At 37.9% G+C, this 288,358-nt stretch overlaps 1 protein-coding gene, 1 long non-coding RNA gene and 1 pseudogene across 5 annotated transcripts; 1 reads left to right on the top strand and 2 right to left on the bottom strand.

Annotated features, from left to right (window-relative positions):
- Window positions 1-1,758: 1,758 nt before the first annotated feature.
- LOC309661028 lies at window positions 1,759-30,334 on the bottom strand. The gene is made up of 3 exons (XR_014263808.1): window positions 29,905-30,334; window positions 29,069-29,136; window positions 1,759-1,785 (listed from the first exon to the last, which is right to left on the bottom strand). It is a non-coding gene; the product is annotated as an uncharacterized lncRNA (long non-coding RNA).
- Window positions 20,587-29,040, top strand: LOC309660979 (ferritin light chain pseudogene; annotated as a pseudogene). Its single transcript has one exon. The product of its transcript is annotated as a ferritin light chain pseudogene (transcript).
- An 8,470-nt stretch (window positions 30,335-38,804) lies between the features above and the next one.
- Window positions 38,805-132,339, bottom strand: SLC7A11 (solute carrier family 7 member 11). Of its 3 annotated transcripts, none has more exons than XR_014263756.1 (12): window positions 129,988-132,339; window positions 126,267-126,393; window positions 122,155-122,270; window positions 115,310-115,435; window positions 110,687-110,786; window positions 103,983-104,027; window positions 64,554-64,677; window positions 62,564-62,667; window positions 61,511-61,607; window positions 59,825-59,930; window positions 58,402-58,579; window positions 38,805-46,286 (listed from the first exon to the last, which is right to left on the bottom strand). XR_014263756.1 is itself a non-coding variant. In XM_082462190.1 (12 exons), the coding sequence occupies exons 1-12, from the start codon at window positions 130,262-130,264 to the stop codon at window positions 46,219-46,221; spliced, it is 1,512 nt and encodes a 503-aa protein (XP_082318316.1). In that variant the 5' UTR covers window positions 130,265-132,338; the 3' UTR covers window positions 38,805-46,218. The 3 variants fall into 3 exon arrangements, 2 of the variants coding, with proteins under 2 accessions (XP_082318316.1, XP_082318317.1); XM_082462190.1 differs by having other exon boundaries at window positions 59,825-59,974; window positions 129,988-132,338; XM_082462191.1 differs by lacking the exons at window positions 62,564-62,667; window positions 64,554-64,677 and having other exon boundaries at window positions 59,825-59,974.
- Window positions 132,340-288,358: the final 156,019 nt, after the last annotated feature.

A 288,358-nucleotide genomic window follows, 5' to 3' on the forward strand; every position in this document is an offset into this window, starting at 1 on the left:
CAAGATAAAACACAGTGCTGACACCCATCTGTCCCAACTATCAGAAAGCAACCAACGTCACCACAAGCCTCACCCACCAGCAGTTAACCCTTTTCAGTCAATTTTACTGACTAAAGTGGGTATTGAGCACCATGAGTTCTTCCCCTAAACAATCCATTTTGGCAAATGTTTTGAGAATGTTGGTTGATTTCAGTTCGGCAACATCCATCCGTCTTTCTGGTAAATGAGAAGCTGGCTTACCGACTTTGAGTTAAATACCATGTTAGGATTAGAAATATGGATCAATTAGCTCTTTGGGTGGTAGCATTTCTCTACAATAAATTAACTTGGATTGCTTCAAGTATAGCCTAAAAATGTAGCCCAAATTATGACAATGCTAAAGCTTTGGATTTCATGACCTTTCAATGTGCCATAATCAATTGTATCAATAGATAAAGAATTAGCCACACTGTGAGGAAAATTAACTTTTTGACACATTACTCCTCTGTTCAAAGTAACTGATCATCCCATAGATGTAAGAGAATAATAGGAGAATACTATAGTTAAAAGAAATATAATTTGATATTAAGGTGATACTGTTTTAAGTGGCTCAAATTATCTTTGCCTTCGGAATCTATGTAATACATAATTTCAGCCCATGTACCTTTTGGTAATAAAATTCTGAAGCTGGTAAACAGATATCTCAGTAAGCACACTGGGGTGTCCTAAACCACCAGAACACTCAAGTAAATGGCTTCATGACAATGAAAAGTTGCAAAACTACTAAAATGAAGGGAAACGTTGAGAAAAGAATGTTCTTCTAATGGGGGTCTTAGATTTACCCCAATCTTAGGCTATTCATCTTTTTAGTGCTCTCAGAATTTTACAGTCATGGATAATTAAAAAGCTAGAACTTGAAGGGGCCAGAAGATGGCTTGATTTGGTCTTTTACAAATGGGTTACAACGCGTCATTCTGAGGCTACCCAAAGGTGAGAGCCACGGGCTGCCCACGCCTGCCTCCTTCCAGGCAGGTCCTCGACCCTTCAGCTACTGGTCTTGTAAGCAGAGTTTCTTTTGGGAAAATAAAGTGGCACTGTTAAGGGAAGAATTCAAACCCATGGCTCTTGTCCATACTCATTTAACAAATGCATAAATTATACACTACTCTAAATAAAAATAGATAACCAACAAGGACCTACTGTATAGCATAGGGATAGCACAAAATACTCAGTATTTTGGAAGAACCCATAAGGGAAAAGAATCTAGGAAAAAAAAAGATATATACGTGTGAATAACTGAATCATTTCACTGTACACCAGAAACTCACGTAGCATTGTAAATCAACTATACTTCAATTTAAAAAAAAGTGAAGTTGAGAAAGGTGAAGTGATCAGGCCACCGTCACCCACCTAGCTAATGACCAGGTCAGAAGTGCAACAACTCTTCCCACTGCTGACACCAGAACACGTCAGGCTCTTTCAGGAGACAACAGTTTTGCTCATGTTGTTGTTTCTTCTGTCTGCAGTACCCACTCCCCTCTTTTATCCTTTTATGTCCTCCTCATTTTCCCAGCATAAATCCATGAAGCCCTTTTGGGATCCCAGGCAAGTTCATCCCTGTCACCACACAGCTGAGCATTTACCCAAAGTCTGAAGGAAAGCACAGGGAGAAACTGGCATCAGAGAGAAAAGCCAAAGCTAGGGTGACACTTTCACTTCATTTCAGGATAACCATCATCATCATCATCATTATCATGATTATGTCATCATCATGTTCTTCATCATCCTTTATATTCATACTGCATTCTATAATGGTGTATTAACATGCATGTCACTTCATTTGATGACCTGTCAACAAGTACTAGGAAGCATCTTAAGAAACTGAGTGCTGGGGAAATGGAGAATTTGGACGACTTTGTCCTTTTAGACAGACTGCTTTGTAACTGTCCACGCATGTGAAATTTCTCTCACAAAATAGATTTTAAAACTTTTGAGGTCGTCTGTTATGCCTCCTGTAACTTTTTTACTACACAGATGTCCAACACAGAGACACGTTTATAGAAAACAGTCTGCAAATGACTGGTTAATGGAACTAGAAATAAAACCAACACCCTTCACCACAGAGTCCAATGACTAAAAGTTGGGTTGAAAGTGGGATCAACTACAGAGGAACTGCAGGGGTGCTGCAGCCCTGATGACCTCCCTGCCGCTCCTGATGCTAATGACCATGGCCTCCTTCCTGAACCTTCCATTCCCTTTGTTTCATATATCACTGCTCTCTTCTTGGCTCTTTGAAGCTTCCTTCTCAGTGCCATTTTATGGCTTTGCTGACCCTCCACGGAGGTTCATGCTCCTGAGTATTTGCTCATGATATTCTTTTCTGGCTTCCTCTCTGCTTGAACTTCTCACCTTCCCAGATTCACCTCAGTACCACTTCCCTTCTAAATTCTTTCCTGACCATCCAGGCTGGAATGACTTGCTCTTGCCTCTTTTCTTTTTAAAAAATACTTTTAGTTTTTCAAACAGGTAATGCACTCACAGCGTTCAGAAGCCAAGAATATACATAGGCATGCAGTGAAGTCTCCTTTACACCACTGTTTTCTGTCACCCAATTTTTCTTCCCATTGATTGATTGGTCGATTTTTGTGTTTCCACAGATACCTAAATAAGGAAACACGAGCTTAATTTTCCTCTGGTTTTACACAAGTGGTGGCGTACTACACAGTATGTTTTGCACATTGCTTTTTTTTTTTTTTTCACTTAATGTTGTGCTTTGGTGAGAGGTGCTTTCCTATTAATACACAGAGTATGGCATCATTCTCTTATATTCTTTTATGTTTAATATTTTATTGTAGGGTTATAAATAGTGTATTTTAATCAGTATCTTATTGATGGAAATTTAAGTTGTTTCTAACTTGTGCCATTTTGAGCAATGATACAGTTAACAGTCTAATAATACATTTTTGCACATATGTAGTATTATACCTACAGAGTAAATTGGAATTGTTCTATGAGAGACTATGAAATTCTGATAAACATTTTCAATAGTCCTGCATGTATGTGTTGTAGAAATTTATATTTTCTCAAGTAATATGTGAAGTGCTTATTTGTCTCCCATTCTTGATAACACAGGATTATCAAACTTTCCTATCTTTGTCAATCTTAACAGGTAAGAGATGCTATTTCAGTGTAATATTAATTTTCATTTCTTTTATTATGATTAAGGTCGAGTACCATTTCTTAGTTTTAAAGGTCACATATATTACCCTTTTAATGAATTATTTGTTTATATAATTTCCACATTTTTCTACCAGATAATCTCATTTATTTATAGATGCTCTTTACATATTAGGGAAATTAGATCTTTTTTCTGTTAAATGAGCTGCGATATTTTTTTCTGGTTTGTGCTATTTGCTTTTGATTCTGTTCATAGTAACCCACCTCATTCTCTAGCTGCTATTAACTATTCATTGAACTTATTATGTCATAAATGTTTCTATATTTGCTATTACAAACAAACAAATATTGTTGCTGTTAGACTTTGAGAATCTCAAGAGCACATATCATTTCTTATTCAATTTTCCATGACTTTTGTACATGAGCACAATGCCAGGCACCTAAAGGTCAGCAATCAATTTTCTGTGAATGAATTGGTGTTTGCTTTTTTTTTTTTCTTTTGAGCTTAAATGAATGCTACACTGGAAAGGTTAAATTGGTGTTAACTACATTTATTAAATAAACAGCATTTACAGCACTGCTTTGTTGTGGCTCTATGTTTCCTTTTCCTACTCTATTGATGCTTAACTGAACAATAACAAGCAGAAATTATTCAGCAGATTGGTTTTTACTTGGGGTCCAATTCAAAACATGTCATTAGAGTGTGTCTGTGTGTGTGAGGGTGTGTGCACATGTGTGTGGGAGATGGAAGTGGAGGAGGCATGTTCATGGAACCATTTAAGGGCCTGAGCTTTTTTTTCTTTAATCTATAAAAGAAATAAGTGCCAGAATACAGCCTCCTGGAACACACTGAAGATTTTGTGCCAAGATTCCCAGTCCCAGAAATCTATTTAGAAATTATAGCTTTGAAGTCAATCAACAAAAAATTCAAGGAAGTAAGAGACTTGCCCTTCAGTGAATCCAACATCAATCAGGACTACCTCTGTTTGTTCTTTATTTTCCTCCTTGCATATCCTAGACACAAATTTTAAGATATCTTTTTTAGAAAAAAAAATGAAAATTTAATTTTCTAGGATCAGCCACTTATTCTCATACTACTGCTTCTCAAGTGTTTCTGTGGTTGAATGAAAATACAAGGACAACGAAGGTTGTTGTTTACTTGGTCAGCAGGGCTGGAAGGAAGGCGTGGAATTCCACACACACGTTCACCCATAACTTTCTCTTTGGTTCAGACCTTAATGAAAAGCCAAGATGTCCCCTCGCTTTGTCTGGATTCGAGGTCTCTGTGCTAGCATGCACTGGCTCAAGAGCAATTCACCCAGACTCACCTTCCCTTTTCGTTTATTTGTATCTTTCTTTTTTTTTTTTCTCTTTCTGTCACTGATAATTGCAGGAAAAAAAAAGAAACAGTTTTCCCATGGTGCTCAATAGCAGTCAAATATGCCAGGGCAAGGACCCCTTTTCTAGAAAATGAAATATAACATATGGAAGGAAACTAAGAACTCTTGTCAAAATTCTTCCACTGTGAAACTAGTAACATTCCACAAGAAAATATAATCATGCCAAGGGTTTCTTTCTTCAGTGACTCTCACATAAACTGCAGTAGGAGAAAAAATCTAATGTTCAGCTTCATAAGCCGTCAGTGCCATTGGCTACCTAAACCCATTCATATTCGATTATTTTCAGCCCATGGCAATTTCTATACAGCCCTGGTTGATATTTCTTTGGTTCACTGAATAAAACATTCACATCAGCCTATGACTGTGTTGTCGCTGTCTTTGCTATAATTAACATAGCAACAGATTAAAAAATACTACTTAAAATAACTGGTGTGTAATTCACTTCCCAACAGAATACACATAAAAAAGATTATCCCACAGAGAGCTGCCAAACGTACTGTAAACTGGAAGGATTTCAATATCCCTTAAACACTCGGCTAGAAGCTAACTGAACCACATCTCTGCTGTCAGCAGAGCATGAAACCCTGAGATCTGTTTCAGTTCCCATCCAGTCTCTGCCAGTTAAAACTAAAGACTTCCACAGGGTAAATACATATTTCCATTTTTACTGGCATTGTCTACTTACTCTTTTCCAAGCAATATATTTCCCTCTCAAGGATGCTTGAGTCTTTTATGACGATGACATTCTGAAAAGCACTATGGTCTAACAAACTTTCCCAACTTTGATCACTTTCCCTCGTCTCTACGAAGACTTTCTTGGGTGCACACAGTTGTGAATGGCACCGTAAAGAAAATCTAATAGACCCCATCCTTTTTCCAATGAGAATGTATCACAGAAAAATACACACACACACACACACACACACACACACACACACACACACACACACACACACACTATCTAGAGAAAGAGAGGGAGAAACGAATGCAGACGGTAAATCTGCTCCACTGAACTCCTATTTCTTATCAAATCAAATTCAATTTTCTCAGCATGTCATTCAGAGACTTCCACCATATGAGCCTAGATTATCTTTCCAGCCTGTGTTCTAGCAATCTCCTGAATGTATCTCCCATTCCTAGTAAACCAGATTACTCGCATTTCCTGTGACACTGGCACTTTCCCATTATTTGATCCGACCTCCTAAATAAGCAGAGAATCAGGGCCCTGGAGTCAACTCGTCTAGGGTATGGGGTGTTAGATGCCTGCTTCAAAGGGAGGGAGGGAGGGGCCTAGGAAGGAAAAGGTGTTCCTTGTAATCTTATCAATAGGCAGCTGGTGTGCCGCTAAGAAAGTGATCTGAGCCAGAGCATTTTTCAGAGTTGCTGAGGAGGAAAGTCATGCACACCATCCAAATAAGTTGTCAGTTGAAATGAGTGCTGCAGAAATAAGGTTTCTGTGATGAAACCAGGAAAACGGAGATAGGGCAGGAGGCATTTTAAAGTGGAGGCACTGAGATGCAATCTAAAGCTGCAGAAATGAGAGGAGAAATGAAATGACTTCCTAATAGTGACTGCTCCTCTGGGCGGCTGGGGACAGAGAGTTAAGGATGTGAATGGAACCAAGTGCCACCTCAGGGCTCCTATTCATGGCATTCTTTCTGCAAAGGACATCTTCCTCTACTGGTTCCAATCACATCCAGCCTTCACAACCCATCTCAAACAGCACCTTTTCCATGAAACCTGTTCCTATCCCTTCAGAAGAGGCCACCCTTCCCTCTTTTTCACTTCATCAGACATGGTTGGTACTTCTTTACAGCCTTAGGTAGATTGTATATTATAGTCTTCCAGTTTACTTGTCTCATACCTTTACTATATTATATACACTGTAAACCATGCATTTATTCTTAATATCAACTGTAGCAACTACAAACCCTGATGCATAATTGTTGCTCAATAAATATTGTTAATATTATTTTACTAACATCTGGGTAGGGAACAAAGATTTGCCTGATCTCTGGAACAAGGAAAAGGGTATCAAGGTCCAAACATATCTCTGGAGGTTCTCCCAGTTGTCCAGTCTCACTGGCATTCCCACAATATGTTTTAGAGAGATAACTAGTTACGTTCAGCTTATATTGAATATTTACCTACAATTCCTTATGGGCCTAGTCGATCAATTTGCTAATTTGTCAGAATAAGATTATTCACTATATTCTCAAGGTACACAGAGGATGCTTAATAAATATCACTGCAGAAATATAGAAATGTCCATTTTAATATTCTCTCCAGTTTTTCTTAGCACAGCCAGGAAGCCATTTCATCCCACCTAAAAGTCTGATACCAAGACTAATTTTAGGTTATGTTATGATTAAAATTTAGTTTGCTATTTTATTTTAGTTAACAATTATTTCTCACTATAGTATCTGTCTGTTAAATGCATCATTTTGAAAATATATGCTTGAAATACATATTTCATAGAAACCAGTGGTAGGATCCACAGGAAAAACCTTACACTGCTATCAGGAATAAAATACTTGAATGTTGTCTGTATTAGTTGCTAGGAAGATTGAGGTCAAATTTTCAGCCAAGCTATAGCAAAGCCTATTGGACATGAGGAAATATATTTTACGGTTAAAAATTATCCCCAGATTTATTTTACTTTTCCTACTTATTTCTCTATTTTCCAATTTTATTACTTAAAAAATTGGTATTTTATAAGTCCCTTTAAGTACTTTTTATTTTAACAATGAAGGGCATAAGTAATAAACACATAAAATTAATCTACTCTTATTGACACTTTGATATCCTGAAGTCAAATATATTACACAGAAGTATAATACTATTAAAGAAAAATGAAATTGCCACTTAGGTATATTTTCTTAAAAGTAGAATGATTTCAAAACTGGAGGGTTCTGGAAAAATTTATTGATCTCCTAATTTGCTCCAAATATTGAGAGAAGCCATTTATTCATTTTTATCTCCTTTTCTTCTCTAAAGGCTATGGTAAATAAAACTCTTACCTGGCCATCTCACTTTTACAATTCTATCATAAAGTAGGAAGGTGAGAAATCTTGGCTTTCAAAATTCCTTGCAATACTCACAGAGCTGGAAGATTATAAGAAATGCAGAGTGGTCATATTCATTAAGGACCTTGTTTTCCAAGGCTATAGGCATGCATCAAGAAAATAAACTATAAATATGATACATTTGTGGCCATTCAGCATTTGAAAGACCCGACACATTTAAAACATGTAAGTCTCTCACTAAAATAAGATGAAAACTTAGAATTTGAAGCTGATGAACAGCAAAATCATTGCAAGTGTGATGAAATTCTGTCATAACTTCTTTTTATTTCCAAAACTTTCCTATCCTTAGTAATGCTATGTTTTGCTTTTATTTGTATACTTTCATTTCCAATTAAAATGTTTCAAAACTTAATGTTTTGACTACAAACAGTCATTGAAAGGCTAGTGCAAAATATGAAGTTTCACAAAAAACAAAGTCTTTGCCTTAAAAAACTACAAACAGCATTACCATATGACCCAGCAATCCCACTACTGGACATATACCCTGAGAAAACCATAATTCAAAAAGACACATGCACCCCAATGTTCACTGCAGCACTATTTACAATAGCCAGGACATGGAAGCAACCTAAACGTCCATCGACAGATGAATGAATAAAGAAGATGCGGTACATATATACAATGGAATATTACTCAGCCATAAAACGGAACGAAATTGCGTCATTTGTAGAGACGGGGATGGACCTAGAGTCTGTCATACAGAGTGAAGTAAGTCAGAAAAAAAAAACAAGTATCATATATTAACACATATATGTGGAATCTAGAAAAATGGTACAGATAAACCTGTTTGCAAGGCAGAAATAGAGACACAGATGTAGGGAACAAACATATGGACACCAAGGGGGGAAAAGGGGAGGGTGGGATGAATTGGGAGATTGGGATTGACATATATACACTATTGATACTATGTATAAAATAGATAACTAATGAGAACCTGCTGTAGAGCACAGGGAACTCTACTTAATGCTCTGTGGTGACCTAAATGGGAAGGAAATCCAAAAAAGAGGGGATGTATGTATACATATAGCTGATTCACTTCACTGTACAGCGGAAACTAACACAACATTGTAAAGCAACTATACCCCAATTAAAAAAAAATAAAACTTAAAAATGTGTTTACACAAACTATGAGGCTTTCTATGAACCTTAAATGTGTGGAAGTGAGCAAATGTTATCTTACTGCTGACTCAAAAGAAGACACTTGCTGTGTGGGCAGAGAACGTGGAAGCTGTTTGCGAGGGAAGAGTTTGTCACCTAAATTAATGTGGTAGACTTGCCTCATAAGCTATCTCCACCACCCTGCTTTATGACTCTGCTGGGAAGAGTCAAGGTCAATATTCCACTCATTTAGAACATACAGAGCCTATTTATTTACTACGGGGCTCACATCCCTTCATGTAGTCAGGATACAATAAGACTCAGATTAAAAGCTTCTTTAAGAAATCAGTTATTCAGGGACATGAATCAACTACTAAACTTGAACAAATATGTCAAAATCCTGCTCGTTCTCCTCTGTTACTGAATGCCACGACTAGCCTACCCACACAGAGGAGATGCTCACCTACCAACTCAGATTTCAGCGCGGTTGAAGAGGCTCCTTCCCCCAATGCAATACTGTTTCCCTCTTTATGTGTTCGTTGAAGTCTTGATTTCTATTATTTTTCCCCCAAATCCTTTAACAAGGAACAAGGCATTCCTTTGCTCAATTAGACTTAAGAATTAAACTCCTTTATGCAGAAGGAGTGCTGTATTCAATACGGCGACCACGCTCTCAAAAAGCAGAAAGTGAAAGCAGCCCTTGGAGACTAACAGAGAACAGGAGACACTGAAAGTGTCAGAAACAAACTTTAGGGGGGGGTCAACGTTTTGTTCCTGGTTTTTGCTGAAGGTAATAACATACTACATGTACCTAGGATAAGGATTGGAGAATTAGTTCTGAATATTTAGACCGATGATTTCTATTTATAGGAAATAATCATGGCTGGTCATAAAAATAACTGAATACTGAACAAATGGACTCTTCATGGCCCTGTGGGCCAGTTTCCAACAGTGAACATAATCTTCGTACCATTTTGTTCCCATAGATGCACAAAGAGTTGCTGCTTCTGTTTTCTTGCCCAGAGAATTGGTCCATTCAGCTCATCCATATGGTGCCCTAGATTCTACTGAACAGTCAATGAATCATGTGGGTGAATGGCAGTGGACCACTTCTACATCCTCATTTTATTTTCCATTATTTGGGGTTTTAAAACTTTAGTTTGAGTTCATTTTGATTGCTAATTATTAAGTCTCTACAGCTGGTTAGAATTGCTGAGAAGGAGCTGAGAAGATGGTGGAAAAAGGCAAGAAGCTGGGAAAAGACTCAAGGTTGGTATGGGCATGTGACCAGCTGGGTTGCCCATTTCCTCGTGCTCCAGAGAGATCTCTATATTAAACCTTTTCTGCTAAAGTCTTTGCTTCAAAACCAGACTAATTCTCTAACAACTTCTTTCAGATGATTTTTTAAAAATACTCATTGTGCACCAATTATACAGGAAGCACTGTGACAGACTTTCAATTACAAAAATATTTTTAAAAAAATAATTCCTGTTTTCACGGAGCTCAGGGTCCTTGTGAAGGTCACCATGAAAGCCATACAGCTGAATAAAAACTATTATAATAACTGGTGGCAGATTATGAAGAGATGAAACTGTCTCAGAAGATAAGAGATGGAAGGGTTATCTAGCAGGAAAAACAAAGATCATGAAAAAGGTAGCATTGGAAGGAAGTGTTAAAAAATTGTGATTGAGAAATATAATGTGATTTCAACATATGAGAACCAGGCAATCACTTCCAATTCCTCACCACCTGAGGGTGCGTAATACAATTGGGGGTTTGTGTTTCCATCCTATGCACTTTTAGCTACTTCCTGTTTCTATTTATGCACCATTGGCTGGTTGGCTGGAAACTTTGCTACCACATGTTCATCCTTACTTGTCTTTCATTCTTTATAAAAAATGACTCAACTTCTATAAACAGATTTTCTCATAGGTCTCTATTTCCCTATAATTTTATCATCTTTAGGCCCTTCCTTGACCATTTGTATGCCCTATAAATTCAGCTGTAATGGGGCTCTCCAAAGGGCAGAAGTATCAGACCTGGGGGAAATCAAAATTGGTTTTCCTTCTCCCCTATGACGTATGGTTAAAAAGAACATCAGTGAAATCTATGAAGGAACTAAACAGAGAGGAGATCTCACAAAACCAACTGAAATGAAGCAGAGTAAGGCCTGCTTCTTCCCCTTGTTGAGGGAACACTGTCACAGAGGAAAGAGTAGGGACTCGGCCACTGGGAGCCTCTCCCACCTTTTCTCCCCGTGCTTCCCATGTGATACAAAGCAGCCAAACCCTTGGTACCCACTTCAGGCCTGGATTCAAGTTGCATCTCTGTGCTTGTAAAAGCCCTCCATTCAGCTGGAACAGAGGAGACTAACTTAGTTGTCACAGCAGATAAGAAAGCACATGCAGTAGAAGTGGAGGTGGCAGAACAGACAAGAACACACGGGTGTCGCGGAGGGCTTTCAGCAACCTGAAGCAGAAGAAATCGGGCAGAGTACACACAACACAACCCGGAGCAGAAATGCCTTTGTGTGTTCAGCACACATTCATCACCCTTCCCTCTCCGCCCATTCATTCTTCAATAACTGTATCCTAGAAACTGATGCTCTATCTCTTCCATTAGTTATATTTTCATTTGCCCAGATGTACTTTTGCTCTCAACCTCTTGGCATAAGAAACAGGAGGACAGAATGGCCACTGTTCTCCTGAAGAGCAGATTCCATCTTCAGTAGCTTATTGAAAGGCTGAAAATAATTCATTCCTACCAACCACTTCCAGAAAGTCAGAGAAGGAACAGCCTAGCACCCTGAAGGAGAAAGTTAATTTCTCTGTGATGTTTAAATGTACAAAAAGAAAAATCTCTACTGCAGCCTTGGCTATAAACTGCACAAACAATAAATTGTTTTGAAGATTGATTCAGCTTGCAAGAGTTGCTATGACCATTAATCAATGGCATCAGCAAATTTTACATGACATAAACAGAACAATTGTGAAAAATCAACAAGCACAACTAAACTTGGTTCTAATCTGTTCCAACCATCTTAGACAGCTCACGAAAATGGAAAACAAAACAAGTATTAAATGGTACAGAAGTCTAAGTATTCTGATTTTCATTAGTACTGCACCAGCAGAGTTTGATCTTACATTGTAAAATTTTAGGGTAAATTTTGGTTTAGAATGTGTTCCCATTTCCAAGGATGTAGTTTTCTTAGGCCAAAAAACATAGTCTGCAATAACTGTAAGTTTTTTTTCCCCTATATTTTTATATCTTTGACAATAATACTTTATTTTACCCCTTTTCTCACCCTGTATTTTTTCTGCCTACCAGAATAAATTTGAGGTGAATGAATAAGCTATCCAATTTAGCAAGCATTTTCTTTTATTTTTCAAGATTTATTTATTATTTATTTATTTTTATTTAATTTATTTTTTTGGCTGTGTCAGGTCTTAGTTGTGGCACGCAGGATCTTTCGTTGGGGCATGCAGGCTGTTCGTTGTGGCGTGCAGGCTTCCCTCTAGCGTGCCTCTCTCTAGTTGTGGCGTGTGGGTTTTCTCTTCTCTAGTTGTGGCACGCAGGCTCCAGGGCACATGGGCTCCGTAGTTTGCGGCACAAGGGCTCTCTAGTGGAGGCGCACAAGCTCAGTAGTTGCGGCATGCGGGCTTAGTTGCCCTGTGGCATGTGGGATCTTAGTTCCCTGACCAGGGATCAAACCCGCATCCCCTGTATTGGAAGGTGGATTCTTTACCACTGGACCACCAGGGAAGTGTCTGGCAAGCATTTTCTTTTTTAATTTATTTATTTGTTTATTTTTGGCTGCATTGGTTCTTCGTTGCTGCGTGCGGGCTTTCTCTCGTTGTGGTGAGCGGGGGCTACTCTTCGTTGCAGTGCTCAGGCTTCTCATTGTGGTGGCTTCTCTTGTTGCGGAGCACGGGCTCTAGGCACGCAGGCTTCAGCAGTTGCAGCACGTGGGCTCAGTAGTTGTGGCTCGCGGGCTCTAGAGCACAGCCTCAGTAGTTGTGGCGCATGGGCTTAGTTGCTCTGCAGCATGTGGGATCTTCCCAGACCAAGGCTCAAACCTGCGTCCCCTGCATTGGCAGGTGGATTCTTAACCACTGCGCCACCAGGGAAGCCCCATTAGCAAGCATTTTCAATCATTAAAAAGCTGATGTAAAGGTAGCTGAATATGACCCAAGAAAATAGAATGGATCAGTAGGATTACCTGAAACTTACATCATCCTAAAGCAGAGGGGTCATCTCTCATCTTTTCTGCACCTCTTATTATTGCCTAATACAGGATATGGCATAGAATAGGTTCTCAGAATTGCTGGGTGAAATTGGTTAAAGATGAATATGCTTATGTTGTAAGAATACAGTAAATTTTGTTACCCACCTCTTTCAACATGGCCTCTATGGAAGCAGGAGACCATCCTGCCTCTTGGAACTAAGCCTTGAAAAGTGGATTTGCCAAGGTCAATGTCAATAAGGCCAGTTACAGGATCATCCTTAGTAATCAGATCAATCTGTGCTGAAAATTTAGTTCTATATGTGTGAATTAGAAGTGATCTTATTAGAGTTTTATTTATTTATTTATTTATTCATTTATTTATTTATTCATTCATTCATTTATTTATTTATTTTTGGCTGCATTGGGTCTTTGTTGCCGCACGCAGGCTTTCTCTAGTTGCGGCGAGTGAGGGCTGCTCTTCGTTGTGGTGCACGGGCTTCTCATTGCGGTGTCTTGTTGCAGAGCATGGGCTCTAGGCGTGCAGGCTTCAGTAGTTGCGGCACGTGGGCTCAGTAGCTGTGGCTCGCGGGCTCCAGAGCACAGGCTCAGTAGTTGGGGTGCACGGGCTTAGCTGCTCCGCGGCATGTGGGATCTTCCCGGACCAGGGCTTGAACCCGTGTCCCCTGCCTTGGCAGGCGGATTCTTAACCACTGTGCCACGAGGGAAGTCCCAGAAGTGATCTTATTAGGGTTTTAAAGTGTGAGACCTGACCGCAGTTTAAATCAAAATATCTCTTCAAGGAGGAGTCATGTATAACAGGAAGAGCACTGAGGTAGGAGTTGGCCGACAGAACTCTATCTTGACTGTGTCATTTTGAATGAATCTCTTTAACTTTCTAGGTCTCAGCATGCTCATCTGTAAAATGAAACAAGTTGAACCCCCAAATCTTCTATGTATGTCAGGGTGAAACTTTTTAAGTAGCCTGTTGCCTTTCACCTAGTAAACCAACAAATGTGAGAAATAACCGTAACAGAGGTCTTTAAAATTTACCTTTAATAATTATTTAATAATAACAATAACTGAAATAAAAATGTGACGAAAGGGCGCATCTTATTTGATTCCTTGCCCACGGCCTTGTCTTTCCTCATCATTTTTTCCTCCTCTGTCTGATGCTGTTAGAACCTGTGGGAGAGCGTGTGAGTGTACTTCTGGTCCCACTTTGACTACCGCGAAGGCTTAGATTCTTGGATTTCCCCACAAGATTCTATTTGTCTGCCTGCGCTAGCACTTCTGTGATTTTTAGTAACTGCTTCTCTAATTCTCCAACATCACCCTTCCAGAACATCACTTCCTCAGCAAGCTCCTACATTTGTCTATAGTCTAATTTCTTCCACAAAATCTAATAAATCTTTTATTCCCATGGAACTTAGAGCGGCTCTGTTCTCCTAACTGAAAGCTGATGGGTACAGTGGCATGACATACCATGGTGACCACCAATTATAGTCTCTGACTTGTTGGCATATGTTGAGTCTCTACCTTCAAATCTCTTTGTCCTCAAGAAGGTACCCCCAAGAGAAAAGGACAGCGAACTTCCCTGACAATGTGATACATGCAGAATCACTGCATACCTATATACCTATTCTTTACCAGGTGGAACACAAGGTCTTAAAGATGCTTCCTGCTAAAAGGAGATCCTCGCCTATTCTACGAGTATGAGAAGAGAATTCGTATGAAAGAGAAGTGTTTCTGGGCAGTTATCTTTTTTAGCACCACTTCTAAAATTGTTCCTGAAGGGAAGGAGTCAGGAAAATGGTTATAAGGTGAAACTCTTGTCAGTGTCCCCAAGATCTTCACACATTTGAAAATCCATTCATTCTCTCCTCAGAAAACTTAGGGTAAAATGCAGAAAATAATAAGAAACTGAAAAATAGATATGAAGGAAGCATTTAGTTAATGAAAGCCAGTATCAATAGACGTAAAACATACTAAAGAATAAAAGTAAAATTCTATTTTATTGACAAATGGATTTCACATTGTTCAGTGACACAGAAACCTAGTCACTAGTGGAAGTGAGGGAAGGTATGACCTTCACTACTTTGAAAGGCACTCTGTCTTCTTTGTCCTATTGTTTTTCGAGTCTATTTCTAAGTGCCAATGCCCTATCAAATGCTCAAATGCAAAAACTTGAGTTAAGTAATTGTCAACACTCATCTGGACTCTTTTTTATTCCATCTTACATTTCTAAATCATGTTTATTTCATAACTTTAAACTCAAGCCAGATGAAATCCCTTGACAAAAGAATTGAACAAGTCCAGATTGATCTCTTAAGTGGATCAATAGAAACTTAACTGAAATGGATTGGGGATTTTATCAAACTTGATATAGTAGAACACTAACAAGATCACTTCCAATTCACACATATAGAACTAAATTTTCAGCACAAATTGATCTGATTACTAAGGATGAATGGTCACCTTTAATAATGGATTAAGGTGGTAAAGAATTATCTTTTTATACAAAAATCCTTTATTTTTCTTTTAAACTATTGGAGATTGCTTTAACTTTTCTTCTTATATTGAATTTTACCGGCTTCTTACATGGTCAGGTTTGAGTTTAGGATTGTTTTAATTTTCATAATTTGACCTGAATTTTTAAATTCAGAAATATCTTCTGATGTGTTCTCAAAAGGGAATTTTGTAACAGCCAGAAAAGCCATGATGATACAAAGGTACTGCTCCAGTAAACCATAACATCCCTAAAAGCTGTTTGTAAAATAATGCAAATAATAGTTAATAAAGCTGTCAGTATGACAGAGGATTGTACATTTGAAGTGTCAGCTTTGTCCATTTTGTGACTATTAATATGATAATCCAGATACATATTTCTTAGAAGATCTGTTACATGTTAGAATTTATTAATATTATTCATAAAACATATGCATGAAAATTTGATGATCAATCTTCCAGTTGGTTGGGGTAAAGACTTAGTATAGTGATGAATAAAGGCCAAAAATTGTATCTCTCTCCAATCCATTTGAAACATTAGAAGATTCATCCATCCAACATCCATCTCTTCATTTCTACATTCAGTGACTAGCTTCTGCAATGGTGTCAAATGTTGGCTCAGAATGCTCCCAGCAAGTTTCACTTTTCTTCAACAAAGACAAAGGGTGGTGCTATGAAATGGTCAGATCCTAGGAGATTTTACTGGACACTTTGTTAGTGAATGCATGTGAATGTACCTTTTCCAGACCTTTTCTTCCTGGGATCATAGAATAATGTTCCATGACCTAAACCCCTTGAGAAAATCAGTCAGTCAATCTCTGTTTCTCTCTGTCTCTCTGTCTCTCTCTCTACTTTTCCTCTATCCCTCCCTTTCTCTTTGGTCTCTCTTTGGGTCTTTAACTCTACTGACTCAAAATCTCCCCATCTTACATTAGGTAAATAGATCCAAAAGCAGAAAGCTTCTCTATACCTAAGAAAATGTTCAAACACTCATCCAAGGCTTTGTATCTTGTTCCTGCATGCTCCTTTGCTTACTGGTGGGTGTGCTCTAAATTAGAAATTCTTAAACATATTTGTGCTTCAGCAAGGAAAGAACAAGATAGAACATGTGGTCTACTTTTTGCTTCTAGGTTCTTAGAACATAGATGGTTTAGTTGGAGAAAATCCATCTAAAACGTTCTCTGTCTTTTTGGTTCAGGATAACTCATAAGAGTTTTATATTGGAGTAGGGGTCTAAAGCCCTAGAACTTCTGCAGTGTCCCTGTCCCTTGGGATGCCTTCTCTGGTCATCTTTGCCCAGAAGCACACACACACAAAGGTTGATTTGTCTAGCGTAGATCTGGATATAAATGTGTTCCTAAAACTAATACCACCACAAGGGTCACACACATCTTTCAACACTGGGAACTATAAGAAATATAAAAATGAACAAGATATTACAAATATTCTCAAGTGACATGGAATTATCCCTGATTTCCCTGAAGTCAGTCTCCTCATGCAGGACTCTTAATTTTTATGTTGTTTTTGAAAATAAGTTTACTGTATTTTTTTCTAAATGTAAAAGTAATAATGTGCTTATTGTAAAGTAAATATTTGGAAAATATAGAAAACTAAAAAAATAAAAGAAATAGAAACTCATATATAGTCCCACAACCCAGAGAAAATCATTAGACTTTAGAGAGAAACTACTCTGTGTTTAAGTTGAAAAGTTCTGGAGCTGAAGTGCTAAACTGAAAATTTCTTTCTGTTTCTAGACCAATGCCCAAATAATGGCCACATATTTTGAATATTCAATGCAAGTAAAGGCTACCATTGCAGAAAGAAGAATGGTCAAGATATCCAAGAGACATAGAATAGTTACCTCAATTTTTATTAAGAGTTAACTGATCCCATCCCCATTCCACTCACCCATCCTACCTGATTATGTTGGAAGGAATTCTAAAGAGAGAGAGGGCAAATATACATGGTCTAACCATCTATGAGAAAGACGACACTCCCAGCTACTGCCAGTACCAGACCACTCCAGCCCTGCACAGAGAAAGCCCCTACCCATTTTCAAGTGTATGATAAGGCCTCTTTGACTTTGAGCAACACATCTCCTAAAAGCACATTAAGTGGACTATTCCTACCTCTTCTGCAATAAGGAGTCAGGAGGTTCTGTGGGGAGATAGGGTTTGAGCTCCTTTGAGAGACCAAAACCATAGTATAGGATGTGACATGAGTATGGGTAAGTAAAGTGGAGTAGTGGCGAAAGTTAATTAATGTGAGATAGTGGACAAAATGAGAGCTGAGGGTCATTGCTTGCTGTGAGATCAAATGTTACTACTTCCCTTCTTTCAGTGACCCTCTTGGAGGGATGCTTCAACATCCCCACTCTGCTGAATCTAGACTTGCTTTGGCCAAATAACTGTGTGTGAAGTGGTGTGAGTTAAAGAGATGCAGAGTTTTTAAGAGCGTGTTTGTGGTTTGCCATGCCTCTTTTCTCCTTCCAGCTAGAGATGGTTCCATTACCCTAAGTTCTAAAGGAAATAAAGTTCTAAAGGAAAAGAGTCAACACTAACCAGCGAAGGATATTAACATGAGATATATAAGGATATTAACATGAGAAAAATAAACATTTATGGTTATAAGTTAATAGGACTTGTGTGTTGTTTATTACTGTAGTGCACAATAGCCTATTCTGATGAATACATGCCAGGTGCCAAAGATTTCACAAACTGATGAGAGATAGATAATAATAGATGATACCAACAAGAAGGGGTAGAGCAAACACAACTGTAAGAACTGAGCTGCAAAAGAGATTTGTTTTTTTACATAAGAGTGAAAGGTAAACTTCTGGCAGCTGCACAGACTCAATTTTTTCACTGTGTATTTGATTTTGACTCATACATTAATTTTACTCAATGTAATACTGTGAGCGTTTCTCATGTTTTAAACATTTTTGGAAAGCAACATTTTTAATGCTTATGTTCTATCCCATTTATTTACTTATTGTGCCATTGACATTTGTCTCCTATTATATACCATTTCAATGATACTATAAAAAATATCATTATCTGGATACTCAAGTTTTGAATATGTAATTTTATAACCTTAGTTGACTATGAATTTTACTTATTTAAAATCTCTTCTTATACTGTCCCTTGCATTAGATTGTATCTCCTTATATGCACAGATTATGTCTATTATTTTCTCTTAATTTCCCTTGATATTTATTCCAGTAAATGACAGAGAGCTAACACATATAGTAATTATAACTAGCCAACTAACCAAGTAGTGCCATGAACATACTTTTCTCTGACTCTTATAGAGATAACTGACAAGATGGTGGAGTGTTTTCTTAACAATAACTGCTGTATGGGTGAGGTAATTGCATAAACATTTATATTTACTTATAGGAAGGCTAACTCTGAGTTTTATTCTACATTTGATACAGATGGCCAGGCTCTCATCAAAGTTCTTTAGAAGACAAATTAAGAAAAATGGCAAAAGCCAGTATTTTAATACATCCAAATCCCTATTTCCTTTCTTATTCAATAACTAAAAGCTATTAAACACAGTAAGATTTTACAAAGTCAAGATCATGACTGATTCAAGTGTGAAATAGAAAAGTCTGTGACTGAAAGAAAAACTAAAGTCTATACAATTAATCATCCGTAGATGACACATATTCATGCAGAAAATCTAGATAATTCCAGCAGGGGGTGAAGGGAAAGAACTAAGCTTCACCCCAATTATCATGTATGCTATACAATTAGACTCTAAATTCACCAAATGTAATGGGTAGATAAGATAGAGTGGGGTGATAGTTGAGAATGATAGCCAAATTTCTGACTTGAGCAATGAGGTGAATGGTGATACCATTCTCTAAGAGAGGAAAATCCAGGTTGAGGGGCTGGGTTGAAGGGGAAATGTCTCACATCGTCATGAACCTGTGGAAAAAATGTGAGGCCAGGGTGTCTGATGTGTATATGTGCATTTATCCATTCATCAGTTTGGTGGTAATTTCCCATGTTTATCAACCTGGTTGGCTCAGGTTGATAAGTATCTACCTGGTATCTAATCCTATTCATTAGCTAGTTACATACTGTGATTTAAACTTACAAGAGAATAGAAAAGCAGTGGAGAAACAGGAAAATGTTTTACCAAGGCAGGAAAGTAGGGAAAATAAATGCTTACACAATAATACGCTTTAACTCATTTGGAGTAAGTGCTGGCCATTAAATATAGTCAAAACAGTTACCATGCTGAGAATTACAGAGTCTTAAACATGCCTTTAACTGATATCTGACATGTTAGAGTGTAATGGTGGGTGGAGAGAGGAGTATCACAATAAATAATTGAGGATAAGTTCTAGGCCTCTCAGCAATGATTTCTTATGTGTTATTTTCACTTAAACGCTGAAAGAAATGACAAAGGCATAAATAGAATGAAAACCGACTTAACGAAGTCTTTTTTTATACAGTTCAGTAATGCTGAATCTAAACCAGTTTCCAGACAAGGCAATTTTGGCACCAGAGCCACATCTCAGGACTGGTTTGCTGGGATCGAAACTGAGATGCACTTCTAGAATTGTCTTTATTAGAATGAGTCAAAAAGGTGACTATCTTCATATCATCTACTTTTTTGTGTTTTTTCAACTTGATGGTGTCTCCAAAATCCTTTTCAATTTACAAGATTTATTCTGTAGGTAGAAATGTGCTTCAGATTGGTGTATACTTAGTTACTTCAGAGTTTTGAGTGTAGGAATAAATCTAAATAAAGAAACACTATAGGGCTTCCCTGGTGGCGCAGTGGTTGAGAATCTGCCTGCCAATGCAGGGGACAAGGGTTCGAGCCCTGGTCTGGGAAGATCCCACATGCCATGGAGCAACTGGGCCCGTGAGCCACAATTACTGAGCCTGCGCGTCTGGAGCCTGTGCTCCACAACAAGAGAGACTGCGAGAGTGAGAGGCCCGCGCACCGCGATGAAGAGTGGTCCCCGCTTGCCACAACTAGAGAAAGCCCTAGCACAGAAACGAAGACCCAGCACAGCCATAAATAAATAAATAAATAAATAAATAAAAGACCGTGAATTTCTTTGAAAAAAAAAAAAAAAAAAGAAACACTATAGACTTTCAAAAGTTAAGGGGCCTCCAGCCCAACCCAGTCTACTTTTAGCTTCTAAGAGTACTACTATGTGAACTGCCAGTGATCCAAATTCACATCGTCATTGCAAAATCAAAGCAAGTCAAAGATTATGCTGTATTGACCTCCCATACCCCAAGAGTTGTCTACGAACAAAAGTTGCTTCAAGAAAGGCAGTTGGCACTGGATATTAATTCATTCATTCAACCATTTTATTGAGGATCTATTTAATGTCAGGCATCGTGTCGTACTGATATAATCAAAATATTACGCATCTTCCCTATCTCTCTTTGGGACCTAGATATATGGCTTGAATTGCAAATTTTAAAATACTGGGAAAGTCAAAGCCTTTCTCACGACTGATATGATTCCAGAGCCCTACTTTATCTTGAAGTCATCTTTTTCCATACCCATCCATATCTGAAACTTAGCTCCTTTAACAGAAGATATACACACATCTGCCTATTCTCAAGTTTAGTAATGCTATTAAAAATACTGTATACTCCCAAGTATAGAATTATATGGCAGAATGTACAGCCTTCTCCAGTCTCTCTATTTCCCCGTCTCTCCCCATTAAAACTCTCTCCTCTTCTCCACTCTCCTTCACCTCTCAAGACCTAAGCGGCAGTGCACTCGATGGTCCTACAGATCTGTCTCCTGCTTCAACAGTGTTTAGATGCACCAGACCCAGGGACGCCTCTTGCTTCAGTCTCTGCCCACCCTCCAACCTTTTTCCCAGTCTCAACCTTCCGAATCAGCCACTCATCTACCCTCGGCCACCAGGACCTGCCAACACCATTTTTTGATCTTAACTCCTTATTACCGATCAACCATGAGATCCCAGATTCATCAGAATTATTCCACTGAGGTAGAAGCTGTCGTCAACCGCCTGGTCAACAGGCATCTGCAGGCCCCCTACACCTACCTCTCTCCGGGCTTCTACTTCGACCACGACCATGTGGCTCTGGCCGGCGTGGACCACTTTTCTTTTCAGCGAAATGGTCGAGGAGAAGCGAGAGGGCATCCAGCGTCTCTTGAAAATGCAAAACCAGCGCGGCGGCTGCGCCCTCTTCCAGGATGTGCAGAAGCCGTCCCAAGATGAGTGGGGTGAAACACAGGGTGCTGTGGAAGTCACCACGCTCACGGAGAAGGACCCGAACTCGGCCCTTTCGGAGATGCACGCTGTGGGTTCCGCCTGCAGACCCTGCCTCTGTGACTTCCGGGAGAGCCGCTTCCTGGAGCAGCAGGTGAAACTTATCCAGAACATGGCAACCACCTGACCGACCTGCGCAGGCCGGCTGGTCCCCAGGCCGGGCTGGGCGAGCATCACTTGGAAAGACAGCCTCAAGGACAGCTAGGAGCCTTTGAGGAGCCCCTCCGGTGTCAGGGTTTCTGCCCGAAGCCCCTCTCTGCAGCCACTAGGCAGCTTTTTAATTACCCTGGAGCCCTCTCCCAACCCTTGGACCAAATGGAAACAATAAAGCTTTTAGCAGGAAAAAAAAAAAAAAGACCTAAGCAAATTCTTTTCCTAGTTACATACTGTGATTTAAACTTACAAGAGAATAGAAAAGCAGTGGAGAAACAGGGAGATGTTTTACCAAGGCAGGAAAGTAGGGAAAATAAATGCTTACACAACAATACGCTCTAACTCATTTGGAGTAAGTGCTGGCCATTAAATATAGTCATATAGTCATATAGTCATATAGTCATAAATATAGTTGCATGCCTGACATTTCTGTCTTATTTTACTGAAATGTTCTGACTCAAACCCAAGTCTCTCTCTCTAGTCTGTGACGTTCGATTTCCCAATAAAATCTCTAATGTATAGAGCAAGGTTGTTCAATAGAACTTTCTGCAATGAAGGAAATGTTCAATATTCATCTGGTCCATAGGATAGCTACTAGCCATATGTGACTACTGAACATTTTAAGTGTAGCTAATACAAGTAAGGACCTGAACTTTAATTTTAATTAATTAAAGTTTAAATAGTCACATATGGCTAGGGGCTACCATCTAGAACAGCACCACTCTAGATCAAGTAATCTTTGCCAAGCATTCGAGTACCTGCTTAATTATCAGGGCAATATTGGCAACCGAGTCATTAAGTGTATCTTTACAGACCTCATTCTCTTCACGTTAAATATTCTAATCTCTTAATGAAAAAATGCCAAGGACTGAATTATCAAACCAGACTCACTTGAACCAGAGTTTCAAACTTTAGTAATAATTTTGAGTTTAAAATTAATCCATGGAACAGGCAAAGCAAAGAGAAACGTGGAATCCCTAGTGCAGGTGCCCTGGTGCTTTCTTGTCACATCAATACCTTCCGGCCCTGATGAATGTAGGAGATCACTAACAATGTATGTGACTACAGTACCTACACAGAAGGGATCTGTTTTAATCCTGAAATTCCTTCATTTTATACCAAATAGCTTTCATAACATTTCCTAGAAGGCCATGGCCACACATTCATAGATTTCATTCCCCGCCCCCCACAATCCACAGACTATCATAAGCAATCATGGACAGACCAGGTGCATCGGCTCAAAGTATTCCATAGATAAAAGACTCTCCCACTACTGAATGCATTAGTGCTTTTCCCAGGAGTTCTGTAATTAGAATGTGTATAAGAAGATTGACTGGGTCACCTTTGTTCTTTCTTGGAGGCATTTTCCAGGTAAAGGAAGAGAATGCATTGAAGACCTGATGCTTAACCATTTTCTTCCTACTCAAGAAACTGTGTTCACTGATACTCTGTTGAGTCCTAACTTATATGCATCCAACAGTTAGGCAGCTATGGTGAGAATGTATTACTGGTTAAGCATTATCCAAGATGTAGTTCCATATTTGGTCCAAGTTCAACAATCCCAGGGGAGCACTGAAAATGAAATCTTACTATCAGCTGCAGGTTACCTGGACTATGGAAATCTAGAGTTTTGATGTCCAATATAGAAGCCACTAGCCACATATGGAGTTCTTGAATGTGACTAGTTCAAATGCAAATGTACTGTAAATACAAAATGGGCACCAGTTTTTGAAGACTTAGTATCAAAAAAGGAATGTGACACAGTACATTAATCATTTTTATGTTAATTACATGCTTATATGAAAATATTTTGGATATATTTTGTCAAATAAAACATATTATTAAAATTAATTCTACTACTTATTTTTACTTTTTTAATGTGACTACAAGAACACTGAAAATTACCTATGTGGCTTGTCTTTTGTGATTCACATTATGTTCCTGTTGGGCAGCACTGGTCTAAAATATTCTATTTCAAAAACCCTTTGTTTGCCAGTTAAAGTTCAAAGCCTCTTTGTGATCTCTTCAAATTCCCAGATATTACATTTCCATGGCTCTTTTGCCAAATACCTCCTCTATACACACTGTCTCTGTTTTGCTCTATGTTAGCTCAGACCAAAATTCATAACCTTTATCAGTTATTAATTTAAAGGATAGGATTTATAAGCGTAGAAACATTATTGACAATTTATGGACTGGAGTTGCATCTTAAGATCTGCTGCCTTCTCTTTGCCGTCTTTCTTTTTATTCTTCGTTCATTCTTCCTTTTCCTCTCCTTTCTCCTCAGGAACAAAACAATCTATCTCTCTTTCTCCCACAAAGCAGTTTAGTAGGCATCATATTTTATTTAAGCATGCTTTTGAGGTCTCTCTCTTTACCTAAACACAGGCAAAATTTCTCCTTATGATGAAGTCTAGGGAATACATTTTTCTGCATTTTTTTACACTTGCAATACAAAGATGAAAGCCACTGGGGAGATCCTTAGTATATTCATAATCTAGAGGGGGATACAGAGAAGTTAAAACAAAAATGAAAATGGAATATGCAACGAGCCACGATCAAGCTATGTACAAGATGCTATATGAGAACATAGGGAACCGACAACACGAGTTGTTAATTACACAGATTGATAAACGCAATCACAGCTGTATGGTTTTTGGCTACATTCACCCAATGCTCTAGCCAAGCGACCATGTGATGTTCATCATTCACTCTACCCCAACTTCTCTACTCTAGAGATTTTCATATTTTAAATACAATTTTATTAAAAAGCCCCTTATTTAAATAAAACCCTATGGAAAAAATGTGAACCTATGACTCAAATGAAAGCACAGTCACTCTGACTTTGGTGAGCAGTGTGGAGTCCCATTTATTCACTCCTCTCTGCTACTGTGAAATGCAGTAACCCCTAGCGGGGCTTTGAGCAGCACAGTGTAAAAACCACGGCTCTGTTGCCTTGGCTCTTGAAGTATTCCCTTTACCAATTTTCTGACAAATCCTCCTTGGTCAACGGTGAGGGCTGCTCTTCCAAACACCCCTAATGCCGGTTCCCTGTTGTTCTCCCCACTCTCAATTTCTCCCCATGTGTTTTCGTCCAACACGGCTTCAACTCTGCTCCCTAAAGGCTGGAAACATCCAAATCTAAACTTCCAACACAGTTTTCACCCATGCTTCAGGTTCAGATAGCAACATACGTGCTGGATAGCTAGACGTCTCCTGTCGGCTTGATGTTCTACAGGCACCCCCATCTCTACGTGCTCCTCACCTCACACCTGAATGATAACCCTGACACCTGAACGGTTTCTCCTCCAGCATACTTCATCGCCATTGATGACACCTCTTTTCTTAAAGTCAGCCTGTTAAACAGCTGGGCATGTTTTACTTTCTCTTTCACTCATCCCACACCATCTTCGTAAATTACCGAGTCCTCCTAAATATTTTTTCAACTTGTCCTGTGTGGTAGACAGAATAACGACCGGTCAAAGATGTTTCCATCCTTATCCCTCAAACCGGTGGATATATTACCTTACATGGCAAAAGGGACTTTGTAGATGTGATTCAGTTAAGGATTTGGGGGTGAGGATGATGACACAGGATAGTATTATCTCGGTGAGCCAACCCCAATGGGATCACAGTCATTATAAGAGGGAGACAGGAGGGTCACAGTCGGAGATGTGATGACAAAAACAGAGGTCAGAATGATGCAAGGAAGAGGCAATGAAACAAGGAATGCAGGAAATCTGGAAAAGGCAAAGAAACAGATTCTCCCCTAAAGCAACCAGAAGGAACACAGCTTTGCTAACACCTTGAGTTTAGCCTTATAAAACCCATTTCAGACTTCTGACCTCCACGACTGTAAGGTAACACATTTGTGTTGTTTTAAGCCATTAACTATGTAGTAACTTCTTATAGCAGCAATAGGAAACCAATACATCCCTCATCTCAGTCTCTATGTCCACAGCCCTGGTTTGGTTCTTGTCACGTCTTGTCTAGAACACTGTCACCACCTTTTTATTGTGACCCTTCTTACACACCGGTCCTCTAGAATCTTGTCTCTACTCACTATAGGGTTTTGTGAAAGCTGCCCCTTACTTACCCCCCAAGGAATCATATAAAGATTGCTCACCAAGGCCTATGTGATCCCAAATGACCTGGTCTTTGCCTACTTCTCCAGCTTTATGCCTTTATACCTGCCACAAACACCACTTGAGGTCCTGTAACGGAGAATAACAAACCTGACTCCATATTGGATCTGTTCCTTTAGCCCTATCCCTTACACTTGTGCTCTGTTGCCTGTGCTTAGCCATGCTGGCTCTGCACCTTTTGTAAAATAATGTTGCCTAAAGCCTGAAATATACAGGATAGCCCATTCTCAAGGCTCTGATCTTTAAAGGAATAACACTTTTCCATTCGTATAGAGATACAAAGTTGCAGAACAGAGAACAACATCTGTCTTGCTGGAGCTTTATAGGAACCTTGTGACCGGCCCCACATGGACGGCTGCAAGAACAAAGGATTCCTGCAGCAAGAAGTGTGCCACAACCTGCAATGCTCCCTCCCCTTTTACTAGAAAAGAAGTCTGCATGCTAACTCGGGTAAGATGATTCTTTGGGACACTGGTCCACCATCTTCTCGGTCTGCTGGCTTTCCAAATAAAGTCACTATTCCTTGTCCCCAACGACTTGTCTTTTGATTTATTGGCCTGTCATGTGGTGAGCAGCACAAGCTTGGACTCGATAATGGTCCCTGTGCGCTCTGTACAATTTCTTCCTCCGCGGCATTACACACGTTGCACCCGCAAGCTGGAATGCTTTCCACAATCCCAACCCTCCCATAACCCTTTGCCTGGTTAGCCTTTAATGCCCAGTTTATTAATCACCCTCCAGGATCTCATCTCTGTTCTCCTTAGGTAGGATTAGATGTTACTATTAAATGCTCCCATAAGGCACCATGCATGTCTCTATCTGGCCTTTATAATACTGTCTTATATCTGTTTATGGGTCTCTTTTTCACCAGACTGTTAATTACTTGAGAAAAACAGTGCTTTATCTTTGAGCACACAACCCTCGACCTGGCATGTAGTAGTTGCTTTTTATTTGTTGAGTGAATTGAAGTATTCAATTAAACTACATAATATTGTACATCTATAAAAAGATCAGTTTAAAACAAAGGGAAGGGACAAATTTAACAGCAAATTGGAATAATACTGAGGAACTGTGATAGAAACATATGTCACCAGTGAACGAAATTTTAATGCATGTTATAAAACATCACAACTTATTCTGTTATTTAAAAACTGGAAAATCCATCTAAGATAGCAAATGTTGTATAAAGCAGACCAGGGTTGCAATGGTATATTTCCAGTTTAAAAGTATAAATTACCTTTGCATTGATATGTTGCAGATAAGACTCATATTTGGTCCATGAAGGAAAAAGATTTTATAGGATAAGCAGTAATTTAAAATCCATATTCATTTTGGATCTCAAATGAAAGTCTCTGGAATGATCTCCCTTTGCCATATTTATCTTATTATATAGCTGAAAGGTTAATAAGCCCATCTCCAGGCTTCTTTTCATTGCTTCATTTACTATAGAGTTAATTTTAAGTTGCGGAGAATATCTTATGATTCATGTGATATTGGTATTTGAAAATTATACTACCTGGAAACTTCAGATTATTAGGTCAAACATTCTGCCAGGCAAGCCGAGAAGTGAGAAAGTTTGTTCTATGCTTCATTTTTCTCTGAAATCTAGAAAACAGGACTGAACTCCCCGGAATGAAGCAGAGGATTGCAGTAATCCCTGGGTGAGGTGGACTTCTCTTGCTAACATGGTAAACTAACCATCCTTATTCTTCTTTATTTTTTACTCTCTCTTCTACGGATCTCAGATGCATAAATAACTAAGAAATTAGTGGTAACTTACAACATGCATTGACAATTATTTCATTGGTACCTGCATTTCTATCACAGCTCCTCAATATCAATTTAATTTCCTGTAAAATAACCCCCCTTCCATTCTAAACACCGATCTGAATGGAACACATTCTTATTGCATTGTTGCAGTTAATTTATTCAAAACTATTGTCTTTTAAAAATACTAGTAAGCGGTTTCTCAGTTCACGATCCTTCATCTTGATCAACCTGTGTGGTCTCTCTCCTGGTTTTGTTGCTGTTGTGCTGTTATTATTGTTATTATTTTCCCCCTACATCTGCATCTCCATTCTTCTTGCCTTCCAAATTTCCCTCTTAGAATGCTTTACCTGTCACCTAAAATTCCTGGCTTGTTTTTGCTCTTCATTATCATGTAGTTCTCGGTAAACTATTTTTACTTAAGAGTTTCTTACAGTCTCTTTTTAATATTACAGATATACAGACCTTTTAAAGCTATCTTTTTATTATTATTTTCTAATTTTACTACATTATTGTCATAATCGCCAAGATATTGATTCCTTGAGATTTGGTGGGTTTTCACTGAGTCCCAGTAGAGACTCAGTTTTGGTGGACGGTCCATGGACGCTCAAAAATAATATTTGCTTATTGGATATTAAATATATACGTATGTAACTTTATATATAAACATAATTTATATATAATTAATTAAATATAATTATGATTTTCAAACATTCTAAACTTCATGTCTTGTGTCTGTTAAAATTTTCAATTAAAATTGGTAATCCATCCAAATTTCCAGTCATTCTATCCACTGCTCACCCCTTCACCCCTCCTCAAAAAAAGTTCTGAAAGCAAGAAACCAAAAGGAAAGTCGAATTGTCAATTAGAAGTAAAATCGTTTTTTACTAGCTACGGCCTTAGGGCAGGATTGTGGAAGTGAGGCCTGTAATTTGAGGTGAATTGCCTTACTATTGGCAGGATTTTCCAGTGGTGAGAGAACCTGGCAAATTACACTTCCATTCTTAACATCTCCCCACAGCTGGATAAACCATCATCCAAGTGAACATCAGTATCCCATGGGTATCCCAAAGAACCAGTAATACCCATCATCAGTCCTCCTACCAATGGAGGTTTCTTCTGCTTTTGCCCAGTAAGCAAAGAAAATTCAATACTTAGGAACAAACTGAAAATAAAACATTTAGTGGTTGGAGAATAGGAATAATTTTTAAATGCTTTTATTTAAAGATATCTGAAATGTTCCGGGCACTTACCGTGTGACTTTTGATGCTTTGGACTTGATTCCAACTTGCCTCTGTTTCTTCCTAATTGGGCGGACCTCCTAAAGTTGCCATGAGGATTAAATGAGTTAGTATATAGTTAGTGCTTAGAACAGTGCTAAAGGCACATAATATGTATTTGTTAAACATTAGTTATTTTTATCTTATTCCTGGCTACATTTCACTCTTTCTATTCTTTCCAATTTCTTGAATGATTCATGCTTTATAGAATGTGCATCTCTGTGTGTGTGTATGTGTGTCTAGAAGAAGCCTTTCATAGTTACTAAAATCTCCAGGAATTCTGCTTCCTCAAAACCATTCACCCATTCAGTTATGCAGGAACCTGAAAGCCATGACTGGATTCTGCTTGGGGTTGAAATTTGTTACCTGTAATTGTGACTAAAAGATTTGATTCTTCGTCTGAGTTTTTCTCTTGATTGGAAGAGATGTATAAACTCAGGCATTGTGTAGCGAAGGCCAGTACAGGGAAGAATAGAAGTATGATAGTCACACAGAGACAGAGGTGAGAAATGGAGAGAATATTGCCTAGCTTCCTGTAGCTTTCCAGTTCCAGACATGTGTCCGTTTCTGAGGCCAGACTGCATTCCTGACAAATAGTTCTTCAAGACATGGCTATATCCATATCCTATTCCCTCTTGTGCTTCAATTACTTGAATTGGTTTCTGTTACTTGCATCTAAAAGAGCCGTAAATAATATAATACAACGCATCATAACCACCTTGTTAAGGCTGAAAATTGTCTTTGATGGCTTCTGGGATAAGAAGGTAAAACAGTAATCATTGTTCAACGTCTTTTCATTTACCACATACCTGAAACCACAGATCCCAGAATGGCTGTCAACCTGACCAAAATATGAGAAATAGAGAATGACATCAGTGGAAGTATTCTGAAACTACATCATGCCGTCATCCAAAATAGACATCCACCTTAGATCCAGAGTCTTAGTAGGCGCCCACTGTTCTTTTCCTGTTTAGTTCCCCTGCCTTTTTCCATTTCCTACCTAGCTCGTGCAAGCTTACTCCATGGGGCTACACACTTCTCCTTTTACAGTCTCTCCAGTGGAAATCCATCAAGTTACATCATCTTCAGCTGCCAACTTTATTTACCCATTTAATCAAAAACTATTTGTTGGGTAATAGACATTTTCCAGGTTCCATGCTTGAGTCAGATTGTGGATAAAAAATAGAAAAGACATGTTTTCTGAACCCATGAAGGTGCGTTTCTATGCAGAGTACTCTTATTTTTCTTAATAAATTTATTTGTTTATTTATTTATTTATTTTTGGCTGCTTTGGGTCTCGTTGCTGTGTGCAGGCTCTCTCTAGTTGCAGTGAGCGGGGGCTACTCTTCGTTGTGGTGTGCGGGCTTCTCATCGTGGTGGCTTCTTTTGTTGCAGAGCACGGGCTCTAGGCGTGCGGGCTTCAGTAGTTGTGGCACGAGGGCTTCAGTAGTTGTGGCTCGTGGGCTCTAGAGCGCAGGCTCAGTAGTTGTGACGCACGGGCTTTGTTGCTCCGCTGCATGTGGGATCTTCCCAGACCAGGGCTCAAACCCGTGTCCCCTGCATTGGCAGGTGGATTCTTAACCACTGCACCACCAGGGAAGCCCTAGAGTACTCTTAAATGTGACGGGGTGGGGAGAAGGAGAGATGGTTCTTTCCCATAGCTGATATTTACTTCCATGTAGAAGGCACCATGTTAGGGAGACACTGTTAGCCTCATTCTAGAAGAGTAGTGACTTAATCTTATTGGTGAGTTTGGAAAGAAAAAAAAAAAAACTGTATGTCTTTTCTCTCTTGGGAGCCATCCTGACCTCAGAGGGCATTAATTCTGCTATGCTTCTCCACACCTTAAATCTTACAGGGGCAGAGACCCATGCAAAGAGGCCTGAAATGGTACAAGACTGCCTGCAGTGGGGTAAGTAAATCTTTCTAACCCCAGAGTTCAATGTTAGAAAGCCTACTTGCCCATAGCTATGAATCACATTCTTCTATATTAGCTGTATCAGAAATAAAGGTGATATTTTGTTCTCCTATCTGCCTTACAGTTTCGACTTCTATCTTAATTGATTAATAATTCAAGTAGGGAAGAGAGGTGCTATTTATAAGCCTCCCCAAGAACATTAACGATGTGTATCTAAATTCTCTCCTCTCACCTGAGCTCTTGACCTATAATCTGATGATCAGGGGATGTGTACAGATGGAATTTTCACGACCTCAACTTTAGCACTTCACAAATGAAAATGTGCTGTAATCTCCAATCACCTCATAAAAGGAAATCAGATGTTTACCACCAAACACCTCTGGTCAGTCACATGCTCCTTTATTTATCAGCTCATTCAGGCCTGACACCACGGAGTCACCTATGACTCCTCTATCTCTTAATCCTCCAGAGTGAGTCAGGCACGATGTCGTGTTGGTTTTTTTTCTGCAGAATTTCTCATTCATCTGCCCTTTTATTTCCCATCCCAATCTAGACTTCTTCACACCTGTTCACTGCAAAAGCTTGTCAGCTAGATTTTGCTGAACCCAGATTTCTCCTCATCAACTCTAGCAGAGTTGACAACCTTGCTCAGTTGCCACTTTGACCATACGATTCCCTTCCGAAATGTGTTCAGTGGCTTCTATCTTCAGGTCAAACTCATTTTCCTGATATAAAGACACTGGCATAAGTGGACATGATACAATCAACTTCTCTGTATTTACTATCCTCAACCACTCAGAATTAGCTCTGTTATGAACCAAAAGCATAGTATGCTTTTAATACATACCTTCCACGAAATTGCAAACCACACACATCATCCAAAAACAACATCTACCCTCCCGACCCCCTCCTCCAAATATTTAAGAACTAATGCGAAGCCCAACACACATTGTCACAGTTAATAACACACCGTATTCAATGATGTATTCCTGCGGTTTATTATTAGATTATAGATTCTTCTTTATCCAAGCTGAATTACTGTGAGTTCCTTGGGCTGAAGAATCATGGTACATTTCCCATACCATAAAGTTCATTGTTAATCGCAGAGCAGATACAAGATAAATATTTAATGACTGATTGATGTATAAATATAACAAAGTAATTGTCTTTACCTAAGAGATGGTTTGATCCAAGAGTCAGGAATTTAAGAGTGATTTGATAATCAGAATTTCTACTCTGACCTTTTTGACTTTCTTTGTGGCTTGAGGCAAGGCATTTTAGCTATTTTGGACTCATTTTCTTAAATCCAAAAATGGAAGTAAGACTTGTCATCTCTCTTATTCATAGAGGGTGGTGAGGAGTATCCCAGTCAATGCAAAGCACATGGCTAATACAAAGTTTAATAAAAATGATAAATAACATCTATTACAGAATTGAACCATTGTTCAATTTCTTCTGCCCTTTCAGTCCTTTGATTCAATATTCTCTCACTGAAATCTGAGAGCTTTAATTTGAGAAAGCGTTTTACTAATAATCATAGACTTTCTACATTAACCTTTTGTTATCATTAGGCACGCCTGGATGGTATCAAATTATTCTTTTAAGGAAATCAATATATCACTATAAGTGCATAGAGAAACACCTGGTAATGGAACTTCAGATTAGGGAGATCTGGGTATGAAAAACTGCTTCAGAGCAAAATGGCAAAACGGATGGCTCCTGACTTCATTCGCCCTCACAGAAAGAGCAAATAGCCCTGCCCATAGACAAGACGCCTTTGTGAAGATCCCAGAACGTAGGGGTGAGGCTGAAGCACCCTCCTGGACCACAGAAATCAAGAAAAGACACATTAGAAGGGTGAGAGCAATGGTTTCACTTTGACCGAGTCTCCCCTCCCTCAGGTCAGTATGCCATCACACCCAGCAGTTCTCCCCTGGCCTACAATTTCTCCAGGGGGAAAAGGAGAGCCCAAGGCAGACACCCAGCTTCCCCAGCATCCAGGAAGCTTCCCAGGAAACCCACTTAGGTATCTCCTCGTGGGAATAACTGGGGGAACCGCTAGAGATGGAGAAGAGCAGCCTCACAGAAACGAGCGTGTAGATCTCGGCAGACAAATTTCTGCTGGCAGTGATGCCTGATCTTAGATCTCAGCCAGCAGCTCTGCCCATCTGCAGACCCAAGCCGGTGGCCTGTCTGGCCAGAGAGCTTAGTAGAAGTTCTGCCCAGTTTGGGTCCACAGCCAGCGGGCTGTCCCAGTGGCAGAGCCCCTCCTCTAAACCCGCCAAGACAGTGAAGCCGGTGAGCGGCTCCATTCAACGGCTAGACATAGCCTCCAGCCCTGCCTGACCAGCAAGCCCAGCCGGAGACCTTGGGCAGCTGTGAAGCTCATCCCGGAGCCCAGCTGAGGCAGAGAAGCAAGCTGGCAGCCCCGCCCAACTGCAGAGCATAACTTCCGGCCCCGTGTGCAAGGGAGCCCAAACCACGACCCTAGGCAGCCTCCAGCCGAGCCCGCAGGACTTGCTGGCCAAGCACAGCAAGCTTCCTCCTACAGGCAGGGAGCCCAAGCCAGCAGCCCTGCCCAGTCATGGAACACAGTCTCACCTGCCCAGCAGGCTTGGACGGCAGCCCCTACTGACCACGCGTCACAGCCTCCAGCCCCACCCACTGCAAAGTAAAGCTGGAGGCCCTGCTTCACCAGGGATCCCAGCCAGAGACGCCGCCTAAGAGCGGAGCTCAAGCAGCGGACGGTCCGATCACAGGCTGCAGCCCAGCCTCAAAAGAGTCCATCCAGTGGCATCATCCCTCATGAACATAGATTCAAAAATTCTCAACAAAATACTAGCAAACCAACGTTTAAAGGATTGTACACAATGACCAAGTGGGATTTATTTTGGGGATGTAAAGATGGCACAATATCTGCAAATCAATAAATGTGATTCATCACATTAATAGAATGAAAGATTAAAATCGTAATCGTAATTAAATTTAATCGTAATTAAATTCCTCAGTGGATGCAGGAAAAGCATTTGACAAAACAGAACATCCTTTCATGATAAAAACTCTCAGCAGATTGGGTATAGAAGGAATATACCTCAACATAATAAAGGTCATACACAGCAAACCCACAGCTGACATCATACGGGGAAAGGTTGGACGCTTTTCCTTCAAGATGAGGAAGAAACAAAGATGCCCACTCTTACCACTCCTATTCAACATAGTACTGGAAGTCCCAGCCAGAGCAGTTAGGCAAGAAAGAGAAATAACAGGAGTCCAAATCAGAAAGGAAGAAGTAACATTGTCTTCGCTTACTGATGACATGATCATATATTTAGCAGACTCTAAATTTGCCACCAAAAACTCTTAGACAAATACTCTTTGATCTCACTTATATGTAGAATCTAAAAAGTTGAACTCATAGGAAGGAGATTGGTGGCTACCAGGGGCTAAAGGGTGGGGGTGATGGGGAGATGGTCAAAGGGTACACATTTTCTGTTATAAAATGAATACATTCTGCACATGTAATGTACAACACGGTGACTGTAGTTAACAATACTGTACTGGATACTTGAAATTTGCTAAGAGGATAGATCCTAAATGTTGCCACTACAGAAAAAAGTAGTCACTGTGTGAGGTGATGGACGTGTTAACTAACCTTAATGTGGTAATCATTTCACAATACGTACATGTATCAAGTCATCCCATTGTACTAAACTTAAACAATATTACTTGTCAGTTACATCTTAATAAAGCTGGGGGGGAAACTGTATCAGAGAATTCCCCATTTTCCATGGAAGTGTTTTTTAAATAATCTCAAATAATTTTTCTGACTTTATTTCCTTATTTCCTTAAATGAAATTCTTGTTCTCTTGCTAGAAAAGTCACTTTTCAACCATTGTGAATTATGAAGAGTGGAAAAAAAAAAAAACAACTAAAAATTCTTCTCTGTGTTTCTACAGAACCAGAAAAAATTTCAAATATTTATAGTACTGACATTTTTTACATTAACCCACTAGAGTCAGATGAATGATACCTTTATTCATAAGACAATAACTCTGTTAATAATAGGTCACGCAAGGTAGATTTTTGTTTAATGTTTTCATTTGGGCAAAAAATAAATTTAGAAGAATAGATTTAAAAATTATAGCACCAGAGGAATATCTCTCTCAAAAAAAAATTACAAACCATCCTAGAGATGATAGTTGATGAATGTTCAACATTGTAGATCAGATGTTAATCTAACTTGGAAGAGAGAGGGGAAAACATGCTAAGGAGAGACAACAATAAAATTCCCAGAAAAAAGATTTCCCTCGTATGTTGATTACATATTCCTGTAATTACTTTCTCTTTCAATATTAGATGCTGAGCCTATTGCAGTTTACAAATACCTTTGGCAGTGTGAACTAATTAGATAAAATATAGGAATAATAAGAAAGTGGTAAAACAAATTATCTTTTACTACTGAAAAATTCTATCTAGAATTTTAGGAGAGGGTAAGATTTGAAATTTTGATAAAGTTCAATGTTCATGTTGTGTGTGAATTTCTTTTGTCTGTGACCTCTCCATTATACTGGGTAAAGACCAAAACTTTGAACATTGCCTAATAAGTCCTCTACAATTGCTCCTCTTTTAAAGTGCATCATAAACTTTGTCCTGTGCTCTAGTTGCACCGGTCTTGCATTTATTTCCTTTAACAAGCCTTGCTTTCTGTGGTTCAGGGTCTTTATCACACAGTCCGCTTTGCCTATAACACTCCTCATCCCACCTTCCCTTTACCTGGTTAATGAGCACCCATCCTTCAATATCAATTCATATCACATCCTTAGGAATGCCTTCCCCAACCCCCTAGACCACATCACATCGGGGTATACTGCCTTCTAGCACTTGCGATTTACCCTAATTCTTAACAAGACATTTGAGCGATCAAGAAAAAGTATCTATGTCTTCAACTTCGTGAAGCACAGGCAATACCAAATGTTAAGTATTGTATTTCTAGCGCCCATCTCTTTGCTTGGCATGGGGAGGTTCTTGTGGAATTTTTCTTGAATCAATAAACAAATAAACTTTGACTTTAATGCCTTGAGTAACAAATTCTTAAAGGAACATGGCAATGTGGGAGTGAGAAGTAAACATAAGTTTAAGGTGGAATTCAGAACATGAACAAAAATTTTACGGCATATTTAGATTTTAGGAAATGGAATACATAAAGATAATAATGACATATTGTTATATAATTACAATGTTAATTACTATGAGAAAAGTAAGATTAGTTTCTCTTATTTTTAAGAGAAGTTAGAATAAGAGGAAAACAACTGGCTTGCTCATACATTTCTTAGGGGTATACTCATTTATACTTATTAATTTAGTTTATAACAGCTAGAGGGGATTTCAATTTTTATAGTAATTTAACACCTTTGAAATCCTGTTTCATATCTTTTTTTCAGAGATTAATAAATCTTCAAAGCTAAAAACTTAAAGGGTACTGAATCCTAATTATATTTTTATTTCTAAATTCTTTCAAACACGAAACATTTTAAGAGCACAGTTTTTAGTCAATGTCTGCTGGTGACCAGGTGTTCTTAGGCTTAATACTATAAAAACAGTAAAATCGCTATGAAGACCTGACCTTCTAAGTCAGATTCCTAGAAAGTCTGCACATATAATTTTTAGGGCATGTGGAGGCAAAAGCAACAGTACAGTTATCCATGACCTGCCCACCCATCCCAGGAAACATCATCATCTCAAATTTTTATAAATTAGACACAGCCTAAAAATTCCAGTAGAAAATTATTAGATGTAGTTCAGCTGCAAAAGTTATTGTGAACCTAAACCAGCATGTTTAAGAGCCTAATGAAAGTTTAAAAAAATTATTAGCCATACATATTATCTAATTTTTCCTACACATTTTTGTTACATTTCCATTCATATTCATTAATTTTAAAATAAGTATATCTACATATCACATGGTTTGTATTTCTTTTCAAAAGCGTTTAAATTTAACAGGTGCAAAAGTTACGTTTCCTTTTTTATTGTTCTCCCAAAATATGTCATCAGGAAAAAGTGCTACTTAATCTCCTGTGTCTACTTCAAAGAGAAGTTTGGTCATCAGAAATATAGATTTTCTTCTGCTCTCCATTTCAGACCATTATTTGTTTTCAAGTTAGTATTATGAAAAAAGATACCTTATCAATAACATAGGAGCCCAAATACATTTTCATGGGAAGAGATCATAGTAGGTCATTTGCTCATTTCCTCTATTCAAGACCCACCTACCAACATGAACTGGGGATGTAGAAGTGGGGAGAAAGAGAGAACGAACAGGAGAGAAGAGAGTCTGAAACTCTCCAGTTTTCTTATATTCTGAAAGTAAGACATTTCACAGAATTTCACAGAAGCTAATGGATTGCTTAAATTTAAAGGTACTGTAAACTACTTCGAAAAAAAGTTTATCATGAAACCTAATGAATAAAAGTCATTTGTTCATTTAGTGAATGTATGAACCTAAACCACTGAGCACCTATTATGCTTTAGTCAGTAAAAGACAACTAAAATTTGCAAATCCAGGCAGAGAAAGGAATCGAGCATCTCGATTACAATGGTGTACAGTGAGTTCTATAAAAGAAGTGCATCCCAAAAGATGAAGATGGTCAGGGCTCAGGTCCTGAACCAGCTTGGGGAAAGTTTTTGGAAAAAGTGACTTTTGAATCTCAAACTTGAATGTTGGGTAGAAGTATGCTATGCTGGGTATAGGAGATAGGAATGGTAGAAGAAAATACAATTCCTGTAGGAATCCGCAGTATGTCAAATGAAATGATGGCATATTTTCTTTGTTAGACTACTAAAAAGACATTTAATGTTGTGGCAGAGAACATGGAAGTGGTCACTTGTAACTGGAGAAAGAAACATGGCAGATTATGGAAAGCCCAGTATGCTATACAGAAGTATGGATTTTACCCACCCAGAAAAAAATATTAATAATTACTAGATATGAAATCATAGAGGGTTTTTTTTTAACATGCACAAATCTTTTTTTTAATAAATTTATTTTATTTATTTATTTTACTTACTTATTTTTGGCTGCGTTGGGTCTTCGTTGCTGCGCGGGTTTTCTTTAGTTGCGGAGAGCGGGGGCTGCTCTTCATTGCGGTGCGCGGGCTTCTCATTGTGGTGGCTTCTCTTGTTGCGGAGCACGGGCTCTAGGTGCGTGGGCTCAGTAGTTGTGGCTCACGGGCTCTAGAGCACAGGCTCAGCAGTTGTGGTGCACGGGCTTAGTTGCTCCGCGGCATGTGGGATCTTCCCGGACCAGGGCTCGAACCTGTGTCTCCTGCATTGGCAGGCAGATTCTTAACCACTGCACCATCAGGGAAGTCCCCATAGAGGGTTTTTACCATATTTGTGTTTCAGAAAGAACATTCTGGGGAAACATGTGAAAGCTGAATTATAGAGAGACAAGAAATGAGACTTTTGTTAAGAGGCGGGAAATAAGAAGACCGAATTAGGACAGGTGAAAAGAGAAAAGAGAAGTTGCTAGATATTTCAGAGCAGAGGACAGATGGATGTCGGCCATGAGGAAGAAGAATGTCTACAGTGTTTGCTGAATCCGCCACCACTTTCAGTTTTTAGTATAGGAAATTGTTGTGAAGTGGGATACTCCAACAAATTCACATAATGAGTGACAGATAAATCCAATCATTAAAACCAAAGCCTTCAATTTAATGGAATGGACACTGCTAAAAAAAAAAAAAACACAAAAACAAACAAAAAACAAAAACAACAACAAAAAACACAGCATGATTTTTACTAGGTAAACTATCAAATGTTTATTTAACTTCCATTTCCAATGTTTTCTACTAAAAATATGTACAAAAATATATATACAAAGGTTGAAGCAACTAGAAGCATGACAGGTATACATATACATAAATACAATTGAAATTAAATTCAATGCAACATTGAGTGACATCATATTGCACCAAAACCTATTCCATACAAAAACACATGCATCAAGAGTTTCCATCCGATGAAATCACACTTATTTCATAGTATCCTACCACTTACACAAATAGCCTGTAAACACCATCTGGCAGTGTGATCGCTGTACCAGAACTCTCCCCGGAGGGAAATCGTTAAGCTGTAGAAAAATCCATTTTATTTCACATATCACATGCTGGTATAAGCATCAGTGTGACAAAACCCTAAGAAACAGCACAATCCACAGATGAACGTCCCTTTGCACCATTTATATTTTCATAGTTAAATATCGTAGTACTTCTAATATGGTTGGAATGCAGATACAGAAAAGAAATTTTGCTCTTTAAGAATTTATCAATATAAGATATGGTGCAAAATTTGTATAAAATAGCACAATCCCATTTACTGAGTTTCATTATCACAATGCTAAGATGAAGAAACCCCACCACAGATGAGGACCATGTAGGAGGTCGGGCCTCCCTCTCCCTCAGCTGAACTTCTTGTTCCTGTATTTTAGAGCACCAGCCCAAACGCACCTCGCCCTACTCACAATGAATGGTCCAAGGTCATGATGAACCCATTCCAGATCCAAGTTAATGGATATACCTGGTCTATAAATTACAATCTAAGCACAGATCAAAGAGACAGCTGCCAGCACAGCCCTTCAGAATAACCGGACTACTTTCCCACTGGGCTAAACTGATTGCGTTGGCGCATATTATTGATGCTTACCATAGGCTATGAAAAGCATTGAAATACATTCATATATAGTACCTAGTAATATGTTAATGAACATTACAATACATATGGATTTTTCTGCCCCTTGATAGTTGAAAAAGAAGTTATTGCTACCAGGTCAAATTTTAACACAAAGCTCACTAAACCCATGTTAATAAAGTCAATACAGATATACAGACAATAAAACAACATGAAAGATTCATCATGAGATGAATTCTGAGTCAATAACTAAAAACCATCTCTACCAGTACATCACTACCATCTAATCTGCTCTATGATAAGTAAAAACCAAGCTCTTTGAAACCCAGAGTCAGATCTTTGTCAGAAAATTAGGACAAATTAAGTTCTCGAAGCATTCAGTACAAGAGGCCATTTGTCTTGCCTCTTTGTGACTTGCACTTATTATAAAACTGCAGGTAGTCAACATTTAGCATCAGTGAAAGAATTCTATCAATACATGTTTGTTCACCAGTTTGGCGTAAAGAGAAGACACTGCAATACATGGTAATAAGCAATTTTTGTTTGTTTTTTTAAAAACACATCTGATGCTTATGTTTGCAAAGTTCCCCAAATGCTGAAAGGTACCACTGAAAATTCATTACTATTGTGCTGCAGTCCATCTACAAAAAGACAGAAATTTGGGGCAAATGTCTGTGTCCACAGTAAGCAAGAGTAAGGTGATATGCCACTCTCTGAACACGGATGGATACCGTCAAAAGATGAACCCTGTTTTCAAGATAATAAGTGTCAATAGTTAAGTTCTAGATTTAAAGCAGTAGTAACAACATTCACAAGGAAAAACCATAAAAAAATTTCTCCAAAAAGAGGATCAAAATAATCCCAGACTTAAAAAAAAGAAAAAAAAAAAAGAATCCCAGACTAGTTAAAATCTTTGCAGGGGTCTTGTGGTTTGTGGGCTAACCATAGTTATATATACTGTTTTTGCTTCCAGAGCAATTTAAAAGTGCTATGTGGTAGTGTCTGAAGTAATTAGCATACACAGTAGTTTAACGTAGATCATTTCTATTCTGTTATAAGCATACACTCATTTGAAACAATCTGTGTTTTACTTCTCCAAAGTATTTTTACTTTATATTCCATTAGTCAGTAAGTGAAAGTTTGGAATGAAGGAGAAATGCTAGGGAAAAAAATAATTCAGACATGCTTTAAAATAAGACAGCTCAAACCTCGGACCAGGGAACCACATTGCATCGCCTCCTGGTGCGCTATGAATGTGCTTCAGAGCATGTGCAGGAGAATGTTAATCAGTAGGAATAAGCGGGCTCTAACTTCACAATCCTCGTTTCAGTCAGGCCCATCACAACCCAACCAGTTATACAGCTGTAACATCCAAAGGCCTAATCTGTTTTCCCACAAGATGCTGTACAAAATACCCTGTTGCACAAAGTACTCAAAATACAGTCACTGCTGCAAAAGAGATTAACTGTGCATGTCTTTTTTTTTTTTTTTTTTTTTTCCTCTCCAGTTTTCAACATGGCCTTTAGAGGCTTCAACAAGAGGTAATAAGGATTCAGGAGGCAAGTCTTTCAACCAAGAAATTAATTCATTTGAAAGTCATACTTTTAAAAATAAAATCAGTAGTGTATATGTTGAGGGAAAAAAAGTATGCTCCCTTTCAAAACAGTGCATCCATCTGTATGGCTCCTAGATACCTAATGCTCCACAGTTTCTTGAGAGATTATCTATAAAACTGTTAAGGCACTTATTGTTACTATAAATGTACCCTTGATCCAAGTAGCCAAAATACACACATGTAACAGATAACTATTTGGAGACCGTAACCATCCTCCACTGATATTTTAAAGCCAACGGTAACAGAGAGAAGGGAGCAGGGACACACAAGGGCATAACCGAAGTGGTAGTTTCAGGCTAAGAATATCAAGTAATTGTATAAAATTAAGACTCACTCCTATCTTGAAAATATCATGTCAAAAAAATAAAACATAAAGGGAACCATTTGATTAACTCAGAGGAGACAGAGAACTGGTTCAAAAAGATCAAGTTATCCTGACGCGATTGTAGGGAAGGGCAATTATCTCACAACATACGGAAAACTGGTGAACTTTCTCTGAGACCATGACGTACACCTCTGTGAATTTGTATCAGACCTAAAAATAGACCAAGCCTTTATTTTGAGACTCCAACTAATTTGAAAATGCGACAAAAAGAAGGATTATCTCCCAAAATTGGCGATTAAAATATCTTTTTAAGTACAGTACTAATAATACCTAGAGGTTACACTTTCAGGTATTATATATATTGAGATAAATTAAAAATACTGTTTATGGGAAAATTAACCTAAAATACATTTATAGGTAATAATTCTTTTACCTATATATAAATAATGTAAACAGAAGCTGCCAAGATGACTCTATCTACTCTAATTTATATCCACCATGATCTTCTTGTCAGTCACACAATGCCATGCTTTAATTCCTGACTTTGAATGGTTACGAAAGTAAATGTAGCTCTGTAAACATTATCAGCACCAACATACAGTATATCACGTAGGGTGAAATGAAACAAGGTTTTATTTAACTAAAATCAAATTTCTTGGCTTCTCTGCATTCAAATTTCAAATCTCTATATATTTCTTTCCAAACTAAGAAAAGGAGCTACAATTAAAATCCCATTCATTACTTTTCTATCATTCAGAATTGACACATAAAATACGTCCAAAGCGAAACTCTCTCCTTATATATCACATATAATATGTACTATGAGAAAGCCACTTAGTTATATAGAGATATTTCAATTAACTCACAACTTTATTACTTAAAAATATATCCTACAAATACCCCATGCCTATTTCTAATAGATAAAGTAATGGGAGTACTTTGACCTTTCTCACAGGGACCGATGCAGATTTTTTTAGGGCCAGAAGTATATATAATTTTGCTAACCTTCTTCAAGAAACATAATACAAAATTCCTAATGCAAAATTAGGTACAGGACCTAGGAAAGGGCATGTCTAAGTAAGGGGCACTGAAGCTTACATTTCATTAGCTTTTAGGGGATTCACAAGGGCATAACCGAAGTCCCTGTGTACAGCAGACAGTTAATTTTTAATATTTCTCTGATTATATTGCATAATAAGTTAGACCAAAATATCGTTCCCTCCAATCACATACTACCTTTCATTTCCTGCTACTCTGACCTTTAGTCTTCTATCTTTTCATAACACACTCCTCAATTATAAGAAATCAGCTATAGGTCAAAGATGCTCCCTTTCTCAGTTAGCATTACATTCATCTCAAATAGAGATAATAAGTTTCCTGAAGACTGATTCAGTTCAACATAGAATTCTATTGAGTTATGTAATTATACTCATGTTAACCATCTGTTGATATATCAAACAGCAATTGGGGAAACAATTGTACCAGACACATAAAACAATGTAGAAACTTGTTTCAACTTGCATATCTTAGTGTTAGAGAAACTGCCATGAATTGGAAATGTAATTTAATAATCTGTCCTAATTCTGTGCCAGCAGAGGCAGGGGAGATACGGTATAAGCACGTACGCAAATGTGTGCATACAGACATCTAACGTTTATGTTTGGCACTGGAGTCAGCCATCTTTTCTAGGGCAAATCTTTAATCTCCTAAAGAAAGATAAGAAGAGGGTCTACTCCTAGCTGACCAAGACACCAGTTATAATAGTCAGTTTTCTTCATTCAATCTTAGAAAAATCTCAGAAAACTAGTCTAATATTTTTTAAAAGGGGTCAAAAACGTTTACTGAAACATTCATAATTGTGTAAGGAGAGTCATTCCATTTCTCCTAGCAAATTGTTTTAGCTTTGGACCTCTTTACTAGATCTGCTAAATTCATATTTAAATACTTGAGAATCTATGTACCAAAAGAGCAGAACATTTGAAAATAGTATATTAGCCATCGTAAACTATATTGGCTACTTTTACCTTTTTGTGTTATAATAAACTGATAAAATGTATTTAAACATTTGAATATGCACACTGGTACAAATGTATCACATCTAAGAGTTCGATATATGAGAAAAATATATATGAGAAAAAATTTTCCTAAATATATGAGAAAAAATTACTTAGCATAAAAATATATATACATATAAAAGTGTTTAGGAGAGTTTTCAAACTAGAATCTGCTTGACATAATATCATTCCAAATAAATGTTACGACTATTGAATGGATGATTACAGAAGCCCTGTATCTTGTCATGATGTATCCTAAGGATAAGTAGAAATACAACTTAATCATCATCGCTTTAAAAAAAAAAAATTACTGACTGACTTTCCATCTGGTTAAAATGGTATTACAATGGCATTAGAAATTTAACAATGCAAAAATCATTTTTTAAAATGATGAAAATAATAATGAATATGTAATCTAGTTAGCTTGTATAATGACATATTTAAAGAGAAATTAGAACCAAAACTAAAATAACTAAAATGAGGAGACCTATCTTCCACTTTTGATATAAGCACATTAACCTCAGGAATAATCAGTAACTATACAAACTTCTCCATGAGACTTTACCATTTTTTTTTTTTCATTAGGGGAAAAAAACAATTCCAGGAGAGTTTGCTGGTTTAGATTACATGGGCCTAGACTGTAAAAAAGAGTATAAAGGAAATCTGTTTTCACCTATAGCAACAATTTAGTGGGGACAGATGTAGACAAATGGATATAAGATGTACAGACTACAGATCAAATTCTGAAAATCCATGGTAAGAGAAAAAGGAAGGAATTTTTATAAATTCACTTAAAGACCCAAACACTACGTTTGGCTCAAAAAATTTCAATCTCAGATATATATTAAATTGAAATTTAATTAACTGAAATTTAATTAACTGAATTAAATTTTGAAATTGAAATTAACGAATTGAAAATTAATTAATTGAAATTGCCTTAAATTATCATCATTTCTACTTTGATCAACTGTCTATGAACTCTATATTTCTGCTCTTAATGATTTTAATCAGTGTAATTCTTCCAAAAATTCTTCTTTTCAAATGGACAAAAATTACAGAATGAAAAAATTCTGGCCATGACTATTTACTCTGAGACTTAAGTAAATAATGGTTAACAAATTTCATCATTATATTATTCTTTGAAAATTCCACAGTATTTTCTAAACCCAGCATAGTAATACCTGTCTGAATATATACATTTCATGTACAGTTTCTTTCAGTGAATTTGTTATCAGTTATCTCTTTTACTTTGTCAGGAAATTACTGATAAAGCCTAGAGAGAGAAATGGAAACATTCTTAGAAACATGAGTTGTAAATCTTATTTAGCAGTGACATTTCTTCCTTAATTTTTATGTAAATATATGTCTTTTCCTAATTGATCTGGACAGTTTTGTCCAAAGAGATATTTTAACAATATAAAATGTATAAAGAAAACGTAAAACTTTCAAAATTCATCACCATGTAAAAACAGCTATGAGATTTTAAAAAAATGTTCAGAAACACTAACAATGTATGTAGAACTATAGAGTTGGGCATAATATTTTGGGCATTTTCTTTCTTGGTGATTTCCGTCTTCTGTTGATATTGTAACTTGAAGATTTAAAAATGCACATATTTAGATGTATTTATCAAAGAGTAAATTATTAGTGAAACACATGATCATGCTTAAGAGGATTTAATACCAAACTGACTATTGCTTTGCTCTAAGAAAGGCGTTACACCCTTTCCTGATCAATTAGGCTGCCATGAAAACAAATGGCACGTAACTACGGAGCTTCCTGATAATGAGTGAAAAAAATCCTAACATAACAAATTCTCAAGCATTTTTTTTACTTAAACATAACTCCTGGATTTGCCTCATAAACAATAGCCCCTAGAAACTCTTCTTTAATGTATTCATCAAAATTAGGCATACCCTTAATTTTTTTTTCTTTTTCAAAATGCTCTGGGTATAATCCATTAAAACATGAATGATATCTAAGTTGATATCTGTGGGAAGCAATGCAATGCCAATGTAAAATAAATTTCTTTCTTCCCTCTGTCCATAATGATGACATACACTTTTTTTTCCCCCAGAAGAGTAGAAAACAATTTTCACAGTACAGTTATCTATAGTATATAAAAATTGTTTTTACAAAACCCATATTAAAGAAAACATCTCAGTTTTCAGTCTGAAGGTTCTTAGCCATAAGATATGTTATAGAGAAAGACCACTAAAGTAATTGCCGTTCTGTAGTCTTTTTCCCTAACCTCAACAGGTAGGTATCAGGGACTCAATGATCATGTGAACTTACGGTATAATTGCATATCAGCGTTCTACAACTACATGGAGTAATAACTAAATTTCTTAGAAACCAGTTTGAATACACTGGAAGACTAAATAGAAATAACCAATTCCTTTAGTCCATCTCCAAAGTTGCAATCCTCTGGATTTTTATAAAAGGAGTGAGGATCCATTTTTTGTTTCAGCCCTTTGGGCAGAAACAAAGCCAAGGATAGATTGCCAAGACTTCAGATGCATTAATTTATAATTTATGACAATCTTCTTCTGGTACAACTTCCAGTATTATTTGTAATGTTCTGGTTGTAATGTCTACAAAGAAATAAAGAAGAGAAATTTAAAATGCACAGAAATCAGAAATGCATAAAAACAGCAAAATGCAAATTATTTGGGATTGAATATTGAAAACTCACAACCGCCTATCTCACAGAGCACTTTCAAGAATTATTTATTTCATTAGAATCCTATCATGCTCAATTAATTTATGAGTCACCTCTGTAACTTCCCGTGATGGCTTCTCAGCAAGAATACATTAATACCGGGGCTTCCCTGGTGGCGCAGTGGTTAAGAATCCGCCTGCCAATGCAGGGGACACGGGTTCGAGCCCTGCTCTGGGAAGATCCCACATGCCGCGGAGCAGCTAAGCCTGTGCACCACAACTACTGAGCCTGCGCTCTAGCGCCCGCGAGCCACAACTACTGAGGCCACGTACTGCAACTACTAAAGCCTGTGTGCCTAGAGCCCGTGCTCCGCAACAAGAGAAGCCACAGCAATGAGAAGCCCGCGCACCGCAACGAAGAGTAGGCCCCGCTCGCCACAACTAGAGAAAGCCTGAGTGCAACAACGAAGACCCAATACAGCCAAAAATAAAAATAAATAAATAAAATTTATTAAAAAAAAATAATACATTAATATTTTGTGTTCAAATAAGGACTTTTATTCCTGAACCAGGAGGCTGAAAATATTTTGAGACAATAGGACCAAGATATAAATAAATGTTCAAAAATACACTTCATATTGAGTCTAAAATTGGTTTGTTGTTTTTGCACCTGTGAGAGTACATCCAACTCCTCAGCAAAATCAGAAGAATCAGAATATAATTTCCAGTCTCAAACTTGTAGTGTATTATTGAGCAAAACATTTTATCTCCTAGGGCCTCATTTGCCTCCTCTATAGAATGGGGGACTTGGGAGTGACGTCAGCAAGACGGAGGGCCGGGAGGTCCCCCACACCCCCCAAAACCAGCAAACAAAAAAGAAAACCAAGAACAATAAACAGTTACAAATGGAAGAAAACAGCTCAGGGAAAGCTCTAGACAACGAAGAAGCAGCAGCAAAAAAGCTGGCAGAGCTCAAACATCAAGGATGGCCACACACAAAAGCAAAGGAAGCATTTTGCCCCCATCACGCCATCCCCCAGTCGGGAGCTGCTGGGCACCAGGAGGCATCGTCTCAGGAAGGTCACCACGTGGGGAGAAGGAGAGCAGAAGGGCCACAGCAAGCCTCGCCACTGTGGATGTCTGCAGCTTTTGGTGCAAGAGTCTCTCGGTCTTCAATGATGTTGACCCTGGCTGATGGAGCAGCCTGTAGTGCCCCCTCTTCTGGATCTACTCCCAGAGGCTGGAGACGTTGCTGAGGTGAGACCTGCCCTCAGGGGTCCCAGCTGTCGCTGTGCCCCACTCTCACACATTGGGTACCACAGCACATCTCCATATAGGACACCAGAGCGGCCATTGCTCTTTGCCCACCCCAGCCCCAGGTTGGGGCCTTGCTCCACCATTACCAAGGCAATCGCCCTGACCTGAGCCGTGCCTCCTGGGTCCCAAGTCATGCTTTGGCTGCCCAAATTGGCTGTTGCCTTGGGCCTCACCCCCCTGCCCCATCCCAGGTCAAGACTCTGCACTGTCATTGCTGAGATGAGTTCCTACTGCCTCCCAGGTTCCAGGTTCTGGCTCTGACTCATCATTGCTAAGGGCAATGCCACTATCCTGAGTCTCACCCCCATGGCAGGTCTGGTCAAGGCTGAGACCCTTCATTGCTGGGGCCGGGCTGCCTCTACCCTGAGCTCCACCTCTATCCCAGATTGAGGCTCTTGAACCATCTTTGCCAGGGGTGCTACCACTGCCCTGAGCCCCGCCCCTCAGATTTCAGGTCAGGACTCTGACCCATGGAGGCTGGGACCAGGCTACCACTACCCTGAACTTCACCCCCCATCCCAGGTTGCGGCTCTGAACTGTCATTGCCAGGGCCTTGCTGCCACTACCCTGTGCCCAGTTTCCTGAGTCCCAACACACAGCTTTAAGAAACAACTACCGGAGTTGTACTATTGCTATCCTGGGAGCGCTCCCAGCGGGCGGGGGGAGGGCTGGGGGCAGAGGTCAGTCTTTGACCTACCATTCCCAGGCTGTGCTATTACTGCACTCTGCCTTTTCTGCCCAAGCCACCACTGCACCTTGTCACCCCAGGGCCCTCGTCACTGCCGTATTCCCTCTCACCAGCACAAGTCACAGTAGTGAGCCCTTGAGACCCAAGTACCAGTTCCACAGGGTATCTGCACATGTCCATGCCCTAGACACCTGTGTCACAGCCACAGAAAGTGTGCCTATGCTCCAGGACCCTGGCACTGCGGTAGTTCCATGTGTGCCTGGTCCCCGGACCTCAGATACAATACTGCTCTGAGAACTCTTGAGTGTCAGCACATCAGACCAGGCACCAAGAGGGGTCTCCTCAACTAGAGGCTTCTCCCAAGAGCAAAAAAGTAGAGGAGAGCAGGAAGATGTCAGCAGCCTTAGCCTCTGAAGATACCAATAGCCCTACCTGCCACCTATAGGTCCTCTGCAGCCTTAGCCATATAAGAACCCCACAGTCTGGCCAATTTCAGCCTCAGCCAGTGGAGTGGCATGGAGACTACATCACTGTGCCTTCTCGGGAACCAAAGACACTGCATCTCGGTCAGCAGGAGCTCTAACAGCCACCTCCAGGGGAAAGTCTTTCCCTACTGAAGCCAGTCTGAAAAGACCGGAAGAGGTGACTTCATCCTCAAATGCACAGATGTCAACACAAACCCATCAGAAACATGAAAAAGCAAGGAAACATGACACCACCAAAGGAATGCAATACTACTCCATTAACTGCCCCTAAGGAAATAAAGATCTGTGACTGATCTGAAAAAGAATTCAAAATAATGATTTGAAGGAAGCTGAGTGATATGTGAGAGAACACAGACAGATCAATGAACTCTGGAATAGTATATGAACAAAATGAGAAATTCAAAAAAGAAATAGAACTCATTAAAAAAAAATCAGAAATTTTGGAGAAGAATACAATGAATGAAATGAAAAATGTAATAGCTTTGTTTTGACAAGTAGGCTCAATCAGGCAAAAGAAAGAATCTTGGAGCTTCAAGACAGACCTCTTGATATTATCCACTCAGAGGAGAATAAAGAAACTAGAATAAAAAAGAAGAAAGGCTGCATGAACTGTGGAACATGATCAAAAGAAAAATTATCCATATTATGGGAGTCCCAGAAGGAGAAGAGAAGGAGAAAGATACGTAAAACTTATTTAAAAATATAATGGCTGAAAACTTTCAAATCTGGGGAGAGATACAGCCATCAAGTTACAAGAAGCTCAAAGATCCCCAAACAGATTCAACCCAAAGAGGTCTTCACTGAGACACATTATAATCAAGCTCTCAAAAATCAAAGACAAAAAGGGAATCTTGAAAGCAGCAAGACATAAAAGAATCATCACATATGAGGGAATCTTGATAAGGCTATCAGCAAATGTCTCAGCAGAAATCTTACAGACCAGGAGAGAATGGGATGATATATTCAAAACACTGAAAGAAAAAAAACTACCACCAAGAATACTTCACCCAGAAAAGCTGTCATATAGAAATGAAGGAGAGAAAGACTTTCCCAGGTCGACAAAAGCTAAAGGAATTTGTAATCATTAGACCTGCCCTACAAGAAATGCTAAATGGAGTTCTTTAAGCTGAAACAAAAATATGCTAATTAGTAGCATGAAAATATATGAAAGTATGAAGAAGAGGGAACACTTCCAAACTCATTTTATGAGGCCAGCATTACGCTGATACTAAGTCCAGACAAAGACACTATAAGAAAAGAATATTACTGACCAATATCCCTGAGGAATACAGATGCAAAAATTCTCAACAAAATTTTAGGGACCCAAATTCAACAACACATTAAACGGATCATTCACCATGACCAAGTGGGTTTTATCTCTGGAATGCAAGGATGCATTCAACATAGTACTAAGCCAGAGCAATTAGGCGGAAAAATAAATAAAAGGTACCCATATCAAAAAGGAAGAAGTAAAATGATCTCTGTTCACAGACGACATGATCTTATATAGAAAATCCCAAAGACCCCTAAAAAACTGTTAAAAATAATAAATAAATTCAGTAAAATTGCAGGATACAAAACTGACACGCAAAATCAGTTGTATTACTATACATTAACAATGAATTATCTGAAAAAGAAATTAGAAAGCAATCTCATTGACAATAGCATCAAAAAAATTAAAATACCTAGGAATAAATTTAACCAAGGAGGTGAAAGACCTGTATACTAAAAACTGTAAGACTTTAAGGAAAGAAACTGAAGAAGACATAAACCAATGGAAAGATACCCCATGTTCCTAGACTGAAAGAAGTAATATTGTGAAAATGTTCATATGACCCAAAGTGATCTACAGATTCAATGCAATCCTGATCACAATTCCACTGACATTTTTCACAGAAATAGAAAAAAACTATCCTAAAATTTATTTAGAGCCACAAAGTAATCCTAAGAGAGAAGGACAGAGCTGGAGGCACTATAATACCTGATTTCAAGCTATATTATAAAGTTATAGTGATCAAAACATTATGGGGACTTCCCTGGTGGTCCAGTGGTAAAGAATCCACCTACGATGCAGGGGACGCGGGTTCGATCCCTGGTCAGGGAACTAAGATCCCACATGCAGTGGGGCAACTAAGCCCACGCGCCCCCAACTACTGAGCTCGCGCGCCTCAAGGAGAGAGCCCGAGTGCTGCAAACTACAGAGCCCACGCGCTCTGGAGTCTGCGTGCCACAACTAGAGAAGAGAAAACCCGTACGCCACAACTAGAGAGAAGCCTGTGCACAACAGTGAAGAGCCTGCGTGCCACAACTAAGACCTGATGCAGCCAAAAATAAATAAATAAATAATAAATAAATCTTAAAAAAAAAACCCAGTATGGTATTATCATAAAAACAGGCACATAGATCAGTGGAACAGAATGGAGAGCACAGAGGTAACCTCCCACATATATAGTCAACTAATTTTTGCCAAGGGTTCCAAGAACACACCATAGAGAAAGGACAGTTTCTTCAATAAATGGTATTTGGGACAACTAGATATCCATATGCAAAAGAATGAAACTGAACCCCTACCTCATGCCAATCACAAAAATTAACTTGAAATGGATCAAAGATTTAAATGTAAGATCTGAAACTATAAAACTCCTAGAAGAAAACATAGGGGAAAAGATCCTTGATATTGGTCTAGGCAATGATTTCTTGGATAAGCCACCAAAAGCACAGGCAACAGAAACTAAAATAAATAAGTGTAATTGCATTAAATTAAAGAGCTTCTGCACAGCAAAGGTAACAATCAATAAACTGAAAAGACAACCTACAGAATGGGAGAAAACATTTGCAAACTACACATCTGATAAGGGACTACTCTCCAAAATATAAAAAGAACTCACAACTTAATAGCAAAAAAGAAAATAATCCAATTTAAAAATTGGCAAAGGACCTGAATAGATATTTTTCCAAAGAAGCTATACAAATGGCCAAGAGGTATATGCAAAGGTGTTCAACATCACTATTCATCATGGAAATGAAAATCAAAATCACGATATCACCTTCACCTTAGCAAAAGAATGGCTTTTATAAAAAAGACAAGAGATAACAAATGGTGAGGATGTGGAAGAAAAGGAACCCTTATACACTTTTAACGGGAATGTAAATCAGTATAGCCAGTGTGCAAAACAGTATGGCGGTTCCTCAAAAAATTGAAAATTGAACTACGGTATGATCCAGCAATTCTGCTCCTGGGTATGTACTCAAAGGAATTCAAATCAGTATCTCAAAGGTATGTCTGTACACCCATGTTCACTGCAGCATTATTCACAGTAGCCAAGATAAGGAATTAACTTAAGTGTCCATCAACAGATGAATGGATAAAGAAGATGTGGTATCTATATCACATCTGGAATATTATTCAGCCATAAGAAAAAAGGAAATCCTGCATTTGCAACAACATGGGTGGACTTGGAAGACATATGCTAGGTGACATAAGTCAGACAGATAAAGACAATACTGTATGATATCACTTATATGTGGAATCTAAAAAAAATGAACTTGTGAAAGCAGAGAGTGCTTACCATAGGCTGGAGGGTGGGGAAATTAAAGAGATGTTGTTTAAGGGTACAAACGTACAACTAGTAAATATATAAGTTCTGGAGATTATAGTCAATAATACTGCATTATAAAAGTTGCTAAGAGACTAAATCTTAACTGTTCTCAACAACAACAAACAATAAAGATGTTTACCATGATAAAGACATTGTAAAGGTGCTAGCTAATGCTACTGTTTTATCTACTGCAATATATAAATATATCAAAATCAACACTTCCTACACCTTAAACTAACACAATGTTATAGGTCAATTTTATCTTAATTTAAAAATTAATTAATAAATAAAGAAGAATGAGGGTCTTGGACTAGATCAGTGGTTCTCAAAGTGTAATCCCCAGACCAGCAACATTAGAATCACCTGAGATATTAGAAATACAACTTTTGAAGCCTCATCCTAGACCTACTGAATCAGAAACTGAAGGTAGGGCCCATAAACCTGTGATTTTGATAGACACTAAAGTGCAGGGGTCACTGGGCTAGGTGATTTCTACGGTCATTTTATCTCGACAGTCTTAGAACTCTGTGACTCCACTTTCCTGAGATATTAGTTCTTGTCTACCTCTTATCTCTGTAATTGGTCTCCACAAAACCTCTTCAAACTGCTCCTGGTCCTGAAGCCCCTGGTGCCTATTGTCTTGATGGTTTTCAGAGCCACGTCATCTCTCATCCAGACAGGCCATCTTTCTCCTCTTTTATGACTTGTCACCTGTAAGAGTCCCTTCCAAGCAATATTTAATGCCACTAAAAAAGGTACGTTTTTTCATCCTTTATTTTCTAACAGTGTTCCCCAAAGTTGTTTTCCTCAGCACACTGATTTTTATAATATACATTCATTACAAAGGGTCCAGCATCATTCTGGCAAATGGTAAACTCTACGTAAACGTTTCTCGAATGAATTCTATTTTGTCACAGCCCACTCTTGACATTGAGATGTACATGGAGCACAAGGGGGCGCTCAAGAGCAACTGAAGTTCATGTTTACGGAAAAGGGAAATGATAGAATTATCCTAGAAAAATAGACTGTGGAAAAGTAGATATCAGTCAATAGTAAGGGTGATGTCTTCTGCAGGCAGAGATGGAGCTAGGACTAACTGATAGCTTTAAATAACAAGAGTTCTGCCGTGGTCAAATGCAAAGCAGTGGGGTTAAGGGGACATGCTCTGCAGCCCTTCCTCTCTGGAGAAGTCCTGCAGTCGCTACTCAAACTAGTCTCCATAACGACAGCCGTTCTTGAGTGTGTGTGCGTATGCACACGCGTGTGTGTGACTATTTACGCATTTGTCTACTGAGATTTTTTTTTAACTTTTTTTTTTTTATGCAGCATCTTCTCCTCCATGCCCCAAACGAAAGCCTTTTCCAAAAGTGTGTCTCTGTATTCTGAAGCCCCCAGCCCTCGGCTTTCTTAGACATCTTACTGACCCATGTCACAACACTGCATGGGTTCCAGACAAAGAGAGAGCAACTTAAGAGATCCTGTTGCTTCGCTCGTGTGACATTCTCCTTCCTGAAAGCTCCATTTGGATCTTCTATTCAGTAGCACTTTTGGGGCCAAAGAACCTCTCTCCTGGTTCTACATACCCAGTAGAACCTCCACGCTCAGTCAGCCCTGTTGACAGTCCCTCGTGTGGCTTTCTTATGCTCTCTCTTGGGATCTCGAGATTTAAATAATTTTCATCGTGATGAAGGTTTGAGCAGAGTGACTGATTTGGGCTCTGAGTGGCTTTTGGAGTCCTACCAACTTTTCCCACCAGGTCATCTACAGCCATGGGGGTCACAGAGCGGTGCTCAGCAGACCCAAGTAAGCCTCTGACGAAGCTTCCTGCTTGCCCAAAAAAGCTGCAGAGCATGTGGTCTCCAACTACATCCCTACCCATACAGGGCCTTTGGCTTTGGGGATAATCAGCCCCCTGACAATATTTCTTTAAATAAAGTTGAGCCATTGAGCCTGCATTTGGTGTTTTTAGTTATGTATGCTATAAGACCAAATAGCAATTGAAATATTTTTAGCTTTGTCTTCCATGTTCAGTAGTTGTTTTTGAAATCCATTGAAACAACTACTGCCCTTGCAAAATCTGATTTACCCAATCATACCTGGTACAAGCGTGGGAACTACAGCCAAAATGGAATAAGCCTATGAAACATTAGCACAAAACCAAGCTTCCCCAGAAATCATAATAACAGTATCTATGCTTTTCCTTTTTTTTTTTTGAAAAGCCTTCGAAACCTTTTCACATGCATGGCCCCATTTTACCCTTACAGTGAAGATGGTTTGGTAAGAAACGCAGGCAAGCTTAACTCATGTAAAACATCGCACCTCAGTCTTCGTGAAGAGTCTGTCAAATGCATGTGGCAGCTTTTAGTGAAGCATCATAAACAAACATCACAGCACACTGTATGCAGAACATGCTTTTAGAATTCTGGTTTTGCAAAATCCGTGTCCACCACGACGGACAACAGTCATTTTGCTGGTGCTGCCCGGTATGATTCTTTATAACTAAAGATTCTGTTTAAATACAGCTGTCCTCCACATCTCGCCCGGAGCCAGAGGGACCAACTTCCAGACACCCACTCACTCCCAGCTGTGATGGGGTTGGACGGATAAAGAGAGGCAGCTGAGGAAAACGGCTGCGGGGGGCCCTGGCTGGGGTTTGCCGGCTCCAGCATCCCCATGAATTTGAGTATGTCAGTGGGGTATCGGTCCCCTCTTCCTTGGGTGAGAAGCTTGTGTTTCTATAAATAAATAGATCCAGACGAATTAAGCACTCCATCACAGATGGGGGAAAAAAGCTCTCTGCACATCCGACTATTCCCTTAAGAGCACATTTTCTTTTCATCCCAGGAACGCTATCAAATGAAGCGTGGTTCAATACTGGCATCCTGTGGCCAGAGAAATTCATCAAATCTCTGAAACTCTCAGCTCCTTGGGTTCTGAACGTTCTCTGGCTATCTAAACTCAGTAGCCTGTCTCCGTTTTCTGAACGCTGTTCGGTGACCTTTTTTAATGGATGCCCCCCTGATAAGATGTATTTTGATAAACTATCATTTCACAGGGATGATCTGTTCAGGTATAATTGGGTGAAAATAAGCGATCAGACCAAGGCTAAAGAACGTTCTCCAGCAGAACAATTTGATGTTAACTCTAGACACTGCTCCATGCAGGGGTCTCTGGCTCCGAGTTTACAGAGTTTCTCCCTAACAACAAGGAGGCAACTGGGAGAAGAGGTGAGGTGATGGCTCAGGACCCTGCTGTGTTGTGTGTCTGTGTGTGAGTGCTTTGTTTTGGCCAAAGGCTAGGAAAATACTTGCTACGGCCGCAATAAATAGTATGAATTTTCTCTATTTTACTATAAGAATGCTGCCTAAGAGGAAAATCAAACAAAATTACAGAGGATCGTTGCTTTTCGCAAACTCCCTCGAAAGGCAGCTATAAAGATAAAGGGTTACAATGATCGCGGTTTAAAGGCAGAATTGCCACGCTCCCTGGTAAGACTCAATGGCGTTGTTGAGAACCAAATAACCATTATGGGACTGCTACTTGCTGCTACTTTCACGAATGGCTAACACTATGTTTAGAGTCCTTGGAGATGTTCAAAACGCCATTGGAGACAGAACAATAACAGAAAACTTCAAAACTACATGAGCATGGAAAAACATCAAAGAAGGAGCAAGCACGAAACCCAGTAGTTGATATGTACCGGCAAAGAAATGGAAGGAAATATGCACATGTTAGCAGAAGGAAAGCATTTTTAGAGTTGGCTGACTGCAAACAGGAAGGACAAAATGACTACTAAGTGGGCAAGAGCAAGGAATGTATTCTTTCATCATGGTCTCTCACACTGTCTTCCAACTCTAGGGCTACCCACTCTTTCTTCCTAAATTCTCATGGTTTTCCATGCATTCAGGGGTTTTAATTGTCTCTAGCCAGGATCTGAGATGGACACAGACCCCCCCCCCCAGTGGTGAGTACTAATCTACCCTTAACATTGGTAACGAGCAATCCTAATGGTAAATACTGTTTAACAAGACTTGGATTTGTTTTTCAGCAAAGGATCTCTATGTATTGCCTACAACAGAGAAAACGTAACTAAAAATATTCTACCGAAAACCAGTGTGATCTAACAAGACACAGAGATTAAATACCCTGCTAGGCAATCCGTGTGCCTGTGTAAGCCTTGAAGAACCTAACTTTTATAGTAACACTTCTTCTGGGAATAGTGTTGCCAGCTAGGAAACAAAATGCAGGTATAAATAGTAGTATAAGGTCTAAAGATGTCAAACACCAATTAAAAGCTAATAGTAGTAGCAGAAGTCTATTTTAAATGACTAGCTTCTAAATGAGTTTGTGTAGCACACTAGAGATGCAATATATACACAAAGTTGTTTGTTTTTTATTTTTAGTAACACTGACATTATTTATTAATAATTTTACCAGCAATCTCCCTGAACTTTTTACTGGGCTTTAAAAAATTAATGATGGTAAAGTAAGTAAATTAAAATGAATGAGAAGAAAAAAAGTGGATTTCTAATCTCACCAACCTCACCAGCAAGAACCTATCTGCTCCTCTGGATAAAGTTCTCCCTCCCTCTCTTCCCACAGGTACCCAATCTAAAAAGAGCATGAATTTGAAGTCCAGCATAGGTGGGTTCAAATCCCAGCTCAATGGTTTAAACTCTATACACTTAAATTCTCCATCTCCCTGCACCCTGGTTTTCCCATCTGGGTATAGAAATCAACCAGTTCACACGTGGATCTTGTGGACGATTGAATGAGATGATGCGAGGAAAAGAGCTTCACTGGCAGAGCCCCTGACAGAGGCTGTTCCTAAGCACCCTTCCTACCTACTGATTTTACTGTATTTTCCTCTCCCCCAACTCACCTGGTCACCAAGCTCTGTTGGTTTTTCTCCTTTAATATCTTTCACTTCCTCTTGGACCCTGCCAACATCACCTGCGCTCAGACCCTCCTCAGTTCTGTCAGGATTACTGCGATAACCACCAACCTCTATTTTTGAGAATGTCTTCAGCCTCACGCTCTCTAATCCATCCTCACTGCCCACAGCCCCCCACCAGGATGTACTTTTATAAAGTACAAAACCGCCTGATTTGGAATTCTAGGTCTTCTACTTAATATCTGCATGACTTGGAACATGGGATTCTCCCATACCATAACTCAAAATCTATAAAATGGGGATAATTTTTCCTGCCTCACAAAGTTGTTATAAGAATTAAACAAGGTTATATATGTGCTAACACATAGAAATCACTCAGTAATTATCAAGTTTCTTCTCTTGATTCTTTTTTTTTTTTTTTAATATTTATTTATTTATTTATTTGGCTGCACCGGGTCTTAGTTGCGGCATGCGGGATCTTAGTTGCCTGACCAGGGATCTAACCTGGGCCCCCTGCATTGGGAATGCGGAGTCTTAACCACTGGACCACCGGGGAAGGCCCCTCTTGATCATTGTTGCTGTTCTTATGACCCTCCATGATTCACCAATAGGGTGGTGTTATAATAATGATATTTAAGCCCTTTGCAGGCTCTACCTAACTCCCCACCAAATCTCATATCACTCATTAAGTAGTATGTTATCATACAGAATCAGTAAACTATGCTCAACCCAGGATAAAAACAATTAAGTTAGTAAGGGATTCGGAAGAACAACTGGGTCGTTTACAGAACTGCTGATCAAATTCTATCGAAAAATTTGTTCTCCTAAGAAGTGATTAAAGCAACTGAAACTCAATATCCTGAAAGGATTCAGTGGCTCTACCCTAAACATCCTTCCCGCCTTTTCTTCTACCAGTTCTCATTAGAATACAGTAATGTATTCAAACTAGCGATTTCCCCACTTATATTTTCAAACTTTAAGGTATGCATGTTACATATGTACACATAGATGGGTTTTCTACAACAGGGTCTCTCAAAAGGTCCCGAAACTGCTTAAAAGTCTTACCTGACATTCTTCTAAACCACCTGGGTTTCTTGTCCCATATAATAAAGAGATAGTAGGCAGGGACCCCGGTCAGAGTGATGGTGAAGCCAATCCCTGTACTAAATGGGTCTGAATAAAGGGAAAGGGCGACCATGAAGAGACACGTGAAGGAAAACAAAGCTGGGATGAAGAGCGGCACCTGCAACACAGCACAGAAGAAAATCACTTCGAAGGTGGTTCAAGAGACAGCAGGTGGATTCAAGCTGAGCACATCAGTCATGTATCAGGTGATAACACCTTGATCACGTGACCAAGTGACAGGCACCATCCTACCATACCTTCGTACCAAAATCTCTTGCATAGGGCACAGACACTATATTAAACACACTCCTTTAAATTAAAAAAAAAAAAACAAAAAACTTTGGGTAGAACAAAATCTAAGGATAAATAAGTGTGTTTCATTAGAGATGTTCTGTTTGAATTATTTTACTAGTTAAGCGCTATGTTTTACGATTTATGGTTTTGATTGTAAAAGATTGGTTCTTTGATAATTATGATTAGAATCCACTTTAATGTAGAGCCAAGAGCACGGGCTGCTTGTTACATATTAAAGCTCTTCCGTGCATATTGATTTTCTGTTGGAGATTCACAATAAGAACTGACAGGGATAAAACAGGCCAACTCCTATTCAACCACTAATAAAGATGTTGCCGGCATTAGGCAATGAATATAATTAGAAACAAATTCTGACAACATGACGGGCAACATTATCTGTGTTATTTCTTAAAAGCAAATACATAGTACGGACAAATCAGTCCGTGAACTTTCAAGGCTAGAGGCGATGAGAAGCATATGCGTCAGCCCTCCCAAAAGCAAACACTTAGCTATGGTAAATGGACCTTCTATTAAGTGGTATATTCACACATCTTCGCTTTCGCTATGTATTTCACATTTCTACTCCTTCTGGAGTGTACAATGCAGAAAAGGGGCAATATAACAAGTCATAACATTTAAGAACACTTAAAATGCCTTTTTGTAAAGCAGCATCCTTTTTAAAGTTTTAATTAGTGATGATTTCATACATATCTGCCTCACCCTTTCTCAGTATGGTTGTCCAGCATTAAAAAACAGAAACAGTCTCTATTTTGAACATATCAGGTCATTAGACACATTCATGAAAAATCAATATAACAAACATTGTATATTAATATCCCCGCTTTTCAACAATGTGACCTACAAAGTTCAGTACATCACAAACAAGCCGATGAGCTATTTTTCCAAAGTAAAATAAATCCCATATGAAGGCATGACCCGCAAGAGTTAAACATTTTATTCCAGAGGATTCTGCCCTCTGCCCAAGCTCCTCCTCATCAACTTATGACAAAGGGAGGACCAGGTATTAGGAGGAAGAATTATGTAAACCCATCAAGATTGCTGAGGTTACCTTGAAAGGACGATGCATATCTGGGTGTTTGTATCGAAGATAAATCAGCCCAGCAACCGCCAGCCCAATAAAAAGCCACCTGGCAAAACTGAGGAAATTCAAAAGACTGTAGAGGTCCCCAGAGAAGAGCATTATCATCGTCAAAGGGTGCTGGTGGCGGGGTGGGGAAAGGAGAGAAAAATCATGCACAGTGAGTTAAAAGAGAACACACGTGATAACAGGCAATACCATCACTGCACATTATTATTATCTTTTCCAAACAATTCTTTCTACTGATAAACGACCATTGCGATTAACACCTATACTCAACTAACCTCCTAGCTATATATCTAGCTTTGCTACTCCCTCTTTACACACACATATGGATGCATTATTTTTATCTGTTTTTCATTTGAGTTAAGAGAACGTGCTTTCAAAGAGCAAAACCCAGGACACTCAATGACTCAAAATTTACAGACCCAGAGACTGAGATGGTCGGTAAATAACTAACAATAAAAGTCAAAAGCGCATCCAATACACACATTTGCAGAAAGCTCTGCGAATGGTGTCTGATGAGCCCCTGGCCATGCACACACAGGAAAGACAGCCACCTCTAGAGACTGTGTCCTCTCCTGAGTGCAAAACGTTGACCTTTCCTTCCTCCACACTTCCTCTCCCTGGGTGCTTGCCACATGTGACCCTCAAGACCGCAGAAAAGAATGAAGCGCGGAGATCAGCATAGCAAGTCTCTACAGCTGCACAGACCAAGGACAGCCTGACTGATAGCGCAGGCTTAAAATGAAAGTCCTCTTCACCAATAATACATTCTGCTCCCACAAAATAATACATTCTGTTCCCACAAGTGAAGTAAATTTCCAGATTCCACACAGAGTACCCCTCCCGCCCACCGGACTTACAAAGAAATTTCAAGGAAACATTTTGAAACAAATGAAACCCATGGGGGGGTGGAGATGGGGTGGGGGTGGGGGAACAAAAGTGTTCAGTGCATTCTGTGGTGCTCCTGACAGCAGGAGATTGGGAAAAAAAGTTACAAAATAGTAGGTAAAAAGGAATATAACATTGCCAACGGGGATATGAGGACTTTTACACCTTACACAGTCTTTCACATCCCACGTTTCACAAATACTTTTCTCTGCATAAAGAATCGTACAGCTCAAACTTAAGTTTTGGTGCTTTTATTTCTCCCATTTAGGGTTGCTCTCAAAATTCTCACTTTCAAGCACAGAATCCCTGCACTGTCTAGGATTCTGTCGACTTTTTCTATAATTTTGTATGCATTTCATTATAAGGGGCCTCTGATGAGACATCTGGGCGTTTTGGGACTGTAGCTTTTAGCTCCACTTTCAATAAGTAGAATTGGGACTTATTACTCGACCTCCTTTTCTGCGAGGCTCTCTTGTCAGTGACAGGAGCCCAGGCAATCATTTCCCTTTGATCTCACAAATTTCTACAAAGATGAAAAAGAAGTGACGTGTTATTGCTCCAAAGCCTCAAATATGCATCAGATATACTGGAGGAAGGGAAGCGATGGAAAAGATCCTGTCTCTGCAAATCCACCAGGATACACATAGAGCCAATTTAGCAATGAATGAGAACAGAAAGAACGAGCTGAAGTCAAGTCTGAAATCCCCTTTGCTAAGCTGTTCTTTGAGGTTACATGTAGATACACTTGTTACTAGGCATTACCAAAACAATAACAGCTGGTACAGGAGTGTGCTTGCGGATGTGAATCATGGAGAGGATTTCTGGAAGGTGACCCTCCCGAGATGCAACATAGAATAACCTGACAGGAGAAAAACGTAGAATTAATCATTTCCAAGGGAGAAAAATCCAGAAATCGAAGAGAAAGCTTGCATCTTCTTCATACCAAATGGTTTGCCATTTCTTAGGCGATTACTTCCAATTTTATAAAATCTGCCAAAATGTTAACGTTCCTTTGAGGAGAAGCAATAGCAACATCTGACTCAGCATAGCTCACCCCACATATAAACAGCTGGTGGTGAATTCAGTTCTAGATTTCTAATACTGCACGCGTGTTATCAATCCAGTCCAACTCAACACACACACAACATTCACATTTATCTGATTGGGTTTTCATCAAATTAAAACAAAAGGGACTTCTGCATCAAACAAAAGGGATACAGATAGATGGTGGGATGGTGATGTCTGGTGTCTCTTGCTTTACTTTTTTGCTTGTCACCTTTAGAGAAACGAAAGATTTTATTGCCAGAAATAAAATGCTGTTGTTAAATTCTGTAGACATGTGTTAAAACAACAACAACAAAATACCCCTTCATCCCTGGCTTCAGAGTAGGCTATGAGTAGACAAGCAGTGCCCTCTAATGGACAGAATAGGACATGCTGTTGATACTTGGAGGAAGATTTCAATCTTGCGTTTCCCTTTAAAAACAGCAGGTTTAGCAACCGCATAGCACAGGGAAATCAGCTCGGTGCTTTGTGACCACCTAGAGGGGTGGTGGGATAGGGAGGGTGGGAGGGAGGGAGATGCAAGAGGGAAGAGATATGGGGACATATGTATATGTATAGCTGATTCACTTTGTTATAAAGCAGAAACTAACACACCGTTGTAAAGCAATTATACTCCAATAAAGATGTTAAAAAAAAACCCCCCAAAACAGCAGGTTTAGAGGCACTATTTCTTTTCTTTTTAAACTTATCCTTATCACATCCCACCTCAAACACAGAAATGCGTTTCTAGAAATGCTTGAACTCACTCACCTGGAGACAGCAAACACACCACCATTCATGGAACCAAAGCAGGAGAGGGCAACAAAGACTGGAACTGCTACTGAGAAATTTCCCAGGAGCCGCTCAGAAAAAGTCTAGTGAAAGACAGAAGGAAGCAAATTAATGCTTTGCCAGAAAGTGGAATAAAATGAAACAATTTAGGCCAAACTTGCTCTACGACTTTCTGTTCACCTGGTGATATGTGTGTGTTTTATAATCCTTTTTTTGGGTTAGGGTCAGACTAACCTCTTAGAACAATAATCAAAGGCAGGTACCATGTCCTTGCTTGTTGCAGAACTATGGGCAATGGTCTAAACAAGCACCTTCCCTCTACTTCCAAAGAGCAAAGATCCACTGATCAAATCTTTATCAACTATGATATCTACTGTCTCTGACTCTGGTAAATAAAAAAAAACTCAGTACAGAAGTTCTCCTTTTGGAGACAGAAATCCTTCTGTATAATACCTTCTCTTTCGTCTGGAAAGCCACATTTTTACAGCAAAGTACCAAGGTACACTGAGAAGTGTTGCAGATACCTGTTTCATATACCAATCCCCCCACTGTTATGACTTAAAAGCGTGGCAAAAAATAATTGAGGACTTAATCGTGTATATTATGGATATGAACAGTTCTGAAAACCTTTTGCCCAGAATAATCACATCAGCTGAATCTCTGTTTACGAAGTCAATCCCGCCCTCTCAGGTATCTGCCAATTCGTTCTGTAGTTTCCTATTAAAAGGCTAGAACACCAACACAAGTCCAAGGAAATCAAGCTACAGAAAATATAAAAGTTAAACAAAACTTCTGACATTTCCTTTTGTTCCACGGCATGTGCAACATTGCAAATTTTCATGAAGGATATATTTTCAAAAAAAAAAAAAAATATATGTGGGATTCTTTACTTGTCCTTGATGCAGCCGGTGCTATGTAATTAATGGACCACATTACGCTCAAAGACTAAGTGCTGCCCTTTGTCTAGTAAGATGAGATGACGACCTGACATCAGGAAGCTCTGTGCATTTGGTTGTCTGGTAGAAGTTACAGCAGTGGGCAGAGTCTTTTTTAATACAGTGACCTCGTACATAGGTTCACATGAAATGAGATAATTTGTTCCCTGTGGACGTTGCTGATATGAGGTAATAGTGACTATTTTAGAAGGAACTGACATCTAGTGATGGGAAGTTCTTTTTTTTTCCCCCTTCATTGTTATAAGGTCATGAATGAATGCTCTCTTACTAGCTAAATTTTTATACCAAAAAGTCTGTGTCACAGAATAGCAGTCCCATAACATGACCTTTGAAAGCAAAAGATGATCCTGAAGTCAAATAAATTTCGGAAAATGCTGTAAAATTATGAGTATCCACGTCTTAGGGAGTTAAAATGCACATTAGCTTCTCTAATATTCTGAGAAGTACTATAGCAATGACATCTGTTTAACTTTGAATAACTCAGTATCTCCTCAAATTAATAATATCCTAGAACTTGTATTCAAAATGATATATATACTAGAAAAAAAATGTTATGTGGGCCATTTGGAAATTCTAAAGTAGTACTTTGGGAAAAAGATTTTAAGTTAGCATTTGAAAAGCGTCTAAACAGGGAGGAGTACAGAATAAATTGCAATTTGCATACCCCAAAATGCATTCATTTAAACTCAGTAACTGCCCACCTGCCTTTAAAGACATGTTGGAAGAATAATGACTTCTATTCAACATGTATGTGTGGAAATATGTTTTCAAGCAGGCATATGTGGAAATGTTTTACATGAAATTAACAGTACAGAGAAATCATATAGGAGTGTAGCTTTATCAGTTAAATGGAATATGCTAAGGTATGTTCTAAATTTTTTAAATATTCATTATCATTCAGTTAAAAAAAAATTACTGGATTTCGAAACACTTTCTGCTGGAGGGAACTACTATAAAATTGCATCATTTCATTAACCTAAATTCAAACTGGCATTTTCCCAACTCAGACTTACCACTGCCACTGCCTTTGAAAGCAACAGCTCCTGGGCACTAATGGTCGTAAAGTAGGCCACATTTGTTAGCACATAGCCAACTGTGACGACCGCCATGGATATACATATGGCAAGGGGGATGGTTCTGAAATGCACAAAGGAATCGCTTATCAGTCATCTTTTGTTAGTCATTTCTCTGCAAGCAAAGAAGATAACAGCCTCATTCAAACAAAGCACAAAATGGTATGGATAACTACAGGCCCTGTTTGGTATGTATAAACATTTCATCAGGGTGAAGTACCACATATTCCTTTGTAATTTAATAAAGTCCATAAGGGGAGGTACTACATTTGTCTTGTCTACTGCTCTACCCCAGAACATATGGGTCTGTCCGATTCTTGTGCTCTATAAGTCCTAGAGCAGGGTTTCACAAACTTGAGCATGCATCACCCGGAAGGCTTGTTAAAACACAGATTGCTGAGCCCACCTCAGGAGTTTCTGATTCAGGAGGATTTGCATCTTTAGCAAGTTCCTGGGTGATTCTGATGCTGCTGGCCAGGGGACCACACTTTGAGATCCACTGTCCTATATATATATGCCTTTCAAATACGAATTCACTTGCCTTGACACCTTTCTAATACTAGTTTCCCAAAAGATCTTTCGCATTCAGTGTTTTCCCCTTCAGTAATTCCCCTTGCCATCAAATATGTGTACACTTTTGGAAGCATGACAGCAACATATATCTACCTTTCTAAATGACAGTAATAATAATTTTGTACATAACACAAAAAGCCCAGAAGTGCTCCCAATAATGCCTTTGCACTGCCCTGCTGTGAGTTCAAAGGAAGCTCAAGATCATGAGTATCTATTAAAGCAACAGCACAGATAATCCCATGAAATTAGAGGTGACATGCTGGGAAGTACATATGACTGGACAGTGCCGACACTATGTGGCATCAAGAAGTACCCGGCACAAATACAACGTTGTGTCTTCATTTAATGCACTGGGAAAGCCGGGAAGTTACTGACCCACATAATTTGATTCCATGTTACCGATACACATTACTTGCTTAACATAATCACTTCTTCAGACTGTTTGCAGTTCAAGCAACTTAAACCTTCGGCTCCCTGCACAAAGGCTGATGGGTTTTGTGTTGTTTTTTTTTTTTTTTAGCCATAGAGCTTATCAGCCTTCATGAAGCCTTAACCCTGCTGGGTGCCACTAATGAAGACCTCCATATAATTTCTTCCCAGATGAAAATGCAGGTCCGAACCAGGAAAAAAAAAAAAAAAAAAAAAAAGGCACAGCCTGCCTCACTCCCCAAGCTGGGTGTGTTGAGCACCAGCTCATTACGTTGAATTCTCCATCCCCTGTTGAGAACAGGCAAACCCAGCCAGTCAGCAATTGCCATTCATTATGCTGCTTGGAGCCTGACACATCCCCTGGTCCCCAAAGCCTTAAGCCTTGATGGGGAAACACATTGACCTCTAAAATCCTGGCATCCTACTAGGAAAGGAGCAGATGTTCCCCTTCCCCAATATGAAGAGGGTCCTGTGGAATTTTCTGTTCACGCCGTACCACGCATTGCTCCCTGTGATTGATAAATGCTAAACGTAAGCAAAGGAAATCACTGGGCCAATTAAGTACAGAGGGGTAAGTGGCATAAGGCATATGAAAGATGAATTGATGAATTCTGTTTCTTTGAAAGAGAGGTGATAGATCAGTGCAAAGGGGTAAGAAGGGGAGCACAAAAGTATATGGGCAGCTTTTCAACTGCTCACTGTATTATCAATATTTTAAACTTGAATCCTTTAGCTCTTATAACATGCCAAATGGGGTTTTGAGTTCTTTCTATGGAGGAGAGAAGCAGAGAGAAAGAGAGGGAGAAAGACACTCTCTAGAGATCTCCTCGCAAGAGTAGGATTAAGAAATGCAAAGGCTCTGCTAATAAAAAGTGAGTCGATTTATCGTTCAGTGCAGTGAAGTCACCTAACCTGTCCAGGACAGGTAGTATTGTCACGTCACATGATACTGTCAAAGAGCACAGAGAAGTCACTCTGAAATTTGACTGTGGCCCTGCCAGCAGAGAATCTAGCCTCCCAGCCCAGCTCTTTCAAGGCAGCCTGTGTTTCCTGCCCGGAGATTATGGTCTCTCTGAGGGAGGATTTCTAAACTGACTTTAGCAGAAGGGACCTTTACAAAATTTGAAACTTCCAGGTTAGTTTTCCTTTTGTTCTTCCTCAGCTTGTCGATAACAAAAAACAGCAGCAGCAGATGCTGCTATGTACCCACCCTTTTATTAGCTGCTTTACATATTTGCCTCATTTTATCCTTGGAAAATCCTGTGAGTTTGCAGCACAATCACCATTTTATAGATGAGGAAATGAAGTCTTAGTTCAAAAAACTGTTCAAGGATACACAGCTGGTAAGTGGAAACCCAGAATTCAGCTGCGGATCTAGCCTACCCTGAAGTCAAAGCATTTACACCACTGAAGTGTATTCTCTCTCATGCATGTGGGTCCTCAAACTCTTAACTATTCATTTTCAGAGAAATTATAATTATTGAATAGAATCTTTATTGGAAAGCTCTTAGCAAGGCTGTATTCCTCATGTGTTCACTGAAAACACAGTTTTGTGTAGTATGAAGGCGGGGGAAAGACGTATTCCATGATTTTCATAATTTTTCTGTGTGATATGAACTATCATGCCAAGTGAATGCTTTCAAAAGTTTCAATATTTTGGAAATACTAGCTTATTTTGAATTTACAAAACCACAGAGGCACACTGAATAAACTTCCCTAGACAACTGTTACAGAAAAGGAAGAAAAGTAAGCATACTTATCAGACAATATGAAACAGATTATTAACAGTTTTACTATCAGCCAAGTATACTATATAGATACTAGAGGAAAAAAAAAAATCAAAGGAGCTTAAAATATAGGATAAAAGAGAAAAGGGGGTCTAACCTTGCAATTCACAGCAAGCCCAGTAATTCCTCTCTAGGTAAAATTAAGCCATGGGAATTGAAGAGGATGTGGCCAGATGGCCAGTAGAGTAGCTTCTGTCCTTAAGGTTCCATTTCACTTTAACAAAGGGAAGGAGAAGGGTTTGTGGCTGCCTTGGCATAAACAGCAATCATTTACCGAGGAAATCAGTTGACTTGTTCAGAAGGGCTTGGCACTGTGTGGGTAACTCCTGGATTTCAAGCAGCAAAGCTTAAGAGCCACTGGGTGAGCTGATAAGAGCTATTAGGGCATGCCAGAGCAATCTTTCCGGAGGCTTTAGATGCACAGGGCAGATAAACACGGTTAGTAATCCAAGATTAAGGCAAATGGCACATGATAATAAAAGGAATTACGGGAACTGGTAGGCCACTGACATTTCAAAGCCCCTGTGTAATTGCGAGGTATCCACCAATTCTAAGGGCAACAAAAGCATTGTCTTTAAGCTGAATAAAAATGACTCACACCTAGGAGTTGTAATCTTTCGCAAATGTTGTGTATACTTTTTTTTATGATTAACAAGATACCAATGTATTGGGAAAAGTTACTTAATCCTTAAGAGCTTTTTGTCATTATACATAGTCTTTTCAATTATGTATTGATGAGAAATAAGCATTAAGTAAGTGAGAATCTGATATTTTTATTAATTGCAAATGGTCTTCAATCAAAAGGTCTTGGATAGTCTTCTTTCCTTCTAGGTTTATTTTAAATTGGCATCTGTAAGCAGTCTATGCAACACATGGATAAATATTTGTTTTATTGGAAATTATTAAGTGGAAGTCTCTGGAACATCTGCTTAGAAGCACTCTCATTCTAAGGATAGAGCTCCCCAGGAATTTAAATGGTCCCAACAGTAATGGCAGGTAGCTTATATTTGTATAATCTACAAAGCACTGGCAAACGCATTTTATCTCCAAATATACACATTTCATTTCAAATCCTTTGTGGAATAAGATAGAATATGAACAAAGGACAAAATCCACAACAACCCACTGAAATAGGAGGTAATACCACCATTTTCAAACAATGGAACCAAGGCCCAGAGAGGTTAAGTGACTGGCCAAGGTCACAAAAGTAGTTAAGTGAGAGAGCTGGGTCTTGAATTCAGATACTCCATTAAGTCCCACATTCCTGAAATATCTTGTCCGTGATATCATGGCTGTTTTGTGCCTACTTTAACTCTAGGTACAAAGTTCCTAGGATCCTTTCATGCTGACAAACATGTACTCTATTTTATATATATGATACAAATATCAGAAGGCTGATTGTTATAATGTGACACATTTTAAGCCAAGTACAATTTAGTATGCACTAAATAGTCATCACAAGTAATCTTGCAAATGATGGAGCATGGGATGCATTTTTAATACACTTTGCAACTATATGGTAGAGCATTGGCAATGATCATTGTTTCCAGTGCTTTATGTTGGCTAAAAAGACTCCTGCCATGAAAACAGAATGAGTAAACCTAGCTTCAGAGAGCTGAGGACACATGAAGGTCACAAGGATTTCTGATATTCAGGCCATCCGAGTAATTCTGTAGTCACTTGTATTTAGGACATTCCTAAAATTGTTTTGTAACTGGCGCAAAGTCTTCTGAGATTTATGTGAATCAAAATAAGTTTCATACATTCCCCGGTGTGGATACATCCACTGGAGACCACAGAAATCATTGATCCTGGGGCATCCAAAATTGTCTTTGAGCCATGGGACTGGGCATGATGCCAGTTCTGCTAAAACCTTCTCTTGTGTGTTCTGGAATCTTCTAAGAGAAGTGCTTGATACTTCACATTTTCTATTTAAAAATCATTAATGTTTTAACACATGTATTTTGCATTCAGGAAAAAAGAGGGAGGGGAGAAAAGAGGAATTAAGAAGGTCAAGAAAATGACAAACTTATTAATATGTGAGATGCAAATAAAAAGGAAAACAGGGTTTTTCAAAGAACTTTTAAATTTTTTAGTAAACTGTTTATATATAATTGAAACAAAGCCATGATTCATTTCATCATAAAGTATTTAAAATTATAAATGAATATTTCTTGATTCTGAGTATTTATTTTAGAATCATACCTATTTCACATTTTCTTTATAATGACCCTGTAGAGGAGATCTTGAAAGCTTTTCTCTAGATCTGACCCAGAAGTGACTCAAGTATCTCTCACTTCTCTCTTTTTGATCTACCAATTTATTTTTGCAGGATTATCCAGTTTACTTTATTACCACTGATGTTAATTTTATTGTACTCCTCAAACTTCAGTCATGTGTTACAAACCAAAAGATAAATACTAGTATATCTCAAAGAAAATCTATCTATATTTTTCAGTCACGTGATTTTTTTCTTCCATACATTTTTACATAATTTCCCTGATTCTTGCTCATCTCAAACTTTCCAGAGACACCTCCCTGCCCCCGGGCAGGCATGAAACTGTACTATCTGGCTATGTGATTTCTGGTATTTCTAGCAGGGACTGAATTACAAATAAGGGTTCTTGATTGTTTTCCGGACTTGAAACAATTAGATTACAGATGACTGGAACCCTATGAACTGCCTTGTATGTTTTCGGTGATTTTGTCCCCTTGTCATTTAGTGCTATCACTGTATCTCTAGTTGTACATCGTGAGTGGGAACTGGACTGTTAATAACACTGTAAGAGAAATGCACTTGAGGAGACACGGCAAATTGGGGGGGAAGGTGTGGGTTGTCACTGAAAGAAGAAAATGTAGCAAGAGGAAGAGTACATTCAATAAACCTATTCAGAAACATTCTTAAAGGTCCATGGTTCATGTTCTAACTTAATGACAATTTCTGGGCCAAGGCTGAACACAGTGATGTGACAAGCAGATTGTCACATAAAGGTACACAGTGATCCCACTGATTTCAAGCACTAAACACCTGCCCTCCGCTTCTTACTATACCATGGCAAGACTACGGGTGTTTTCACTGAGACGTTTTAAATTTCAATACCACTGATGTCTAATCTAAATCTCACCATTCTCCATTGTCCACAGATGAAGAACTCCATAAACAAAAAGAGAAGACAGAGGGACCTGTAGGGAGATGTAAGAAATGAACAGACACAGATTAAAAGACTGCAGCCTGAAGGAGGCTCATGGAAAAAACGTACACAGTTGCATGAAGGAGATAGAAAAGTGCAGCAAAACCACATAGAAAAATGAACTGAAATGGAAACTTATAATTCAGAAACATAGGGTCATAAGCAATCAGAAGCATGAGTCTAAGCGTTTTCAGCCCTAATAATACTTTATTTTTTCATCCAACTAGCAGAATAAATTCCTGCCTAAATAAAATTATTCAGCAAAATGTAGCTTGGGGGTAAATTTTCATTTGCTTGAATTTCATACCAATAAAAAATCTGCATTGTCTGCGTCTCATTTGTTCTCATTTTCTCAAGGTTTAGAGTGTGTCTTCCAGATATATTACAGTTATCCATATTTATCATGGATGAACGTAAAGAAATTAGTAGGCAACTTTGAGTGCACAAAAATAGAAACAAAATTGGTTTTTGATAAAATGTTAGCAAGTAAATAACTAAGAAAACAAAATATTTTAATAACAATAAATTACATTTCACACTAATGTTCAGCTCTTATTTTTGTTATATTGTTTTTACAGTATACTTTTTAAAATGCTATCATTTCCCTCAGGATTTTGTCTAAAGTACTCTAAGGTGATGCAACATCTCAGTGAACCTTTTATTGCTTTTTTTTTTATAACAGAGTTCCTGAGATTCACATATGCATGGCTGAGAGAATGAAGTACTCACCACAGTTTTGTGTTCCTCTTTCCAAAGTATCAGTCATTTCTGAGAAGAAGCTACCCAGATAGACCACATTTTTCCAGACTCTCTGGTATCTAGGTGGGAGTGTGACTCATTCTTATGTGTCAACTGATGTGGCAGTTTCAGACCAAGGGGGTTAAGAAGTGGGTTGCCTTGTCTGCCCCCGACCCTTTCCCTAGTTGTATAGAGGATCTATAGAGAGGCAGAGCCACAATGTGGAAGGAATCTGGGTCACAGAATCCACATGAGGAAGAAAGTCCACCACTCAGCCAGGGACACCAACAGTGGACTACAACATGACCTAAAAACTAAACTTTCGATTGTTTAAAGCCATTGAAAATTTGTGGTTTGCTTGGAGCAGCTGGCATTACCCTAACTAATAAAAGAATGAAGGGCCTCATTATATCAAGACTTTTTGTAGATCTCAGTGAATTAGTTTACATGAGACAAAACGGGTCCTCATTAATTTTTATCTCATATTTTTTTTGTTTCGTAAGAGACCGGTATATGATATAAAGTCTTTAAAATAATGTCCCAAATGAGATCAAATTGAAACACTTACATTTGCTAAAGTTAGAATAGTGAAAATTCTATTATTCAAACTTCCCAGAAACAGAGCAAACATAGACCCCATTGTTCACTATTTTGAAATATAAAGTCTCCTGCACATTTGACAATTGCCTCCGATCCAACAAAGATCAAAGTATAATCGCCTCTTGTTTTGGCCAAAGACACATAATAAAACAATGCAATGTTAAATAAATATACTCTTAGGCTAAGAACAAGGCAAGGTAAAATAAATATACCCACTTTGGTATAATAAGTGGGAATTAGAGTCAAAATTCCCTCAGGCCATAAACACGTGTCTTAGAAGGAACTGATAACACTTCTCCTACTATAAACCCATAAATCAAAACCAGTCACATTTCTGACCAGCTGCACGGTAAGAAATGGAACAGGTACACATGGAGACATTCAACCCTGACAAATGAACTACTGCTTCTACCACCAAAAACTGCCTTCAGTATTTGTGACCAACAATGACAAGTCTAATTATTAGTAATCATTTTACTTTGAAATATGGTAGTCAAGGAGACACCAGGGTAATATGGGAATCAGAATAGAAGGTGGACAATTGATAAGATTAGCGGCTAACCTGTTCTCACTCACTTGCACCAGATCAGTCCTCTTTTCCTTGTTTTATGTATTGATATACAACTGAAGGGATCCAGTGCTTTCAAACAGTTTTAACATCACTCCTCTAGATGCTACAAGTCAAATTATGTCTTTAAATACTTTTCCTGGACTCAGTGCTGCCTTCCTAAAGTATGGTTTTCAAACTCTATGAACTGGTTTCATAAAATGCCTATCTATGAATGATTATACAGGTATGTATGTATGTATATATATATTTGAGCCTACAAAGTTGAAAATAATTTTTCACTGCAACAAATCCTATTTATAGGTAATTGAGGGAAACATTCAGAGTAGGAAAGGTATAAGGTTGATAGGGGAGCCAACAGCTATGTCCTGGCTTTAATCAAAGTGGTAAATCCACATGGCTGGGCCCCAGAGAACAAGACACAGGAGCTTAATGGAGCTGCAGAGAAAGGTGAAGATGAAAAGAAATTGAACTGATGGGTTAAATACCTTTCCAGTTGAGAGAGATGATATGTCATTGTCAAGAAAGTGATGATGGTGACTCCTGCTTGGAACAGTTGACAGCTCCCTGCAAAGGTCACAGAGGCCCCCAGAATGGCAGAACTTCCTGTAAGCTCCCCTCTCCTCTCCTCGGGCTGTCCATTTACAAAGATTCATATTCCCAGCAGAAATGGAAATTTCATTATCTTTTATCTTTCGGCTCAAAAGTTAAACCTTTCAAAAAATAAGCTTTTGTGCTTCATTTTATATTTGCTAATGCCTTTTCTTAGACTACAAGGATTCATAGGCAAACTTCTCCCTAAGGATACTTTTGCAAAGTCAAACACAACATGCAATGGTTGAGGGACTACCTGTCCCAGAAAGAGAAGTGGTCCCCGCATTCACCCACCCTGTAATTTCCCTTCTCTTTCATATTTTCCCTCAGTCCCCATCCCCAAATTCCTATAACCAAGAAAAAAATGTAAATGTACCATCCCAAGTGTAAGTTTTCTTTATGCAACGTCTTGTCTCCGACGTTTTGCCTTCAGTGTTTGTTTTCATTTCATAGAATTATGAACATTCTCTGGACTCCAATCTGAAAGCTGGGTCCAGTAATGTTCCAGTCACTGGCAGGAACCCAGGAGATCACTAGACCTCTCTAGGCATAAACTTCCTCCTTAGTTAAAGAAGGTGCTGAATTAATGAAATCTAACGTCCATTTCTCTTGGAAGTTCATTATTCAATCACTTTAGCAAAGAAGGCTGATCTTTAAAGACTGTTTAACAGAATACTTTGAAAACTTAGTTAAGTCCTTACTCATGTAACAGAGCATCCTAAGGAAGTGCCTGCCTCTGTCTTGTTCTGTCGCTCAGAGGAAAAAAATAGAACACAGATTTTACCAACTCTTCTCCTGGGTCTTGAGGTTATGATCCTATCCTCAATCACGAATACCAGTACATCACAGTACCTTCATAGTATCAGCCTGGTTGAAAACAGTGATCATTACAGAAGAGCATTTAAAGGACAAGTGGTGAGAGACCTTCAGAAAGGCAGAGGAGTAAGACGTGCAGATCAGCTTCCTCCCCACAAATACATCAGAAATACATTTACATGTGGAACAACTCCTACAGAACACCTACTGAACGCTGGCAGAAGACTTCAGACTTCTCAAAAGGCAAGAAATTCCCCACGTACCTGGCCGTGTGGCTGACAGGGTCTTGGTGCTCTGGCCAGGTATCAGACCTGTGCCTCGGAGATGGGAGAGCTGAGTTGAGGACACTGGTACGCCAGAGACCTCCTGGCTCCACGTAATATCAAACGGTGAAAGTTCTCCCAGAGATCTCCATCTCAATGCTAAGACCCAGCTCCACTCAACGACCAGCAAGCTACAGGCCTGGACACCCTATGCCAAACAACTAGCAAGACAGGAACACAGCCCCAACCATTAGTAGAGAGGCTGCCTAAAATCATAATAAGGTCACAGACACCCCAAAACACACCACGGGATGCAGTCCTGCCCACCAGAAAGATGAGATCCAGCCTCATCTACCAGACACAGGCATTATTCCCCTCCACCAGGAAGCCTACACAACCCACTGAACCAACCTTAGCCACTGAGGGCAGATACCAAAAACAACAGGAACTACGAACCTGCAGCCTTTGAAAAGGAGACCCCAAACACAGTAAGATAAGCAAAAGGAGAAGAAGAAAAACACATAGCAGATGAAGGAGCAAGGCAAAAACCCACCAAACCAAACAGATGAAGAGGAAATAGGCAGTCTACCTGAAAAAGAATTCAGAGTAATGATAGTAAAGATGATCCAAAATCTTGGAAATAGACTGAGAAAATACAAGAAACGTTTAACAAGGACCTAGAAGAACTAAAGAGCAAACCAACAATGATGAACAACACAATAAAAGAAATTAAAACTTCTCTAGAAGGAATCAATAGCAGAATAACTGAGGCAGAAGAACGGATAAGTGACCTGGAAGATAAAATGGTGGAAATAACTGTCGGGGAGCAGAATAAAGAAAAAAGAATGAAAAGAATTGAGTACAGTCTCAGAGACCTCCGGGACAACATTAAACACACCAACATTCAAATTATAGGGGTCCCAGAAGAAGAAGAGAAAAGAAAGGGACTGAGAAAATATTTGAAGAGACTATAGTTGAAAACTTCCCTAATATGGGAAAGGAAGCAGTCAATCAAGTCCAGGAAGAGCAGAGAGTGCCATACAGGATAAATCCAAGGAGAAACATGCAAAGACATATATTAATCAAGCTATCAAAAATTAAATACAAAGAAAAAATGTTAAAAGCAGCAAGGGAAAAACAACAAATAACATACAAGGGAATCCCCATAAGGTTAACAGCTGATCTTTCAGCAGAAACTCTACAGGTCAGAAGGGGGTGGCAGCACATATTTAAAGTGATGAAAGGGAAAAACCTACAACCAAGATTACTCTACCCAGAAAGGATCTCATTCATATTCGACAGAGAAATTAAAACCTTTACAGACAAGCAAAAGCTAAGAGAATTCAACACCACCAAACCAGCTTTACAACAAATGCTAAAGAAACTTCTCTAGGCAGGAAACACAAGAGGAGGGAAAGACCTACAATAACAAAACCCAAACAATTAAGAAAATGGTAATAGGAACATACATATCGATAACTACCTTAAATGTAAATGGATTAAATGTTCCAACCAAAAGACACAGACTGGCTGAATGGATACAAAAACAAGACCCATATATATGCTGTCTACAAGACACCCACTTCAGGCCTAGGGACACATACAGACTGAAAGTGAGGGGATGGAAAAAGATATTCCATGCAAATGGAAATCAAAAGAAAGCTGGGGTAGCAATACTCATATCAGATAAAATAGACTTTAAAATAAAGACTGTTACAAGAGACAAGGAAGGACACTATATAATGATCAAGGGATCAATCCAAGAAGATATAACAATTGCAACTATTTATGCACCCAACATAGGAACACCTCAATACATAAGACAAATGCTGACAGCCATAAAAGGGGAAATCCAGAGTAACACAATCATAATAGGAGACTTTAACACCCCACTTTCACCAATGGACAGATCATCCAAAATGAAAAATAAATAAGGAAACACAAGCTTTAAATGATACATTAAACAAGATGGACTTAATTGATATTTATAGGACATTCCATCCAAACACAAAAGAATACACTTTCTTCTCAAGCGCTCATGGAACATTCTCCAAGATAGATCATATCTTGGGTCACAAATCAAGCCTTGGTAAATTAAAGAAAATTGACATTGTATCAAGTATCTTTTCCGACCACAACGCTATGAGACTAGATAACAATTACAGGAAAAAATCTGTAAAAAACAGAAACACATGGAGGCTAAACGATACACTACTTAATAACCAAGAGATCACTCAAGAAATCAAAGAGGAAATCAAAAAATACCTAGAAACAAATGACAATGAAAACAGAATGACCCAAAACCTATGGGATGCAGCAAAGGCAGTTCTAAGAGGGAAGTTTATAGCAATACAATCCTATCTTAAGAAACAAGAAACATCTCAAATAAACAACCTAACCTTACATCTAAAGCAATTAGAGAAAGAAGAACAAAAGAACCCCAAAGTTAGCAGAAGAAAAGAAATCATAAAGATCAGATCAGAAATAAATGAAAAAGAAATGAAGGAAACAATAACAAAGATCAATAAAACTAAAAGCTGGTTCTTTGAGAAGATAAACAAAATTGATAAACCATTAGCCAGACTCATCAAGAAAGAAAGGGAGAAGACTCACATCAATAGAATTGGAAATGAAAAAGGAGAAGTACCAACTGACACTACAGAAATACAAAGGATCCTGAGAGATTACTACAAGCAACTATATGCCAATAAAATGGACAACCTGGAAGAAGTGGACAAGTTCTTAGAAAAGCATAACCATCTGAGACTGAACCAGGAAGAAATAGAAAATATAAACAGACCAATCGCAAGCACTGAAATTGAGACTGTGATTAAAAATCTTCCAATAAACAAAAGCCCAGGACCAGATGGCTTCACAGGCGAATTCTATCAAACATTTAGAGAAGAGCTAACACCTATCCTTCTCAGACTCTTCCAAAATATAGCAGAGGGAGAAACACTCCCAAACTCATTCTACGAGGCCACCATCACCCTGATACCAAAATCAGACAAAGATGTCACAAAGAAAGAAAACTACAGGCCAATATCACTGATGAACATAGATGCAAATATCCTCAGCAAAATACTAGCAAACAGAATCCAACAGCACATTAAAAGGATCATACACCATGATCAAGTGGGGTTTATCCCAGGAATGCAGGGATTCTTCAATATATGCAAATCAATCAGTGTGATAAACCATATTAACAAACTGAAGGAGAGAAACCATATGATCATCTCAATAGATGCAGAAAAAGCTTTCGACAAAATTCAACACCATTTATGGTAAAAACCTCCAGAAAGTAGGCACAGAGGGAACTTACCTCAACATAATAAAGGCCATATATGACAAACCCACAGCCAACATCATTCTCAATGGTGAAAAACTGAAACTATTTCCTCTAGGATCAGGAACAAGACAAGGTTGTCCACTCTCACCACTATTATTCAACATAGTTTTGGAAGTTTCAGCCACAGCACTCAGAGAAGAAAAAGAAATAAAAGGAATCCAAACTAAAAAAGAAGAAGTAAAACTGTCACTGTTTGCAGATGACATGATACTATACATAGAGAATCCTAAAGATGCTACCAGAAAACTACTAGAGCCAATCAATGAATTTGGTAAAGTAGCAGGATACAAAATTAATACACAGAAATCTCTTGCATTCCTATACACTAATGATGAAAAATCTGAAAGAGAAATTAAGGAAACACTCCCATTTACCACTGCAACAAAAAGAATAAAATACCTAGGAATAAACCTACCTAAGGAGACAAAAGACCTGTATGCAGAAATCTATAAGACACTGATGAAAGAAATTAAAGATGATACAAACAGATGGAGAGATATACCATGTTCTTGGATTGGAAGAATCAACATTGTGAAAATGACGATATACTACCCAAAGCAATCTACAGATTCAATGCCATCCCTATCAAACTACCAATGGCATTTTTCACAGAACTAGAACAAAAAATTTCACAATTTTTATGGAAACACAAAAGTCACCAAATAGCCAAAGCAGTTTTGAGAAAGAAAAATGGAGCTGGAGGAATCAGGCTACTGAACTTCAGACTATACTACAGTAATCAAGACAGTATGGTACTGGCTTAAGAACAGAAATATAGATCAATGGAACAGGACAGAAAGCCTAGAATAAACCCATGCACACATGGTCACCTTATTTTTGATAAAGGAGGCAAGGATATACAATGGAGAAAAGACAGCCTCTTCAATATGTGGTGCTGGGAAAACTGGACAGCTACATGTAAAAGAATGAAATTAGAACACTCCCTAACACCATACACAAAAATAAACTCAAAATGGATTAAAGACCTAAATGTAATGCCAGACACTATCAAACTCTTAGAGGAAAACAGGCAGAACACTCTATGACATAAATCGCAGCAAGATCCTTTTTGACCCACCTCCTAGAGAAATGGAAATAAAAACAAAAATAAAAAATGGGACCTAATGAAACTTAAAAGCTTTTGCACAGCAGCAAAGGAAACCATAAACAAGACGAAAAGACAACCCTCAGAATGGGAGAAAATATTTGTAAATGAAGCAATTGGCAAAGGATTAATCTCCAAAATATACCAGAGCTCATGCAGCTCAATATCAAAAAACAAACAACCCAAACCAAAAATGGGCGAAAGACCTAAATAGACATTTCTCCAAAGAAGACATACAGATGCCCAACAAATACATGAAAAGATGCTCAACATCACTAATCATTAGAGAAATGCAAATCAAAACCACAATGCGGTTTCAGCTCACACTGGTCCAAATGGCCATCATCAAAAAATCTGCAAAAAATAAATGCTGGAGAGAGTGTGGAGAAAAGGGAAACCTCTTGCACTGTTGGTGGGAATGTAAATTGATACAGCCACTATGGAGAACAGTATGGAGGTTCCTTAAAAAACTAAAAACAGAACTACCATACGACCCAGCAATCCCACTACTGGGCATATACCCTGAGAAAACCATAATTCAAAAAGAGTCATGTACCACAATGTTCACTGCAGCTCTATTTACAATAGCCAGGACATGGAAGCAACCTAAGTGTCCATCAACAGATGAATGGATAAAGAAGATGTGGCACATATATACAATGGAATATTACTCAGCCATAAAAAGAAACAAAATTGAGTTATTTGTAGTGAGGTGGATGGACCTAGAGTCTGTCATACAGAGTGAAGTAAGTCAGAAAGAGAAAAACAAATACAGTATGCTAACACATATATATGGAATGTAAAAAAAAAAATGGTTATGAAGAACCTAGGGGCAGGACAGGAATGAAGATGCAGATGTAGAGAATGGACTTGAGGACACGGGGAGTGGGAAAGGTAAGCTGAGATGAAGTGAGAGAGTGGCATGGACATATATACACTACCAAGTGTAAAATAGGTAGCTAGTGGGAAGCAGCCGCATAGCACAGGGAGATCAGCTCTGTGCTTTGTGACCACCTAGAGGGCTGGGATAGGGAGGGTGGGAGGGAGGGAGATGCAAGAGGGAGGAGATATGGGGATACATGTATATGTACAGCTGATTCACTTTGTTATAAAGCAGAAACTAACACACGATTGTAAAGCAATTATACTCCAATAAAGATGTTTAAAAAAAAAATAAAAAAATAAAGGACACGTGGTCTATCCATCCTTCCAGATTCTAAAACAATGTCTGTAGATCAGGTCAGACCTCTGGATGCCATATTACATGGACCATATTATCACAGACACTCATATTTTATGCCTTTAGTTTTTATCAAAACTGTATTGCAAATATATTTTTAAATATCGTATGAATTTTAGGAGGACATCTGTAGTAATATTATTAAAGATATTGTCCTTTATCAGTGTCCTTTATAAAAAGTTCACTTCACCACTGTTTATCAAATATCTTCTTTATGCTAGACATTACTATAAGTAAAGTGATAAAGACATCAACTGCAATCAAAAACTCACTCTCGTGGAATCTAAAATTCAAACAGGATCAGACACGGAGCTCTCTGCTCTTGTTCTTCACGTGATCATCTCATTCCTGTCACTTAGGCTCAAATCAAAAGTCCCCTCCTCAGAGAAATCTCCCCTCCTTCTCTAAGTATGCCCCCCGACCCCTGTACTCCTCATTCTCTACTATTTTTAATGTGAGGAAAACAAAACCAAACATTTTCTAACTTCAACAGTCTTCTCAAATATCTTTACATATTCATGCTCACCAAATTCTATGGAGAAATTAAGGCTATTCAACTGAGCACATAATGTGGCCTGAAAGTATTTCCTCTAAATCTCTAGGGCAAATATTTTTGAGGGGAGTTGTCAGGACAGTTTGCCACCCTTAAGGATAATTTCTGCTTTTTATTAGCTTGTAATCACACATGGAAAGAGTTCCTGACCTGTTCGGCCTCTGTTATTTATTTATCTATTTATTTTTTGCTTTTTTATCAACCTTTTATTTGTAGGACATGTTTTATTTTATTTGTAGGACATGTTCTAAAAGAAATCGTTCATTAAAACAGGGAAAGAAGATAACTACTTTGGAAAATATAACTTGGGATTAAAATAATTAAAATAGAAGTGTGTTTATAATAGTGGTGAAAAGACTCACAAAACTTACCAAATTTAAATTACTTCAACCAAACTAAGCTATCGTTTTGACTCTTCCTTTTACATTATTTTCACAGCTTTGAGATAAATCTGTACAAACCTCCCAAAAGAAGACTTTAAAAAAATAAATAAATGGAAGCAGTGAAGAGGAAAAAGGAAATAAAAGGTTAAGAGGCAGCTTTAACAGAGAAAAGGAATGTTTATTCCACCAAAACCTCATGTGAATTCTAAATTATTAAATCTCTGAGAACACCTGATTTATGAACAGGATAACACGGCCCCTAGCCAAAATCATTTTTAATAAAAAGCAGGAAACCTCCTGAAGTTCATCTCAGATTTAATATCAAACACAGCAGCCATACATGAACATCTCCCCATAAAACACGAACAAACACAGCACGGCACAGTCAGCTGGCAGCCAGCGGCAGGGAATCAACAGTACAAACAAACAGGGTGTCGGAACCATGGAAGGGATCAGGCTTCCCAACCTGGGGGGAGAAGCCAGTGGAAACGGAACACAGAGTAAAATGATGTCATTGAGGAAGGAAAAGGGCACAAGGGAGACTCATTTCTAAATACACAATAGCAGCTGACTCACTCTTGGTCAAAGCACTGAGGTTCTTGATTGACTATTAGATTCAGAGAGCAACACAATTGTGTCTTGAGTTGATTTCTGTGCATACATTTGGAATATACCAGATGAATTGGAACCAGCATGAGAAAACAAATGCTAGAAATGACATAATCCAATACTGCCATTCTCATTTTGTAAGAAAAGTAGCAAATGTCTAAGAGATGCATAAAACATGATTCAAATATTTTCCAACAGATGTTTGGTTCAATCATAAAGATATCAAGGAAAAAATTTATTCTGTCTAATGTATGTTGCTTAGGAATTGTGTTTATTACCATGTTAATAATCTATGTGGCAAAGGATTATTTCTCAGGAATATAAACTCAACTATTTGGATACATACATGATAATTAAATTCATTCATGTTTAATCCCTTACAGGGCAGTTTCAACAATTACAAGGATCATAAAGAAATAATTTTTTGCATGTTTCCATTGATATTTCCACTAATATTTTGGCATTTGGCATTTTGTTTAAAAATATTCTGGAAAATAGAAAATCATTATAAAAGGTGCTTCATCAGTAGAGCTCAGAGGTTAAAAAAGAAAGGCTGAAAGGGGAAAAAAGTAAGACTAATATTATCGGAAGATACCTTGTAGGTTACTTTAATTAGTTAGTATTTTTAAAATCTGATAGAAGTAAAAGAAGAAACCAATTAACCATAATATAACCAATATACAGAAGTCAACAATTAACCATAGTACACAGCAAAAGAAATTTCTGGACTACAAAGGATTTAGTCATATATGCAGAATATATCTTTATACGGTACAGATTATATTATGAGATAATACTACCAAGATAATCTGAAAAACTATGAGCTTTACATTTCAAAGCACTGTATAGATTCTCTTCCTATGCATGAAAAGCTGAGAGTAAAAACTGCCTTCATACAAATATGTTATACTCAACGTTGATTTATTTAGAGAAAAAGAATAATACTTAAGGCCACCTTTCCCTCCAGATTAAAAAGAGTATTAAAACTTTTAATAATAAAAATTGTATAGTAATTGGCTGATATATCAATAGAAAGATAAGTGGAGCAGAATAGATTACCTTGAAATAAAATCTAGTATATGACATAAAAACTTAATACATAATATGATAAGTGTAGTAAGTATTATAAACTAAGTAAATACCATAAGCTAAGTGGTATTATGACTGTTCAATAAATGATGGGATATTGGGAAATTTAGAGGGGAAATCAAGAGCTTACACTGGATGAATCACACTCAAAGAAATCCATTCCAGGTAAGATTAAAAGTTTAATGGGAAAAGAAATCAGGGGAAAACAAACAAATAAAATATGAGTGAGATTTAGATGATCTACGGATATAGAAAGATTTATGGTATAAAAGCAATATATAGAAAAATTTTTAAAATGGTTACATTTAAATGTAGTAGTTAAATTTAAATATCTAACTTATTAATTACTATATTTAAATTCAAAGTTCTATAAGCTGAATCATAAAGAAAAATTTAGTTACATGAAAAACTGATGAAATATTTACAAAAAAATATAGGATATAAAGAATAAGTGCCCATAATATACAAAGAATTCTGCTGAATCGTGAATATTCATGCCCCCAAATGGCATCCACACACAGCTACTAGACATGGGAAGAGTATTAAGCCTCATATGTGATCAAAAACTGCAAATGAGGTACAATTTTTGCTTTCAGTTAACAAAGATTCTTGTTAATAATGACACAGACTGATTAAATATTCTTAATTATCACTATTGGCAGAGGAAACTGATATACCCATTTTGTAAAGCAACTTGGTAATACAAAAAGAGACTTTTTAAAAGTTCATTGCCTTTGACATAGTAATTCTCTTTCATCTATCTTTCTAAGAAAATCATTGAATATGTACAAAGATTTTTATATTAAATGAGTAACACAGCATTATTAGACTAAGAAAAATTGGAAACATTTTCAATGCCTACCAGGAAAACAAGTAAATAATGGTGCATCTACCCGATGAAATACTATACCACCATTAAAAATGGTGTTTACTTAGATTTTAAAGATCTAGGAAAATCTAATGAAATGACATGAAATGAAAAAAGGATAGATGTAGATTAATAGAAAGAGCTAGAGCTAAGCTCGAGATACAGCAAATCTAGATGGCAGAGCAAACTTTAGGGTACCTTCAAACTGCTGGGGATGCAGCAATGAATGACACAGGAGAAACTGACAATAAATAAGCAAACAAGTAAATACATGCTAAATATAATGCCAAGGTTATGAAGAAAAATGCATGTCATCTCAAGTAATATAATGCAATACACACATGCATGGCACAAATACACACATATACACACAAATGTGAAAAAAATCATCAGTAACAATGAGTACTTTCATTTGATCTGATTATGAGAAGATAGGTGACTTTAATTTTCTTCTACATATTTTTGAATATTCTAAACTTTGATCATCCAGTATTATTAAGAGAAAGGGGGAAAGGCTACACATTGTTATTGAAAATACTGAAAATCATAACGTTTTCCTTTGACTTTTCCTGGTCGGGTACAGAAGCCATAGAAAGTAATTTTCCTTTCTGTCTCTCGACTAAATCATTTGACTGCAACTAGAGATGGAGAATTGTGTCCTAGCCATTTAAAAAACGGAATAAGCAAGGTGTGTCTGTTAGGAGAAATATGAGAATGAGATAACCAGGATATCTTGTGCTCCTAGGTGCCCCTGGATCAGCCACGTGGAGTTGTGAGGCCAGGCTGAGAGGTGAGGGACTTTTGGGAGGAGTTGCTACAGAAATGGCAACAGCAGGAACAGAACTAACACTACCTTTTAGAGAACAGGAAACTGCCGCTCTGGTTAGTTACTGACTTGCATCATAAACTTGACGGTTTGAAAGCACCTACATATCCAAGCGGAAGCTCTCTCGCTCGCTGCCGTTAAGAGTTCAGGCTGTGGCTTGGCAACAAGACAAACAGCTTCGTGGCCCAGACAGAGACATCACTGAGTTCAATTCGCAGCTGCTTTCCCCCCACCTTTGCTACTTGCTCCACTCCTCCCTCCTCGGCAAGAGTACACGGCATTATGAGGATCAAATAGCTAAACACATACATTTAAAACACATTTAAACTTTCCTCCATCAGACCCTGAGCAGCTACAAAACAGTCTTTTAGAATCATGACCTCCTCTTGCTATCTCATTCATTTCTTTTGTCATTTTCTGGCTAAAAAAAAAATTAATTGCATCTTCTATCTCAATTTCTCTTTTGCCTGCCTCAGGCCAGAATATAGGAAGGGAGATTTTGATTGTTTGACAATATCAAGACAGGGAAATTAAATATTGCGCCCCCCCCACCCCGCCCCAGAGATAGCAGAACTATTTTAAGAAGCAGTCTCTCTGTAAAGATGTTAGAGAAAATAAAAAGCAACTATTTCTTGAGAAGAGTCTAACATTTTAGCATTTCCTAATCACCAAATTTCTGTTTTAATCTTGTAACTAAAAGACCTTCAATAAACGACCTGGAATAGAATACTTAATTCAAGTTAGCCTGGGACCTCTTTCATTATGTGTGTGAATAACAGTTTTAGAAAGTCGAATGCAGGCAAATGTTAATGCTTTTACACGTTTTTAAAAGCAGTTTTGTTCTCTTCTCCAATGACGTACAGGTCACTCCTAATGATTACATTCTCCTCCCAGCTAATTTCAAGGCTACGATCTCGCCCTAGCCATCTCTCTCAGATGTGTATTCAAACAACATTAAGTATTTAGAAATAGTACTGGAAAGGGCTCAGGATTTTAACTCGTAAATATAGACAAATTAATCTATCTCTATGACTTTGATTCTTTTATCTTTACAAAGAAAGGGTGGTAAAATTTGATGGCCACTTCCCTTCCAATTCTAACGCCCCAGGCCTTTGTGATTTATTTTCTCAAGGTCAAGTTCATTGTGTTGTTAACTGTGACAGTCTAATAAACTAGGCCACCCCAATGCCAATGTGTGAATGGAAGAAGGTAAATGGGTGGAGAACTATTTGTACACAGAGGTAACATGAAAATTGAAACAATTTAGACCTTTAGAGACATTATTACATCCTTGGCGATCTATCCTTGAGAGAATGACCATGATGGTAGAATGTTGGGGAGGAAGAAAAAATGGCATCATGAAAAACCAACAGGTGAGACACTTTGGATGAGGTGGGACGTGAGATGCCTATAAAAAGCACTGTGTGATGGGTAACCTACCAGGTTCTAGAAATGACTGTTTATAAAGCCATGAATTATAATCTTTAGTCTCTTTCTCATTTTATGATATATGACTACATATTATAAGCCTTACTTTTTCACATATTATGAAATATTTGAGTGCTATGTTATAGACTTAATTTCATAAACTATCTTCCATATAATATTGTATATCTCACCATGTAAAACAGTGGCCTTTGTATTTCATCACTGCATTCTCAACTAATTTGCATTGGTATTGATTATTGCTAAGCTTTTGGCAGTTCTATTTGTTCCATATTTAAAATTTTAAGAAAGAGAGAGAGAGAATACAAGAAAGGAGGAAAATTAGAAGATGGCACAGTAGTGAACGGTCAGTTGGGAAAATCATTTGATTTTTAAAAGCTATGAGCTGGTCTCCTTAGAAAATGAATGAAATACTATATGTTTTTGAAAAACAACCTCCAAATTCAAAGATTAGAATTGCCTAACTCTGAGACTGAGATAATTTCTGCCTCTCATGGCGAAGTGTTTCAGAAAGTGTGTCTTTAACCTTGTGATAATGGATCGAAAACCCAACACTTAGGCAGGACAGAGGAGAAATACTTTGCCCAAGTTTACAAATCCTGATCTGATAATCCCTATTGGATTACAAATGAGCTAATGACATGATGTTTGATGACAACAATAAAAAGTAAGTTGACTACCATTAAATAAGCATCTACTATGAGCAAAATAATGTCAGACACGTCAGTATATTATTTCTAATTCTCACCAAAACTCTGCAAGATAAGCATTAGAATACCCACTTAACAGTTGGGTAAAGGAATGCATATACACTCTTGAAAGTTATTACCAAAATCTCTCTCTCTTTCTTTCTAACTCTCTCTCTCCCTCTCCTTCTCTCTCTCTCTCTCTCTCTCTCTCTCTCTCATTCTTTAGGTAGGCAGTATAAAATTATAAATAAATCAATAATTCTAATTGGATTATTGGAAATGTCTTATGCTTAAAGTAGTAGACCTATCAGAGAAGATACCTTCCTGCATAAGTAATTCCCTCATAATATATGCTTAGACTCTTGAGAAAAATAAACACAGTAAAAGGTTACTAGGAGCATCCTGTACCACTTTATAGACCATTTTATACCTTCTGTAGGCATATATGATAAAAATAGTAAACAGGATCTAGGATTCATCATCAGAGATTACTGATCATCCTAACAAGTGTATTAGCATCTATACTCCTCCTGGTACACGCCACATATCATAAGATCCTGTACTTAAGGTGACCCCACTGCATCAGATTCCACAGCTTGGACTAACCCTAGATCTTCAGATCTAATAATTAAGTTTCCACATAGAGAGGTGCCAATCTGGCTTTATCCCTGCCCCCCCATTTGTCCATCCAAATTTCTTACCATTTTCTGAAATAACTCGAAAAACTTTAGTCCTGTCTGATCTCCAAATCATCATGAAATCTAGTAACTGGTCACAGAATCCCTTTCTCTGTGTCTGTGTACTTGACACTTTTTCTTCCTGAGATAGATCTTATAAGTTTCATCCCTTTGCCATGCTCCCAAAATATCTTCTACTTGTCAAACTAGGTACTTGTGTGTCATCTACAAGAATCATAGAACATACTAGAGTTGACAGAAAACTCAGAATTTGCTACTCTGCCATTCCTTTTCTGCAGATGAAAAATCAGCAGCTCAGAGGGGATAAAGGATGTAGCTAAGGTCACAAAATTAAATATTTTCAGAAGCGGAACTAGAACCTTACTCACTTACTCCAAGTTCAGAGCTCTTTCTACCGCACCAGTGTGAATCTCACTGTGGCTGGCAGTGCCAATTACCTCCCAGCACAACTCTTGTCCTGTACTGGCATAGCTATTTTCCTCACCTCCTTATGTCCCCTTCCCCTGGAATATCAAATGTTTGAAGGTCAGCTTTTTTAACACATGTTATTTAAAATATTTCGAAACTCTGACATAGGATTTCTATTTGACCTTAAAAATCTAACTAAGGATTTCTGGATTTCCTTTATCTTCCTAGTATGTGATACCCTCCCCAGTAATATAGACCTGTGATGTAGTATATGCTTCCCCACATTGATTCCTATATATTCACTAACCTAAAAAGAGAACCTTCATATTACAGAACTAGAAGCAAACTTAGGCAACGGTCTCTCCCTTTTCAACCTGAATATCTAAAGAACTGTGGCTAAATTATAACCCCTTCTGTCTCTATTTAGAGAATTCCAATGCTTAACCAACTTCTCTTATGTCAACACATTTGAATATAAATTTTATTCTAAAATGAGCTCTCTTCTCATTTAATCTCACTTGCTCTTTTACTGGCATGGAGAATAAATGATACCATCTTCTTCATTCATTCATTCAAAAAAAGACAACTCTCTATATTTTTGGAGAGTTATGTGAAGGCTGTGTTGACTTACTCCTTTTCTCTAAGCAGTTTGTTTAGTCCATATCTTTAAGCTAGGACAGTTATCCCTAGCTTAAGAAATTCTAAGAGAATCTTAAGTTTCTATTATTCTATTATTATTCTATTATAATTCTATTATTCTATTTCCTAGAATTTTCTGCCACGTAATTTGTCACTGTGTCTGACTCTAGCAATGGTTCAAGTCCAGGAAACAATTACGTTTTCCAAGATACTTGCTTTAATTAAAAAGAAACTTATAAAAGATTGAAATGTGCCTTCTTGCACTGTAACTCTCTTTAAACTGTATATACGTCACAAAAAGAAAATCCACTGATTGTGCCATTGGGGTCATCTTCCCCAAGCACTGCTTCACATACACCAAAAACATGCAACATACCCGCACCCATCCCATCCCACGGGCTCCTGGATCAGGTCCTAAACTCTTGTAATGGAAGCTAAGGCTCACCCCATGTCAGCACCCACATCTTAACTACCCCCATGTCTTCTATTCCTCTTCACGATCCTTTGCTTTAGCTACAGCAGTCTACACAGGTTTCCCTGAAACCACTGAACAGCTCCACGGCTTTGGGCATGCCCATCCCCTATCTGAGATGCCTTCACTTCTCTAGTCTACCTTTCTAGGTTCTGCCCTTCTCCCAACTTCCTCTTCCACAGCCAAGTTACTTCCTTAGTCAGCCATTACACCACCTTGCATACCCATGGATCATTTCTACTCTGCCTCCCAAAGAGAAAAACTGGCATTAGAAAAGAGCTCTGATGGATGGATCTAGAGGTGATCGTATCAAGCAAAGTAAGTCCGAAAGAGAAAAGTACCATATGATATCACTTATACTTGGAATCTAAAATATGACACAAACGAACTTCTCTACGAAACAGAAACAGATTCACAGATTTAGAGAACAGACTTTGTGGTTGCCAGGGCAGCGGGGGTGGGTGGCAATTGGAGGGATGGAGTGGGAATTTGGGATTAGCAGATGCAAACTGTGATATACAGAATGGATAAACATCAAGGTCCTACTGTATAGCACAGGGAACTACATTCAATATCCTATAATAAACCATAATGGAAAAGAATATGAAAAAGAATGTATATATACACACACACATACATATATACATATACATATGTATAAGTGAATCACTTTGTTGTATACCAGAAACTAACACAACATTGTAAATCGATTATACTTTAATTAAAAAAAGAAAAAGAAAAGCAAAATTCTGGAGCCAAACAGTCCATGCGTTATGTCTAACATGGATTATAATCCTAATCTCCTCACGTACTAATTACATGGCCGTGAGAAGTGAATTCACTTCTATGCACTTCCTCAACTGAAGAATGGGAATAAAACACATCATATTTTCAAAAATAATGAAGTGCTACCCTGTCATCCATCTCTTACTCAGATAACAAGTATCATTTATATTTTTAATAATGCATTTTTAAATTAGACAGGAATTCATTAAAAAAATCATTTGGGCCTAAACTAACACTTGTATTCTCCTGTTTTGTACCAACTCTGTAGCTTCTTTTCTGGAAATAAAAATAAAAATTTCAATACATGATACCAGCCACTCAGGTCAAGACCTTGTTTGTCAGATTTCATAAAGGAGTTTCTTGGTAAGATAGTGAGCCTAAAAATTGGTGACTGAAGTGGAAATACAAATAGTCCATCCATTATAGCAGCACCATTGGCCAACAGTGTGACGAGGGCAGTATGGGTGTGGGTATGCAAATATTGGTTCAGAAGGAAAAAAAACCTGCCAAGAAATTCATTCTGATTATGATGCGTGAGCATATTACCACCTGAGGGAGGTTAGAGACTATTAAATAAAAAGCAGTTCTCATCATCTTCTGAACCTTTTAACTACCGATAATTGGGTACTTTGCTGATGGTGCAGAACAAGTTTTCAAATTGATTAATAAGTCATGTGTGTTGAAAAGGCACCCCCGTTCACAAAACAATTATGCTAATCCTCTCATTATGTCCAAAGATTATGAAATATTCTAATCTTTGAAGAACATAGGTTTGGGTTGCAGATGGGTTTGTATATTACTTGTCAGGCTCATTAACATTTTTGATTTTCACATATTTTATCCTCACAACCCCCTGAGAACTGCAATATAGGGATTATTACCCTGTATTTAAAAGGGGTAAACAAAGATTCAGAAGCAATTTAGAGGTCTGCCCAAGGTCAAACATCTAGTTAAGAGGAGACAGCATTAGAATGTTTATTTTCTGAACAAGTGCTATTTTCAAAGACTCAGTATTTTTATAGTTCACAAAAGTGAAGGAAAATGTTGCTTTACTGGAAAGTCTCAACTTTACTGGGTTCATCTTAGATGTTTACATTATTGGTAATACAGCTTTAGCTTGCACCTATACGAATTCCTAAGTGGCTCATTTTCCTGAGGTGGTCGGTAAACTGAGTCAGTGTTTGAATAAGAATAGAACTAAATTATCAAAATTACTTCAGTGCATGGCGAGCACATAGATAATGTCCTAGACGCATCTTGTCTCTAGAGCCCCTAAAGAACAATGTGGGATATTATTCTATTTTTGTGAGAATCTTAAACAACGTTGTTTCATGAATGAATGAATACCATGCAGCAGTCCACGAACTAGATGTTAGGGGGTCTAAGAAGTTTTCCACCAATTATAACCCGGAATGTAAAATTTAGTTATGAGCCACCTGTTGGGTACAATCATTAACTTTCCAATCCAGGAATAGAGAAGGGTAGCTTATTTGCATAAAGCAGAGTATGGAGGAGGGGACCTACTAAAGTGTGAACTCAAAAGCAAGAGACAATCTAATGACTGACTTATTACTTCTAATTGCAGGAGGTACTTCCGTTCAGATAAGAGGATTCTAACTCTGCAACCTCTGGTGTAGGAGAAATTAAATGGCATTTGGGTTGTACCTATTTAGTCAAGACATTTGGCCCACCCTATTTATGCCAGGCAGCCAACAATTTATCAAAGTTTGAAATGGTCATAGAAATTAGCAGGTTGGGGGGCGGAGTCAAGATGGCGTACTAGGAGGACACGGAATTCGCGTCTCCTCACAACTAGGGCACCCACCAGGCACCGGTGGAGGACCACGGACACCTAAGGGGATGGGAGGAACCCCCAGCGACTGGGTAGGACGTGGGGCATGGGGGGAGTGAAGGGGGAGGAGAAGTGGAGGCGGGACGGGATTGGCGCCCCTGGGGGCGGCTGGGGGAGGGGAAGGGATCCCACGCCCGAAGGGGTAAATTGGGGAACCATTGGGAGGTCAGAGGATCAAAAGGGAATGTGGCCTGGTTTCCCCTGCCCACTTGGACCCCCAGGAATCTGTGGAGATCCCAGGCCTGATCCTCTGCCCACCGAGGCCCCCTCCAGCCGTGCAGGTACTGAGGGAGTGGGAGGAGGGGAAGGGGGAGCAAAAGTAAAGGCCAGACCTCCAGGACCCACACCCCTGAGGGGTGGCTGGGGGAGGGGAGGAGTTCCTACACTCAGCGGGACCCATGCACGGTTAGGGGTCCAGAGGGGACGGGGAGACCCTGGGGGAGACCTGGGGGTGAGGGGGCATGGAGGAACAGAGGGGAACACGGCCGGCACTTTCCCTGCCCACTTAGGCACAGGGGAGACTGTTGGCCTCCAGGGCCTAATCCTCTGCCCTCGGAGCCTCCCTTCTACTGAGAGCCCAAGCCCCGCCCCTACACCCCGACCCAGGGCCCCACCTCTACACTTGGAGACCCTCCCCTGAGACCCCCTCCAATGCACTGGGCCTAAACCCCACCCACACAGCCTCACCCAGGGCCTTACCTCCAAACTCTGGAACTCCACACTCCAGAGGTACCCCTTTGGACGTGCTGCCTCTCCGCTTCTGGGCAGGTCCTAAGCAGGGGGCCCTGCCCCACGCTTGAACGTCGCCCCTCCTAGGCCCCACCCCCCAGGGCCTTTTCCAGCTACGTGGGTCCTGAGAATACACCCCCCCCCACCGCCTAGATCCTGTCCCACCCGAAACCCCACCCCTGCCTAACTTCCACCCCTGCCTAAACTCCACCCCCCACAGCCAAGGATGTTTTTTTTTCTTTTTTCCTCTTTTAGATTGGGGTTCGGTTTTACCTTGCTATTGATTCATTGTTGTTGATTCATTTATATTTTTATTTTTTCTAATAAATCTTTTATTTTTATAATTTTATTTCATTCTTTATACTTTGTTATTGTTCTGCTCCTTTTGGCCTGTTCCCCTTTTTCTATTTTCTTTTTTTCTTTTTTCTGTGTGGTTTTGTTTTACCTTGTTGCAGTTGTTTCAATTATATTTTTATTTTTCCTAATATATTTTTTATCTTTCTAATTTTATTTTGTTTTTTATTCTTTGTTATTGTACTGCTCTTTATTTTCTTTTTTCTTTTCCTTTTTGCCATGTCATGTGGCTTGCGGGATCTTGGTTCCCGGGCTGGAGGTCGGGCTCGAGCTCCTGTGGTAGGAGCTCTGAGTCCAAACCACTGGACTAACAGAGAACCTCAGGCCCCTGGGAATATTAATCGGACTGAGGCCTCCCGGAGGTCCTCATCTCAGCACCAAGAACTGGCTCTATCCAACTGCCTGCAAACTCCAGTGCTGGACGCCTCAGGCCAAACAACCAGTAAGACAGGAATACAACCCTACCCACCAAAAAAAAAAAAGAAACGACAAAAAAAATGTTACAGACTAAAGAGCAAGGTAAAAACCTACAAGACCAAATAAATGAAGACGAAATAGGCAACCTACTTGAAAAAGAATTCAGAGTAATGATAGTAAAGGTGATCCAAAATCTTGGAAACAGAATGGAGAAAATATAAGAAACATATAACAAGGATCTAGAAGAACTAAAGAGCAAACAAACAATGATGAACAACACAGTAACTGAAATTAAAAATACTCTAGAAGGAATCAGTAGCAGAATAACTGAGGCAGAAGAACAGATAAGTGAGCTGGAAGATAAAATGGTGGAAGTAACTGCTGGGGAGCAGAATAAAGAAAAAAGAATGAAAAGAATTGAGGACAGTCTCAGAGACCTCTGGGACAACAGTAAACACACTAACATTCTAATTATAGGGGTCCCAGAAGAAGAGAAAAAGAAAGGGTCTGAGAAAATATTTGAAGAGATTATAGTGGAAAACTTCCCTAACATGGGAAAGGAAATTGTCAATCAAGTCAGGAAGCACAGAGAGTCCCATACAGGATAAACCCAAAGAGGAACATGCTGAGATACATATTAATCAAACTATCAAAAATTAAATACAAAGAAAAAATATTAAAAGCAGCAAGGGAAAAGCAACAAATAACATACAAGGGAATCCCCATAAGGTTAACAGATGATCTTTCAGCAGAAACTCTACAAGTCAGAAGGGAGTGGCAGCACATATTTAAAGTGATGAAAGGGAAAAACATACAACCAACATTACTCTACCCAGCAAGGATCTCATTCAAATTTGACGGATAAATTAAAAACCTGAACAGACAAGCAAAAGTTGAGAGACTTCAGTACCACCAAACCAGCTTTACAACAAATGCTAAAGGAACTTCTCTAGGCAGGAAACACAAGAGAAGGAAAAGACCTACACAAACAAACCCAAAACAATTAAGAAAATGGTAATAGGAATATACATATTGATAATTACCTTAAATGTAAATGGATTAAACACTCCAACCAAAAGACATAAACTGGCTGAATGGATATAAAACAAGACCTGTATATATGCTGTCTACAAGAGACCCACTTCAGACCTAGGGACACATACAGACTGAAAGTGAGGGGATGGAAAGATATTCTATGCAAATGGAGGTCACAAGAAAGCTGGAGTAGCAATACTCATATCAGATAAAATAGACTTTAAAATAAAGAGATAAGGAAGGACATTACATAATGATCAAGGAACAAATGCAAGAAGAAACCATAACAATTATATATTTATGCACCCAACAATAGGAGCAACCTCAATACATAAGGCAAATGCTAACAGCCATAAGAGGAGAAATTGACAGTAACATTATAATAGTGGAGGATTTTAATACCCCACTAACACCAAGAGACAGATCATCCAGACAGAAAATAAATAAACACAAGCTTTAAATGACACAATAGATTAGATAGACTTAATTGACATTTTCAGGACATTTCACCCAAAGGTTAAGAATACACTTTCTTCTCAAGTGCACATAGACCATTGTCCAGGACAGATCACATCTGGGGTCACAAATCAAGCCTTGGAAAATTTAAGAAAACTGAAATCGTATCAAACATCTTTTCCAAACACAACACTACGAGATTAGAAATCAACTACAGGAAAAAAAAGAGTAAAAAACACAAATACATGGAGGCTAAACAGTGCACTGCTAAATAACCAAGAGATCACTGAGGAAATCAAAAAATACCTAGAAACAAATGACAACAAAAACACGATGATCCAAAACCTATAGGATACAGCAAAAGCAGTTTTAAGAGGGAAGTTCATAGCAATTCAAGCTCACCTCAAGAAACAAGAAACATCTCAAATAAACAACCTAACCTTATACCTAAAGCAACTAAAAAAAAAAGAACAAAGAAAACCCAAAGTTAGTAGAAGGAAAGAAATCATAAAGATCAGAGCAGAAATAAATGAAATAAAAACAAAGAAGACAATAGCAAAGATCAATAAAACTTAAAGCTGGTTCTTGGAGAAGATAAACAAAATTGATAAACCTTTAGCCACATTCATCAAGAAAAAAAGGGACAGGACTCAAATCAATAAAATTAGAAATGAAAAAGGAGAGATTACAACTGACACCGCAGAAATACAAAAGATGATAAGACACTACTTCAAGCAACTGTATGCCAATAAAACACACAACCTGGAAGAAATGAACAAATTCTTGGAAAAGTACAACCTTCCAAGATCGAAACAGGAGGAATTAGAAAATATAAACAGACCAATCACAGGTGATAAAATTGAAACTGTAATTAAAAAACTTCCAACAAACAAAAGTCTAGGACCACATGACTTCACAGGTGAATTCTATCAAACATTTAGAGAAGAGCTAACACCTATCCTTCTCAAATGCTTCCAAAAAATTGCAGAGGGAGGAACACTTCCAAACTCATTCTATGAGGCCACCATCACCCTGATACCAAAACCAGACAAAGATATCACAAAAAAAGAAAATTACAGACCAATATCACTGATGAACATAGACGCAAAAGTCCTCAACAAAATACTAACAAACAGAATCCAACAACACATTAAAAGGATCATACACAATGATCAAGTGGGATTTATCCCAGGGATGCAGGGATTCTTCAATATATGCAAAACAATCAATGTGATACACCATATTAACAAATTAAAGAATAAAAACCATATGATCATCTCAATAGATGCAGAAAAAGCTTTTGATGAAATTCAATACCCATTTATGATAAAAACTCTCCAGAAAGTGGGCATAGAGGGAAACTACCTCAACATAATAAAAGCCATATATGACAAACCCACAGCAAACATCATTCACAATGGTGAAAAACTGAAAGCACTTCCTCTAAGATCAGGAACAAGACAAGGATGTCCACTCTCGCCACTCTTATTCAACATAGTATTGGAAGTCCTAGCCACAGCAATCAGAGAAGAAAAAGAAATTAAATGAATACAAATTGTAAAAAAAGAAGTAAAACTGTCACAGTTTGCTGATGACATGATACTATACATAGAGAATCCTAAAGATGCCACCAGAAAACTACTAGAACTAATTAATTTGGTAAGGTTGCAGGATACAAAATTAATGCACAGAAATCTCTTGCATTCCTATACACTAACAACGAAAGATCAGAAAGAAAAATTAAGGAAACAATCTCACTTACCATCACAACAAAAAGAATAAAATACCTAGGAATAAACCTACCTAAGGAGGCAAAAGACCTGTACTCAGAAAACTATAAAACACTGATGAAAGAAATCAAAGATAACATAAACAGATGGAGAGATATACCATGCTCCTGGGTTGGAAGAATCAATATTGTGAAAACAACTATACTAGCCAAAGCAATCTACAGGTTCAATGCAATCCCTATCATATTACCAATGGCATTTTTCACAGAACTAGAACAAGAAATTTTACAGTTTGTATGGAAACACAAAAGACTCCGAATAGCCAAAGCAATCTTGAGAAAGATAAACGGAGCTGGAGGAATCAGGCTCCCGGACTTCAGACTATACTGCAAAGCTACAGTAATCAAAATAGTATGGTACTGGCACAAAACCAGAAATATAGATCAATAGAACAGGATAGAAAGCCCAGAGGTAAACCCACACACATATGGTCACCTTATCTTTGACAAAGGAGGCAAGAATATACAATGGAGAAAAGACAGCCTCTTCAATAACTGGTAATGGGAAAACTGGACACCTACATGTAAAAGAATGAAATTAGAACACTCCTTAAGACTATACACAAAAATAAACTCAAAATGGATTAAAGACCTAAATGTAAGGCCAGTCACTATCAAACTCTTAGAGGAAAACAGGCAGAACACTCTATGACATATATCGCAGCAAGATCCTTTTTGACCCACCTCCTAGAGAAATGGAAATAAAAACAAAAATAAACAAATGGGACCTAATGAAACTTAAAAGCTTTTGCACAGCAAAGGAAACCATAAACAAGATGAAAAGACAACCCTCAGGATGGGAGAAAATATTTGCAAATGAAGTAACTGACAAAGGATTAATCTCTAAAATTTATAAGCAGCTCATGCAGCTCAGTATCAAAAAAACAAACAACCCAATCCAAAAATGGGCAGAAGACCTAAATAGACATTTCTCCAAAGAAGATATACAGATTGCCAACATACACATGAAAGATGCTCAACATCACTAATCATTAGAAAAATGCAAATCAAAACTACAATGAGGTTTCACCTCACCAGTCAGAATGGCCATCATCAAAAAATCTACAAACAATAAATGCTGGAGAGGGTGTGGAGAAAAGGGAACCCTCTTGCACTGTTGGTGGGAATGTAAATTGATACAGCCACTATGGAGAACAGTATGGAGGTTCCTTAAAAAAACTAAAAATAGAATTACCATATGACCCAGCAATCCCACTACTGGGCATATACCCAGAGAAAACCATAATTCAAAGAGACACATGTACCCCAATGTTCATTGCAGCACTATTTACAATAGCCAGGACATGGAAGCAACCTAAATGTCCATCAACAGATGAATGGATAAAGAAGATGTGGCACATGTATACAATGGAATATTACTCAGCCAAAAAAAGGAATGAAATTGAGTTATTTGTAGTGAGGTGGATTGTCCTAGTATGTGTCATACAGAGTGAAGTACATTAGGAAGAGAAAAACAAACACTGTATGCTGACACATATATATGGAATTTTAAAAAGTGGCACTGATGAACCTAGTGGCAGGGCAGGAATAAAGATGTAGACGTAGAGAATGGACTTGAGAGCATGGAGGGAAAGGGGAAGCTGGGATGAAGTGAGAGTGTAGCATTGACATATATACACTACCAAATATAAAATAGATAGCTAGTGGGAAGCTGCTGCATAGCACAGGGAGATCAGCTTGGTGCTTTGTGATGACCTAGAGGGGTAGGATAGGGAGGGTGGGAGGGAGGCTCAAGAGGGAGAGGATATGGGGATATATGTATACATATAGCTGATTCACTTTGTTATACAGCAGAAACTAACACAATATTGTAAAGCATTTTACACTCCAATAAAGATGTGGAAAGAAAAAGAAATTAGCAGGTTGATAATCAACATATGCAGGTAAAAAATATTGGTAGCCCAGTGAAAGAGGTTAAGGTAAGTTTCTCATTGTATTTTACATGAATTATATCTGTTTAAAGATATTATGGAGGAGATTCATGCATTTGGTGAAAAGCTAGATTATACAGTGTCCAAGGTCCTCCTCTAGTTCTGAAGTTCTTTAATTCTACTCACTTGTGGTCTCTTATTTTATGGATAATTAATGGGATCAGAAACACAGGGTAGAATTAAATCAGCCACTATTATTGCTCCTAAAACACGAGTTTATGAGTCTAGACTCAAAACATAAACTTCAATAAAGCTAAAATTCAAATTTAGAAACAACTAATGTGAAAGGACGCAAAGCAGTCAAAAGCACTGACCTTCAAATTTTTGCCTCATAATGGGGTCAGAATCCTTAAACTTTTTAAAAAAATATCTAAATGTCTTCCACAAAGCACTTGAAGGATTAATATCTGTCTTCTTTGATTACTGCCTGATAAAATACTATAACATAATCCTGTAATTTCTGCATCACTTATTTGACATTTCAGCCTTACAGGAACAAACTGTGTTTGAGCCAAACGTATTTTTTATGCATATGTGAAGCTGAGAAATGCAAGAATTTTGATCCAAGAGTACATCAACCTCATGTTCCATCAGTGAGAAATTTTTAAACTGCACAAAGGCAGAGTAACCTGGTGACCTTGTTGTCTGAACATAGAATCATTTCTTCTCTGTGTCATCTGGACAAATACTGATCTTTTGTCTGCCTCAGTGGCTCAACCACTATATTTAAAAATGCATTTACCAAACTTTTCATATATATATATTTCCAGAAGAAATGCATAAAATAGAGTGATTTTAATTTAGGTTTCAATTATTTCAACAACTGAAGAGAAACACTGTCACATATTAAGATAATCCTAGCAATGCCTTGTTGCCATTAATAAAGAGATGCTTCATTTTGCCAAAGAAATCTTTGTAAATTTTGGTATAAATTCAATTTTACAAATTAACCTGGTTAGGAGACGTCATTTCTAAGAAGTTCATTTGGCAAATTCTTTTTGCAAATTAATTCTGCTTAATAACCCCTATTTTTTTCTATCTACATTTATCTACAGTGAGATAACTATGAAAATTAGTTTGCATACCTTAAGAACATATATCCCTTGAGTATTTGTAAAAGACACTTTGAAAATATTCTAAGAATGTAGTAGATAACATTACTTTTTAATAAAAAGATCACAAAACATAGTATTACTGTAATCTGCACATGTATACATTATATGCTATTTTCTAGCAACTGCTGCATTAGAAAGCTAGAAAGCATATAAAGAGGAAAATTTGCCTCTCATAGAAAACTGTACCCTTAAAATGCCAGTATGCAAGATAAAAGTCTTCAAATCAACTTTTAATATTCTGTCAGGCAACTTTGCTATGGCACATTCGGGCAAGATTTTTAAATTGCTTTGTTTTGCTGTGTTTTTAATCATGTTAACAGTTTTATATGTCCTATAAGCAATAGGCCTTATAAAACAGTAAAATATTATTAATAAATGCCTTTACTCTGGCTTAATATAAGTCAGTGAGGATTAAAACATATATGCTATGAATTTAAGACTGCGCCATCTGAACTGAATGTAAATAATGTGATAGTGGACCATTTATGAACCCCTCTGAGTGATCACAGACCTTAAAGGTCTTTGGGCATTTTTCCCAAACCAAATTTCTCTTCTTCTAAATTATCATTGGTGCAAGGTGTGATGACTTTCAGGCATCAATTAATATAAACTGAAAGCAGGCAAAGTATTAATTAAACATGACACTCTGATTATTTAAACCTTCTATTAAAGTTGATTATTCACAGAGTGTTGATAACCTGCTCTTCAACAATGATGGATGATATCAAGGTTTACTGACTCCCTTCAAGTCTAGTGTTTCCAACTATTCAGAACAGAAGGAATAAATGAAATGAGAACACTGGAACGAGTCTGATAGACAGACTGAATAATCTCAGACCCCCAAGGTCAAAGTAAAGCAATTCATTTCTTGGCTTTCATCAATACGAGACATGATTTATCCATCTGAGACCAGGATTACAAACATTATACATCTCAATGATATGTTCTTCGCACCGTGTAACTTTTTGAACAGTGATAGATGGCACAGTTGCCACAAACTTAATGTCATAAAGCAAAACTCATTATATTTGCAAATAAAAACACTGATTTTTAAGAACAAATGTACACATTAGAAATTATTACCGCTACACACTTCATTTGGGGGGGAAAATAACATTTTAAAATTCATATATTCCTTGGGATTCTATCACCTTCATGGTCCAAACTTTGGATATCTGTGCTCCTCAAAATACTATTCTTACTCTAATGTTTATTGTTTGTGGAGCCAGTTACCATGCTATAAATAATTATTAAATGAAATACTTTTATATTCCTATAAAATTTCAATGATAATCACTGTGTTTTCACATAAAAATGTTAAATACCTCCTAAAGGGTAACTACTCCCATAGATCCAAAGCTACTCTTAGAGAAGAAAACATAAATTATAAGACCGACCATGGGAACATTTTTTAACATTACAAATGTAATCACAGAACAGAATTTTGCCCAAATTTTTAGGATTAGTGCTTTACAAGCTTTAAAGAATAGATGAAACTTAAGAATAGAAAGAAGCCACGAGCTAGTTATTTGGATTGCATTCATCTCCCAGTTTATCTCCCACTTGTTACGACATTAAGGAACTGTTCTGTAAGTCACACTCATAATAGCACTTCAGAAATTATTCCATAAGGTAATGTTAGCTAATTTGAAAGATTTCCACTGAAATTAAATTATATGTAAAGGGTAGCCAATTGTGATCATGAAAACTTATTCCACATCCTATATATTTTAAGTCACATTGCTATTTTCACTGATCTAAATTAATGATCCCTTTTTCTATCAGGTCACAATTTTAGGGAAATTTTATTGCCTAGGTGGAGGAGAACAGTAAAAAGGGTTGTATCTCCAGCTGATGATTCATTTCACCAGCTGCTGAACGCTGCCCGTTACAGCACACCTGGACACATGCACCCGTGACTGATGGGCAAACACATTTATCTTGGCACGTCACAAAGGAGATGGAATTATAATTATTCTCCCTTGTATCTAAAGGTATTTTGGAGCCGTGTCTCCCTACAAAATAATACAAATTACACATCTGGACGAGGTCCACATAATTTTACCGTCTGTTCTCTATATTCGATCATCAATATTTCCCAAAGCATTCTCTGTGTTTAAAAAATAAGATTTAGTTTTAAAAGACCTGGAAAAATTATCAACATTTCAGGGAAATGCTATTTTTAAAATTAAGACATAAATTGCTCAAAACCCTGAATTTCTTTGGTTGATAAATACATAGTACAAATTTAACCTGTACTTGCCATTAAGGGGATTTTGGAGATTTCTCATATTCTGATTTTGAGAAAATAAATGTGTTGTCTGAGTTTTACACAGACTTCTCCATGCAAACATTGAATATCTGAGTACCTAACATAAAAGAACCAAAAGGTATCAGAGGTTTCTTTCTTCAAGTTGTCTCGGCAGTTACTCATTATCTTGACCTAAAAATCTAGAGATTGGTACTCTCTCCTGAAAAGTTCCTAAGTTTAAGAGCTTAAAATATAATTTTAAATTAAAATTATTCTAGGAATATTTAATGAAATTTGCAGAATCATGATTTCCAGAAAATGACAATATTTCATCCAGTGTAACCAGTGATAACAATCTTAGTCTAACACAACAGGCTTCAATATGGTGTGAAAATTTTTTTTGCATTTCTTTCACAAACACTGAAGAAAGAGAATTGTTTAGGATACTGAAACTTAGGAAACACTCTTATGGGAGTAACATTTTACCTTGCTCCTAAAATAAGGATATAATAATAGTAGCAACAACCATTTATGTAGAGATTAAAAAGTAACAGTCACTAATCTACGTACTCATTACCACAACCCAATGAAGTAGGTGTTATTATTATTCTCACTTTTTGAGATGAGGAAATTTCTTTGCAACAGTGGACAACAAACCCCGAATCAATACATCACTGTTCTTTACTATTTGTATATCTTGATCATGAACATTATCAATGTGTGAAACTAAGCCTCTTAAATTAAGAAGAAGAAAGAGGGAGAGAGAGAATCCTTGACTGGCATACCTCTCTGGCAGAATGCATCAGAAATTCAGATCAAGCTAATAATGGCATAGTTTGAATATGCTTAATATGCACAATAGTATAATTGTACATATTGAAAACAAAATCTATGCTTAAATTATTAAATAGCATTAAATGAGAATATGAACTATCTCCATGCCACTGATGTACCATGTAATAACTGTTACATTATAGGTCACATCCACAGACCTACAGTTTGCCAGCCTTTTCATAAGAAATATTCTCTGATATTGGATTTTAGTAATTGGTCTCTTTAAAATGTTTGTAGACTTAAAAAAGACAGTCATAAACCATAGTAATCTCTTTCACACAATGGAGACTCAATAAATACTTTACATAAAATCTAGTAAGAGGAGTCTTTCCTCCTCGTTGCCACTTACACACTAATTATTCACAAAAATAAAAAGGCAGGGCAACCCATTTATCTCTGTAATCAGCGGATTTAGAGTCATAATGTAGTTTATCATTTCAGAGCAATGCTAGAAAGAACTAGTTCCTGGTAAATGTATGTTCTCTACCACAATTCCAGGTATAAATATGAAAACATTGCTAGAAATTTATCATATTTCTCAATAAAATAACCATTTCACATGTTTAAATTACACAGTGATTTGCATAATGATTAAATCAGATAGTATGAAACACTATTTGAACCTCAATTACTGGTTTGCGTATTATTCAAAATTCTGACAACTCTGGTACTTGGCCAGATCTAATCGGCTGCCAATATACTTGCTACCCGAATTTTAGTCTACCTTAATTTGAATTGTCAAACCTTAGGCATGTTCTCTGAAGTCCAGGCTACTTCTTACTGACTCACCTTTGTACTTGTTTCCCTTTCTTGGAAGTTTGTCCCTTCCCCTCTCTTCTCTCTCCCTCTCTCTCCCTCTCCCTCTCCCTCCCTCTCTCTCTCTCTCTCTCTTTTATAATTACCTAAGGAACACCTACTCATCATTTGAGTCTCTATAAGCAACAACTCCCTAGATAAATATTTCCCCCTTTCGTCTCTGTCAAATGGGGAAAATAATCTACTATGGTACCAATCACACCATGTTAGTTATTTGTTTACACATTTGACTCAATGACTAGACAGTGGAATCTTGAATACGTCTTATTCATCATGTCAGATGATGCACAATAGTTGGAACATGGTATAGATATTTCATAAAAGTCAGATGAATTAAATAACTCTAAAATTCTGTCTTTATCTTACACTGTACTACTTAAAATTTCCCTTTTCTGGCTATAGATTATGTGATTTTCCTGTAAAAAGTCAAGTTTTTAGACAAATCATAAAAATAATTCATTTTTCTAAGTTCTAGGTTAAAAATAATTCATTCTGAAACATTATATAAATCATCATCAAATCACCTAATCATCAAAAGGATGATTTTTACCAATAACAAAAAGTAAAAGCAGTCATCCAGCTCCCCAAATTTACAAGTTCCTAGAATATTCTGCAGTTATTTATAGGCTTTCATAACTACTTGTTCATTAATTACATTATTCTCTTTAATTGGATAGCTCTGAAAAAACTCACATGAATTACTAGAAATAATCAACTTTTGGAGTTCACATCTCATAGCACGTTTGTGAACAGCCAAGAGTCCATTTTAAGTTGTATGTATGTTTTTATGAAATGAGTTACCTAAAATATAACTCTATTCTTTTATGCTTTCAGGTTATCAGACAATTTTATATTGGATGTAGAATATACAATAAAGTTATTTACATCTAATTTATGATAAAATCAAGTAAGCTTTACTGCCCAAGAGAATGATGATGGTGAGAAAGCTAATTAGCCCTCACTGAATTCCTTCTTTAGGTCCACTTTTTTAACCATACAACTTTACATTTTATTCCTTATAAATATTTCAGAGTAGTTATGGCTACTTACTTTTCAGGATTTTCCACTTCTTCAGTAACAAAGTTGAGATAAAACCTAAAAAGACACACATGAATTATAAACCATGAATATATTTTATGATCATCACCCAAAGTTTCAAATTTTAAATATTTAAAATCAAACTCAGAATCATAAAAACTTTATAAACAAATAACCTAAGATGAAAATCTCCAGCACCCAAATCTCCCACAATTCATTTTTCTATTAAGCAGTATTTATGGAGCTCTTTTTTATTTCTTAACTTTTTCATAGAGGTATAGCACACAAACAGTAAAGTGAATAAATCTTAGTATACAATGATAAATTTTTACATATGTATACACCTATGTAACTGACAAAAGGATCGAAAGGTACAACATTTCTAGCACCCTAGAAGGTCCCCTCAAGGCCCTTTGCAATCATTATCATCTCCTCCACCCTCCTGTAAAGGCAACCACTATTCTGATTTCTACCAATATAGATTAGCTTTGATCGTTTCATTACAATAGACTAATAATATTTGCTTGTATAACTACTATACAATACTTATTCTTTTGTGTCTGATTTTTTTGCTGGACTTCATGTCTGTGGGTCTCATCCATGTTGTTTGTTGTATGGAGCAGTAATTCCTCATTCTTTATTGTTGCTTTTCATTGTATGAATGTAACACTATACACCCTACCACTGATGGACATTTGAATCATTTCCAATTTACAGCTATTATGACTATAGATACCATAAATATGCTTGTATATGTTCTTTTGGGGACCATGCAATCATTTCTCTTGGGCATATACTCAAGAATACGATCACTGGGTCACAGAGTAGATACATGTTTATAGTCAAACTATTTTCCACCATTTTTGCATTCCTACCAGCAATGTATGAGATTATCACATGTCAGTCACTGGGGAAATCAAAGTAGAAAATCTATAATCTTTCTCGTCAAGGAGCTCATAGTTCATAGAAGGGTCCATAGAGTGGTGTGATACAGCACAGAAGGCAATGTTAGAGCATGCCCAGGTTACCATGGAAGCCAGGGGTGAGGTCTAAACCAGACTGGCAGGTCTTGGAAGGTTTTTGAGAGAAGGCATCACCCAAGCTGAGTCTTCAAAAATGTTTGATGTTTAGCCCTGGTCAAGTGGCGTGAGGACATTCCAGGCAGAGTACAGCACGTGAGCACGGGGGTGTGGGAAAGTGCTATATGCACAGGGGTATGAGCGACAGCTTAGTACTCTGCAGCACAAAGCGTGCCCTGGGAGTGAGAACAGAATGTAAGTACAAGATGGCCTTTGGCTTCTGGGAATCCAGCTTTTAGTAGGGGTGATAAAAACCTGCAGGACAATAGAAGCATGATAATAGCATTTCTTAGTTTTAGGGAATTGGCTTCTGGATATGAACACAGAAGGCACAGAGGAAATAAAAATGGGATAAAGGATAATAAATTCTCAATTTGCACTTTTTCCTTTCAATTCACTGTTTTCCAATATGCATCCCACCCAAATAACCTCAAGTCATAAGGCAACTATGCCTTATGCATAATAGCAATGGTGAAGTTGCTTTGTGTGTGTGTGTGTGTGTGTGTGTGTGTGTGTCTGTATTTACGCAGCTAATTTTAGGCCCATTGTTAGTCATTACACTAGTAAGTTGATAACGAAAGGGCAGAACACTTTGAATATTTCCCCCAGATCCTGAACACTTGTCATCTCTTACATGACAAGAAGCATTGGAGGCACACAATATTTCACTTTCAAGTCCCACAGGATTACACATATTACCCTAAATTTATGGCCCTAGAGAAATTCAGATTCCTTTCCCTCACTTTATGACATTACTTACCCCATCCAGGCATGTCAATTGCCTTGCATCCTTGACTTCTTTTTCTAATCTAAAGTGACTTCTGGAGACCATTTAAAGCCCTTAAAGTTCTCTTTCAAGGTTCCAAGATGTAAAATTGAGGCAGACTCCTCAAATAAGCACACAGAGATAACCGGATCGTGAAGATGGGAGAACTAAGGGATCATAATGAAGAGAACTAGACATACAAAGACCTTTCCACTGCTCCATTTCAGAGGCTTAGAAACTTTCCGCAAAGTAAAAAAGTCACATTTTCATTGTATTCCTCTATGCTCTTATTATTCCTTAGAAGATAAAATAGCTATTATATAGGTCCACAGAAGCATGGTTCTATAGGGACAAATTCTCTATCATCTAAAACCAAGAGGCTGGAATATTAGCCCATCAGCCTTTAATATAATTAAGGTATCTCACACCTTAAAACAAAGATGAGAAAACCTGTCTTATTCCACCTTTATTCACAAATAGGCAGTCGATGTTCATGGTTGTAAAACAAAACAAAGCACAAGACGACAGGCCCAAAATGGAGTCGCTTATGCTAAGCCTCGTGTCACCAAACCAAACTGTAATTCACTTAAAGTTTCAGATCTCCTAGAAATGGAATCTGAAACCAGTCTATTAGGAATTGCATTATTAAAGCATTCTGCCTGACAGACCCCTGCCATCCCCTAAATGAAAATAACTTTGTAATAACCAAGCTGTTTTATGGCTTAGTATAACTTCCTTGTTCCCACCGCCTTCTGCCTATAAAAGCCTTCTCTTCTGTGCAGCTCCCTGGAGCTCCTTTCTGTCTGCAAGACGGGATGGTGTCAATTTATATCGATTTTTGCTGAAACTCTTAACATTTTAATATGCCTCAGTTTATCTTTTAATAAAGTTCAGGTGTCTAATACTGTAAGGACCATGTTCTAAGTAGAAACATTTGAATATCTGAGAGAAAACAGTAGCACCAAAGGTGATCTAAAAAGTCAGCAGCCAAGGATATTTTTTAATGACTAGAAAGTAAGTTGCTAAAAATAGAGGTTGTAGTTACACCAGGAATGCAAGCAACAATCAATACTTATATCTGGTATATGCACTCTGAGGGATCTGATGTGTTTGTTATAAGCCCAAGGCAGTGGGAAGTACAGGAAGAAAATGAACAAAACAAAAAAATCCCCCCCCAAAAAAAAACAAAAAACAAACCCACGCAAAAACCACACACACACTTAGAAATATTTCCAGACTTCTCACTTCAAAAATAGCCAGTTCCTTCTAAACAGTTATTTTAGAACTGGTCTTTTTCCAACAGTGTTAAGGCGAGAAAGGAAATATTTATGAAAAAAAGAACGCAATTTCAAATATTTTGCCGTAGAGAAAAGGAAAGGGCTTGGGACAGGGTGGGAGGTGGGAAGGAGAAAGCTTCTGATTTTGGTCCAAACATTCACTCCTGTGGGAAATACACCTTTACGCTCTCTAAGTCTCCAGCCATGCGTCCATAGCCCATCTCCTCAAGTTCTCTAGAGAATGTTCATAAGATCTATTGTTCCAGCTTTTCCATGATTGTGTATAAAAGGCACTGCAAAGCTGGCAATGCATTCTGATACCCAACTATGTGAATTATTTTGAAAAGAAGCTTATTCTTTAGATTCAATTTGACACAATGCTACAAAATAATCCCAGCAGGTGCTTTAGATAGACTAAATCCACTGAGGATAGGATTTAAAAGGGAGAAAAAAGACAGACCAAAAAACTATTTTCTATCACACAATTCAAAAAAAAAAAAAAAAAAATCCCACCAAGCAATATTTAGCTTTGGATCAGGATATGGGACTGAAATTGATTGAGTTCCTCCGGGCCACAAGGGAGACTGGCGGACATATTTCTCTGAATGCAGACGTTGGCAATAATATAAAAGTTGTTCTGACCCAACTCTGTGACCTGGCTGGGTTAATGATTTCTTTCCCCCTAATCATGTTTCTGTGAAGGAGTTTTCATCATTCTAAAAAGGTCCAGCACTCCTCATAAACCAACAGCCTGCTCTATTCAGATCCAAGGTTTGGCTGTGTCTTGTTCCTATTCAACACATAGGGGAAGACTTACTAACGGATCAAGGCCTCCCAGACAACAAGGGTCTTGCTGCGTTTACTTACACCCTGGGTGGTTAACTTCTGAGGACAACAGCTGCTTCTGTCACCTTATTTGCAATGCGCCCTACACCCTTTTTTTGCATCAAAGATTGTCAGGGCCGGGCAGCACAGGGAGTGGAGGCTTATTATGGCGCCCAATTTATAATTCCACAACCCAGTCTTGTAATTCCGTCATGAAAGACAAAAAAAGGTCAGAGAGGCAGGATCACATTTGGAAAGTGCCTAAACACCCCCTGCTTTGGGAACTCTTTTAGTCTCCATCTTGTTCCATTTATATCCAGATATTAACTTTTTCCTCTGGCACTCCAAACCAACAGACTAGTTCTTCTACACACAGCTCCCTTTTTCTAAGACTGATGGCCACAGATTAACAAGCAGATGATTTCTACCTATCCACAAAGCAGCATTCAGGTAGCAGAACAGCCTGTTGGAGACATAACAGTTACTTATCTGCCCCCTACATTAACCATTGGTAACGCGTAACAGTCCATTTAAAATCCCGGCCTTAATTTCCTACACTATGATTGAACCCTCTAGAATACAAGAAAACCAACAGTTTCCTGTTCTTTAAACTAGGATGTGGACATGAGGATTCGACAGGTTAAAATATGACCAAAGGTTCATGTAAACCCCGTTTACACTGTAAACAGAGTATTGAAATATATTTCTAGGTCCAAGATGGAGCCACTTAACCTCCAAACGCCAAGCCACCTCTGGGCTCTATAATTATTTCCTTGTTTCATACTCATTTTCTATTTTCCTTTTCTTTGCTCCTTACTCTTCATCCTATAAAAACTTCCTGTCCTCCACCCCATTTTGCAGTTCTTTGGACTCATTTATTATCACCTAAATTGTCATTTTTTAATCATTTTAACGAGAGTAACATTTGGGGTTCAGCATCAACAAAACTAAAGGTTAAGATAATAAGATCATTCAAAATGAAAAGAGTCTTTATACTTGGAGAAATCTATCAGCCCTCAAAAGCTTACAGAAGTGGAGAAGATTTGCTCTACATAAAGCAGGTAACCTGAATAGTCAGCACTTAGAGTAGGGGAGTGCATTGGATAGAAGAATATTGTTAAGATTCCGTGGGAACAGATGCATGGTACTCAGGCAAAAGAAACTTCATTCAATAGAATTAATCAAATCTCCCTCGTGACGATCTCCACATTCCGCATTCCTGATTGAATACCGCCAAGCCCCCAACACTTGGCTCTAGCTGAAAGCTTTTGTCACCTCCCCACTTGCTCTGGTGTCTCTCGGTGACCCTCCCAGGGCTTGGCTGGTGCCCCAGGGTGCCAGAGCTGTGATCAGGCTGAATAGCCATAGAATAGATGATTCTGCTGCTAACCCTGGGAGCACAATTCCGTTCTATTTTTTTGTTCAGCACCACGTTGTGCTTTGGACAAAAATAAAAAGACTTCAAAAATACTAAGAGTAATGCTTACACGCAATGGCTATCAAAATATTTCGAGAATACACAAATATTTTACACTAGACTTTTTAGAGCTACAGTCTTCTAAGAACTTCAAACATTTTGCTTCAAATACCATATTAACATTTTTAGTTCCTGTACTCTCCTAATTCTCCTCTAGTGCTCTATTTCCATAACTCAGTGAGATTAACAGGGTAAAAAATATTTTTATATTCCATGCATTAGCTGGAAGGTATGATCCTAAAAACAAAAGAAACAAAAGGAAATTGTATTTGTATTTGAAATGCATTTACATAATTTTTGAGCTAGTGTAGTTCATTATTTTTAGACTCATAGAACATTCTCACAGCAACTGTACAACTATTAGCTCTATAAATAATAAAGAAGAAATATTGCTAGTAATTATTCCCAAACAATGAAATTTAATTGCATTACAATTATTTTGATGTTTAAGCAGTATTTTTCTACCTAATGGGATTTCTTGCAGCAGTCGCTTCAACTAAATCTTATTAGATCAGTAAAATGTAATTAGGAAAAAAATCCCACTCCTGGTCATGATTATTGTTATTCAAGTTCCTGAACAAAGCAAGACATGAATACAAAGCTTTAATGCTTCAACCAGAATGGCATCACAGTTGGACAGGGATTTAAGGAAATATACTTGTGGCACAGTGATTTTATTCATCCTTCCTGCATTTTTTTGTTTTCAAGTGTTGAGGAAATTTTAAGGAATTTGTAAGGTCCTTTAAAATGTAACAGATTATCTAGTACACCTGATTTCACTATCCTGTTTTCTCCTCCCTGCCTTTAGAGTACCATTTTACCTCCTGGGAACATCTTACTTATTTCTGTATCTGAATTATTTCCTTCTCATGGGAAGGTGGAGTAAATCAATTAATCACTATTGGGTACACCTCTGTAGCTTCTGCTGGGAGGCTTTCTGACAAAGTATCAATACTAATCTTTAATTTCTTGGGGCGCTCTTATGCCCTTATTGATCCATACTTATAAGTGATTTGTACTGGTTCTCAAGACCCAGCATTTGTTTCTTTTTTACATTATCAGGTTAAATCTGGTAGTTGCCTTGACTGGAAACCTCAGTGATGTTTGTGTTAAGTTGTGTGCACGGTAATTGGCCTGGTGAAGGGAGCCACATCATCTTTCTCACTTCAGGTAAAGCATGTCATACTGGATTATGCCTGTTCACATTTGCCTAGCACCTTGCTTGGCACTTAAAGTACTTGAAGGAATTAATGAACCATCCAAATCACCAGTTGATAGCGATATCAACTTACCAGCCAGCGTATGCATACATTCCATAATAAAAAGCCAGTGGCAATCCCATAATACTTGCATCTCTTCCGGAAAAGGCATCTTTAAAGTGTTGTGTTTGCCCTACAATGAGAACAGAAAGATTTAGGACTTTTCAAAGAATTGGTTATTATTCATTCTTTAACCATAAACATGAATGGGGGGGGGAGGGGGGTTGGGAATGAACTATACAGTTTCAGGTCTAGATTTCTTACTCTCTGCTCATTCCCAACTTTATTAATGCTGTATCCATTCTAGAGAAGGAGTCCCAAAAGTATACTGATTGCCACTAACACTACCTCACATTTATTTTCATAAAATCATGGCAAAGAGGAAAATGGCATTTCAAAAACAATCTCTTTTTTAAGCATGCCTCTACTCGTAACAGAGTTTGACCATGAAAGAAGACTAAAGGATCGTCTGTAAACTATAGTTTTTAGGAGTGTGATATAATTCTTAAAAATGATGATAATATAATGCTTGGGAAGAAATATTCAAGGGTCTATCTTCAATGAGGAGGCATGAAACCCAAGAACCACCTTCTCACATCATTTAACTTACTTTCTGCTTTCTCCCTATAGTTCATTGGATACCAACAGGGGTTGGAAAACCCTGTGGAACAAATCTGCTCTGCACCCCCAAGCTTCTTTTGTCAAGAAAGATTTATTGGAGCACAGTTAGGTCCACTTATTTACCTATGACTGATACTATCAGTCTATGGCTAATTTTACCCTCCAGCAGAGCTGATAGTTGTGGCAGAGACCACGTGGCACACAAAGTTGAAAACATTTACTATCCGCCCATTTACAGAGAAAGTCTGCAGACCCTTTCCTAGAGAATGGCATGGTTTCCTTCTAGAAACACAAAAGAAACTATACTGAACTCTAAAATAAATAGGTGTAAACAAATTTTTGCATCAACATGTGAACCGAGCACTTTTATTTTTATTTTTTATAAATTTATTTATTTATTTTTGGCTGCATTGGGTCTTCACTGCTGCGCGTGGGCTTTCTCTAGTTGCGGCCAGCAGGGGCTACTCTTCATTGCGGTGTATGGGCTTCTCATTGCGGTGGCTTCTCTTGTTGCGGAGCATGGACTCTAGATACACGGTCTTCAATAGTTGTGGCACGCGGGCTCAGTAGTTGTGGCGCACGGGCTTAGGTGCTCCACGGCATATGGGATCTTCCCGAAGCAGGGCTCGAACCCATGTGCCCTGCATTGGCAGGCAGATTCTTAACCACTGCGCCACCAGGGAAGCCCTGGACTGAGCACTTTTATGCATAACCGTTTCTCTACTTTGTAAATCATAATGGGACTTTTCCTGTATATCTTTTGGATAATTAAAAAATAGAAATTCAGATTTACTTTAGTTAATCAATATTCAAAGTTAAGCATGAAAAGTCTCTATTTCCCAAAGAAAATAGCAAATGAAATGATCTAAATGGGAAATGTGACTTGTTTCAAAACTGGCCTTCCCGTAAGAAAATAAAAGGCGGATGGGAGGTAGATGATATACATAAGACCCTTTCTCTCTTCACTCAAATCTCAGTTTTCGCCTGCATTGTCCAGACAACAACACATGTATCAATATAACGTGCAAGTTTTGAGACCCAAAATGGAGAATATTAACTTAGCCACTAAATGACTTTCCCCTCAAAGCATCCAATTCCCAAACACAGTTCATTTTTAAAAATGATACTGTCAATTCAGAAATACCTATTTTACAAAAACATCTCTGTGTCCTCATAGAAGGAAAATATAAATACTGGAAACCCTGTAAAAACATCTGTTGCATATTGCTTTACCATGATCTGTGGTCTACTTGGCCTTAAGGGACAATATTCCTAAGAGTGCAGCACTGAATAATCAATAAAAGATATCAAATTTTGTAAAGACTGAATCCCAAGCACAGATCCTGAAAAGGGCCATTTTGAGAGTATTACGAAAGAGAGGTGTTTCTAAGTTTCAGGAATATTTTGGCTGCATAACAGAAGTCTCACGAAGATGAAAGTTATTATATTCAAAGGAAAGTTTAACAAATCCTCATAAGAGAATACAGAACATACAGCTAGTTTCTGGATCTCATTAGATTAGAATAAATGTACAATCTGTGTAAGTAAAATTTTTCTCTTCTTGAAGTTTCATATTAATGTGAGAAATATATGATAAGTTAGAGACAGAGAATCACTGTTTTATAGTAATAGAGTAAATAAACCTGCTGAGAATACTCTCCAAAATATTTAATTTACTTTAAATGTAGTAAAATTCTCAGGTCACTTCTCTGTTAAGTGAGATATAAGGAAACATGGTCACATTAAGCACTGATATTGAAACTGAGCAGTACCCTGTGGGGCCTTCCTGGGGACAGACCGCTCCCCATGTCCCCTGCCTCTTGTTTGTAGAAAAGCTTTAACCTTCTAGGCCTTCCCTGAGTTCCAAAGAACAATTTTAATCAGAGAAGTGAGAAAATGCAGAAACAAAGGAAAGCAGTCAAACAAGACAAAACAAAATAGTAATAGTTTAGCCGTAAAACAAACTCAAGGTCTTTTAGTTACTCCTCAAGGGCTAAAGATAACATCCTGAATCATACCCTTGAGTTGTTTTCCAGATACTAAAACCCCCACCAGGCAGAAGAAGCTAACTTCATGATCACCACAATCTTGTGGCCCCCAAACTGGCTGCAACCTGAAGATCGATAATGCTGACCTCTGTGACCTTACCTGTTACCTCCTCATCAACCAATCAGAGAATGGTGCATGAGCTGATCATGCACCCTGTGACCCTCTCCCTCACACTGTCTTTAAAAAGCCTTTCCTGAAAGCCATCCGGAGGTTCAGGTCTTTTGAGTATGAGCTGCCCATTCTCCTTGCTTGGCCCTGCAATAAACACTGTACTTTCCTTCAGCACAACTGGGTGTCAGTAGATTGGCTTTGCTGTGCATCGGGCAAGCAGACCTAAGTTTGGTTCAGTAACGATATCATAAGTATTAAAGGATCATTCTATTGTAATGTGAAAAAACAAACCTAAACAATCTATCATGACTTTTGCTCTCAAGGAATTTGCAATACACTACCATTTGGGCAACCTCACCTCACCTCACACACATATATAAATAAGTGGTAAAAACTGACTACAGTCTTACATTACATCAAAAAGAAAAAAGAAAAGAAAAAAATCTTTGTTTTAAAGGATAGTATATCATCTTTTGGAACCTAAACTAGAACAAAAGAAGGGTCCAGGACCCAGAGTTTCTGCACTTTCCAAAAATGGAAGAAATTCCTTACAGAAGTCTAAAGAGTTAGCTCAGAAAAGGAAAGCAGCAGCAAAACAGATTATTTTCCCTACATTTCTGATGGGTCAGATAAAATATGGGCAGGTCAGCTCTGTGGAGGCCAAGGTGAATTAGAAGAGTGAGCCCACGTCTTCCCTTCAGTGTAAGCTATAGTGTTAAACATCTTCACTGTGTTTACGTTGGCTGAGGTTGCTGGACTTGATGCAAACATTTAGCCAGGAGAGCTCTAAGCTCTCCCACAAGGCTTATTAAATGGACAGCAGCAGCTCCCTTTACCCAGCTACAGAATGACGAATCGTTCCACTTTTATTACTGTTTAATGCCTCTACCATCAGCAATGATTTTTTTTTGCTTAATTTTGGCATTTCCTTTTGTCTTGTGTAATTCTTCTCTTGCCACTTCATTAAATTTCTCTATAAATTCCCTTTCTTGGAACAGACAATATCAATGTCAACATTAAATACTTAACATGTCCAAGTTATATGTCACTCCTTTACAATTTCATCTCACTTTCCTACTTATTTCCTACCATTGTGCCCATTGTTAGTTAAATAACTCACCTGGACCTCCTTCTGATCCAACAACTTCCCCTGAATCCAAGCAATTGCCTGTGCCTTCTTACCTAGAACTGAAACTCTAAATGACATCACCCTCAACCATCTCATCTTTTCTTATTTAATAGGCAAGTCTATAAGGCAAATACTCCCAGAAAATGGTGTTACATTTCCACAGAAATGCAGATTTTACATAAAAATAATGTAACAATAAAACTTACATTTTTACAGCTATCTTTATTGTCAGATAATATTTGTCTTTTTGCGAATGCTATTCCCATATCTGACTCTCCTTCTGTCAAGAATCCATTCTCAAGGTAAAAGGAATAATAACCGTAAAATAATTATTCATCATTTTTCATTATTTTCCAGATATCTTTTTCTCTCTAATCTTTAATACTGTGGTTGAACTACTTTAAGTAAAAATAAGAAGACATATTTATCTGTAGTTAAAACCAATGGCTTATTTTTCTTTTCCCCTTTGTGTTTTCACTACAAATAGTTTAGACCAAGAGAAAATTCACTGATGCCTTATTTTGTTGCTTGGCCCAGTCTTAATCCTCTTGTTGCCATTCAGCTGTAAATACCAACTCAACCCCCAATGTTGCAGGCTTTCAAATCAATTAGATGACAGTACAGAGTCTAAGTTCCATGAACAGAGAGACTAATTAAGGGATTCTGCTAGTACAAGCGGAAGTTAGTGTTAGAAGAGACCAAAAGCAGAAACGTATTTTAAAAAGCATTTACTTTTCAGTCCCTACCTTTAATTAGCTGCATCACTCCAGGGACTATAATGATCAGAATTGCTGTCAGCTTGCAAAAGGTTAGGAAAATCTGGATCCGGGCGCTCCAGCTGACACTCATGCTATTTAGGACCATCACCATAGCTGCAAACAAATAGATGAAGTTAGAAAAGGTGAATCATCATTGGTATGAAGACGCCTTAGGTTGTGGCTCTTCAAAGTGCCATCCGTGAACCAGCAGTGTTGCCATTACCTGGAAGCAGTTGAGAAATGCAGAATCTCAGGCACCACACCAGACCTAAGGACTACAAATCTGTATCTCAGCAAGATCTCTAGGTGATTTTTATGCACACTGAAGTTTCAGAGGCTTGGATGAAACCTGTGAACAGTAAGAAGTTCTCTCTTGTTCTTTGTATATGTCAATAAGAGCGGACAAATACTGTAGCGCCCTAATAATCATATAAAAATACCTTCCAAGCAAATCCCGAAGTCATCACATGCAATGAGATTGTTGAATGTGACTCTTCAGCTTGATAGATCAGGCAACTCTTTCCTCGCTCAATGATTGATCTTGTGCATAGTTACCTGCCAGCTCGGCATCACACTCAAGAAGGGGCAATGTGTGAGCTGGGACGTGATTCTTCACCTTCAGGACTAGCTGCAGACAGCACTTTTTGCATTTCCTTTCCACTTTCCAATCAGCACAGTCAGGAGTGACTTTCAACCTACCCTAAATGTATAGGCTTCCCAGATATGTTTTGGAACTTGGAAAAAATGTTACAAGGGATGAATCCAAAAGAGTTCCCAGATGCACATTGGGTCTGAAGCCAGCAGAATTTCCCTTTCTTGGTGATACCGTCCACGGTGTCCCGAGTAGTATTCAACTATTCACTCTCCCCGCACTGTGGACCATGAGAACCTTGAGGGCGGAACAAGCATTATTCATCTCTGTCTTGCTAGTATCCAGCTTCATCCTTGGCCCAGGAAGATCATCAACATGGTTTTGTTGAATCAGTGAATGACCTGGATCCTCAGTTTTAAAAAACCACCTTCGGCCAAGAGGAATGAAATGAATGGCGATATTCTCAAACCGTGCCTCCTATACTCTGCTGGGGTGACTTATTCTAGACAGTGGATTTCAACTTTACGCTCTTTCTAAAACCTTATGCTTAGTGTTACTTGCTCCCGCCTCCACTGCCCCAAAAGCTACTTCATACCTGACATTTGTAGTTATTATCTATAAGCTTTATTTTTAAAAAGGTGTATTCTCCCTAAACAAACAACAAAAATGTACGAAAATACTTCTTGGAGGATAAAACCAAACACAGAATTCTTACAGTTCAGGTTGCAATAGGAAGCATTCCATACGTACAATAATGAGTGATCTTCATAGTTCCAATTGCCTGATACAATCATTAGCTCATTTCAGAATTTAAGAATTGGAGCAAATGTATCAACACAATGTATAATAGCAAAATTTAAAAAATAACCTAGCCCCCTAAAGGAAGGCTAATTAAAGTATACCTTTTTAAGGGTTTATTATGCAGCCATTTAAAATCATGATGCAGTTAAATATTTATTACACGAAAGATTGTTCATGACGTTTTACTGACCAATACAGCAAGTTACAGAGAGATGGGTAGATGATAAACTGATAGGTAGATAGGAAGATAGATAAAGACACAAAGACAGAGAGAAAGGAACGGAAAAATTCTGAATGAGTGTTTACCAAAACATGAACAGAAGGTATCTATAGATGATAGAATACAGAATAATTTTCAAGTTTAAAATTTTATTTTTCTACATGATTTAAAATAATTTTTATAATGAAGTATTAAGTAAAAAAATCAATAAAAGCAATTTTCATTTTTGAAAACAACTCAAAGATGGGAAGAATAAGGGACCATGAAAAGTTAGATAGGAGGTTACTAATGAAGAAATGTTTCAAAGAAATAATGATGAGAATGATTAGAAAGGCTTGAGCCCTGAATAAGCTACATGGGAAGCTAAGAGAAATATTTCATCTATGTTTGAAGCTGGAAACATGAAGAAATAGACAGGTCGATTGCTAATCACCAAGTGCATTATTTTATCAGTGAAAAGATAAAAGATAATTATTTTCCTCTCCCCTATACAAAGCACTTATATATTGAGAATAATTTAATGCAACTCTGTGCTCATCTTCATCATCCAGTGATTCTTTTCCTTTTTCTATGTAAATTACTCTGTGATAAATGAGTCGTGATAAGAAAGGGATTATTTTTTTAGTTAAGGAGATTCAGCACTGATCTGAAAATAATTGGGTGCATGTTCCCACCAACAATAAAAGAGCACTGTTTTCTTTTAACTAGAGCTCCTAAAACCCCAAACACTATTTTTGAGAGTACTCCACAATAGAAAAGAGCTGTTGTAAGGAGAAGAGGGGAGAAAAACGAGGAAAGAGAAAAAGGAGTAGAGGGAGGGAGGATAGGAAGGACGAAAAAGAAGAAAGGGAGGGAGGGAGGAAGGGGGAGGGAAAAGAGAGAGGCATTCTCATATTTAGAACCTCTATATATTTGGGAAGAGGAAAGAAGGTTTGTTACGTTCATAAAGAGCGTAGGCATTACATTCAATGTCTATTGAAATAGAAAAAAAATGAGTTTTGGGAATTTTATATTTTGTAAAGTTTTCTTAGAAAAATGGAAGACAAAATCAAACAAATATTATGACTGGATAATCTCACCTTGCTTTCCTCTCAGACAGCTGAAATAAAAATTCTGGTTAAGCCTGATTTCTCTCAAAGGTTTCTCAAAACCCTGCTTTATCTGAGCATCCAGACATTGCCCTCATTATTCCCTACCCCAAATTCCAGCTGAGATGTACCTCTATGACCCTGAAGGGATACAGCTTAACAAGTAACAAGGTAGCCAGTACAGAGGCACTGTGAAGGTCCTCCAGTGGCTAGAACTGCTGTTTCATCATGTGTCTTTACAGAGAAATTTCAGTCTACGTATATTGCTTATCCAACAATACTGAAAAGGGATTTGGGATTTATTAAACGCAAGTTTTCAGAGTTTCTGAAACAACATCTACAATACTGTGGTTTTTATACACTATCTTTCCACATTGTAATCATCAAAGAAATCTGAGCAAGCTTTCAGCCTAGCTTTACTTCCTTTGAATAATGATTCCTAATTTCATGCATTAAGAATTACTTGTATCAATTTGGGCTTATTATTATTATTATTATTGCTTACCTTAAATGTTACCAAAATGAAAACAGAGGGACATATAGTATTTATTTATTTATTAATGATGCCGTTTCCTAAGAAATGAAATGCAGCAACAGCAACGAGGAGTGTTAAATACTGGTACCATGATTTAAGGACTGGCAAGTATTTCTTTCTGCACTTCCGTAATTCAAGTCTGTCTTTTGTTTTGCAGAGTGAGATTACTGAGCCTGGATATATTGGGTTATCTCCCAGGTTCAGGTTCTCCCTGGCTTCTGGCTTCTGACTGCTCTGTGCTAAACTGGTAAAATATACGGACACCATATGGATGCGACATGGTGAGCTAAAGTGAATTGTTCCACTGTTCTTTGTAGCAGCTGCCCGGGTCACCTCTATCTCTTTGTTTGCATTCGTTTCCTGGATACATTAATTTCGGATAGGTTTTTAGCAATAAACAACCTTTATAAAGCAGAGAGACTATATCTAGGATCTCACTATTGGGAATAAAAATGGTAAGCCTTAAATAAATATATACTGTCGTTATATGACAGACATTGTGCAAGGACCTTACATGGATAATGTTATTTAATCCTATCTCTATGACGTGGTTACCATCACTGGTGTTATTTTTCTGATGAGCAGCTGAGAATCCAGATATTAATTAACTTGCCCGTGTTCACGAAGGTAAGGTGTAAAGATAGGATTGAAGCCAAGTAAGCTGACCCCAGAGTCCACACTTTTACCAGTCGTTCACAGATAACAATGAGGAAGTAGCTCAAAAGACACATACGATCTCACTAATATACCTAGCTCTTCCAAACTCCCGGTAACTCTTCCTTTCTGCTAAGGTTCATGTTTATCTTGGCTGGGATTTCAGGACACTTTGATTTCACATTTTATTTCTCATCCTCCTGAAGGGTACAGTTGCTGTTCTGCAGTCCTTATATATTTCAATACGACATGTATTTACCTAAGAATTGGTTGTCATGGTATCTAGCTACGGTAGAAAAGGAGTAGGGATAGCCCAATTTCAGATCTATAAAGAGCCACTCCATCTACAATGTTTGAGAAGCTAGCACAGAACTGGGCCTAGAGTTTCTTTCATGTAATTTAATGATGCCAGGAAAGTACAGTTTTAGAAAAGAAAGTACAGTACTGCATTTGTAGAAATGGCTATTTCTTTTTCTCACATCGCAATCATTAGTGTTACTTTGTTTGCTTCCCCCAATTATTCCCACAGGTTATGGGAAGAAGGTAGGGCTCTTTACTCACCTACGTAAACTAAACTAGTAAGAAAACTGAGACGGAGAGAGAGGTTGTTAGGGATGCATCTGGGACTAGATCCCACATTTTAAGGAAAGTATTTTTATTATAATATTCTGCCATTCGAGTGTATACTTAAACAGGGTCTAGTTTCAGGAGAGCAGAACCAAAAAACTAAATATCATTTCAAATATTGAACATACTTCAATGTTTATTGAAGCTACAAGGAGAGTGAAAATTCATGGAGTTCCATAGACGTTAAAGGGAGTAATGTCAGTATTGGGCTAGAGGAGAGAAGACAAATGTGAATATATAAGATTTCCCCGTTCAACTTCCATGTGCCTGATACGTTTACCAGAATGGACAAGATTTGGGGTAAGCCAAAACTTTTCATTTTTATTAATTTGACAGAAACGAAGTAGAGTACTTTTAAAAGGGGAGGGGGTGAATTAGTATTTAGTAATGCCCCCCTACCACCCGACTCTCATTTCTAAAGTGGTTGGTTAAGGCACTCTGCTGTCTTAAAAATCTGACTAATTTCATCCTTCCACAGCCATTCAAGACAAATCATCTTTTCACAGGTATTTTACCAATAAATAAAACCGATGCTTAAAGAGGTTTAATATCTAGCCATAAATCACATAACTAAGAAATTATGACACTAACTTTCAATTCCAGGCAGTTTGCCTCCAGAGCCTGAGTTATCACCACTATGCTAAGATGGTTCAAAAATTCAAAAATTCAAAAATTCATGGTGTTAGATCGGAGCAAACTATTTACCTCCATCTTCCTGCTGCCTGAGAGACCTGAAGATGTGTAATCCTCCAAGTTTAACACACAGGCATTCCATTGGCTTCTCTACTAGAGAAAAATTCTTAGACCTCTTCTCGTAAAAATCAGTTGTCAATAAATATTTACTGAGCACAAACAACATGCTAGGTGCTATGCGAAGGGCTGGAAACCCAGCAGTGAGTAAGCCCCTGGTCTCACGGAATTTGAGGAGATGTTTTCCCACAAGAGTATAAACAGCTACCATTTGTAACTTCATTCTTAAAAAATTTCTGGCATTCTCCAAAACACTTTATATACATTGTCTCTTTTACTATCGTTTAATCTTCACAAGACACCTGATGAGACTGGGCACGATTTAAAGGTAAGAACACTGAGGTGCAGAAAGTTGAAGTGATGTGTCCCCAAGTCTCACATCTGTAGTATGTATCAAGGGCAAGATGAATCAAGAACACCATTACCTTTCCAGAACTCAGAAATGTCTAATTCGAGTATCTTTCTTTGTCTCCCTTCAAAGATTTCACCGACCAATTATTTGTGTATGTTCCATGAATTAAGGGGGAGAATCCAGGATGAACCTACTTAAGTTCAGAAATACATGTACCCAGCACTAGAGATATTCTATGTGCAATTCCTAACTCTTTACTGCTAACTAACCACTCACCCCTCTACTGTCAGATGTTCATCTCTCTCTTCGTTGTTCTATTGAAATACGTCAGCCATGTATAACTACAAATTCTTTCATGGGTATGTAGTTCAATTATTCCTGGGGAGCTCTCTATCTCCAAGTAAGTCAAACTTAATCAAGTGGGATCATATTGATTCTGAAAACAGTGATTCAGTTAGTATCTACAAGTAAGTGATCATCTCCCATCATATTTAAGAGTTTGGAATGTCGACTCTTATAACAGGAAGTTAGAGTCATATTGGGCTTCATATCACTTATATCATGTTGGCCATGTTCCTCTTTTTTAATTTCCTTTTTTAAAAAAAGTTCTAATATCTGTGCCCATTGGTGAAAATGAACAACTTCCTAATTTAGAGACAATAAAGAAGACTCCTAGTTGAGAAACACTACTAATAATCAAATACTGGAAGAACACTCTTGTGACCATCGATGGACAGCTAAAATCCTAACACTGAGAGTGACAGCTGCTAACACTAGAAAATGCATGAACACTACACACACCCAACACACAAACACCATTCCATGAGGCTAAGTGCGTTAAAATTCAACATGTTATCGGTGAGGAAGGATATTTTCTAATACAGAATCCATTTAAAAATTGGGTTTTCATTTGTAAAAGTCTCTTTTTAGGTACAATCCAGTTACTATTTTACTAACAAAGTGGTTTTGTTTGCCTATTTTAAAAACTTAGCCGTCATAGCTACTGACCCAGTGCAAAACGGGCATGTAATGTCATATCAGGCATCACTCCAACTCCTTATTCTTTTCTTTGTTTTCCAACACAAACTCGGCAATGAACTGTAAGCAAGAAGAACACTATGTGGGGAGCAGTCCCACTACATAAAAAGTCTCAAGAAACTTTGTCTCCAATGACTTTTGTAGGGATTTTTCATATTTACACCTGTGATACTCACTTATGCCCACAGCTGTAATGAGCTTGACTGCAAGTTCAGGAATTTCACACTGAATGAAAAATGGTTCCAGAAGGTACCGTCCAAAGGCCAGAGATATCACAGCAGTGGCTGCAGGGCTACAAAAAAAAAAAACAAACATATTTAGGTTAACTACAGAAAAAAAAATAGCATCTTCACTAAACTTTTTCTACCTTGAGGTGATATTATTCAGCATATGGAACATATTAAATAGGGAAGTCTGTGATTTTCAGAACTCCATATTTGATTAGGTTGTCATAGACATTCCAAATGAAATATTGTCTACAGTTTTGGTGGTTACTTTTTAAACTTCACATCTCCTTGGGTACAAGGCTGGGTACTGTCAGTTTTGCCCCTGCCTTCCCATATTTGACTTTTTCTTAAAAATTTAGTTTATTACTTGAGATCCTGACAGAGGTGGGCCTCACAAGAAGCAATCTTCTTTCTCAGTAAGTCAACAATTAAACTCCAGCACAGTATGAATGCATTAACAGTGCAGGTCTAATGGGTTGGGGCATGGTCAGAAAAGGAACACAAAACTCACCTTAAAAAAATTAGTACTAATAAGTGTTCATTGCAAATATATGCTTATGTGCTTGATACTGTATTAGTCTTGGTTTTCCATACAGACCAAAACTTGAAGAGCCAAGTGATTATTCTTAATTCCACAGAAATATTTAGATGCAAAGTATACGTTGAAAAATAATAGTACTCTTGTAATTTTACAAATGGAGAAAACAAGCATGAAATAAGAAAATGCAATAACTTCAGGTATATAGTGAAATAGGTAACAAACCATTCTATCTTAATTTTTTAACTATTTCTATGCAAAAATTACAGATGCCTTTTCAGTTTAAATATATCTATATATGAATGTATATCTGTTAGATACACAGGCAAGTCCATGATATTACCTACTTTGTCCTGCCTGCCTTCCCTTTCAGCTTATCTTCCTTCTCATGGTTATACAACACCCATGTCCAACTCCTAACTGTCAGAAAACCAACCACCATTATGTGTTCCAACCTTGACCTGCCAGTACTAGCACGACAGATTTCTTGATTTTTTTTCTTTTCCAAGAGAACCTCCTCCTCACCCCAACAAGATTATTTTTCTCGGTCGCCATCATTTATAAATTTTTGACATATAAATTAAAATCTGATCATGACATCTTAGTGCTTTCAAAACATGCTCAGGATATGCAAAAACTCTTCAAGGCTCTATCTGCTCTAAGCTTTTCCTTCCTCTTCAGTGTGCTTCTTCCCACACAAGGATATGAATACCCTTTGCCTGAGGCCCCTGCAACTCACTGACGGTTTCGTATACCTCAGGTCTTAGTTCAGTCTTTTGCCCAAGGAAGCTTCTCCAGTCCTCTGATTGGGTTAGATCTCCCGGAGTATATTCTCTTCCGGAACCTCACGGCTTCTCTTTCACAGTGTGTATCACAGTAGTAACTTTATATTCTCTTATGTGATGTCTTGATTCATAACTATTTCCCTCATTTGACCCTGAGATCCATGAGTACAAGGCTGTGTCCATCTTAATCATTATTTCATCTTCAGTGTATAGTATAGTGTCTGTCATACAGTAGAAACCCAATGAATATTGAATATATAGTGAATGTGTGAATTCAATCAAATGACCCCTGATGTGTGATTCTTTTTCCTTAAGATTTGTTTTTACAGACTAATTCTGACAAGAGTGACTTAATCTGATGTACAATTTTAATAGTAAGTTTTTAGGTACCATGGGTGTTTTCAATGGAAGAGAAATGTTAAAGTACCTAGGTATCTTGTCACCCCTCAAGCCATTCATTACTCTGCCTATCTGAGAAACCAGTTGAGTAACGTGAGTCCATTATTACAAAGAAATATATGAACCATTAAAAAAGCTTCTAGAATATATCCAGGTAATTTCTTCTGTAAACACACACACACACACACACACACACCGCACGAAGTAGCTCTCCTGTGATTAAAGTAACATTTGATTATGAGCTGCTTGAGAATAGGAACCATGGCTCACGCCACTTCAGGTCTCTTTAACTTGCCGTTCACCATTCAGTAGCAGTTTGTGGAATGAATAAGTGAATGCATAAGCACTGTATTGGTGCTACTACTGCAAATGGAATGATCATGCTCATCATACTGCCAATACAATCAGCCAATACATGACTAAAGCAGGACTCAAGTCCAGCTACATCAGGCTCCAAAAGCCTACTGTCCTGACAGGCCAGCACTCTAAATAAGTAGTGTAGTCATCTGAATGCTGAGTATGTTGTATTCAAAATATTATAACCTTAATCTTTCAGTTACTTGTTCAAAAAGAATTTAATATCTGATAATCAGGGCACTGAAGTAAGTAGTATAAGGGTTACAAAAAGGTGAGAGACCTGGTCTTATATGCTTGAAATACTTGCAGTTTTAACAGGGAAACAGAGCATGGATTCCTAAAATATTAAGTAAGGATATATGACTCAATGTCAAATGAGAAGAAGAGACTGCATTTTTTTTCAGAAGAATTAAGAGAGGAAAGACATACTATAAACTAGGGTGAACAGGAAATTAACTGTGGAAATGATAGAATTTAAGTTGACCTTTGAAGAGTAATATTCAGATTATCAGAAAAGAGTGGAAGGCACATCCCGGGCAAATCCCAGAGTTTAGAAAAGGAACAAAATACCTCTTTATCATTATTTCATTATAATAAATTTTAAATAATGCAGAATTGTCTAAAATGAGAACAGCTTTAACAAAGAAGTAAATACTACTCTAAGCTCTTTGATAAAAAAGAGACTCCTAGAACTATAAAAACCAAGATTAGTGTTAAGTCAATACTTATTAGCTCTGCATTTGCCACTTAGCCCCACATGACAGGATAAAAGCTCACAGGAGCTCTCAGCTGTGTAAGTTTGATAAGTTTACAGTAAGAGCAAGTTTCTCTACTGATTTATGTTAAACTCTGCAATCAGAATGTGCTAACCAAGTTTCATGGATGCCGTTTGCCTTCAGGATACTTTTAAACTTCTCAGGTGACATCATAAGTTTCCCACAAAGTTGGAGGAAATTTGCTGTTCAGAGTGACTTAGCATTATTTGGCTTGATTTTAAACCAGGGCAATCAGGAAGAGGAACGTATTCTTACAACAATAAACTCAAAAAAGCTTTTCGCAACTGTAGTTCACTGATTTGTTTAAGATGAGGACATGAGTCATCTGTGACAGTGAAGTTTTGTACTTTTATAGAGTATAAAACTTGGTAACGGACTTCCCTGGTGGCGCAGTGGTTAAGAATCCGCCTGCCAATGCAGGGGACATGGGTTCAAGCCCTGGTCCAGGAAGATCCTACATGCTGCGGAGCAACTAAGCCCGTGCGCCACAACTACTGAGCCTGCGCTCTAGAGCCCGCATGCCACAACTACTGAGCCCACATGCCACAACTACTGAAGCCCACATGCCTAGATCTTGTGCTCCACAACAAGAGAAGCCACTGCAATGAGCAGCCCACGCACTGTAATGATGAGTAGCCCCCGCTCGCCACAACTAGAGAAAGCCCGTGTGCAGCAATGAAGACCCAATGCAGCCAAAAAAAAAAAAAAAAAAAACTTGGTGACATACTAAATTGTTAGGAACAGAAGTTTCCTAGTCACAAAAACTGAGTAAACTAAGATGGCTTAATGGTGTAATCTACAAGAAGAAAAACACAAGTTCCTATAACATAACATTTAATTTTGTCTAATTACGATTTACAATCAAACAAAAGGTCTGATTTATCAAGGTAGATTTTGATGCTTCATATCCTTTTCAAGTCAGCATCTGTCCTGAAAATGTCATGGAGAATAATTGAATATTAACAAAAAGCAGATGCTTTAAAAGTTTGGCAGGGTTGGCAAACTACCGCCAGTGGCAAAATTGCATTAAACACATTAATTGAGAAAGGTATTCCATCACAGATTTTATGTCCTGAAGTAGACATGTTTACCGCATAATCACATGACATGTATATTTCTAACTACTTAAAAATAATCAAGGTGATTAAAAAATGGTATAATGAATAGGTTTATTTTTCCTTAATTTTTTTGTATGTAGATTCTTACCGTATAATGAGCAGTTCTACCCAGACTCGCACAAAAGCTGGTAATGGGCCAAAGACTTCCAGAATGTATGTGTAATGACCACCAGATTTCCTTATAGTTGTTCCCAGTTCAGCATAGGACAAGGCTCCTGTGAAATATTTATAATAAAAAGGTGAAAAGTTAAAATATTACCAAGTCATCCAGCAGTAGAATGGATACAACAATGTTTCTGTTGTGTGAGATGTTACTACATCCTTTGATCTGAATGACATCCTTTTTCAAAATTAATAACAGTCATTGAATTCCTAAGAGCCTCCAGATTCCTCTTGTAACTTCCTCACATTTGAGATCTAGTTCATTCTATTCAAACAATGTAATTTTACTTGAAATAGTAAGGACAAACTTCTAAAACAATATCATATTATTAAGAATTTTGAATCTCAAACCTGACAACAAGAGAAAAAGAGTAGATGGATGCCAATATTACTAACCTATTTTTCAAAGAACTTCACATCAAGACAAGGAATTATCACAAATTGACCTTATTATGTTGAGAATCCTTTAAATAAATGATATTTCTGTGGCATATCAAAATAAGTAAGATTCATCTGTTCTCCAGAGAAGTATGGACTCAAGGCTTTGGAAGGCTTCATTTAATTTGTAGGATATGTTTTGTTTGTCAACAAAATGAATTTTGACACAGATATTCTGTTTTTAGGAAAGTTTTTCTTGCATGTCTTCGAAGTACACACTATGTATGGCTGAAATAACACATACTTTTAAAAAAGAGGTGCTATGACATATTTACATACATTAGGTAAAATTAACTATAGACCAAATTTTAACATTTAGCAATAAACTTCGCACAGAGTTGAGCAAGTTATATAATCTCCCCAAACCTCAGTTTCATCCTCTGTAAAATAAAGATCTTAATTCTCACATCACAAGGAGTTTGTGTGTTTAAATATAAAATGGGTGCCAAGGACAGTGCTGGGCCTGACACACAGAAAGCACCTCATGAAATACAGCTATACCTACTAATGTGAGCAATTAATTTCCAAGAAAATGAAAAATATATTTTGACATTATGTGAAAAGTTCTATCCATACTGCTAAGTACTCAAATGTAAGACATAATTTCTGCCTGGCCTGCTCTGGGGACTCAAAGTGTGGGAAATTATTACCAATGAGTAAAGCTTCAGGTAGAACTGTCCAACATGAATGTAATTTGGATATTCAGCAAAATCTTAGTGTCAGTTATTGTATTTCTGTATCACTTATTGTATTCTTGAACCTAGTACTGTATCAGAGTCACCTGGGGAGAATTTTTTATTTAAAAACAAACAAAAAACAAATGCTAAGGCTATACCCCAGACCTACTCTCTAACCAAGAGAGGCCAGACTCTCCAATAGAGGCATCCAAGAAAATCTATTATTTTAAAATTCACACAGGTTAATTTTAAAGTAACTAGTCTACAGATTGATATTTGGGGATCACTGATACAGCCTGTCTGTTTATAACTAATTGTAACTAGTTGCAATTCACTCTCTGTTGGAAACCAGTCACCATGTTGGTAGGCTGTACAAAAAAGCAGCCAATATAAAATGTTATTGGAAAGTGTCTTAAGTACCTCAGAATTTATCCCCCAAGAATCAATACCTAGGCCTTTGTATGCTTTGCTGAAACTCCAGGATAGTTGCCCCAGGTTTAAATTGAGTTCTGGAGAAATGAAATTTTCATTTAAAGGTCTCAAGCTCCATAACCATTTTACCCAGATGAAAAAAGTTCAAAATAGGTTGTAAGAATCCATGTATTGACCCTGGCTTTAAAAAAAACCTGTAAATCCAATATACAGATTCTTTACTCTTAGTCCCAGAGTTCTAGAGTTCTAAGACAAAGGATTTTTTTTCCTGATATTTTGCTTTGCTTCCTGTTAAGAAGGCACTCCTTCAAAAGTTCCTAGTAACTTAAGTGATAAATGCAATGCAAATATAGATAAGTAGGTTAGTACAGGAGTACTCTCCCTGCAGTTAGTAATCAAAGAATACCAACTCAAGTATAAACTTAGCTAGTCCCTTTAGCTTTTTTTTTTTTTTTCCCTGAACTTCTTGAGATGATATACTTATGCAGAAGCATATTTTCTTAGTACAGGTCAACATGACTTTCATCACTTTAACTAGTTAATGCTCAGAGCCATCCATTTTATTATATCTGAATAACCTTTTATTGCGTGCAAAAATGGAATCACATAGTGGGAGCTGCATGCACACAGTCTGCAAAATCCAGGAAACTGGTTATGGTTTCTCCTATCAGACACTGATTTGTTCTGAATATACCATGTGTTGGAGAAGATTAAAGGCTGAGGAGGCACAGTCATTTAGAAAGATCAACAGCTAAGTTTCCCTTTGTTCATCTATAAACGTACTTGCCACACCATATGAATACCACGAACTCTTTGTAAGCTAAAATAACCCAAAAAGAATTCCTCTGTAGGTCTTTCTATACAGCTTTTGTTTTAACAAGTTTTATTTAAAATACCTTCTTCCTAATAACGGAAGTTTGAGTTCTCTAGATGAATGCTCAAACCAACGCTGAAAACACTGCAAGGCCTTAAGAATAAATAGATTGGTCCGTGTAGGACCAAGAGTTAGTACTTGGTCCTAGAGTTTGGACAAAGAACAGTATCTTTTGAAATCAGAATACACTGTTTGCCAGAGAAGAGCAAATATGTCTTAGACATTTTTCCCATAACATAAATAAAATTTAATTTTCTTGACCATTCACCAGTTTTTGTCACCTTCACAACTAACCCAGGTAGCTTTCTAGTAATGTGCCCACCTCATGAGGGAACATTTATTACCTCTTTACTATTAATTATCAAGTCAATACAAGAGATCTAGATTTTGAAGAAAAATTAATAATCATACTTCTTCTACCAGTTCTGTTTAGACTAACTCAGCAGACAGGTGGACCAATGACCTGTGTCTCTGAAGACCAAGTGAACTAGAAATGAAGAAAACAGAGCCGGGCAAACACAGCAAACTAACACCCAATTCCGATTTTACAATTTATATTGCAAAGGTTTATGGGTACTGGGGAGAGATGAAAAGTCGAAAAATATGTGAAATATGCTCAGACCCTTGCAATAGTCTCATTTACAAAAGGAATTGAGTTATATGCCATCACACTTCTTTCCACAATAAGGACTTTTGAAAGAATACTGGGAACTGACAAGCGCATGAAGTTAAAACATTAAAAAGGAAAAGACTGCCACCCATTTGTTTTGCCAATAAAAAGTCAGTAAAACTTCTGCTGACACTCAGTTCTGTGTCTAAACAGGCCACACCGGGTTTCACTTCACAGGTGTTTCATTCAGTGCTCCAGCTGCCAAGATGCCCCAAACACAGGTAACTGAGCACGAACGCCTGGTACAGAAAGCTTGCCTGTATTTTACTGGGTCATCAAAGCGAGCCTCGACGTTCATTGCCACGGGGAAAAATCAGAAAATAATCTACCTTAGTCAGGAAAAAGCGAGCACAGCCCACAGGTCGCAATTTCAGGGAATTCAGGATTCTGCCAACAGTGGAGAGCGTGCGTGGAGAGTTCGCATACCTCCCCCCAGATCAGAAAATCTGGGGGAGCCTTGGCCATTCATTCCCTCCTTAGAAATCACCCTCTGTCCTCCCAGAGAGCACGGCACCCAGCCCCACAGACACACCCCCAGAGAAGAAGCAACACTCACCAAACAGTGACAGGACCCCGCAGACCGTCCAGACCACCAGGGACAAGCCCACGCTGCCCGTGTTCTGGAGCACGCCCTTAGGAGAGATGAAGATTCCTGCTCCGATGATGGTGCCGATGATGATGGAGATCCCTCTTAAGAGACTGATTTTCCTCTTCAGCACAACTTTCTCCTGCCCAGGTGGCTCCTTGCCGCCCGGGGAAGACAGCCTCGCGTTAACACTGCCCTGCAGGTAACCCCCATTGGAGATGGTGGATGCCACAGGCTTTCTGACCATGGTAGTGACCCGCAGGGGAAAAAAAAGGAGACAGAGCAAAAGAAAAAAAAAAAAAAAAAAAAAAAAATTAAAAGAATAAAACCTCCAAACTTTCAACTTTGGTGTCTCTTGGGGTGACTGACCGATCTGATCTCTTCCTCTTTGCGTTCAGATCCTTTCTCAGCGCTCGTGTGCTCCCAGGTAAAAACTCTTAAGGTGTATTCTCGCCTTCCGCAATCTAATTACTCACAGGAACACCTGTGTGTTCGTTCATGGTGTTCTGGTTCCTCCACCTCCCCGACTACCTCTGCTGCTGCGGCTGCGGCTGCCGCCCTATCATTACAGCCCAGCTCAACTTCCTCATGGGCTGGTATTTAAGCTTCTGCCTGTCACACCAACTTACTCCAGCTACATGATGATGCAAATTCTCCAGGTTTGCATCAGCCACATGAGAAGGCTCCAGCATTACTCAGCTCTTTTTTTTTTTTTTTTTTTTTTTACCACGAGCAGCAAGTTGCTCAACTGACCAAAGCTTTCAGAGAACAAAGCACACTCTTAACAGGGATCTTAACCAATCCAGAAGTAGTAAATTCGGAACAGACCTTCCCAGAGATTTCAAGCAACTCCTAGTGAGGGACAAAAGCTCTTCACTCGAAAAGAAAATGAAAAATGAAACAGGAAATGATCACTGTGTTGAAAGGAGTTTCTTTTCTTGAACGTACAAATAAAATAGTTTATACCAACCTTTTGATCACAGAACAGATCTCAAAGCTGCACTGTTTATAACAACAGAATTTAGATTTCGTGATGCTTCCTGCTTATTTAAATTTCTTTTTATTTTTGGGTTTCCTAGCAACACGGTCAAATCTAATATTTACAAACCTAGAATGATTCTGTATAGCTGCCGTCAGTTTTACTTAACATTAAAAGATAAAAATGATTTCTTACTACCCATAATAACACCAGTACTTAAAATTGCCATCTGAGTGTGACTACTTCAAAAATTGCAGTGACTCCAGAAAAGAGTCATTTTCTGATTCTCATAAGTGCTAGGTGATCTCCTAAACTAAGTAAAAGATACACTCTTCATTTGCATGTTGTTCCAACAAATTACACACACACAAAAATCTAATTTCAAAATTAAGCAAAGTTTACAATGATATAAAAACATGCATATAACAAAGGCTTGAAAAGGGATACACAGAATAAAATTGAGGAAAGTGTTAAGATTACGTAGGAATTTTTTCTAAAGTATAGCAACTATTGTTATATTATGATTATAAACTTAGAATTAATTAGAAATATAAGCTAAGATTAAAATGTTTAGTTTGCTAATAAGGACCTACTGTATAGCACAGGGAACTCTACTCAATACTGTGTAATGGCCTATATGAGAAAAGAATATAAAAAAAGTGGATATATGTATATGTATACCTGATTCACTTTGCTGTACACCTGAAACTAACACAACATTGTAAATCAACTATACTCCAATAAAAATTTTTTTAAAATGTTTAGTTTGAAACAGTAAGAAAGGCAAACATTTTAAAACCCTATTAACTTTCTTAACCAAGTGTCCATAAAACAAATACCGAAAGAAAAGAAATCCTAGGTATCACTTTTGGCTGCGGTCATAGGTGGTTTTGGATTCAGTGAGAAGAATTAGATGTTATCATTATCCTGAAGCTACATTTGCAAACGCAATTAAATATGCTTCTGAACGTCTGAGCAAAGACAACAGACAGAAAACTTGTGTGTGCAAGGTGGAGGTGGGGATGCAGAGGGGGTCAGGATGACATAAGAACGAAACAGCCACTAGAAAGTAGCATGGAGAAGGTTAGACTGTTTTCTGTTATGTTGGCACCTGAGGAAATGATACATCAGTGCCCTATCATCCAGATAACTGAGGCTACGTCATTTCTTGTTTGTATTATGTAGCTAAACCCTACGTAATTTGCTTTGAGTATACCAGGTTAGGGTTTTTATCAAGCCAAAATAAATACTTTTCCCAGCTGCGTGTCTTTCAAAAAATAAAAATCGATAGTTTTCCTCATTCAACCTTGTTGAAATGGCAAAAAAAAAAAAAAGCTAAAGGAAGATTCTTCTATTTCTCTTTCTCCTCCTACCCTCCTACGGGTCCTTCAATCACACAATTCTCTTGATTAATGCACATAATGAAGAGAGGAGAGGCCTTTGTTTCCCAAAAAGGGGAACAGATTAGCCCTGAAGAAATATGAGTTAAAAGTAGAACGCAAACTAACGCAGAGCCGCAGTTCAATTTTAAATTTTGTGCTAAATGACTAAACTCATAAATTGAGAGTAAGAATGCATTCAGACAGAAGTTAGATACATTCTAAAGGAGGAAAAATATTCTTTTAATATCAAATGACATTCTCCTGCTTTGGAGTATTTTTAAAAATTATTTACGAAGAAAAGTTATTGAAGTTAGAACAATGGTCAAAAGGATTGTACTATCTATATTAAACAGAGTCACATTCAAAACCTCTGCAAAGCTGCAAAACAGTTACCGAAGACACCAGTATACCTCATCCAGTCACTCAGAAATTTACAGAAAATGTAGTTTATAAAGAAAATGTTGAGTTACCTTCTGGGTTACCTTATAAATCAACAGTCCTAAACTTATAAATAAAAAAATTGTATGGTCTTCAAATATGTGTGTACCATAAAAATTAGTTCCAAGCAAATGCATTTATATCCTCCGTCCTGCTTTAGGCCTTGTTTTAAGCATTCCTGTCAAATTGGGAAACTATTCGAGTGCTATTTACAAATATTAATTTAGTGCACAGGAAATAGCCCCTGCTCCCTAAAAGCATTTCATGGAAGAAATAGATGTGATATATCATGGTAGCTTCCCTTTTCTGGTAATAATTTCTGTCCCATGATTATAACTATGGGCATATAGTGAATGACCTGGCCAAATATAATCATCTCCCCAGCTGCAGGGTATAGGAATGTGGCCTGAGCTGGGATATTTCTAAACAGAATTAGATTTATTTTTTTTTCATCTGTCAGAAGTTGTAAAGATGTGACCCTAGAACAACTGGAGGCCATGTCCCCTGCCATATTGAGAAAATCCTTGCAAAATAAAAGAGAATAAGCAGAGAAGAGAGATACTTAGAAAGTCCCAACATCATCAAGCCCTGTTTTCATTCCTAAGGAACCCAGATTGGCTCTGGATCCTGAAGGTCTTCCTTCAATTCTATAAGCTACTTAGTTTCCTGGTTAAGTATGCTACCTCATGCTACACACGAGAAAACAATTGCATTTGGGTGGTAGAGTTAGATGTAAATGGCATATCATTAAAACTTCTAAACTAGGTTAATATGGCATATTGAGAGCCACATATCATAGCCCTTAGGCACATATGGTTATCAGCCCTTGAAATGCGCCTATTCCAAATGGGGATGTGCTGTAAGTGTAAAATATCCACTAGAATTTGAAATCTTAATTTTTTTAAAGAACAAAAAATATCTCCTTAATAATTTTGTTATCCCTATTAATTTCTCCAGCTTCATTATATTTTTAATGTGGCTACGTAAAAATTTAAATTATATGTGTGGTCCAAATTTGTGGTTCACATTGTTTCTAATGAACAGTGCTGATCTACAAGAAAACATAGACTGTATTTCCCAACTTGGTATAAGCGGGGATTTCTTAAAAGGGACACACGAAGTACTAACCATAAAAGAAAGGTACATTGGAATATATTAATATTAAGAATTTCAGTTCATCGAAATACACGATCAAGAGATTCATGATACAAAATACATGATCAAAATACATAATCAAAAATGAACCATAAGGTGGAAGAAGGTATTAGCACCTGGCAAAGATCCCATATCCAGAATAAATAATACACTTCTACAGATCAATAGGAAAAAGACAGATAACCCGGTAGAAAATGGGCAAGAAATTTGAACATACACTTGATAAATACATTTGATGTGAAAATCTACAGTAAATGGACATCTTTTTGGAAAACAAATAGATACTGAAATGGCACTGAAAAATAGAAAAATTAAACAAATAGAAAAAATTGAATAACCATTTAAGGTGGTAATCAAGGATATCCTTGACTCAAAAAAACAAAACAAAACAAAACTAAGTTTCATTTGATTTACAGATAAGGCCTACCAAATTTTTATGAACTAAATAATCTTTCTTAGAAAAGTTATTTAAGAGAATGGAAAAGGAAGAAACATTATCCAACTCATTTTTGTGAGTCTAGTGTAGGAGTTGGCAAACTTTTCTGTAAAAGGCCAGGTAGTAAATATTTAGGCTTTAAGGCCACACATAGTCTCTGTCCAGTGTTCTTTGTGTGTGTGTGTGTGTGTGTGAGTGAGTGCATGTGTATGCATTTGTGTTTTACAACACTTTAAAAATGTAAAAATTATTCCTAGCTCTTGTGTAGTTTGCCAACCCTTGGTCTAGTAATACCTTGACGGCAAATAGGATAAGGTCATGCAAAATCACTGCACTAGCTTTGACAGATGACTTTGTAAATAATTTTTTATTAAAGCACAGACATGCCCACTTATTTGTATATTGTGTTTGGCTACTTTCACACTACAACGGCAGACATGAGTAATTGCAACAGAAATTGAATGGACCACACATTGGAAAATGCTTACCATCAGCTCTTTACAGAAAGTGTGCTGACCCTGGCCTAAGAGAACACACAGGAACTGCCAACCCTTTTTTTTAATTTTTTTTTATTTTGTCTCTTGCTAGTAACTCTTCTTGAACATTCAGAGCTTGCTAGTCCTACAAGATAGACATGCTACAGCCTTAGGGTACTTGCAATTGCTATTCCCTCTGCCTGAAATTTGATTTCCTTAATATCTACATGTTTCATTCTCACCTGCTGTACTAACTTCTATCACAAATAATCATTTCTTTTTCAGTTAGTTTTATTAATTTTCCCTCTACCTCGTTAGATTGTGAGTGCTCTCATCTTGGACTGAATTTTTACTTCTGCATCTTGAAATGCCTACCCTGTAATGTGTTACAGACTAGTAAGTACTGGATATGTATTTGATAATTATTAACTCCCGGAAACATAAACAATATTATTCTATAGCTCTACTGGGGAAAAAAAGGGGTGGATTAAGGGGAGAGAGGAATAGCCAAAGAGCCAAATCATCATCTTTCATAGCAGAACGTTGATATATAACATACAAAACAATAACTGTAACCTAACAGGACACACATATTATTTAGAGATATGGACACAAAGAATAGGAGAAAAATCAGGTTCTGGGGGAATGTGTTGTGTCTGGGGAGCACCAAGAAGGGTAGGGGAAGGATGGAAAGGGGTATAAAAACAGGAGCACCGATCGTGTTATAAGCCTTATAGAATAACTTGAATTTTCAAACTGTCTTCTTATCTTTGATAAAAATAAAACCAAAAAATAAAATAAAATTTAACAAAATATAGCTAGATTTGGATAAGATAACATAAAAATGGGAAGTGGTTAAAGTAAGATTACTAAGGCCTTTTCATTTGAGCATAGGAAGGTAGAGGTATTAATCAATTAGATTATATAAAGTTGTGTATTCATGTGAATAATTTAAGAGTAATTATAAAAAGGGAAGAAAGAAAGGAAGGAATGAGGGAAGGAAAAAAAAGAGAAAAGAAAAAAAGAAGTGATTCATGACTCCCAAATCCAAAGAAAGGAAAAAGAAAATAGAAAAACCTCAGTTATTCCAGATTGCAATCAGGAAAGAGGGAAAAAAGGGCGAAGTAAGGGCAAGCTAAACAAAACACACAAAATTAGATGATAAAATATATCCAAATATATGAATAATATCTATAAATTTAAATGGAGTAAAAGCACCAGTTAAAAGACAAAGATTTAGACTGAATTATAAAAAAATCAACATTCAGTTAGGTTCTATTTACAAAGAGCACATGAAGTTAAAACAAAACAACTTTAAGATAAAAAATTATTATGGATGAAGCCACTGTGCAAATAAAACATATTTATGCACCTGAAATATAGACACAAAATAAGTGAAGCAAATTTGATAGAATTACAAGGAAAATTTGATACACAATTGTTGGCAACATCAACACTCTTATTTTATTTTAATTTTATTTATTTATTTATTTATGGCTGCATTGGGTCTTCATTGCTGCGCGCAGGCCCTCTCCAGTTACAGCGAGCGGGGGCCACTCCCCACTGCAGCATGCGGGCCTCCCACTGCAGCGGCCTCTCCGGCTGCGGAGCACAGGCTCCAGGCACGCAGGCTTCAGCAGCTGTGGCACGCGGGCTCAGTAGCTGTGGCTCGCGGGCTCTAGAGCACAGCCTCAGTAGTTGTAGCGCACGGGCTTAGCTGCTCCACGGCATGTGGGATCTTCCCAGACCAGGGCTTGAACCCAGGTCCTCTGCATTGGGAGGTGGATTCTCAACCACTGCACCACCAGGGAAGCCCAACACTCTTATTTTAACATTTGTTGAATGAATAAGACAGTTTTATCCATTGTAGCCAATTACTGATGTTCTATCCAAATTTCCTCATGTCACTATTTTTGTTTCTGTGTACCCATTTCCTGGCTTGTGATTTTACTTTATAAAGCCATAGCTGTGACTCTTCTCAGAGGACTGCCCACGGACTAATGGAGTCATTTCCCAGGTTCATAGAACAGGAAGTACCTGGGAGTTTACATCCCTTACGAGATGTCAGCCAATGACCCACTGATCTGATTATATGAAAGTCCAATATCCTTGCCTTGAGTTGAGGAAAACTCTAAGGTATAGTTTACCCTCAAGAAGTTCTTACTGCGGAATCAGGCTGGAATGTTACCTGAAAACTTGTATAACAAAAGTTGTATGTTTGCTTGTCTTCTTCCCCCTTCTTGCCCTGCTTTCTGTATTCCCTTACAAGTTTTCATGAAAGCATCTCTTTAGAAAATCACTTGCAGATGATTCCTCATCTCATGATCTTTTTCTAGAGAATCTGAACTAAGATGGCTGATACTGAATATAGTCTAGAATGTAAACTCTAAGAAAGTGATAGTGTAGTTTACTCACTCATCTGTCAAATGGCAGTAAGGACCCCATAACGAACAGCAAGTAGAGCAGTCATAGCCCCTTTCAGGCTGTTGTATTGCAATTACTAAGACTTTCACCTGAGGTGAACTGGAAAAAAACACAGCTGGAAAGGGATGCACTGCCTTGTGCAAGTTCTTTGGTATCTGAGAACACGAGAAGCATTCCTCTTAATGTCAAGAATAACTCAAAGAAAGTCCCCAGTGGTCCAGTGATTAAGACTCGGTGCTTTCACTGCGGTGGGCCTGGGTTTGATTCCTGGTCGGGGAACTAAGATCCTACAAGCCTCGAGGCATGGCAAATAAATAAATAAATAAATAAGCCGTTAAAAAAAAAAAATCTTCAGAAAAAAAAAAAAGAACTCAATTTGGGCTTCCCTGGTGGCGCAGTGGTTGAGAATCTGCCTGCCAATGCAGGGGACACGGGTTCGAGCCCTGGTCTGGGAAGATCCCACATGCCACGGAGCAACTGGGCCCGTGAGCCACAATTGCTGAGCCTGTGCGTCTGGAGCCTGTGCTCTGCAACAAGAGAGGCCGCGATGGTGAGAGGCCCACGCACCGCGATGAAGAGTGGTCCCCACTTGCCGCAACTAGAGAAAGCCCTTGCACAGAAACGAAGACTCAACACAGTCATAAATAAATAAATAAATAAATAAATAAATAAAAAAGAACGTGAATTTCTTAAAAAAAAAAAAAAAAGAATAACTCAAAGAAAATTTTGTTACCATTATTTAATATTATCTATGAGGTACTAGCCACTGCAATTAGACAAGAAAAAGAACTTAAGTATTCAAAAATAAAAAAGAAGAGGCAAAAATGCTGACTATTTTATGATTAATTACCTGTAAAAAACAGAACATTCAACAATAACAAAAAAAATTCCTACCAGAATCAAAGAATTTATAAGGTAATTAATAAAAACAAATAAATACAGAAAATCAGTGGATAATAAATATATATATCTACAAACAAGTTAAATGAAATAATGAAATCAGTTATGCCATTTATAATAACAATGATAAATTTAAAATCAAAGAATGAACTTAATAAGAGATTTGTAAAACCTATATTTTAAAAAGATCAGCTTCACCACATGGAAAGCTATGTCATGTTCTTGGATAGGAAGACTAATATCATAAAGCTGTCAATTTCTTAAATTAATTTATAAATAGAACATGATCCAGAGGAAAACGCCAAGAGTTTGTTTGTTGGTTTTTAAGTGATTCTGCACTATACAAGAATACTGTTTTTAATTCTGAAAAATAAGAGCATTAAGGGAATACTAGGTTATCAAAATATACTACAGTTATTCATTAGTTAAAATTTTTGGCATCAGTACATTAAAAACCGAGTAATAGAAGAAAATACAAAGCCCAGTATTGACCTAAATACATTCAGGACTTTATGATAAAAGTGTCATCTCAAACTACAGAGGAAAATATGGACTATTCAATAATGATGTGGGGGAAGCTGGATAACCATTTAGAAAAACATAAAATTTTATGTTTTACACACCAGTTCTACACACCATATAAGAGGAATAAAATCCTAATAGGTCAGAGGTATAAATGTAAAAATAGAATCATAAAAGTCCTATAACAAAACATGTTATAGAATTCCTTTAGAATCTAGGAGTGCAGAAGGTTTATCTAACTGACACAAATTCCAGAAGTCATTAAACAAAATGATAATGTTAAGAGGATACAAATTTTAAAATCCATGTAGCAATAAAACCCCCCCAAAACTCAAAAAATAAAATGGGAATGATATATTTAATATTACAATCAAAGATCTAGCCTCTTTAAATTTAATAGTTTTATACAAGTAAATAAGAAAAAAGACAATCCAACAGAAAATGAGCAAAGCATATGAATAAATTCTTCACAGAAAAGGAAATACAAATGACTTCCATAAATATGACCAGATTTTCAACCTTACTCATGTTGAGAGAAATGCAATTCCATAAATCAAGAGTGTGCTCAATAATGAATAGAGCTGGTTGAAAGAGACTCTTTCTTGAAGCAGCTCTTATAGTCCAAATTTGGTAATTTGAGCATCAGGAAAGATAATGATTGCAATGGATTATAGCATACTTTCGTAAGGGTGTGTATGGTTTACTTAGGAAAGTCAGGGAGAAGGAAAAGGAGAAGAAAAGGAAAGTTCTGTAAAGAATCACCACTAATGCATGTAAAATGATTCACGGATAAACAGAAATTTTGAATGCTTCAATAGTTAGAAATTAATCAGCAGTTTAAAAATCATGTATAACAAATGGACAAAAAGCATACTGGTAGTATTATAGGAAAGATCTGTAAATATTCAAAGAACACATAATTCATGTCTTAAGCAAACTGTCACCCAAAGTAGTAAAAGAGAAAAAACTCCCAAGTCTTTAATTATACTCCCAATGTATTTAATAATTCATAATTATCATCAGGCTATCTCAGTAATATACAGTAGTTACCCTGTTTTATTTTTCATCATAACAATTTATTTTTCGTCACTGCTGAGATAGGGAATTTCCCAAGACCTAGTACATAGCACATAGAATTCCCTTGATAACATACGTAGAATTATAAAAATACCAAAAGAATTTAAGTATTTATAAATTTATCACATTAAGTTGACATTTTTCTGTACATTAAAAATCACCATAAACATAGAAATAGGCCATATCTAAAAGTTAATATTTATATTTCCAATAAGAGAAATACTTAAAGTCTAGAATATATAAATTTGCAAATCTATGAGAAAAGATAATCCAACACAGAAAGGATTTAATCAAACTATTCCAGAGAAGAAAACCCATTTGGCAGAAAACATAAAAATGTGTACCTCCCTAGGTACACAATCACTTTATTGACAAATGGTAGTAATAAATTTGACTGGAAGACCAGCACCACTTAGGAAAATCAAATGAGGTTTATATACCTAAAGCACAGAAAAGGAAGCAAATGCACTCAAGATATACCTCAAAGTTCTCAGCTACATTCTTCAGCACAGACAGAAGTTCAAGTTCACCAGTTGTAGACCATAAGATATGAATGAGATGAGTGAGGTCCCCCTGGCTTTCTGTTAGCATGATGTCTACTCTCCAGATCTAGCCTGACATAATCCTGGAGCAATTCTGCATGTAAACCAATCTGAGTAAGTGCCAGGATCACCTTATCTGGGCCAGGTTTACCTCATCAATCTCAGAAGTGTACAATCTACAGTTTGATTACAACTTACCCTACGTTTTATTCCTAGACATGAACAAACCTTCTCATCCAGCCTCATAAGCCTTCCTGGGGTCAACATAGTCTCATCCAAGACAGAATCAGAAGAAAAAAACACATTCTTCTCAAATACACATGGAACAGTTATCACAGTTGACCATACACTAGGTCATAATACAAATCTCACAACTTTTCTGAGAAAAGATATCATACAGATTATGTTTTCTGACCACAACACAATCAAGTTAGAAGGTGGAAATAAGAAAATTAAAATCCACGTGAAAAAAAAAATTATTGGTCAAAAAATAAATGGTAAGCAATTTAAAAATCCTTAGAGATTAATAAAAATGAGAGTACTCTACCTAGATTTGTGGAGAATAGTTAAGGCCTTTCGAAGAGGGGAATGTATAGCCTTAACTACTCACATTAGAAGAGAAGAAAGATTAAAAATTAAAGAGTAAATGTCCAACATAAGAAATTAGAAACAAACAATAAGCCCAAAGAAAGTAAAGAAAGGAAATAATTAAAAGTATGAAATGGAAGATGAAGATGAAATAAAGAAGTCAACAAACTCTAAGTTGGATCTTTGACAAGTGACAAAATAAAAGGTAGCCTCTGGTAACACAGATGGATGAAAAGGGAGAATGCACACATAATTTTATGAGTCATAATGGAGACAGAATGCTAATGATGCAAGTGAACTTTAAAAAGATAGTAAGTAAATATTATCAGGAACTTTATTCAAGTTTAATTGAAAACCTAGGTGAAATGGAAAAATCTTTAATAGAAAGGTAACCTAACAAAACTAACCTGTGAAGACAGAGAACACCTGAACGGCAATATAATTTTTATTAAAGAAATTGAAGAGCTGTAATATGTTAACAGATCAACACAGATGGTTTTACAGGTGAATCTTACCAAAACATCCAAGATTAGTACAGTTGGAAATTTGCTCACCCTACAACCCACCGATTCTCCCCATAGCAATTTAACTAAGAGAAAGGCAGACACGTACACTGTGAGAGGTCCACAAGAACAACTAGAAAGCAAAAATTACAAACAACCCAAATTCCCTTCGACTGCAGAATTGTTAAATTATGTTTTATCCACACAACGGAGTGTGAAAAAAAAAAACGACATAGCTGCATATAACAACACAGCTGAATCTTACATAATGTTAAGTAAAATAAAGTCTCCAAACCCTTCAATAGGATACTCTTTTCATGAAGTTTAAAAACAAACAAAAGCAAACACACACACACACACACACACACAATTCCTAAATGGCAAGGAAATGATAAACACTTTAAAATTCAGGGTTATGGGATGCAAAGGGAGAGGATTTGAGAGTTCATATGTGTCCATGACATTATTTATAAACAAACAAACAGGTAAATAACAATATGGCCATGCATGGTCTAACATGGTTTTGCATCTTGAACCTAGGAATATAATGAATGTAATGCTTGAGATCCTAAAGGAAATAAAAGAAGTAGTTGTACCTTCTGGTCTCCTAGTAACAAACCTTAACCAGCTAATTTACACAGGGAAATGAAAGAAAAACTAACATTTTACCCCTCTCAGGTTGACAAATATTTAAGATGGGTAACATCCACATTTGGTGAGGATATGGGGAAAAGAAACCTAAATATTGATCTGAGAGTGTAAATTTACACAACAACTTTAGAGAGCAATTTAGAAATATCTAGAAAATGTAAAGTTGCACTTGCCCTATGAGTTATGAATTTCACTTCCAGAAATCTACCGTAAAGAAATTCCCATACAAGTGTTCAAAGGAGACATGCACAAGATCTCTCATTGCAGCAATGTTTATAACATCAAAAATGTGGAAACGACCTAACTATTCGTCATGGAGGAATGGATAAACTGGCTTATTCCTATAAAATGTGATACAACTGGTAAAACGTATGAACCAAATTTGCATGTATCAACATCTCAGTGAAAAAAAGCAAGTTGCAGCAGGATACACACCGTATGATTCCACTTATGTAAAGTTTAAAAGCACACAGTACGCTTTTGCATAGCGTTCATGAATCCATTCCATATGTAATAAAAGAACAAAAAACACAAAGGGATATAACCAACTCCAGAAGAGTGGTTACCCTTGAAGAGGAAAGAGAGGGAAGGGTTACAGGAATGAAGCTTTGTTGGGATCTTTAATGTTGTATTTCTTTGAAATAAACTGTGATCTCCAGGAAACACCACATCTGTTAAATAACGTCTGTTAAGTCCAAATTGTGCACGCTGCGTTTGTTATATTATTTTCTAATTTTTCTGTATGTTTGAATGATTTCATCAATAAAATTTGATTGAAGTATATGACAAAATAATCTGACATTTCAAACTTTACCTGAAGTCCCAGTGAGCACCATCACCTCCAGGAAGGATTCATAGTACACACCAGTAAGGGAATCACTGGAATCTTTGGAATGGTAGGATGTGTCTACTCTTGCTTGTAATTATTTTACTTAACTAAGCCTAAATTGTGACTTGAAAGAGATTTGGGGAAGAGTACTTAGCCTTCTGTAACATACATTTTTATCAGCCATCAGGGAATGCCTGAAAGTACTCTTTTGTAACAGATGATTGAGGTTATATTAAACCTAAACAAACTAAAAATCATTCGTAAATGAGCAATTTCAAAACACCTAGAGTAATTAAGAGCTTTAATTTCTTGTACTGTGATTTTTTTGGAAAAGGTGTGAACTCCACAGGAAATGTTCAGAAGCAATGAAGGAAAATCGTAAATATAGGTTATAAATATAAATAGGTACAACTGAAATATCATGATTCTTATGGTATTTCCATTTCAAAAACTCAAGCTATAAATGAATCATGTGCTTTAATTTCAATCGTAGCATAGAGTCATCACAATATAAGTACAGGCAAGTCTCAACTTGGATTTCTACTCTTCGTTCTTTTAAGAAGCAGGAAATCTTATAATCTCTGAAAAGGATACACCCATCACCGCTGCTGACAGCACACCTACAATACGATTTATGTCAACATTCAGTAGTATAATTTGTTAGAGGTCCTGTACTTCATACCTTGTACCAGGAATGAGCTTATTAAAGGAATTTTCCAAAAGATACAAACAAAATAATTGCTGAATGGAAGGGAGGGTGGAATCTTTGTCTCTAACATAAACCAATTCACACATTTTATCTATTAAACAAAGTAAGTTAAAAACTGTGAATTGAACCCTAGTTAATTCAGTCATGAGTTATATGAAAATCTCACTGTGAAATTCAGGGCCAGAATTCACCAAAATAATTTCTATAAAATGGCTAACTCACTCTCACAGGTGTCATAAAGAATGATAAATAAATTGTAAAATCAAAAAATAATAATATAAAATTATTTTGCTGAAATTGGATTCTTTTCAAATCTGTTTATTATTTGAATTAATTTTGCTAAGCAAATTCTCTTTCCACTTGAACATCCTGTGAAAGCATAAAAATGAGATATGAAGTCATATACCTGACTGTATGTAGCCCTTAGACGAGAACATCCACTTTGGAAGAACCAACCCAATTCATTGACCTCTTTAATCTATGTTTCTCCCCTGTGCATCTGTCCATTTACTCCTTCCTTTAGCAAACATTTAATGAATATTTACCAGGGGCCAGGCATTATATTATACAAGGTGGGAATATTTAGTGGTTAATAATAATAATAGTAATAATAATGTGTGTTATGTACTTGGAACTGAATAACCACTTTACAATCCCTTCCTTCATGAAGTTTACAGTCTAGTAGCCCTGCATCAAATAAGCAAACCCAAAGAGAATGCAGGAATTGCTGATTCAAAGCTACCTTTTCCCCAAGTTCTTACCACACTCCTAATTCGCAATCCATTCTCTTTCCTTGCAAGGAAGAAAATGAGAGCAAGAGGGCAGGAAGGAGGAAGGAATAAAAGAAGAGAAAAAAAGAACAGAAAGAAAAACTGGAAGAGAAGAAGGAAAGGAGGAGGAGAGAAGGGCAGCAGCAGAAAGTTCATGATCAATTTTGAAAGCATAGGAGAACTCTGACATGCCTTTTTCCTCCCTCCCTTTTTCCTTCTTCCTCTTCTTTCTTTCACCTTTCTCCTTATGTTCCTTTTTATCTCCTTTGGCCATCAATACACACAAATGCACAAATTACATAACCTACATCATGCGATTAATAAAGCCACAGTTCCTTCCTACATGCAGATGACATTGCAATGCAAAAGTCAGTCCCTGGATATGAGGGCTGCATAGTATTGAGGTCACCTTTCTGACAATGGAGAGTTTTGCTTGGTCATCTTCCTTCCAGAGAGAATGCCAACCATTGGAAAGTTATCTAGTAGCTAGTTATCCCTTAGCTACTTTCATCTTCTCTCTCATTCTCAGGCTGCCTAGAGAACCTCAAACTTCTTATTTTGCCACCAGAGCAATTGGTTTGCCTTTGCCTCACTCCTAGCCCAGCTTGTTCTTACACCAAGCGACATCATTCCACGAACCAAATGGCCCATCATAACATTTGTCTCAAGAAGGTGTTTGCTTCACCAAAGAGGAATTCTTTCCTATGTTTTAAACTAACAGGTTCTTTTTTCTTCCTGTCTATAATTTTGAAAGCATAATTGTGAATTAAAATAAAAAATAAAGCAAAAGCAAACAGAACAAATCAGTCTCAAAGGAATAATATTGAAAGGTAAAATAAGCTGTCGTAAGTATGTTTAAAAATTCTGGCTAGTACCTTATAGAAACAGTACTTCACGGAAGCAATTATAATGGAATTCTCTCCAACAAATACAAGTTTTGTTCAGTTTGTATACATATGTGTGTGTGTGTCTATGTATCCAAAAGTCTCTAAGATAGTAAGAAACAGTCTACTATGTGGCATACCACACTGTGAGGACAAAGAAGAAAAGAATTAAGACTTCGGTGAACAGTCAAGCAGTAGCAGAAACCTCAGCAATATAGGCACAGATATTGTTACCGAGTCCAAGCTTGCACTATTTGCTGCAAGACAGGCCAATCAATTGAGAGATGAGTTTTTGGGGCAAGAAATAGTGAATTTATTCAGAAAGCCAGCAGACTGAGAAGATGGTGGACGAGTGTTCCAAAGAACCATCTTGCCAGGATTTGGATGCTAGTTTCTTTTATAGAACAAAGAAGAGGGGGTGAGGAAGTAAAGTAAAAAGGTGATAAGTTATTGTAAATATTTCCTGGTTCCAGCGAGAGTGCAGAGGGAATCTGTTAATATCTTCTTTCCTACAGCCATTCTCAAGTCGGTCTGGTCAGGATGTTTCCTGTGAGCTAAACAAAAGGTAATTTAGCTTAGCACTCAGGCATGGGGGGCAGGGTTCCCGGAGATGGGCCATTATGTATACTTTAAACTATAAGCAGCAACCCTTTAGCGATTAACTTGTAGCCAAAGCAATAGAATACAAAGGTTAAAGTGAAAGAAACAGATTCAATATGGTGTCAGATTTGTTCTTCCCTATTACATTATGACTCTGAAAGTCAAATAGGTTGTGCAAATCAGTGTGTATATGTATGGTGTTGGTTGAAAAGGTGGGTAGGGAAACGTGAGAACTGCTAAAGCAGCCACTCAAATGACAACCATACACCACATATCCAGATGGTCCATTTGTTCTGCCTTCCCATGCAACTCTGAGTTGATCAATCTGCCAAGTTAATGAGCAAACTGCAGCTTAGCAGTCTGTCCCATCCAAGCCTGTGATGATCAAACACCACACTTGTGAAAGAACCAAAGAGGAAAGCCAGGCTAGAGCTAACCAAAAACATATATCACATCCTGGGAAAGTGTCAATGAATCTGGAACGAACACTTCAAAAAAAAAAAAAAGTAAAGGAAGAAAGTATCAAGACTTGACAGGTGTTCATGACAAAGCTGAAAACGATGGGGAAGATGGTAAGTGAAACTGATGCAGAGAGAGTGTGTTGAATATTTTGAAGTAATGCAGGTAGTTATGCTTTGCTTGGGGATGACAGACTCCAATACAGCATGATTGACAATAACTTAACTTTGCAAAGCTCTAAGTTGGAAGTGAGTTTTAATTTGACAAAGCAGGCTTTTCCTTCCATGAACGTCAAGTCAGAATGCAGCCATTTCAGTTAAATAGCCAGCTGCAACATTCAGTGCCCTTGTCATAACTAGGTATTTGACCACATTATTGTGGCTTCGATTTCTTGACAGGAATGGTAGGAAATTGGACCAATTATAGCTTTGAAGTTTGGGTATTCAATATGCCAATGAAGTAAGGGTTCGAACTGTACCTATTAGTGTCAGGTACCATTTCCCAGCAAACTGAGTCAACACTGGTTTGCATTTTAAGAAAAGGAAGGAAAGGAAGGAAGGAGGGAGGGACGAGGGAGAGAGGAAGTCATCTTTTAAATATATGTACGTGGCTAGGTGTTTTATGGTCATCTTAATTGAGAATGCCATATGAGAAAAGCATCCAATTACAATAGCTCATGTTTCTCTGACACATTTTAAATATGAGAGAAAGAAATTGAAGTCAGCCATTTTTATGGGTTTGAGAGAATCAAAATATTTTTGCTGTTTTAAAAGATGAAGGTCAGGCAATCTATGGCGTGCAAAGTCTTTCAAGGAGAACATGTTCGGTGGCACACTTAGGAAAATGGTAAATCAGGATAAATTTATTGCTGCTCTCCTTCAATCATCCTTTTCCCTCCTTTCAGCTGAATATATTTGTTGTGTTTTTGGTCTATTGAAATCCTCCAACTAAATCCACTTTTCACTAAAGTGCCCCATAACACAAAATAATCCTTTCTTCAATGAAAATGCCTTTTCTTATACATATAACAATAAAAAAGCAATTCTATTGGAGAAATTCATATTAATTGTGAACGGCTGATATAAGCCCAATCCTCAAAGGGGAATTTTCTAATTAAAATCAATCGATGGTACAGATAGGAAGGTTGGTTTGTTTGTTTTGGTGTTTTTCTTTATTTGCTTGGCATGGAAGCATTCAAAGCACTCACTCTGACAGAGTAGACTTTTATTCCATGTGTTTTCAAAATAATTACACAATAATTCAATAGATTTTTCTATTGGTTGCTGGCCCTTGCAAAAAACTGACAACCTACCCTTCTGTTTGTAGCATAGTGGCATCTTCCTGATTTCACGGTACTCCTCCCCTATTACTCAACCCAGGTGCTACTGAAGACAGGTATTGATACCGAGCGGGGCCCTATGGGGCTCCAGGGTGCAAAGCCTTTCTGTGTCCCCCGTTTCTTTGATGACAGGAAATAGGCTTCATTCAGCCTTCATGACCTTCCCTGAGTTCCAACGGGCAGATTCAAGCAGTTGTTAATTAGGGAAGGGAGGGGACGCCAGACCAGGGAGAAACAGTCAAGAGAAACAAGAGTGCAGCCTTGGGGCAAGGTCCTGGTTCCCCATCAACAGATACACACAACAATATCTTTGAGCTGTTCTGCAGGTACTGAAACCCCTTCCAGGTGGGAGAAGTTAATAACGATGGTACGCTGCCAACAAGCACGTAGACCCCAGACCAGTCGGAACCTGAAGGTTGATGACGCCGACTCCTGCTTACCTCACTGCCAACCCATCAGAAGAATGTCCGTGAGCTGATCACGCCCTCTTTGAACCATTACTATAAAACTTCTTACTATCTCCTCCAAGTTGGGACACATAGTTTTTCAAGGCAGGAGCCCGCTGTGTCCCCTTTTGCCTGGCAAAGTAATAAAGCTCTCGTTTTCTACTTCACCCAAAACTCTGTCTCCGAGATTCGATTTGGCACGGGTGTACAGAGAAGCTGAGCTTTCGGCATCAGTAGTGAAATTTCAGCCTCCGTCACTGGGAGTTATGACGAGCAAGTCTTGTCACCATTTCCCCCACAGTCAAGAATGAGATCACCTCGGTCATCCACCAGCCCAGACTGCTCCTACTGTTCCAAACCCACAACATGCGAGCCCAGATCATGTGAATGATTTTCTGCCTCAGTTTCTCCACATATGCTCTTCAGCTGTAACTAGACCCCTACCCAGACTGCATCTCTCTGTGAGCCCTTGACTTTCCATCCCTCTCGGGAGCCAGAGCTCGGTAAACATCCCACCTACCACCTCCAGCAAACCAACACACTCAGCCCGAGTTGTTACCTGCCGCATGGAGCTAACATATCCTCATAAGGCCATGAGGAACAAGTGACCTTATGGACACAAATGACTCAGAACAGTGTCTAACAGATTATGTAAAATGCCTTTGATTTCCTTTCTAAGGACAAGAAGTCATAGGAAAACACTAAGTATAGATTTGTACTGGGCCCATGGTTTATTTAGTAAGTGTCAATTAAAATTTTTGATTGATTTTAAATCGCTGAATAAGATATTTTTGGCTTTTTGGGGCTCCTCCAAAATCTCTTGAAGAAAACAAAAACAAAGAAGAAAAAGCTCCATTCTGAGAGTTGTGAATATTTACATTGATATTAAAAGATTCTGGGAAGATATGACAGTGAAGGCGTACTTTGGGATCTCCCTGAATCCCCCATATAAGCAGCAATCAAAGACCCAAAAGCCACAGATAATATCTACAACAAAATTAAGTGACAGAATCTCCTTACAAACCCCCAAATATGAGTCAGTGGCCACAAGCCATCCAAAGCAGAAAGAAGCAGAGTATCAGCAACTGTTAAGGAGAAAGTAATGGAAAGGTAAATGGCCCTGACAGCTGGAGAAGCCAAATATTGCCAAGAGGTACTCACTGAAAAGCTGAGTAGGGCCGGCTGTAAGCAGCATGGAAACTGCAGGTGGGGACTTCCCTGGTGGTCCAGTGGTTTACACTCCGCACTTCCACTGCAGAGGGCACGGGTTCAATCCCTGGTCGGGGAAGTTCTGCATGCCATGTGGCGTAGCCAAAAAAAAAAAAAAAAAAGAACTGCAGGAGGTGGGCTTTGCTGCTCCAGTTCATAGGTGAGCGCCAAGGGACCACAGAAAGATGTGTCTGTGCTGGAGGATTCGGACCCACCGGACTCCTGAAATTAACCAAATGAAGCTGCCTTCCGGGATGAAGCGCCCACTAAGCAGAGCCTCTTGAGAGCAGAATGTAAAATGAAGGGACTAGAGTAGAGGGGGCAGGTTGGGAGGAAGAGCATTGTGGTTTTACATCAGGAGTTCAGAGACAGACCCACCTGTAACATGACATTGGAGCAGAAATCGGAGGGAAATACGGAGTGTGTTAGTTTCCTATTGCCGCCGTAGTAAATTACCACAGACTTAGCGGCTCAAAGCAGCGGAAATTTATTATCTTACACTTCTAGAGGTGAGAAGTTCAAGATCAGCCTCACTGGGCTAAAGTCAAGGTGGCAGCAGGGCTGGTTCCTCCTGGAGGCTCTAGCGGACAATCCCTTTCCTTGCCTTCTTCAGCTTCTAGAGGCTCCCTGCTTTCCATGATTCATGGCTCCTCCTCAGTCCAAGTTCTTTTCTCCTATTCTTCTCTCTGATCTCCTGCCCCTATCAGAAGACCCTTGTGATTACACTGGGCTCACCTAGATAATCCAGTATAATCTTCCCATTTTAAGATCCCTAAACACATCTTCAAAATTTTTTTTGCAATATAAGATGACGCCATCACAAGTTTCAGAGATTAGGATATGGATGTCTTTGAGGGGACATTATTATGGATGTCTTTGAGGGGATATTAGTCAGGAAGCAAGCCTAGCAAGACTAGCCTTTCTTATGAAATGCAAAGTAAGAAACACCTTCACTTAGGTAAAGCTGTGATGGGTCATTGTTTTTGCAATTCTACTGGCACTTTAAACAAGTTCCTCGGGCCTGTCAATTGTTTTAAAACAATCACTGCCCTCTGGGTTTTAACTGTGTCCCTGGAAACTGAACAGAAAACGTTTCAAAGATGAGAAAGAAGGTTTAGATTTAAGGCAAATATCTATTCATTTCAATCTGTTTCAAAATCTGCCATTTCACTAGAGAGACTTAGGAGGATGCCAAATTGTACATCAAAATGAAAAAAAAAAAAAGGAAGATATATACTGTACATCAACTTTTCACTGTGAAGTATGATGTTAGCTGTGTGTTTGTCATATACAGCCTTTATTATGTTGAGGAAGGTTCCCTCTGTGCCCACTTTCTGGAGACTTTTTATCATAAATGGATGTTGAATTTTATCAAAAGCTTTTTCTGCATCTACTGAGATGAACATATGGTTTTTATTCTTCAATTTGTTAATGTGGTGTATCGCACTGATTGATTTGAGGATACTGAAAAGTCCTTGCATCCCTGGGATAAATCCCACTTGATCATGGTGTATGATCCTTTTAATGGTGTTGTTGGATTCTGTTTGCTAGTATTTTGTTGAGGATTTTTGCGTCTATGTTCATCAGTGATACTGGCCTGTAGTTTTCTTTTTCTGTGGTATCTTTGTCTGGTTTTGGTATCAGGGTGATGGTGGCCTCATAGAATGAGTCAAGATGTAAAGAGAACACATTTATGAATCAATGTTTTAAATGGCCTGCCAATGCTGAGCATTGATATGTTAATTTAAGTAATTTCTGGTATGATTTACAGAAAACTGTTTGCTGCCCTTTGGCCCTGCTACAAAGTACAGTAGGTGGAAATGTGAAGAAATTTTCTTTCACTCATGGTCATTAATACAAAAGGCAATGCATTTTATTAAAAACTAATAATTAGCCTTCATAGTATAAAAAAAGAAAGAAAAAAATTTTAAACACATACACACATATAAAATGTTTAAATCTCACCTAATATCCTAGGAAGGAAGACATATTAGAATCTGGACTCTGGAAGCAGCCCTTCTCAATGAGACTCACTAGCCCTATGAGCTTAGACAAGTTGCTTCAACTCTGTAAACGCATTTTCCTCCCTATAAAATGGGGATAAGTGATGGACTACCTCTTAGATTAGTTGTGCGGATTAGATGAGGTTATGTAATGTTAACTCTATCCAGGGCTTATCCATTGGGTAAAGCTTTCAGTAAATACATGCTACTCCTCTTTTCATTTACTTTTCCATTTCACATTTTAAGATTTTAAAGAAAATCATGTTCTCTACCTCACAGATCACTGAGAACGTGAAACACAGAGTGATGGTTGTTCTAAAATGTTGAGTCCCATCTGGTCGCTCCCTTGGTTTTTTTTTTTTTTTGAAGACCCTCCACTCTTTTCCATAGTGGCCACACCAATTTACACTCCCACCAACAGTGGGCAAGCGTTCTCTTTTCTTCACATCCTCTGATGATTAGTGATATTGAGCATCTTTTTTTTTTTTTTTTAATTAATTTATTTATTTATTTATTTTTGGCTGTGTTGGGTCTTCGTTTCTGTGCGAGGGCTTTCTCTAGTTGCGGCAAGCGGGGGCCACTCTTCATCGCGGTGCGCGGGCCTCTCACTGTCGCGGCCTCTGTTGTTGCGGAGCACAGGCTCCAGACGCGCAGGCTCAGTAGTTGTGGCTCACGGGCTTTGTTGCTCCACGGCATGTGGCATCTTCCCGACCAGGGCTGGAACCCGTGTCCCCTGCATTGGCAGGCAGACTCTCAACCACTGTGCCACCAGGGAAGCCCGCTCCCTTGTTTTTTAACTGATGGTCTGTGAAAGCAGTTGTCCTTATGATGGCCTGGAAGTTCCCTCAGTCCTCTCTGACAGCATTTATTACTCCTCCCCTCAGTCCATTCCTGTATCGCCTTTCCTGCCAGTCTTGGGGAATGCCAGCTCCTCCCTGCCTCCGGGCATTTACCCTTGCTCTCTACTCTGTCTGGAACATTTGAGCCCCATGAATCTGCCAGCTCCCTCCTTCTTTCCAGTCTTGAGCAGGGAGGCCATTCCTGACCACGCTGGATGTAATAGCTCTTTTTCCCACACAGCGCTCCCAATCATTTTCTGCTTGATATTTCTCCAAAGCACTTACTCCCTTTCTGTTATATGTCATAAATTACCTATTTATCTTACCTATTATTTGTCTTTCCTTTCCACCTATAGACTCTAAGACATCAGGAAATTTTGTGTCATTTTTTCATTGCTCCATTCCCTTTGCCTAGAACAATGCCACAGAGGTGTAAGGTATTCTGGTGCCCTTACTTAAATTGATGCCTTCACTTTTTTTTTTCCATCAAGGGAGAGCCAGACCAGGGCCCTGTCATTCATTGCACACTTCTAACATCATCTGAACAGCATGTTCCGCTCTATTATTCTCAATTGTCAGACACAGTTTATGGGGCTTCCCTTACAATAATTTTTACACGTACCTAGCTTATATATTTTACCTCTTAATTCTCACAGAGAAAAACCAAATAGGACTGAAGTATCTTCTATAATGGGAAAAGCTCCAAGCTTCCTATTATAATTTAATGAAATGTTTCTCTCCCTTGTAACAGTCATCTCCTGCTACTGATGCTTTACCCTGCTAATCATATATTATCCCACTTAATGCTCACAATAACTCTATGGGGTATATACTACAATCCCTATTTTAGAGATGAGGGAACAGAGCCTCAGAGAGCTTAAGAAACCTGACACAAGGTTAGTAGGTCTCATGAGGAGTGATTTCAACTTAGAGACGTCTTTCTCCAAAGTCTCTGTTCTTGGCACTTTGCTATACTGCCTCTTCAACTGTGGAAGATCTGACATCATTTTCAAAGAGTCTTGAAGTCTAAAACCACATTCTTTTCTTGTACCCTTAGAGACAAATTAGTATTTGAAGTTCATGCGCAAGTATTTCTACTCTGTACAATTTCCAATAAAGATAAATGCTTTCCTTTTATGTTTCTGATAATATGTGAAATGCCAAATATAGCTTTTCAGCAAAACCTCCTCTGTATCCTTGTGGAAGGCAGTCATCACTTCTGCTGATAAAGGGATGGCATAAGAATAATCAGGATATCCATTTAAGATTTAAGTTGGATCCAAGTAGAAACTCATTTATAAAGTTGACTAAGCAATAGAGCAAACCACTGGAAGCGACCCACTTTCAAAAGAATCTAGACAAAACTAAAAACAAAAAAAGGAAGGGAAAAAAAAACACTTGGGTCAACACAGATTCTCTGTACTATGAAAGAAATTAAAATAAAGGCGGAGAAAACATCCCACATGTGTAAAAAATTCTTCTGCATGAGTAATATCAGATAGCATATAATGCTCACAGAGTTAACGTTGAATTGCCGTCAATGGATTCTAGAGGGGCTCATTTTCCCGACAATTCAATGTGTATATTGCATCTTCCTAAAGAAAAAATGCTCAATCTGAAAAAGGATTACTTGGAGCCCTACCAGGGAGATTACCAGTTTATTGGAGCACAGCCTGTATTTTATTCCTGTATTTTATTGAGACTGTTATTTTAGCCTCACAAATATTTTTCAAAATCTATTCCCACCTCTTTCTCTTTTGGCTTTCTGAAAAGTATCAGAGCTCAGCTTCTTCACTTTTACAATACACTCTTCAGTTTAGCATATTACCTTTAACAATTATGTCTAAAATGTTGCAACCTAATCATAACAGAAAAATACTATCATTTTGAGTTGAATGTCTTGCATAAATTACTTCCAACAATCTCCAAGGATAATTTTTAGCTGGAGAGTTGAATCATTCTATTTAAAAAATTACATCTAAAATGTATCCCTAATATTTGTCCAATTATCATTTGCTTGATGAAAGTAATCTTGTGCCTAACTGGCAAATCACTTTATTGTGTATTTCATTACTGCACTTGTTGATTAATAACTGTTTTAACTGACTAAATTGCAATGTACAAATATAATATTTGAAAACTAGGAAAAGCTAGATATTTTAAGGTCACTTTATTCAAAACCACAAAATCTACTACGAAAGACAGTTCTATTTCCTCGTTATCTAGGGTTAATATTCAAAGGCATTGACTTTTTGCTCTTTTCTTCATTTATGATTGATACAGGCACCAGTTTATGCTTGTTATAGAGAATCAGTATCCCAATCTTACTTAACTCACATTGCTCCATGTCACAGATCAGGGAGATGGGAAAGCAAGTTTTAGCTTTAGCAAAAGTCATTAACTTCCAGACCCTTAGAAACAGTGCTTGTTCCAACTTGTTAGAGAACCTTGCTTCCAACTATTTCTGCAAAGCTCTGTTGTAAAAGATAAGATTTTTGGTGGCCCTTGGCACAGTGAGAAAAGACATTCAAAACTACAGTGGACGAGGGATGAAAATTCTTAAAGGATCAATTAAATTCAACCAGAATCTGAAATTTTACTACACTCAATGGATAGTCTTATATTTTGAGCAGAATCGGGTGGCCAAACACAAAAAATGTCTTCATTAGGACCCCATTCTCAACGCATATCTGTGTGCAGTAAAAATAGGCACCTCCCAAAAGACAAGGAACAAATAAAAATAGTTGACCTACAAATGTAAAGCATCACAAAATTGGCAGGATGATTTATTCTGATCTTCAGATACTATAATGTGTCTCAGATTCACAAATAATTCCAGCTGCAACTGTTCATTTACTCTCTTGACATTGGTGATGTCACTACCAACAATGACTTAACTAGATCTTGATTAAACTTACCTTCATTTTCATAGGCAAAACATTCTCTGACATAAATTGTACCAATGTTTTCTTAGATCAGTCTCCCAAGGCAACAGAAATAAAAGCAAAAGTAAACAAATGGGACCTAGTCAAACTTACAAGCTTTTGCACAGCAAAGGAATCCATAAACAAAACAAAAAGACAACCTACAGACTGGGAGAAAATATTTGCAAATGATACAACCAACAAGGGCTTAATTTCCAAAATATACAAACAGCTCATACAACTCAACAACAAACAAACCCAATAGAAAAATGGGCAGAAGACCTAAATAGACATTTCTCCAAAAAAGACATACTGATGGCCAACAGGCACATGAAAAGATGCTCAAAATCACTAATTATCAGAGAAATGCAAATCAAAACTACAGTGAGGTGCCACCTCACACTGGTCAGAATGGCCATCATAAAAAGTCTACAAATAACAAATGCTGGAGAGGGTGTGGAGAAAAGGGAACCCTCCTACACTGTTGGTGGGAATGTAAGTTGGTGCAGACACTATGGAGAACAGCATGGAGGTTCCTCAGAAAACTAAAACTAGACTTGCCATATGATCCAGCAATCCCACTCCTGGACATATACCCAGACAAAACTATAATTCAAAAAGAATTACACGTACCCCTATGCTCACAGCAGCACTAATCACAATAGCCAAGACACGGAAACAACCTAAATGTCCATCGACAGATGAATGGATAAAGAAGATGTGGTACATATATGCTATGGAATACTACTCAGCCACAAAAAAAGAAAGAAGTAATGCCATTTGCAGCAACATGGGTGGAATTAAAGATTACCATATTAAGAGAAATAATTCAGAAATGGAAAGACAAATACCATATGATATCACTTATATGTGGAATCTAAAATATGACACAAATGAACTTATCTATGAAACAGAAACAGACTCACAGACATAGAGAACAGTCTTGTGGTTGCCAAGGGCAGAGGGATGGAGCGGGAGTTTGGGATTAGCAGCTGCAAACTATTAAACAGAGAATGGATAAACAACAAGATCCTACTGTATATCACAGGGAACTATATTCACTATCCTGTGATAAACCATAATGGAAAAGACTATTTAAAAAGAATGTGTATATATATATATATAATACGTATATATATACACACATATATACACACACACGTATGTATATATATATGTATAACTGAATCACTTTGCTGTACAGCAGAAATGAACACAACATTGTAAATCAACTATACTTTAATAAAAATAAATAAATAAACTTACATTCATTCTAATTTAAGGACCATCGCATTAAGGTGATCCTAATTGCTAACTTTTTAGAGATTTTGCTATGTTCATTTAAGTGCTGGGCATTTATTTGTCCATTTAGTCCTCATAACAAGAGCATGAGAATTTGTTTCAAGGGGTTATCCTAAGGTCTAATGAGTTGATATATGCAAAGTGTTTAGTTCCTGGTTCCTATAAGAATTCCAAAAGTGCTAACCATTTTGTAAATAAAATTATTATCTACATTTTACAATTAGAGAGAACCCTTAAGTTTGTAGCCAGGCCCTTGTCCACAATTCTGTGTTCAGTATGAACTGCATGAAATTAGAAATCATATGCAGAAGAAAGGACACACCTGTCTTTGGAGTCAGATTCTCTTCCCATACGATTCTACTCCCTTGATCTCATTTCTCACTAACCTCCATTTCATGCCCTCTCTGACAGTATGTTGCTACAGAGTGAACTTTGAGCCCCTAAACAGGCAATGTCTTATTTCTGTAACAAATTCCAGGAAAGAATATTGTATCTTATGTCTAATTGTTTGTTTCAAGGTCTCTATTTTCTGAAGCATTCTAGGGTTTACTCCATCTCTTTTCAATCTCTAACCCACCTCATAATCCCTGACCTCTCAATATTCTTCATTTTTTTCTTTATATTGAGGGGTATGCTTAGAAACACATTTTTCATTCCCCCTATTGGATTCTTAGGAAGTAGCAACGTTGTCTGAAGGCTTGGTTGTTTTCTACAAAAGCCCAATTTATTAAAATTGTAAGCTTCTAAGGGTGCCTGTATCAAGAAGCTGCACCTTTGGCTGACACGCTCCAAAAAAATGATACTTATCAAAATTATTTAAAAATGTTGATTACAATATTCAAATTCCTAAGTATACCAAATATGGCCCAATTGTGAAGCATAGTCCAAGATTCAATCTACTTCTTTTTCCTCCATTTAACGGGTCTGAAATGTAAAATCAAAAGCACAACCTCTATCATTAATAAATTGTATGCTTTGTCTAATAAATGAAGTAGAGTGTGCAATTACACAAGGAGTGCACAGTGTTCAAATAATAAATCACCTTGGTATTTAGAAAATATTGTGCCATGAATCAAAACCTTTATTAGAATCATAAGGTGTTTTATTTATGTTACATCAGAGTGACTGTGAAATATTACACAAATTTTCAATATGAAGTTATGTAAAATTTTCCTGATACTAGATTCACAACTGATACACATTACTATGACAGTCTTACAACCTAGAAGGGTCCCTACACTGCAGAGTGAGTGTGACAGATCAACAATAGCCCTTGTAGCCCATTCTACACAGAGTACTAACGGGATGTCAGGCAAATTATTCGCCTTCTCTCCCATTGCAATTTTTTCATTTACAAAATGGGTGGATTAACACAGTCCTGCCTTGTTTCTAAATTCTATCAAAAAATCTCTAAATATGCCATATAATTTTCAAAAAATTGATAACATATTATTCATAAGAATGATTTAATTTAGTCACCATGTCTACATTTAATATCTATGGTGTTCCTACTTCATAATTGAACATTAATGCTACAGTGCCACACTTCTGGCAAAATTAAATCATATCCTAGGCTACTTTAAGCAGTTTTGTAATTTATCCTACTTAGAATGTCTCTGTAATAAATGTTTCCTTGATCTTTATAGAAAAATAATATCTATATTAAGAAAGCTTTAGGGAGAACATTGATAATATACAAATGTTGCACGTAACTTTTCAATTGGGCGCTTTTGAAAAATTCACTGTCTCTTTAAAGTAATTACAAAACTTAAATATATTTCAGAGGGGCAGGAATGTTTCTTTCTATTATTAGGATGCAAATTTTCCTCCTAAATTCTCTCTCTTTCCCCTTTGCCTCTGGGCCTCTTTTTTTACTCTCAAGTTAAAAATGCTGTGTGAGCTAGCAAACACATCAGAAAGCAAACACAAATGTATCACTGTAAATCACACCCATTTTCCAAGCATGGACATTGGTGCAGTTTTTATGAAGGGTATGTTTCTTTCTGATGATCTCTGCCCACATCAGCTCTGCTTCTCCATGGCCTTTGAAAATATATTCAGACAGGAGACACATTCAACACCGAAGACCAGGATGCCGGGGTGGGGGGGGCGGTGGCGGAGGCAGGGGATAATGACTTATTACAAATAACTCATTTTGGATAATACCAGAGATGTATTCAACTAGATGTTCCTGGGTTCTGATGTCTGATAACTGTGCAAGAATGCAAACATGGTATATGCCTCTGCAGTGGCTGTCAGAAACAAGAGCTTTGAAACATATTGTTTTTTTCAAGTGGACTTTTGTAATGGAAGGGAAAACATCAGGGAGAGTGGAAATCAAATTACTTTTTGCTCTTCCCTTCTAACCACTTTAAAATGGATTCAGAGGTTGTTTTACTAAGGAATTTGCTAGCATCACACAACTCCATCTTCAAAATAAAATGAACAGGGATGGTATGACTATAAACACATCAGCTACCTTTCTGGATTTGTCCTGGTTTATCTCATCCCTAAGTTTTTGCTGGATGTAAGACTGATGATTCCTTTTTAGAATACTTATTATATTGAAAAACAAAAACATCATTTGAAAGGGAAAGCCAGAAAAAAAGATCCAAGTTAAGGAGTATCAAAAGAAAACCTCCATTTGGCTCTACTGCTTTTCTTTTTAAGGTATTGATCTTTATTGTTTATTTAGATGTTCAGAGCTAGGAAAAAACAATACAATTATCTAACTCACCTCCCCATTCTCAAGTAACTTTTATTAATGAAATGCAAAAATTATTTCTGCACCATAATAATTCAATATTTCCTATTATGAATGCTCCTTGATTCTGTCCCTAACGTTGCTATTTATTCCAAAGAACATTCTTTTCAACAAAGTAAACCTTAAAAGTGCATAGCAACTGGAAACTTTATTTTTGAATATATTTGCGAGTAATACTGTCCAACTTTAAAGCCCTGGACTTAGGACTCAGTGCAAATCTTTTAATAGTTTCCCAGTGACCTCGGGATAGGTCACACCTCATCAAACTGATGGTATTACTTGCTGTTCAGTGTCAGGCCTGCTGAATAAATTAGAAGAAGTGTAAACTGAAATATGGGCTATGTCTTGCTAGAATGAAAATTCAGATGTTAGGTCTGTTTTTTAGTTTGATATGTACCCTTGATCTTCAGCTGCCAGAGCAACTTTGGGTGTTATGTTTTTTGTGGTTTAAAAAGTATTTACAGGTGTGAGACAACAATTCTTTTAAGCAAAATGTTAGTTTTTCACAATTCAAATAATCTAATAAATAAAATACTTTGTTTATAGACAAAGTGTTGTTTTCACTGGGATATAACATCATAAAATAGTAAAAGAGAAGTCTGGTCTTTTATGGTCCAATGTTTAAAAATATGTATGTATATATTTATTGTTTATGTATATATTCACCCACATAATGTACATTAATTGTAAGTCACACAACCAAAAATTAATACATTGAGTGTAATTTTTAATTTTTATTCGAAGTCTGTAAACTAAACACGAAGTTTGACAACCTGCAGACTTGAAAACCACAAACAGACATTTACAATCATCAGAAATGGAGAAGATTTTTCTCCTTTTTTCTGGTATTAATTCTGTGGAATCCCTTTAGAATATCAGAGTAATGTTTGGAGAGAAAAAGGAACCAGGAAGTACATCTGTGATCATTTTCTCCACTGCATGGGGAAAAAAAGTTTTAATAGAAATTTGTGGGAAAATATCATTGTCAATATAACAAACAGGCAGGTAAGAATAAGGAGAAGAAAGGTAAAACATAAACTAACGCTGTGTTGAGATAAATCTTTATCTTGTATCACATTCCACTGGATTCACTCAAGGCTACCCAGGATTATGTCTTTATTGGCCTTCTTAATTTTTTCCCAGTAAAAACTCCCAACATATGATTTGCTAAAACCTGCATTGCTCCAAAGCAAACTATTTTTAGAAAACTACATTCAATTTAATGGGAACAATTAGAACCACAAGGCTTCCAAGAGAATTTTAGAAAACTAGTTAAACCTTTGTGAATTTTTAAAATAAGAACTCCTGTTATGCGCAGACCATTGGGTCAATATTTATTTTTAAAAAGAAATATATTTGTAAAACACAAACATAATTATGCTTGGCTACAGCATTTTCCATTTTCCAAAATGTTTTAATGTACTTCACCTTATTTAGTTGTCACCCCCCTATATCATAGGTCAATCAGTCATTATTATACACACTGAGCATTTGCTGTACCAATTTCTCTCCCTGCTTTCAACCAGCAGCCTCTTTTATTCTTTTCCATGACAACAAAAGAAAGAACCTGAGCTTAACCTGGTAGGGAAGTCATAATTCATTTTCTATGCATCTGTTTCCTAAATCCTAATCGAAATATTAGCTATCTAACTTTGGTCCCTATGTAAATATCTGAACACTGGTATCTTCAGTTGTACGGGGAGACTATTCACTGTTGGTAGGGACCTATTGTTTTTGTTAAAATGCTTTAAAAAATGAGACTACTTTATGTACATACTATATGTGCCACAAACATCTGTATTTATATATATATTTACACAATATACTATATATACATATATATATATATATATATATATATATACGATCACTATTTAAATTACAAATCCAAAAGTGTAACAGGGAAGAACAAATCTGACTCCATATTAGATCTGTTCCTTCTGCTTTAATCTTTGTGCTCTGTTGCCTGTGCTTAGTCATGCTGGCTCTGCACCTTCTGTAAAAGAATGTTGCCTATAGCCTGAAATATACAGGATAGCTTATTCTCAAGACTCTGACCTTTAAGCATCCATTCACATAGAGATAAAAAGTTCCAGAACAGAGAATAACATTTGTTTTGTTGGAGGTTTGTAGGAACGTTGTGATTTGACTTAGGCAGACAGCTTTAAGAACAAAGGATTCTGACACCAAGACGTTTGCAACAACTAACCACGCCTCTCCCTCACCTTGCCTTTAAAAGTGCTTTGCTGAAACCCTTTGGGGAGTTTGAGATTTGGGGGGCATGAGCCCCTGTCTCCTTGCATGGCCCTACAATAAACTTTTCTTTGCTCCAAATTCTGACCTTTTAGTTTGGCCTCACTGAGGCCAAGTTCATCGGGCACATGAACTTGCACTTGGTAACAAAAGTGCAAAATGGGAAGTAGCAGAATTCAATGTGATGAAGAATATTTTATTCCCAGGCTTGGAAAGATGACTTCTTGACTTTGGTATTCTACCCATAACTTGGCAGAGAGACGAAAAAAGAATTTTCATCTGAGATTCCTCAGATGCTGGCCTTATTTAAAATTATAAGCATTATCAGCTGTTTTAAATACCTAGACAAAAAAATCATCAACAGTGCAAAAGTGATTTCAAGATTTAATTCTTCACCTGGATGACAAAAACGAAATGAATGTAAAGACGTTCAGTATATAAACAATATTGGCCAATATTATTCTAAGGGTATTACTGATGGTTGGTTGTCAAGTGAGCGAAGAGACTGTCCCAGGCATCCTGGTCCCCATCATCCTCAGGTTTCTCACACTTAATCATGTGTCTGGGTTTCCTAGCCAACAGAAAGTAGGGACTCAAAATTTGTAATATATAGGTGACCTTACCCCAACTATCAAGCTGTACCTGTTGGTTTGCCTGAGAGCTGAAATATCTCCCAGAGGAAAAAATGAAACTCACAACTTTGTCTTTCTAAGTATCTACTAAAGCCTCTGGGACTGGGAGAGGGCAAGCAAAAGGTTCCATATTCACAGATGCTTATACCCTGAGAGAGCATATCTTACAAAGGCTCAAGGAGACGGCACAGGATGCTGGATTTCATAGGAGAACCTGAGCATCAGAGGAGAACCCATCCACATTCAATGACACAGGAAAGCACTTTGTGTGCTCCAGGCAGCAAATGAAGTTTAAGTTTCGAAGACGCTCAGTGTGCTTAAGAGAGTTTAAAGAAGTGTTCAAATGGTCATGAAGTTTTGGAAATTCAGCAAACATAAGATGTCTTAACCTCAACCACTAAAGACTACTAACTCTCTCCATCCCAACCTCTGCTCCAGTTGGAATGGTTGCAAAAGCATGTTTGGGATCCAGTAAAGTAGAAGTTGAGTTGGGGATACATTTATATTGAGTTTAATGAGATATATTCCTGTGGTTCTCAGTCATGTATGTGTGTGGTTAGGTTACTGCCAGCTGGGTGAGGCTTCCAGGAACATGCTACCTCATAAACACACCCAGTTTCATGACGCAAACAGGCAGATCCAGAGATTATATCACAGTGGGAGCAAATCCTATAGCACCTGGGACCAGAGCATGTGGGGAGGAACATGAGATGTGAGATGTAGAGAGCCAGAAGCTAGACTGTGGAAAAGTGTTCCAATTATTAGATAAGTTAAAATTGTAAGCAGAGAATTTGATTCACATTGACATCTACTCAAAAGGAATTGACTCCTGTCAAAAATACACCTGATAAATAAATGTATACAATTACAAACACACTATCGCGATTTTCTTAAATTTTACAATCCCCCGAAATGGACATGATGGCATTAATAGGAAGTGGTGAAAACATCAATAAAAACAAATTTTAATCAACCATCTCAGAGGAAGGGTGGAATTATCTTTCTATACTTTATAGAAAATGTTATAAAATCTTTCTTCTATGAAAATGTGTTCAAAGAGTATTTAGCCCAAAAGTGGAGGAGGAAAGTATTTTAGTGGTGTGGGGATTTTTTGATGTCCTCAGCATTAGTCAACTTTTTAAAATGTGTTGTGGTTTTCTAATTCTGTATCAATAGTCTCTTTCATACCTAAATTTGTACTCATACTATTGTATCCTTTTCTTAAAGACTTTCTACAAAATCGTGTAAGTGCCAGGCTCAACGAGACCCATATCTTCCCCTAAGTGGGGCATTAATAATAATTTCCCTCATTTATATCTGAATCAGGATGCTAAATAGGACTCTACCAATAGTTTGAGATTGCTATAAAATCCCAAAGCTGAGGACTATCGGTGCTAAATATCACACACACACTTGAAGGCCAACAGACACATCTCCACAGGACCTACCAAGGGTTCTAGCTGCTACCCTAAACATCACACACCCTACCCCAGCCTTCTAGCCTTACATAAAAGCAGACTACAACATTCAAAGAGAATGCATAAGAATCGAGAGTCATTAGTCTAGGGAGAGAATGTTACATGCCCTTCTCCTCCTCTGCAGGTCCACCTTCCAAGCCTTCTCCATATACCCCTGCCCTGAAAGGCAGCCTGTCTGGGCTGCATCAATGGATTCTCATGCTCTCTGGCTGTCCTTGGGTGCCACTCTTGGGGAGAATGGGCAGGAGATGGTGGCAAGAAAGGAGAGCTGTAGTGTTAACAAGAGTTGGCTGTACCTACTGGGTGAAGAACACAACTCCTGCTGAGTGAACTTCTCTCCACACAGCTCTGTCTCCAGCTTCAGTAACCATCCTCTTCCTAGTATTTCAGCCTTAGGGGTAGTGGCTGCAAGAGGTCAAGTGTATTTAATTCTCCTTTTGGTATTCCTATATCTTTCCCACACCTTTTAAAATAGTCATTTTTTAATGCATAAAAAAATTTATTGTTTTACTTTGATCACTTTATCACAAGTTAGATTTTCAATTTCTCACCCATAGGCTTTTCCTGGTGAGTTTTTTCTCCCAATTTTTTTCTGGGAAAATGTACCGACATTGACTATATGAACTACTTCTAAGTGTACAGTTCAGTGGTATGAAGTATATTCATCCTGTTGCACAACAATCACCACCGTCCATCTCCAGAACTGTCTATCTTGCAAACTTAAAACTCTGTACCCATTAAACAGTAACTCCCTATTCTTCTCTCCCCCCAGTCCCTGGAAAACACTATTCCACTTTCTGCCTCTAAAAAGACAACCCACAGAATGGGAGAAAGTATTTATAAATCATATATCTGATAAGGGATTAATATCCACAATATATGGAGAACTACTAAAACTCACCAACAAAAACACAATCTGATTTTTTTTAAATGGCAAAAGCCTTGAATAGACATTTCTCCAAAGAAGATATACAAATGGCCAATAAGCACATGAAAAGATACTCAACATCACTAATCATTAACACAATGCAAATCAAAACCACAATGAGATACCACATCATAACCCACTAGGAGAAACACACACACACACACACACACACACAGAAAATAACAATACAGGTGAAGATGTGGAGAAATTGGAACTCTAGTGCACTATTGGTAGGAATGTAAAATGGTGCAACTGCTGTGGAAAACAGTATGGTAGTTCCTAAAAAAAAAAAAAAAGCCATTATATGCTCTACCAATTCTACTTCTAAATATGTATGCAAAAGAATTGAAAAAAGGGACTCAAAGAGATATTTTGGACATCCATGTTTATAACAGCACTGTTCACAAAGCTAAAACATAGCAGCAACCCATGTCCATCGACAGATGAATGGATAAACAGAATGTAGTACATACACACACTGGAATATCACTCAGACTTAACTAGGAAGTAAATAGTCTCTTTGTCCCTTTAAAATTTTTTTTTAAAACTCTCCTTATTTTGACCCATTTCAAATGTGGTATCTATTTCTTACTGTCACTCAAACCAGATATATCTACACAAACTATGTAAGGGAGTTCTCAAGAAAACCACTCAAAGAGGTTAGATATCAAACCAAAGGAGGAAACAGCCTTTCAAATACCTTTAGACTTCTGCTTATTCAGAGGACTTGCTGATCTTCCCTCTATGCTCTGGGGTCTCCTGCTAGAGGCAGGAGCTGAGGGGACCCAGAAGAGGTCAAACAGGAACACAGTCTCCCAGGTCAGGGACTTGAGCACAGGGAGGTCACCTGCAGAGCCTCCTAAGAGTATGCATGTGCCCCATGAGATGGCCCCCATTGGAGCTCCTGCAACTCAGGGCAGCAGAGCAGAACCCTGGAATCAGTCAAGAGGAAATGGCTTAGTATCATGTGCTCAGTTACACAAAAGACATTTTTCTCTTTCTTTTCCCCTTTTCCAAGCTCCAATGCCCTGGAGGATCCAAAGGATGTAAGAGTAGGATTACCAGATAAAATACAGGATGCCCAGAGAAATTTGAATTTCAGATCAACAGCAGCAACAAAAAACATTAGTGTAAGTATGCACCATGGAATATTTGGAATATACTATACTAAAAATAATTTGTTGGGAGGACTTCCTTGGCGGTCCGGTGGTTAAGACTCCGTGCTTCCAATGCAGGGGGTGTGGACTTGATCCCTGGTCAGGGAGCTAAGACCCCGTGGCTAAAAAAACCCAAAAACATAAAACAGAAGCAGTATTGTAACAAATTTAATAAAGACTTTAAAAATGGTCCACATCAAAAAAAAAAACTTAAAAAATATTTTTTACAAAATAAAAATAGTTTGTTTATCTGAAATTCCAATTTAACTCGGACTTTGCTTTTTGTTGTTGTTTTTGTTCTTTATTTTTTGTTTTCTAAATATGACAACCTAACATAAGAGGAAGGAGACAGTGTCTCAGGGTTAGAACTTTCCCCACCCGGACCGCCACACACACAGTTTAAGGCTGATCATTAAAGGGGAGGAGAAGAGAGTGTTTTAGATCAGAAATGAGATTGAATTCTAAAGTATTCTAGACCAGACTGGACTGTTTTCCATGAAAAAGGAACAGGAAAGTTCTAGAGTCTGTCATAAGTCCCTTTAAAGGTGACAAGGAGAAAAAGGAAGACAAGTTCACATTCTTGTGCCCCACCAATTTCAGATTTGTTCAATAAGACTACAATAAGAAAATTATATGTCCAGAATTTGATAAAATATCCAAATGCAACCCTGGATTGTCACTAATTCTAATGTGGAGCATATCTATCCACACACAGATAACTACCATCCCTAGAAATAGATGCAATGAGTTTTTGGAATAGTGGCCATGCCTTTCTTTGAGGACAGATGCAAGAATTTTGATGAGGATTCTCAGAGATCAGTTCAGGCTTGAGAAATACCAGAAAACTGGGATGGGGATGAAAATGAGGACTTTCCACCCTCTTAGGTAAAGCCCCTGTGCAGACAAAGTGCCCAGCTAGAAGCTCAAATGGGAACAGCATGGATGCAGCCTTGATAGAGCTTGCTGAGGATGCTGATTCCTCTGCCACCTCTGGGGACCCCTCATGAAAAAGGGATGTCTAGAAAATGATACTTAAACACCACCTCAGATACTCAGTTTTTTCAAAAGACTGAATCTCTTCTTTTTTTATTTATTTTTAAATTTAATTCTTGGGGCTTCCCTGGTGGCACAGTGGTTGAGAATCTGCTTGCCAGTGCAGGGGACACGGGTTCGAGCCCTGGTCTGGGAAGATCCCACATGCCGCGGAGCAACTGGGCCCGTGAGACACAAACTACTGAGCCTGAGCGTCTGGAGCCTTTGCTCCGCAACAAGAGAGGCTGAGATAGTGAGAGGCCCGCGCACCGCGATGAAGAGTGGCCCCCACTTGCCGCAACTAGAGAAAGCCCTCGCACAGAAACGAAGACCCAACACAGCCAAAAATAAAATAAGTTAATTTAAAAAAAATTTAATTCTTATTTTATACTGAACTTCTTCTTAAAGAAAGAAAAAAAAATACTGTGTAAGGGTGGCCCACATCTTATGACCTGACATCCCTCTCTAAAGTGCTTGGGCATGCCATCAGAGAAGCAGGCTCATGTAACAGAATGGACAGAAGACTGTGCTCTCAAGCCTTTTAGGGAAACCAGGAAGGCACAAAAATACGGGGAATTCTGGACCCATCCTGGGGGAAGAAACTTTGGAGCCCTAGTTAAAAATGACTGAGATGCAAGCTACGGTTCTCCTGAAGTTAATGAAGCTAATTTGGGAAAAGGAGGAGAGGGAGGTCAAAGTCATTGAAGACAGGAAGAGAGAAAAGATGAGAAATTGTTATCAGTCATGAAGATCCCTGGCAGGGCTTTAAGTGGAACAGAGGATTCCTTGGAACATTGTTCAGTGATAACTTTAAAGGCCTGAGACTCAGTGAATCAGACAGGCCAACCCTGCTTTCTAGACTGAATGCTCAAAGTAGTAGATCTTCTTCTCTTGAACTAATGGACTACTCCTCCAAGGTGAAAAATAATATAGAAGGCCTGCCTCGTAGGGATAGAGATAAATTAGCCTGCATAAAATTGTTGGAGAATCCCTTTCTGAAAAAGCAGCATTTAAGATGAGGAGTCAGCCCTGCAAACAGCAAAAGGGACGAGCAACTCAGACTGAACAGCACGTGGTATGGCTTCAAAGTGAAAAGCAGCTTTGCATGTTTGAGGTACTGAATAGAAATCCATTTGGCTGGAGCACAGTGAGAGAGCAAATGGCACCAAGGAGTTAGGGAGGCATGCTAGAAGTTGAATAAGAAAGTGAAGAAATAAGTGAATAAATGTGTGATTACTATGAAGGATGTTTTGCCTTTCACCTGTCAGTCAGATTTGTGAAGAAAGGATGCTCTAGGCACAAAATGAGTCGTTGCTGTTTTATACAGGGAAGAAAAGTAAAATGAATCCCTAGAATCTACAGACAGATAAGAATTTAAAGTCTTGGGGAAAGACAGCATGAATGTAAAAAGTATATACTGGTTCCATGGTAGAGAGACACCCTTCTCCCCTTGCTCCAAGAAGGCTGATGAGGAGGGATTTCCCACCCCAGAAGCCCTGCATTTGGAAAGCATCAGTGCAAACAAAAGCTCCCTTGTTTCTTTCCACGAAACTGCAAGACCACCATCACTCACAACAGGTGTTAACAGATAGACTGTATGCTCAGGATTTCCTTAACTGGCAAAGAACAGCTCCTGGATGACTGGTTTTTGAGACGATGGTAGTCATTGCCATTGACAATTAGTAAGTGTCATATAGTCAATAGCGAGAAGAATTATCTAGATAACTATGACCGTAACTGTCAGCTTCTTGAGACTAAGTAGAATTAAGTCATGAAAATAGATCTTTAAATCATAAAATTTTGAAACTGGAAGATAACTTGAAGTACAAGTCATCAATCAATCTATGTCGCAAATTAGGAAAGTGAAACAAACATAAGGCAAGTGATTTACATATAGCTATAACAGGTTCAATGACTGCTAATTTAGACTCAGTAAGAGACTCAGAGACCAAGGTCTATAACAATTCTTGGCCAGCAAAATGTAATTCAGAAAAAGTGAATACTAGTTTTGAATGACCCTTTTATTTCAAGGACAAACATGTCTACATTTTTAGTATAAATCGTAACAGATACATTTTTATACTATAAATTGTTTAAAGAGGGGCAGCAATTCAGGAATAAATATTAAAATGAATAATTCTAGAGTTTGGGATTACGAAAATTTGGGGATGTCAAAATTTCCAAGCACATTTTTTAAATCCTATATCTCAAAGTATATTGAATATCTTTATAAATACTCAGCTCTCGTATTTCAATTGTTTTTGTTCCACAATCAGGAACACATTTTTCTCCCTTGAGGGTGAAGTTGTTGAAAATATATACAAACTGCTGATTTAGATAATGCGATCCTAGTAAAAAATTTATCACCTCTCTGAATCTGCCTAATCCATTTCAATCTGTAGTTCCTTTTGCAACAAAATGATGTTGTAGAGAGAATGTGGCCCCCTGAATATCAGTTTACATGGCAAAGGGGAATTTACTGTACAGATGGGATTAAGTTGTTAAGCAGCTGACATTTAAACAGTGAGATTAGCCTGGAATATCCACATGGGCCCACTTAATCACAAGGGTCCTTAACTATGAAAGAGGGGGACAAAATATTCAATGTCACAATTACACAACAATTACACAATGCGAGAAGGACTTGAATGGCCATTGCTGGCTTTAAAGATGGAAGGGGGCTAGAGTCAAGTAATGTGGGCAAGCTGGAAAAGGCAAGAAAACACATTTTCTTCTAAAGCCTCCAGAGAGGAATGCAGCTCTGCCCTCATCTTGATTTTAGCCCAGTGAGATCCATTTTGGACTTCTGACCTCCAGAAGTCCAAACAATTGGACTGTAAGATGATAAATTTGTATTGTTTTAAACTACCAAGTATGGTAATTTGTTACAGCAGTCACAGAAAACTAATATGCATGACAAAGGAGTACATATAAAATGATTCAGGTTTACGAACAATATTAAATAAGCCGAGTTAAGAAAGATAACTGAATTTGGAAATTAACATCTCAACAATTTCATGCCACACTTTCCCAAAGAGAAATCAATAAATTTAGCTTCTAAAAGAGCATGAAAGAAGCAGTATTGTAGGCACAGAATATACAACTTGTTTCATGTTATTTTACACTAACCACATTCTCTATTCTTCAGAACAATTACTTCTTTTAAACTTCTGCACTGCCTATTATAAATTTAAAAATAAAATTAATCTGTACCATTTTAGTTATTTAAGTATTCACATCAGTCACTCAATATTTATTGAGCTTTCTCTGCCCAGCTGTTCTCATAGAATTTATAATCCATATTAAGAGGCTCGTTTTTATTTTTTTAACATAAAAAGAGTGGTACAATAAAAGTAGGAATTGTACAAATAAATCATATAGAGTGATTTGAGAATATTCTAATAAATATTCATGGGGACATTATTAAAATGATGTTTATATTCAAGACTTTAAGGAATAGGATTAAATTAGTCTGACATATTTGCAAACTTTCAAAAACTGAAATACAGTCACAGTGCTTTTAGGAACATGATACAAATGTAAGTGCTTACGTTTTAGAAAAATAGTTTGATTTATATTTGTTTTATATAATAATAAATGTCAATCATTATTAATAAATGATTGACATTTATTACTGCTCACAATTTGAATAGTGTTACTCATAAGAGAAAACCATCATTACTCATTACATATTACAAAATCTCTGATTACTTGGGAATTTTTGCCTTCACATATATTGAATTTATTACTGGTATGCTTTATTAGAATATACTTTGAAACTACAAAAGCAACAAATGTTTGTTTAACACACAGAGTAACATAAATATAGTAAAGAAAAACATGACAAATCTTGTCTTCTATCACTTTCTCAATTAAGATACCAATATTAAAAGCCTGACAAATGTTTTCCTTAGATTTTCTCTATGCTAATACAAACTACCAGAAATGTATTTCTAAGTATTAGAATGTGTTGTTTTTACAAAAGTGTGATCTTTTGTTATGCAAAGTAGTATTTTTCTCGCATTCATTTTCCTCTCAGTAATATTTCATGGATGTCAATATTTTCACTGGCCACATAATATTCTATAGTTTGGAGAGTAACTACACCATAATTTCTTCAACATTTCTCTATTAATGAATATTTTAGATTGCTTCCACAGAACACAGTGCCGATTCACACATCTTTTTAACTGTATCCTTACATATTTATGGTTTATATCCTTAAGATAGATGCCCCAAATCATACTGCTATGTTAAATGGAATGTACAAGTAATATTAGTAGATATTATCAGATTACATTCCAAAAGTTGTGCAATGTAACTCACAAGAGGAACGCAGGAAAACATCCATTTTCCTATCATCGAAATAAGTGCATGTTCAGTCTTCTAATTTTCAACAATCTTATAGGTGAAAATGGAATATTGCTGACCTTTCACCTGGAAATCTCTCAGATGAAGCATCTTTACATACATTTCTTTTCTATTTGCCTTTCTGTTTCTGTGGATGACCTGCTTTTGTCTTTTGTTCAGTTTTTGTACTGAGCAGTCTTACCTTTCATTTCCTTCTTAACTGGTAAGAGCTTTTTATATTTAGGGATATTCACACTTATTCTACCATATGTGTTGCAAATATTTTCTCAGAAATGATTTTTTATATTTCGATGTTTTTTTTGTTTTCTTTTGTTTTTATTTTATTTTATTTTATTTTTTCTTTTTATTTCGATGTTTTGCAAGCATCTTTTGCTATGTAGAAAATTTTAATTTCTATATACTCAAATTTGTCATTTTCTACTTCTGTGGTACCATAATAATTTTTAATGCAAGGAAAGTACTGATTAAGTACATTGCAATGGTCCTTCTATTTTCCCATTTATTGATTCAATACTTAAAATATCCTGAAACTGACTTAAGTACCAAATTGTCTAACATTCTATTTTACTGAAAATTATTTTCAAAACACAACAGTTCTGCTTTAAAATTCCTAAATAATTTCTAAAATTGCATGCTTCTGTAGAATTTGAATTTAGAGAATAGATTTTTATTTGATTATTGAGATTTACTTGAGAGTTGACATTTGCTGAGGCAACAGTAGTGTCACTGACTAAACTGCTCCCTAAAATATTATGAATATTCTGTTGTTATCAGTATGAAATGTTGTGCCTGAAAATAAACAAACAAATGCACCCATGTGTTTGCCTGTAAACAAATGAAGAACTGTAGACATAGATTACTAGTTTGGGAGACAGGTAAATTAACAGGCAGGGATAATACTATCTGCAACTTGATATGGGAAAAATATTTAGTTTTGGGTAAAATTTTTGTCACATTCTCTCTTAGCTGAATCTTCCTAAACCTGTTTCCCCTTTTTATGGTAGTATGAAGGCGTGAGTAACTAAAGTGAACTTTTTTCTCCCACAAAAATCCAAAATAAGTCTAAATCTCACAAAGAAGACCATCTTTATTAGAAAGGAGATAAATTTACAAGCAAGTTGATGGCCTGTTCCTCAGGATTATCACATTAATTCTGGCATGTGGCAGGTATAGAAACCACCCAGTTGCCAACTACCCTGACTAAATCGAGTGGCTAAGAGAGTTATTTGCAAATCTGAATGGCATTATATGAAAGATTTTAAAAATACCATAATTTCAAAAATGATTACACCATTCTATTCCATTCAATTGCAAATTACCACTGAGTGACCAGTTTTTCTCTATTTGACAACCACTATTTGTTCCTTAATGGAAAATAATTATACAAAGGAATCAATAAGAAAACAATGGATCATAAAATTATCACTTAATTGTCAAAATGATAATAGCCAATATTTTGTGTGTGTTATGGAGCAGGAACCATTTTGAGTGCTTTGGATGAATTAATTTATTTCTCACAACAACCTTGAAGTAATGACATTTGTTATCCTCATTCTACAGATGAAGAAAGTGAGGTCTAAATAGGTTAAATAACATGCTTAGGTCATAAAATCAATAAGTTGCAGACGTGAGATTTAAATCCAGAAAATATGGAGCTAGAGCCTATACTCTTCACTATTATGCTACAGTGCCTTGTATAAGCATACAGACAGAAGAAAATTATTCTTTTCCAAAATATGTTCAATGCTTAATAGCTTGTAATATTAATCTACTAGAGTATTTTTCTTGGAATTAAAACTTCTTTGTGTTAGCTAAGTTTATAATAAAAGGATTCTATTTCATTTAAAGATACTACTGTTACAAAAATGTGTTTATATGTTCTGATTTTAGTAAAAGCAGATCAGGTAATTTGGCAACCCTCCTGCTAAGAACAACTAGAAAATTCAGGGTAAACATTTAAAAAAATCTGTTTAAAGATCTCAAAGATCTTAAAAAAGCAGTTATGAATTTCAAGACCAATATCTGGGGGTGGAGAGAGGATGAAATCTTCACTGGCTAAGAAAGTTATTTATAAGTCTGAACACCATTATATGAGCGATTTCGAACTGCCTCATTCTGAAAAGCCATTAGTCATCATTACACCATTGTATTCTATTCAGTTGAGTAGAACGTGAAAAGTGAACCTGGCATTTAGACCCGCTTTTCTCCTAGGGGAATCCCCTGATTTCTGAATTAGCATCTATCAGGCCTAAAAGCTGAGCAGACCTTTTGACATCGTTGTGAGGCAAAGGGGAAAAGTTTTAGAGTCTAAGGTCCTGGTAAATCTCTTATACTTTAGACTGGAAACCTAGAGGCTACAACTTACAGTAAACAGGAAATGCACCAGCCCTCACAGGGGCTGAAGCTTATCCTTAAATGGGATAAATGTGGTTAAATAGTCTAGGATAGAAAGAGTTCTTATCCACCTGAGAGAAGCCAAGACAAATCTTCTGAATAAAGATAATTGTATCTTAAGCCTCAAATTATTGTTACAAATGTTCACAGTAATATCCAGTACTCAAACACAAATAAATAAGCACAGGAAGAGATGGGTTAATTTGATCAAAAACAAGATAAGCAACAAACAGCAGAAACTGACCTTCAGAGATCCAGATAAGCAAAAGAGACTTCAAAATAAATATTCTGCTTAAATTCAAGAAACTAAAGGATGTAAGTAAGAATTTTGGCAGAAAACTAGAAACTATTTAAAAGAAAACCAATAAAAATTCTAACTGATGAGTACAAAAAAGTAAAAGTCAGTGGGTAGATTTAACAGAAAATTAGACGTGATTGAATAAAGAATTAGCAAACAACAAGATAAGCAAAAAGAAAATAAGCACCCTAAAGCATGGAAAGACAAATGAATGGAATATACAGAAGAGAGTATAGAAGACATAAGAGATATGGTAAAAAAGTGAAATGGTCTATTATATGTGTGATTGGAGAGCATAGAAGTAATGGGACAAAAGAAATATTTGAAGAGATAATAGCTGAGAATTGCTACAGTCATATATTTCCAATTCTGTATTCTACAGTCTACAAATGCTACAATCATACATTGAGATACTATAAAGAAATAACAATGAATGAATTCCAGGGACTTCCCTGGTGGTCCAGTGGTTAAGACTCCCCCTTCCAATGAAGGGGGTGTGGGTTTGATCCCTGGTGGGGAAGCTAAGATCCCACATGCTTCGCAGCCAAAAAAACCCAAAGCATAAAAGAGAAGCAATACTGTAACAAATGCAATAGACTTTTAAAAAAAAGAGGTCCACATCAAAAAAAAAATCTTTAAAAAAAATTAAAAATACAAAGAATGAATTCCAGTTGCTCCAAAACAGGTTGGATTAATTTTATACCCATAATATTGAGAAAAGGAAGCCAAACACAAAAGAGTACATGGTAATAATTTATATGTGTAATAGAAAGTTTGAAAACAGATAAAATTTATTAAAATGTCAGAAGTCAGAATAGCAGCTATCTTTTGTACTGAAGAAGGGAATACTGATTGGAGGGTCACCAGGCAGGCTTCTGAGTGCCGACACTGTTCTATTTCTTGATCTTTGTGCTTTACCCAAGTATATTCACGTTGTAATAATTCCTATATATATTTTTTACTTTGTATATTTTTGACACACTTCATATAAAAACTTTAAAATAAAGGAAAGGGCTTCCCTGGTGGTGCAGTGGTTAAGAATCTGCCTGCCAAGGCAGGGGACACAGGTTCAAGCCCTGTTCCGGGAAGATCCCACATGCCACAGAGCAACTGAGCCTGTGTGCCACAACTATTGAGCCTGTGCTCTAGAGCCCATGAGCCACAACTACTGAGCCCGCATGCCACAACTACTGAAGCCCATGAGCCTAGAGCCTATGCTCCGCAACAAGAGAAGCCACCGCAATGAGAAGCCCGCGCACTGCAACAAAGAGTAGCCCCTGCTCGCCGAAACTGGAGAAAGCCCGTGCACAGCAACGAAGACCCAACGCAGCCAAAAATAAATAAATAAATTTATTAAAAAAATAAATAAAGCAAAAATAATCATTATAATATACTTATTATAGAGAATATATTAATTCCAAAAAGTAAAATAAATTTCTTATTTGAATATGGCTCTTAAATTAAGAATTACGTTTTAAGATTTATATTTTAAATATGAAACTATATGTAAGATTATAGATCGTCTCAATTCTCTGTCTTTTTCATAGTTTCTATAATTTAGGACTTCCATGATGAAAGGAAAAAGAAGTTTAATGCACCTTACTTCAGAAAAAAACTTTGTGGTGACACTTACACAATTTTTCCTCTATTTTCCATTTTTCTGATTCCCAGATGGTCAGATAGAATATATCAGTACTGAAAGCTGCATGTGAATATCTTTACTTTTTTAGAATCATGAATTTCTCCTATATACTAAGTAAGATATGCAGAAGGAACTTGCTAGCCACAATATTCATTCTGGTTTGGATTTAAGGCAGCAGGTAACAAGAGATGTCTATGTTAAATTATCTGGTTAAGTTGACTGAGCAAATCTTGATTGCTTGCTTGACATGGAATCACTTTTGTACAAAAATCTTTGTGATGAGATCTGACCTTAAATCATACTTTAATGAGACTTGAAGATAGTATATATAATCTTAAGTAGCTGAAAATATTTAGTGATTTTGAGAAGAAAACATCAGTATTCCAAACACAAAGCAAATGTGTAGAATTATCTTCCCATTATAAGGTGTGAATGCTAAAACTGAGGGGTCATTTCACTGTTTAGCCAACTCCTAGGAATAGGAAACCTAATCATTTACAATTGAAACTGTAAATAACTATTGATAATCTAAAACATGAATTATTCTGAGACTTGCCAAGAGAGATCTGAAAAGACATTTCTTCAATCAAGTGTAAGAGAAGCAATAACTATCAACTTCAATAATAAATGAATGTTGAAATGTCAAGAGAAATGTTATAAGGACTGAGCTATATATGTCTGCATCCTTTTTAAAACTTTTTGGGTAGTTTTATCCTCTTTAAAGAGGGTAACTTGCAAAAGAATAACAAAATTTTAATGTACATCCCTGTAAAATTTTTTCATATAAATAAATCCATGAGTCAGCGGGTACATAGAGATTCATTTGTATCTCTATTATTGTGTTTATCACATCATCTTAAAACTATGTATTTATTTATTCTCCCAGTGTACTGTAAGCACCCATTAGGAAGGAACAATACCTTGTTTATATCCCCAGGACCTTACATGATATGGTGCTCAATAAACATTTGTTGAACTAAACTGAGCCTTAAAAAGTAGTCTTATTCCTACAATCCCCATACCTTAACACTAGTTCCATTGTCCTGTATAAAATAAAGAGCAGGCAAATAAGGCCTCTGGCAGAGACTCAAAGTTCATTCTCTCCTTTTTTATTTTATTAACAGAACACCAACTTTCAGCTTTACACTTGCCACCCAATAAAAGGTCTACATTTCCCTGCCTACCTTGCAACTTAGTATGAACATGTTAGCCTGGCCATTCTGGCAATGAGTTCTTTCAAAAGGAGACGATAAATAGACAAATTATATATTAAAATATATGTTAAAAATTAAAATATAAAACATACTAGTAAAAGTAAGTATACAATCAAATTCAGAATAACATCACAATATGGTGATGTGTTAACCATTTAACCCTAGTATAAGGGTAAAAGGACAAGCCACTCTAACTATAGCTACAATAATTTGTTAATTGATACACAATATAAAAAGAGGCAAATTGTGACATCAAAAACATAAAATAGATGATATATCAATTATAACCCCAAAAATAAATAAATAAAAGAAAAAAATTAAAACCAAAGTGACAACTCATAACAAAAAGCCATAAATTATGGAAGGGAGTAAAATGACAGCGTTTTTATATGTGATCAAAGTTAATATTACCATAAAATAGGCTGTTATATCTACAAGATGTTTTCTATGAACCTATTGGTAACCACAAAGCAAAAGCCTACCATAGATTCACAGAAGATTAAGGAAAGGGATTCAAAGCATAACACTATGGAAAATCATCAATTCAAAAGGAAGGCAGCAAGAGACGAAGACAGAAACAAGGGAAATTACAAAACAGCCAGAAAATAATTAATAAAATGGCATTAATAAGTTCTTACCTATCAATAATTACCCTAAATGTAAACTGATTAAATTCTTCAGTCAAAAGGTACAAAGTGGCTGGATGGAAAAAACAAACAAAAAAACAACCATATGTTGCCTACAACAGACTCACTTCAGCTCTAAGGACATACATAGGATCTAAGTGAAGGGATGGAAAAATATATTCCATGCAAATGGAAACTAAAGGAGGAGAGTGGGGTAGCTATACTTATATCAGATAAAATAGACTTTAAGCCAAACACTGTAACAAGAGACAAAAGATTAGCATATAATGATAAAGGGCTCAATTCATCAAGAGAATCTAACAACCATAAACATATATGCACCCAACACTGAAGAGCCTAAATGCTAACAGATCTGAAGTGAGAAATAGACAACAATACAATAATAGTAGGGGATTTCAATACCCCATATTCAATAAAGGAAAGATCATCCAGACAGAAAGTCAACAAAGAAATGTTGAAATTGAACTACACTTTAGACCACATGGATCTAACAGACATATATATAAAACATTCCATCCAATAGCCACTGAATACACATTCTTCTAAAGTACACACAGAAAATTTTCTAGGGTAGATTACATAATAGGTCACAAAATAAGTCTTAGCAAATTTAAGATTAAAATTAAATCAAGTATCTTTTCCAACTGCAGTGACTTGAAACTAAAAATCAACAACAGAAGGAAAGCTGGAAAGTTCAAAATATGTGTAAATTAAACAACACACTCCTGAACAACCCATGGGCCAAAAGAGAAATTAAAAATATCTTGAAACAAATGAAAATGGAAAGACAACATACCAAAAGCTATGGGATGTAGAAAAGCAGTTCTAAGAGGGAAGTTTATAGTGACACGTGCCTACATTTAAGAAAAAAGAAAGATCTAAGACATACAACCTAAGGTTACACTCAAGGAATTAGAAAAAGAAAAACAAACCAAGCCCAAAGTTAGTAGAAGGAAGGAAATAACAGAGATCAGAGCAGAAATAAATGAAATAGAGACCAGAAAGACAACAGAAAAGATCAACATAACTAAGAGCTGGATTTTTGAAAGGATAAACAAATTGACAAAACTTTGGCTAGACGAATGAAGGAATAAAGAGAGAAAACCCGAATAAATAAAATCAGATATGAAAGAGGAGACATTAAAACTAATAACACAGGAAAACAAAGGATCATAAGGGACTACTATCAACAATTATACTCCAACAAGTTGGATAATCTAGAAGAAATGGATAAATTCCTATAACATAGAATCAACCAAGACTGAATTAAGAAAAAAAAAAAAGAAAGAAAATAGACAATGTGTACAGACCAATAACAAGTAAGGAGACTGAAGCAGTAATTAAAAATGTCCTAACAAAGAAAAGGTCAGGCCCAATCCTTCTCAAACTCTTCCAAAAAGTTGAAAAGGAGGGAATGGTCCCAAACTCATTTTAGGAGACCAGCATTACCCTAAACTCAGTCAGATAAGAACATTGCAAGAAAAGAAAACTTGATGAATATCCTTGATGAATATAGATGCAAAATCTCTTAACAAAATATTAACAAACTGAATTCAACAGCACATAAAAAGGATCATATACCATGATCAAGTGGGATTTATCCCTGGGATGCACAGATGGTTCAACATAGGTAAATGAATAAATGTAATGCACTACATTAATAGAATGAAAAATAAAAATAATATGATCACCTCAATAGATGTAGAAAAAGCTTTTGGCAAAATACAACATCCTTTAATGATAAAAACACTCAACAAACTGTAATATAGAAGGAATATACCTCAACATAATAAAAGCCATATATGAGAAGTTCACAGCTAACATCATACTCAGTGGTGAAAGGTTGAAAGCTTTTCCTCTAAGGTCAGGAATGAGACGAGAGTGATCACTCTCACATGTCTATTCAACATATTACCGGAAGCCCTAGCCAGAGTAATTAGGCAAGAAAAAAAATAATAAAGGCATTCAAATCAGAAAGGAAGAAGTAAAATTGTCTCTGATTACCAATGATATAATCTTATATATAGAAAATCCTACAGACTCCACCAAAAACTGTTTGAACTGATCAACAAACTCAGCAGTTGCAGGAAACAAAATCAACATACAGAAAACAGTTGTATTTCTATGCAGTAACAATGAAATACCTGAAAAATAAATTAAAAAAAGAAATCCCATTTATAACAGCATCCAAAACAATAAAATACTTAGGAATATATTTAATCAAGGAGGTGAAAGTTTTCTACACTGAAAACTATAAGACTTCGATGATAGAAACTGAAGATGACACAAGTATCCTATATTCAGGGATTAGAAGAAATAATATTGTTAAATTGTCCATACTACCCAAAGCACCTATAGATTCAATGTAATCCATATCAAAATTCCATTGCATTTTTCACAGAAATAGAAAATACAATCTAAAACTTGTATGAAACCACAAAAGACCCCAAATAGCAATCTTGAGAAAGAAGAACAAAGCTGGAGGCATCATACCCCCTGATTTCAAACTATACCTTAAAGCTATAGAACATAAAATAGCATAAAAATAGACACATAGATCAACTGAACAGAACTGAGAGCCCAGAAATAAACCCACACATAGAGGTCAGCTAATATTTGATAAGAGAGACAAGAATACTCACTGAGGAAAAAAATAGTCTCTTCAATAAATGGTGCTGGGAAAACTGGATAATCACATACAGAAGAATGAAATTGGACTCCAATGTTACACTACTCGCAAAAATTAATTTAAAATTAATTTAAAACATAAGACCCAAAAAACACCTAGAAGAAAACACTGGGGAAAAACTCTTTGATATTGGTCTCAGAAACAATTTTTTGGATATTACACCAACATAGCAAGCAACAAAAGCAAAAATAAGTATATGGGACTGCATCAAACTAAAAAAGTATTTTTTCATAGCAAAAAAAAAAAAAAAAAAAGTGAAGAAAATAAAAAGGCAATCTACAGAATGATAGAAAGTATTTGCAAGTCAAATATTGGATAAGGGATTAATATCCAAAATATAAAAGGAATTCATACAACTCAACAGCAAAAGCCAAACAATCTAATTTAAAAATGGGCAGAGGAAATGAATGGACATTTTTTTTCCAAAGAAGACATATAAATGGCCAACAGGTACATGAAAAAGTGCTCAATTTTACTAATAATCAGGAAAATGCAAATCAAAACCACAATGAGATATCAACTCACTCATGTTAGAATGGCTATCATCAAAAAAGACCAAGAGATAACAAATATTGGTGAGAATGTGGAGAAAAAGGAATTCTTGTGCACTGTTGGTGGGAATGTAAAATGGTACAGCCATTATGAAAAACAGTATGGAGTTTCCTCAAAAAATTAAAACTAGAACTGACATATGATCCAGCAATCCCACTTCTGGGTATATATCCAAAGGAAGTGAAATCAGGATCTCAAAGAGATATCTGTGCTCCCATGTTCATTGCAGAGTCATTCGCAATAGCCAAGGAAACAACCTAAGTATCCAGCTATGGATGAATGGATAAAGAATATGTGGTACATATATATATAATGGAATATTATTCAGCCATGACAAAGAAGGAGATTCTCCCACTTGCGACAACATGGGTGAACCTGGAGAGTATTATGCTGGGTGAAATAAACCTGAGAAAGACAAATACTGATGATTTCACATATATGTGGACTCTAAAAAAGCCAGACCGCTAGAAACAGAAGGTAGAATGGTGGCTGCCAGCGGCTGAAATTGGGGGAATTGGGGAGATACTAGTTCAGGGGTACAAAGTTCCAATTATAGGATAATAAGTTCTGGGGATCTAATGTACAGCATGGTGATTATAGTTAACAATACTGTATTGTATATTTGAAAGTTGTTAACACCTTAAGTGTTCTCACCATGTAAAGGAAATTGTAATAACGTGAGGTAATGGATGTGTTAACTAATGCTACTCTGGTAATCATCTGGCAATATGTAAGTGCATCATCAACACATTATACACCTTAAACTTGCATTTTGTTCTATGTCAATTAAATCTCAGTTAAGCTGGGGGAAAATAACCTATGAAATAGGTAGTATTGCCATTACTGTATTATGAGTGAGAAAACCAAGGCACAGACATATTAAATAATTTGCCCAAGATCACTTAGTGAATGGTAGGTCCCAGAAATCTGGCTCCCAAGTCTGTGCTCCTAACCACTATGACTGCTTCTAAAGTATTTAGGTAATGGAGATTTAAAAACAAAAGATTTCTCTGAAAATTCTTCAAGTTGTATACTTGGGATTTGTCCATATTTCTGTGTGTATGTTATACCTTAAATTTTAAAATTTAGTTTAAAAATATACTTTAAAAAGAGCTATGGAAATTTTTATTGTGCTAGGTACAAGAAGAATATAAATCCAGGGTTTCTGACTTCCAGAGGATTCTAGGCAATTAATACCTGATACTATTAGGAAATAAGAGATGATGGAAGGAGTGGAAGGTTACAGATTTGAAAGGAGATATCTTAGTTAAAATACCATTTTCTTAACCAAAAACACTTTTTTTAAGATCAAAAGATCCTATATATTTAAAGACAGAAGAGAAGAAAAGAACTTGTGCATAGAGGAAGACAAAGTTAAAAGCAAGAGCCTGTGTGATTTGGCAATAGATAAATAAATCACATGAGGTTGGCAAACTATGGCTTATGGGGCAAATTCATCCCACTGCCTATTTTTGTAAGTACAGATTTAGTGGAAGACAGCATTGTGGCTTACTTTACTTATTGAGCCATTGCGACAGAGACACCATGGCCTACAGATACTAAAATAATTACTATCCGGCCCCTTACTGAAAAAGTTCGGCAACCCTTGATCTAGAAAAAGTTAAAAATTTTAATAATCCATATTTTTTAATAATATTCTGTGAAATGAGATCCATCTAATTTTTAAAAATGTCTTCTAGAAAGCCAGTGTGGCTGACTTTACTTCCCTAGTCCTTTGAGTGAATGTATGATACGTGTGTGTTCTTAGTGGTAATTGCACTTCCAAAATCAAGGCCACTTAACTGTTAAATTAGAATCAGGGGTATAGATATAAAATGCTTTAAATAAAATGGAGATTAATTAGGAATTCAAATGAATTAACATTACATGAATGGTCAATTAAATAACTAATTACGTTGAAAAATTAATTGCCTGCTTAAGTAGATGACCGCACCCCATCATGTATTTTTTCTCAGCCCACACAGGTGCTCCATGTCTCCTAGACTTCAAAAATGATTTGGTATTCATATTTAATGATCGGAATAGCCAGACATTTTTTAAGTGTTCAATTATCTATTCATTCTACAAGCATGTAACGAATGACAATTTTGTGCTAGGAACTATATTAGCATTTAGAAGTATAGTGAAAAAGATGGTCCCTGAACTCAAAAAACTCACTTTTCTCTCATTCTCTCTTATATGTTTTAGGTCTCATTCCAAAAGCTACACATCCCTATGGCATTAAGTTTATACAGTAAGCCCTCCATATCTGTGGATGTGGGGCCCAAGGATACAGAGAACCAACTGAATCCCTATAATAGGATGCACAAAGAAAGAAACATTGCTACTATGACAACTGATGTTGAAGGAAGATTTGCTTGGTTGGTAAAACATTTGTCTGGGCCCATTGATTGTACCCATGTTGGCTCTCAGGATGGTGTGGAGGAGAGAGGCTGAAAGTAAAATGGGCAAATTTATTCCACATAACTAAGTACCGTCAACTTTTGATTCCTCCTGGTGACTTGGAAACTTTTCCCTAACATTTGGGAAATAGAGATGGAAGGTGGATTTTGGTTAGGGTGAGGGTGAACCCCAGCAATATGTGGGAAGTCTGGGACCCAAAGAAATACATGAGTGAGTGATTTCCATACGGGAAGAATATCTGACCAAAGTGAAGAATTGCAGAATAACATCTAATATTCAAGTTTAATTGATCTCTTACTCTGTACTTTAATGAACTTCCATCTTTTTCTAGATTTTCAGTTACCCAACACAACAGCCTTGGGTTAATGATTCTTTTGGGAAATGAAGGAGAAATGCCCAACCTTGGGATAAAGCCCCAAGAACTAGGAAGAAGCAGGCAGGAGACGATGAGAAGCAATCCAGGTTAGAGTTTGGAGTTGAAGATGCAGGAAGGCATCCACTGGGAGAGTATAAGTGCCAGCAGGCAGGAATTCTCAGAAACCCTAGAAATGACACGGAACTTCTCACAGTGTTTGGAATGGGGTCTTGAGTGTTTTATTTGGATGTAAAAGAAAAAGGCCCCAAGAAGCCTTGGGGACTTGGAAACTTTCAGCTTATTATTATGAGCCTGATTTTTGCCTCATGTTATGCATATTTAAATCACATTGACCTTCCCCAGTAGAGTATAAGCACATGTCATATTTATCTTTTTATTTCTTCTGTACCAAGTTAGTGTATTATAGAGCAGGAGCTCATTAAATTAAGGAGGAGAAGGATTTCAGAAGCAGCAGGAAGACTGCATAAAAATGATGATCTTTGTTTCAACATAAGAAGCAATATGGAATTGGCTGAGGGCTAAATAAATTACTTTTGTCTAGTTGAGTTTCCCCAACTGAAAACAGTTTCTCTACGGTTAGGAGTGGGGAAGGGTGGGAATTATGTCAGGGAGTAGATGTTCAGCATAGTTGTAAGTGAAGTTGCAAAATGGAAAGAACTTCTTCTGTAACAAAACCTCAAGCTGGGAGAAAAAAAAAGTAAAAGAGGGGAATATATTTGCCTTTTCAATAAAGAGGAAATAGGAATCCCTAATGCTAATGTTGTAACAGAGAACAAACCTGACTCTATAGTGAATCAGTTCCTTTAGCCCTAATTCTTATGCTCTGTTGCCTGTGCTTAGTCATGCTGGCTCTGCACCTTTGTAGAAGAATGTTGCCTATAGCCTGAAATACACAGTCTAGCCCATTCTCAAGGCTCTGATCTCTAAAAGTATAACACTGTTCCACTCATATAGAGATAAAAAAAAGTCACAGAACAGAGGATAACATTTGTCTTCTGGGGGGTTTATAGGAACACTGTGACCAGATCTATATAGACAGCTGCAAGAACAAAGTATTCTGGTACCATGAAGTTTCCAACAACCAACCACACCCTCTCCCCTTTTAGTATAAAAGAAGCCTGAATTCTAACCCGGGTAAGATGATTCTTTGGGACACTAGCCCACCATCTTCTCGGTCTGCTGGCTTTCCAAATAAAGTCACTATTCCTTGCCCCTACAACTCATCTCTTGATTTATTGGCCTGTTGTGCAGCAAGCAGTATGAGCATGGACTTGGTAACAATTTGACTTATTCTGTGGATCATATATGATATGAACCAGAGATTTCTAAACATAACTGTACAGTATTGAAAATATATGTTCAGGTTCAATCTCTGGACATTCTGATATTTTTGGTCTGAGTAGACCTTTGAAATCTATATTTTTATTATATTTCCTACAACACATTGAAATCCTAGAGGAAAGTTTCTATTCGTACTGGTCTTTTTAATCCCAGGTCTCGCATGCTTACTGAATTAATAATGTGTTCTCAATGCAATATCTGTCTCTTGCCTTCAGAAATTCAAAATTTATCAATAGAGATGGTTTAATCTAATTTTCATCCTGTTTCGCTTTAAATGAATCTTCCCAATGCCAGTATTACGTATACCTAAGACACTCATCATCCTGCCCAATAAGCAGAAAACTTAGGGAATGGCTAAAATAAGGCTCTTGGCTAGGAAAACAATTGGTAGCAAAAAAAAAAAAAAAAAGGAAAAAAGTACTGAATAAGGAACTTTTATTATGTCATTAATGGACAAGATGATATTAGTAGCAGCAGCATGTAGAGAAAATTTTGTTTTCATGCTTCAGACTTTCAATCTGTAATTGTTTTCTGGCATTCACCTTAAATACTATAACAGATCAATCAATTCTATCCATAGATAGAAATAGAGAGAGAGAAATAAAAAGATAGAGATAGATAAAGAAACAGTAAGGAATCTTACAATTTAAAACATGTCACACAAAAAATCCAACTAGAAAAAGAAAGGGAAATCCAGATTTCCCAGTGTAAATTCTTCATTTGTTGTTTTACTTTAAATGTAATAATGTCAATTTCTGGCATGTAATTATGTGGTTCTGTTTCAGATGGTGATATAATAAATGTGGCTTCAGTACTTTTATTCATCCCTGTTCATGAGATTCTAAGTGGGGGCATCAGCTTTCTTTAGCAACTTAAACTGAGAGGATACAAGACATTTTTTAAGAAAGCTAAGAACAGGAAAATTGTTGCAAAGCTCATTTTCTGATAGAAGATAGCAGAAAAGTTTGGAGTCCACACAATACCCACAAATGTTATGACATAAGAGTTCCAATGACTTGAAACTTCTGCAGGAGAAAAAAGTCTATTTCCCCCAATTGAAAAAGCACAATTCTGGAATAGTTCTATTCACACCACACCAAAGCTTTCAAATTATTTATATAACATTACCACCCATGTTTCTGAGATGTAGCCACTTAATTTTCAAAAACACACACACACACAGAGCTTTCTGAAAGAGGATGCATTTTACAATTAAAGAGTATATTCTAGGTAGTTTGTTTTCCATGAGAACTAATAATAAGTCAAGGATATATTTTACAACTGATAGCATATTAAAAATGAGAAAATACCGCATTCAATTGCCCAATTTAGTTAATGATTCATTTTTTTCTGTGTAAATGAAACTGTGCTACACTGATGCTACGAGCCTAGGCCTAGAGAAAAAGGAAATTCCTTGGAAGTCAAGAGAACTGGGGGAAAGATCAGGATAATATCGACTGTGCACTTAGACCAGGTGTAATTAATTTAACAAGTTATTGGGAGATCCAAAGGTCACAGCTGTTCCAATACTGCATTCAGTTCCCATAAGTCAGAAAGGCACTGCCCTGTCCCTGTTAGATTAACAAAAACTGACCAAGACAAGTAATGAAAATAAATTAAAAGAAGAAAATTTGAATAGTTCTAAAATTAACCAAGGTAAGTCCCACATTCACACTTTTCCAGAGAAAGAGAATAAGTATTTTGTAAGTGTGCTGAAACCTACTCTTACGGACTCCCTAAAACTGATTGCTAAATTTTCAGGAATTTTGTGAGCCAGTTGTCAACTTATCAGTAGCTTGAATTTGTCCATAGTGGGAGTATCTTCAACAGGGAAACCAGAAAATGCTACAAGTCTGGACCTTCTGTTCCCCCAGAGAGCCTTCTTATTGAGAAACATTTGCTTTGGGACAACTGCTTCTCTATTTCAAAATGTATTCACTTTTTATGGTTCTATTTTTAGAAATTATCTGGAAAAAACAGGAAACTCTATGTTGGGACAGAATTTATTATCCTAAAAAGCAATACTTTAGATCAAGAAACAAGTTGCCCAGGGCTTCCCTGGCGGCACAGTGGTTGAGAATCCGTCTGCCAAGGCAGGGGACACGGGTTCGGGCCCTGGTCTGGGAAGATCTCACATGCCGCGGAGCAACTAAGCCCGTGTGCCACAGCTACTGAGCCTGTGTTCCAGAGCCCGCGAGCCACAGCTACTGAGCCCACATGCCACGACTACTGAAGCCCGCACGCCTAGAGCTTGTGCTCTGCAACAAGAGAAGCCACCACGATGAGAAGACCACGCACCACAAGGAAGAGTAGCCCCCGCTCGCCACAACTAGAGAAAGCCCGCGCGCAGCAATGAAGTCCCAATGCAGCCATAAATAAATAAATAAATAAATTTATTTTAAAAAAATAAGAAACAAGTTGCCCTAGTTCTGACCTAGCCTCATCCACCAAATACCATTTTAACATATTTGCTTATCTATATTTACAAAGATACATGAAGTCTTCTCACCTTAAGCCAAATAGAAACTAAATTAAAACTAAATTACACACACACACGCACACGCACACTGACATGGGCTATACTCTTCCAATACAAATACAGTGATTATCATTCACAAAGAAATATCATCCACAAAGAAGACAACCCTTTGGGTGTCTGAGATCTACAGGCAAGATGGCAGAGCTCCTAGAGGCATAACCCATCTAAACATGTCTCCCTGAAGACACCACAAGGTACTAAATAATAATCCCTCACTTGAAATCTGACTGCCTGCTCCAATGAAAATACAGGCCTCTGTGAACCCTGAATTGGGGATAAGGGATAAAATGTCTGATTCTATTTAAGATTCTTGTATATGAAGATTTCATGTGTGAATGTTTTGAGAAAAAAATATTAAAAATTTTTTTAAATCAAGACATTTTAAAGCATGAAATTTGGTCCAAATATGGGACTAAGTGGGTCATAAATATCATAGTCTCTCTTCAATACTACAGTAAATATTGAAGAGTATATTTCTTGGGAGCCTAATAGTATGCATATAATTGTTTTTCATATTAAAAATTGACCTGGTCTCAGTTAATCTGTTTAGAGCGAGGCAATCTGTGCACCATATCGGAAGAAGAAGACTATGGCCAATAACATAACATAAATAGAATATACATTTGCTACATGTTCTGTAGGAAAGAAAAAGCCCTTATAAAGCCTTTATAAAGCTTAAGACTCTTGAATCAAATCTTAGTAGCAACGTTAAACAAAATCTCTTTTCTAAGCAAAAGCAATGAGAATGCCAGCTCACAAGGAGCTCAAATATTCTACTGCGCCTATTGTGTTAGGAAAAATGGCATATTTACAGAAATGAATAAAGGTTGAAAATTAAAATAACTGTGGATGAGTTTTTAAATTTAATTTTTAAATTTAAAATTTTTAAATTTTAAATTTTAGTTTGGTCATGAATACTAAATATCCATATCTAAAGTCTGCTCTAATGTATACTGGTTCCCTTGCTGTCCCTAAAATACTTCAATTATCCTCCCATCTCAGGGCCTCTGCATGTGCTACTTCCTCTGTGTGGAATGGTCTTCTCCCTGATATCGGGATGGCTCACCCCTCACTTCCTTCAGGTCTTTGCTTAAGCACCACCGTGTGAGTGTGTCCTTCCAATATAAAAGAGCAAATTACATTCCCTTCCTCCATCCTGCATTTCTTGTCTCTCTTAGCCTTGCTCCAAAGCACTTATCATCACCTAATATAGAATACATACGCTTAAAAATTTTTTTGTTGTCCATTTATTGTCATGAGAGAAGGATCATTATCTGTTTTATTCACTGCTGTACCCTGAGCACCAAAAGCAATGTCCACGTGTAGTGACAGCTTAATTAATAAATCTGAAATAAATGAAAATAGCCACAGGGTCAGAAGGAACCCAAGTGTTCTCTGACAGCTTCAACATTAATTCATTGCAAAACCACAAGTAGAATTACTGCCCCCCCCAAATAAAAAAGTGTTGTATTTAAACATAGTAAACACTATTTCTCCACAATCACTTTATTGAATCTTTACAATTGTATTATTCTAATATAAGGAGGAAAAGGTTTTTTTATATACCATCAAAAGAAAACTACTTAAAATTTTACTCTGTCTAGTATGCAAACCATTAGGAGAACAAAGGGCTTTATGGGCCAAAACTTTACATGGGTGGAGAAATTAAATCAGAAAATCAACAGCATCTTATATATATTGAATATATGTTTCCATTAGACAAAAATTTAATTAATTTACGAGTATAAATTGAATATCAATCTACAGTTTGATTCCCAGTTACTTAAAAGGAAGATCCTCTTTTAAGCCCACAGTGATGGCTGATAATTTTGTTCTCATAGACTTTAACTTCTAAAGTGAATGATGAACATCCCTAGAAGATAAGAATAATCACTAATACCAGAGTACTTTCTATGTTTCAGGAGCTGTGCTTGCATTAACCACTATCCTATGACAATTCTGTAGGGTAAGATTTTCTTTCCGATTTTCATAGATTTAAAAAAAAAGGAGGAACTAGGATTTTTGCACTAAATTCATGTTGAAGCGATCAGAGAATATTTGGGTTCCTCCGGACCCTATGGTTACATTAGTTCACTTAAGGTGTATTAACTGAGCTGTCACTACATGCAGACATTGCTTAGGTACTTAGCAGTGAATAAAACAGATAATGATAAAACTGAGTAAATAAATAAATAAGGGAAGAAATGACAAATCTCCCTTACAGAAGAATTCAGAATAATTTATGTAGATATTCTCCTTTCGAGGATATGGAGTTGAAGGCCCTCCTTATTCTTGAGTGTGGGCTACGCTTACACACTTACCGACTTTCTTCCAAAGGGTAGAGTGCAGAAAAGGGAGAGAGAAGGAAGAAGAACTTTACAGTGGAGAAACCTGGCCACACTTCCTCAGCAGGTGATCAAGTTTAACATCATCAGTGATAAGTCATGTTGATAGCCTCTGTACTTGACATGATGTGATGAGAATGGTACTTCACCTCTGTGGTCTTCCTCCAAAAGCACATAACCCTAGTGAATCATGAGGGAAAACCTCAGACAAATCCAAGTTGAAGGACAGTGTACAAGATACCTGATAAGTCTTCCTCAAAATTGTCCAGATCCTCAAAACAAGGAAAGTCAGAAAAACTGTCACACAGAAAACTAAGGGGCATGACAACTAAATGTAATGTGCACCCTGGAACAGAAAAGGCCATAAGGGAAAAAAATTAGTGGAATTCAAATAAAGTGTGGAGTTAAGTTGATAATAATGTACTAATGTCGGCCCTGTCATTGTGACAAGTGTAACCCTAGTCATGTAAAATGTTAACATAGGGGAAACTGAGATAGGGACAGAAGGGCATTCTCTGTGCTATTTTTGCAACTTTTCTGTACATCTAAAAGCATTCTAAAATTAAAAGTTTTTAAATATATATTTAACATAGTTAACCCCTTAGACAAAAATGCAAAGAACTCGTACTCCCATTCCCGAGCGAGCATATTCACCCACCCCCACCATGACAACAACAAAAGTGATGTAGAATGGGGTCCGAGATATTCAAACTGGAACCACCATGGAGAGCGGTTTACCTTGGACGAGTGGGGGTGACTCTATTGGCCAGACATAAGAGAGAGGCTGGAAAGTATAATTACCTGGATGAAAGATTTTGGTTTTTCTAATTTCAGGGGTGGATAAAAGCTTCAAAATCTCAGCTGAGCACTGAAGCAACAGGGAAGCTTTCCTTTCCATGCATGAGAAAGGCCTCATTAAGAATATCTGTTAACTTAGGATAAAAATCAAGAAGGGGTTACTTTGGAGATGTTGGGAGTAAAGCCAAAAGAAGGGAGCTCTGGGAACAGAAAACCACAGGAAAACAATTGCTGGAGAGACCTTGGGGGTCCCGTGGCAGAAATGCTTATCTGCTCAGTGGAATGTGATTCTGAGTGCTCTAAGGGAGAGATTCCTGACTGAGGGAGACCAAGACCCAAAGGGCACTGTGGGTCCCACCGGCACCATATTGGAATTGTAGACCTGAGGTTCATTTGTTTTGTTGGTGTTGATTAAATCTCTCTCTAAAATCCACATTAAGAACGTTTTCAAGTTAGGATATATTTTTTCCCACATGGGACAAGCCAGTGAATTTTCATCCTATCATAATGTAAATTCACAATCTGTGTCACTGAAATCTCGAATGTAAGGAATCAGCTGTAATTCTCAATTTAAGAGAGGCCCAAACAAGGAAATGAAGACCAGAGGAAGCAGCATCATGAGAAGCAAATTTAATTTTTACCTTGATTATTTTGTATCTCTTGCCATATCTACACTGATCAAAGAAGAAAGGAAAAATTTTTTTGATTTGAAAATGAAATCTGTCCTTCTGAAAAAGGACCAAAAGAGAGACACGCAAATTTCAGGCAAAATAAAAAGTGTGTATCTTTCTACTGGGCTCTGGTCACCTACTGCTCATCTGTATGATCGTCTTCCCTGGTGTAATAATTTATTGCCTATTAGTTCACTATTTTGTAGGCCCACTTTTCTCTCTTTGGCTGCATGGGTTACTCTATTTGTGGTAATGAACTGGGTTGTGGGTAATCACACCATAAAGACCCATCTACCTTAAGCCCCAAAGCTTGAAACCCTCTCAGCATTTAGTCCTGCAAACAGAAAAAGAGCAATGACCTGCAAAAATAGAGACCTGAGAACTTCTGGAGATATTAAGCTTAAGTTTAATAGGGAGTCATTAATAAATAACATGCAGTATAATAATCAATATGAACCACGTTTAATAATTAATACCTTGCAAACAAAAGAGAAATGTAATACTGAGTGGAATTAGACAGACGTTATATTCTGTTCCCCTTGAAGATCCTGCTTTGAAGGGGAAATCACAAACTGTTGAAAATTATAGAAGAGCCATTTCCCCAAAGCTCACACAGTGAGTCGCTTAGCAAATACGATTCTTAACACGCGTCCATCTGTGCTCTTACAAGATTTACCTATGCTTAATTCTAAACGTCCAACTCCTCCCATTTAATTACAACTTTTCACCTTTCATTGAGTATCAAAAGGTTTTGGCAGAAGTGTGTGATTAATAAAAATGAGTGGGAAAAGTAGTTAAATATAGCCTCTTTCATATGTCATTCTTATTATGTGGGATTCTTAGGCTAGAATTTGTTGGCTGTAACCTCTAGTTACTGCTGATAATTCCCATTTTTTGATGACCTATACTTTGTTGAGTAAGGGAAGGGAACTAGTAATTACAGAGCAATCACCAAGGTAGATGGATTATCCCACTGGTTATCTCATGGAATTCTCTAAACAAGTCTGTGAGATCAGGCTTGTTAACGTCAATGAATAGATCAGAAATTTCAGGCTAAGAGAGTCCAAGCCACTGACCCAAGACTAAAAGTAATAGATTGAGAATGCACTTAACTGATCTTTCCAGCCCCTAAGCCTGCCATTTTCCAATTCTAGGAGCTAAATGTATCTAGAAATAGAATATGAAGGTCTTCTTGATGCTTTGTAAGTGACCATATATATCTAAAGTAAAGTTGTAGTTATTTATATGACATTTGATCAATGCCCCATAATATTTAGCAGTTTGTCAATGGTTGAGAGAACAAAGGATAATTGCACTTTCCAAGTCCAAGTCACTGATTCAGAAGGGAATCCAGTCATTGCCAGCACTACTGGCCAGTTGAGTCTGTGATAAAAGGAGAGAAACAAGCTCTCACCATCACTCATAAACCCTTTTCTCCAACCTGTCCCCACTGCACCAGCCACGGAACAATGCCTGGATGTTGGAGGGAAGGGTTACAATTTCTTTCCATAATTGTTACCTAGCACAGCAAGTCTAACCCACATCATGATGTTCAAGTTAAGCTAGCATGAGAGCAGATGTACCTCAGGATATGTTATAGGATATCAAAATGTAATTTTTTTTTTTTCCACTGTCTTCTGCTAGGAGGCCAAACACTTAGCAGGATCTGCGATTTCCTTTTTTTTTTTTTAAGGAATGGAATATTAGTTTAGTCACGATCCCATACTTGTATCATCTGTGGTTTCAGTGACCCCAATCTGACTTTCTCCAGCAGGGCATCTTCCGGAGTCCTGTGAACACAGTAGGTATTCCGTGCTTTTTAAATTGAATAAATGTGTGTTTGGATCTCAGATTCCGTTCAAAATACTCATCAGATTCTGTTCACATTGCTTCAATCTTAGTCAAATTTTACTGGAAACACATTTTTAAGACAATTGTGATAATAATAATAAATAACAATAGTAAAACAAATACTCCATCTTAAACAAGTTTTAATACTTAACACTAGAAAAAGGACTCAATGCTTATTATAGTCAATGATTTCTCTCTACCTGACAAGAACAATACAAGGAAGCTTTAGATTTTAAAAATTCCTTAGCCGCAAGGATCACATAGGCAGTTAGCATAGCCTACTGTGGTCAGAAGAAAAATGAAAGAGAAACAAAATTATCATAGGGAATAAGAACTTGGCATAAACTCGTCAAAAACAAGTCATCTATTCAAACAGAATTAAATTCGGATCCCCTAGATATACTATCTCTCATAAGAATAGCTCCAAAAGAACACATTCACCCAATTTCGGGAAATGTCCTTCCTGCTCTGTGGTACTTGTTTGAACTCTAGCCATCTTTCAAATCTCAGCTCATTGCATTTCCTTCCCGAAGCCATTAGCTCTTATTCTGTCCTTTTCTCCATTTCCTAAATGCCATGAAAGTAGGGTTGTGCCTCACAAATTAACATACAGCACATACAGGACACGTTTCTATGACACTGTAAGATAGTACACACATTTTCATGTGTAACTCTCATCTCTGACACAAGAAACTGAGCCACCGGAATGCAGAAATTGCTCCTACATTCCTTCCCTGTAGCTAGCAGTGAGCTAGGCACAAATTATACTCAATAAATGCTCATGGACTGACTTCTGGGTGAATACCAAATCACCTGCTGGTTTGCTGTGTAATGCTGTGTTTTGGCATGTATTCATCTCTTATTATTTTGTTGGAAGTTCTTTATCTCCTCTTGATTTATTTTCTGAACCATGACATGCAAATGTTTTTTTCCCTCCTCTCATCAATCTAAATGCTACACCTCATTAAAATCTATCCTTAAGCCCTGCCTCTTCCAGGAATTCCCTCTGATGCCCCTGTGTGTAGCCATCTTTCCTTTAGCAGATATACTTTAAATAATGCTATCAAGTTGGTAAACCCCTATTACTTCACACTAGTCTTCAGTGTTTTCCATTGTCCATATTACCTCCTCAAGTAGATAATAAACTCCCTTAGCTCAGGGGATGTGCCTTCTATTTTCTTTGAATCACCCACAAAAATCATCCATGAAATCTCAAGAAACGTGGATTGATCTGGTTTCTGATTCTGTCACATTTTGTGGTCTCTTCTAGCCTCAGTTAGCTGATCCATCGTATACATTTTTTCCCCAAAGAGTGATTGCTTTTTACTTTACCACTTGGCCACACAGGGATTTTATTAATAGCTCAAACTACTTAATATGTGTGAGACATTCCTCTTGGATTTCCAATATGGTGTTTTTAAGAAGGTCCCAATTCCTGGAGATTTTAAGATACTTTTAAAATTTCTCACTTCAATTTTTTTCTAGTATTTGGCCACAGTTTCCTTTTCTAAAATCAAGTAACCAAATAATGGACTTTTTTCCCCATTATAGCCAGAATATTTAAATAAATTTAATTATATTATGATAATTGCAATAAAGGCAAAATAATTACAAAATCACCATGAATTACTGTAACCTCTCCCTTTTGTTCTTTATACACACTCACTGTATTTGTCTTTGTGGGTTCTGAAAGTCTGTCTAGAGAAGTAGCCCTCTTACCAAATCACGGAATGACTGACAGAACCCTTATATTTTAAAAAAGTCATATTTTCTCCCATTTCACAAATCTGTAGGTAAATTATTACATTGAATATGTTTTTATTGTTAAATTAACAGTGTGCTTACAGAGAAAAGCATGAAGTTTTGAGCTTCCTAAAAATTGTTAAAATTGAGGTAATAACTAAAAGTTTTGTTTCTTTGTTTATCATAGTCTCTAAAAGAAATACATTAATCTAACATATTTGATATTCATGTATAAAGCAAAGGAAGAAATAACTGTGAAAAATAAAGTGTGTAAATGTTAGTGGATATGAATTTTACTGGGATTGATTTACACTTTTACAATCATCTGCAGAGAAATAGCACTATTTAATATTTTAAGATTTTCAATAAGGAATCTGATAAATACACACACATATATGAAATTGTCCGTTGCTTAATTTAACAGATAAAAGTTCAGTTGTACAGATTAAGAGCTGATGATAAACAAGCACCTCCTCTAATTGCTTTATTGGTTAAAACAATACATTCTTTTACTATCAATATCAGAGATTTATAGATTTATGAGCTTCTCTCCATTGTAATGGTTCTTGCTCTGTAAATAATATATGCTTTCTTCAAAGTAATTGTAACACTAAAAGAGAAAAGTGTGAAGTTATTTTAAAAAAGACATACAGAGGGGATAGAGAAGATTGAAGACAGAAGATTATATTGAGAAGAATAAATATTGAAAATAATTAACTATATGTTTCATAATTAACTATATGAGATAGACTCAAAGGCTTGAGTACTTTCATTTATTTTTCTGAGCATGGAGTCATGTATATATAGACGGTTGTAATAGGTAAACATGTCTGCCTGCTTTTCAGTTGCTAGCCCAGTCCCCTTCTTTTCCCAGTTGCCTCTTCTTCTCTTCAGTGTCAGCTCTCTTAAGCCCCTTCCTCAACTTCTTATCTCTTAGTTTCTAAATTTACAATTAATTTGATGAGAATAATAAATTACTTCGTGACCATTAAAGCAACTGAAAGAGGCAAACATCATTAGAATTTGATTTAAATAATTAATGTTCAACTCTCCTGACGCTAAGCAATGAAACATTCTGGGCATAACAACATGCTGTCTGCATCCTGAGAGTGTCTCTCTGTAAGGCACAGAAAAGGTTGCTGCTTACTCCTCTCTTTGAAGCCTTCTCTACTGGCACTGCTCAGGGTGCATCACAGGCCTATGGTATCTTATGTTTCCCCAGCGCTGAGGTGAGATGGAAAAGTAATACTGCCACAAAGCTCTATGAACAATCTAAAGAGGGACTCTCATTTCCATGTCTGTTGACCCTATATGTGCTGTTTTTTATGCCTCAGATTCCTTCCCTTCGGGCTTCCCTGGTGGCGCAGTGGTTAAGAATCCACCTGCCAGTGCAGGGGACATGGGTTTGATTCCTGGTCCGGGAAGATCCCACGTGCCGCGGAGCAACTAAGCCCGCGTGCCACAACTACTGAGCCTGCGTGCCTAGAGCCTGTGCTCCGCAACAAGAGAAGCCACCGCAATGAGAAGCCCGCGCACCGCAATGAAGAGTAGCCCCCGCTCGCCGCAACTAGAGAAAGCCTGCGCAGAGCAACGAAGCCAACACAGCCTAAAATAAATAAATAAATATTAAAAAAATAAAAATTCCCTCCCTTCGTTACTCTTCCTTCCTTTCTTCCTATTCCTCCATCAGGACTCAACTGAGGCACCCCCTTTCTTGTTTCTCTGCCTCTGTGCTCCTCTGCATTCATCTTCTGTGGTGCTCACTACTACTCTGTAATTGCCTGTCTACTTGTCTACCTTTCAAACCATTCTGCCAGCCATACTGAGAGTCCCCTCTAAGTGGGTACTCGGTCTTTCACCTCTGTGTCACTCCTAGATATCCATCGTGGTGCCCGAATTATAAATTTGAATGAATAGATAAGTGTCTGTATTCATGAACAGCTCCCTTCTTCTCACAGGATAGTCTGGACTTGTAGCCTGGTTCCAGACTTGCCATCTTCCTCCCTTTCCTCTTTATCTCCTGTAAACTCCCTCAAGTTGTCTGGGCACTCAAATGGTCCAGTCATCCAGGACTTATCCTTTCTCACACAGGCTGTGTCTTTCTTTTTTTTTTTTTTTCAATTTTAAAACAAAATTTATTTTATTTATTTATTTTTGGCTGCGTTGGGTCTTCGTAGCTGTGTGCCGGCTTTCTCTAGTTGTGGCAAGCGGGGGCTACTCTTTGTTGCAGTGCGCGGGCTTCTCATTGCAGTGGCTTCTTTTGTTGCAGAGCACGGGCTCTAGGCGTGCGGGCTTCAGTAGTTGTGGCGCGTGGGCTCAGTAGTTGTGGCTCGCGGGCTCTAGAGCGCAGGCTCAGTAGTTGTGGCGCACGGGCTTAGTTGCTCTGTAGCATGTGGGATCTTCCCGGATCAGGGCTAGAACCCATGTCTCCTGCATTGGCGGGCGGATTCTTAACCACTGCGCCACCAGGGAAGCCCAGGCTGTGTCTTTCTAATTAAAATACTTTCTGTACTGTATGCAGGGAAAATCAAGACTGGCCTCAGATGTTGCTGCCTCCTGGTTCCCTGAGCACTTTGTTTATAACGCTAATATAGCATGAATTACACTGTCCCAGAGCTAGTAATATATCTGTCCATCTTTCCCATCACCCTGAACTCTTCATGCAGAAAGAGCTGTTCGGTTTTGTCTTTTTACCTTCAGAGAGTTTAAGTGATTTGCTCAAGTCCACAAAGCTGGCAAAAAAAGCAAAGGCAAACCCAGATATTCTGCCTGTAAGTCCGGTACTCTAAAAATATTTTTCTGAGCTTCCCTTTCTTTCACACCTGCCCAGGGACTTTATTACTTTTAACAGTATTAACAATAATACCAAATGTGTGTGTGGACACACACGGACACACACACACACACACAAAACACACGTTTTTCTTTGTCTGTTCTTATGAATTATGACTCAAATAACCCTGGAACCCAAAATAAATGTAGATAGTAAATATAGAGGCCCTGTGGGAAGAATTCTAAATAGAAAGCCAGACACCAGCATTATTCCTAAAGCTATGCAAAGTTCTGTTGGTAGTATTTGCCATTATTATGTAAGTTCCTTTGCTGAAGTTTCCCACGAAACCCTTAGAGTTCTGATGCACAAGATGAAGACTGATGACAGCTGTCTAATTGTTTCATGGGAAAAAAAAAAAACTTTTGAAATTTCCGTACATGAAAGCCAGTCTTTGAGGAGAAACCGCCAGTTAAGTTATAATGGAGCCCAACTACAATATCTGGTGTATTTTCTGGACTGTCGACCTCTTTCACATTTGCTGACAGAGTTCAAATACTCAACAGAGGGCTCTGGGGCAGGATGAGGGAGGGAGGACTTATTAGGTGGTCAAGGCAGCTTGAAATAAGCACAGTCTGAGAGCAGGTCTTGGAATCTTGAGGCTTTCTGAACTGTAATACGAGCTCAGACACTGATCCCTCCTGCAACCTGGGATAAATGACTCAACCTTCTTCCCTGGCTTTCCAGATCCTCTAAATAGGGGTAATAATCCTGACCACAGAAGGCTAGCATATGAATTAAACATCCGAGAGGTCTGATCTTAAGGAAAGGCAGAAGGAAGCATCACATCCCTTACAGATAGTAGTAACTCTTTCAGCTTAAGCTACCCAGAACAATTTCTGCTAACGGGGTGAGAGATGGCTGATTGAGGTATCCAGGTATCCTGAAAGTGTTGTTTAGGCCTCCAAAGGAAGTCAAAGACATAAAGGAAAGAAACATGAGGCTGAAAACTGAAAACAGAAATAAAAACAAAATAATGTTAACTTCACCCAAAATCACCATACTTTTCCTATCTGTGACAAGATAATGTTTCAGTTTGAAGATAGTTGGCATTTCTGAGCATTGTTCCTACTACCTAAACTTATCAGCATATTTTATTATTTACTTCAATAGCTTACAGATATATTTAGCTGGAGAAAAAGTCAAATTATAATCACCAACAGTTCAAGGATACAACTTTTTGATACGTGGAGAGTCTATCAAAAGTGCCATTGTAGATTATATAGAACATTAAGATTCTGTAATCTTTGCAATAAAATTAAAATAGGTAGAATTGAGTCACTTATAAAATAGGTGAGGGGATGTGTTCTAGAACATCATACAGAGTTCCAAATTCACTCAATTCCAGATTAATTTTCCCATAGGAATAAATGCAAAAGAGGGGAAATGCATTCTTGGAAATGTGAACTCCAAAGCCGCTCTAATGCATATTTACTTTTATTCTTTTCTCAGCATTATTTCTCATATCTCAGAGTCTGCTTTCCTACATTAACAACAAAACAAAACATGGTGGTGATTTGTCCGTTGAATCAGTTATCTATTGCTGCATAACCAATTACCCCAAAACTTGGGGCTTAAAACAACAATATTTATTATCTCACTTTATTAGGAACCTGGACATGGCTTAGTAGGGCTCTCAAGCTTAGGGCCTTCCACCATCAAGAAGCAATCAAGCTGCAATCATCTCGAGGCTCAAATGAGGAAGGATCTGCATCCACACTTCCTTGGCTGTTGGCAGGATCTAGTTCTGCGTGGGCTGTTGCACTGAGGGTATCAGTTCCTCACTAGCTGTTGGCCAGAGACTGTTCTCCATTCCTTACCATATGGGCCTCTGCAAATGGCAGCTCGTAACGGGGCAGCTTACTTCACCAAACAAGCAGGCAAGAAGAGTTAGAGAGAAAGTGAGAGAGAGAGAGAGAGAAAGGGAGATAAAGACAGCAAGACTGAAGCCAGTCTTTTGTAACTTAATTTCAGAAGTGACATCTCTTTTGCCATATTCTATGAATTAGAAGTGGGTTGCTAGGTCCAGCCCACATTCAATGGGAGGCAATTATACAAGGCTATGAATACCAGGAGGTGGGGATCAGTGGAGGCCATATGAGAAGGCTACCTGCTACAGACTTCTGTATACCTTATATTACATCTAATTTCCTTTCCAACAGTATTTATATTCAAGAGTGTTTTTCAGAGTTAGCATAAGCTTTACTACTTAGGATATACTTGTATGACACTGTTATAAGATGTAAAAGAGCTCTCTAAGTATCATAGTGAATGTTAAAATAACATCACAAAAGTCCCCCAAATCACTCAGGGAAGTACAGGAGAACAGACATATCACCAACAGTGTGTATCCCAGGAGACCAACAAGGACGGCAGGGGGTCTGTGCAAGGGATAAGGTGGCATCACCCTGTGACGATAGCATCAACGCAGTTTATTCAATTCATTCAAATGTGTTTTCCAATACCGGCTTGCAAATAATGCAATTCTTGAATATTTGGGGGAAGAACGCTTAGATTTTCGTTAGTTCATATTCATAAGTGAGATTTTATTAACGTGCCGTGTCACACTGTTCCAAATTTGTATAAAATATGACCACACTCTATGTCTCTGTATGTGACTATGTTTGTAAAAATAAGGCCTATATTCCATAAATGTTTGTATGTGGAATGTTTTTGAAATCTGATCAGTTATTTCATTTAGATCATGGTGTTAATTCAAAGTCATATTCTTGATATTCATGTAAGTTACTTAGTTTTGCAAAAGAAAAAAAAATTGTTCCTGAAAGTGTTATCCTATTTCTGTGTTGTTATGTATATATATATATATATATATATATATGTATATATTTGTATAACATATATAATTGTGAGTGTATACAGATTAGAATGCGGACAGATTGGAGGAAAAATGTTATTACTGCTCTTATGAAAACAACCCAAGGTATATTACCTACAAAGAGAGGGTCAACATCATGATTTATACATGTCGTCTCAACAGTAATCATTTGCTTGGAAAGATAATACTTACTTAAGAACACCTATTCAACTTCCACTCTGATATTGTTGAATACATATTTAATGAGAAATGCTACTTTTAATACGTTTACTAAAAGAGTTCTGTTACAGTTGCGGAAGATACTTTTGCTCACCAGCCACTCCTTTTGTACAAATTTCTTCCTTTTTTCTGAAACTCTTTATATTTGTTATTTTCAAGCATATGGTTATTTAGATTATCCCTAATTTAGTGGTCTGAGATAAGATATATTACAAAAGACATACTTCCATTTCTGCATCATCAAAGAGAACAGATGGAAAAAAGTAAGAATTTTTTTTCCTCAAACTTGGTATCTATGATGAATTAGTTGCTGACTTTGTGGAGAAAAATTCCCTTCCACAAGGGTTTCAAAGCATCATTCGTGAATGTAAGACGCAGAAGTTCACTGTGAGTCAACAGTTTGAGCTGTGAAAACTCAATGCAACTTAGATTGTGTTGACAGAGGAACAGCAACTACAAAAAAAGGAAAAAAAAAAAAAAAAACCATTCCTCTCTTCTGTTCACTTGTCAGACCGTATCTAAAATAAAGTGTTTACAGCAACAAATGAATGAAAAATGACCAAAACTTCAATAGAAAAAAACATGAGCAAAGGATATACACAGTAGGAAAAATAAAAGTTCTTAAACATTTGAAATGATTCTCAAACTCATTTATATTCAGACAAACAGAATGAAAGTATTTTTTATTCATCAGATTTGCAAAGATCAAAAAGTTTAAAACAGTTTGTGGGGGAGAGCAAAGGGACGCAGATAACTCACACACAATTAATGGAACTGGTTAGATTGCTACAGAAGGCAATTTTGCAATATTGTCAAAATATAAAATCATATACCTTTTGACTTCTAGGAATTCTCTCACGTATACACAGGACATGTGCAAAGATGTTCATCGCAGTATTAGCTATAACAACGTTAGAAAAACAATGTAGATGTCTAACAATAGGAGAATGGTTAAACAGACCATATGCAGCTGGTTAAAAAGAACTATATGCTCTATATGTCCGGAATTGGAACTACATGGTATACAGTCACCCCTCCTATCAGCGGGGAATTGGTTCCAGGATCCCACACCCCCCCGGGATACCAAAATCGGCAATGCTCAAGTCCGTTATATAAAATGGCATCTGGGAAACCTGGGGATCCAAAGAGCTGACTGCAGTGTGAAGTAAGAAAAAGCATGATGCTTTTAGTGGTATATTTAAAAGGCTACCATTTATGTACAAAGCAATAATACCTGCAAATACATATTCTTGTCTATCTCTGGAAGAATATCTAGTAAAAGTGGTAGTCTTGGGAAAGAAGGAAGGGTAGGAGAGAACCCTTTCACTGTTTACATTTTTAATATTGTATCGAGTTTATGGATTTCATTTTCACATAAACACATTAATTATATGTACAAGGCAACATTTACTATTTAATATGCATAAGTAATCTCATCACAAATTGTTCCTTTCCAATGTCCGGAGCCAGTTTTAATAACTGCACTTGTGAGTTTATACCTCCAAAACCTATAGATATGAAATTCTGAGTAGTCTTTGAAAACTTGAAGCAATGAATGAATTGCTGATTGGATGAGCCACTTATACCCTTTAATTAGAAGATAACTATTCAAAGAAATGGGTGAATTTTTTATTGTAAGCATAATCTTTCTTCCAACCTGCCTTTCCAAACTTTATTCCATATTGAAGGGGCAAAAAAGAGAGCTAGATAGAGACTTAAAGCCATTTCTTTTATAAGGTGGGCATTGATATAAAATCCAGAACACAGTCTATATCACATGAATAATAGCTGAAAAACAATCTAAATATTCAGGTCATGACCTCCTTTTACTCATTGAAAAATGGTTATATGTCAACACCAGAGCCTTAAAAGAAATTATTATTTTTGTTCCTGAAAGAGGCACTATTAAACTTAACCTTCTCATATGCCTCGTAAGTTAATAAAAATAGTTTTCAGTAGTGTCATCTTCTACATGCTATCTTGATTTGTAAAATCCCTTTTCTAGTTCCTGATAAAAATATCAATTGTCATTTCAAGTAAGTATGATATGTATCTATTTTCTAAAAATTAAAATACAGTGTTTAGTGTTGGCATCAAATTCCAGGAGGGATAGTGATACAACAGAATGACTGTGGTCAAAGGCCATAGGATAAAACTGGTATAGAAGGTAATCGAAGAATCCATGGATGCTATATTAGTCTGGGAGGGCTTCCGTAACAAAGTGCCTGTCACAAACTGGGGGGCTTAAACAAAAGAAATGTATTCTCACAGCTCTGGAGGCTGGATATCCTAAGATCAAGGAGTTGGCAGGCTTGGTTCCTTCTGTAGACTGTGAGAAAAAGATCTGTTCCATGCCTCTCTTCCTCCTGTACTTTCACATCACCTTCTCTCTATGCATGTTCCTGTGTCCAAATTCCTCTCTTTATAAGGCCATCAGTTATATATTATTGGGGTCCACATTAATGACCTCACTTTAACTTGATTACTTCTATAAACACTCTGTCACCAGATAAAGTCACATTCTGAGGTACTAGGGTTTAGGACTCCAACAAATAAATTTGGGGAGGACGCAATTCAACCCATAACAAATTTCTATGTTTAGTAAAAAAAAAAAAAAGTATTTGAAGGTATATAATAAGTATTCTCAAATTTCTGAAGGACTGGGGTGAAAAAGAGGGACAAGATTTTTCTGGGCTGCTCTAAAAAACCAAAAACTAAAATGAATCTATGAAGTTAGGGAAATAAAAATTTCAATTATATATAAGGCAATACATTCTTTGAGAGGTTGTATAAGTGCCTATACGAAAGGCTTTGTATCTTGCAGACAAGAATGTAAAGAATGTAACTGCTAGCTACAGACCCTGGACTTGTTATTTAATTTCTCTCTGCCTTGACTATTACCCTTTAGTAAAATGGAGGTAATAACACCTACTTCCCATGGTTTCTCTGAAAACTAAATGAGATGATATATATTCAACATCCAGCACAGATTAGAATCTCAGGTAAGGGAGTTATTAATATCATTATTATTACTATTTGGTATTTTCTGATAATTGTAACGTATTGAGATAGTTCTGAAGAATTAAAATTGTGGTTAGAGGGCCACTTTGCACAGATAATATTACAGGAACTCTTACACTGTTTGCAAGTTGGATTGAGGATTTTTAAGGTCACTTGTAAATTAGTATTTTATAGTTCTAGAAGGCAAATGGTAAGTTGAAAATAGATTCAGCAACCTTGGTTATACATCTTCCCCCGTGAACACAAACTAGAGTTGCTATTGTTTACTTTGGTTGTATCACTCCTCAGCTACTTAATTTCATAACTTGTAGCAATATTTTCCCCTGTCATGTGTTTGATTAATGTTGAAAAATATCTGTACAAACACCAACATCAATTTTAATGTAATCTTCAATGTCAAATATTATCACAAAAAACAGCACTGAATATTCTACTGATGTAGCAGCTCCTTGGAACTGAATGTGCCTCTAAATGCAAGTCCATTGTGGGTTTATTAAGAATAAGTACAAGTTAACCTTGTCCTCATATCATATATAGAGACTACATCATCCATTCATTTATTGATTCCTAAGTCACCAAAATACACTTTGGTACCCTGTTACGTGCCCAGAGACTGTCTTGGCTCAAGGGGTACAAAAATAACAAAAAAAGGTATTCCCATCTTGAGAGAGTTTTCAGCTTAGTGGTCAGAACATCTAACGAGACCTACAATTTCTGAAGTATTAGTACTGTGATAGGTGAAGCATAGATTATCGAGGGGGTAGATGGGATGGGCACCTAATCGCAATTCTGATGGTTAGGAAGGACTTGGTGATGGAAATGTTTCTAAGCTTAGACCCACAGGGTTGGTAGGAGTTCACAACTGAAAAGGAGGGAAAAAGAGGATGCTAGAAAAGAAAAAAGTATGTGTGAATGCTCAGGGTCAAGAAAGGTCATGTAAGGGGAGGATGGGATGAACTGGGAGATTAGTATTGACATATATACACTACCATGTGTAAAACAGATAGCTAGTGGGAACCTGCGGTATAGCACAGGGAGCTCAGCTCGGTGCTCTGTGCTGACCTAGATGGGTGGGATGGGGGGGAGGGGGAGGTCCAAGAGGAAGGGGATATATGTATACATATAGCTGATTCACTTCGGTGTACAGCAGAAACTAACACAACATTGTAAAGCAATTATACTCCAATTAAAAAAAAGGTCACGTATCTCTATGAAAATATTGAAAACTGAAGATTGGGAGTTTATAGAAACTCTTTGCTACCTGGACACTCTGTTTCTTACCTCACAACCACAAACTTTACAGTAAACACATGACTGAAGACAAAGGGACAGAGGTCACCTGGGCCAGTGTCAGATCACCAAGGTGCTTCTTAGATGCAGACTCCTGGGCTCCACTGCAAATCTACCGTGTTAAAAGTGAGAGTGGGGATGGGGTGGAGGTGGGGTGGTGTTGAGAATCTGCATTTTTAACAAGTTATTCAGGGGATCCTTATGAACCCTAAAGTTTGGGAATCACTGTTAACTATCTTCTTCCAGTCCTAAGAGGAAAGACCCACAGCCTCCCAAGGATCACGTATTACTTCCAGAAGCCTTCAAAACAGACCAGGGGGGCTTCCCTGGTGGCGCAGTGGTTGAGAATCTGCCTGCCAATGCAGGGGACATGGGTTCGAGCCCTGGTCTGGGAAGATCCCACATGCCACGGAGCAACTGGGCCCGTGAGCCACAATTACTGAGCCTGCGCGTCTGGAGCCTGTGCTCCGCAACAAGAGAGGCCGCGATGGTGAGAGGCCCGCGCACCGCGATGAAGAGTGGCCACCGCTTGCCACAACTAGAGAAAGCCCTTGCACAGAAACGAAGACCCAACACAGCCATAAATAAATAAATAAGTAAATTAAAGAACGTGAATTTCTTTTAAAAAAAAGAAAAAGAAAACAGACCAGGAGTGGTGAAAATGACACTATTCGTCCCAATTATTCATTTTCATTCCCTTTCCTAATATGTCTACCTTTTGCCACGTGACTTGCAGTGCGTCTCTTTGGGAAAGACATACTCCACAGCCACCTTATTTACATCTCACTTGACCATGTAACTTACTGTGGCCAACGCAGTGTAAGTAAAAGTAATAGGTGCAACACGTGGGAAGATGCTTCAAGTGCCATTGCATGGCTCCCCCATGACAAGACTGAAATAAGGTCTTTTCTTTATCAGTCTGGATCCCCAAATGAAGAAGGTATGTGACACAGAGCCACAAATCTTCAGGAGCTCACATAGTGATGACCAGAAACAGACAGACTGCCAGGTATTTCTCCAGCAAAGATGGGTTTATTTGGGATCAGCAGAGAATTGAAATTCGGGGTCTACAACCATGGCGAGCCACATGCAAATCCGCCCCACAGCAAGGGAAGGAGAACCCTTTTATAGAGGGGAAAAGCAAGGTGGGAGGGCAATAGTGAACAAAGAGTCCAGGGCTTTTCACTGGTTGAGTCCTTACCAAGAAAGAAGGGGAGTCTTTCTTCTTCCTGTTGGGTTCTGCTATCATCTCAGGGCATGAGCGTTCCCCCTTCTGGGCTCCCAACTCTATTAAATTGAGGTTTCCATCGATTAATTTTTTTATAATGGACAGAGTGAGAAATAAACTGTTATTTTTGTAAACCACTGAGATCTTGAACTCATATTTTATTAAGGCAAAACATAGAGAAAGATTTCAGATCCGAAGAGATGAAAAAAAAAAAATTTAATGTCTTTCCCTAAGACAAAATAAGGTAATTAAGTATGGCCACAGAAACACAAAAGGGAATTTGCAGTGCCCCTAAAGTGGTATAGTAAGTGCACCTGGCAATACCCAATAAAAGGCCAGACCCTACGTGTACACAGTTACCTGCTGGTCTCACCCCACCATGGCTCCCCAGCCTACACTGTCTCAAGGACAACAATGAGACCTCTAATCTGTCTTCAGAACACTGCGAGGAGGGCTTATCTGCCCTGCTGCTCTCTTACACACACACACACAAACACACACACACACACACACACACACAGTTTGGGCAAGAAAGAATACCACTGGGCAAATAGCCTTCAAATACACAATCTGTCTAATTTCTTCATGGCTTTTCCTGTTTGCTTTTCCAAATTCACCTTCTCCTCTTCCATGGTAACAGGACAAGACAAAATGGTTCTGTTTTAATATTCAAGGGCTGTCACTCGCAGACAATGCAGCGCTGTTCAGTGCAAAGCACCATGCAGCATACAAAAAATGTCTTGAACTCTTCCTTTCTCATCACTTGTGAATTAAAGGTTCCCTGAACAATACCTTGCCAGACTCCTGATTTCATCTTCCTGATGCTATAGGTTACAAACACAAATCAGCATGAAAAATAACGTGTATGGCTAAACCATTTGCTATCTACTCATTTCTTTCTATAAATGACAAAACGGCAGGATTCTGAAATGGATGTGTAACATTAGCCTGTAAATACCATTTGGATCTGGAGTCCTATGCATGGAAAGAAATTCCCAGAAGCTACCTTTTCCTAACTTCCGGTCTTCTAAAGTAAATAGAAACATATGCAGACTTTTAAAAGAAGAATTCTAAAAGATGCTGGAAACAAGTTTAATTAATATGCTGAAAATATACATGCGGGTATACTCTGTACCTAGGTGACAAATAAGTCACACAGAATTCTATTAAAGCAATGATCACATGCCATTTGTGCCTCATGATTAGTCTGGCGTCCCTAGATAGTATAACGGCAAATGTCTCTGATGATAAAAAGCGACTAATTCCTGCAGGTGTAATTAGTCATATCATTTGGCAATAATGCGCTTTAAAATGGCATGTGGCTACTTTCAAAGCCCCAAGATTTATCAAATATGATTTTTCAAATGTGCTTAAAGTTGCTAACATAAGCTGGAGTCCCTAGCTCCCAATATTTGCTTCAAATGTAAAGAAGAGATGCTTCCATAGGAATACAGCTGTTCAGAAGTCACAAGGCCCTTTACTCCATGACCCAAGCCAGTTGCATCAGAGGTAATGATAACTGCAGTCCCTCTTGTTACCTGTCTTAGAAGGCCATGATTCTGCTGAACTGTTTATAATTAACCCTTACCGAGATCCCAGTGTAGTCCAGGGGTTTCTGAGGCTGTGAGTCAAAACTGGGGACACAAGGGTGTCCTAAACTCCACCAAGACTAACTCCATGGGGACAATTCCTGGCCCAAGATAACCATTGGAAACCTGATGAATTATTTATAGATTCTTTCCCCTTCCTTCGCTCACTGCAAGAATCCAAGATATTCCAAAAGGTCCAGGAGCCATTCACGTGGTCCTGTACTTCCTGGAATACCTCAGATGGCCCCAGCATTGTTTTTTTTTTAACCCCAGGGAACCTCCAGATTTCTAGAAATGACAGGAAAGAATACATACACATTGATGATGGGCTGGACTATGTGCCCATTAGCTCAGAGTTAGAGTCAAGCAAATACTCAGATAAATCCAGCCTCCTCAAAGTTTCAGGGTACAAAGAGTCAGGCTTCATTCATCGACCGGCAGGCGCTACGACAGGCACCCCCGTCTCAGCAAATTGTATCATCACTCCGATAGGGACAAGGATACCCTCCATCTCCCAGGGATTCTTGACTTCTCTTACACATTCTCCTTACCTAAGTTTCTTTCCTATCCCACCTCCAAAATATATGGCCATCATAAGAATGCCGTCTATACTGGTTAGGGCATCTGTTCATTAAAAAGCCATCTCTCAGCTAAATAAAGAGCCAAAGATCATTAGAGGTGACAGAGCATAGAATTTTTACAATGAGTACCTCCCATAAGGGCTCAAATATCACCTTAGCCATTTATGACTCTCTTGGTGTGTATTTTATACACCATTTATTTAAAACAGCTTTGAGAGAAGGTCATGCAGGTATCTGGATGTGGGTTAACATCTAAAATGAACCATGCTTTCTTCTTCTTTTTATTGTCCTTAGTAAGGATAGTATAGTAGGTGGCTGAAGGCTATGACCTCATTTGAGAAAGTGCAAAAACAGCACTTTTCCTTCGTTCACCTTAGAATGAATATTTTAATATTGAAGTCTCTAACCCTTTAGGAGTGAAAGGTAATTTGGTGCCTATAGTATTATCTGTAGCCCATCCTTCTGACTCTCAAGAATAATACTCTAGCTCAGGTAGAGAAGAGCCGCAGCAAAAAGACATTAGTGTCAGCAGCAGCGTTCTGTTTAAACGACTTGGATCTATAAGGCGATCTTATCAAGCTTGTTTTAGAATAAATGGCAGCTTTATGTTGAAGAACAAGAGGAAGTAGTGAAGGATGCCTGATGCATCATAACCCTGCAGGATTTTTACAAGCTGAGATAGATATTGAGATAATGAGAAGAGATTTACTTGTCAAGAGGCTCTGATGTCAAAACCAGAGTTTTCTATGATTTTCAAAAAGAATGCTTTTTAATACATTCACAACACAATAGCCCTCAACAGCAAATGATGATTCACAGAAATATATGTAAATTAGTATCAAAAAGAAGCATCTCCCTCTGATTGTCAGGAATGCCTGTGGGTAATATGAGAGTGACTTTAAACACTGATATTTTTGAATGTTAACTTTTGCAAGCCCATCTCAAGTTTGCTCTCATTTTTCTGGAAATAACTGAAGGGTCATACACAGAAAGACAAAAAACAATTCATCTGAGACTCTTGAGTAGATTTTTATGAAAACCATCTACAAGCAGGAAACTTAGTAACCACAAGGCACAAGATGAAGCTCCAACATAAAAACATCTTTGAGGAGAACTGAGAAGAATTAAATGGTTAAGATTCAGAATATAAAGAGGTTATTGTGGGATGCCCCAAGAGTGTACTTCAAAACTGTTAATGTTCAATGAATTTATTAACCACGGAAAACAGGGGGTTGGGAGTTTAAAAGTTTGCTAATGTTATAGAAGTGTTAAAAGAATTCAGGAATGAGAGGATTTTAAGTTAAGAGCTACCAGGGGCCATCTGATTCCTTTCTATGATGCCCTCTGGGTGAAGCCTGGAAACAGCCCTGATAAGAGAATGCCTCTGCATTAGGAGATGATGACCGAGTTTCCTAAACAAGGACCAAAGAACTATTTTAGATTCTTAAAGGGAAAGGGGGCAAGGGCACTCAGAATCATACTAGAAAAAAAAAAACATTTTAACTATTTGTTCCTTACTGATAAATGTAATTATTGGACATCGAGGAAATAATATTCAGTAAGGATTCGGAATCAAAAAAAATTTCAAAGATTGTCTCAAACCGTCTTAAGAAATGAAAATTGAAGAAAAAATATAGATTATGCCAATGTATAAACCAGTATCACAGACCTATGATGAACACCATTTTTGAGTTTGATAAGCAAACTTAGTAGAATTTTATTTTAAAAATGTAAAGGGATTTCAAGCACTAGGTCCTATTATTTCCCTTAAGACCAGTACTCCCAGCTGCTCCAAATGGAGCAGCAAAGTGAAATTAACCAACTCCCTTGAAAGGCTGTAGCGGTTCAGCTTCGGGGGGCTTGTTAATTTCCCTTCTCCAGGGGTTCTCAGTGAGGCCTGGAAGCAGAGCAGAGCAGAGCAGGCAGGCAGAGTGAAAAAGAGAAATTAACAAGCTTTCTAAAGTATTGCTTCCGCTGCTTCTTTCAAGGGAATTGGTTAATTTCACTGTGCAACTCCATTCAGATCAGTTCAAGTTTGAGAAAAGCTCCAATTAAAAAGAGGGAGAGGGGAGACAAAGGCAATTGGGTAGAGGAAATGGATAGAATTTAAATCAATGACCTCAATCCAAAGCATTCCCCCCAAATACTTAAAGCACTTAACCTGTAAGGATTACAAGTATATATATATATATTTTTAAGTTTGGCCAGGTAAAAAAAGTTTTCTTTTCACTTTTATTAATTTCATTCTTCCTTAGACTCTTGGTAGAACTTATGAAATAAAAATATTTTCTACTTTACCTGAATCATAGGGTTAAAGGCTGTTTATTTATGTCTGATCCATAAAACCCTCATTCCCTCTCTTCAAATCTGGATGATGTCAATATCTCTACCCATTTCCCATGTGAAATAACATTATCAAGTGTTTTAAAACTGAAAAAGCTAGAAGGGACTTCTCGTAAACACTGCCTTGAATTATGAAAAGGGAAAAATGAGAAAACTAAATGAAAAAATGAAAAAAAACTGAATTAAAAAAATGAAAGAAACCAGTAGAAAAACTAAAGGGATAATAAGTGGAAGAGGCTTGAAGGGAAGAGACATATGAAAATAGTAAGTGCATGTATATCACCTAAGGATGCCAGGTACCATATTTTTTAAGGTATTGTTTTAATAGAGGAGAACAAACCTGACTCCACATTGGATCTATTCCTTTAGCTGTAACCTTTGTGCTCTGTTGCCCCGCTTAATCATGCTGGCTCTACACCTTTGTCTGCTCAGTCAGTAAGAGAAGGTTGCCTATATAGCCTGAAATATACTTAATAGCCCTTTCTCAAAGCTCTGCCTCCCAGGCTTGACCTTCAAACCCACAACACTTTTCATTCATATACAGATTTTAAGATTTGCAGAACAGAAAATAACATTTGTTTCATGTAGGTTTACAAGAACATCATGACCAGACCTACAGGGACAGCTGTAAGAACAAAGGATTACCACCTCCATCCCCTCAGAGGTCTGGCCGGCACCAAGAAGTCTGCAGCAAACAATCACACCCCCTTCCCTTTCAGTATAATAGAAGCCTGATTTCTACCTTGGGTAAGATGGTTTTTGGGGACACTGGTCCACCATCTTCTTAGGCTGCTGGCTTTCCAAAGGAAGTGGCTGTTCCTTGCCCCGACACCTCATCTCTTGACTTATTGGCCTTTTGTACAGTGAGCAGTACAAGCTTGGACTCAGTAACATAGTGAAGGGCAGAAGTCAACACACGCATTCAGTTTATAACATCACTAAATAACGGACAAATTTTTACTAAGAAACCCTAGAATATGTAAAATCACTGAAATAATGTACTACAGCTGTTAGCCTAGTATAAATAAGTGTTCACTAATGCTATCTTAAAATTACTTGACTATTATCTATAGATCATTTCTATTCATGCTTCTCTTTTATAAAGTATGTAAAGTCCTTTCTTCGGAGAATAATCTTTTATCTTCAACACACTTGACTGAAACCAACCAATAATATTAAAACAGTTAAGGATATATAAAGTCTTTTTGTAGGTACCATGGTCAAATAGAAAATGCACAGCTTTGATTCCAGATCACAAATAAAATCTAAGCTCATCAATTTCTAGGTAGACTCTACATGTGGTCTTGGGCAAATTACTGGCCCTTCCAAAGAAAGATATGTCAACTTTTAGAAAATTAGGTTAATAATGATCTTGGAGGGACAGCAGTGAGTGGTCCTGAAGAGAGATCTTAGTTCTCTGCCCAGGTATTGAACCTGGCTAGCCTGGATGAAAACCAGGAATCCTAGCCGCGAGACCACCAGGGGCTACAGGCTAGAAGCAACGTGAGCCCTGGCTCTTTCCCCCATTTGAAAGCAAGAATATTTCAAGGAGGCAAGAACTGTAAAAACAGGTACCAAGTTTATTATTAAAAACACAGCACGACGTATGGGAGAGCACACAGAGAAGCAGTTTATTTATTTAAGTCAGAAGCAGGGCAGAAATACACACCCAGAGGGGAGGGGTCTGCACATCCTCTCTAACGAGGAGGAGCGCAGTGTAAGTTAGAAACGGGGCAGAAATACAACCCGGGAGAGGAGGGCGGGCGTCCCGAATGAGGAGCGCGGTAAAGAGGTGACTTCAATCACTTATACAGGACAGTCCTTCCAGGTCTTTGTTCACATTTGGCCAACTATCTTGTTTCTTGTTTCACACCCGGCTGGTCCCAGGACCCTCCCCACCATGCGTGCGCAACTTTTTGTTAAGATGGATCCCACCGCAGAGGCCTGTGGGTACATGTCCACACCACTTACTATGGGGTGGCGCCCCCTCCCTTTTTGACCCCCAAGGAGCCTTCCTGCACATGGACAGACAGGGAAGTTTTCCTTGACCTCAGGAGTGGTCATCTTATCTCTTTACTTCAGCAGAGCTCAGCTTCTGCCACTAGCTTTGTCCTTGGAGTGTCTGGGTGAGAACAAAGCTTCAATTTTACTCCACTTGACAAACCCCAGCTGTCCAGCCCGGGGGCCCATCTATCTCCTACCTCAATAAGATCCACCATGAGTGATTGTTTGATTAGAGGATATGTATGTAACGTACCCAAGACACTGAATGCTTAGTGTTCAATGAATGGTAGCTATTATTATCATTATTAAGGTTCAATATAGATAAGCCTAAGACTGAAGTAATTTAAGAGATCATCAAGTTTAGCGGTTCCCAAAACTAGGATCCGATTTCAGGGTCCGATCTCAAATTTATTAGATCAGAATCTCTGTAAATGCTGTCCAGAAATCTATTTGCAATCCAACATATTACTTTTATTAATAATACTTAAATAAGTTAAGTCACTTGCTAATATCTCACAGTAGGAGCACAAAAACTAGAACCTTACATTTTGTATATGTCAGCTTGAGCTTTTCTGTTAAACACTGTATCTCTACAGTCAGCTTTTCTGTTATACACTGTATTTCTACAGTATTATACTCATGGTGTCCTTAGGAGTCTGATTAGTCTTCATATTTTTGTTTTTTTAACATTTTGTGGTCTAATTCTATACACTTGGCAAATCCCACTATCTTTTTTCGAAACTCCAGATTCTTCATGGTAGACAATACTCAAGCACATATTTTGCCCATTTTCTATAGATTTTTCCTATTACTTTCACAGTTTTGTTTATAGAGACAGAGCTAAATCAATAATTCAGATATACCAGCTTCAATAAAACCACACTAAAAAATATTTAACTTCAGTGTAAAGTTGTACTTCTAAACAAGATAGAGTAACAAGAACTATATTTTTCTTCCTATCTGAAGCAACTGAAAATCTGGACAAGATATATAAAACAACAGTACTTAAGACAATGGACATCAGGGAGTCTGAAATAAGGAGGTTTAGAACATGCTACCACAAAATATGTTGGTTTGGCATATTGTCTATTTTGAGCTAAAGGTAGTTGAAAAACAGCAGGTGCAAGAAGAGAGTGCTGACCTCCCCTTTTCTTCCTAAAAGCAATGGATAAAAAAAAACCCAAGGAGAGGTGCCCTTCTTATATCAAGAGGAAAATAACATTCTTATGAAAGACAAGGAGTCAAGGCCAAGAGAAATCTATACAAACATACCTTGTTAAAATAACCCTAACTTTCCTTTACCGTCCCCATATATATTACTTACTTTGCCACAATTACTACTCTTTGTTCAACCTAGAATATAAGCATTTAAGCCTAACCATTTGGGTCTTCATTTTCCTATGGAAGGCTCACAAGTACATGTAAAAATAAAACTTATATGCTTTTCTCCTGCTGATCTATCTTATGTCAACTTAATTTTCAGGACTAGCTGGAGATCTTAAGAGGGCACAGGAAAAGTTTTACTTCCCTTCACAGTGAATGACAGTGATCCCTGCACAACTGGAAATAAACATGATAGTGCCTACCATGCCCCAGCTTATTTTTCTAAAGAGAGTTTTCAGGCCATAGTGTAGAGAGGGGAAAGCTGGGACAGGCTAAAACGAGCTCAAATCATACAAAATATCTTCTCTGACCACAATGGAATTAAATTAGAAATCAACAATAGAGGAATCTCTGGAAAATCTCCAAATATTTGGAAATTAAATAACACTCTACTAAACAACCCATGGATCAAAGAAGAAATCAGAAGTGAAATTAGAAAGGGTTTTAAGTTAAATGAAAACACACATATCAAAATTTGTGTGATGCAGGACATATATACACTACCAAATGTAAAATAGATAGCTAGTGGGAAGCAGCCAAATAGCACAGGGAGATCAGCTCGGTGCTTTGTGTCCACCTAGAGGGGTGGGATAGGGAGAGTGGGAGGGAGACGCAAGAGGGAGGAGATATGGAGATATATGTATACGTATAGCTGATTCACTTTGTTATACAGCAGAAACTAGCACAACATTGTAAAGCAATTATCCTCCAATAAAGATGTTAAAAAAAAAAAATCTGTGTGATGCAGACAAAGCAATACATGAGGAAAATGTATAGCATTTATAATGCTATACATTTAGAAAAAGAGACCTATATTAGAAAAAAAGAAAGGTATCAGTTTCCACCTGGAGAAAAAGAAAATAAATCTGAAGTAATCAGATAAAAGAAAAAATATCAGAGTGGAAATCAGTGCAATAGAAATCAGTAAAACAATGGATAAAATTAATTGCTATAACCCAAATCTGTTTATTTTAGAAGAATAATAAAATCTACAAACTACTAACCATACTGATTAGGGGTAGAAAAACACATAAATTATCAATAACAGAAATGAGAGAGATGATATCATTACCGATTTTACAGATATTAAGTGAGTCATAAGGGGATATTATGAACAAAGTTATATTAATACGTACATTTGACAACTTAAATAAAATGGATAAATTCCTTGAAAGACACAAATTGCCAACTCAATAAAAAAAATAGCCTGAATAGTCTTATATATACTAAAGAAATTAAACTTGAAATAAAATCTTCCCACAAAGAGAAGTGATAGGGAAGGATTACAAAGGGGAATTAGGAAATGTTTGGAAATGGATAGATAGATTCATTACTTTTATTGTGGTGATGTTTCCAAAGGTGAATACATATGTCAAGACATCAAACTGTACGTTTTATATGCAGTTTATTGAATATTAATGAAACATAAAAATGTGATGTAAAAAACACTGATTACATTTAGTAAGGCTGTGATAGTTGGTAGTCAGTTTATTCAAGAGGATACCAGAAATTAACAATCAGATGGATAAAGAAGATGTGGCACATATATACAATGGAATATTACTCAGCCATAAAAAGGAACGAAACTGAGTTATTTGTAGTGAGGTGGATGGACATAGAGACTGTCATACAGAGTGAAGTAAGTCAGAAAGAGAGAAACAAATACCATATGCTAACACATATATATGGAATCTAAAACAAAAAAATGGTTATGAAGAACCTAGGGACAGGACAGGAATAAAGATGCAGATGTAGAGAATGGACTTGAGGACACTGGGAGGGGGAAGGGTAAGCTGAGACGAAGTGAGAGAGTGGCATGGGCTTATATAAACTACCAAATGTAAAATAGATAGCTAGGGGGAAGCAGCCACATAGCACAGGGAGATCAGCTCGGTGCTTTGTGACCATCTAGAGGGATGGGATAGGGAGGGTGGGATGGAGACGCAAGAGGGAGGAGATATGGGGATATGTGTATATGCATGGCTGATTCACTTTGTTATAAAGCAGAAACTAACACACCATTGTAAAGCATTTATACTCCAATAAAGATGCTAAAAAAAAAAGAAGTAAATAAATATCACACACACAAAAAAAGAAGAGGACCTGGAACCCAAAAAAGAAAAAAAACAATCAGAAACATACAACTCCAACCTTTGAAAGTGGTCAAAAGAGAACATTCAAGCACAGAGCAGAAATACTTCAAGTTTAATGACATTGTAGATATTCTAGAAGAGTTATTTTCCTTCTTTGGGTCAAATGTGATTATTTGAATTTCTGATTTTAAAAAATCTGATATTTAAAAAAATCTTATATTTACCAATGGAGAGAGAAAACTATAATAACTGTCACTGAAATCAATCAGAGAGGAAAAATGCCTCCATGTCAGAGTGTGTATAGTCTGTTCATCTCTCTCAGTTGTTTATCACTAATATCTGCCCACTTCTCTCATAGGCCTCTTGTGAGAATAAAATAAAATAATGTATCTGAACAAAGTTTTTCCTATAAAGTGTTTAAAGTTTCTAATACTTTGAGTGAGCAAGACTCACAGGGTGGAATGGAAAATATCTTTATTCTTTCCTTGAGTCTGCCTGTATGTATCCATTCAAAGGTGATTATTTCAACCTCCAGCCCCCTCTTCCACATTTCTAGTTTATATGGAATCTAGGGAAAGTCCCATGATTTTTCTGATAAAGTTCACATAATCGAAAAGTCTTCCTCAGTCTCCCAGGCAGTTCTGGGACATTAATGACTATGTTCCGCCCAGGGTAATAGCAACACTGTATTAAATTTAGTGCTAAAGCTTCTTCCCTGATTCATACTGACCACCTACAGTGGAGGAAGCTAGAATGAATGACTGTCTCCTTCCCTTTTTCTCCTCTCTGTGCTTCAAAACATCTTCCCTCAGCTTGCTACTGTGAATGTGTTACCTCTCCAGAATCTAAACAGAGGAGGTAGAACAGGAAAAAGGGCAGGAGAGTTCCTACATAACAGGTACCAGTGTGGCTGTCTTGGGGTTTAAAGCAGACCCTTTCCCTTACGGGAGCATTCATGAGTTCTTGGGCCTAAACTTTGTTGTCATTCGGAGTGCAGTTGCATGCTGTATTTGTTTCCTAGGGCTGCCGTAACAAAGTACCACAAACTTGGTGGGTTAAAATAATAGAAATATATTGTCTCCCAATTCTGAAGACTAGAAGTCCAAAAGAAGGTGTTGGCAGGACCATGCTCACTCAGAAACCTGTAGGGGAAAATCAGTCCTGGCCTCTTGTACCTTCTGGTACTTGCCAGTAACCCTTGGCATTCCTTGGCTTATAGATACATCACTCCAGTCTCTGTCTCTGTCGTCACATGGCCATTATCTCGCTGTGTGTCTCCGTCTCTCCTCTTCTTATAAGGACACTAGTCTTACTGAATTAGGACCCATGGTAATTCAGTATTGCCTCATCTTGACTTGTTTACATCTACAAAGACCCTATTTCCAAATTAGGTTACACTTACAGGTTTTGAGGGTTGGGACTTCAACATAGTTTTTGGAGGGGAAGCAGTTCAACCCATAACTCATACCAATCATTCCAATGGTACCACTAAGCTCTACTGCCATTGGATCCTCAACCCGATGCTCACCTTTCAGATTTCTCAGGCATGAGACAAGCACCAACCTCAGCGTCCTTCAAGCTCTCTGAATGGTTTCTTTAGAGCTCCTCTTATTGCATTGAAGTAAGAGTCCAACATCCCCTTCCCACCCAACACCTACTTCCTCTAAATTCCCACATAGATGGTTCAGCCTCTCCTTTTGGAACATGGGAAGAGGTAGCACCTATTATATTAGGACCTCAGTTAAAATTGAAGCTGAAATAGCTCACTATTTCCATATACAATTGTGAGAGTGGTTTAACTCTCACATGCTTCTGTTAAAGCAGATGCATACCAAGTACATGTGTCATCAGAAATCTCAGTCTCAAAGGTTTAAATAAAAAGAATACATCCCCCAAAGTGAGAGTTTTTGCCTTCTCTGTTGCTCCCTTAATGGGTGAAGCCAGATGATCTTTATTAAAAAGTTGTGTGGTATTACTGGCTCACAAATACATAGTGTGATTATGAGTAATAAACCCCAAAATACTGTAACTGAAATTAATAAATCATGCAGAAGACTAAAATTAGCCTGTACCCTATAAAGGCATCCCTCCAAATGACTTTTGTTAAATAAATAATAAAATTGGTAATTTGACGTCTTTCACCTAATTGGTTTGTAGGTGAAATTTAGATGAGAATTAAAATGGTTGAAAACAAGCATAAAAGAGCAAAAGTGAAGGTAGAAACTTAAAAGATGGGAGTAATCAAGAAACTGAATAACTGTTTTAAGAGTTATTGAATACATTTAAAATAATAAATAAAATAAAATAAAATAAAAAGTAGAGTAAAAAGTGGCTTTATTTCACACGACTCATAAAGACAACTAACTTTTGTAGAATCTAAGAAAACTATTAGCTGCACATATAAAAGCTAAGATTACATGACTGTATTTGTAATCATTCCTTTTTCTTTTTTTTTGTAATTATTCTTGAGATGTGGAATGGACATGATCACATACTTATAACATGCACTACCACCCACCACATACCTCATGGACCCATTGATCATAATTTTATCTGCTAAGTACCAAGAGCTATATGAACTCTACTTGAGAGGGGATAATGATAGTTAATTCTTCTTTTCTAAGTTTCATCAGATAACATCTTTTATTTTTCTGCCAATACATACATCCATTCGAGCTTTTACTCTAACTGCATATGTCCAAACTACATCGAGTCAAAAAGCTACTTGGTAGTATTAAAAATTTTTGTACACATGTATAGTAACACCTCTCCCCCCTCTGACTGCCTGCATTTACACACAATTAACTTAAACTGATTCCCTAATATGTGCTTTATTCAACGATATCAAATCACATTATTCTCTGCTTAGTACATTTTGTAAGTCAGACCAGCATCAGGACTTCCTGTAATATGTACGTGGTTAGAATTACAAAATATTCTTGGGAAAACCCAGCTGTGGCATTCTCTCACTTCCTTATTTCGCCCACTCCAACCTCTAGCTCTTTGAGACTCTCCATTCTCCCATAGAATCTGTTTCCAACAAGCTCTATTTAGTTTCCCTTTAATGAATGAAAGTTGTCAAACTGATCTCAGCTCCAGCTCATTATCCAAACTTGCCGTAGCTTGGAATGGATTTTCAAACACATGCTGTGTTTGAGCAACAAATACTCCACGCAGGTCGGGGTTCACTTATACGGAGCTAAATGGACAACCTTAGAAAATTTGGGAGGTAGAAACTATAGTTTTCATTCACCTTTTCTAAGCATCATTTTCTCCCTCTTCTTGTCTGCCCTCCTCTGCCAGCAAGATACCTTTTATTCTTCAGCTCTCTGGCACTAACATGATGGTCAATGTGAAAATGACCTAAATTCATTTACAAGAAGGCATTATATGTCTAATAACTTACACCTTAGGAACAGTTACATTTCTAAATAATACAAAGGGAAGAAACTCTTTAAAAATGGGAACCAGTACAAAAAAATCAATGAATTCTAGAACTGGAAGAAACATAAATCCTTCCTTGGATCTCACTGTATTCAATTGTCCAGCAGATATTTTTTGAGAGCCAATATGTACTCTCACGATAACATTCTTTTATTTTATCCCTATCTGTTCTATACCAATATTAGTTGGACATTTGTCTATTTCTCTCTGACTGGTGAACACCTTTCAGGCCGGAATAATAGCCTATTTAGTATTGACATGATAAATATTTGAGGAATTTAATTCAGCTCTATCCAGTTCCTCATTTTATAGTTAAGGGAAAGAATATGCTGGAATGTTAGGGGACTTTCCCAATAGCATACATGTGGTGAGTGGAAAGCAGGTGAAAACCACTAGCATTTTAGGCATTGGTATAGAAAAATACCAATGATACAAACCTAGAATAATGTGGGAGGAGGGTGACCAGGCTGGCAGAGGATGTAAACACAGTTGTATGGAAAATGGCTAGAGTATTAGGGGATCTTCGACCTTGAGCATAAAGAATTTCAGGGGGCCTGTAAATGCTATTTTCAAATCCTTGAAGATATTTAATATGGTAAATGAATTTTTTTGTGTGTGTCTATCTTCAGAGACTATAATAAACCAAAGTTTTGGGGAAGTGAAAAGAAACCAGATAACTATCAGTTTAGGTATAACTGATTTATTGTAACAGCTGTACTCATAGGGTGCAACTAGAAAGAGAGAAAGGAGAGGAGGGGGAAGGAGAGGAGGGGAAAGGAAAGGAAAGGAAAGGGAAGGGAAGGAAAAGAAAGGAAAGGAAGAAAAGGGAAGGGAAAAGGGAAGGGAAGGAAGAGAAAAGAAAAGGGAAGGGAAGGGAAAAGGGAAGGGAAGGGAAGGAAGAAGAAAACTTTCCCTCTGCCATTCAAACACACTTATGCGATTCCTCTCTCCCCAACATTGATGACATCTAGGGCTACCCTCTCAGCCCCATTTAGTCACAAGAACAATCTCATTTCAATAATTTTAAAAGTCCCATCCAATAAGATAAAAATTCCGAACCTTATCCTCTTTGAAGCTCCCCCTTCCCTCCCTTCCCCTGTATCTGGGCTGGAATCAGAAATGCGTGAGTGACTGACCTCCTCTCTCTTCCCAGTTCCCCCTCTTTTCCTCACTCCCTGGCTACTCGCTTGATGGCTCCAGGGCCAGACCCAGGTAGTGAATGAAGATTAGAAGGAAATGGCTTGGTTGTGTGAGGTGGGCAGAATTACTGTGATTGACTGTCTCACTGATGTTTTTGCAGATTCCTTGGAGCTCTTCTACTGAGGATCCCCATCTGAAGGTCACTCAGCCTGAGCAAGGCTGCTCCCCCAGCTGGCTGCTTAGGATTAATCTGGACTCCTGGTGGTCACCTCTGCTGAGGACTTCTTGTCCCTTTAGTCAGTCCTTTTGGGTAGGATTCCTTTCAACCTGACCTACAGTCAGTTCCCTTCAAGTCTACATGTTGGTGAGGACATAGCTGGAGCAAATGCAGCTCATTCCCAGAGATTCTCTTCCCTCTACCACCAGGAAGGGGCACCTCCAGTCACAGCCTCTCATCATTAGACTGTAACCTAGCAGGACCCTATGGGACCTTCCCAGGACAGACCCCTCCCTCCATGTCCTCTGCCTGCCTCTTGTATGTAGAAAAGCTGCAGTCTCCCAGGCCTCCCCTGAGTCACAAAAGCCTGGCTCAAGAATTAATGACCGAAAGGATGTGAACATGTAATGACAAAAGTAGCAGTTGGGCCAGGAGAACTGGTAACAATTTAAAGAGTAAATTATCCATATGACAGTCACAGAATCTTTAGCTCTTCACTGAAATACATCGATAGCAGTATACGATGCACATTTCCTGAGTTGTTTTACAGATACTGAAACCCCATACGGATGGAAGAAGTTAACTACTTGATGACCATGAGACCTACTAGAGCCTGAGGATTGAGACTGATCACGTTAACCCCTTGACACCATCCTGTTACCTCACCATCAACCAGTCAGAGAATCATGCACGAGTTGATCACACACCCTGCAACTCCCCTCCCTCACCTTGCCTTTAAAAATATTTCCCTGAAACCCATCAGGGAGTTCAGGTTTTCTAAGTATTAGCTGCCCCAACTCCTTGTCTGGCGCCTTACAATAAACACTGCAGTTTCCTTCACCACAACCCAGTGTCAGTAGATTGGCTTTACTATGAGAGGACCACCAGACCTAAGTTTGGTTTGGTAACAAGACTGTTTGAGAACAACTTGCGTAACATGTCTTTAAACATCAAGAGCTTGGCCAACACACGTGTCAACCAGGGAAACCTCTCTGCTGATTGAAATCTGATCCCTCCCTAAAGCTTTCTCACTTAAAGTGGGGAGGAAAATACTTACTTCTTCTTCCCCCATCCCAGCAACACACAGAAAATGCTCTCCAAAGAAATGTCTTCCCTAAAGTTTTTTCAACCTCCATCTTTCATATAGGCTTGCAGGTGGGTAATAGTCAGTACAGGCAGACCCAGGTTAGGATCTAACTCCTTTGCTAGACTTTGCAAGTCTACCTCCTTGATTTAGAATGTTTTGTTCTCCAATTTGGGCCTCTGGAGAAAACAGAATATACCACCGAACATCCTGTTGCTTACAGAAATTTTTTAATAATTAGAGCAGATCAGAAAATGTAATTGTCAGCCTTGTGAACACCGACAGAGTTCAGACAGAGGCTGGATCTCGATCCGAGATGGTCAGAGCATAGGTAAAGCTCCAGCACAAATTGGGAAGACAGTCATCTCAAAGGTACTTTTTAGCTCTTAAGACTTAACGATCTACAGGCTGCCTCTGTATAGGATGAGCAGAGAGGTTTCCCTAGTTTTCAAGGACAAACAGAGGGAAGAACATCAACAGAAAACCAGAATATGATGTGAGTCAATAAACATCTCCACATATCCTACTCAGCTATCGTTTATTTGATCTCTTCTCATTTTGTTTGAATTGGCATGTCATGATGGCACTGAGCTTGTTATTTCAACTTTAACATAAGATCCCTAGAGGGATAAAAGGAGAGTTCTGGGTTCATATACACCAAGGATTCAGATAATCAAAAGAAGTTTAAAAATAAAACAGTAACAACATAGGAATAGTTATGTGGAAAGAGTCAACATCACTCTATTTAAAAATAATTACAAATAATTATAATAATAACATAATTTTGTTCTTCCTTTCCCTCAGCCTCCTTCATTTTAGTTGCACTTTCGTATTTTCTTTCTAAGGCCAGATATTATCTAACACATTTAGATAGGTCCTTCTTGCCTCTCACAAAGTTGCTTTGGTTTGATTTCTGTTCAGTAACTGAAAGAAACATTTAAATTCTAGGGTAGTTTTTTTTCTAATCTGCTTGCTCTGGAGTTCATCAACACATGCACTTTTTTGCTCTTTCTGAGAAAACCTGGATGCGGAATTCATTACTTCTCTAAGTGGTCCTAAGGAATTCACACACACACACAAATAAACAATATATGAGCAATGTAGATTTTCCAACATTTTCGTAAGTAAGATGGGTGGAAAGGTTAACATTTTATACTCCACAACAGACAACTTGAAACCCCTCAGATGTTTTTGCCTCTAACATCCCGTTCAGCTAAACCTCCATGGAAGACTTCTTTTCTTCTTTTGACCTCGCCCTTCCCTCCTGCAGTATTAGACTCTGCGCTCTTTTCTCCTCTCTCCCAGATTTCCCTCAGAAACTTCCAATTCTTCTCTCCTTTATATGTAGAGTAAATCCTCTCTACCTCAGTGCCTACCACGCATTTTGCACATCTGAACACATCCCCGACATGTTGAGCCAACAAACTCTCTTATGACACAAACTGCCTTCCTAAGAATACAGTGTAAACACCCCCTTTGATTACCAGAACATGTTCACCTGGCCTACCCTCCCTCTTCCTTAGAGGTTCATCCAGATATTCTAGTGAAGGAGACGTTCTCCCTCTAGACAGGCCAGCTGAGTGAAAGAATGCACATTTTCTTCCTGAGTTGTTTCTCTGTCCTGTCAACTAAAGTTGAATAATTTCTGGTAGTCACAGCAGAGAATTCAATCAGATGACATGAACACATGACCAAGCAGTCTCTGAGTTAGTTGTGGAAAGTGAACTGGACAGTGCCACCACCGTCCTGTGCCCTGGGTCTTGAAAGGTCATGAGTCCCCATGCCCCGGAGTCTTTGCCAACGAGACCTGTTTCCTTTCCAGGACCCACATTTCTCATGGCCCTGAGAATTACATTCCACAAGATGATTTTTCTTTCCAACCGTACACCTACAAACTTGTTTAGATGAAAAGAATGACAACGTGATCCAGATAATCATACCTTGAATTTATAGGGCACTTTTCTGAGGAACTCAGAATTCTTCTCGAGGATCTAAGACTCCCCCCATCATTTCCCTCCCCTAAATATCATCATCCGAAAACTAATGATTGGACCCATCATTGAAGACTTAGTTCAAGGGTTTAAATACATCTTTAACAGCTAGCCCTAAATACAGAGTTCCAGCATATTCCAAGAGTGACGAAATAGGAAGCTGACAGCCAGTTATGGTGCCTACGGTGGTTGTAAAGGACTTTACTTTCTGTCTGAGTAAGGTATTAAGACATGAGTGAGGGCTCGTTAGGGAAGGTGTTGAGCAACTGTCAGCCCCCAAATGATTACAGACCACAGTTTCTTTTAAGACGTGCTCCCCATTTCCTGCATGGTGGTACCTGCCTACCACCACCTGCTCTGTCACACTGCCGGCAGAGTGCAAGGGACAGGCCTGGATCACCTGAGGTTAATGACTCCCTGTGGCTTCCCTCCACAGTTTACACATTCTAACGTTCTCCTGCTGGATTATCACCTGGCAGCTCCCACAGGGAAAGAAAGAAGTACATGGCAGGTCCAAATTACTGGTAGACTTCACCACCGATGTGTGTGCGAGCGTGTGTTTAATCAACAGTTTTGCTGTAGTAACATTAAACTAAGTTGGAAAAGGAGGAACCAAAGGGAAGGGAAGGACTTGAATCAAAATCATCTCTCCAAAGGTGTGTCATTGAACCAGAGAAGGGATGTCCTGCAAGCATTCAAAACGATATTTGTAAGGGCTACCTGCATAGACAGATATTCTGCTCAGCTGCTTTAAACTGATGTCTTGCCATGTGCAGATAGGCGCAAACACACACAAAAACACACAGCAGGAACTTTCATCTATGTTCCTTAAATACTGCCTTGACTAGGAAAGCTCAGGTCTTTATGTGATTAGCAGACGGTAATTTGGGCACAGCAAGGTTGCTCTTTATGTTGAGAAAATGAAAGCCCTTTGGAGATTAATAGGACGGTGGGTCTTCATTCATGTTGCAAGGGCAGAGCCATGCTGATTCCTGCACTGTAGCAATTTAAGGGGAGCAAGAATCCGCTTCACCTGAGAGAAAGGAATCATGAAGCAATCTTCCCCAGCCTGCCCCCATTCCTTCAGTTTTCCGCAAGCCCTCCGGTTGGCTATGTCAACCCCCATCTCCTCCAGATACTTCTGAGAAAAGTTCACTCACACTAGACATCTCAGTAAATATAAAAATACATGAAGGGGTCAGACATCTTGCCGAACAAATTAGCAAGTTTGATTTAGCACATTTGAGCTCCCTGAAGTGGTATTTGGAGTCTCCTGGGATGTTTCCTTCCTACAGCAAAGGTGATGCCAAAAAACTGTTTCCCCAAACTGCATTCATCCCATGGTTCAGGTCCATCCACAGGAAAACACAACTACCCTGCTGTAGCTCCCCCTGCCTGGGTCCCTAATAAGGTTCTGCTAATCTCCAATTCCTATAAGTGGCTGATTTTTTACTACATGTTGCGCTTACAGCTGTGTGGCTTTTGAGTTGGGACTATTTTTTAAAAGCCATGTCTAAAGGCAATTCATTGGATCTGAGAGTTATGTACTGACTTCCTCTTTTATCATTTCCCAGTCAGATTTGGGCTGCAGGTGAAATCCTGCAGTTACTTTGTTTAACATTAAAAATAATTTCAATTTCCTGCCAGAAACTGGTCTTACTGATCATGTTGCTGCTTAGAAGCCTGGAGAATCATGGCTTTCACCTCACTTTTAATAGTGAAAGATGGCAGATAATCCTAATTAAGAAAGAAACACGGATGCGGAGAAAGACTTCAGTACAGAACAAGAAGAATAACAACTCTACCGTAGCAGCTATTTCCATAATCCAAAAGAGAAAGGGAAATTGTCAAGGCAGCAGGAACTGCTTTCAAGAGTAGAGCAGAGATGCAGCAAAATGTACTCAGATCCACTTCTTTCTTCAACTCAGCTGAGGATTTCCATTTAATTTAGTACTGCCAAACCCATAGTTCAGTAGAGAACGCCACAGATTCTGAAAGGAAAATGATTTGCATTCAAGAAGCAAAAATGGTATATCTCACTATGGCATTAAGTAAATTTGCATTCAAAAGATCTGAAGATATTCTTCCCTAGGCATTATTTCTTCTTTTCTTTTCTTCAAATAGTCAGTTAAAAATCTTCAGTTTGAGGGCTCAGAGATGATGTAGAAATGTCAGTGACTGCAGGACTGTGGCTTGCTGCAGTTGACAGCCAGCCTCTTGACTTGGGTGTCCAATGCTGTTGGCAAACCACTGAGGGCTTGTTCATTACAGCCCTGGGTAATGGCAATGAATATTATCCAGGGCAGCATACCATGAATGCTGAATCTGAACGCAGCACAGAGAAAATCTAGGAACGTCAACAAATCATTACCTTTTTGTTATATGGCTCCCATAACAGAAAACAGACGTCTTATGTACATGCAATAAAGAACAGGAAGGAAATTTCTCTCTAGAATGTTATACAGAAAGGGCATGGGCTTCAGAGTCAGACAAACCTAACTCCATGTAAACACATAGAAATGTTACTGCCCACTGGACACTTTCTACTGTTCACAATTGGTATCGTTTCCAACTGGTACAGCCAACTCAATAACCCAATAATGGGGGCAAGGTCTTGGACAAAAAATATTGAACACCAAGAATCACTCATCCCACATTGAAAATTTACAGAAATATTCTCTAAAATTCAGAATTAAAGGGTTCTCATAGAGCCTAAAGGGCTTACCCAGAACAGTGTCAAAGATCCTATAACTCATGGAGAGATAAATTCAGGTTTTGCTGTGTTTAGAAAGGGATAGGGAAATAATTTCAATTGATTTCCTAACGCGTATCAGATATTTTATACACAGCTCACTTATTTCTCAGTGCAGTGAAAGTATTATTACCTTCATTTTACAGAGGAAAAAATTGAAACTAAGATAATAGTAATAACATGCACAATGATTGTTTTTATTACTATTATAGTTAATATTGGGGGCAACAATTTGTCAATTACTGTGCTAAGTGCCTTAAATATATTACCTCATATAGACCTCCCCAGAAGAGTCAGATATTTGTATTCTCCTTCTATGGATGAAGAAATTGAGGCTTGCAGAGTTAGAATAACTTGCCCAAGATCACACAGCAAAACAATCAGGCCAGGATTAAAACCCTGTAACTTCCCCTAGGTCACAACCACCTAGCGAGTCAGATATGATATACTTTACTTGCTACCAATCTTCGCATTTTGTAAGTTACTAGTTATGTGAAGTATAGTAGGCCTCTCTAAATGACTGCTAACGATAATTAAAATAATTACAAAAATTAAAAGCGTACAGTAGTCACTGGGAAAATAAAGGTAATATTTAGAGCACGCAAGTTTGGAGGGGTCAACCTACGTTAGATTAACAAATAAGAAACTTTATGCATACAACTTCCCTGAACTTCTTACCAAGAAATCTCATGATGATATAAAAATTACTTTGAGCACCAATAAATATATTCATTTCTCCACATCACCTAACCTGTATTTTATGAAAAGCACAATTAATGGTTGACTTAAACGGTTTACTTCAAAGAGTGGGGTCTCTTGAAGATTTTGTGTCAGCCAAGGTCACATTTCTTTTTGGATTATAATTACCCTAGAAAAATTATGAAGTATCTTAAAATCTCTACATTGATAAACCAGAACGCCTGTGAAGAGGTTTGGAAATATTCTCATATTGTCCTAAAGCGCCTGTAGAATTTCAAAGTGATCTTGCCAAACATATTTTCGAAGGTAGGTTTTGGGATCTCCAGAGTTTTACTTTCTGGCTGTGTGAGGGGTCAGGAACCTCATTCTACCTGTGAACACCTCTGCTTCCCAGCCTCCCTCACGGTTAGTTTGGCCATGTGATTGACAGCACACAATGCAACGTGGGCAGAAGGGATGGAAGGCCAGGCTCCTAAAATATTCCAAGTAATTTTTCAAACCCACTCTCCGGAGTCTGTGCATCTGGAAATGAAACTCTCAAGACATGGTGAAGTCACACAATGGAAGGACTCTAATCCCTCAGTAGCCACTTGGGGCAAAGCTACCCAACTAGGAAACTCTGCATCAGTATTTGTGGGCGAGAATTAACCTTTGTTGGGTGAATTCACAGAGAACTGTTTTAATAGCAGCCAGCCTTATTTATGGTGACCTTGGATCTGGAAAATTAGGACTTTACTATCTACTTCATAAAGTCCCTGTGAAGATGGAATGAAATAATGAACTTAGATGCACAGCAAATATCCCTCTTTATTTACATGAGTTTGAGTCTGTAGCCTGTAAGCTTGTGTGTGTGTGTGTTAGCTTAAAAAAAAAAAAAAAGTTAAATATGTGTTCTATGACATATGCTTGTATAAGTACACAGACATTTATACCTAAATATATAGACACACATCTCACCCAGTCCATACATTTCTCTGCAGTTAAAGTCTGAAAAGGAGACAAGCTTTTTTTTTTTAAGTTGTTTTTTAAAAAAATTTATTTATTTTATTTATTTTATTTTTGGCTGCATTGGGTCTTCATGGCTGCGCTTGGGCTTTTCTCTAGTCACGGTGAGTGGGGGCTACTCTTAGTTGTGGTGCACGGGCTTCTCATTGCAGCGGCTTCTCTTGTTGCAGAGCACGGGCTCTAGGCACATGGGCTTCAGTAGTTGTGGCACGTGGGCTCAGTAGTTGTGGCGCACGGGCTTAGTAGCTCCGTGGCATGTGGGATCTTCGTGGACCAGGGCTCGAAACTGTGTCCCCTGCACTAGCAGGCAGATTCTTAACCACTGTGCCACCAGGGAGGCCCAAGACAATCTTTACAATGCCATTTGGTGGTTACCAGACATAGACAAAGAAGGCACTAAAACATGAATTTTAGAATAACATTTTGGTGTCCATGCTGGATTCCCACCAGCATTTTTCCTTCTGGAGTAACAGAATTAAAGACTCTGATTCATACAGAATCACCAAATTCATGTGATCATGAACCAGTTCTGCATGTGATTCACATAGAATCAAGAATGACAAGCCCACAGAGTGAACTTAATGAACTTCTCTATATTGAAAGACCAGAGCTGGAGTTCAGGTCTGTGTCCCAAAAAGATGGCCCAAGAGAGAAAGCTGTTGTGACTGATTTCTGGGACTTTTAGAAGCCCCTCCATTCTCAATTGAATTAGATAGCCAAAGCACTCTTTCTAACAGTGGTGGGGTTTACACCAGGCAGTAGGGAATGGGGGATCAAAATTTTAGAGAGATCCTAATACTTTCTCACTAGAAGTTAGAAGAACAACTATAATAAACGACATGGTTGAAATCATTTGTATCTATAGAAAGACTATAACTGTTCAAGTCTAGTACATTAAATGCTTAAGCTATATAGATACTGGGTCAGACTGGTTCAAGAGAGAGATCTAAATTCAGAGTCAAGATCTGTTCTAGCGCTAAATCTCTTCCTTCCTCTGAATCAGAAATCTCTGGCAGGCTAGAATTTAAATTCCAGCTTCCAGGCATTGTTTACAAAATACACAGGAACAACCTAAGTGTCCATCAACAGATGAATAGATAAAGAAAATGTGGCATACACAAACACACACACACACAGGAATATTATTCAGTTATAAAAAAAAGAAAAAATCCTGCCATTTGTGACAGCAAGGATGAGGGCATTGTTCTAAGTTGAATAAGTCAGAGAGAGAAAGACAAATACTGTATGATCTCACTTACATGTAGAACCTTAAAAAAAAAAAAAAAAACAAACTCATAGAAATAGAGAACAGATTGGTGGTTGCCAGGGGCAGGGAGTGGGAGAAATGGGTGAAGGTGGTCAAAGGGTACAAACTGTAAGTTATAATTTATAAGATGAATAGGTTCTGAGGATTTCATGTACGGCATGATGACTACAGTTAACAATACTGTATTATATATTTGAAAGATGCTAAGAGAGTATATTTAAAAAAAAAAAATTTTTTTAATTTATGTGAGGTGATGGATGTGTTAACTAACCTTATTGTAGTAAGCATTTTGCAATATATACACATATAAAATTACTGCATTGTATACCTTAAATTAAGCATGTTATATGTTAATTATACTCAATAAAGCTGAGAGAGATAGACAGACAGACAGACAGATAAATTTCAGCTGCCACCTCTGGCTCATCCCTCAGATCTAAATGTCTTTCTGAAATCTTGTGCAGATCAGAATGAATTCTTGTTCAACACTTCATCATCTTCTGCTTTATTATCCCACATGTTTCATTGCTTTATTTGTTAGCTTGGCCCCTCTGGGTTTTCAAATCTAATTTCTGAAGGTGGATACAAACTGCATATGTATCTGTGACTCTGGACTCTGGATACCTTGCTCCCTGAAAGCTTCTTCCTTCCTGTACCATAGTTTGTCCCATCTGATACTACGTGGGGGTTAAAAGAAGTGGAGGCTGTAATTCTAGGTCAACATCAAATCACTGCATGAGAGGATGCAATGCAGGAGACAGGCATTTTAGGAAAGCAGCAGAAGCTCTCCTGATGGTGACAAAGACCTAGCATAAAAGATCCCAATGCTGCCATCCTTCGAGAGAAACAAGATGAGACAGCCAGGGGGATAGTCAAGTCCTCCCAAGCTTGAGCATGGAGCTTTGGGTACCAAGCAACGCATTCTGCCAAGTAGGAACCTCTTCAATTGGATTTAAAGTTGGCTTCCTGCCAAATTCTTAAAATTATTCTATCCTAATTATACATACTCATATATGTACCAATACTTGCAAAAATTACTTGAATGTATTGGATGTCTTTCTAGGTATATTTATTTGCTAGGTCTGCCATAACACACTATCACAAATTTATTTTCTCAGAGTTCTGGAGACCAGAAGGCTGAGGTGTCAGCAGGGTTGCTTCTTCTGAGGCCTCCTTCCTTTGCTCACAGACGGCCACCTTCTCACTGTGCCCTCATCCCTAGCGTCTCTTTGTGTGTCCAAATTTCCTCTTCTTATAAGAATACCTGTCATATTGAATTGGGGACCACCCTAATAGCCTCATTTTAACTTAATTATCTCTTTAAAGGCTCTCTCTCCAAAAACAGTCACATTCCGAGGTCCTGTGGGTTACGGCTTCAACATAGGAACATCGGAAAAACACAATTTAACCCATAACACTAGGTCATGAATTAAATTATATGAGACTAATGATGGGCCTTAGGTGTAATTGCATTAAGGATAGATTCTAGGTTGGACCAGGAGTGGATGGATCCAGTGGTTCTGAACGTAGTGAAGCTCAGTGTCAGGAAGTCATTTACAAGTAGGTTTGAGTGTCTTCTTCACGCCAGGTACTATGGTAGGTGGGTACACAGACATAACAGCAACAGTCTCTGTTTCTAAGAAGTTCAGAACCCAATGACAAGACATGAGCACTAACAATTTAATCCGATAATAAATAAGTGTTAGAGTAGCGGTATAGATGGGACATCATGAGATCAAAGGGAAGGATCTCTCCTCCTAGAAATAAGAAAGTTTCACAGTATAAAGGACCCTTCAGTGGAGTAAGAAACCGAGCAAGAAAGATGGAAAAAGAAAGAAGGGAGAGAAAGCGATCCGGGTGAAACACAAAGAGTAGTAAACTTTTCTCCATGCCTAGATTAGCGTGTGAGCTAGAGAATGATGGTCATTTGGTCAGAAGAAGGAAAGACCTGGCATATTGTCTCATGCACTCGCAGACAATCTAGAACAATGCTGTCCAATAGAACTTTCTGTGTTGAGGGAAATGTTCCATATCTGTGCTATGCAATGGGGTAGACACTAGAACTTGTGGCTCTTGAGTGCTGAAATGTGGCTGGTGCCACGGAGGAAGTCGAATTTTAACTTAATTGTTTTACATTTAAATTTAAATAGGCACACATGGCTAGTGCCTACTGTATTGGACAGCACAGATCTGGAGGAAAGAGTTTTTCACCCTTCTGCTTCTACACTGTCCACATGCATCGCACAAAACTCCTATCAATAACACTTCTCAGAATGTTCAAATGGAAGTTTGGCTGAGAACATAAGGCAACAAGTATCACAAAGCAAAATTAATCGTGAGATAGATCTCCAAGTGTATTAGTCAGGGTTCTCCAGAGAAACAGAACCAACAGGATGTATAAATATGAGTCAGCAAGCTGAAAGCCCAGGAGAGCAGATAGCACAGTTCCCGCTCTAGTACAAAGACCCAAGAACCAGGAGAGCCGATGGTGTAGTTCAAGTCCAAAGGCAGGACAAAGCCAAAGTCTCAGTTCAAAGGCAGCGAGGCAAGAGGAATTCTCTCTTACTCAGGGGAGAATTAGCCTTTTTGTTCTATTCAGGCCTTCAGTTGATTGGATGAAGCTCACCCACACTGGGGAGGGCAATCTCCTATACCCAGTCTGCTGATTTAAAAGTCAGTCGCATCCTAAGACACCCAGAATAATGTTTGGCCAAATATCTGGGCAACTTGTGGCCCAGCCAAGTTGACACAAAAAATGAACCATCACACCAAGTAAAGCCTAATAATAAAAGTACTTACTAGAGACTCTTAAGCCTCTCACTCATGCAAAGAATATAAAAGGGAGGAGTTTTGGAGAAAATTCTTGCGGACCCAGAAAGAACTACCTGTGGGTTGGTTTGCTATGAGAAAGGCCTCATCCACCCCTCACTCAACCTTAATGAAAGAACTTCAACAGAGAGATGGATAGGTGTCTTTGCTATTGGGGTAAAGCGTGGATTGGAGTCTGCCTTCCACCTGAAAATCCCACAAGGCAGAGTGGGGCTGGATAGCTAGCTGTTCCAGGCAGGAGGAGGGAATGAAAGGCAGCAGATTTCAGTTGCCTGAACTCCCACACGAGGTTGACACAAAGTATGTTGGAGTCTTTCCCATCAGTAGAAGTGGGTCACGTGTGAGCTCCTTTATTATAAGATCACCCAGCCAGGAAACAGGCCTCAGCACAGTGTCACATATCATATGATAGTGTCCCTAGAGTCAGAGAAGAGTCTATCACCTACATCAAGGGGAGTGCAAATGAGAGCTCCCAGAAGACTCACAACTTTACCACCCAAGAAGAAGGAGCTTTCAATTTCAGTCAGGTCCTGAGAGTCTGAGATCAGGTTTTGTATAGACCAGTCAAGTAAGAGATTTCCACCTCACGTACCTGCTCTTCCTCTAGTCAAAAGGATCAGGGGTCACAGTTCCTAAGTTGAGGGAAGGAGAACTAGCACAGAAAGAAAAAGCTGACCACGTACTCTTCCCCACCTGCAAGCTTTCTACAGTTGGCCTTACCTAGGAAAAGGGGAATAGCTCTAACCTGAATGAAGTTGAAGTTTTGTCTGCAATGTGGAACTAGACAAATTCAAGAGATGTCTAAGAGGCAAAATTGACAGCTCTTGATGGACACATTTCATACAGGTGGTGAGGACGAGAGGTTCATGCTTGGGTTTCTGTCTTGGGTAATTCTCTCCAGCTGTATTTGATGATCCTATGATTTTGTATTTCCTAAGATTAAATAGATGGTGGAGTTTCCATCTTGAGCAGAGGAAAATCTAGCCCCATAGAGAAAAGTTTTAAGAGACCATGGAGAACAAAATAATTACTCTGCATCCCACAGTTGTGCTAATTTAGTGTACCAGATACACACACAATGATTTTCAAATGGTTGTCCAGTGAGAGGGAGAGGGCATGATCTCTAAATCATCTTAGAATCTTGGGGCAGGCGAGTGGAAATTTATATAATTCAGAATGCCTTTTAAGAAGCTTCTTTTTTGTGTGATGAAAACTCTAATTCGAAAAGATACATGCACGCCAGTGTTCATAGTAGCATGACTTAAAATAGCCAAGACGTGGAAGCAGCCTAAATGTCCATGGACAGATGAATGGATAAAGAAGATGTGCTTTATATATACAATGTACTATTACTCAGCTATAAAAAATAATAAAATAATGCCATTTGCAGCAACATGGATGGACCTAGAGATTATCATACAAAGTGAAGTAAGCCAGACAGAGAAAGACAAATATCATATGATACTGCTTATGTGTGGAATCTAAAAAACAATACAAATGAACTTATTTACAAAGCAGAAATAGATTCACAGACAGAAAACAAACTTAGGGTTACCAAAGGGGAAAGTGGGGGGAGGATAAATTAGGATTAACAAATACACACTACTATATAAAAAATAGATAAATGACAAAGACTGACTGTATAGCACAGGGAACTATATTCAATATCTTATATATTCAATATCATATATATTCAATATCATATATATATATATATATATATATATATATATATATCTGAATCACTTTGCTGTACACCTGAAAAACAACATTGTAAATCAACTATACTTCAATAAAAAATTTAAAAATTTAAAAAATTAAAAAATAAGGTTCCGATTCTCCCAACCCAGATGTGAATCACTGCTATGAAGGGCGGGAGCCATTAACAAGGAGAATGACATAAACATATTCGTGTTTTAGAAAGCCCATCCTGATGCTTGAATGCGAAACGGAAATGGACTAAGTGTAGAGACTTTAAATATGAACACTCGCTAAAGGCAATTATTCAGGTGAAAGACGATGGGAATCTGAGCTAAGGTTACATAAGGGATGCAACAAAGGGAAGAAATTCAGGAGATATTTAAGAGGCAAAATTAACAGATCTTAGTGCCAAAATTGGATATAAGGGGTGGGAAAAAGAATTTTTAAAGATGGTGTTCAGGTTTCTGACTTGGGTAATTCCCTCCAAGTATATTAAGGTAGAGACCCCGAAGACATAAGCTGAGACTTGGATAAGGATTGTCAAGTTAGAGCCAGTCCTGAGTGGGCACTCTGCTATATCACATGACTATATCATATCACCTTGCTGTGGTAGGTACAGTAAAGCCTTCCCTCTCACGAGATGTCTATGTTCTAATCTTGGAACATTTTAGGTTACATGGGAAAGAGGAATTACGACTGCATTGGAATTAGGTTGCCAACGACCTGGTTTTTAAATGGCAAGATTATCCTGAATCATCCAGGTGGGTCCAATGTAAAATGTCCTTAAAGGTGGACGAAGAAGGCAGAAGAGGTAGTGTTGAATGATGCCATGTGAGAAAGACTCAGCAGCCGTTGCTGTTAAGGGGGCTTGGGTGGGGGAGGGCGGGGACAGGAGCTAAGACATGCCAGCAGCCTTAGGAGCTGGAAAACACATTCTCCTTTAGAACCTCCAGAAAAAAATGTATCATTGCTGATAACTCGATTTTACACCAGTGAGACCCATTTCCATCTTCTGACCTCCAGAACTGGAAAACGACAAATTTCTGTTGTTCTAAGCCTGTAGCACTTTGTTACAGCAGCCGTGAGAAACCGATACCCTTACCATCTATCCTCCCTTAGCAAATCACTGGTCTCTGACCTATGTTCCGAATTTGTTTACCTCTAAGTAATGCTTTAAACTTTTCTTGACTCTTTGAAGTGTATGAGCTGGCTACTATGTGCCTACAACTGTGTGAGTACCTCTGCATTAACTTAAACTACCAGGTGTATTCCCTGTGAACAGCTGGGCCCATTGAGTTATTCAATACAAACATAAAACAAAAGAACACTTTGCAGTGCAGTCCTTTTTTTCTTTTTTTAACCCTGCTTATCTAATCACCACTCAACTAAAACATTTCTCAAGTAATCAATAATTTAGTTATAAAACTTTGGCAGTTTTCTGTCACAAGGTATAATATTTATTTTGCTGTTGAATTAATTAATGTTTGGAAAATGCCATGTAAATGTTAGCTCTTATCCTTTCCTTATTTATAGTAACTACATAACCTGAAATTTAATTCCATGCAATAGAAAACTCTGTGAAATATATGTGGTAATGATGGATGAACATTATTTACCCTTATGACTTTTTCTATAACCTATATATAATATTCAGAACTTGAAATGATGAGGATAATTTCTCTCAGGCCTAGCTTGGCCCAATACTCAGGAAGTACAGATGTGAATGATTTTGGCTGGAAGACTTAAAAATGAATATAAAGCCACTACACTTTTCGCATAACTCTAAAACAAGGGAGGAGGAGAGCTGGAGTCAAGACTCTGTCAAAGTTGTGTCTTTTGGACGATGAGAATATTATATGTATTTTTATAAGGTCCAAAATATGTTTCCCAAACAGAGATAAAGCAAAGACAATTTTGATTCTGTTTCAAGGTCATAAATAGTCTAACATCAGGTTTATATGGTGAATCACCCCCACTGGAAGATGGGTCCCACCTGGAAGCACACATCATATTCACTGTACCACTGCCAAGTGTTCCAAGAGGTTAGCAGAAAAGAGCTGCAGGCCCCCAAAGGCAAGGGCTGCATCATCTTCTTTATAGGCTGAGGAGTGATGAGAACATCATGTTCTTCCACAAAGTGCCGGCCAGCCAGACAGGCAAGGGAGCAAAGAATCTGGCCTCTGGGTTATCCTTAGTTATTACACTACCACCTAAAAGGACAAAAATGTAAAGTGGGTCAAGAAGAAACACGTGAAGTATATAAGTAAAGGAAACTGAAACTTGACTCTGGGCCCACAGCAAGCTAGAGATACTCTACTATAAAATTCCAGAATTTTAAGGGCTAAGCCGTTAAGCCACAGAGACACCAAAAGGCCTCTCTATGAAGATGATACTGGAAGCTATAATTGGATTAAGGTTGAGGTACTGTGGTTATAAACTGCATGTGAAATAACAAATATTTTAAACACAAAAATTGTTTGTTGTGTTTCTTAAATTTGAGCCACATGCCATCAATCTCAAAATGCAGGGTACTTGCAGTCTCTGTGGCATGTCTGTCTGTATAGCAAAACCTATATTTGAGCATCTCCGGAGAGCTAAGGTGTAGTCTGCCACAGCTGTGTAATTGAAGAAGATCTGATGCATGGAACTATACAAGTTATTTTCAACTAACAGAACTCAGGATATTTTTTTTTTTTTTTTTTGAGAATGAAAGTGTAGAGGTCTGGATTAATAGTTGTATTTCTACCACATTAAAGGAGCTCACAAATGCTTATGTTGTGATAGAAGCAGGTCTTAAAAGAGTCCATATGTACAATTGCACTTCTACTCGACTATGTGATTTTTTAACCAACTTTTAAATACCGTAAGCAAAATTCACCTGAACTCATATACACAGTGAATCCTGGGTGGGAATGTTAATTCAAATGTGTGCTTTGCCATAAGTAAATATCCTGAAATACAGCTTCCTGTTCACATTATCTGCCCCTCCCAAATACGGGCCCCAAAGTTACTTAATGGGCTATTCAAAAGAATATTGTTGGGGCTTCCCTGGTGGCGCAGTGGTTGAGAATCTGCCTGCCAATGCGGGGGACACGGGTTCGAGCCCTGGTCTGGGAAGATCCCACATGCCGCGGAGCAACTGGGCCCGTGAGCCACAACTACTGAGCCTGCGCGTCTGGAGCCTGTGCTCCACAACAGGAGAGGCCACGATAGTGAGAGGCCCGCGCACCGCGATGAAGAGTGGCCCCCACTTGCCGCAACTAGAGAAAGCCCTCGCACAGAAACGAAGACCCAACACAGCCAAAAATAAATAAATAAAATTAAAAAAAAAAATATTGTTTCCTGCCCATGCGTGATTGCTCCAGTCATCCAGACAGACTCTGGTGCAATGCTCAGCACTCGGAACTTTCCATAGCTTACGCTCCCTGGAAGCTGTGTAGCCCCTTTTCCACTTTATCAACTTGAGAATAGTTGGTTTGTCCCTGAGTTTTCTTGGGTGAATTGACTTTCCACCAAGTACTATCAAGAGAGTTTAGTTTCTGGATCTTGCCTTGATGAAAGAAGTGTTGCAGTTCCACGTAGCCGGTTGTGGCCCACATGTAAGTATGCCCTTGACATAACTTTAGCACAACTTTAGACAGTGGATATGACCCAGATCCTTCTCTACCCTGAGAGAAACTAGCCACAGGGAATGCCACAGGATCACCAAGGATTACTAAAGAGCTTTCAGCTTTTTGTGCGTCATTTAAAAGAACAACATATCGGGGTTTTTTTGGTTTTTTTTTAAACGTTAGATGAGAGATTTTTTTTTCTTAGATTTAAAAAAAAATTTTTTTTTAATAAATTTATTTATTTTAGCTGTGTTCGGTCTTTGTTTCTGTGCAAGGGCATTCTCTAGTTGCGGCGAGCAGGGGTCACTCTTCATTGCGGTGCGCAGGCCTCTCACTATCGTGGCCTCTCTTGTTGCGGAGCACAGGCTCCAGACGCGCAGGCTCAGTAGTTGTGGCTCACGGGCCTAGTTGCTCCGCGGCACGTGGGATCTTCCCAGACCAGGGCTCGAACCTGTGTCCCCTGCATTGGCAGGCAGATTCTTAACCACTGCACTACCAGGGAAGTCCTTTAAAATAGTTTTTAAAAAGAAAAATCAAAGATCCTAAGAGCATGAAAGGAAATAAGACCAAAGGCTGTTGTGGTTATAGATTATAAGCAAGAAGGAGAAAGGCCTCTGAACTTGGCAATAAAGTCAAATGGGTTTTTCATGAACATTAAAAAATTTCTGGGCTTCCCTGGTAGTGCAGTGGTTGAGAATCTGCCTGCCAATGAAGGGGACACGGGTTCGAATCCGGGTCTGGGAAGATCCCACATGCCGCGGAGCAACTGGGCCCGTGAGCCACAACTACTGAGCCTGCGTGTCTGGAGCCTGTGCTCCGCAAGAAGAGAGGCCGCGATAGTGAGAGGCCCGCGCACCGCGATGAAGAGTGGCCCCCGCTTGCTGCAACTAGAAAAAGCCCTCGCACAGAAACGAAGACCCAACATAGCCATAAAAATAAATAAAAATAAATAAATTAAAAAAAAAATTTTCTGTGATTGAATCAGCCATCCATTAAATTTTAAATTAAGAAAAGCCTTATAGAGTAGATAGACAACAATCTAGACAACTAAAACGGGGATTAAAAAGCCACTATAAATTTGATTTTCATATAATTTCTTTATAAGATTAATATAAATGGCTGTTAAAGTAGGCTAGTCTATGTACATCAAATTTTACATTAAAAGTTTAACTTAGATTGGGTATTCCTAACAAATCAAGCAAGTTGTCCAATATAAAATATACTATTGCTTTAATATACAAGCACATCTAAATAGCTATTCCAAAAGAAAAGAAGAAAATTGCTTGCTCTTTAAAGTCATCCCAAGGTAGTAATAATAGTATTAGTTTCATTTGGGATTTATTTACATATTCACTACATGGATGATACAAATAGGTCCATTTCCCCCCTGCCATATAAGGATTTGTACAAACCAAGAGTATTTTAGATTTTGAGGCATTTCAAATCACTGACCACCAACCCTAATTTTTAGGTTTTAAAACTGAGGCCCACAGAAGAGAACGAACTTGCCTCAAATTATAAATAAAATAACTCCCATGTATGTTTGTCTCACATAAAGAGACCTTGCTCTCACTCAGGGAAGACAATACAATACTGCACTGCTAGTGCACTGGTTTCCTAGGGCTGCCGTAACAAATGATCACAAACTGGGGGGCTTAAAATAACAGAAATGCATTTTCTCATGGTTCTGGAGCCAGAAGTCCAAAATCAAGGCATGCGCAGGGCTGCACTCCTTCTGGAGGCTTTAGGGGAACATCTATTTCTGGCATCTTCCAGCTTCTGGTAGCCATCAGCTTCCCTTGGTTTGTGGCCCCCTCTCTCTCTATTCCCTCCTCACGTCACCTTCTCTGTGTGGGTCTAACTCCAAACCTCCTCATTTAGAGCCTACCCAGATAATTCTGAATAAAGCCTCCTCTCAAAATGCTTAACTTAATCTCATCTTTTACTTTATAAGGTAATACTCACAGGCTCTGAAGGCTAGGTTGTAGACATATCTTTTTGGGGGGGGGGGGCGAGGGGGGAGTGGGAGGTGAGGGGCAGGGTACCACTTAGTCCACTACAGTCAGGGGGAGTTAATGAGTTTGTGGATGCCTCTAAAATAGAAATTCCATCTCTGAGGGGCTTCAGGTGATAAAACCATAAGAAATTATTGTCCTTTACCAATTGCTCTGCAACTCCCTTCTCTTGATTAACTGAAATGTCATTACAGAACTGCAGAATCCTATCATTAGCAAACCATTTTTTTATCTATATCTCTGGGTCCTACTTAACCTTGACATGTGGATTCTGGTTAAACATGACAGATTGGATGCATCCAATGATCTCCATTCATTCCTGAAAGCCCACTAAGAAGCAAGTTAAGGAATACAACAGGTAAACACATACAAGGTGAAAGATTATAGAAGATAAAGAGCAGAAGAGATATATCAACCAAATTTTGGAAGATGGAAAGCAGACTAACTTAACAGAGCAAAGAAAGACAACACTAAGTTTGCAGAGGGAGAAGTCAGTAAGTCATGTATGGGTTCATACCTAGAAACTCCAGAAAAGCTAAGGAACTGGAGGCATTAGTTACCCTCAAAGTCCAAGTGAGAGGTAAGGATTCAATAATGCCTTATCTGTAACACCGAAATCCAAAATTTCTGACAACTAAATTTTAAAATACTCACTTGGCAGCAAACCTTGACATTATCTGAACTACTTTGTTATAAAAATTATTTTTAAAATATATAAAACTAATAGTAGTCTTTATTTACCCCTCTTAGTATGTGAATATTCATGCTCCATTGCAGAAAATTCAATATATTTGATTAAGGAGCCTGTCTTAGGTCCCACTAGGTAATATATAGATTATGCACTATATTTGCTGAAATCTTTAAAAATATTGGATGGGATTGCCTAGGAGACGGCACAGAGGGAGAAAAGTAAGAGAGGTAGTGGATTGGGGCTTCTCACTCTTTCTAAGAATTTTAAGTTTCATTTTTGGCCCCTCAAGCCAGGCTTTTCCTGGAGCTTTCTCTGTCTGAACCATAGTGCTTACTTCCAGGGTTCTGGCTGTGTTAGATACAAGTCAGGGGATACCAGAGGAGAAAAAAGGGAAAACTCAATGGTGGTTTGGAGAAAAATCACAGTGAATTTAGAAGTTACTAGGGTGAGCGTAATCAATAAAATCAGAAATGAAAGAGGAGACATGATAACTAATAACACAAACACTAAGGATCATAAGAAACTACTATGAACACTAACAAACCAGATTACCTAGAAGAAATGGATACATTCCTAGAAACATACAATCTACCAAGACTGACTCATGAAGAAACAGAAAATCTGAACAAACCAATTACTAGTAAGGAGATTAAATCAGTAATCAAAATCTCCCAACAGACAGAAGTCCAGGATCAGATGGTTTCATGATGAATTCTACCAAACATTTAAAGAAGAATTAATACCAATTTATCTTAAACTCTTCCAAAAAATAAAGAGGAGGAAATACTTCTAAACTCATTTTATGAGGCCAGCCGTACCCTGATACCAAAACCAGATAAAGATCCTTAGCAGGCTAGTATCCCTGATGAACAAAGATGCAAAAATCCTCAGCAAAATATTAGCAAACTGAATTCAACAGTACATTGAAAGGATCATACACTACGATCAAGTGGGATTTAGTCCTGGGATGTAAGGATGGCTCAACACCTACAAGTTAATGTGATACAATGTGTTAACCAAACGAAGGATAAAAATTATATGATTATATCAATAGATGCAGAAAACTCATTTGCCAAAATTCAACATCCTTTATGATAACCATCAACAAACTAGGTATAGATGACATAACAAAGTGCATATATGACAAACTCACATTTATCATACTCAGTGGTGACAGGTTGAAAGATTTCCCACTAAGATCAGGAATAAGACAAATGGGTCCCCACTCTTACCACTCCTTTTCAACATAGTATTAAAAGTCCTAGCCAGAACAATTAGGCAGGAAGAAGTAACAAAAGTCATCCAAATCTGAAGGGAAGAAGTAAAATGGTCTCTGATTGCAGATGATACAATCTTATACACAGAAAACTAAAGACTCCACAAAAAACTGTTAGAACTAATGAACAAATTCAGTAAAGTTGCAAGATACAAAAACAACATACAGAAATCAGTTGCATTTCTATATACTAACAACTAATTATCTGGAAAATAAATCAAGAAAACAATTCCATTTATAATGGCACCAAAATAATAATACTTAGGAATAAATTTAACAAAGGAGATGAAAGATCTGTATACTGGAAATTTTAAGACGTTGATGAAAGAAAGAAGACACAAAGATGGAAAGATATCCTGTATTCATAGATCAGGAAAATTAATAGTTAAAATGTCCATTCTACCCAAAGCCATCTATATATTCAATGTAAATCCTATCAAAATTCCAATATCATATTCCCAGATATAGAAAAAACAATATTAAATTTCATAAGAAACCACAAAAGATCTGAAATAGTCAAAGAAATCCTAGGAAAGAAGGACAAAGATGGAGGCATCACGCTTCCTGATTTAACACTTTATTATGAAGCTATAGTAATCAAAATGTATGGTAATGGCATAAAAACAGACATATAGACCAATGAAACAGAATTGAGAGCCCAGAAATAAACCCACACGTATATGATAAACAAATATTCGACAAGGGAGCCAAGAATACTCAATGAAGAAAGATAGTCTCTTCAATAAATGGTTTTGGGAAAATTGGATATTCACACGCAAAAGAATGAAATTGGCCCCCATCTTACACCGCTCGCAAAAATGAACTCAAAGTGGATTAAAATTGGCGTACAGCCACTATAGAAAACAGTATGAAGTTTTTTCAGATTGAAACTAGATTTTATTTCTTTTGGACATATACCCAGCAATCATCCAGCAAATAACTTGATTTTAAAAATGGGCAAATGACCTGAATAGATATTTTTTCAAAGAAGACATACAAATAGCCAGCAGGTACATGAAAAGACGCTTAGCATCATTAATCATCAGAGAATTGAAGATCAAACAACAGTAAGATATCACCTCACACTTTTGGATTGTCCATTATCAAAAACATAAGAGATAACAAATGTTGGTGAAGATGAGGAGAAAACGAACACCTGTACAGTTTTGGAGGGAATGTAAACTGGTACAGCCCCTGTGGAAAACAGTATGGAGGTTCCTCAAGAAATTTCAAAGAGAACTACCATATGATCCAGCAATTCCACTTCTGGGTATATATCCAAAGGAAATAAAATCATTATCTTGAAGAAATATTCCTATGTTCATTGCAGCATTATTCACAATAAGCAAGGTATATAAGTAACCTAAGTGTCCCTTGATAGATGAATGGCTCAAGAAAATGTGATAAACACACACACACACACACACACACACACACACACACACACACACACACACCACACACAGAGGAATATTATACAGTCTTAAAAAGAAGGAAATCCTACCCCTTGCACCAACATGGATAAACCTGGAGGGCATTATGCTAAGTAAAATAAGCCAGACACAGAAAGACAAATACTACATGATATCACTTACATGTAGAATCTTAAAAAAATTGATTAGAAAAGTATTAGATTTCCTGGACTGCTTGCTCATATTGAAAGAGCCATAGGAAACTAAGCAAACAAAAACCAAGGCAGTTATTACCTTCACTAAAAACAAAAAGTAGTATAAGAAAGGAAACAATAATTATAGTAGTCCACGTGGCTTTGCCATGCACAGTATTTATATAACATAAAATAAAAGCATCAAATATCAATTTGATATATGATTAATATATTATCAAATAGTAATTCAATATATGGTTAAAATATGTTCATGAGAAGAATGGGGGAAAGGAATTATGGGAGTGAATGTAGGGTATTATAGGTTGATATGAGAAAGATACTATCTAAATTTTAAAATCAAGAACTAGAGAAAAGCATTTGAAATTTAGAAATAAGGAGGTAGCTATTAGAACAAACAGGTAAAAGAGGTGAAAGTTGTTACCTCTGATACAGAGACCTTGGGTGGTTTGACTTGAGCAAGAGTCTGTTATTTTTCATTATAAATCTCTGACTTATTAAAATATGGGTTAATTTGATATAAATAAAAATCAAATTAATTTTTAATAGAGACTAGTGATAGTGTTAGCAAATAAATAAGATTAATATTATTGTAATTTCTTGCCTGCACAATTTAATATTTTCCCTCCTCTCCTTTTCTATCTAATCTGCATTTTTTCAGCCTAAATTGCATTTTTTTCTTTTTTTGCCAAATTAATCTTTCTACAGTACAGCTCAAATCATGTTCTTCTCAAAAACTTTAAGTGGCTAAACTCACTAATTTGGCATGCAAGTTCTCTACAACTTACTTCCCAACTATTTTCCTTCCACTTAATCAACAGATATTCGTGGAATCACTGTTGTGTGTTTTGTTGGAAGCAATGAGGATACAATGACGGACAAGATAGACATAATTCCAGTCTTTGAGGCACTTACATTCTGCAGACTTCCTGCTAACACTCTCTTTTGCTAGACCTTTGTTCTAATACTTTTGGATTTTCAGCCCTCTCCTTTCTCTTCCAGGGTGTATACTCAAACCTTGGGTCTCTTCAAGGCAGAAGGCAAACGCTACCCACTTCACAAGGTCCTTTGTGACCTCACCCGCCCCCAGTGAGAGTAAATTTTTTTCTTACCCAAACATCCTTTGAACTTCAGCCCTGTGGCTTGTATGTACTTACTGCTTTCCCCCAAGATTATAGCAACTCATAAACATGCCTTCCCAAGTAAAACCTGAGTTCCTAGAGAACAGGGTCCTTATAGATTCATTTCTATATCCTTTACTGAACCCCTACGCAAAGTCAGTAATAAGCAGTTATCTAGAGAATCCATTTGGATATTTCCACCTACAAGCGTTGAAGCACGATATTATACTGATATTTACTTCCTATTTTCTTTTCTGCTATATAAACGTTTTATTTTAGAATAGATTTAAATTCACAGAAAAATTGCAAAGATAGTAGAGAGTTCCCATGTACCCCATACCACTCCTCTTATTATTAATATTAATAATATGGCACATCAATATGGTACCTTTGCCACAATTATTGAACTAATATTGATACATTATTAACTAAAGTACATACGGTATTCAGATTTCCTTGGTTTTACTTAACGTCCTTTTTTCTGTTCCTAGATCCATCCAGGACATCACATTACACTTAGTTATCAAGCCCCCTGAGGCTCTTCTTGGCTGTGACAGTTTAGTTTCTCAGACTCCTCCTATTTTGGATGACTATATTAGTTTTCTATTGCTGCAATAAAATATTACCACAAACTTAGTGGCTTAAAACAATGTAAGTTGATTCTCTTCCAGTTCTGTAGGTCATACATCCAATCCAGGTCTCACTGGCCTAAAATCAAGGTGTCAGGAGGGCTTGTTCCTTTCTGGAGGCTCTAGGGGACAATCTTGTTTCCTTACTTTGTCCAGGTTCTACAAGCTGTCTACATTCTTACCAATGACCTCTCATAATTTTGAAGAGAACTGCTCCGGTATTTCACAGAATGTCCCTCAACTGGGATTTGTCTGATGTTTTTCTCATGATTAGACTGGGGTTATGGGTTTGGGGGAGGGTAAAGTAACACTCTTACCACATATCAAGTCCACACATATGCTATCAACCTGACTCGTCACTACTGATGTGATCCTGGGTCACCTGGTTGAGGTAGGATTTGTCAGATGCGGTCGACAGCTTACCCCGAGATACGTCCCTGTCCTATACCCTGGAGCCTGTGATTATCTTAGGTTGCATAACAAAGGAGAATTAAGGTTGCCCAATGGAAATAAGTTTTCTAAAGAGATGGAATGAAGGAAGCAGCTCAGGATGATATGATGTGAGAAGAACTGGACAGGCCTTTGCTGGCTTTGAAGACAGAGGAAGGGGGTCATGAGCCAAGAAATACAGGCAACCTCTGGAAGCCAGAAAAGGCAAGGAATTGGATTCTCCTCTAGAGCTTCCACAGAGGAATGTAGCCCTGCTCCCATGCCTGACCACACCTTGATTTTAGCCCAGTGTTACACTTCTAACCCACAGACTGTGAGATAATCAAGTTTTACTGTTTAACACCGCTAAGTTTGTAGTACTTTGTTACAGCAGCAAAACTAGTACTGATTTTTCCCTGAAAAGTTATTCTTCCCTCCCCCCCGCCAACAGTCTACTCTTTGAAAGGAAGGCACAATGCACAGTCCATACTTGAGGAGAGGGAATTATGCTCTATTTCCTTAAACATAAGGTAGCCGCATAAATTATTTGGAATTCTTCTACAGGAGAAATTTGTCTATTCTTCCCGTCTACTTATTTATTCAATCATTTATTTATGTCAGTATGAACTCATGGATATTTATTTGATATTTAGGATTATTAGATTTCCATCTTACATCTTCTTGGCCAAAAATGGGTCATATACCACGCCCTGGACCAACTGCTAACAAAAAGATCTCCATGACTGGTTCTGACTGATCATGATTCACCACTGGAGCTACACACAATAGCCATATAACCCCCCAACCCCCCCAAAATAGATGAATTCAAGGGAGAGGGTAGGAATGCATCGTTTGCTGTTCAGTGGGCAACAAACACTCAGGCAACTAACAGATAATCGTTTTTGGTTTTGCTTTGTTTTAATATGAAATGAGTCCAAAAGACACTAGTGTTCTGAATCTATCAATTAGAGACACCGTATTGACTGATTTATCATCACATTTGAAAATAAATTTCTTCTGGTCTTGACACATATAGGCAGCTGAAAAGACAAAAGCATACTTTTCACATTGAAGCAAGTTTTTTTCTAAAGTTACATCACTAATCATTAGAGAAATACAAATCAAAACTACAGTGCTGGAGAGGGTGTGGAGAAAAGGGAACCCTCTTCCACTGTTGGTGGGAATATAAATTGATACAGCCACTATGGAGAACAGTATGGAGGTTCCTTAAAAAACTAAAAATAGAACTACGATATGACCCAACAATCCCACTACTGGGCATATACCCTGAGAAAACCATAATTCAAAAAGAGTCATGTACCACAATGTTCACTGCAGCTCTATTTACAATAGCCAGGACATGGAAGCAACCTAAGTGTCCATCGACAGATGAATGGATAAAGAAGACGTGGCACATATATAGAATGGAATATTACTCAGCCATAAAAAGGAACGAAATTGAGTTATTTGTAGTGAGGTGGATGGACCTAGAGTCTGTCATACACAATGAAGTAAGTCAGAAAGAGAAAAACATATACCATATGCTGACACATATATATGGAATCTAAAAAAAAAAAAGGTTCTGAAGAACCTAGGTGCAGGACAAGAATAAAGACGCAGACATAGAGAATGGACTTGAGGACATGGGGAGGGGGAAGGGTAAGCTGGGACGAAGTGAGAGAGTGGCAGGGACATATATACACTACCAAATTTAAAATAGATAGCTAGTGGGAAGCAGCCGCATAGCACAGGGAGATCAGCTCGGTGCTTTGTGACCACCTAGAGGGGTGGTATAGGGAGGGTGGGAGGGAGACACAAGTGGGAGCAGATACGGGGATATATGTATATGTATAGCTGATTCACTTTGTTATATAGCAGAAACTAACATACCATTGTACAGCAATTATACTCCAATAAAGATGTTAAAAAAAAGTTTTAAAAGATTTCAGGAGTTTGCTGTACATATCCCAATAAAGAGTCCCAGAAAACAAACTTACAAAATTACAGAAAACAAATTGCCTGTTGTTTTTTCTTTTCATGTGTCATTGTAGCTAGGCTGTAGTCTCCAGTTATTCAATGAAACATCATTTAAGGTGTTGCTATGAAGGAACCATGCAGATGTACTTAAAGTCCCTAATCGGATGACTTTAAGCAAGGTAGATTGTCCTGGATAGTCTGCTGGATGGGCTTGATTGAATCAGTTGGAAGAATTTAAAAGCAGGGATGAAGTTTCACTATAAGAGAAAAAACTCTGCCTGTGGACAACTACCACCCATGCCTGAATGTTCAAGCCTGCCCATGATCTTCCCTTCCTGGTGAATTGCTTGATGGATTTTGGACTTGCTTAGCCACCCCCTACAGTCAAGTAAGGCAATTCCTTGTAATAAATATCTCTGGCTCTCTTCCTGCCTCCCTCCCTCCCTCCCATATCCATCGTCCATCCTTCTGTCCATCCATCCTTCTGTCCGTCCATCCTTCCATCCGTCCATCCATCTATCTACCTACCTGTCTATCTACCTTTCTATCTATCTATCTACCCACCCACCCACTCATCCACCCATCTACCCATCCACCCATCTACCCTACTGATTCTGCTTCTCTGGTTGAACCCTGACTGAAACACTTAGAGACAAATCACTTCAGAGAGGTTCATCTTCTGATCTTCTGATTAGTATTATAATATTCCTTCTTCACCCTAATATTTCTATTATGCTTTTTTCTTAAAATTGTATCAACTTTTATAGATAAAGAATTAAATGATTTCACTGCTATCCATTAAGTGTTCAATGCACTCAACATTAATCACGTTCTCTAGAAGGACATTTCTTCTGAGCTTGGCTAAATTAGAAGGGAAGGTCGGGGGCTTCCCTGGTGGCGCAGTGGTTGAGAGTCTGCCTGCCAGTGCAGGGGACATGGGTTCGAGCCCTGGTCTGGGAAGATCCCACATGCTGCGGAGCGACTGGGCCCGTGAGCCACGACTACTGAGCCTGCGCGTCTGGAGCCTGTGCTCCGCAATGGGAGAGGCCGCGACAGTGAGAGGCCCGCGCACCGCGATGAAGAGTGGCCCCCGCTTGCCGCAACTAGAGAAAGCCCTCGCAGAGGAACGAAGACCCAACACAGCCATAAATAAATAAATTAATTAATTAATTAAAAAATACATCATTATATTTAAAAAAAAAAAAAGGGAAGGTCGGAGTTGGGGGAAAAACTAGGGCAGAGTGCAGAAGGTGGGGATGTGCATTCACAAGATGAAAAATAACACATTTTGACCAAATAAATACATCTAAAACATCTGCTGGTTTTGGGGTGTTTTGAGTACTCCACAGGCTTGCTGACACAGTTCTAGAAGTAAACAAGAATCCAATGCCAGCTGATTGAGGGTCTTGCCTTTCAACAGGGGACAAATGACAGTGCTTTTATTTGCCTGAAAACTAAAACTCTTAATTCCTTAACTGCGACGATACTCCAACTTTTCTTCTTCTGTCCATTACGATTGTTCGGTCCTTATTGCTTACTTGGAGAATAATTAACAAACCACAGAAATTATGCTTTCTCATGAATACATCTCAAGAAATCTCATCAGGCAACAATCTCATGTTCTTCGTATCTTACTGTCACCAAAGTAACACAAGGTTTGAAGACAGAACTCCTAGGTTTAATCAACTGTACTCCAATATAAAATAAAAAGTTTAAAGAAAAGAACTCCTAGGTTTGAATCCAATCAAATCTTGTAGCTGAACGCTACTTCCCTTCCCTCTTTATTTTCCACCATAATACCACCTTCTTACATTCACTGTCATGTATCTATTCATCTTGTTTATTGTCTTTCTCCCCCATTAGAATCTAGGATAAAAACTCCAGGAGGGCTGGGATTTTGTCTATGGATTCACTGGTGAATTCTAGTCAGTACTGATAGTACAATGCCTGGCACATAGTCAGTGCTTACTAAATATCAACCAAACAAATCTCATTGTGTTACTAAATCTGTAACACGAATATCATAATGGTACCTAATTTACTAGATTATTATGAGGGTGGACATGATAAGCCATGTCATGCTCTGGAATATCTCAGTAACCTGAGCTCAGAAACTTTCTACAGGGATTCCAACATCTGCTTCTATCCAAACAGAATATATGGGAGTTAGAGTAAAACGGGGCAGAAATAAAGCATTCATTTTACCTTTTCTCAGAATTTACTACTCTGTTACCTATAATCCTTTGATTCTTTATCTACAACATTGCCTTGGGTTGGAATCCAGTGAGAAGTTTGTTTGCTTTAACCTAGTACTGCAATAATTAGGGATTTAGGAGAACCTTTAGCTGCTTGTCATCTAGGCAAGTTATTCAGCCAGTCAACAAACAGAATCCATGTGGCCTGGCATTCTGCTGCAAGTGGTGGTGTATTCAAGATCAATAAGACATTTGTTCCTGTAACTAGTTAAAATTCCAAGAAATTTTTCTTCAGACAGAACCCAAATACCCTATGCTGGGCTTTGCAGTTTATCCTTTGTATTCTTTTTTTTTTTTTTTTTAAGTGGAAATGGAAGGAAAATGGATATCCCTTCTGCCATAAAATACTGGAGAGAGCTTGCAAATAAACTCTTTTGAATATTCAATTTTGAACCCTGAGACCAAAGAACAGAAATTTGCCAGGCTTCGTTCTTCAATACTCTGATATTGAGAATGAATAATCCAATGTTAAATTAAAAATATGAATGAAGTCCTCAGGGACACACAAGAGTGTTAACAGTGGTTGTCTCTGCGTCACAGAATTTTTGTTATTATTGATATCTTAATTTTTTTCAAGAGCGAGCTGCATTATTCATATATATATTAATTTTAAAAAAGAGTTTCTTTCTTTAAAATGGCATTTTAAATCATGGGGGTGATAGAAATTTTGCAAATGTTTTCAAAGTCTTATCATTAGCTAAGTAGAAAGGGAGAAAAGATAAAAAAGCAAACAGGAGTTTAAAACATGACAATAGGTAACCACAGGTCACGTAAGAAATATGCAGTCAAAAGTTCAATAAACAAACTGTATTGGCAACGCAGTTAACTCACTTATAAACAGCTTCTCTCGGCCCTTCTGATATTTTCTCATAAACGCTAAGATATCACCGTGTTCAGGGACTGTGGGCCATCTGCAGGGGACAAAACACGAAGCACATTTTTGACTAATAATATTTTACTTTAAAATGCCACTGATCTTAAGCTACCTCCACAATTGCATATTGGGGGCTTTTCAAGTAATTTATAGGGGAAAACTGTGAAGTTTATCTTTTGAAATGAAATGAAATAATACCTGCACTTCCTACTTTGGGGACATTTTATGTTAAATCACTCGGACGGGCAGAGATGACAAAACACTGAGAAATAGTTAAAGATTTCATTTCTCTTCCTGATAACGACAAGCTTCATTTTGTGCTCTCAGAGGGGAAATCAAATCTGATTTACTGTCAACTACTTCAGTGCCATGATCCACATTTCACATCCTTTTAAGCAGCCTCAGCAAAGCAAGGATATTACTGTCCTCTCACAGTGGGGTTGATCAACTGCCAAATGCCTGATAAATCATCAAATGCTTTCATTTCAAGCGACCTGTTTCTATATCATGATAAAGCATGATGCACAGCATGTGGCAACCCATCATAACTTTATGGGTAGAAAGAAACTTCATTTACACAACCTTTCTTTGAAAGGGCAAACAATAGCAGTGAAAGGACAGACTACAACTACATGTGTTTTTTCACTCTTCTCGATTTTCCTCCTTTTTTTATTTTGTTTCACCCAAACAGCGGAATAGCTCACTCCTTTCTTTGGCCCTATCTGAGAAAAACCAAATAAGATCTGAAGAAAGCCCAGAAGCATCTGAAAAATTACGTTGACCAGCCTCACTCTCATAAGTCTCAAATTGCTATTCTGATCCTGAATCCCAAGGAGACCGGCAGTGAGCTAAGAGGAAACAGTCGTGAACTGGCTATGAATTTAAACAACCAGCAGAAAAGGAGTTAAAATGTTTAATCATTCTACCAAGCTCATAAGGGGTAGCAAAGCAAATACTAGCTGCCTTGACTGAATTGGAAGGAAGATTGTTGGCAGCTCTTTGAGGGTGAGTGTGGATTATATTTTATTGTTGCTAGTTTTTTCTAAGAATTGGATTCAAGTTGGTCAAAATTGTGGCGCAAGGTCAAACTCCCAGGGGTACATCCCTCTTCCTGAGCCCGCCCCAAGCCATCATGCTGGACCCTTTGGGTTTTATTCTTTCCTCTGTGCCAATGGCCATAAATTCTCAATGATAAGATTCAGAGGTGGAATGAGAAAGGTAAAAGACAATCTATTGCATTCTTGAAGAGATACCAAGATAAAGGATATAACTCTACCCATCAGTAGTCTCCCCCTGAATAATTGAGGGTGAGAAGTAAGAAAAACATTGGGAGAGCCAGGTTAGTGATGCCAGGAAACTGAATTCATCGCTTAAGGAAAGCAAACCAAAACAGCATGACAAATTCTCATTTTAATACAAGGTGTAATTAATTGCCTATTTCTCCCCTTTCCAAAGCCTAAAAGAGGAAGTTGTATCAAACTTGCTTGGCCTTTCCATTCAAAACCATTTCTTTAGAATCCTGTGTTTCCTATCAAGACACGGATTCTCTTGTTGTTCACTAAAGACCTACATAATTTATCTGTTTTTCTATTCAGCCATTGTCTTGCTATTGGTCCACATTTCAATTAATTTTTTTTAGGCAACAAGTAAAACTAAAATATTTTACTATCTCTGAAGAGTTCAAGTGCATACAGAGAAGAGGGGAGAGACTAGTCACCTCATAAAATAGGCTTCAGGAGAGACTAAGCCCACCTCTTTCAACTCTGCAGTGCACAGACTGTTTTCTACTGAAGGCAATGTCACAGAATTTAAGTCTTTGGTGGGGTAAAAAACCACAGCCATCCGTCCTGTGACTGGGCCACAGGGCTGGCCGCTGCTGTACCACATGCCCATGGCACTCCTGGTGCCATCCGGATTTCCAGGCCGGTGTGGGTTTTCTCTATGCCTAGTTGGCTATGTTCACAGTTTTACACCGAAAGCCCTGAGTACCTGCTGCAATGTCCCTTTAGGCACCTGCTTGATGACCCAACTGTCTCTGTCACCATCACCTTTGATCATCTTATTTTTTCACGCATGAGACCCAAACCCACTTATTCACTCTGGTCCAAGAGCGCAGAAAGAAGGAAGGTCTGTCCAGCCTGCTGGGCTCCTCACCTGGGCAGCCTTGTGATTCATGGCACAGCCCTGGTATTGGATGGGCCAGCACGTGTGTGTAAACATGCGTGGGCAAGACCACTGTTCAGCCCAGCTATTTCCCTTCCTCTCAGGATTACTAGGAAATGCGGAACTAGGATCACCTATTCAGATTAGCAACCCCTAGTCTGCAGAGGAAAAATGAAAAAGTGCAAATGATGTTGCCATGTTTAGGCAAAAGAAATTCATGGTGAAACCTGGAGTACAAATGAAGTTCTGCCATCTTTCCCATTTGCTGAAAGTACATCCAGCAGATTATTTTCAAGAAAAATTTAATCTTTCATGGTTTTTAAATATGCAGATGACCTCGCAACATATTTGATGAATTGACCATTATGTTCTTGTTAAACTTCTGTTCTCCTGGTTTCTGAACACTTTAGTCTCTTGGTTTTCCTCCTACCCCTCAGGTTACCAGACCATCTCTCCTTTAGTATCTCTTCCTCCACTATCGAATTTTGCAATGTTAGGATTCAACTCTTTGGCTTAAATTATCATGACTATGATAGTGAAGTGTTTATTTTTTAGGAAAAAAGTTTATTATCTACAATCCTCCTTCTCTCTCCCACTCTCATCCTCTTTGGCAGGTCTGAAATAGATCTTCGTTTCACAGAGAAGACTGACAGGTGACCTTATGAATGACAGAAGGTAGGAAGAGCCACTCTTCCACAGGATTTGTTGAGGAAGACTGGTGGGGGCGGGGAGGGCAGTGATCATAGAAAGATAAGTGTTACAGAAAAAGAGGGTGAAGAGATAAGGCAGCCACTGCTGAGAAAGAGCCCTTGGCAATGAGCTGTCATATTTAAAAAGGAACTATGTGAGAAGTTTGCTATGTGATATATGATGTGCCCTTTATTGTCTCTCACGAAACCTTGTTAATACATCTATAGTATTCATCAATGTTTCTAGAGATGGATTTATATGGGGGGAGTTTGGGGTTTTGCTTGTTTGGGGTATGCAAAGACATGTTGCACTGATCTCAATTAAGGAAAAAGAAGGACAAAAGTGGCTCAAGTTCTGTGTCCCATTCAGACCTATTGTCTCAGCTATACATTGAGTATCCAACTGCTTCCTGCCATGTCTGCTTCAGGCGACTAAAATACTACAGCCCAAACTAAACTCAAAACGTGCTCTTCTTCCAGCATTTCCCTTTGAGGAAATGGCAGCACATTTCACCTAGTTGTGTCTCATAAATCTTGAAGGACAGCTCCCTGTCTCTTGCCCATGACTTCACAGCAGTTATCATGTTCTTCCTTGCTATCTTGAATCCATCCCCTTCTCTCCATTTCCTCTGCCCCAGTCTCGACCCAAGCTACCGTCATCTCTGTCTAGAACTCCTGCTAAAGCTTCCTAACTGGTCTCCTGCTTCCCATCTTCCCCTTTTCAATCAGAGGGATCTTTAAAGTACATCATCTCCTAAGAGGAGGGCCTTCCATTCTTTTAGAATAAAATTCAAACTCCCTCCTTTCACTGGCAAGGCCCTTCATGATATGACCCCTACTTACTTTTCCACCCAATCTCCTTTCTTGGTATCCTTTGTGTTCTCAAGGCACACTGATCACTTTTTGGCTCCTCTGAAGTACTAAGTAACTTCCTGCCATCAAGCACGTTTGCTTTGCCCGAAAGCCTCATCCCCACTCAGTCCCTAATCTTCACTTAGCTAAGTCCTCTCTTCTGTTCACTTCGGATCACAGTTTGAATATCACCTCTTCGGAGAAGCATCCCTAACCCTGCCCCTCTCCCCACCCCTTGTCACTCCCAGACTGATCGGGTCTCCCTGTTACGTGGGCTCCTAGCAAAATGCACATTTTGGTTATAGCACTTATTTTATCTATAATTAAATAATCTTCTCTATGTAATTATTAATGTCTACCACCACCATAGGGTCTCAATTATATGATCCATGATATCAGCGTCATTGGTATTATGTTGGTGAATAGCTAATTAGTTCATGCTGTATAGCCAGTCATATCTGGGCTCCCTATTTCTGTGATAGAATCTTTGAAGGCTAAGATATTAAAAATTAAAAGTTTATATATAAATCATATTTACATTTTCTATTTGTCTATACTTCAGAAGAAAGAATATACCTAAACTATTCTATATATCTATAGGAAATTAGGCTTGAGGTGAGAATAAAACTAAAATAAAAATTCTGGGGATTTTAGGGGAATGGTATTTTTGTCTTCAAGGATATGTCAATCACTAACAAGGACAAGATCTTCCACCTACGACTGTAAGTCTTTGCGCCTCTAGAAATAAAGAACTGGAATCCATTTTAATTTAAATACCACTCTCATTGCTGAGGGAGCTCACAAAAGGAGTTCATTAGTGCCACCTGGGGTGAAAAGTTTATGGTTCCATCATTACAGCTGCTAATAAATGAACTGATGATATGAATCACATTCACTAAAATCTCTGTTCATCTTGAACTACACTGTAAAAAATCAAAGTCAAAACGATGTGCTCCATAGTATTTCAGATAATATAGCCTAAAGCTCTTACCACAAAATGAGAATTATGTGCAGTGAGCTATCTTATTTAACCCAAAATGTTTTGGGGGCTACTAGCCCATAGCATACTACTCATCAAAATGGACCAAGAGAAAAGATGTGGTTGAAATCAGTAGGCTGACACTATTGCCACTTGTGATTGCTTCCGCCTCTAAGACATATATAAGTATAAGCACATCTACCCATAGATGGCTTAGATGGTTTTCCCAGGGGAGCCACATTGATTCTTTTCTCCATTTATCATCCACTGCAACCAAGCAGGACCCCACAGGGTCTTCCCAGTGGTAGATCCCTTCATTTCCCCTGTTTCTTGTTTATAGAAAAAGGACTTTAGCCTCGTAGGCCATCCCTGAGTTCCAAAGAGCAGACTCAAGGAGTTACTAATTACAGAAGTGAGGGAATGCAGAAACAAAGAAAAGCAGTGAAACAAAAAGTAATGATAGCTTAAACAATAGTTTAGCCATAAAACAGTCACAAGACCCCTAGTTCTTCAAGAGATGTAGATAACAATCTCACACATATTCTTGAGCTGTTTTACAGAAGCCGGACCCTACCAGATGGCATTGCTGACCATAAACACAAAGGCCCCAGACTGGTTGGAACCAGAAGACTGAGGATTGAGATTTCCAAAACACCACCTGTTACCTCCTCACCAATGAGAGGAATATCCACAAGCTGATCATGCACCCTGCAACCCTAACCCCTAATGTTGCTTTTAAAAACCCTTCCCTAAAAGCCATGGGGGAGTTCAGGTCTTTTTAGCATTAACTGCCCATTTTCCTTGCTTGGTGCCCTGAAAATACACTTTCCTTCACCACAACCCAGTGTCACTAGATTGGCTTTGCTGCATCTCATGTTGGGAGAGCTGACCCAAGCTCAGTTCAGTCGCACCACTACTTAATGATTCTTGAGTCTCTCCTCTGATAGGAATTTAATGTGTATTCAGTGAATGTTCATGGTCATTTGGAAAATTGTAATATAAAATGAGATATAGAGTCAGCACTTTAAAACTAGTTAGCAACGTTATATTTACAACTTTCACATATACATCTAAACAAAACTAGCAGACAACTATTTTTAAGAGTGGAGAGTCTTTTTAAATAGATCACAGGGTAGGTTTTAAGTAAACTTCAAAATAAAAAGAGGTCACTGTGGGATAAGTTGAGTCTAAGAAATGTTCTTAGAGGAACATAAAAGAATACAGGATTTTATCTGCGATTGTACCTATCGCCTGTTTACTGTGTTGGGTTGAGGAAAGTTGAAGAGAAGAAGTTGACTGATATTGAAAGCAGTAAGAGAAAACATTGATAAGGTGGGGTCATGTTAAGAAAGATTTTAAATACTGGAATGAGATGATCCGAACAACCCTAAAAGGGCTAAGGAAGTACTATACTCTTAAGGAGAGTGACATAATAAAAGTGGTGCTAAAAGAAAATTACTGATTAAGGAATGAATATACAAATATTAGGGAGACTTGCTACGAGACTGTTGTGGCAGTACAGGTCTACAATAATGAGAGCCTTGCTTAGTTTATGGAGATTAGAATAAATAACACAATGACTGAGAATGACACTGAGAAATAAAGATCTGTAGGATTTAGTGACAGATGAGTTATCAGAGATTTTAGGAGAGATAGACATGAAAGAGAAAAGTGACTTGAACATTTTGATACTTGGAGATGGAAAGAAATGTCATTCTAATCAACAAACTTGGAAAAATGGAGGAAGACATCCATTTGGGAACTATTCAAATTTGGTAGGTAGGATTTTGCAGTGAAGGACAGAGATTCAGATGGAACTGCCAAAATTCTAGAGTTGAGAGGCCCTTAAGGACGGTGGGGTTCAAGTTCCCAGCAGGACTCAGGAATCCTTTCTGTAAAATAAATATTTTCTCTGTTTAGGGACTTTACTAGGAACCCCTTCCTTACAATGAATTAAAATTTACTTCCCTGTAACTTGCACCTAAAACTTCCATTTCTACCTTCTGGGATGACACTGAACAAGACTATGTCCTATTCCATGTAATAATTGTTCAAATATATGACAGTCACTGCATCCCCCTTTAATTCCAGCTTTTCAGTAATGACCATCCCCACCTAGTTCCTTCAGGTATAGCTCATTCACAGAACTTATAAACTTCTTATTTATTAACAGAGATTAATAAGGCATCACAAATATCTCCCAGTTATGAGAATTACTGATTGCTATTTTAGTCTTATGGCTGGATTTTGATAATTCTCTCCTACAAAAAAAGGACAGGCAACTTTCTTTTCCCTAAAAGTAAAGAATATAAAAACTACATTCAAAACTAAAATATCTTGTGTCTAATGAAAACCCAAGACCGGCAAGTCTGAAGAATTCGTGCTTGGGTCTCTATCTTAAATGAAAGAATAAATTTAAGAGAATCAAATTCAATTTCCCAAAGGATTGTGATTTTCTACTTGTATTCATGCTACAAATTTGGCAGGCCATAAAGATTTTAGAAAAATTATTGCTATTATTGTCTGATATTTTTAACAATGAGTTTGCTTCTAAACCTTGAGGTGCACTCATGAAAAAGAAAAATCCATTTAAGTATCTATTATCTCTGAATGGAGACTGTATTTGATGAAACCTCCGTACAGCTAACAAATGTTTGCCTACCCAAATGACTTTTGCTCTGGCATTATGCCTCAGAAAATAAATTATTATTTATGATCATAATAATCTATATTTACATAATAAGTTTCTCAGAGGAGCTGAAACCAGTTTTTGCTTAGTCTATAGCACCTCTCATTTGTAAAAGTCAAAAAACTGCAGCTTCGTTGTTCCAAGAGGGAAAATGTGTTAGAAAGGCATAGGCCTATCAAAGCAAAAGTCAGTATTCAGTGTGCCAGCAGTCAGAGAAGACTCATGAATCTTGTGAATTAACACTCATAATCCTTACATTCAGCATCAGCTACTTTTATAAAATAAAAATCTTAGAAGCTTAAAAATAAATGACCAATACAGTAAGTACTATAATACTGTAATACCTACTGTGTGATCAACATTATATGATACGGAAGAAGTGGTCCAGTCTCAAATCTGAGAAGATATCAAAACAAGAAATAACTTGAGATTCTTATAAGAAAGAATATAATGGCTTCTTTGGGGGAAGCAGCAGCTTTGCTAACTTACAGGATAAGACATAAAAAGAGCTCTGTTTTATTCCCTACTCTGCAACCAACCTGAGGCTAGTTATCTATGCCACCTATAAAATGCAGTAAAACTACACACCACCATCCTATCCCAGAAGGATAGGTGAGGATTAATTACCTATAGGTGTCTGGAGTTTCACAAAGGGCGTTCTGATATACAAATTACAGAGCTTTCATTTTGCTTTTATAACTCATTCATGGCCCTTACACACTGGAGGGTACCTTCAGTGGTCCAGATAGTACATCAACATACATCCGACATCCCTTTTCTATATCTCCTGAGGATTAGCTGAAGACCAAGCTAGAGATGTGACTCACTGATCACACATTAAATCTTACAAGGTTGAGATGTACAAGGCCTCAATTTACTTTCATAATACAAAATTAACCTTGTAGGTACAAAATTACAGCATTATTTTATAATTATAGGTATATCCTCTGTATTTATGAGACATTACAAAATACCTGATCTTCTCAATGTAGGTTAGCTAATTATTTTGTATCTAGCAAAAGCAAGTTCATGAAACCTGTAACTCAATATATGTGACTAACACTTCTTCATCTTACCAGTTTCTATTACCATTGTTCCTGACACATTAATTAAATTCCATATTCAAGTATGCATTTAGAATTTAAAAACTTAGCCAAGCGCACCTCAGTGACTGTTGTTTATAGTATCAGACTCTCAGTGTAGAAAAAGCATAAGTGACTTCTTATTTATCTATCCATATGTTTGTTTGTTTTTTCTCTCTCTTTACTAGACTATAAGCTGTTTTGGGGTACGGAATTAAATTTATTTTTTTAACTCATGCTTGTAACCATAGTTCCTAGAAAGACACTTTGCACATGATAAGCAAATAATAAATATTTGTAGCATGTTTGAACAATATTTGGATTGAAATGAAAGATATGGCTACACTGTGTTGTATGGTCAATAGAATGTTGTCAGTTTGTATTGGTCAGGTTTTAACACTGGTCATGCTCTGATTTGCATGGATTTTAAACAACTGCAAGTCTAAAACCCAAGATTCCATCTAATGAAGCTATATTCACTCATCTTCCCTTTTGATAATCATTTCTTAAAGCACAGTGTAGGCATATAGTGTTGTGCAATATTCATTGAGAAATTCAGTCCTCTCGAAATAGCTAAAATCAAGGCATGGACTCATTTTTGATTACAGCAGATTTGGAAGATACAGAAATCATCCTTTCCTATTCTTTAAGTACAAACGTTACATTTTGAGGAGAAACACCTCAATATTCAAATGTGCATAAAGACATTTTTAGTAAATAAAGATTGAACCTTGAACGTGATCTTGTAAGTATAAAACCAAGAAATGCTTGATGCCAAATTTTTGATATATGCATTCTACCTAACCATCACGTTATTCTTCCACAGAGTTTTCTCAACCTACAGATTTTTCTCTTTCTTTTCTATGAAACATGCAAGAGCCATTTGCTTGTTACTTCCTTCCTCTGATGGGAACTCACAGGAAACCTGTATTTTTAATACGAAAATTTGAGCTTAAGAATTCTACTACAAGTCCTTTATATAAAATGAGAAAAATCAAGGTCCACATGTTAAGACATAACTATGGAAGTAGACGAGATGCCGTGAAAGAACTTTCCCTTTTAACGTATTCATTCTGTATGCCTTGTAGCATTGGTGCACAATCAAACTGACATTACTCAAGTGAGCTGCAATGTTAGCTATTTTAAAATAATTCATTTAATTTCCATTAAGAATAGAAAACTATTAGGTACCGGTAGAAATGCAAATGAAATAAAGCTTGATCTTGAAGCGCTTACAGTAAATTTGTAGGAACAAAACATAGTACCAAGAAATGAGTAAGAATAATTATAACAAGCCTACAAGGGCAAGCCACACTCTACTCATAGAATATGTAAGGCTTTAGAAAAAAGGTGCTAATGGTCAACAATGGAGGTGATTTCAGAGGCTAGCAATTCCCACAAGTAGATTTAACAGGTTACAACAGATCAGGACCAGCTTTATTTCCCATTCACCAGTACCACGTGAATAAGCAATGTCAATGGTCACAATGTTCATACTGAAAAGTGGATGAATAAAGCCGGGAAAATGACAACAACAGGCTGTGAGAGTTTTCCCGCGGCACCTCAGCTTTGTTCCTGAAGCACTGAGTATTCAATCCCCCTCGGAAGAAGGAAAGGGAGAGTGGGTGAACACATGGTAGCATTTATGTTAAAAATAAGTGGTGGCATCATTTGAAAAGATGAATTAAGATAAGAAAGAGATTTTCCCAGAATCACAAAATGTATCTTTTATAACTGAGGTAAAAGACAGCTAGGACTTGTGGTAAATCATCAATATAACATATACCATCAAAGGGGAGGGGATGAGTAATGTCAGGGCTTAAGGTAAGATTTCAACAGGAAAATGTGTTTATTCTATTCCAGTACAGGAAATCCCAGACTTCCTGGCTTTTCACATAGGATTGAGAATAAATGTGGTAGCTTATGATTGCTAGATCCTATGTCAAAATTCATAAGAAATAAGAAGATAGTTATAAAATTATTTACATACTTAGCTAGCTACTCTTGCCATTTAAAGATCCTATAAGTCAAATTGCTGTCAGCCTTCTCTTCTTCAATCTTTTTTTTTTTAAACATCTTTATTGGAGTATAATTGCTTTAAACTGGTGTGTTAGTTTCTGCTTTATAACAAAGTGAATCAGCTATACATATGCATATATCCCCATATCTCCTCCCTCTTGCGTCTCCCTCTTCTTCAATTTTAAACATAAGTCAAAGACCGGGAATATTTATAAAGCTAACATAAAATCATAAATAAGAGAAAACCTCAAAAATTTATCCTCACAAATGTATGATAATGACATTTGTAGTGAAAAGAAGGTAAAATTGAGACTTATGACAAATGAAGACATGAAAACAATAGAAGATTGTGTGTGTAAAAAATGGTATTATGTTCTTGATTTCTTCTCTATTTTATATAAAAATCCACTGCATCTCTAAGTAGACATACATAAAATCATGTTAAACATCAATTATTAATTAATAAATATTAACCCTAGTGTAAGTTCAGAAATGAGTACAAATGATTTTTCATCTTCTTTTCCTGCCACTAGATAAAAACACATCCTTTTTATTACTATTCAATTCGCGGTGAATATCAGAGTGGATCTGCGTTGTTATTGTGACCAGAGAATTTAATCAAACTGTTAAAAAAAAAAAAAAAAAAAGCAACAGTTTTGTTTTTCATTCTGGAAGTTAAATTACATGTGGAGAAGTAGTTGCATTTTCTCTTCTACCCTCCAACTCTGAAGTTCAGTTTTAAGCTAATTTATTGATTCTACTTTATGGTGTTTCAATCCTTGATGAAGCATCTCTCAGGGGCTTTGGGCCTGGAAACAAAAACAATATCAAAAACTACAACTTGGAACTACTGCTAAATATAAAAATAAGGAAATTCAAAAGCAAGCAAGCAAGCATTGTCAAAAGGCACCAAGCAGGTGAGATTTAGCTTGCTCACTCATTTCTTCTAGAGGGAACTTAAAGTACTATTTGTTTTAGACTCCCAGACTTAGAGAATGAACTTATGGTCCCCAGGTGGGGGGAGGGATAGTTAGGGAGTTTGGGATTGACATGTACACACTGCTACATTTAAAATGGATAACAACCAGGGACCTACTGTCTAGCACAGGGAACTCTGCTCAATACTCTGTAATGACCTAATTGGGAAAAGAATTTGAAAAAGAAAAGACATATGTATAGGTGAAAAAAAAAAAGTACTCTTTGTTTTAATTATAAAAGCACACTTTTTCTCAATAGTATTGTTTGGTGTCTGTTGATCCAATATGGCGGACCTTTTAGCTGTACAGTTTTTGTCTCTGATAACTCCATCCAAAAGTGGATGAAGGCTAAGGCAGTAGTCTCCAAACGTTCATGGTAGCTGCTTCAGAACCACCTGGAGGGCTTGTTAAATAGACTGCCACTCCTGCCCACCTCAGAGTTTCTGATTCAGTAGGTCTTAGGAGTGAGGGGGGCAGGGTACTCAGATTTTGTTTTCCAGCAGGTTCCTAAGTGTGGCTGGTGCTACTGGTCCTGGGACCACCCTCTATAAACACTGGACTAAGGGGAACTAGAGACAGAGGAGACTGAAGAACTGAAACTTGTAAAGATTTAGGCTCCTCAGAATCCAGCTGAACAAAGAATTCCAACCGAGAAATTTAACTACTGATGAATGTACTATGTAGAAAGCAGTAGATATTTTCAGATCCTTTGAGATATTATCTAATCAATGCTTCCCAGATGTAATGTCTAAGATTAATCTCATGTGCCTAAGAAGCACAAAGAACTAAAGATCCAGAATCAGGAGCAATGCTGGATAATTCATTTGTCTCATATCACCACCCCGCACATTCCTTTCCTTACTGTGTACGTTAGTAAATGTGTGCATGTGTATAAGCCAGAATGCACCCTCTGCCAGCCTCACCAGTAACAACTGCAGGGCAGGCACAAGAGTACAAGTGGAGGCCCACATACCATGTGTCTAAATATTTAAAGGTTATAAATCCACCTAAAAATCTATTAAATAAAATGTGTTCTATTTACTTACTTTGACGACTACATTTTTATAACAACTGGCCAGGGCCAGTTCTCATTTAGAATATGTAAATGCAGAATTTTGTACCTAAATATTGAGGCTCCAGAAGAACCAGTCCCCGGCCTACAAGTAACTCTCCTTCTCTTTCCAACTTCAGCTCTGACTTACACTGTGAGGGGCCTGGAGATTTGTCCACACCCCACAAAAACAGCTGCTACTCCTTGGCCCTGCAGTGTGGACACAGTGGCATGGTCTACCTTGGAAAAGTGGTCCCATTCAATTGCAGACTAGATGTCAGGAAGGGCTGATCATCTGAAGGCTTGGTTGGGACTGGTAGATTTCCTTCCGCAGGCAGCTCACTCCTACTGGGCCCTCTTCATAAGCCTGCTTGAAGGTCCTCACTACATGGCGTCCAGTTTCCCCAGGGTATGAGGCCAAGGCAAAAGCCATAATGCTTTCTCTGTGACCTCGTCTCAGAAGTCACACACCCTCACTTCCATCCTATTCTGTTGGTCACAAAGTCAACCCTGATTCAATTAGGAGGGGCAATACAAAAGCATGAATATCATGAGGTGTGGCCCACTGAGGGCCTTTTTGAATTCTGGCTACCACAGATGACCTCTATAGACTCTTCACATTCTAAGAGTTTATGACTGAAGGGAATATAGAACGGTTATTAATGATATTGAAATACATTCAACTGAAAATAGACTTAATGTTAGAGATGCATAAAATCATCTGTAGTAGGCAAAATAATGGCCATCCAAAAATGTCCATCCCCTAATCTCTAGACTCTGTGAATATGTTACTTTATATGGGAAAAGAGACACTACAGATGAGATTTAAGCTAAACACCTCAAGATGGGGAAATTATTCTGGATTATTCAAGTTGGTCCAATCTAATCACAGGGGTAGTTAAAGAATCTTTCTTGGCTGTGGTCAAAGGGAAATGTGACTATGGAAGAGAGAATCAGAGGAATGGCCGTATGAAAACTCAGTCCCCTGCCATTGCTGCCTTTGAAGATGAGGAAGGAGCCAAGAAATGCCAGCGGTCTCCAGAAGCTGGAAAAGGCAAGAAAATGGATTCTCCCCTCATGCCTCCAGGAAGGAACGTGACCCCAAGATGCCTTGAATTTAGCCCAGTGAGACTCATGATGGGCTTCTTTTTTTTTTTTGAATTTTTGAATTTTATTTATTTTTTATACAGCAGGTTGTTATTAGTTTTCCATTTTATACACATCAGTGTATACATGTCAATCCCAACCTCCCAATTCATCACACCACCACCACCACCCGCCACTTTCCCCCCTTGGTGTCTGTACGTTTGTTCTCTACATCATGATGGGCTTTTCACCTACAGAACTTCAGCAACACATAAATTTGTGTTCTTTTAAACCACTAAGTTTGTGGTAGTTTGTTATAGAGGCAAGAGAAAACTATAATCAACAATGCAATTTAATTTTTAAAACACTTGATAACATTAAAATCTTGAATGAGTTCATCATTCAAGGTAAGTATAGAATAATATCTAATGGAATTTTCAGCTCCTGTATCATTGGCATTATATTTTATTTCATTACATTAACACTCAAGTTTTGCCTTGAGACCAAACTGACAAAAATCAAAATCTCCTGAGTTAGAAAATGTATTGTGGTGAAATTGTTTTCAAGGGTATATTCTGCCTCTCAGGAGACTACACTGGATTTCATTTTTAACAACAATTCTTGTGGAAACTGTTAAAGGTAGATGAGATTTAGAAATTGCAAGGACAAGATTTGAATGTGATAGAAGGTTGAGAACACCTAACATAAAAAATAAATTTGATTGTGTAAAAATGTGGTTATATAAAACTTCAAACTATTTAATGTCAGTGTCAGATTTAAGTATGGGTAGGAAAAAGATATTAATTTATTTTACCAGTAAAATGTACTTAATATCATTTATCATTTGTTATGCTTGCATTTGAATACCTAATACCCATATGTCATAAGGGCCTGTGGAAGCTATCAAGTTTAAGACTTTATTATTAATCTCAGAACATGGATAACCTAAAATGAGAATACAAGATAATTAAACAGTAAATTACAGTTAAAATTAGCAACAGAAGAGATGACAAACCACCAGATGATGAATTTCCAAATAAATGACTCAGAGAATACATTATATGAAACTTGAAATGAAGGAAACGTGATTAAGTGAGAAGATGATGGAGATACCATTTTACCTGGGTTTTGAAAAGGGCAAGGAATTGTACAGTAAGAGAAAAGAGGGAAAAAAATCTTAAGTGGCTAACCTAGAGATAATAAAATATGTCCTTCATTATACAAATCACTCTATATTATAATTATTGGTGATTTATTTAGGAATTTTTTTAAGGACGAGAACCATACCTCACTTACACTTGTACGCCAGGATTTATGAGAGGCCAAAACATATAGTACAAACTCAATAAATATTTAGTGAGTGAAAGAGATGACTTTTAGAATAGTGAAGTTATAGAAAAAATGGATTTTCACAAAATAAACCTAAAGGCATTTTATAAGATGAACTGAGGTTCAAAAAGAGGCTCAGATGTCTATTAAAAGGTAGTGTTAACTTTCTGATAAGAGATAATCAAAACATGAACTGAGGGCTAGCAATGAGAAAGAAGAGATATAAGACATGTGGATGAGAAGGAAATGACAGAATTAGATGTTTGGGTGAAGGAGGAGTCAAGATGAAATTTGATGCTTAGATGCTACATGAATATGATAATGATGCTGCAATTAACAAGGAGGGGGAAATGAGACCGAGAAGACAATTTGTAGTTAAAGACAGATGCTCCTGTGGTTTTTACATGTTGAGTGAAGTATAAAACATATAAAATACATATGGACCATGGGAGTGTGCTCCAATAACTAGGGAGGGAAGATACATATTTGAGAGCTATGTGCACATAAACCGTAATTGGAAACATGAGGAAGGATGAGATCATTGAGTGAATTCCTGGAAGGAAAAAGAATAAGGATACAACTTGGGAAACTCCCACATTTAAAGAAATAAAGGCTGGGCTTCCCTGGTGGCGCAGTGGTTAAGAATCCGCCTGCCAGTGCAGGAGACAAGGGTTCGAGCCCTGGTCCGGGAAGATCCCACATGCCGCAGAGCAACTAAGCCCGTGCGCCACAACTACTGAGCCTGCGTTCTAGAGCCCGCGAGCCACAACTACTGAGCCTGCATGCCTGGAGCCCATGCTCTGCAACAAGAGAAGCCACTGCAGTGAGAAGCCTGCGCACCGCAACGAAGAGTAGCCCCTGCTCGCCGCAACTAGAGAATGCCTGCGCGCAGCAGTGAAGACCCAATGCAGCCAAAAATAAATAAATACAATAAATAAATTTATTAAAAAAAAAAAGAAATAAAGGAAAGACGAGAAACTAGTAAAGGAGGGAGAGAAACAACAGAGATGCCCAAGGGAGGCATGAGGAAGATAGGATAGGTCAGTCATCAGGGCCAAAGGCTTCTGCAAGATAAAAGGACCCTCTGGATTGAGTAAGTGTTTTTGGATTTGTGTTAGATGGCAGCCTGTGACCCTTGAGAGGGTACTTTCAGATGAATGATTAAGTGGGTAATTGATATTGTGCACCTTTTTGCTTCTAAAACTTATTAAATCAAATTTAACACATTGAAACAAAAAGAATAGGGCTCTCCACAAGAATCCAATATCCTATCACACTCCCTCCTCCTAGTTTCTGCTAGGTGTGTATCCAAAGCAGTCGAAGTAGTTGCAGGTTAGTGAAGCAGCTAATGACCAAACTACCCACCCATGTAAGGTCAGGCATATGTCAGGGGACGAGTGTGCCTGTGCCTTGAACCTTGAATCCAGTGGCGCTGACAACAGAAATGATCTAAGAATCTCAATTTTGTCACGGTGGGGACAGAGATCTATGATTTGTGTGGTCCCAAGTCTCCGAATATAGAGAATTCAAGTCACTGTGGGCATTTCCTCATTGTTTGGGGGACAACTAATGTCTGAACCACAGAGGAGAGAGAGTACACTCTCTACCACTCAAATAATCAGTGCAGCAACATTTGCCTGTGATATACATGATACAGAACAGAGGTAGTTTCTTCTAAGATAAGCACTACCTTTACCTTCAAATTTACATGAAGAATTTATAGTAAGGCTGCAAGATGAAAACATGTTAAATTAGCAAAACTGTGGGTTCATAAAGGTGTACTTCACATGCCAGTAGATAAACCGCTCATGCTGACATTTTTGTCAACACACGCTGCTAATTATTCAGGATAACATTTTTCATAATTGTCAAGGCCATGCCCCCCTGCGTGGACTTTCTCACTGAATGCTGAAAATCACTAAATACAATTTATGTAATTTATTTTTGTCAATGACCTTATTAGTGGTTCCACTGCTGAACTGTGTTTGTGAGTGGATGTGTATATGAAAATGCAGTCTTGACTTTTTCAAGAAAGAAGTTATATAACTTTACACTTCATAAATTTAACAACCAAAATGTTATCTGCGATAAGTGTTTCTGGGAAGCACGATTTTACTACTGACTGGTTTGATGGGAGTTGATTAGATCATGGTTTTTCATCTGTGTGCTGTTACTGATACTGGCTCCATTTCAGTTGGCAGTGAAGGTGTCTAAACACTCACAAACAAAAATTACCCATAAAACCTGTGACAGGGTTCTCTGGGTTCACAGCTACAGATCACTGCACATCTGGATGGGTTGTTTCAGCTGAGTTTATAATGTCACACCCCTTGTAAACATGACACACCTGTCTCTCTGTTTAACAGACAGTTTTTTGAAGCTGAAGCATTTATTTTCTCCCAGAACTCAGCAGTGACACATTACTTACTGATATTGAACCTGGGAGCCCCCAAAACATTCCATTCTTTTCTCTTTAGATGCAATAACCTTTGACTTCAACAAACTGGCAAAAAAAAACAAAACAAAACAAAACAAAAAAACAGCTTTATTTTGACATAAAGTGGGAATTAAAAGGGACACAATGAGAGAATCAAATTCTTGATGATTCCCATTATCTTTTCAGAAATTCAAGACAGGGATTTGTAGCTATTTTCAATTTTCCCATGCTGAAAGTCACTTTTGCTGTCAGTGTTACAAAAGATTAATCACCAAACTATCTGTGAGCAGCCGCTTTGTGCCATGCTCTCTGTAACAGACTTAACGAAGTTACAGAGGGGTGTATCAGTGTCGTCACCCTGCTCCAGAGGGGCTTATAACCATTCAGAGGAGAGGGTGGATGTGCATGGAGAGACGCTCAACTGGACGGTAAGTGGGTGTCAATCACGTGCAAGGTGGGAATAAAGCAAATGATGAGCAGCAAGTACCTATGTCCACAGGAAGCAGGGATGAAGTCCTCCCTTTGATTTAAGGTCTGAGCTGCTACCCGCTGAGTCAATCACTAGCTGCTACTCTGGCCCTCACCTCAAAATCATTAATTTCAAATGAGCCACTTTATTAGCAGAGGCCTCCAGATTGATTTCCAGCCGTGCCCACAAACTATATACCAGATTTTCCACTCTTCACCCCAGTGTTCTTCTGCTTAGCCTTAAATAGGGACTCCCCATTCCCAAGGTACGTATCTATATCCACACTCATCTTTACATTTACTGGATATACCACCCAAAATAATTACATTGGGAAGGAAGCATAGATGGCGATACTTAAAACACTGCCAGGGCACTTGGAGTCGGAGGTTGAATAATTTTCAGGACAAAACTCCTGGAGGTATATCTTTATAATTATGGCTCATATGAAGTGGTTTAAGGTAACAAAGTGGAAAATAGCTTCTGAAGAACAAAACATACCCATACATTTTCTTTCTGACCATAGGACTTAACTCCCGTAATTCAACATTGGTGGATTAAAAATTGCCTTGATCTTTTCAGAATTCATTCACTTCATTCTATATGCCTCTATGAAGTAGCTACTATATGGCAATTTCTCTGATGGGAGCTAGGAAAAAAATAAACGATTCTCTGCCCTCAAGGGGTTTGCATTCTGGTGAGGAAGACAGACAAGGAAATAAGCTACGGAGAAGTATGCATGTGATTCTACAGAAGCACAGAACAAGAAGAAAGAAGGAAAACCCAGAGTGGGTAATTCTTGAGCTGAGTTATAGGAAGATAAACAGAAGGGAAAGAAAATAGCAGGAAAAGGAGACAATACATGTTTTGTAGGTTCATATGGGCCCAGAAAATAGTACCCCTTAACCCAAAATAAAGATTAACTTAGGGCTTCCCTAGTGGCACAGTGGTTGAGAATCTGCCTGCCAATGCAGGGGACGCGGGTTTGAGCCCTGGTCTGGGAAGATCCCACATGCTGTGGAGCAACTAAGCCCGTGTGCCACAACTACTGAGCCTGTGCTCTAGAGCCCGTGAGCCACAACTACTGAGCCCACGTGCTGCAACTACTGAAGCCCACGCGCCTAGAGCCCGTGCTCTGCCACAAGGGAAGCCACCGCAATGAGAAGCCCGCGCACCACAACAAAGAGTAGTCCCTGCTCGCCGCAACTAGAGAAAGCCCGCTTGCAGCAACAAAGACCCAATGCAGCCAAAAATAAATTTTAAAAAAAGAAAAGGATTAATTTATACCCACTACTATATATAAAATAGATAACCAACAAGGACATACTGTAGAGCAAAGGGAACTCTACTCAATATTCTGTGATAACCCATATGGGAAAAGAATCTGAAAGAGAATGAATATATGTGTATGTATAAGTGAATCACTGTGCTGTACACCTGAAACTAACACAACACTGTAAATCAACTATACATCAATAAAAAAAAAAATTAAAAAAGAACCAATTGAAAAATAATTCAAAGAAGACAGCAGACGGGAGCTCAAAAGAAAATCAGTATTATCACAGAAGGCTAGGGTAAAGGATGCAGGTTTTATCTGTGGGCAAGTGGACACTGCTAGTGAGTTGGCCAGACTTACTCTTCCAGTCACTGGCAGTGTGGGGCCATGACAACATGGCGGGCAAAGGAGAGGAAGCTAGCTGCCAAAGGAAAAGAGAGAGCAGGGGCCGGCCTACTCATGCTCAGCTTCTCTTTCCAAACCCTCCAATGAGATAAGTCACACTTTACCTTCTCGGGAGCAACACGTGTGAACGCACGAAGAGAGGTCAGAAATGTTACTCTGGTGGACCTTCCTCCACATTCATAGGTACATGGGGAGCGGGAAAGAAACATTGCTCCCTAACACTGTCAAATGCACAGACATGAGAGAGCATGGCTTGAAACCCCAAATAAGTTGACATGGTGGAAGCAAAGTGTATGTTAACAGACGCAGCTGAGGATGAGTGTTGGGGGCCATATCGCAAAGGGCTGAAAACAAGAAGCCGGGAGTTCACTATATCTTACGGCTTCGTGCCCACCCTGTCTCCAGTACCATCAACCCACTCCTACACCAAATCTAATCGGTTTCAATATTTTGATGCTTTTGCCTAAGTGTTGGCGATACTGTCAATCTGCGGGAAATATACAATTAGTCAGAAGTCAGCAGGCATGGTAAGTGGCTAAATGATGGAAATAGTATGAATACTACTCATTAGAAGCAATAAACTATCCCTTCTGTCCACCTATTCTTTTTTTTTTTGGTATAAATTTATTTATTTATTTTCTGCTGTGTTGGGTCTTCGTTGCTGCGCGCGGGCTTTCTCTAGTTGCAGCGAGCGGGGGCTACTTTTTGTTGCAGTGTGCGGACTTCTCATTGCGGTGGCTTCTCTTGTTGTGGAGCACGGGCTCTAGGTGCATTGGCTTCAGTAGTTGTGGCTCGCGGGCTCTAGAGTGCAGGCTCAGTAGTTGTGGCGCACGGGCTTAGTTGTTGCATGGCCTGTGGGATCTTCCCGGACCAGGGCTCGAACCCATGTCCCCTGCATTGGCAGGCGGATTCTTAACCACTGTGCCACCAAGGAAGCCCATCATCTATTCATTTTCATGTTTTTAAAACTACAGTGTTACTCTGAAGGTTTGGAAATAGTATGGAGTCACAGAATTGTATTCTACATCTAAAAAAATGATCATTCACAAGAGTTTATAGAGTCATGTCTTTTAGTTATTATTTATTAAATTCCTTGTGCAAGATCAATTGTGCCAAGACATTTCCTCTTAATATCCTGCAAAATCAAGATTTCCACTTGACCAGCAGAAGCAATTTTCTGAAGGAATTAAGTGACATTAAAACAACTGTTTCTGATTAACTCCATTATTAAGATGACTACTTGAAAATATTCTGTCTGGTTCTATCTATAAAAGGTGATCTACAAATCAAAACCACAACGAGAGAGTGCCTCACGCCTGTTAGAATGGCTGTCATCAAAAAGACAAGAGACAACAAGTGTTGGTGAAGGTGTGGAGAAAAGAAAACCCTTGCACACTGTTGGTGGGCATGTAAATTGGTGCAGCTACTGTGGAAAACAGTATCGGTTCCTCAAAGAATTAAAAATAGAACTACTATACAATCCAGCAATCCCACTTTGGATATATAGTCAAAGGAAATGAAACCACTATCTCAAAGAGCTACCTGCATCCCCATGTTCATTGCCACATTATTTACAATAGCCAAGACATGGAAACAACTTAAGTGTCCACTGATGGATGAACGGATTTTTAAAATGTGATATACATACACACACACACACACACACACAATAGAATATCATTCAGCCATAAAAAAAAGGAAATCTTGCCATTTGAGGCAATATTATGGACCTTGAGGGCATTATGTTAGGTGAAATAAGTCAGACAAGGAAGACAGCAGTACGTAATATGGTATAATCTCACTCATATGTGGAATCTGAAAAAACTGAACTCATACAAACAGAGAACTGATTGATGGTTGCCAGAGGTGGAGGATGGAGGTGGGAAGTGGATAAAAGTGGTCAAAAGATAACAAACTACCAAATACAAGACACAAGTTCTGAGGATGTAACATATAGCATAGTGACTATGGTTAACAATACTGTATTGTATATTTGCAAGTTGCTAAGAGAACAGATCTTAAAAGTTCTCATTGTGAGAAAAAAAAATGTGTTACTATGTGAGGTGATGAATGTTAACTAAACTTATTTTGCTGATCATTTCTCCATATATACACGTATCAAATCATTATGCTGTACACCTAAAACTATTATAATATGATGTTCTATGTCAATTATATCTCAATAAAACTGGGAAAAAAATTTTAAAAGATAATCTAGAAGGTCTTAACCAAAAACTAATATATATACCCCACAGACACATACACACCCATATTTATATGCATGTGATAGAATGAGATACCATAAATTGTTTTCAGAACAAACTAAGAATATAAGTATAAACATAAGTAGGTAAACACAAACACCAAATAGGAAACATCTTTCTAACACTGATCGTCTGTTGTTTCTCTATCCATTGAATAAAAATTGCATCAGCTTGAAGTTTTCTCCTCCAATGGTGCTCAAATGTCCTGAACAAAAACAAAGGAAGGCTACCTTTATTTGCATAGTGTCACCTCACCTTAAGAAAATCCCTTCCTCACTTCCCTCTACTCTGCTGGGCTAGCAGGGTCCTTTGATTCCTGCTGCTGCAGTTCCTGTTTGCTCTCAGGCTTGTTTGATCACTGCGGGGGGGTGGTGAGGGGGGGCACAGCAGAACAGCACGGAGCTGTTGCCTTTTTGGCACAGGTTTCATATCCAACAGTAGGTGGTTTCTCACCAGTTTGGCTCCCACTTTAGGACAATGAGTGACAAGATGTTAGTTCACACAGCACGACTTATGTAACGGACAAAAGATAAGAGATCGGGCTGGAGGTTTATTCTGCAAATCAGCAAGATTTTCAAACCAAGAATAAAAGTCTTTTCCCAGCATCCCAAGGTAAAGATGAGTTGGCCAAACCAATAAAGGGCAACTCAGTCAAGAGAATGAGTCAATGTGAAGAATGTCATTTTCAGGTTAATTCCGTTCAAAAGAGCCAAACTGAGATCCCTGAAGAAGATGTCTTTTGGAGAGGAGTTGAAAACATGAAATATTATTTATTAAGGTGTTCATTTATTGAAACAGTAGCCATGTTAATATAATGAATGTAAACCTAGAAAAAATGTCTACCCCAGAGTTTCAAGAAATCTAAAATTACATAACAATTTTGCACGAACTTGATAAAACTCATATAAGTGCTTGCGTCTTGCTTAGAGATTTTAGCTTCCTTAAAAATAGTTGTTAGAAAGTCAAACATCCCTCAAGAAGGTAGTTATGAAATAGTTGTTCTTTGAATTTGAGAAGGAGGGTTTCGGGGGTCTCAGTTATGATTTATTATCACGGCTCACAGGATAAACTTCCTGAGAAGTTACACAACAATTGTTACAATGCAGGGTGTAGATTTCTCAATGAATCATAACCCCTTGTTGCCTACCAACAGTAATCAAACTGCAAACAAAATTTCTAAGATTGCCCAATGTTTGGTTATCATGTTCTTCATGAACTTAAAGAAAAAAACAAACAAACAGAAACAGAGTATGTGCATCCCTCCAGGATCTGGAATGCAAATCTCAATATACTTTCCTATAATTATGCCTGAAGGGGGCAATTTCCCACCAAATTTAAGAAGCCAATTAGGTTTTACCAGGCAATTAAAGTCCAGCCCCTCTCCCCAGTCACACATCTATCCGTTTTTTTAAATTAATTTTTATTGGAGTATAGTTGATTTACAATGTGTTAGTTTCTGCTGTACAGCAAAGTGAATCAGTTATACATATACATATATCTACCCTTTTTTGGATTCTTTTCCCATATAGGCCATTACAGAGCACTGAGTAGAGTTCCCTGTGCTAGACAGTAGGTCGTTATTAGTTATCTATATTATATACAGTAGTGTGTCTATGTCAATCCCAATCTCCCAATTTACCCCTCCCTACCCTTTACCCCTTGGAAAACCGTAAGTTTGTTTTCTACCTCTGTGACTCTATTTCTGTTTTGTAAATAAGGGTATTAAGGTGGCTTCCCACTGCAATGACAGACCTGTAGGATTCCTTTCACCTCTACCTGCAAGAACTTAAAATTTTTCACAGAAGCCTTGAAAATAAAGTAAAAATAAAATCACTTTCACAACAATTCTACAATTTAATTTTCAGAATGTGATTAGAACAGAGGTCAAATATGCTGAAATACCAACCAAAACTGCTTTCAGTAAGTTAAAAGCAAATGACTATCCTATATATTGCAGGTTCTATTTTTCTTTAAGTCTGAAAAATTATTAGGATTATTAGCAGAAAATAAAGTGTACAGGTAGAGTTGTAGAGTGGAACAGCTACATAACATAGAAAAACCAAACGAGCTTTTTGGCCAACCCAATACTAGTGACAAAAGAAATGGGTTCATGCCAGTTCAACCACAAACCATGGTGACCTCTTCAACATGACGTTTCTGAGACACTGGACTACAACAGCTGCTCCGTTCATTCACTACAGTAGGTGGTTGTGAAGTTCAAATCATAGCATGTACATAAATGTGCTTGATAAATTCTGATATACCCAGAACAAGGTTAGGTGTTACTGTGCAAATGTAAGGTGTTATGATTTTTGTTAAGGTCATGTGAAAGCTGCCCGCACTATAATCAATATCTTGTAATAACCTATAATGGAAAAGAATCTAAAAAAGAGTATATATATATATATATATATATATATATATATATATATAAAAATATGTAATATATATACATATGTTTAATATATATAATATATACATAATATATATAATATACACATAATATGTTTTATATTATATATACATTATATATATTATAGATAATATATACATAATATATATTTTATATGTATAACATATATAATATATATATAACAGAATCACTTTGCTGTATACCTGAAACAAACACAACACTGTAAATCAACTATATTTCCAAAAAAATTTTTTTAAAAGAGAATGATTTTAAAAAAATCAAGTGCATGATTATAAAATCTCCATGAATCAAAATAGCACAGCTTACTATTTATTTCATTAATCCTCACTTCCATCCTTTGGCCCAGTTATGTCATATAATCATATACTTTCAATATAAGAAGGATATTAGTCAACTTCTAGTCCTAAAATCATAATTTTGTAGCCAAGGAGACTGAAGTACAAATATAAAATGTAGTTACAAAGATGGTACCCAAAAGGACCCAACTGCAAGCATAAGATGTCAGCTGGCAGTGGGGATTCAGACTTAGTTTACTTTCCTTCTGACTATCTCCGTGGCTGATAATAGTTTTAAGAAAGAAGGATTAGTCCTAGAATCATTGATGGCTAATAGTTATCTATCTGCAAGAGCACAGTGCTGTACATATCATGTCTATGAAAGTCAAAAATGACAATCAAATTTGATCAACTGTATTATTTGTGTTTGAAGTGTCCACGCTGACTGAACAAACACATTCAGGCACCACACATCTGTGTTCCATAGCATCACAGGGTTTTCATCACACTCTGCCCATTCTTTGAGAGAGACTGGCTTCATGCTGAACTCAGCATGAGGACAACAGGGCAGGACACCAATTAGTGGAGGCATCTGTACCAACTTGACAGGACCACTGAGCAGGGAAGGTCACTTGATCCCAAGCAATGGTGGAAGCATGTCCTTTGGCAGGAAATAATTAAACTAGAAGTAAAAACTTTATCCTTCATAGATATAGGTTGGATATTTGTCTAAGAAAATCTGCAAATTTCAGAAAATCTGATCCCACGTGATCTTGACAAAGCCACTAGAAATTGCACTGTTATCCTGTGCCACACTTCCTATGTGATCTAAATTTACTTTTTTGCCCTTCAGCAGGATAGGCATGGAAGCAGAGGTCATCACTGAGTTAGCATAGTTTCAGGTAGAAACTACTCCCTGACAATAAAAACAACTATAATTATTTGCCTCTCTGGCCGGCAAATGCCATTATACTTTTATAGTTCACATGTTCCCTTTTAGCTATAATTTTTAAGCATTCTATTTTCTAGGTTTTTACATCCCAAGTTGTTTTTAGAAGGAAAAAAAAAAGTGACCTAAGTAGACATGTGTTGGCTGTATTTTTTGTAGCATGTTTTGCTTTTTAATTCCAATTTCCAGATCTAATTCCCTCTTAGTCTATTTCTATTCAGACAGACCCACTAGAAAGTACTAAGAAAAGATCAGAAACCAAATCCTATGATAATATCCTCAGAAATTTTAAACAGCTCTGAGAGGTTTGGCCTCAGCCCCAAACATTAACATGATCGTTCAATTTTAATGAGGTCAAACAAGCTGCTGGGCATCTGGCTGGTGATCAAGTTCTTGACCTGAATGAGGAGGGCCACTGTTCTTACAAAGCATGTAAGATGAAGCGACAGGTGATAACGTAATGCACGAAGCTCCTGCCCCGGGCCACTCCATCTTTTCACCCCGCTGGGATCCCAGAGGCAACCACACTTTAGCCAGATGTAAATAGTAGCTGAGGCTCTGAAGGAGAACCATATTTTTGCAGAGAAAAAAATTTAAGGGATTTACATGAATACCTAACATTAGTCACATCAAAGATCTATATCATTTTACAATTCTTCCCCCCTAAATATAATCTTTGAAAAAATTAAGTCACTCTTGAGTAGAATGATTTTGAGTACCAGCAATATATTCAGGTCCGAATCATTTACTAATTACAAAAGGAAGCTCATTTGAGGCCAAGATCAGAAAAGAAAAAAAATACTTGAGCCTGAAATCTCAGAAACTTGACAAACAATCGCTTCCATTTTCCTTCCAACTGCTCATATGATGTTTTCATCTTAATATCATGATCAGTACAGAGCCTGCCATGGTACCAGTGGGGGCCATGTCACCAAATACAGGAAGGGGAAAAGCGGCTATAAACAGTTTTAACATTTACTTTTAAAATAAAACACTGAGATGAACACATATATACAGGAATGCGGACACAAAAACACTGAAGTCATTCTCTGTTAATATTATGTTATACCTCAGAATCTGCAAACCTCCACTGTTTGATGCATTTCAAGGGTTATGAAGAAACTGAAAAGGGTTTAACACCATAGAAATCAGCTTAAGAACCTAGAACTTGGTTTAGTTGACCTATAAATGACATCAAGCTACCTTATTACAGAAGTCATGATGTCCTCTAGTACAATTTGGGAAAGTACTTCACCAGAAAATGAATGACAGGGACTTCCCTGGTGGCGCAGTGGTTAAGAATCTGCTTGCCAACATAGGGGACACTGGTTCGAGCCCTGGTCCGGGAAGATTCCACATGCCGCGGATCAACTAAGCCCGTGTGTTGCAAGTACTGAGCCTGAGCTCTAGAGCCCGTGAGCCACAACTATGGAAGCCATGTGCCACAACTACTGAAGCCCGCGTGCTAGAGCCCCTGCTCCACAACGAGAGAAGCCACCACAATGAGAAGCTCACGTGCTGCAACAAAGAGTAGCCCCCACTCGCTGCAACTAGACGCGTAGTAATGAAGACCCAATGCAGCCAAATAAATAAATAAATTTATTTATTTTTTTTTTTAAAAAATGAATGATGAAAATATAAAGCAAGGATAGTGAGAGAAGCAAGAAAAACTACAATCCTGCAGCTTGTGGAACAAAAACCACATTCACGGAGAGATAGACAAGATGAAAAGGCAGAGGGCTATGTACCAGATGAACGAACAAGATAAAACCCCAGAAAAACAACTAAATGAAGTGGAGATAGGCAACCTTCCAGAAAAAGAATTCAGAATAATGATAGTGAAGATGATCCAGGACCTCGGAAAAAGAATGGAGGTAAAGATCGAGAAGATGCAAGAAATGTTTAACAAAGATCTAGAAGAAATAAAGAACAAACAAACAGAGATGAACAACACAATAACTGAAATGAAAACTACACTACAAGGAATCAATAGCAGAATAATTGAGGCAGAAGAACGGATAAGTGACCTGGAAGACAGAATGGTGGAATTCACTGCTACAGAACAGAATAAAGGAAAAAGAATGAAAAGAAATGAAGACAGCCTAAGAGACCTCTGGGGCAACATTAAACGCAACAACATTCGAATTATAGGGGTCCCAGAAGGAGAAGAGAGAGAGAAAGGACCAGAGAAAATATTTGAAGAGATTATAGTCGAAAATTTCCCTAACATGGGAAAGGTAATAGCCACCCAAGTCCAGGAAGTGCAGAGAGTCCCATACAGGATAAACCCAAGGAGAAACATGCTGAGACACATAGTAATCAAATTGGCAAAAATTAAAGACAAAGAAAAATTACTGAAAGCAGCAAGGGAAAAATGACAAGTAACATACAAGGGAACTCCCATAAGGTTAACAGCTGATTTCTCAGCAGAAACTCTACAAGTCAGAAGGGAGTGGCATGATATACTTAAAGTGATGAAAGGGAAGAACCTACAACCAAGATTACTCTACTCGGCAAGGATCTCATTCAGATTCCATGGAGAAATCAAAAGCTTTAGAGACAAGCAAAAGCTAAGAGAATTCAGCACCACCAAACCAGCTCTACAACAAATGCTAAAGGAACTTCTCTAAGTGGGAAACACAAGAGAAGAAAAGGATCTACAAAAACAAACCCAAAACAATTAAGAACATGGTCATAAGAACATATATATCGATAATTACCTTAAACGTGAATGGATTAAATGCTCCAACCAAAAGACACAGGCTTGCTGAATGGATACAAAAACAAGACCCATATATATGCTGTCTACAAGAGACCCACTTCAGACCTAGGGACACATTCAGACTGAAAGTGAGGGAATTGAAAAAGATATTCCATGCAAATGGAAATCAAAAGAAAGCTGGAGTAGCAATACTCATATCAGATAAAACAGACTTTAAAATAAAGAATGTTACAAGAGACAAGGAAGGACACTACATAATGATCAAGGGATCAATCCAAGAAGATATAACAATTATAAATATATATGTACCCAACATAGGAGCACCTCAATACATAAGGCAACTGCTAACAGCTATAAAAGAGGAAATCGACAGTAACACAATAATAGTGGGGGACTTTAACACCTCACTTACACCAATGGACAGATCATCCAAAATAAAAATAAATAAGGAAACAGAAGCTTTAAATGACACAATAGACCAGATAGATTTAATTGATATTTGTAGGACATTCCATCCAAAAACAGCAGATTACACTTCGTTCTCAAGTGCACACGGAACATTCTCCAGGATAGATCACATCTTGGGTCACAAATCAAGCCTCAGTAAATTTAAGAAAATTGATATCATATCAAGCATCTTTTCTGACCACAACACTACGAGATTAGAAATCAATTACAGGGAAAAAAACGTAAAAAACACAAATACATGGAGGCTAAACAATACGTTACTAAATAACCAAGAGATCACTGAAGAAATCAAAGAGTAAATCAAAAAATACCTAAAGACAAATGATAATGAAAACACGATGATCCAAAACCTATGGGATGCAGCAAAAGCAATTCTAAGAGGGAAGTTTATAGCTATACAAGTTTACCTCAAGAAACAAGAAAAATCTCAAGTAAACAATCTAACCTTACACCTAAAGGGACTAGAGAAAGAAGAACAAACAAAACCCAAAGTTAGCAGAAGGAAAGAAATCATAAAGATCAGAGCAGAAATAAATGAAATAGAAACAAAGAAAACAATAGCAAAGATCAATAAAACTAAAAGCTGGTTCTTTGAGAAGATAAACAAAATTGATAAACCATTAGCCAGACTCACCAAGAAAAAGAGGGAGAGGACTTTAAAAAAAAAAAAAATAGTGAGAAACTCAATGGCTTTTTCCTAATTCCTAGTGACAGAAATAGCATATGAATCCGCAGCCACATAGGTAAAGATGACCATTTTCTGAGAACAGACAGGATTCCTGAGTCCCTCTTGTGTTAAGGCCTGTCCTCCTGCTAAAAATACGTGTATGGGGTAAAAATTATTTCACTAACTCCAAGATTCTTTTGCGATGCACTCAACAAGAGTATTGTCACAAATCACTGAAAGGTATTTTTCTGTGCCATTATGAACGTGTAGGCCGGCGATCAGGGGTGTTCTACACTAAGGAACACCAACCATTAGAACTTTCTGCAATGTTGAAAATGTTCCAGACCTACACCGTCCAGTATGGTAGCCATTAGCTACCATATAGCTACCGAGTACATGAGATGTGGCTACCGTGACTGAAGAACTGAAATTTTTATTTTGTTTTATTTTAATTGGTTTAAACTTCAATAGTCATGGTTGGCTAGTAACTACCTCATTAGACAGTGAAGCTGTAGAGAGTAAGCATAAAGCTTGTGGACGGTAATCAACTAGATCTACTAAAACATGCATCAGTCTGCACTGGAAAAAGGGATACATTATTCTTTTTTGACAGATCTATTTTAGTTCTATCACCACCACTGTTTCATTTCTCTAACATCACCTGCTGTTGGATTTATGAAAATTGGGAAATATAAAGCTAGGGCAGAAATCTCATTAAGTCAGAATGTTCCAGGTGGTAGAAAATATTGGTAACATGGCCACTTATATGCACACCTAATGTGCATTATGCAGCCTACTCATGCATATGGCAAACAAGTTTACCAAAAACTATGAATACCAACAGGTATTTAGCTTAGAGAAAGAAGTATAAACTTGATCAATGAGAGTTTTCAGGCCAATGGAAGGGTTCTTTCAAGAATCAGCTGTTTTTCCCTTCTGGGCAGGTAGTCCAAGAAGGAATAGCCGAAAGTTATACCGAGAAAATATAGATCCCATACAAAGAGGTTTCTTCAAACTTTGACATTAGGCAGTCAGTGGAATGAGTTTGCAAAGAGTGACTATGGAATTGCTAACATAGGATACTGTCTACATGCCCTGTGCTCTAATTCACTGGTATCATCCACTATATACTATTTCTGGAATTATGTGTTTTATTTCAGCTGAGTATATTTAGCTGAGTTTCTTACATAACGGTCTTGCTACATCTTTTCCAGACGTGCATAATTATTTCCTTAAAAGTAGTTGCTCCATTAAGGTTAATACGTTCAGTTAAAGTAAATAAGCTCTCGCGTATGTTGTTACTAAGGTCGTTGTTTAGTTGTAAAACGTAACAGTGTGGTTGGAATCGTATTGAGGTACAGATGATGCAATTCTTAACCTGCGGGCATAGTCTAAAATTTAGCCAAGTGAAAGATAAAGAGATGGCCACTGATGAAAGAATAAAAAACTTGAGACAAAGAAAGAGTTAGGAGGGTTGAAACTACAGGAGCCCTGCCTTCCTGTCTCCAGTTCTTGAGCTGGCTGAAGCTATGAGCAGACGTGATAGTGAGGGTTCGTAACAGACGAGTCTCTTGCACTGCCTTCAACAGACCATGATCTGACTCCTACCGTTAGTGTGATAAAGACCACAGAAATGTCTGGGCTGAAAATCATCACCCAGCCTCTAGCTGGTAAGGCTGGTAACATGACCACTTATACACCCACCCCATGGGTAAAGATTATATCACGTTTCACTGTGTAGCCTCCTCATGTATATGGTTGAACTGGCATGGACCCATTTCTTTTGTCACTAGTACAAGAGCTGTTGCACTCCACAATTCTACCTCTACACTTTATTTACTGCCCTAAGACTCCTGGACACTTTACGACAGGTGCCTCTGGGTTTTGGAGTCAGACTATCCGAGTGCAAGCTTCACACCACTGACGAGCTGCATGACCTTAGGCAAGTTAATGATACTTCCCAGGCCTCAGTTTCCCCAACTGTGAATGAGCACGCAATAATAGTGACCTGAAAGCCCGGGAGTCCTGAAGGAGATCACGTTCAGCAAATGTATAGAACGGTGCCTGGCTTGGAATAAACACTCAATAAATATTACTTATGATTATTATTTGTAGCTTTCCTACGGTGTTGAAATAGTTTAACTGAATTTTCCATAACAAACAAAATTATTGATATTTAACAGCTACTTAACAGATAGACATGGTGGTTTTAGTGGTTGGTAAATCTCATTAAATAGGTTCCTAACAGCCAGCTGATATTTAGTGAGCATATTAGTGGTCTTATTGCCTTTAAATTAAACTCTTATTTCAACCATTTAATTTCTGTTTATAACATACTTCCATTCTTTTAAAAGAAGCATATAAAACTTCTCTTATAAAGGAGTAATGATGTCCACTGGCTCCTTTTCTTCCCTGTTTTATTGACTACCTAAGTCCTTAGAAGCATTTGGGCAAAGTTACTGTGAGCTGTTTAATCCTGCTGGGTCATATGTTGTTGTGAAATTATTTTCTGCCTAGCCACAGATACAATATTCTTGTATAACTTCCTCTTTTACATTTCCACAATTTCTGATTCACAGACAATCCTAATGTCACATGCAGATTCTCTTTTTATTTGGCAACGCAACATCTATTTTTATGCTCTACTTTCTTTCTCCTTATGTCTTTTCCCCTTGTGGATGACTTCAACGCCATCATTTCTGTTCCTGTCTACTTGCAATATCAATATTATCTTAACATTGTGTTGATCTGTACTTTCTTCTATCCCATATGTCCTATCAGTATAAACTCTTTCCCTAGATTGACTAACCAGCCTGGTTTAATGTACTGTTTCTTTGTCTTCAGTTGATTATCACACATTTATCAGGCACAGAACTTCATAGCTTGTGCCACAAAGTAAACTCAATAGCTTGTGCCACAAAGTAAACTCAATAGCTTGTGCCACAAAGTAATAAGGGATCATTTGCTACTAGAAAAAGACACATTTACAAATCATACAGCAAAGAGCAAGCTGATCCCCTGCTTGAGATCTTGCAGAAAAGTGTGGAAAACTCACAAAAGCCCCCAACAAAAGAGTCAACTGTAAACATCTGTCAAGTTGTCAGCTGTGAACACCCAACCTGTCAAGATGCTAGATCACCACACGGGGAGCCATGAAATAACACCATTGCTGCCTTTCTTACCTCTTCTTCCTCTCCACCCCCAAATTCTGAAGAACCAGAAAGTTCTATGGGTAAGTTGGAGAAGGAAGGAGGAGAAGAAGATTAGGTAATAAATCCCTCCCACTCCCACTCAAATTCAGGCTTCCCACTGAGCTTCCAGACAGGAAGAAGCGTCAACTTTAACTCAAAATTGAAGTTTTTATTAACACATGCAACTGACAGTAAAATTGCTCAACTGAGACAGTTGTCTGTGACCTGAAGTTACCAGAAAAACATACTGCCCAAGAGTGACCAGAAACGCCATGGAGCCTGCCTAACTTTTCACAGTGATGGGAAAGTCTCATCCCGCAGACCACGTTTATGACTAGAGTCTGCAAGTCATCTCTGGTCAATGTGTCAGTTGCTTTTTAAAAGAGAAAATGGTGATACCCGGGGCCAAAGTGGCTTCCCCAGGAATGAAGAGGCCAGAGCAGAGTCTAACTCCATGACATGCCTTGAAATCAGGGAAACCATCCTGAGCAGGAAACATGTCACTTGTCATCACTGGGTCAGAATTGCTAGTCACTCCATGTTTTTCTCTACCTAGGGACATGGAAAGGCACCAGACTTCAAATATGTCCACCTTCCTATCCTGAGCTGCTGAGAAGGAATCATCTAATATGCCTCTCCCTTGCCTCCCATGAAGGTAAAGATTCTCATGAAGAATTATTATAATTATCCTTTTAAATAATGACTTAGGCATTAATGGAAACGTTATTCTTCTGCATGATAATGCCATTGCTTAAAGACACAACATATGACAGCACGAAGTGCTCAGAGAAGAGGCGCTAAATCAATGCAAAACAAACAAAAGGAAAGAAAACATATCCGTGGAGACAACGCAAGAAATGCACACTGTTTTGCATTTCTTAAAACGTAAATGTACACGAGACATAAAATGATAATATTAAACCAAGAACTTAAATTTTGTAGAATATAAGATTATAACTGCTTTCCTTTGGGGAAACAAGGAGGACAGGAAATGTAGATTCATGAGACTGTTCACTATTGATTTGAAGGCATCTGGTACAATATTTGTAATTTTTTTCTAATGAATGAAGGAAAAACAAAAAAAGGACCCAGTATCATTCAAGAAAAAGAATTACACCCTGAAAGTTTAAAAATAATATTGAAACTCCAAAATTACACGTAACACCCAAAATAGCCCAAGTAGGCACCTTCTTCCAACCTGGTGTAGAGGTAAGACCTCAAAGTCTGTTTCACTCCATTGAAACAAGTGATCGACTTTTTAAAATTGTCTAATGTATGCATAAGATATGTGAGTATTTGCTCTGTTTGTTTGAAATAGAGACACTTCCTAATTGATTGTATTTTATTTCTTAGGCCTTAAGGAATCACACCCCAAAGGCATTGCACTACAGCAGACAGAACTATTTGGGGAACCAAGAGCCTTAGTGGGAGTTAGAATTCTTACTCATTCACACTGCAGATATGCCGGTCAGTTGTCACCTAGCCACAGCTGTGTAGCTTTCAAAAGCTTAAATAATACTAATTCAATTCATAAATTACTAAGAAGATACAAGACAGTGAACATGAAATTGTATGAACGTTTATAAAATAATCTAAAAGAGTGATGTATTTTTTAAACAGTATTTCAATGAGGAAATTCTGTCTCACTAGAGGACAAAGGAAATAAATAGAAACCAAAGAGAGAAAGAAAGGGAGAGGGAGAAGGAGGAGCTATAATGTTCTGGGTAAGGACCACATCTCTCTCCATACCCTGCTTACCTTCATATGTAAATAGAGAGAACTACAAAGAACAAATAACAATAATTTAAAGAAAGAAAGGGTCATTTAAAAGTGAATGACAAAGGCCTCTGGCAAATCCCAGAGCCACCCATTTTAACAAGCCATGGCTAACCCATTAGTTTCTCTGTGTGATGTGCAGTGGTGGACCTTCCAAGGTCTGTCTTCCTTCTCCTTGCTGTGACCGTTTCCCCAAGGGAGTAGCTCAGAGTTTACTCTCAAATAACTTTCAAAGACCAGATTTACTCTCCAGATTCCTTATGTTTTATTCCAATAAAGATGTATTTTATTTCCTCCATTCCAATGCCACATCAAGACAAAACTCTTGCTATTAGAGCTTTTGCCTTAGCTGTTTGGGACAGGAGTCAATTTTCATCTGCGATTTGATCATTCTTGTCCCTTTAGCAGTAGCTTGCATTTGTTTGGAAATCCCAGCACAAACCCAAAATTGTTTCTTAAAATTCTTCTCCTAATTTTATTTTCCAGATTTTAAGAACAGTAGGGGTACATTGCAGAGTATATTAAAACGTGTAAGTTCCACACACAAGTAAGCATGGCTCAAGCATTAGCATGCCTTCACAGAATCTTTTTAAAGTAATTATTTGGGGGCTTTGTTTATTTTTGTTGTTCTTTAATATAGTAAACTTCATATTGCATATACATTTGGTATCTAACTTCTTTCACTTAACATCATATCGTAAGCATTTTTCATGTCAAAAATTATTTGTATTGTGAGGTTTAATGCTAGAGTTTATTATTTGGATAATCTTCCCAATTTCATAATGATGAAATTTAGGTTGCTTTGTATTGGTTTCCAACAAATGTTAGTTTGTTTTCTACGGAAGTTTGGTTCTACTTACAATTTTTTTTTTTTAATTTTCAGGAATAGTTTTCTTAAACATCAGGAATACTTTCGAATTGGAGCAGATTTCTTCATAGCACCAATTGAGATATTCATCTATTTTTCCCTTTAACCTGTTGAAATATAAGCTGTTACCTTCATTTTTCTATTCTAGTTTTACTGCTCTACAGTTGGAAAATGTGATCAAAAATATTTCTCCTTTTCTAGTATGCTCTGAGACTACCTTTGAAAGTGATTCTAAATACTTGAATGCATTGTTTATGATATACATACTAAAGTTAAGTAGTTTAACAATAGGGAAATTGGCAAAGTTTATTTTTCATAAACTTAGAAGGACATTCGCAAGTCTCTATTTTATTTCTACTTTACCATTTATCTACAGAATAAAAGGTATCACTGATCTCCGGTGGCCTCGGCCTGCAGCAGCTTGAAGCAGGGTTTCGGTTCCCGGCCAGAGATTGAGGTCGGGTCACGGCAGCGAGAGCACCGAATCCTAACTACTGGACCCGTAGTCAGTGACAAGGCCCTGGCCCTATGGCTTTGCAGAAAAGCATTCCCACAAAGACGGAAAGTAGCTCAACAAGTAAAGTGTTTATTAGGAGAGAAAAGAGTACCGTAAGTGTGGCCAGACACACGGGCAGGCCCAGAGAGTTGCGCCCTCATGGCAGTTTGAATCACTTTTATGGGGCATTTTTTCCGGGTTTCCTTTGGACAGTCATCTTGCTTTGCCTGGTTCAGAATCCGTATTTGGTTTATCTCAGGGTCCTCCCCTGTGTGCACATCTCTTAGCCAGGATGGCTTCTTAGCGAAAAGGCCTATGGGTAGGTTGACGTCACTTACTATGGGGTGGCCCCCCCTCCCTTTTGACCTCCAAGGAGCTTTTCTGCGCATGTGTAGTTGGGGAGGTCTCCTGACTTCAAGAATGAAGACTATGTGGTCTCTTATCTTCTATCTGGGCAGGGCCCTGCCTCCTCTCTCAATTGTCCTGTTATTCCCCTCTCGGAGTATCGGTCCACAAGGAAGGAACTCAAACCGTTTGCCCTGGGGGCCCATCTGTCTCCTGCCTCATAACCACGCCTGACAAGTGATTTGGGGCAATGCCAGAGCCCAGATGGCATGTCACTGTTTCTCCCTCAAGCAACCATTTCCTAAGAAACCCTTTGAGAACTCTGTTAGACAGTTTGTCCTAGTCTGAGGGGTCTCCCAGGATGGAATACTTCCAGTGCTAAAACCGGGGTAGTCCCAGGCTAGCGGGCATGCCTGATCACCCCAAACGATTTCCCGCAGTGAAACATCCAATATCAGATGCCTCAAATCTTGAGCCCAACTAGTAAACCAGCTCCTGTTGCAGAGATGCACTCTGGTAATCCTCTTGCTATGACGTGAGAAGGCCTCATCAACTGAATGATCATGATAATCTTGAGTGATGTACATCAGGGTTACTCATCCTAGCTAGGATGGCTTATAAAGCTTTGTGAAGGCGGCATTGAACACTAGACTATAACCAGGTGACCTGCCCCCAGCCACTACTCTTCTTCTGTCTCCACTCCCCCACCCCCTTCTTGCTCCCGGTATTTCAGTCACTCTGGCTTCCTGCTGCCCCCGAAAATATCCAAATATCCACATGGCTGGCTCCCTCATTCAAATCTTAGCACAAATCTCCCCTCCTCAGAGAGGGCTTCTCTGACAACCTTTTATAAAATCGCCTTCTCTCCTTCACTCTCTAACCCTTTATCATTTCATGTCTCTTCCTGTAGTTACAATCTCCTAACACGAGCGCATGTATTTGTTTAGCATTTATTTTCCTCTCCACTAGACGGTAAGCTCCAGACACAGCAACAGGCACTTAAGAGCTATTTGTGAAATGAATTGATGAATTATATGAGATAGTGGTAAACCACAGACTGGAGTCAGCATGTCCAAATTCAAAACCCAGCTCTACCTCGAATAAATACGTTTCTGCATAGGTAAAACGGGGTTCATGGCAGCCCCCTCCTCTTAAGGTTGTTGTGAGGAAGACATAGAGTCATACAGGTGATGCATTAAGAGCAACGCCAGGTGTGTGATAAGTACTCAATGAACACGACTGTGTATTTCTATTATTCTACTACTTAATGAATATGTTTGCAAATATTGCACATATATAGAGGCATCAAGTTGGGACCCTCTGAATATGAATATGTGAATGATCAAAATCACCAAATGGCAGGTGCTGTATATCACTGTTTAATTTTTCAGACTTTATTCTAAAGTTTTCTGAATGCCATACTCTCTCAAGGGGCCCTTCCTTTTTTGCAGAAGTTTCCATTCCACAATCTAGACTCTGGTTTCAAGCCGACTGCTAATCCAACACTTCTGAGCTGAGTCGTGAGTGACGGTCTAAGCACGTCCTGTGGGTTTTCTGCCATGGGCTGGTCTTGGGTTTTATTGAGTGCATTTACATTGAGAACAACATTTGTATTGGGAATTGTTCCTTTAATTTCTAAAGCATTTACAAAACCAGTTTCCCTAAATAGGATCATTTTCTGGGCCATAAAACACACTAAATTTGGTTTAGCTGCAAGCATCAGTGGAGGGCTTTGTCATGGATTCTACCAGCAGGGCCTTCTTATGTCATATAAATATTTCTGAAATTTTACAGAGTTGAGCAGATAGTTCAG

This window comes from Balaenoptera physalus (assembly GCF_965194825.1).
Source record: "Balaenoptera physalus genome assembly, chromosome: 5".
In the NCBI taxonomy this organism is placed as follows: domain Eukaryota; kingdom Metazoa; phylum Chordata; class Mammalia; order Artiodactyla; family Balaenopteridae; genus Balaenoptera; species Balaenoptera physalus.

Excerpts from the sequence above, each read along its gene's own strand:
- SLC7A11 (XM_082462190.1), bottom strand. The coding sequence starts at position 130,264 with ATGGTCAGAAAGCCTGTGGCATCCACCATCTCCAATGGGGGTTACCTG. Across the intron at positions 64,678-103,982 it reads GAAGTGGAAAATCCTGAAAA|AACCATCCCCCTTGCCATAT; the intron begins GTAAGTAGCCAT and ends TGTGCATTTCAG. Across the intron at positions 62,668-64,553 it reads TTTCAAAGGCAGTGGCAGTG|ACTTTTTCTGAGCGGCTCCT; the intron begins GTAAGTCTGAGT and ends GTCTTTCACTAG.